Source organism: Lygodium microphyllum, chromosome 6, assembly GCF_053477565.2.
Source record: "Lygodium microphyllum isolate KBCC chromosome 6, Lygodium_microphyllum_v1.1.10, whole genome shotgun sequence".
In the NCBI taxonomy this organism is placed as follows: Eukaryota; Viridiplantae; Streptophyta; class Polypodiopsida; order Schizaeales; family Lygodiaceae; genus Lygodium; species Lygodium microphyllum.
In genome coordinates, this window is record NC_141140.1 from 55,427,121 (window position 1) to 55,715,478 (window position 288,358).

A 288,358-nucleotide genomic window follows, 5' to 3' on the forward strand; every position below is an offset into this window, starting at 1 on the left:
ACCTCAGTTGGTTAGTGACTGTGCCGGTTTTGATACTCAGATTTCCAGAAGAAGGGGATGGAGTTCGGATGATTGCCTTACAGGACCGCAGATTAATTGGCCAGTAATTCCAGGGGAATGGACAGCTTCAAGTCAAGCTTATCAAAACTATGTTCATTTTGCCCAACAATATTCACAGTCTGCAGATCCCTCAGTGAGATTAACTGCTCACTTTGCTTGGTACCTGGCGTATATGCATAGGCACTCTCATACTGATTCAAAGCCTATCCCAAAGTTGTGCATGAATGTCAATGTTAGCATTGATTCCCAACAGCTGGAGATACTGTATTTTCATGCCCTCTGTTTGCCTAGCAGATACTTGGTCCTATTGGAAAGGATGTGTTGTCTCCAATTTTTCCAAAATCCTCCTAAAAACTTTGTAGATGAATCCTTATCTATGGATCGATTCAGACAACATCAATCTTTTAAGAGGGATCATCTTCATTGATACCTTTCCAATGTATGGTGCAAGCTTTTTAATGCCAAACTCTTCTTTTTGAAGAAGTCATTCAGATGGTTGTGTATTAGTGTGTTTGTGTTGTGAGTTTATGTATGTCAAACGAACGTGGTGGTTTCCTATTGGATTTTGTGTACGAGCTATGTTTTGGAGATTTGTAGAGATGGGTTCGTGGTTGGAGAGTTGAAGCAGATGAAGATGAAGAAGAAGAAGCAAACTCTTATATCCTTTACAAATTTGTGGTGATTTTTAGTTTGATAAGAGGTGTTAATGTATAAAGAGTTTTCCTTTCTTTGTATTTTTATATCAGAAACAGGTTATAAGTTGGGGTCGTGGTGGATGGATTCTTTGTAAGAAGCTATTGAAGATCAACGTGAAGCTTTGAAATGAACTTGTATTCCCTTTTTCCTGGGTCGCGAGGACGCTTCCTTCTTAAGTGTGGGGATATGTTGAGTGTTGAAATGACTTGTTTTTTGGCTGATTTTTGTTGTTTTTGAGAGCTGAATGGTTGATTTTATGGGATGATTGATTTATTTAGGAAGTGGTTTGAGAGTGTTTTGGATGATATTGATTGTGTTTTGGAAGTTCATGATGTTTGTTGGTGGTTTTGTGATGTTCTGATAGGTTCTGTATACCTTCTGTTTTGTTCTGTTTTGGTCTGTTTTGTTCTGATTGTCTTCTGTAAGGAGGGATGGAGTATTGATTGATGAAGAATGAGATATTGTGAAAGCTTAGTGAATGGTTTGTGAGAGTTTTGAATGGTTTGAGAGCGAGTTATGTGGTTTTGATAACCTTCTGTAACCTTCTGTAGGTCTTCTGTAGAGCTTCTGCTTCTGTTCTGTTACTGTTCTGTTTCTGTTCTGTTCTGTACTGTAACTGTTCTGGTACTGTTCTGTAGACTGTTCTGTAAGTGTTCTGTGGAATGTATGTGTGATTTTGGGAAAGTTTTCTAGCCTTGGAAAGAGGTGAATACAAGTGCAAAAGAGCTGAAAGAAGTGGAAGAAGTAGCTGTTGAAGACTTAAGAGAAGATTAGAGTGAAGTGACAGTAGTGAGCTGTGAAGAGACACTGTAGTGGCTCTGGTGACCTTTCATATCAGACATACCTCTTGGGAGGGGTATCCACGACCTAAGAGTGATTATTGAGAGTAATTTTTGAGAGATTGTAGTGAGGATATGATGTATTATTGATGGAGTGTGTGTGAGAGAGTCAGAGATAGCCAATTCTATTGAAACAGAGTGATTGTATATGAGAGATTGAGAGAGAAGACTATGAAGATATTGAAGATGAATACTATGTGATGTATTTCCATTCAAAGATGGTGTATTTCTTTGCTTTCTTTGTTCTATTGATGGATTTTGTGAAGATGTTGAAGAATATGGTTGATTCTATTAAAAACCGTGGGAGATTTACATGATGCTGCATGAAGATTTGTTGTGCCTGGTGTTCTTTTCTTCATTGTGATCATATGAAACATGATAAACAAGCTTGTTGATGCTACAAGATAGATTTTCTTGCAAGAGAATTCCCTTTTCCTTGGTGTTCCTCTCGGGGCTCCATGAGTGCTCGCCAAGAATCAGGTCTTTCATACGAAGACAAAACACATTGAGGTGAGGTATCACTTCATTTGTGAGGTCATTGAGAAGAAGTCTATTGACCTTATCAAGATCTCAATTGACCAGAATCTTGTAGACTTACTCACGAAAAGCCTCTCTATAGAGCCCTTTTCCTTCCTTAGGAGGTTGATAGGGGTTGGATGAGATGGCATATTTCCTTGTCTTGTTGTATCTATGTATATGTTGTACTGTCTTTAAAAAATCTAATGTATTCAATCGAAACTTATATTCCTAGTTGGAATACAATAGTTAATTGTGTTTTTCATGTAATGCATAAATAGTGAATTTTTTAATGCATTCAATCGAAATTTATATTCTTGGTTCGAATAGTATAGTGAGATGTGTTTTGCATCTACTACTCAGTCAATACATATTTCATACAAAAAAGTACTGACTTCATTTTGATTGAATTTGTAACTTTGTGGTATGCATAAAATATCCTTATTATAATGTTGATGAACATATGTATTCTCTTCATAGCTTGAAAGCATGTGTTTTTTGTTCTTATACAAGTATGGACACATTAATTTTCTTAAATATCATGATTCATTTCCTTTCTTGATTCTGTATGTACATGTAGGGTACACATATTCTTTACCGAGTCATACACTTTTTGGTATCATATAAGATTGTTTTTCATAAGAATGTTACTTGTTACATTGTAGGATCATTTACATGATACAAAATATTATTACATTACTTTCTTGAGTGCTTGTTGCTTTGATCTTGCTAAGAACGGCATTCATATGTATATATGTATGTGTATGGGTGGGTCACTAATATACAAGTTTCAAGAATGTTTGTTTAGATGTTATTGAAATTGTACTATTGTTCTTGCATTGACTAGTTTCTCTAAATGTCATTATGTGAACACAAGATTCTATAAAATATAACACCCTTGCAAGTAATAAAACTCGAGTTTTTTAAATAATTATGAGGCCATTGCTAGTCTTAGCTATTATTTTCATGTGTGTGTGTCATGGGTAAATCTAAAAAAGGTCTTTCCTATTTTTATATTGGTCTACTAAAGTCTAGATTTATATAATGGGCATAGCATTAATATTTTTTAGACTACTTTACTTCCTCGATTCTTTGAGGAGGGGCCCTAGAGCCAATGGATTGTGAGCCTTAAAAACACTATATGCTATTAATAAACTCTACACATGCACACACACATGCACACACACACACACACAAAATACACACTACACCCATATACACACCGTTCACATGCACTCTAGTTCTTTAGTCACATAATGTTAGATATGATCAATGCCCCACCCTTATTAGGTGCTACCAATGATCCATGGTGCTCAAAGTTGTAAGGCCCCCATTATGAGGAGAAGCCAAATGTGAGCCCGAACTTTGGTTGAGTCTTGACTTGTATATCAGATGAGGTCTATGTGACCGGATGGCAAAAAGGTGACCGTTGTGGGTCTAATCTTTGGGTTAGATGGAGTGGTTAAGCTGGTAGTCCGACCCGATGGTAAAGGGAATATTCCCTGGAATATTCGCTGGCCAACTAGTGGAGGCTTATATGGTAGGTCGGTCAGGCCAACCTCACGGCCTTAGCAGGCTATAAAAGCTAAACCCCTTCACAGCCCATCGATCACTTATCTTTCACCTAGTTAGAGTTGTTGTTCTAGCTAGCCTTAAGCTCTTCACCTATCTTCTGTCTAGATCGCCATCTAAGCTTCACACACTGGAAGCGCACGGGTGGACAGAGCCATCTTTGTATCAGTTGTTTGGAGTTAAAGAATTTACTGATTCTCCTCTTATCTGTTGTATACTCTCTATCTCTTTCTCAGATTCTGTTCGTTGCGCCGTGTAATATTTTACATGGTATCAGAGCCCAGGGGGCTCTAGAGATCGAAGAGTGTGCAAGAGGCAAAGGCTTCAACAGCAAAGAGAAACTATGTTGACTTCCGGAAGTGGTTCTAGCGCATCAGGAAGCAGGGCAAGAGGTGGTGGTGTTGTATCGGCTATTCAAACACTGAGGATTCATCCACCAACCTTCAGCGAAGGCAAGTTAGATGGTACAAACTACACCTTGTGAAAGTTCAAAATTACAACTATCCTTGATTCTTATGAGCTTCTGGAGACTGTGCTGGGGGCTGATGTAGAACCACAGCCTACCCCCGACCCATCAAATCCTAGTGTGATGATTCCTCCGAATGCAGATCTTCTACGAGCTTGGAAACGAAGGAATGCAGATGCATTGTGTGCCTTAGTTACAAGCTATTCTAACAGTGTTCTGACTTTGATTCAGCATACAACCAAAGCGTCAGAGGCTTGGAATGTACTAAGAAGTCAGTATGAAACACGAAACCAAACAAGGATTCAAAACTTGGAGAATCAACTAGCAGCGGAGAAGTTTGCTGAAGGAGAGATGGTTGAAGCATTCATCACTCGGATTAAGAATCTGCGCGATCAAATGGCTAGCGCTGGGATACAAAAGACTAGCGAAGAGCTAGCTCGGAGATGTCTTCGGATTTGTCCACAAAAGTTTGATGGACTAGTAACTGCCCTTAATACTCAGGTGAGACCTCAAGCTTTGACTTTTGAGGAGTTTTGTGCATTATTAATGGAGGAGGAGTTGAGGCTGAAAGCCTGAGAAGGAAGCAACAATGGAGATACTGCATTCTCTACCAATGCAAAAGGCAAAGGTGGTTCCTCCACCAAAAATGATGGTGACAAAAAGAAGAAGGGCGGAAAGAAGAAGTTTCAAGGAGAGTGCTTCTACTGCAAGAAGAAAGAACATGCAATTGCAGATTGTCGTGTCAAGAAGGCAGATGAAAAGAATGGCACCCTTAAAAGTAAAGGGAAAGAGATAGCCAATACAGCTGAAGCAGAACTGGAATTATTCATGGCGACCATTGAGGAAGTGTGCTCCTTGACGCAAGAAGAATCTACCAATGACTCATGGGTGTTGGATAGTGGGGCCTCCCGTCACATGACCAACAAGAAAGGTCTATACAGTTCTATGCAGCCTCTACAAGAATCCATCACTGTGATGGTTGGAAATGATGCTAAATGCCCTGCTGTGGGCACATGTACTATTTCTTTTGTTGCTGCAAATGGTGAAGTCAAAAAGCTTTCAAATGTGTTGTATGTTCCCGAAATCAGGAGAAATCTCTTATCAGTTACTGCCATAACTGATCTTGGTCATGAAGTGAGGTTTAAGAAGACATGTGCAAAAATCCTTGATAGTGCTGGCACAATTGTTGGCAAAGGAGAAAGAAGGAACAACCTATATGAGCTAAGTGCTCTTACAGCCACCGCTGGAGTGGGCACAAGTAAGCTTTGGCATGAAAGGTTTGGACACATCAAATTTGCAGTGTTGAAGGAGATGCAAAAGTAAGGTATGGTTGCTCACCTGCCCACAATAACTGAATTGAAGGAACCATGTGAAGCTTGTATGATGGGCAAGCAACAGAGAAAGGCATTTCCACAAGAAAGCAAGAATAGAGCAGAGGCTCCTCTAGAGTTGGTGCATGCTGACTTGTGTGGTAAGATGCCTACACAGGCCTTGGGGGGATCTTCTTATTTTATGTTGATTGTCGACGACTACAGTAGGAAGATGTGGGTGTACTTCCTTCGTGATAAGGCTCAAGCTTTTGGTAAGTTTAAAGAATGGCTAAAACTTGTTGAGAATGAAACAGAGAAAAGTGTGAAGAAATTTAGAACAGATAGTGGTGGTGAGTTCAACTCAAAGGAGTTTGAAGGCTTTTGCAAGAGCAAAGGGATCAAGAGTCAATTGACGACGCCTCACACACCTTAGCAGAACGGTGTTGTGGAACGCAGGAATCGTACCATTGTGAAGATGGCAAGATGTATGCTAAAGGGCAAGGGATTACCTAACCATTTTTGGGCTGAAGCTATTAATACTGCAGTCTACATTCTAAATCGGAGCTACACAAAGGCTCTCAAGGGAAAAACACCTCATGAGGCTTACACTGGTAAGAAACCATCTGTCTCACATTTCAGAATTTTTGAATGTGAATGTTACGCTCATGTTCCAGATGAGAAGAGAAACAAGTTAACACCAAAAAGTAGAAAATGTATCTTCTTGGGTTATAGTGATGAGCAGAAGGCTTACAAATTATATGACCAAGAGGCAAAGAAGATCATCGCGAGCCATGATGTGGTGTTCAAGGAGGAGCCGCATACAGTGGAGGAGGAGAAGGCAAGTTCTTCCGCTTTATCATCAAGTGAAGAAGTAGTTCACTATGAACCTGTCCCAAGAGCTATCCCTATCCTTGAGGAGGAGGAAGCATCATCTTCAGATGCTGAGGAAAAAGTTCACCAACCTGACATCACCCCACCGAAAAAGCCATTGCCGCGCTGGGTGCAGCAACTCTATGACCACAATAATCCTATGCCTATATTTGTTGAGGAGAAGGCAGACGGCGGACCAAGGAGGTCTCAGAGAATAGAGGAGCAAAGGAGGGCTTCTGCTCACATAGTCAATATGGCCTTGATGGTTGAGATTATGAGAGAAGTAAAGGAGCCAACTGACTTAGAAGAAGCACTTTTACAGATCCATTATGGAAGGTTGCTATGCAGGCGGAGTATGACAACATAATGAAGAATGACACTTGGGAGCTAGTGGATCGACCCAGCAAAGCGGAAGGTTATTGGCACCAAGTGGATCTGGAAGGTAAAGTACAAGGCTGATGGTACCTTAGAAAAGTACAAAGCTAAACTGGTTGCCCAAGGATTTTCACAAGTTGAAGGGTTTGATTTTCAAGAGTCATTTGCCCCAACTGCCAGAATGACCACTATTCGCACGGTACTTGCAGTGGTTGCCCACAAGCAATGGCCAGTGTACCAAATGGATGTTAAGTCAGCGTTCTTAAATGGTGACCTCAAGGAGGAGGTGTACATGGCTCAGCCACTAGGGTTTGAGGCCCCCCATTCTGAGAACAAAGTATGTAAGCTGAAGAAGGCATTATATGGGCTGAAACAAGCCCCTAGAGCATGGTACCAACGGATAGATAAGTTCTTTTTAAACCTAAACTTCAAAAGATGTGCCTCAGATGCTAACTTGTATGTTTACAAGGATGGTAAAAAGTCTGTAGTGATTGTCCTATATGTGGACGACCTTCTTATTACAAGTGACTATGAAGATATGATAAACCAAACTCGAAAGGCTTTGAGTTCTGAGTTTGAAATGACAGACTTGGGCTTCTTGCACTATTGTTTGGGGATTGAAGTCTGGCAAGAGCCAGGAAAGATCTTCATCTCTCAGAAGAAGTATGCATGGGAGATCTTGAAGGCATTTGGCATGACCAAGTGCAAGGAGATAGCTACACCTATGGAGGTGAATGCAAAGTTATCTGTCGAGGATACATCAACACTAGCAGACATTGGGAGATATAGGAGGTTCTGATCTACTTGTGTAACACCAGACCAAATATCAGTTTTGCTGTTGGTGTTTTGAGCAGGTTCTCAAACAAACCTCATGAGAGTCATTGGAAGGCTGGGATGCGGGTGCTCACATACTTGAAGAAAACTCTTGACTATGGTATCACATACAGCTTTGAAACTTCTCTTATGGGGAATTGTGACTCAGATTGGGCAAGAGACAGTGATTCTAGGAAGTCGGTTTCTGGTTATTGTTTCTCTTTGGGTTCAGGAATTTTCTCTTAGATTAGTAAGAAGCAGCCAACAGTGGCATTGTCTTCTATCGAAGCAGAGTACAAGGCAGCTTGTTTTGCTGCATGTGAAGCAGTATGGTTGAGAAGGATTCTATGGCATATGGGAGTGCAGGATGAAGAACCAACTGTGCTAAGATGTGACAATCACAGTTGCATCGCCATTGCCAAAAATCCAGTGTTTCATGCACGCACCAAACATATAGAGATCCAGTATCACTATGTGCATGATTTGATGGAGGATGGGATAGTGGAACTGGTCTACTGTCCAACAGAGGAGAATGGAGCAGATATCTTCACCAAAGCACTTACGAAGGATCTACTTCAAGTTCATCTTCAGAGACTCGGCATTGGGCCGAGGAGATAGTTCACCTATGGGTGGACATTGAGGGGGGGTGTTAGATATGATCAATGCCCCACCCTCATTAGGTGCTACCAATGATCCATGGTGCTCAAAGTTGTAAGGCCCCCATTATGAGGAGAAGCCAAATGTGAGCCCGGACATTGGTTGAGTCCTGACTTGTATATCAGATGAGCTCTATGTGACCGGATGGCAAAAAGGTGACCGTTGTGGGTCTAATCTTTGGGTTAGACGGAGTGGTTAAGCTAGTAGCAACTCGAGGTGCATTGCATCGAGTTGCGGGGTAAGGGATGGCTGGGGGGTCCCAGGGGGGCCGCTGGCTCCCCTGGTGGGGGTCCGGGGGCAGTGCCCCCGGCCCGATGGTAAAGGAAATATTCCCTAGAATATTCCATGGCCGACTAGTGGAGGCTTATATGGTAGATCGGTCAGGCCAACCTCACGGCCTTTGCGGGCTATAAAAGCTAAACCCCTTCACAGCCATCGATCACTCATCTTTCACCCAGTCAGAGTTGTTGTTCCAACTAGCCTTAAGCTCTTCACCTATCTTCTGTCTAGATCGCCATCTAAGCTTCACACACTGGAAGCGCACGGGTGGACAGGGCCATCTTTGTATCAGTTGTTTGGAGTTAAAGAATTTACTGATTCTCCTCTTATCTGTTGTATACTCTCTATCTCTTTCTCAGATTTTGTTCGCTGCGCCGTGTAATATTTTACACATAATTAGTCTAGTGCACACACCCACTCCCACTCTCTCCACTCCACATTTTATTTTAGACTACTCTAATAGATCACCTCACTTGGAAAAGAGAAGGAGGTGAAAATAAAGAAAATGAGAAAATGTGTGTTAATGTAGAGTGTGCCAATGCATTTTGAGAGTCTAGTAGAGCAAGCCCACCCCTATCATCTAAGAGAGCAAACCTTCACTTTAACAAGTCTAGGTAGCAAAATAAACAAAGTCACTATGGACTTCTATTAATCCACCATAGAAGGGAGCATTGGTCCTTACAAGTTTTGGCAGTTAGTCAGGGACTTATAGAGACAACACAAGGACAGAGACCATGTTAAAGTACCTATCGCTAGAGAAGCCATGGGGAGACTCCAAAGCACTAGTGTTGTGATCAAGTCTTGGCCATTTAGATAGTGACAACATGGCAAGACATACCTAGCATTGTATTTAATGGTGGATGACCTTGCCTAGGCATAATTCGTGAGACAAATGAGGCATTAGAATTAGGATAAGCTTTGCAAGGGCAAGTTGGGAGGAGTGGTGAAGAAGACCGTGTGTAGAAGTAGGTCAACAGAGGAAAATAAGAAAGGGGGACCCACTACAAGATACAGGCCTTATATCGACGTTCAAAGCAATGAAAATGTTCATAAAGAAATTTGCCCACATTGTCCCAAAAAATGTCATTATTGGCGATGCCATAGAATAGTCGATATTAGTATCATTATTAGCGTCACTATTTGCGTCGGTATTAGCGACGCGTGCGGTAAATTTTCGACACTAATAGCGACGGTAATAGAAAAATAAAATTTTATGGTATGTGCTTTATTTGGGCCATACAAAATAGTTTCAGTAATGTGTACAATGCTCGTGTAAATAAAGGCAAAGTATACTTGAATTATAACACTGATACATGAAATAAATACATGATCGCATAATGAAAGCGACCGGTACAATCGTGGCAAGATACTACTACTACATAGAAAATGTCTACACAGATCATGTGACCAAAAAAGAAGAGTATGTGAGGTCCAGGGATCCAAGGGCGAGCTATAGATCCTCGCCATCCTAAATCTCGTCCTGCCGCCGCAAAGGTGCATCGAACGGGACTCTACAAAAAAAGAAACAACTACACATCAGTCCACCATACAATCATGCATTCTAATTAAACTTAGTAACTACGGACAAGAAAGATGAGTGACTTATAGGGCCACTGTGTCCATACAATCGGTTGATCAATGCAGTGAGACCATGCCTCTCTGTATATCGAGTCTCTACGTCGGTGGGATCGCGGTTTGTAATGGAGTGCTGCAAAGAAAACAAAATACAACTGTTAGAAACACGATTGTCAATACAAAGGATTTTTCAAATAAATAAGCAAGCAGAACAAAAAAAAAACTTACAAAGTCCTCCAGATATGTCCAATGGCCGCCACTCCCAAGATGATAGACCACTTTAGCCTCCGGTCGTGCCCTCACTGCCTCACGCTATTGTCTCCAATGTCCTGGAGAATCTATAGCCTCCTTCTTGAGTCGGCGCTAGTCGTCCGCATCTAGCCACTCAGGCTTTGAATCCCCACTCTTGAGTGCCTTGCGTGAGTCCGATCATCTCTGTGACATTTTTGCATGCATGCACTCCATCATCCAGCCCATGGAAAACCTATCTGCTACGGCTAGTACCAAAAACTCTTCATGCAAGGATGCTACTATGTAGTCCTTGCTTCCCTCTGGTATATTCTTCTAATGATCTAATACATTGTGCCGAAATACTTATTGGCATCCCCTCATCATTCATGATGATGGTTCTTGTCCTATCATCTACAAGGTAAGCATACCCCTGTGGGGTATGCCTAAGATGTGTCCTCTCCCACCTGCGACCATGCTCCTAGGCATATCCAGGAGACCTCTGTACATTTGGTGTACCTATGGGGGTAGTATCTCTCGGATTAGTATCCGAAGGGGTGCCACCAGCGGACGGTTAAGCAAAAACTGGAGTGACTGGAGTAGACATCCCCGCAGGTGTGAAAAATCCTACGTGTGACGCAACTCCAACAAAACGAAGAGACGGAGACACTACGTCGGTATCTCCACAACAACCACCTGAGCCACGCTCTCTCAAACCGAGACGAGAGCGAGGAGTAACACTTGTATCCCGAGCCGAGTGCGGGCTCACTACATCCAGATCTCCACAGCATCCCCCTGAACCACTCCCTCTGTCTGGTCCAAGTTTGGAGAGTCAACCTCGTCTGCTGGAAACTGAAGCATTAGAGCACACCGAAGTAGATCTAATAGAACGGCGTGATGGTATCCGAGAAAGCTCCTGGTCTGCCATATCTCTGAATCTTGCTATCTAATCTGGAGACATACACTTGAAGATCTCGCGCTTCCTCCCGATCTTTCCTAGCTTGCTGGTACCTAGCGAGTCACGTCTCCATAGAGACATGGTGCAACATACAAAAGCAATTCACTTTCTCCTCCATTGCAACATCCATTCTTTTTTCTACCCCATTTTCAACCACCACATCTTCGGTCAGTCTATCATCGTCCTTTAGCGACCATAGCATATTGTTGTCTGAATCCATCATTGGTAGCCATTATGAAATATGCAGTAACGCCTCAGATACCAACCAACCTTGAACCATGCTACCTTCTAGTCGAGCTCATTGTCGCACAAAGCCTTTCATGATTTTCATGAAGCGCTCCAAGAAGAACATCCATCGCGTATGGACAGGTCCAGCAATCTCCACTTCATCTACGAGATGCACAAGAAGGTGGATTTGTATCGTGAGCATGCTGGTAGGCATGTATTTCTCAAAGAGACAGACCATCTCCACTGCTCCCCGCTTTGTAGATTCAATAGGGGACGTCTTAATCTCCTTATGTGAGATCCATTGCACTAAAGTTGACAACCTGTAAATCACCCCGTGTATTTCTAGAGTAAGGCATCTTGCGATCGCGATCGGTAGTACAAACTGCCACAAACAAGGAAGCATTATGAACAACGACTATACTCCAAATAGCAAAATACGCAGGCCACTTACAATCCATTCGTAGTATAAACCTGACATATCTTATGTCAATCATGGGATTTTAGCCCTGATAATTGGTCGTCTTTAGAAAAGGTGGACCTAAGAGAACGCATCATACCTGTTGAAGCGCGGATAGACTTGACTATTTGCTTCACAATGCGCTCTTTTTTAGTGGACAAAACCCAAGGAGCACGAGGTAGCTGCAAGTGACCATCAGCACACTCGACTGCGGCCAAAGCGCCTCCATCTTGCCTACCTCCTTCAAATCCATTCATGCCCCTATAGTGTCTCTCTTTCCTGTGATGTGGTCCCATAGTAAGCTGTCCACGTTTTTGAACATATGCATGGGATCCAACAAAGTGGTTGATCTGTAAGTGGGTCCAATACGAAAACTCGTAAAAAACTGAGAACCGTCGCATTCCGTTTGGATGTACCTCCGTTTGGACCATTTTCAGCTCGTACTAGCTTTGGGCATTCATACGTGCTGGAGGTCATCCAAGAAAACCTTCCCTGAGTTCATGACCCTCTGGCAAGAATGCAGTGTGTCCTTGATATACCATCTTCTTCATGGTTCATGACCTTCGGGAGTCCAACTGTGGCCCACACAATGGACATGCATGATAATCTGGGGTAACCAGACCTGTCCCAACATCTCTATCCAATGAATACAAACTTGAACGAGCTATGATAGATATTACCAATGAGAACGGAAGCCTACTTACCTGAGCACTCTCCGAATCCTGGAAAGTCATGCATGGTCCACATGAGAATGGCTCGAATATTGGCGGACCGTCGACCATCGCGCTTGCTCATATCTTGCACGATGACCCTCTCCTCCCACAAAATCTTAAGCTCATCGACTAATGGACGAAGATACACGTCCATATTTTTGACTTCGTAGCAGCTGGGAACGAGCAAGCTAAGGATGAGATGTCCTTTTTTCGTAGAAAGCCATGGAGGGATATTGTAGTTGATAAGGACTATAGGCTACACATTGTAAGAAGTTGAGCGTAGGTTGAATGGGTTCACGCTATCCATAGAGCAACACTGAGCCAGCAAGATTGAGCCGAAGATTCCTTGGCTCTCGGGCAAAGCCTAGGAAGGTAAAGTCAATGTGGCTCCATGCATGTGAATTTGCTAATATTCATTGAACTCCATCTGTGGACCTATTCTGCACATGCCATGTTGTCAAGATCGCCATGCCGGACGTACGAAACATGTGGTTTATGCAGAGGATAAGCGAAAAGTGTCTAAGAACTTTTTGAGCGATGGTTTGCCCCTTGCAAGTCTTGTCGATACTTGTGAGCACCACTCTTTGGACATGTCTCCATAGTCTCGTATTCTCCTCGAAACAATATGCAATAGTTGATACATGCATGGATGCTGTTGTAGTCTATGCCAAGCTTTCGTAAAACATGTCGCGCATCATCACGAGACTCAGGCATGGTATTTGCAAGTAGTAATATATGATACTTTAATAACCTTTTAAAAAAATCATAAAACACCTTGAAAAAGCACAAATGTTTTTTATGATAGTGCCGAAAACAAATCAACAAAGCGTATGTATAAGGTACCTGAACTCGGTCACACTCGCATCACTCCACTCATATTTTGCTTACACACTTAGGAGTGCAAGCAATGTCTTCAGGCGAGATACTCGACACCCATCATATAATGGTATGAATGCTTCCTCTCTAAGTGGATCAGAAGTCTCGACATCCATGGGCATCAATGCATCAATCATTGCCTCTATCTCAGGTTGCAAGATTGTAGGTAAGTCTCGAAGGCTGCCTATGTCCTCTGGTATTAATGGTATAGATTGGATAGTACCTTCCAAGTGGTGGATTGGCTCAGGCACTCCATCCATCACATACCCACGAACTCTTCTAACTGGTCGCAAAGGGTGCACTCCTCCTTGGGACGAGATGTCATCTCCCTAGATGGAAAATTTGCCAGCCACACCCAACGTTTTTATATATGGTATTCAATTGGCTTGCGAATACAATGTATAATTGATATACACTTTTCTTACCGTTTGCTCAAAATCTGAGATCACTTGATCAATGATCTCAGGTTGAAACTTGTCGAAGCGTCGTACATGTTCTATAGACAATTGACGTTTCATCTAATTGCTAGCTTATATTGAGAGCAAGAACGTGGGACACACTGATTAAGATACGTCTCGCGATCTTGAACATCATAATCTTTATCGTTTTCCATTTGGTGTATGTTACGATAAACAATTTGTTCTTGTTATCATTCTTTTTTTCTCTTAAATTGTTTGAGAATGGATTTTTTCTCTTGTAACTCAACAAAATTAACGTATGTAAAGTCTCCACCCACTCACGAATTAACATATGTCAGAGTGTTTTCAGTCTCGTGGTATTGTACTAGACCTCACCACCGTCATCACCACCACCACTACGACTACTACTACTACAAACAAGAAAAGAAGATGTTAAAGAACAAGATCTTACCCTCTCTTTGTTTTTTATCCATTCATTCTCTTCTCTCCTTCCATCTCTCTCTCTTTTTCTCTTTCTTTATTATGTTGTATGTTTATTCCCTCTCTCACGTTCCTTCTTTTTCTTTGTATTTCTCTCCCTCTCTCATTTCCTTTAACAAAACATCTCTCTCTCTACTACCAATTTTCTTTAACAAAATATATATATCTCTCTCTATGCTACTACCACTACCACTACAATAAACAAGAAAAGAATAAAAGAAAAGAAAATAAAAGAAAAAAAAAAACAACAACAACCACTACTACTACAACAAACAAGAAAAGAAGAAAAAACTACCACTACTACTACTACTGCAACAACAACAACAAACAAGAAAAGAAGAAAAAACTACTACTACTACTGCAACAATAGCAACAACAAACAAGAAAACTAAACAACAATAAACAAGAAAATGAAAAAAAAACTACTACAATAACAACAAACAAAAAAACTACTACTACTACTACAACCACGACTACGACTACCACAACAACAAACCACTCTACCACTACCATTACCACTATAATAAACAAGAAAAGAAGAAAAAATAACAACAACTACTACTGCTACTATAAATAAGAAAATAAGAAAAAAAAAAACAACAACAAACAAGAAAACTAAACAACAATTTTTTTTAAAAAGGAAAAAACTACTACTACTACAACAACAATAAACAAGAATACTACTACTACTACTACTACTACTACTATGATTACCACAACAACAACAAACAAGAAAATAAGAAATTAAACAACAACAACTACTACTATCACTACCACTACCACTATTACTACTACTACGACTACCACAAGAACAACAAACAAGAAAATAAGAAATTAAACAACTACCACTACCACTACCACTACCACTACCACTACCACTACCACTACCACTACTACTACTAGGACTACCACAATAACAACAAACAAGAAAAAAAGAAAAGAATAAATAAAACAACAACAACAATAACAACAACCTCTCCCTCCCCCTCTCTCTCTCTCTCTCTCTCTCTCCCTCCCTCCCTCTCCCTCTCTTTCCCTATTATGTTTAATGTTTTCTCCCTCTCCCTCTCTCTCGTCTCTTCTTTCCTTTTCTCTCTTCCTCTCCCTCTTTCATTTCCTCTCTTTCTCTCTCAATACACATGATTTTTAACAAAAACAAGCAAAAGAAAAGGAGAAAAAATAAAAACAAAGCAAGAGGGAACAATGCACTCACCGCAAAGGCTCGAGGATGGATTCGGCAGCTTCTCTGCACGACAGCGGGTCCTCTTTGCCCTCCGTACACTTCCTCCTCTTCTTCAAAACGGCGACAGTGGCGGTGAGAAGCTTTCCTTCTCCCTCTTTCTCTCTTTCTCTCCCTCTTCCTCTCAAATGCAAGATGGAGTTCGCTTTCCCTTTCGCTCTCTCTTTTGTTCGTTCACGCAAAATGATGTGCTTGGGTTTCGGCCCGGGTTTTTTCATCTGAGTACCATCACTATTTGCGATGCAAATAGTGACACCGTTAATTTGCGTCGGAAACCATTGCCGCTTATGCACATGTATCCTTGTAATGACCTTTGGGGAGTGTTCACACATGGTGAGATGCAGCCCCACATCTCCTCCAAGCTCTCTTCATGCACATGTGAAAGTGAATGTAGACTCATAACTTTAAAACAAGCAGTAGAGGGTTGAGACCTTATCCCTCTTTATTGGCAGTTATGCGTATTGTAGAACATGAAATGGATGCACCTCTATTAGTGCATCACTGCTTAAATATTTTTCAATGATTTTTTCATTCAATCTATGGGGCTCCTCTTATACCACATATGATTGTTCTATTGTATATATTCATGTCCTCTCATACCACCCTATGAGCCACATACAAAGACTAAAAATGGTGCACACAATAGAAATTTGGAGTGATGCCCCTGTTTGAATCCTACCTCTACATTTGGAGTCAATGAAGATAACAATGACAAAGAAGGAGCTTTAGGGAAATTTTGAGCTTGATAGTAGACGATAATTTTTCTAATCCTATTGTGAAAGTGTTCATAGTATCCAATAAGAAAAAAGTGAGTTCACATTTTGATTAACCTTTGCTATGCAAAGAGACTAGATTTTGTCTATCCATACTAACAATACAACAAGCATAAACTTGGATAGCATCATAGATGAGTCACCCTTAACAACTACATCTACCTCTTGGTTGTCATTTGTGGGATGCTCCACATTATCCACTATGGAGGGGGCAAGCATACTAATATCCTCATCTCCTCATCGAAAGGTTGCCTTTGAATGAATCTCTACTTATTGTAGTGATGAATGCCTCCACTATTATGCAAGTTTATGAATTACATTCTCAATATGATGGAGACATTGTCTTTAAGTTGCATGCATCCCTAGAGGGCAAGCCACTGTCAGGGATGAAGCAAAGACATGATGGTCATGTTTGGGTGGAGTACAAAACCTACAACAAATATAATTTTAAAGGCCTAGTTTGATGTGGCTCTTGTGTAAGACATGTTGTGATTTGGAATGCTTGTACTATGGACACGCCAAGTGATACAATGACACAATGGAAGGGGAAGTTAAGGCAAGTGCCCTCTGTGAACATTTTGAGGCAAGCTAACAGAACTTATAATCCGAGAACAACCAACACTCTCACTGGAGGCATTCCTAAGAGGCTAATGTCGATGTGAAAGAGTGATGATTCATCAAACACTAGCAAAGTGTCAATCCATGTGTTGGGCAATGTTGTAGGGCATAGAAAAGTGATGCATAGCCTTTGTTCTCACAATTCATCAAACACTAGTAAATTTTCAATCCATGTGTTGGGGGGTGTTGCATGACAAAGCAAAGTGATGGGCTGAGGTGGAAGAGTTAAGATCATGAATATACCATGCTTCAAGGATTGAGGAGAATATAAGGATAGGGAGAGTTGACAAATGTTTTGGTTTTGTCCCTCAAGTGTGGTTCACTCAACTAGGATTGCTCAGAAGATTCAGAGCTCTTTTGTGGAGCACCACTATTAGTATGGAAGGTAACCAAGGAGACATGTTTAATTGTAGAGGAGACATCTAAATTGGTTTCCTTAGGATTTATTTTGGAGGGAATGGAGTACAAGGTACTAAATGTGCAAATGACTCTTAGTAATGTGTACCCAATGAGTGGAGAAGACACTCATATTGTTAGGTAGAGAGAGAAATTAAGCAAGATAAATAATGAGCACATTGACCATGCTTGTCTATTGCAGGGAAAAGTTGTCTATGAGACTGTATTCATCCTCGATGAGTCCCATATATTTTGGGTTTCAATAGTGGAATCAAAGAAGACACAGATTGCCTTTATTGTGAACCTATGTGAGTTTCCAAGGTTCTCATATGTGGATTTTTCTCTACGAGAATTAAAAAAGGAGTCCATGTGCCTTGTGGTCATCTATATTTTGTGTTCATTAAGGTTCTTGGATTGGAATCCTTCATTCATAAATTTATGCATTAAGAAACTTTGACAAAGTTGGAGATCACCCACGCACTAGTGGGGCATCATAATGCTCCTTCAGTGGGTAGTGTTTAGGCAATGGTTTATATTTGAAAGTGAAACTTGGATTTTGCGGCAATCATGTGATGTATTTCACATTTTGGTCTAGTTGTGTTTGTTAATGGATTTTGAGGGGAAAGCATACATTGTACTTTTGTGTGTCCTCCTATTTTTGACCTAAACATGTATTGGTTATTATTGGCTAACATGTTTGGTTTTGTAAGGTAAAGGATGCATTCCTCTTAATGAAAGTACATAGAAGAGTAAATCTGCTATTGGCATATACAAAAGAGTAAACGTGCTATTCTAAAAAAAGCATAGTGTAAAAATAATCAATTCATATGCATGATCAATCCATTTATGCCTAGTTTCTTATGTTACATGCTCTAGGTTTGCTCAATTTATAGTAATCCTCTCTTAACCTAGGTTCATTACCTTCTTTGACAATATCCTTTTATATATTGCATGATCTTTTGATTAATATTTTAGATGATCCATTACCTCTTGATGATAACCCTAGTGATCTTAATGAATTGCCATAGCTTTTGGATAATACTTTTGTAGATGTTAGGTTGAATGGTTCACTTAATGCTCTGATAGATGGAATCATATGAGATGATGTTGTCAAATATATATGAGAGGTATGTGAGTGACAAGGGTCCCTTTTCAACGTCTCAATAATGTAATTGCTTGATGGTTTGTCTTATGCTTTCAGTCTCATTTTCTTTAAATGACTTCCTTTAGTAGATCAAGAATGTTGTTTATCGCACTACTATTTATTAAAAGTATAGCACATTTTATATGTACTTTTGTTTCAAATATAAGAAAAAAATCACAAAATTTTAAACTTCTAAATGAGTAAATTGTCTAAATAATTATCTTAAAGCATGACATAAAATTTATTGCAACAAATTGCAATAAAATGAGAGACACATGATTTCATTTCACAACATGGTTGCTTTGAAGAAGCATACTACCCAAAGGATATACAGGTTGCATTCATTTGTGAAGACTACATCTTCTTTGGCATCATTTGCGATGTGGTAGCCATGCCTTGCACTCGTTTAGCAAACTTCATTGAAATAGTCAACTTCTTTAACTCCAATTCCACTATCTCCTTATGTTGATAGCCTTGAGCATCCATTAGGGAATCATGCCACTCCTTCTTAGAAGTTTTTGTGAGCTTCATGGCATTGGTCAAGTCCTTAGTTTCCTAATTCAAGCCCACATCATATTCATGGATGCATGCCCAAGCCTTTCTCTCATGTGAGCTTCCTTGTGTCTTCTAAAAGCCATGAGTTACTTCAAATGACTCCTCGAGTTTTTGATTAATGGGTTGAGCTAGTGGATCTTGTAGGAAGTCCTACATTGAAAAAAGTTCCTCAATGAAGTTTATATGCAACAAATAAAAAGAAAAGAAGTTTAGATTTTTTGTGGCTCGTGTACCATAGCGGCTATTGGGTTAATGATCTTATCTTGGCCAAAAAAATCCTCTATAAGGTCATAAATGTCACTATTAAAGTTATTGTGGCTAAAATTATCCTCTTTAGTTCTTTCCTCTATAGTCATCGTCTAGTAGCTATCCTTTCAAGAGGGAATGGTGCATTCCCAATCTGTAATCTTCGTAGCATAATGACATATGTTTAAACTTTTTGTACAGCTACTTCCAATAAACTCTAAGACCACTTTCAACACACAATGTAACAATATCAACCCATTACTCCTCCATTGTCTTTATCTTTTGGGACAAAACTATTGGATATGCATTTTTCATCATAATGTTTTTTGCAATGCAACAATGTGATTGTGCTGCATAGGTCTCAATGGAAGCACTTGGCACAACAACCTTCTTTCCTTGATTCTTTACACGACTCTTATTATCCTTGCCAGCTTTCTTGAGTGTCCTATGACCACGATCTCTTGCAAGCGCTGTTGATGGAGTTTGGGCATCTCCCTCCCCACCTTTAGAAGAGAGGGAAGATTGACATGGAGTTGGTTCATTAGATGGGGCTGTTTGTGATTAAGTTCGAGATGCAAAGCCATTTACTTCTAATGGAGACACCAATATGGAAATAATTGATGGTGGAGTTTGTGAAGTGTTGATGCTTTCATCTTATCCTAGAAAACATGATCTCATTAAACTAATAAGCTAGGGGGAGACCCATCAATGGGTTGAGAACATCGCATCTAGCTATCAAAGACAACCTCATCCTCTTGAGAGTCAATGTTCAAATCCACCTCATTGCTAGGAGCAAGTGTGATAGGTGGTTTGATAGTAGTATTGATCCTAAAAGGAAGTAGACTAGACAATGCAAAGGGAAATCCGATACTCAATATAATTGGTGATTTTGTCACTTTTCTTATGTATGAGGTCTCAAATCAATATCAAAACCTCATGGTATGAGCATGATGAAACTTACAACACGCAATATCAATTTTATTAATGGCAATGCTAAGATGATGCATAGTGAATCCAATCATGATGAATGCATGTAGACAATCAACAATACTCCTTGCCATTCCACGTTATGTTTGAGCTCAAGAGATGAAAACAAAGCAAAACACATTGCAATTCAAGAGATGGAAGGGTCAGCAATTGTTCGATCCCTATCAATCTCACAACCATGTTGCTATAATTGCAATCTTCCTCGCAATAAAAGACAACATAGATGATAAATTGCATGTTCATAATTTGCATTTTAAGGCTCACAATCCCTTGGTTGTAGGGCCCCTCCTCAAAGAATCGAGGAAGTAAATTAGTATTTAAAAAAATTATTACAATGCCCATGGTATACATTCAAGCTTTAATAGACCAATATAATAACACCAAATACCTTTTTTAGATTCAACCATAATACACACACATGAAAAGAATAGTTAAGATCAATAGTGGCCTCGTAATTTTTATAAAACCTCGAGTTTTACTATTTACAAGGGTGTCACATTTTATTGAATCTTGTGATCACATAATAATGTTTAAAGAAACCGATCAATGCAAGAACAATAGTACAATTTCAATAACATCACAAAAATGAACATGCTTAAAACATGTGTATTGGAGATCCATACACATATGTAGATACATATAAATGTCCTTCTTATGAAGATCAACGAAGCAAGCACTTGAAAAAGTAACGTGAGAATATTTTGTATCATGTAAATGGTCCTATGATGTAACAAATAACATTCATCTAGAAAACAATCCAATACAATACCAAAAAGTATGTGACTAGGTAAAGTATATGTTGTACCTTACAAAACTACAGATACATAAAGAATCAAGAAAGAAAACACAACCATGATAATTTTAAGAAATTTAATATGTTTATAATCATGTAAGAACAGAAACCACATGTTTGTCCATGTGTATGCGTATCAACATTATAATAAAGATTTTTTATGTAAAACATAAAGTTATAAACTCAATTGAAATGAAGTTTGTAGTTACTTGCATGAAGTATGTCTCGATTGAGTGGTAGATGAAAAGCACATCTCATTGTACCATTTGAACCAAAAATATATATCTAAGGTGAATGGATTAAAAGTTTTGATGTTTGAGTAGTAAATGGTAAACACATTTGAATGTACCACTTAAACTAGGAATATAAATTTCAATTGAATATATTAATCTTTTTGTTGTTTAAGTAGTACACTAAACTAATTGTACCATTCAAACCATGAATATAATTTTCAGTTGGATGCATTAATCTTTTTGATATGCAACCATGGGAGAAAGGTGGCCATGTACAGGATCTCAAGAGATGATTTAGATGGCACAATGAATCCTTGTAGCCAGTGAATGAAAAACAAACATCAATTTTAAATATGTACATTTAAGTGAATGAGAGGCACATGGCAAGATTGTAGGAGGACACTTCAGCGGAGATATGATAGCCAGTAAGGTGCTACAATCCCAACCGTGGTGGCCTCGCGACCCCGTGGGGGACCTTACCCCAAAGAGCCTAGAGCCTCTTTGGGTCTTTGGTATGAATATGCGATCATGAGCCGCCTGCATGTCCTCCAAGGAACTTGGAAAAGAGTAGACTGCGGCCATGGCGTCTGCTCATCACAACAATGTCTTCGTGTATGGCACCCTCCTTGCCGATGAAGTCTTGTCCGCCCTTCTTCATCGGGTGCCGTCTTCCACACCAGCTTGTCTGCCAGGCTTGTAAGTCTCCCTCTTCTTGCACATGCGATATGTATACGAGCGAGAGAGAGAGAGAGAGAGAGAGGGAGAGAGAGATCTTTTCGATTGGTTCCGCATACAGACCTAAGCCGTGCACGGATGATGGACCTGACCATGCATGTTCAGGAGCTGTTTTAGCTGTTCTTTCAAATATGATCCAATATGATGCTTCCTCATAGTAGTCATCATATCTGGTGCTATCACAATGGATTCTCTATGGCCAGACCTCAATTGCTGTAAATCCATCTTTCTTTGTGTGCTTGTACAAGCCTATTGCCAGACGCAAGGATCCTGCAGCGGCCATTGTTTTGACCAATGCCCCGCTTCTACGTAAAATTCGCGCCCCTATATAATACTTATGCTTTTGTCTGTCGTGCCGTTTGCCTCCTCCTAAATTCCTCTCAAGACTTAAAGTGCTCACAAGGAGTAGTTAGTCACACACACTTTTCGTGTTTCCACACCAAATGTGTGTTTACATTCATACATCCATACTAGATCCATTACTGAATGAGTAAAACTAGTGGCCATACAATGGTGTCATGGCGCTTGGTTAACTATACATGAGATATTTGTTCTGCTTCATGCCTAAAAAGTTGCGTACTTCCTTGCCACTCATAGATGGAGGCAATTGTCATCTTGCACATGTTAAGGCTTCTTTCTCATTTGGTTTATGAAGCTATGATCTAGAGGTGTCATGTTGCACTTGTTAAGGCTTCTTTCTCATTTGGTTTATGAAGCTATAATCTAGAAGGGACACATTCAACAAGTGAGGATTCTTTTTGTTCATGATCTCGAGCCGCACAAATGTGGTGACACTTCGGTATTTTTGTCTAAACTGTTAGAATTTGCCACTGCATGAAGTTGCATTGTCCATCTCTAGTGCTTCTTACATCTTCTTTTCATCGGCATGTAGATCATCATATTAGTTGAGAGCATTTAAGTCCAGTTTTCACGCTACATTAGTAGTTGTTATCACCTTTTTTGTAATGCAATCTCCAAGAAACATCTCTAATCCAAGAAGTACAGAGAAATCTTGGTGTATATACCTGAATGCAAGAAAGAAGTGGGGTTCAAGAAGACATGATCATGTGCACTCGATCCTTGAAAAATAGTTATCGTGAAATAAACTATTTAAAGTAGATCCTTGTGCTATTGCTGTCCATACTCTATTTCACTTTGTCCATACTCTATTTCACTTTCATCCTTCATCCTTTAGCTCTCAACCTTCAGCCTTTGCTGTCCACACACCAAAGTAGCTGTATTTTCCTCTGTTTGCAACTGGTTTACTTTATTTCTAGCAAGCTCATTGGCTTCTCACCCTGATGGTGATGATGATAATAATGCCTTCTTTTTCTCTACTAGTAATAGTGGTAGTATTGCTGGTAGGTAGTAGCTTGGAGGAGGTAAAACAGAGAGAAGACTAGAAAAAGAGGGAAAAATAGGAAGAAGAGAGAGAAGGTAAAGGAAGCCATGAAAGCTATGCAGGAAGGTTGAAAGATATAAGAGACTTTGATTATTACTGAATGGTGAAAAAAAAACAAGCCTTTTTCCATCTTTTATACCATGATAGTGTAACAGGTATTTTCACATATTTTTTCCGAAATAATAATGTCTTATCACTTCTTTAACTTCTTTACAATCCATCTCCACCCAAAGATTTTTGCTATCCAAACCAAAGAAGGGACTTATTACAAGTGGATCCAAACAATGAACTTGAGAGAGTTCTATTGAATAAAAAAAGAATATATTACATATGATCTAGTTATGGTAACAGACCTAAAATTTGGGAAAGTCTATTGAGTGCGGCTGCTTGGTTTGCTATGACTCCTTTGAGTAGTAGATGGTGTGGTAGTGTTGTTGTAGTGGTAGCGTCTAGTGAGCTAGTAGCTAAAAAAATCTATTAGAGCTCATTGGTGCATTTGCTCTGTCTCTATCTTTATCCTACTCCTCAAAAGCTTCTCTTTGTATATTCAAAGCCCAATAAGAATAGTTCTAAGCATCTTTGATCCTCATATTTCATCACCTTGTGGAGAAGGCCCAAACCCTTCCATGGCCCTGTGAAGAAATGCTCTAAACGCAAAAACACAAAACCGATTGTATGATAAAGCATTGATTGATAAACACAAAACACATTCAGGATAACTCAGAGACGATAAACACAATGAATAATAAAGCGAATGAATAATAAATATAGAGTGCTCATGTAGCAAACACACCATGTAGTGAATATTAAACCTCGAACTCTCGTATCTTTGGGATCGAGGCAGAGAGGTTATGAGCTATAGAGTGTATCGTACTCCGAACGAATCTTGAATCGCAGTAAAGGGAGCCTTTGTGTGTCGAATACTAGCAAACATAGCCAAGCAAGGTTAAATTAGATGCAGATGACAATGCAAGAGAGAGAGACTGAAAATGTAGGTACCTGAGGAGATAAATTGGGTGACAGCTATTAGGTGCAAATGCATCTTGTGGAGGAGAGAGAAGATCAGGGCAATAGTCCTAGACTGCTGGTGACAGCTTTAGATGTCGACGCTAGCATCAAACACAAAACTCAAACAGTAGACGACAACTGCAGATATAAAAATGAGATTAAGGGAAAGTGGTGGGCTGTTTGCGTATTTATAGAAAGTTTGGGGTACCCGAATTAGGGTTTTGCATGTGGGACATAGTAACTCTCTAGGATTGCGTTTCTTTTTAAAATAAGAAGTTTTCTTCGTTAATTAAGTGTGTTTTGGAGTTGTCTAAGTGAGGCTAATGCATTTTTAGCTCAACACCCTCTCTTAGGTCCAAAATTCAGCCATGAGAAAGAAGCCCTTTAGATTTTTCTATTATCCCAAGGCGTCCCACCTAGCTAGGGCATTGGGCAAGGGTGCATGCCAGCTGCCTAGTGACCTACCAAGACTACAAAGGCGATGGTTATCTTACCAAGGGAGCCCAAGTGATCACCCTAGAGAGGCTAGGGTATCAAACCAGTACGTGTCGGTTGCCCAAGGTGCCTACCATGCCCTGCAAAACGGATTGAATCAACAATGGACTTTGTGCTTAGAAAAAAAATAATTTCTTTTTTGAGAACCTTTGGTATAATTTGTTCAAGAGATTTAGCATTAAGGGATGATTTGAAATTAGTGTTTATCCCATTGAGTCACTGTGTCTCGAAGTACGGGAAAAGAAGAATGGATAGTCCAACTACCTTCATTAAATAAACAAAATAAGTCCACAGAGTATTGGGGTAAGTGACTAGGGATACCTAAGTGTGTGTTTGTATGCCAATTATATGGAGAATATGTGGAGAGAAAGGTAAGATGGGTAAGCAAGCAAGACAAGCAAAGGCAGCATGCAAGCATATGGAAAAATTGCCTTTGGAGAGTGCCATGTGCAATGCCATGAGTATGGTGGATCTGGAGTTGACCACTCCAAGGGTGACTGAAAAGGGATAAATGCGCACAGATGCATGTTTACGTGTACAGAATGTTGATGCATAGGGTAATGCAAAGGATGATGCAAGTATTCATACTCATGCAGAATGTGATGCAACGATGCCATTTGGATAGTGTCCTTGCAGGGGCACTATTTACTTGCCCAAGTGCTCTTTTACAATCATGTCATCCTGACAGTGTGGATAAAGTTACAAATGTCCATAATATACAATACATAATAAATAAATGTCTGAAAGTTAAAAAGTGTAAACATCATCACAAGCACTATTAAGAGGAGAAAACCACCCCCTCTCAAATTGGAAGGAGAAGTAGGAGGGAAGCACCCTCTCCTTGTCAATTTGAAGAAGTAGAGGAGGGTACTCAAGCCAATATGTAGTGGAAGATATTGTAGAACCAGCTTGTTGATTGTCTTGGTCAAAATATCTGTAAAGTTGTCACTGGATGACACAAACTCTAGGTGAATGGTGCCTAGCTAAATCTGCTTTATGGTGAGGTGGTAATGAACCGCCACATGCCGTGTCCGAGGGGTGATGATAAGATTGCTTGCAAGGGCAATGACACTGTGGTTATTGCAGTAGTAGACAACGGTAGGCGACTTGCAAGAAAATTGTAGTGTGGCCAGTAAGTTTCTCAAATAGATGGTCTCCATAGTACCATTGAAGAGAGCTCGATACATAGAAACATGAAACGGGGAACGGGAACGGGGAACGGGGACGGGGATGGGGACGGGAACGCCAAACCTAGGGAACGGGGACGTGGGAACGGGAACGGCATTTAAAAAATCAAAATTCATGAAAAAAAATTAATATTTCACTCATAATCCATGTGGACTCTAGAGTGTTAAAACTTAAAACCAAGGTATATAATCCACAAGGACAAATTATTTTAAGTTTTAACTTTAAGATATCATGCATTATTCTAAAACTACTCATTAGAAATTGAATTGCAACTTACAAGGCTCAAGAGGTAAGCTATTCAATTATAAATAATAAAATCCATAATACATATGCCAAAAATCATAAATGATAAAACAATGAACAATGAACTAAACTTAAAAGTCTAAGCTAAAAGAACATGCCTATGGCACCATTGCCAAAAAACTTAAAAGATTACAAATATGAAATTAAAGTTTAATCTTTGAAAGAACATGCTCATTATCCCAAAAAAGACTACAAATATAAAGTCTAATCTCTAGACTGAAGCAAAATGCGGCATGCCAAAATATCCCAAAGGGCAACTGCAAGACTCAAGTACAAATATAATATCGGCATGGCACAATTGTCAACAACCCAAGTGTCACAGTGTCATCAATGATCATAATATCATATATAATGTAAATGTGTTATGTATCATGAGACTCGTGATAAGTAAGCTAAATCAAAGATCATGATCATGATCCCTGAGGCTGCTCTAGCCACTCCTGAAGTGCCAGCCTCATCATCATGTGTACCATGAATTGCTGCATCTCCCTTAACATCAGCATGTGTCTCCTCTTCTTGCTGCATCTCCCACTCTGTGAATGGATCAGGCGTTGTTGTTATACTGTTACATAACATCCTCAAATTAGCACTAACGAATACTAGATCGTTTGCCCTCTCCACACCAAGACGGTTCCTCTTCTTTGAAGCAATGTGAGCGTAGGTACTCCACAATTGCTCCAAACAAGAGGAGCTAACTGACTGACTCAAAATACGGATGGCTAGTTGCTACAACTCAGGACCATCCGAACCATAGTCCTCCCACCACAAAGCTGCCCCAATCTTATAGCGATCCTCCTGTGCATCCCCACAACCAAAAGAACCCTGAAAGGTCCTATAACATGAAAGCTGATCTCTGATCTTTCGTCTAGTGCCATGATTAGGCACTAGACGAGACAATATAAGTCTTCATGCATCCATAACCTCACTGTTATTCTCCTGACCCTTGCCTTGGAACTCAGGATCCACAACAAATGCAACTGCATGCATGGGTGAGCTATAGGAGTTACACCTCGTCACAAGTAAATGGTGTATTTCCTCATACGCCTCATCATTTGGTGCAGGAGTTGGGTGAGCTATAGGAGTTCCACCTCGTCACAACTAAATGGTGTATTTTCTCATACGCCTCATCATTTGGTGCTAACTCCTGCAACTTTTCATTCAGCCTATCCATAGCCTCATATACCTTGCCAATGCAAGGTTGCATAGCATCCATAACCCTCAATAAATGTACAATGGGTGATACCATAGCATCTATCCGCTTTACATCATCCCAAAAAGTGGAGTTATTTGCTTTCTCTAAGCATAAGATACTTGTAGGAGTATCTGCCAATGTTGATGAGGTAAACTCATCACTAAGAAATAACTGCCTCAAGGCACCACTGCATTCTTTTAACTTGCCTAGCATCAAGAAGTTAAAGGCAAATGTGGTATCAGAGTATTTTAAAAGTGTCTTCTTCGACCGCAAAGAGAAGTGATGGTGAAGAAACTGGTGATTCAAAACAAAGCTAACCATTTGAGCTCCTTGCTCTATGACAGGTGCAATCCATGACAGGTTACCAATATCCTTTAGTAGGTTGTTCAAGCAATGAGCCATACAAGATAAAACTGTGATATGCGGATAATATCCGTGAATAATAGCACCTGCTGCCCTATTTGTAGGCTCTCCATCTGCAACAAATCCCATGGGCCAATAAGCTCAACACCTGTAACCCACTGTGCTGCAAGTACATCTGCTGACTTTCCTGTCCCCGATGCATCATGTGAAGATATAAAATACATTTCCCCACGAGAATAAGCAACCATATCATGAATGGATCGCTTGCGTGTATCACTTCAACCATCAACAATCAAGGAAACTCCATTTTTAGTCCACATGCTCTTTCTAGTCACTGCTGCTTGCTCAACAAGCCGCTTTAACTTGTCGAGCAAAGTGGTGCGTAAGGTCTCTGATGATGGAGGTACATACGAAGGGCCATACTCACCAATCTTCTTGCACATCAATTTAAAATACTCTGACCTGGCTGCATGAAATTGAATGTGGTCATGATAAAAAAAGTGTGCCACTGATGTATCCACCTCTTCCTTCTTCTTGGGATCCCAACTAGCATCAAGTGTGCTTTGTCTACGTGCAACATGTGGCGTTGTTGATGCCATGGCCGATGCAATGCCTACAGTAGGTGTGGAGGTAGCACTTCTTGATACTGACCCTGCTCTAGATACATCTGATGGGAATGGTGTCACAAAAGTTGTAGGGTCAACTGCAACACGTCGTGGTCTAGATGCAAGATAAGCTTGTTGACCTGCTACACGGTCACGAAGCTCCCTTTGCTTCTCCAAGGTCACATTTGGACAAAACTGCACCTCTGAATTTGGCTCATGTAGGAGATGAGCTCGGACCTGATTATGCATAAATATTAAAATGGAACAAGTGGCAATTGGTAGTCCATATTCTAATATTTAAGTAACTTTGAAAAATTAAAATCAATAAAAATTTGAAATACAAATGCTCGGCTCAATGGATTACCTTGTTTGCTCCACTAGTTCGCTTGTATGGGCAAAGCTTGCAAGTCCATGGTCGAGATCCTCCACCACTCAAAGGGCGGTCAGCATTTACTTCTTCCCATCATGACCAATCATCAGACCTTCTTCCTCGACCACTAACCCGACGAGCGGGGCAGGAAGATGAAACCATTTATGATTTAAGGCTGAAAATTGAAGGTCTTAGGTTCAAGAGTCGAGAGAAGGAAAAATTGAAGGCTGAAAATTGATTATTGAAGGCTCGAGAGAAGGGAGAAGGCTCAAGAGTCAAGACTCACTCAAGAGTCGAGAGAGAAGGGAAAGGGAGAGAAGGGAGGAGAAGAAGAAGGTTCATGGAAGAAGGAAGAAGAGAAGGGAGAAGTGAAGAGAAGGTAGAAGGAAGAAGAGAAAGAAGAAGAAGGAAGAGAAGGAAGAGGTTGGAGGTGGGAGGAGAAAGAAGAGAAAGAAGAAGAAGGAAGAGAGGGAAGAGAAGAAAGAAGAAGAAGGACGAGAAAGAAGATGGCTGGGCCTTGGGGCCTGGGGGCAGGATGCAGGCGGGAGCAGGATGTAGGCGGGAGCAGGAAGGAGGCCAGGACTGGGTGCAAGCAGAAGCAGGCGGGAGCAGGACGCAGGAGAACTGGGCGCAGGCGGAAACAGAATGCGGGCGGCCGGTCGTAGGTAATTTTTGCCACGTGGCGTTCCTTGTCCCGTTTCAGACAGGGAATGCAGTAGGGAATGCGTTCCCTGCTGCGCTCCCTGTCTGAAACGGAACAGGGAACGTTCCATCATTTGGAAACGCGGTCCGCGACGGATACATGCCGGGGACGGCAATTCCACGTGCCCGGGGGCCGTTCCGGCCATTTCCTGTCACTATGGCCCGATACTTTGCCTTAGCTATGGAAGCTGCCACCATCTTTTACTTATGGCTAGCCCAAGAAATGGGTGCGATACCTAAGGTGTAGAGGTAGCCTCTATGGGAACGCCGGGTGTCAGGATCGCCTGTCCACCAGTTAGAATTAGTATACCCTTGTAAACATAAGCCATCACCATAAGTTAGTCCATAATTATAGGTACACCTTAAATATCTTAATATACGAAGACAAGCAATCCAATGAGACATTCTAGGTGTACTAAAATATTGACTAAGCAAACTAACTGAGAGTGCAAGATTTGATCAACCATAGTAATTTCCCTGCAATAGAACGATAGGTATGAGCATCAAAAGATTGACCCAAGGTATCCTTGTGCAGATGGACAGTGGGATCTAGAGGTGTGGCCGTTGGCCGTGTTTGATCACTGTAATACTGGTCCACCAGTTGTAGGGCGTACTGCTGTGACAGAAAGATACTTCCCTTGGATCTAACAATCTTCATCCCCAAGAAATAAGACAATAGACCTAAGTTGGTCATCTCAAAAGTAGAGCAAAGTTGCGTCTTAATTGTTGCGAGAGTCGCAGAAGTTGAGCCAATGAGTAATATATCATCAACATATAGCAAGATATGGCTGACCCCCATGCTAGTGGTGTGCACATATAGATTTGGATCATAGGGGGTAGAATGGTAGCCATGAGTCTGTAAGAACTTGTTCATCTTGTGGTATCAAGACCTTGGTGCTTGCTTCAGCCCATAAAGAGCTTTTCGCAAGTGGAATATCTTGTCAATTTGGATAGCGGAAGAAAAGCCAGGAGGCTGCTCCACATAGACTTCTTCCTCCAAATAACCATTGAGAAAGGCACATTTGATGCCTATTTGATAGATTGGCCAATTGTGGTGAGTAGAGAGCAAAATCAACAGATGAAATAATGTCAACTGAGCAGTAGATGCGAAGGTTTCCTCATAGTCAATGCCATGCTTTTGCTTGAAACCTTGCACTACAAGACAAGCCTTTTATTTCTCTAAAGTATCATGAGCCTTTAGCTTGGTTCTAAAAATCCACTTTGTTTTGATGACCGGCTTGTGGACGAGAACGATCCACCAATGTCCACATTAAATGTCACTTTAATGTCACATTCAATATTTGTGACCTTAATGTCACATTAAATATCACTTTAATGTTACATTAATGTCACACTCCCTTGGACCCTCTATGGCATGAGGCCACAAAAAAGGAACCGGATAGTATTGATCGCAATGGGACTTGGTTAAGGGGAGCCTAGTACTAAAAAGAGTCCAAGAATAGTAGGACTCACCAAGGTTTGACGGCTGGCAATTGGATCACGATGGTCTGGCCAGCAATATACTAGGCAAGGTTGGGAGGTGAAAGGAATCACTCGTGCTCACTCATTCTGACTGTTTCTTCTGGCTTCATAGTCTTCTTCTTTTGAGTCATCGGACATTTCATTCTGACTGTTTCTTCTGGCTTCATAGTCTTCTTCTTCTAAGTCATCGGACATTGGTATCAGAGCTGACAGGTTTAGTCGTGTGGATTTGTGGAGTCCTTCAACGAAAAGGCAGTCGACGGGTTTCAGTCATTTTGCTATTCATTTTAATCGACGGGTCAGTTGACGGATTTTCAGTCGTTCTGCTATCCATTCCAGTCGACGGGTTTTGTCTCGTCAACCCGTTAAGGACCCGTGAAGCTGCTGATTAAAAACGCTTGGTGACACGTCACGTAAAACTTGACGTGACGATTATCTACGAAATTTTATGGCGGGGAAGCTACCTTTTACACGGAATGCCGTAGGTTGGATCATGCGCCGCCGAATCTTGGTCCACACCCGTCCGTGAACGCACCAACGGATCACACATTCTTTTCTCTTTTCGCAGGCTGAAGCTGAAGCTATTTTTTGATGTGTGTCTGATCAGTCAACTGCGCGTTTGGAATTTTTCCTATCAGCCTCGACTGCACTTGCATCAGAAGTACAAGCTCAGCAGAGAGCAAGTTCAGGAAAGGGGCATTGATGGCCTGCGTGATTATTAAAGAAGGGGGCTGAATACTAGTCATTTCTACAAAGAAGCTCCATTTCTTGCGTGACCGACTTTGTTCGGGCGATAAAATTTATTCCTTACTCTTCGGGTTTATTTACAAACCAGCAACAACTGCGTGCCATTAAAATCAGGGAAGTACTTTACTTTGTATGCAAATTTCTTATCTTTGCTTTCCAATTCTAGTGTATTAATGGCAGAAAAAGGGAAAGAGAGAGTAATGGAAGGTTCTAGTTCTGGGGACCACCCTATGGTAGATCCCCATGAACCAGAAATGCAAGAAGAACAGTGGGAAGAATTTTTTGCTACACGAGAGCAATTTGATGATCTTACTGCTCGTGTGCAAGCTCAGGGGGTTCAAATGGAATTTTTAACCCAAACACTCACTAAAATAAAATCTCAATTAACTTTATATTTAGAAAGAGATAAAAATAAGATAGAAATCTCGGATGTCCCATCTTCGTCGAAAGATTTAGATGTGACTATGCGAGATCCTAAGGAACCCCACCATAAATTGAGGGATAATCCAGTTCTAAAGGATATGAAACCCCCTCACTAGTCTCACTGATACGGAGCCCAAGTCCAAGGAATTGGAAACCTCAAAATTTGTGGGCAAATTGAAAAGGAAAATGCCATTCTTTAAGGGTAAAAAACAACCTTTTGAAAAGAAACCATATGTGATGCCAAAGTCCTGATGACTTTGATAAGGCCAAAAAAGAAAAGTTGTGTTTCAATTGCCTATCCCCTAACCATGCTGCTTGGAATTGCCCTCAAAAGAAAAAGGGGGAAGACAAAGGAAAGGATAAGGACAAGGGCAAGGGAAAAGAAAAACAAATCCATGTAGTGCAGACCTTAGAATTAAAGGGGCATGAAAAGTACAAATCTTTAGAGGTCTTGCACATGGATGTACAACATAAGTGTTGCATGTCAACTTCTATGTGGCAGTCTACCTTTGGGCCACATGATTTACTTAGAGTACATGGATTGATAGCTGGAAAGAGGGTTAGAGTCATGATTGATGACTCTGCAATACATAATTTTATAAATTATGCACTTGTCAAAAAATTGAAACTTCCCCAACAAAAGAGTGGGCATCAATATGTTGTTTGTATGATGCAAGGCCAAGACAATAAAATATGGGATACAATGGTATCCAATTTGGAAATTGAGATTCAAGGATATAAAGATAAACTTGATTTCCAAATTATGAACATGGAAAGAGCTGATATTGCTCTAGGGAGGGAGTGGCTATGGGGATTGGAACCATCCTTAAAACGTAGTTATCACCATAATACACTGGAATTTGAAAGGGATGGTAAGACTTTTGTCATTCAAGGTGAACATGAAGTATCTGATAATCCTTTGCTGTGTTCTACTGAAGTTCAGAAGCTGATAAAGAAGGAAGTTTGTGAGGTATATATGTTATGGTCTCTTCCTATACAGAACACTTTTACTTTCTGTAATATAAAGCAACAATTTTCTTATGTTTGTGAGTTGAATGTTAATAATGAATTAAGTAGTTTGTTAGATGATTTTAAAGATGTGTTTCCTTCTGATTTACCAAGTGGCCTTCCACCAGATAGGGTTGATATAAATCACCCAATTGACATAAATAGGGATACACACCCTATTTCTAAACCACCGTATAGGTTAAGTGAAACACAACATCAAGAAGTTGAAAGACAAATTAAGGATTACCTTGATAAAGGGTTTATACAACCCAGTAATTCACCTTGGGCTTCACCAATTTTATTGATAAAGAAAAAAGATGGTTCTATGCGACTTTGTGTTGACTATAGAGCACTTAATAAAATAACGGTGAAGAATAAATTTCCTATGCCCAGAATGGAAGATCTTTTTGATCAATTGCAAGGGGCAAAATTCTTCACAAAAATAGATTTAAGATCAGGTTATCACCAAGTAAGAATTAAGGCACAAGATGTTCCCAAGACAGCATTTCGTACTAGATACACGCATTATGATTTTTTGGTGATGCCTTTTGGCCTCACTAATGCACCAGCTACCTTTATGAAGCTGATGAATAGTGTTTTATGGCCCTATCTAGGACATTTTGTAGTAGTCTTGTTGGATGATATCTTGATCTTTAGTAAATCAAAAGAAGAACATTTGGAACACTTACAATTAGTATTCCAACTGTTAAGAACACATTCCCTTTATGCGAAGAAAACTAAATGTGAATTCTTTGCACAAGAGGTCAAATATCTTGGACATATAATCTCGAAAGAGGGAATCAACATGGATCCAGAAAAAGTAAGGGCAATTATTGAATGGCCACCTCCAAGGAACCTGGAAGAGCTGGAGATCTTCCTAGGTTTATTTGGATTTTATCGTAGATTCATTCGAGATTATGCCAAAATAGCTGTTCCAATGACTGACCAACTTAAAGGGAAAGGAAAAAGTTTTAATTGGGGAATATACCAAAATGAAAGTTTTCAAAAACTTAAGGTAGCTATTGCTATAGCTCCAGTACTATTAATAGTGGATCCCAATAAACCATTTGTGGTTGAAGCTGATGCCAGTGATAAGGCGATAGGCGCGGTCTTATTACAAGAAGGTCGACTGGTTGCTTTTGAAAGCAAGAAATTAGATCCTGCAAAACAGAATTATTCTGTTTATGAGAGGGAGCTGTATGCAATAGTACATGCAATGAAGAAATGGAGGCACTATCTGTACGGTGCCAAACTTTTGATTTTATCGGATCATGAAAGCATTAAGTGGCTTAGTGATCAACCGGATTTACACGGGCGTCAAGCCAGATGGGCCGAACTCCTTCAAGAGTTCGACTATGAGATAAGATATAGAAAAGGAAAGTATAATATAGTAGCTGATGCACTCAGCAGAATGCCTATCATTAATGAATTGAGTTTTACTCAGTTCACTTCCAACTTGCTTGAATCTTTAAAAGGAAAATGCCAGGTTGATCCGGCATATTCCAACATATGGAAAGCAATAAAAAATGGGGATCCAACTGAAAGTGCTTCTACTGAGGAAGGAATATCTGAGGATATTCAACAAGGAAATGGAGCATCAGGGGTTGCTCAAACTGGATTCAAGTGGAAGAATTTTACCATTGATAATGGTTATTTACTCTACAAGGGTAGGGTATGTGTCCCGAAAGATATAGAAATAAGGCGCCAGATACTCTTTGAGTGTCATGATACCCCTAGCACGGGACATCCAGGAGTTAATAAGACTTATAGTCTTATTAAAAGGCAGTTCTATTGGCCTGGAATGAATAAGGACGTCCTTGACTATGTGGTCAAATGTAATAAATGCCAGGTTAATAAAGCTGAAAGATTGAAAATGGGGGGACTTCTCCATCCACTAGAGATTCCTTCGGGAAAATGGAAGAGTATCTCCATGGACTTTATTGTTGCTTTACCCAGAACACAAAGGGGGCACGACTCTGTGTGGGTGATTGTGGATAGGTTAACCAAAATGGCTAGGTTCATTCCAACTTCAACTGATGTTAAAACACCAGAATTGGCTAGATTGTTCGTAGAGAACATATACCGATTGTATGGCCTTCCGGCAAATATAGTTTCTGATTGGGACAGAAAATTTGATAGCCAATTTTGGCGTGCGGTATTTAGGAAATTGGATACTAAACTTAGCATGAGTACGGCGGATCATCCGCTAACAGATGGGCAAACTGAAAGGGTTAACCAAATCCTTGAAGATACGCTTAGGGCATATGTAAGTAAAAGGCAAACTAATTGGGAAGAGTATTTACCGATAGCAGAGTTTGCATATAACAGTGCCAAGCACTCTTCCACTGGATATAGTCCATTTATGTTAATGTATGGGTTTCAGCCCAAAGCTCCTTTTGCAGTAGGGCTGCATAAGGAAAAGGTTCAGGCAGCTAAAGACTTTTTGGAGGATATGAATAGTATGTTAAAATTTGCTCAAGAAAATATTAAAAAGGCTCAAAATCGAGCTAGAGCATATGCAGATCCTCACCGAAGAGACATCTCCTTTGAAGAAGGAGAATTGGTCTATCTTAAGGTGCCTGAACAAACTAAAACTATGAAAAAGGGACAATGTCCAAAGCTTTCACCAAGGTATTGTGGTCCTTTCATAATACTTAAAAAGGTGGGAGAATTGGCTTACAAGCTCCAACTACCTGCTGGTAGTAAAATACATCCAGTTTTTCATGTAAGTAAATTAAGGAAGAAGCTGGGTGATTTGGATAATCTAATCTTAAATGATGCCATTGAGGAGCTATTCAATGACCAATCTAATCCACATGAACCAGAAAGAATATTAAATGTTCGTAATAGACGAACGAGGAATACTATTTATCAAGAATGTTTGGTTAAGTGGAAAGATTGTTCAGAAGAAAGCTCAACATGGGAGCGAGTAAATACTTTAAAGAAAAGGTTTCCCGATTTACAGTTAGACCTTCCAAATATCGTTTTCGAGGACGAAACCAATTCTTAAGGGGAAGGAAATGTGACATTAATGTAACATTAAAGTGATATTCAATGTGACATTAAGGTCGCAAATATTGAATGTGACATTAAAGTGACATTGAATGTGACATTAAGGTAAATCATGGGGAACACGCGTGAGGATGACCGTTCGGGCTCTTAGGCGCCCGAACGGGGTTAAGGGGAGCCTAGTACTAAAAAGAGTCCAAGAATAGTAGGACTCACCAAGGTTTGACGGCTGGCAATTGGATCACGATGGTCTGGCCAGCAATATACTAGGCAATGTTGGGAGGTGAAAGGAATCACTCGTGCTCACTCATGCTGACTGTTTCTTCTGGCTTCATAGTCTTCTTCTTCTGAGTCATCGGACATTTCATTCTGACTGTTTCTTCTGGCTTCATAGTCTTCTTCTTTTGATCATCGGACAGAGAGCCTCCTGCCAACTATCCGATTCAGAATGTGCAATGTAATCAGCTTTAAACAATGATACATATGAAGCTTGAGGGGCAAGCCGAGTAGACATTCTAGGGCTCTTAGGAGTGAAATCTAGTGGAAGGATCCCCAAATCCCGCATAGTTTGTTGGTACTAGCGAGGTAACGGGTATCATAGAGGAGATGTGAGAGCTGAAGTATTTGTAGGAAGGTCAAGGGCACATAGTAGACCCGGCTCAATAGGCACGATCGCAAATGATGCGAGTGAAGGTGAGGACGAAGTGTCCATTGCAGAGGACTGCACTATGTCCCTCTCATCAAAGATGACATCCCTTCTAACAATCACCTTGTTCGTTGAGGGTTGAACAAACGATATGCTTTCGCTTCGAAAGAATAGCCCACAAAGATCAAGGGATCTGCTTGAGGGGTGAGCTTTCCGATCTTGTCATTAGGAGTGTGCGTATAAGCACGACTACTGAAAACTTTGAAGTAAGAAATAATAGAGCAAAGCCAAAAAATGCCTCGTACAGAGTCTTTTTAGGGACCTCCATAGTCGGACAACAACTGAGGATGTTTAGTGACATGCTAACAACCTCAATCCAAATGCGCTCAGGGAACTCTGCTGCAAATAGCATAGAGCATGCCATATTTAGGACTGTTTGGTTCCTACACTCTACGACTCCATTTTGTGTAAGGGAGTTAGTAGAGGTGAGTTGGTGTGCAATGCCCTGCTCTACTCAGAAAACTCGTGGGAGGTAAACTTGCCACCAGGATCACTCCTTATAGTACCCACACTACAACCAGTCTGGTTGTGAACTAGCAACATCCAAGCACTAAAATAAGTGAAGCATCGGACTTGTGCTTGAGGAAGTACACCCACATGTATCTAGTGAAATCATCCACTATCAAAAAGAAATCAGTGCGCTGTTCAAGGCAGCAGTGGATGCGGGACTACAAAGATCGACATGAATGAACCTAAGGGGTTCCGCAGCATGAGTGATAGATTGTTGACAAAAGGGTATATGATGTTGCTTACCTAGTTGATATGCTTTACAAACCTCTTGAGAAGTTTTAGGCTTGGATGGCCCTCAACCATCCCTTGAAAATGTAGCCAAGATGGCCTAAGTGAAAATGCCAAAGGCGCTTAGAGTTTGTGGGCTCTTGTGTGGTAGCTAAAGCATGGAAGCGATGGAGCTCCGAATCATTGGCACTCAGCTTGGTAAGAAAGTGTATCATGTGGTGAAGGCCATTAGGCTGTGTCTTACTGCGAGCAATTACTAAACTAGATTGAGAGTCTAGGACCTTGACTGTGTTTGCAGTGAAGAAAACTGCTCGCTCCAACTGGCAAAGCTGTTGAATGGGCAACAAGTTCACTCCAAGCTGGGGGACATTATAGACATCATCTATAGTGAAGCGAGATTTGGACCCAGGTCAATGGGAAAAATGACACGATCCTAGGCTTGAATCTTGACTTCCGAGAAGTTGTTTCTTGCACAAACACTCTAGGTTGTAGGAGCTCAAGAAATGAAAATGTTTGCTCTAGGAGTCATGTGATAGGTAGCTCCACTATCCACAAGCCAAATAGGTGTTGAAGTGCTTGGCTGTGACGATTGGGCCTCTGCAGGCATCTCATCAAGAGTTAATTGCAGATGTGAACAAGACTCGCATCCGATGTTTGTAAGGAGACGATGTGGGCCTTTGCAGAACAATTAGATAAACCCTCTGGAGTTTAGTTCATTGGCTGTGATGACTGACCGGTGGCAATATGGGTTTGGCCTTGCCACTACCTCTGTTGAGGGTTGCCACCACCTTGCTTTCCTTGTTGGGGGTTACCCAATTGGGGTGCGAGGGTCTGATTATTGGATTTTGGTTGTGTGCCTCTTGCCTTAGATTGGCACTCGTCGTCATAATGGCCAGCCTTTTGACAATGTTGATAATACCTATTCTTCTTAGGTACATTCTACCATCTAGGTTTGAGAGAAGATTGAGTGGTTCCTTGGGATTCACTAGTCTAGTTTTGATTGTGATTTTGATTTGAGTTTTGTTTGCCCTTAGCGTATGGCCCCCTCTGAGAAGATGCAACTAGAGCCCTCTCTATCGAGAACGTGTTATGAAATTGATCGAATTATCATGCGTAACTCAACAGCTGACACTCAAACTCATAAAATGTGGGCATCTGAGGTTGTAAAATCACCTGTTGCACAAAATGGAAATATTTTCTTGGCAACTTTTTAAGGAATAGGGTATAACTTGATTGTCAAAGAACTTAGGAGCCCCCATGGTTGAGAACTCGGCGAGGAGACACCGATACTTAGCCAACTTGACTTTCAAGTCATCCTTGTTTGTTATTTTGAAGTTTTGGAGCTCATGATCCAAATTGATGCGAAGGGTCCTATCTTGATTCACATAGCGGTCAGTCAAGTGTGCCCAACGCTTAGATGCTAAGTCGAAATGCTGAAGTTGAGAGTGAAACTCAGGCAATAAGTCCTGTATAAGCTCGACAATAGCTAAGGCGATACGAGCCTTCCATGAGTGGACGACCTTGTTTGGAACAAGAGCGAGATCAGGTTGGGGTTTCAACCCATGCACTAAATCCCATAGGTTCTGAGAGTCTTAAGACATGCCTCATCAACTTTGACCAAGTTGTGTAGTTTGACCCGTTGAAAGGAGTTTTGTCATTAAAAGTAACCATGAGGTGTCTATGAAGATGTATAGATGGGATAAGATGGAGGATATGATGGTGGTGGTGGTGGATAAGGAGGAGGGGGTAAAGATGGATAGGTAGAAATAGGTTGTTGATATCTAGTGAGTGTTGATTGTTGCAGAGGTATTGAAATGGACATAGGTCTGTATGATACCGTAGGTGTAGGTGGAGACACTAGGACAAGATAGCCTTGTCTAAATGTCGACTGAGGCACAACATAATGATCAGATGGTCCACTAGGTAATGCCATAGAGGCAAACTACGATACCAAGCGATTCACACTCGAGTATGTTTGGGATGCACTCCTAGAGGGATAACTCGAAAGTGTGTGTGTGGGAGGTCAAGCCTTTGTCATAGAGACACCACTTGAAAGCGGATATGTAGAGGTCCTAAAGGGTGTGCCTAAATGTGCAGAACCCCTTGGTGTGGTGTGTGGTAGATAATGTGGTGCACTTAATGGAAGGGGAAGGGAAGGTGCAACGGAAGATGAGGGAGGGATGGGTGGGAGCCCAAATGGATTTGTGATGGATGTTGTTGTGGGAAATATGGTTGGTTCCTTTTATCCATTGAATGCATTAGATGAAGATGCACCTCCTCCATATTGACCATGAGAATAAAATCATTTGAAGGGAAAGGAAGGGACGGAATACTTACAAGTTCTTCTTTTAGCTTCTTACCTAGTTTTGAATTCATAAAGAAGTACTTGTCTTCCTTATTACTCACAAACCAAAGTTTGTTTTGAGGAGTCCCTTCTTGATGAGCATCTCTCGATCCAACAAAAAATGTAGAATTAGTTGGCATAGGATCTGAAATAATAAGGTTTGTACTTGGCATTGGAGAAAAGAAGTATTGTGGAAGTGATGTGTAATTTGAGCCAGGTTTCACTTGCTGATGGCCAATTCGTAGCGGAGATTTTGAAGGTCCTGCAAGATCATTAGTTCTATGCACCAAATCTAAAGGAGAAAACTTAGGCTTTTCTTCAACCTCTTGTTGAGCCCTATGCATAAGGATGAGATCATACTTAGCGGCAGAAATTTGATATGGTTTGTGGACTCCATGGTAGTCCGATGGTTCTCTGCCCATGTTAGATTGGGCAATAGCAAGTTGAGAGGTCCACTCTTGATTGTCTTTGTCCATGTTCGGCTGTGGAGATTGGAGAGGTGTTGTGAATGTGTTTGAAGTCATCAGCTTCTTTAGTTGTTCTTGCTTTTGTGAATGAGCTTTCCAATCAAAGGTCAAGGTTTCTCAGAGAGTACTTAGCTCTGAAACCATGTGAAGAAATGCTCTAAACACAAAAACTCAACACATATTGTATGACATAGCATAGACTAATAAACACAAAACATAGTTAGGGTTAGGGTTAGGATGACTAAGAGATAGTAAACACCATGAATAATAAAGTGAATGAATAATAAATATATAGTGCTCATGCAACAAACAAACTATGCAGTGAATATTGAACCTCCAACTCTTGTATCTCTTGAATCAAGGTAGAGGTTATGAGTTGTAGAGAGTGTCGTATTCCAAATAGATCCTGAATCATAGCAAAGGCAACCTTTGTGTGCGGAACACCAGTAAACCCAGCCAAGGAAGGCTGGATTTAATGCAGACGGCAGTGCAGGAGAGAGAAAGACTAAAAACGTAGGTACCTGAGGAGAGAGAAAAATTGGGTGAAAACAGTTGTTAGGTGAAAACGCAGCTTGTGGAGGAGAGAAGATTAGGCATTAGCTCGAGATTGGTGGTGACAACACTAGATGTTAATGTCAGCATCAAATGCAATACTCAGACAGTAGGCGATAGCTCCAGGGTACTAGGTGACATTGTAGACAAGTGGCGAAGGCTGGAATCAGGTGCTAGATGGTAGCAGATGGCTAGGGGAAGCTCTGACTACAATGTCCTTTTCAAACGGGGTATGGGCAGCAAAGATATGGCTCTTGAAGCCTACAAAAACGAGATTAAGGGAGAGTGGTGGGCTGCATGCCCATTTATGGAAAGTTTGGGGCACCCAAATTAGGGTTTTGCATGTGGAACAAAGTAACTCTCTAGAATTGTGTTTCTTTTTAAAATAAGTAGTTTTGTTCATTAGTTAAGCATGTTTTAGGTTGTTTAAGTTAGGCTAATGCATTTTTAGCTTAACAAACCCCTCTTTGTTTGCATTGGTGACTCATCCAATGCTCTCTCTATTGGATAAGCTAGTGATTGATGAAAATATTGGCTTACAAAAGATTCATTTATATTTCTCACGGTTGGTAAGTCTAGAGATTCTTTGGTCTTGTCTTGAGCTTCAACATCAATGCATTGTGTTCTTATCAATATATTCTCATCAGTGGGTTGGTAGGATGGGATTGTTTCTCAAAGAAAAATCACTAGACACTTGAGTTATTCCATCCGAGTGGATGTGGCCAGTTGAGCATTGCTAGATTGGATGTGGTCATGCATTCATGACTAGTTTATGTATTGGAAATCTCAAGGTTGGTCTCTATAGGTATGATTGAAAGTTGCACCAATAGTGATGATAAGTATGATCTCCTAGTTCTTGCCTTTACTTTCTTGGACAAAGAAGTCATTGCAAGAATTGGTGCATACAATTTGTTTTATACCATGGAAAAAGGAGGAAAATTGTTTGGGTTAGATATGGGTCTCTTGGCAATATGTTAACCATGCTGAATTGTTTGGGCAGTATTGCCTTGGTGGATGTTAAGATTCATATGATAGCTTTGCAGATGGTCCCATTACAGTCCTTATGTGAGCAACATCATCCTTAGATAGACATTGGTACGGTGTTTCTTGAGGAATTGACATCTCACATGGTCGCACTAGAATCCATGCCTCTTGGTGGCATGTTGTGAATTCAACTCAAATAGCCAAGATGCTACAGTCTCTTCTTGCACACTAGATTGCCTCTTGGTAGTGTCAGAGTGAAGCAATGCGGAAGCGAATGACCAAGACAGAGTGAACAGAGAGAGAAGAGAGAGAGAGAAAGAGACAGTGAAACACAGAAAATCTGTAGTGAAGAATGCTGTATAAGGATGCAGAATTATACACGGGTGCAGAGAGAATATCTGCGTATGTCTCCACCTTGAAGATCTTGGTCTCCGTCAGCCCGGAGAGCGATCTCTGCAATCTGCAGCCTGAAATCTATGAGAGACAACTGACTGAGGCTGCTGAATACAAAGTCTATTTATAGGCTGAAAATAATGGCAGAAAATAATCAGGTTGACTGCAATTAATGCAGTCGTCTACTGCTGCAGTCCAACTGCTGCCACACGGCAGCTGGCCGACTGCCTGCCATGTGGCGCCTGCTTGCGTGGCCCTGCCACACAGTCTCACATGTGGTAGAAGACACGGCCGGATACTTTGCCTCAGCTGAAGATAGGGCTACGGTGGGCTGCTTCTTGCTACTCCAAGAGATAGCAGATAGCACCAGTACCCAAGGTAAAACAATAACCTATAGTAGATTGCCTTTGGTCCATATCGCCAGCCCAATTTGAATTCCAACCTGCAAGAACAAGATTGGAAGCACCTGTACCTGCTGGATAGGAAATCCCTAGGTCGGAAGTCCCCCTCAGAAACTGTAATATCCTCTGAGTAGCCTGCTAATGCAACTGCTTAGGTGCACTCATGAACCCAGCCAAGAGACCTACAACAAAACATAGATCAACCCATGGGTTGAGGAGTCAAATCAACGATCCAAGGAGCTGGCGGAAGTAGGTCGCATCTGCCAAAGGAGAATCTGAGTTTGAAGTGGCCTTCTAGTTTGGATCCATAAGAGTAGAAATGGTCCGACAATCCTCCATCTCAAAAGTCACCAAGAGCTCTTATATATATCTCTGTTGAGAGATGAAAATCCCCCTCTGAGTTTGATAAATCTTGATGTAAAGCTGCCTTCGTGTCTTCGACCTTTTGGGCATGGTCACCTGTAACAATCAAGTCATTAACATACAAAACAAACAATACACGACCATCCTCGGAAGTGTGCACATAAAGCTGCAGATCAGCCCTAGAGCACCGGTATCCCAACTTTGCTTGGAGAAACGAATCAATCTTCTCGTTCCAAGCACGCAGAACCTGCTTCAAGCCATACAAGGCCTTCTTCAACTTGTAAACCTACCCATCTGAGGAACCAAAGCCAGGAGGTTGCTCTACATAGATCTCCTCCTTCAAATCATCGTTCAAGAAGGTCGGCGGCCGACTTCACATCCAACTGAAAGACGGGCTATCTCCTATGACCAGCTAAGGCAAGAACAACACAGATAGCTGCCATACGAGCAGTAGGGGCAAAAGTATCATGGAAATCAACACTTGGGAGCTGAGCAAAACCTTTAGCAACAAGGCGAGCCTTGTGCTTGTCCAAAGAGTCATCACTATGGTACTTGGTCTTGAAGACCCATTTGACACCAATCACTTGCTTATGAGAGGGACGAGGCACAAGGAACCAAGTGCCATTCCACTCAATAGCCTCGAACTTGGTTTCCATCGCTTTCCGCCAATGATCAGATTGTAAAGCCTCCTTCACTGAGGTAGGCTCTCTATCCTGTATAACACTGGACATCAAACAATAGTTAGAGCAAACAAGCTCCATAGTATGTGCCTGTGCCTTCGTGACCTCTGCGGTCCATTGCAACTCCTTAGGAACCCCCTCGATCCCTGAATCTCGTAGCGTGTCATGGGCCCAACGAGGAGGAGGCCGGATCTCGCCTCGGCGTTCTCCATCTACTCAAGTTTCAGGAAGGTTCACTGATAACGGAGGACCAATCGGTGAATCTGGTGGCTGGGAACCAGGCTCCTTATCTGAAGAAGAGTCCTCAAGAGACAGGGGCTCAAGAGGGATCTCCAAGTACAGGGTGGTCCTCACCCCCCTTCGGGGCTGGAAGTTCCATGAACCGAATGTCAGGGCTCGTGTAGACTTCTCGCTTTACAGGGTCATATAGTCGGTAGCCTTGAAATTACGAGCTATAGCCCACAAACACCTGTCTTTTGGAAGTCACTTCAAATTTGTCACGTTGTGTCTTTGAGATATGAACATAAGCATCACACCCAAAAAGCCTAAAATAAGAAACATTTGGCTTTGACCCAAAGTACGCCTCATAAGGAGTTATACCAACAATAGCGGAAGTAGGGAAACGATTAAGGATGTGAACCGCAGTAGCCACAGCCTCAGCCCATAGACATTGAGATGTTTGGCGATGCTCCGGGCCATCTCGACACACTACAATTCTTCCGCTCCAAGATGCTATTCTCTTGAGGGGTGTTTGTATTGGCAAACTCCTGGTGAATACAACGACATGCACAAAACTGAGCAAACTCATTAGAAACAAATTCTTCACCCTTATCCGATCGTAAGGTCTTTAGCTTCCGCCCCGATTGATTCTCCTCAAAGAGCAATTGATCTTTAAAGTTGGAGAAAGCCGCCGACTTCAACTTCAAGAAATAGGCCCATGTCATATTGTTGTAATCATCTACAATGAGCATGAAATACAAGCTCCCTCGAAGGGATTCCGTCCTCGTCGGTCCACAAAGATTGGTAGAAACAAGCTCCAAGGGTGCTGAAGACTGCCTCGAAGCCTTGTTGGGAACAACATCACAAGTTTGCTTTTCCACGAATATAGGATACACAAGGCTGCTGACTCACCACAATATTGGGCAAATCTCAAACAAACTGGTCCTTAGACGCCTTCCGAAGATAATCATAATTGAGGTGGCCAAACCGAGCATGCCAAAGCTTGGACAGGGTTTGAGAGGTAAGAAGAAGAGAAGTCAAGGCAGAAGAAGATCGCAACTTGTAGACTCCATTCTCCTCATAACCTGAAGAAAGAACTTGTCTTGATCCTCGATTAAGAATCGGAAAAGAATCCACATCAAATTCGACCAAAAGGCTGAGAGAAGATGATATCCCAAAGCCGACACATAAAGTACCTTGGATGCATGGCCACCACCACGCCCATCTGGAATAAGATGCATGTTGCCCTGTCCTTGAATAGGAACATACGAACTATCTCCAATGAGAATCTAACCATGAGAAGGTCGCAAATGAGTAACACTTGTGGAAGGAGTCATTTGCCAAGAGACACCATTGTCAATAATCCACTCTCGAGTGCATGGGGCCATCGATACAGCATCAGAAGCCATCAGGGTCGAATCCTCAGCCACCTCAAAATGGAGGAAAGCAGTTGATGAGGGAGTAGCCACCGCTTCGGAATCCTTTGAAGATTTCTCCTTCTTCTCCTTCTCCTTCTTCTTCTTGTTGGGGCAATCCTTCTTCCAATGATCTGTTTTGCTACAAATGTGACAAGTAGACCCTTTTGTCTTTGTCCTCCTTCTTTTGGTCCTTCCCCTTCTTCTGAGAGGATTGACCAACCAAAGCCTTAGATTTCGAAGCATTGGTTCCTTTCAATTGCCCCTCTTGGTCCAAGACCTTCCCACCGAAGAGTCTCAGACTGCCCTGAAGCAATCAAGGCGGAATAAAAACCACTGAAGCGTGGCGGTAACTGTGAAAGGAGAGTTATCGCCATGTCTTTAGAAGTGACCACCTTCACCCTGTGTTTTGAACCTGCATCTGAAGTTGCCTTAGCTTGTTGATATGCTCCCCCGCATGGATGATGACTTATTGACGCTAATGGTCCACATTTGCACTTCCAAAGAGAGTCGCTTCTTAACGGTCATCCGATTATACATCTGATCCAACTCTAGCTATATCTCCCTAGCCACCGTCAAATGCTCTATATGAGAGATAACAACTGTAGTACATGAGAGAAATAAAAGCGAGCGAATTTAAGCATTGAGTTTATCCCAATGTGCTTGAGCCTTTGCCAACTTCACCTTCTCATTGGAAGAGAGGCGGGAATCGTCACGCGAAGGATGATCGATAGCCTCCGTAACAAGCTCCACCAAATCATAGGACTCCAATATGGCAAGCATCATAACCCGCTAGATGCGGTAGTTCTCACCATCGAGCTTTTGATTCGAAGGAAGAGCCGGCAAGATGGGCACCTTCCAGTCCATGATTGCTTGAAACTCTGTCTCGACCTCAAAAGACATCTTCACCTACAATGCTTGCACAAAACACAAAGAGCAGCTCCCTCCGATTGTGAAAATACAGCCTGCTAAGGCTATGCTTCGCTCGTCCCGCTCCTTCTTCACCCACCAGAGGCGGTGAAAAGGTAAAATCTGCACACGAAGGCCCAAAACGCAGCCTTCTTCCTTCTCTAACAGCAAAAAAAACAGCAGCAACTTCAGCAAATCTTCTCTTTTCTCGCACACCCACGCCCACTCTCGCCTCAGCCTTGTTTTGATGTGCAGCCCACCTGCTTGCACTTGAACGCTGAAAACTCAGCCTTGTGTTGTGCTGAAATCCCCTCTTCAGATCGGTCCACCCTAGGTCAGTCCTTCAATGCTCTAATACCATGTCAAAGTGAAGCAATGCGGAAGCGAATGACCAAGACAAAGAGTGAACAGAGAGAGAAGAGAGAGAGAAAGAGATAGTGAAACACAGAAAATCTGCAGTGAAGAATGCTGTATAAGGATGCAGAATTATACACGGGTGCAAAGAAAATATATGTATATGTCTCCACCTCGAAGATCTTGGTCTCCGTCAGCCCTGAGAGCAATCTCTGCAATCTGCAGCTTGAAATTTGTGAGAGACAATTGACTGAGGCTGCTGAATATGAAGCCTATTTATGGGCTGAAAATAATGGCAGAAAATAATCAGGTCGGCTGCAATTAATGCAGCCGACTGCTGCCACATGGTAGCTGGCGGACTGCCTGCCACATGGCGCCTACTTGCGTGGCCTGCTTGCCTGTCCAGGTGATGACTCTAACAGGTAGGAGATCCTTTACTTCACTACTTCGAGTCCCCTTAGCTCTAGAAAGAAGGCCAACACATTGTAAGTTGAGGTCTTGGCTACATCCAGGTTGCTTGATTGGCATGATAAGCACATGGAATGTGATAAGCTGAATAGGATGGCATGAGTGGGTTTGAATACTGTACAAGAAGTTGTCATTCTTGGTCAATTTGAGGTTTATTTTTTCCGTCGTATTCATCAAGACTTTTAGGATCGTTGGAGTCTACTTGTTGACTTAGACCACAACTTGGAGGAATAGCTTTGGCGGCATTTCCCTTTGCTCACATTTTATCCTTCATCCCCATGGTTCGATTGGGCTTTTGTGTGCCCAGATGATATTCTTAAATGATGAGCCAATCAAATTTACCATAGGATGGTTGAGGATAAGAGATGGGTGATTGAGAAAGAAATTAAAGTTTGGTTTGCTAGGAATAGTAAAGCTAAGTGGTGTGAAGGTTGCTTCAATTGTGGAGGTCTAAGCTTCCTTACTAGGGGAAGCTTTACATATGGAAGCTTCTTATTAGGGGTCCCCGATAGGGGATATGCTACACGGTCACAAGATCTCTAGTGGTAGATATGTCTTCTATATCACAATGCTGAGACTCATATTTATCTTTTTATTTCTTATGGAATTGCTAGACATGTTTGGGTTTCATTTCCCAAGAACGGCCTCATGCTCCTTGCTAACTCAAGTATTTGTATGCTTCTCAATATTTGGATTCTTGTGTGAATAACAATTCTAGAGTAGCAAGTATATACATCCAGTCTTGCTCTCGTCTTAGGGGGATGGAATGTAGTGTTAGCCTACCTGCTTTAGTCATGTTAGTCTGCCATCTCTTGGTTGTGAGCTCCTGTTAGAGTCTGACAGAGACATGGGAGCTCTAATAGTTTAGCGTGCATTTCTCCCATTTTAGGCACATTTCTTGTGCATTTCCCTAGTCTGTTAGGAAGTTTCCACCTCTGGTGAGTGTGAGATTGCTCGATAATTGCTTGTTATTTTTGTCGTTATTTTTCCCATTTTTTAATGCAGTCATTTTTTGGGCATTTATTGCAGTCGGCCAGATTTAGGACCTCTTGCAGCAGTCGGCCAGATTGTTGGCTATTTATAGCCGCCTCATTGATCACTCTCTCACTTCTTTTACATGTTATCTTCAGCACACTCCTCTCTGACACTCTTCGTCATTGGTGTTGCCCTCATCATCTCAGCCTGATTGGGTGCCTCACTGACGCTCCAGGCTGCGTGCAGGGACTGATCAGTCCTCATCATTGTATTCAGCATTCCTCTTTAGTCAGTGCAATATTTCTTCCTTCATTTCTGTTTCCTTCTCTCTCTCTCTCTCTCTGTGCTCGTGTTCTTCCGTCATGCATTCACATGGTATCAGAGCCTAACCAAGAGCACAGAGGTGAGATCCTTTGCAAGAGGACCCCAAACCATCAAACACAGTTTTTAACCCTTATGTTTGCTGCAATCGCAGCATTCAATGGAGAAGGCATCAGCTTTTTGGTACCAAAATTTGCGTTTTGCTGCAAACGCAGCTGTATAGGAGGCGGCGGCAGCCCTACAAGAGGAGGCAGCATCATTTAGGAGGTGGCGACATCATTTGGTGAGGTGGCGGCAGCTTTTCCTCTCTCTTCCTCAGGCGACATTCTTTGTGTTACAGCTTTCAGGGTGATTGCAGATTTGGAAGATGTCTTATCAATTTCAAGGCTTTGATGACTCAGATGAGGAGCTTATCTCACATCACTCGTCAGAGCAGAGATGTGATTATTGGGAGTTTCGTGATTATCGATGACAGGAGAAGTCTCCTCGAACCCATCCTTCTTCTGCTCATCTATCACAATAGGCCTTATTTGAAGTGAAGGCCCCATCTGAAGTAAAGATGCTTTCCTTGATACCCTCTATTTAGGTGTCTGTTTTCCCTTTTATACCCAAAGAAGACAAATTGGATGGTTCCAACTATTCCTTGTGGTCCTGCAAAGTGGGGTGTATACTCAACACCTTTGATCTTTGGGAGCTTGTTTCTTCATCTATTCCCCATCCCTAGGAGGATCCAGTTGATGGGCTTTCTATGGACCATGCTATCTTATGGGATCAACTCAATTCTTGAGTTAGATCTTTTCTCTTTATGAGTCTGCATGAATTTGTTCTTGTGCTTGCATGTTCGCAGGTCAAAAATTGTGGCAGAAGTGCGGAGCAAGCTTGCGTCTTTGTATTAGCACAAGACATTGACCCACAAGATCTCCCTTGAGGAGGAGCCGCAGATGCTCAATCTTGATGACTCTTCTTCTATAAAGAAGCACATCACGGAAATGGAGGATATGAGAGGGGAGCTTGCCTCTCTTGGACGAAAGATTTCTTTTGAGGATATGGCTATGATTCTTTTGACTCAGTTGTCCTCTCTCCGATTTGATGTTTTCTACACAAGCCTTATCACCTCAAGGACCTATAAGAAACTTTTATGGGAGGAGCTTTCATCACTTATCTTGGAGCATGACGAGTGACTCAGAGAGGTGGCATCCAGTGGTTTTGGCTCCACCAAGGCATTTACAACAGGTACATGAGGAGGGAAGAAGCAGCAACAAAAGGAGAAGACCAAGGAGAAGAAGGAAGAGGACAAGAAGGATTCGAAGGAGAAGAAGCCCAAGTGTCCACACTGTGGGAAGGGCACTTATCTCGAGGAGAAGTGTTGGTAGAAGTACCCCCATTTGAAGTCAAAGGAGAAGGATTTGAAGGTGACCCTTGCTATGACAGAGTTTGTCTTTGTGCACATATTTGCCGAGGGGGATACGGCTCTTACTTCTTCTTCCCAAGAGAAGCCTTGGCTTGTGGATAGTGGTGCTTCTACTCATATGATCTATCAATAGGATTGGCTTCGGGATTTGCGATCCAGAGGGGGCATTGTCACCATTGGTGACAACTCTACAGTTCTAGCTCATGGAGTGGGGACCATTCCTTTATTACCAGACAAACAGTCTTCTTCCACCAGGGTTCTTTATGTTTCGGAGCAGGGCTTCAACCTCTTATCTATTTATGGTCTTATCTAGCTAGGTACCCACGTGGTCTTCACTAGAGATGCAATGATTGTGGAGGATGAGTCTACGGGAGTAGCTCTTTGGATCAGTACACAAGAAGATGGGCTTTATATGCTCACACCCTTAGCCGCGAGGTCGTCCCCTGAGCTTGGGCTGCTTTGGCATGCTTGTTACGGTCATTTGAATATGGATGCGATACGACAGGCTTCTAGGAGGAAGATGGTGGAGGGCCTTCATGATTTCTCTCCTATTCACACCCTTTGTCCTAGCTACTTGAGAGGCAAGCAACATCGGCAACCACATCCCCAAGTTGCCACATGGCGGGCTTGTTCTCTGCTTGACTTGGTTCATATTGACCTTTGCGGCCCTATGGGCATGGCCTCCCTTGGGAAGGCCAAGTATTTGATGCTGATTGTTGATGACTTCAGTCCTTATGTGTGGCCTTATTTTTTGGAGTACAAGAGCGATGCATACTCCTGCTTTTGCGAGTTGAAGGTGTTTGTGGAGACACAAACTACTTCCAAGGTTCAAGGCGTATGAACAGATCACGACGGTGAGTTTACTTCTAACCTCTTTTTTGAGTTTTGCAGGGATCACGAGATCTGTGTGGAGTACTCCTGTCTGAACACACCATCTAAGAATGGTATGGTAGAGCGGGCGAATTGGACCACGTTGGAGATGGCTTGATCCATGTTGGAGCATAGGGGGTCTTCCTCTCTCAACTATAGTTGCACTAGTACCATGTACAAAAGGTTTCATACTATACCAATACTTTAGGTGTCGTACCTTATGTATTAGTACCATAAGGTACCAACTTAATTGATACATCTTTTCCCATTCAAACTGCACTTTGGGATGAGCTAAATGCTCCTTATATTAATATGATTCTCCCATGAGATTAGGTTATTTAAAATTCAAACACTCTCTCTCAACCTTCTCTCTCTCTCTCAAGCTTCTCTTATTTGTATGATTATTCATGTATGATGTATCCACTCCCATCTATATAGTTGTAAGTTGTAGGTAGGAGTAGTGCATGTTGCGTATGCAACATTAGGTTTTGGCATGTTACCCTCAAGTATTCATCTTATGTACTCTAATAGCATTGCTATTTAGACTTGAAATATCTATTCTATTATCTTTAGTCCAAAATAATCAAGTTTTTTTTTTTCATACTAATATCGTATTGTACCTTATAAAATCTTAAGGTACCATTTAGTACTGTATTTTATCGTATTGTACCGTACTGTACCTTTCGTACTTGACAACTATGGTCTTTAGACACTACCAGGATTTGAGAGGGGGTGTTAGCCTGCTTGCTTTAGTCATGTCAGTCTGTGATTTCTTGGTTGTGAACTCTTGTCAGAGTCTGATGGAGACATAGGAGCTTTGACAGTTTAGTGTGCATTTCTCCCATTTAGACACATTTCTTGTGCATTTTCCTAGTCTGTTAAGAGGTTTCCACCTCTGGTTAGTGTTAGACTGCTCCATGACTGCTGGTTATTTTTGTCATTATTTTCCCCATTTTTACAGCAGTCAGACTGCGTTAAACGCAGTCATTTTTTGGGCATTTATTGCAGTTGGCCAGATTTATGGCCTCCTATAGCAGTCGGCCAGATTTGGAGGGTGTTGGCTATTTATAGCCACCTCATTGATCACTCTCTTACTTCTTTGCAGGTTATCTTCAGCACATTCCTCTCTGACACTCTCCGTCACTGGTGTTGCCCTCATCATCAGAGCCTGATTTGGTGCCTTATTGATGCTTCGGGTTGTGTGCCGGGACTGATCAGTCCTCATCATTGTGTTCAGCATTCCTCTTTAGTGTAGTATTTCTTCCTTCTATTTCCTTCTGTCTCTCTTTGTGCTCGTGTTTCTTCTTTCGTCATGCACTCACATGTAGTTCATGAGAGGGGGTTGGAAAAGAGGGCAGCTGGCATCTCCTCGCAACATGCTGGAAATTGCATTTAGGTCAACTAGAGAAGTTTTCCAACACTCCATTTCTATTCATACCATGTTCTTTGTATTCTAGCTTTGTATCCTCACTTGCGGGCCCCTGTCAAGATATGTGATGGTCAAGAGAGACAACAAGGTTCATAGGGAGAAACACAAAGTGCGTATGGCAAACACCGAGAGAGAAGGGAAATGTAGAAAACATAGAAGAATATGATGATGATGCATTGAATCATGCTATGAGAAGAAAAGTTGATATAGTAGAGCCAAAGCTCAAAAGATGATTGCACTGTCTTGTTTGAATCAGGCGGTAGCACCTGTGGGGAATTTCCATAGTGAAGGGAGCGAATCACAATCCTCTGGGCAGTGGGCTATCGAACCACTGGAAGGTGAAGGATAGCTATAAAGGGAGCGAAACTGTAGTCCTTAGATGCTGTCAAAGATGAGGAAGATGATCACTAGCTATTGAGGGAGTGAAGCATAGTCCTCAGATGCCAAAAGATGACTTGGGTTGCAAACACTCTTATGAGGACATGTATTTTTGAAACCTCACTTAACATGTGGATTAACTTTTAATCACATGATTAAGTAAATGTTGCACATGTGAGGTGCAACTGGGGTTAGAGTAAATTTACGAGCTTGGGATCAGAGGAAATCACGGAATGTCAAAGGCAAAAGTTGCTATAAGTTATGCCACACAGGTACTTGGTGGTATCTGGTGCCAATTGTTGGCCTAGGTCATTCATTTGGCCATAAATATTAGTTGGTGACATTAGAGAAGTGGCGTTTAATGGTACCTAACGCCAATCTGATGGTCAAAGATGATGTAGAGATACTCCGGAATGGAAGTTGCCTAGCCAATTTAATTATTGGCCAGTCAGATCATTTTTCAGGACACCGAAATAATTATTAGATTAATTTTCAGTATTTAAAGACTGAAAATTAATATTTAATTATGGCTAATGTTGGAAAAACCATTTGGGAAGGCTGTTACTTGTCAAAAATGCCTATGCAAGACTGAAAAACGTCTTTAGAGGTTGGAGAGAAACACTTTTAGTGTATTCAGCCTGCAAGAGAGAGGGAGGAGATGTTGCTGGTCTGATTTGCAGCCATTGGAGGACCTTCTGTTGCAGTCAGGGGCAGGAGAAGACCAATCAACAGCAAGTGACATGTTTACAAGCTGTTGAGATAGGGTAGCAATAGTAAATGACTGATTTTCTTCAGTTCTTTGCATTTACAAGCTGTTGTGGCAGGACAACAGCTGCATTTGACTGATTTTCAGTCATTCTTCGTGACAAAACTCTGAATTTTCTCTCTCTACAGCTTTCTCTCTCATCTCCTAACCATTTCATAGCCTTGCTTTGAAGATCTCAGCATTTGGACCCTTGGAGACTGAGAAATTGCAAATTTCTCTGCTGTAAACCCTAATTTACAGCAAAAATTAGGGTTTAGCAACTTTGGGAAGCGTGTCAAAAATTGGAAGCTCCAAGACTTGGATTCAAAAGGACTAAAGGTGAATTTCAACTAAATTGAAGTGGAGGACTAGCCAACCATTGAATTTGGGGCATTTCCATCGTTTATGAAGTGGGTGAAGGCCAATTAAGTGCCCGAGTCAATGGGCAAAATAGATTGAAGACTTGCTGGTCACTTTGGACAGCAAGGGAGTTTGGATTGCGAAGGGGATCAGGAGAATCCCATTGTAAATTAGCTTCTTCTTCAATAAAGATAAAGAAATACCGAAAGGGGCACCAATTTTGGGGCCAATCGGGTGTGCATTGTCCAAGATCGGTAGGTAAATATGTATTTTCAGATTTTCATTAATTGTTTTCTGCTATAATTAAGTTGTAATCAGGGATTTACCACCCATCCACGGAAGGAAGGTTGGTTACAAACACAGATCCTTGAAGCTTGTTTGAGCTTATGCCTGATGTGGGAGATGTCGGCAGGTGAAGGGGCAGCCACCAGGAGGGTAAACGCAGCCTGTGAAAGCTTGTCAACCCAAAAACGCAGGTACATGGGTCTGCAAAAACTGACACGAGATGTGGGGTGATGCCAGGCAGGAAGATGCTGACTCCTAGCTGGGGAAGGTGATGCCAGATGTGGAGGAGGTCTCCAGGTAGCCAAATGCAAATCTAGTGAAGCCTAAAGGGAGATTACAGCATTGAGATCACCAGAGGTTGAGAAATTTCAGATTTCTTTGCTATAAACCTTAATTTGCAAAAGAAATTAGGGTTTAGCAGCAACCTTGGTAAGCGCGCAAGAAATTGGAAGCTCCAAGACTTGGATTCAACATGGCTGAAGTTGTTTTTAGCCTATTCAAGTGGAGGGACCAGCAAATCATTGAATTTGGAGCATTTTCCATCTCTATCAAAGTGGGTGAAGGCCATTTGATTGCTCGAATCAAGGGGCAAATCAAATTGAAGACTTGCTGGTCATTTTGGACAGCAAAGGGAGTTGGAATACTGAAAGGGATTGGGAGAATCCCATTGTACATCAACTTCTTATTCAATTAAGTTAAATAGATACTGAAAGGGGTGTCAGTTTTGGGGATTATATAGTAAAGTGTGCATTTCAATTTTGTGAATTTGTTAATTGTTGTAAAGAGTGCTTAATCAGGTTATTTACCACCCTATCCAAGGAGGAAGGCTGGTCACATACGTCCTATTTATAGGCATAAGTTGTGTAGTGTGGTGCACCAATGAGTGGGCGCCCACTGATGAAATGACCAAAATGAGGACACTAGACCTTTTTGGGGCTGTCAGTGCGAAACCCTAACTAAAGTGGGGAAATTGAGGAAGTGGTTTTTCAATAGCCCCTACAGTGCTCGCCTACTTTTTGCGTATTTTGAAATGCCTGTTGCACCACGCAGCCGCTGAAGAAGCGAGAGAGAGGCAGAGAAAAACGAATCCTGCTCGTTCATTGGTCTATACAATACTTCCCTGTCCCCGTGTGAACAGCCTTCACATTGTGAGTTAGGTACAGACTTGCAGGTATAGAATTTGTTGTGTGAACAACCCACACTTTAGTGCAGACCCTGTGCACCCTTCTACAGGCAGTCAGGTGCTCGTTTTGTCTAATGTGCAGGTCTTGCTTGACTGCTTCAGTTCAACACACAACTGTGCAAGTTCCTAGGGGGTATAGACACAGACAATTACTGGCTGTGAGACCAGACAAACCTCTCACAGTCAGCAGAGAGTTAGGTCAACAGTTGCTCAGCACAGATTGGTATTACACATTCAACACAGGGAAAAGGACTTCTGTCCATATTTGCGGCCCAGACAGGAGCGAATTGTCACAGACTCAACATCTCTAAGCTCAATATGGCATTTATAGACCAGGTAATTGATGCTTTGGGGCCCGATTCAAAGGGTGAGATGGTACCATGCATGGAGGAGATGGCTGAGGAAGTGCCTCCAAGCTTTGATGCACAACATGGAGTGAAACAGAGCAAGCATAATGAGGATGCTCCTATGATGATGGCGGTTGATAGCTCGGCAGCTACTGCATTTGTATGTGCAGGCGGCCAATGCTTTCGATGATTCCTTTGAATTGGATTGGGAACATCCTCTAGAGTTTGCTAACTCTTTGCTCGGAGAGTATGCTCAACACAATCACAATAATCTTTCAAATTGTGATGAGGGGGACCCAGGATCCCGGTGATCCCTTGGATCCCACAGTGGTTGGTTTCCATTCTCAGATGTGATTGTGTTGACAAGGTTTTTGTGGGCCCCCAGGGTTTCTACGAGGTCATGCTCATATCAACCACAAACAGAGATGATCTTCTAGGCAGCCTGCCCATAGACAATTAGCGCATGTGGTACCATGGAGATCGATGGCGGATTTTCAAAATCTCCTCACATAGGAATGTCAAGTGTGGGTTGAAACAGAAAGTTGTCCTATGGTTTATCGCGCCTCCAACCCCCTTTCCCCCTAAATTGCATTGACATGCATCCACTATGGGTTAATCTTAACTAGGGGACCTTTTCAGGTCATTGTTTCACTTGTGGCAAGCTTGGTCATTTCATGGTTGAGTGTCTAGACAAAAAGGATGCTATTGTTTCCCATTGTGGGGGATACTTAAATGATAATCGAGGCATGGCTCACTGGGGAACGGCCTCCGCAAAAGGATGTGGTCCAGCCAAAGCAACTTGTGCTTTTCTCAGACATGCATGATTTGAGATGGGTTGATGTCCAGTGTGTAGAAAGGGTAAGAAGGTTGAAATTCAGCAGTTGAGGGGTTCAATGTCAAGCACTTAAGATGCTCTTCGTACATATGTGCGTAGAAAGGATAAAATTTCTGAGTTGTTGCCTTCAATTGCCATGGACCCCTCCAGTTCAAAGCAGGCCATGCAATAGAGGCTGTAGGTTGAGCGCCCTTGAGAGCACCCCAGGTATCCTCCGGCACACCTTGGTTTTGATCGTAGAGGTAAGGTGATTACCTCATGGGATTGTCAATATCCTCATTTGCTTGTAACAAATGGAACCAATCCTTCCCCTGCGAAACCTTCTCGCATGGGATAGAACGCCTTTGCAGTTTTGGTAGATTTTTTGGATGAAGGAATTTTGGAGACTTTAGTTGAGAAGGTGCAAGCGAGGCGTGAGCAACCTTGCCCATGAATTCCTTGATTTAACAAATGCTGATTGCCACTTGGATGTCTATGGGATTTGTTCCCGTAGTTACTAGTAAACAACATGACATGTGGCGTATTTTTCATGAGCATCGCCGAGATGCTTTGTGTGTTGTTGAGCACAAAAGCCATGTTGATGTTGCTCTGTTGTCATGGATTCTGTCTTTTTAATGTTGGTTGCAAGGCTAAACACAATGCTCATTAAGAATAACGTTCATAGATGCTTCTTGGTGATTGAGATTTTGTTTGAAGGGCAAGTCTTATGGCTGGTTGGCCTTTATGGGCCTAATGACTCATTGCATCGTCAAGCCTTGTGGAGCCGTCTTCAAGATTCTCTAAGCTTGGGAAAATTGGGTTTGCTTACGGGCGATTTTAATAGGAGTGTTGACTCGTCTTAGTCCACATTGTCTAGCTTTGTGGAGTCATCTTCAAGATGCTTAGAGCCTAGGAAAACTGGGTTTGCTCGGAGGTGATTTTAACAGGAGTGTTGACTTGTCCCAGTCCACTTCGAAACATACTAATGGATAACCTAGAGAGTAGGGCACAACAAGCCTTTGCCATGGATGTCCAAACAGGATCTTTGGTCTTGGCTTTCTCCATCAGTTTGAGGATTTACCTTTCGCTCACCTCAATAAATGGCCACGTGGTCTTGATTAGATCACATTTATGCCATGCATGAAGACTTCTTTTTACCAAAAATTTTGGAGATGCGTGTCTTGTAGCACTATGTATTATTTGACCATTTTCCTTTGTAGCTTGACAATATTAGGCAGTTGGTGGACTGCCCCCCAGAGATTCAATTCTTCCTTTTTAAGCCATGTAGTTTTCAAGGGGCTACATGACCCAGCTGCTCAAAAGGTTTTCATGTGATTTTCCTCTATAAGGATTGGACTCCTTCAATGGACTGATTTTAAATGTCCAAAAGGTGACAAGACAATATGGCATCTACCATGCTTCGCTTAATAGGTAGCATGTGTATGCTGCGGGAGACGTGTTGGCCTTGGTTCGTTTGCTATTGCTTGACCTACTGCATGATGATTTTCTAATCTCATAAGCAGCTCGATTGGGTGAACTTATTCAAGGTTTTCATCTGTGGTCTTACCAATAAGCTAAGCTAAGGAATCAGAGTGACGGTCTTCAAGATAGTTCTTGCCAGTCCAAATTCTTTCGGGCCTTACATGCATCCCCAATGAAAGAAAATGTGGTGAGATTGCAAGATGCAGAGGGTTAAATGGCCACAGATCCTAGATCAATTGTAAGTATGTGTAGGGAATACTTCGCAAACCTTTTGCTTTGGTGAGAAATGAGGTTCCCCATGACGTGCAAGATTTTCTAGAAGCTGATATCCATGAGGGTGAAGTTATGGATGCTTGATTGCCTTTTTCAAATTTTAAGAGCCGTGGTTGGGATGGCATCACCAATGAATTCTTTGGCAAAACCTTTGGCTGCCATGTGCCAACAAATTTGGGCATCGGGCAACATGTCTTTATTGTGGAAAGAAGGGCTGCTCAACTTGATTTGTAGAGTCCCCTCCCCATCCAAACATACCCAGTGGAGACTCATTTCATTGATGGACTCTATGTATAAGATTTTCGCGAAGGTGTCGGCAAACCGTCTCCATAAACACTTGCCTGATCTTGTTCATCCTCATAAATTTGGGTTTATTAAGGGAAGAAATATTCTTCATAATATTCTCAATGCACAAATGGCCATAGACTATGCACGGCACACGTAGCAGGAGGTTGTTCTAGTGCAACTAGACTTCGAAAAGGCCTTTGACTTCTTGGAATAGTCTTTTGTTGTAGATCTCATGGAAGTTGTGGGTTTTGGGCCTTGCATGTCAAGGTTGATCTACACCATAAGTATGGGTGCCACCTCCTGTGGCATCCTAAATGGTGGAGTTGTCGAGTCTTTTTCCCTTATGTGATTGATCTGACAGGGCTGTCCTCTCAGTCCACACTTCTTTGCACTCGCTACTCACCCTATTCTTTCCATGCTATCACATCTTGTAGATATAGTGCAATTAGTTGGTCTTTCTCTACCTTTGTAGCAATAGTTTGTTGGTCAGACACGGGTTTATGATACTTTCATGATTCTGAAAGCTGATGCTTCTCATCTTTGGTGAGCCTTGGATGCACGGGAGTTGTTTGGGCATGTGTTGGGCCTGCGAATCAACACTATCAAATCTTCCCTTATTGATTCAGTGACCTCCAATCTACCAAATTTAGGATGGTAGGGTAAGTTTGTACAGCATGGTGACATTGTAAGGCACCTTGGTTACCCCTTGGGGATTGATGTGTAGCCAAAAGTTTTGTTGAAATGGATATCGCAGAAATTGGAAGCTAAGTTGGTCTATTGGAGATCTCAAGCTTGGCCATTCCATGTGTGTCTTAAAGTAGTCTAGACCATTATGCTTCCTATGCTCACCTACTTCTTGCCATTGTTGCTATGGAACTATGCTGCCTTGAAGGATCTCACCTGCCACTTTTGTTTCGTGCTCTGGAAGAAGGATTTTGTGTAAGTAAGTATATCTTGGGTATCATGGAGTCATGTTTGCACCCTGAAATCCATGGGAGGTGGGGCTGTTTTGGATGCGGAACCCGTATGACAGCCCTCCGTTGGTCATTGTTTCAGGCTTTGTGTATTGGTCAACAACCGTGGCTCTTATTGCTCATGCTTTTATTGAAGAACAGGGCCTTTGGCATGGCAATACAAGGATTTAGGGTTCCTAGTGGCACATGCTTAATGCTAAGGCTCACTTTTCCATGTCTGCCCTGGGTTTTCTTAATCATTTGGTGTCTTCATGGATAATCACCCTTTCCAAGGCCCATTGGCATTTGGCAAAGGACAAATAGGCTGTTAATTCATTCCCAATGGAAATTCTAGCGGTCTTTCTGATTCTTTTGTGGGAAGGCAAATTAGAGGAGAGACCTAAATGTAATTGCATGGCACGCCTTGGATTGATCTCGGTGGTCGATGCCACTCTATTGCTTCGAGGCACCCCGATGTCCTTTTGCACCATCAAAAGAGTCTTTTGAGTACCGCATGGCTCCAATGATCTCTGGGATAGAGCCACTAATCTCTTGTAGAACCGATAGCCCTGTCTTGTTTTGGATTTTGGTTGCCCTTGGCAGGATTGGGATCTTGCAGGGCATTGAACTCTTCAGTCCTCTTCAGTTAATTAGATGTATCATCTCATGATCAGAGATTGCGCATGGATCATTGCCAAAGCCAATTCTCTTTGGGGATTGCACAAATCTAAAGCTTGGTGGAAATTGACAATAATGGAGGGACGGATCAATAAGACGCCTTTGAAATGCAAGGTATTCATTTGGAGAATGTTGGTGGGGGGGCCTCTGTCTTGCATTGGCCCTTCACCATAGAGGTATATCTAATAGGAATTATTTCTTTTGCGCCACTACAGTGGAGCCTTCCCATCATAGATTCATTTCTTGACCTTTTGCTTAGAAGATTTTGGCCCTTCTCTTGGACATTTGGCTTGCAGTGGTGAGCACAAGGATGCGTCCGCTTGATTGGGCTTTTGGAAGAGCTAAATACAATGGTTTGCCTTAGCCTCACTTGAAGATTTTGTTTCACTTTTTTAGATTTTGGGGTTGCTAGCAGATTTGGGTCACTTGCAATGTGTTCATTTTTGAGGCCACCTTAGGGGTCTTCTTCATTCGCAACTTGACCTTCTACAACATGTTGATATCTTGGTCAGAGATGATATAGTACCTTGGCATACGGCGATCTCCGCTATTTCTTTGCTGTGACTTTGTAACTTTTATGCATGATGGACTAGGGCCATCATGCATCTTGTAATCTTGCAATCTTGTGCTTGTATTTTTTTGTAATTAATACAATTACCTATTATGAAGAGAGAGAGAAAGAGAGAGAAAGAAAGAAAAGAAAGAAAATTACGAAAAAAAGAAAAGAAAAGAAAGAAAGATATATTAACATCTACATAAGGCCAATGTGGCCTATGAGACAAAATCCAGAGTATATCCATCTCTAATGTCATCTCATTAGTAAGGTAAAGATAACATTACAAATAAGTGGGTGGCCTATGAAACAATACTGAAAATAACTATACGATGGGACTATACTAGGGTTGAACCATGTGTAGTGTTGTTCTATTGATAGAAAAGAAAAGGAGAACTAGATCTGATAGAACCATGCACAAAAGTGTGGTGGAGACTATGGGTTGTAGCTGATCTCAAGATCTGCACATGATCTCGGCTATGATGCGGTCCCTAGCTGCTTCACTGATATGCCTGGTGGTGAGTCTTCAGTGTCTCGTGATAGTGTCGAGAGAGAGAGAGAGAGAGAGAGAGAGAGAGAGAGAGAGAGAGATGTGAATTTTGATAGGCAGAAACTGTTGCAATTGCTGGACAGCTTATTCCAGTTGCATTAAGCTCCCAGTGTTTTTAAGCTTCTGGTCATGGCCATGGTTCTTGATGAGGCCAGACAGTCATAGGTGCTGCCAGTCTGGCCACAATCTCATCAAGAGCACACGGGGGAGTGAACCAGCTAGCGGGTGCAGTACAAACAGGAGGCAAGTGCAGGAGGATAATTGACTCTGGGTGTAGATCAGGTGGCAGGTGCTATTCAGGTGACGACCTGCAGATGGATTGAAAGTCAGACCTGTGCAGCCTTAAACAGTCGGCTGCTTAGGTGAATGAAGGATCTTCAGATCAGTGGCACTTTTGTGTGCACAGACAGACATGCCTGTAATCAGACCTGCATGATGTCCTGTTGACAGGTGCTGATCATTTGCAGACAGTAAGGAACATGAACAGACTGTGCACTTTACTGCAGACAGGCACAGGATAAATACAACCAGATTAATGCATGATTAGGCAGCATTCAAGGTAGGTGTGCAGCGGCAGAGTGGGAACCTGCAGGCAATGGTGATCTGCAAATAGGACTGGCCTGTGGGTGTGCAGGCAGGGCAGGTTGTGACAGGCAGAGGTGCAGTCTAGGGGTGCAGTTCAAGGCTTGTGGGACTGGCTACTCCCTGTTCTGCACAGGTTGCTGCCTTTGCAGAGATAGGAGAGGTTCAATGACGGACAGCTGCTGAATACCTGGGCATTGCGCTTGAAACGAGCCTTCCTTCCGTGGATGAGTGGTAAATCCCTGATTACAACTTAATTACAGCAGCAAACAATTAATGCAAATCTGAAAATACATAATTACCTACTGATTTTGGACAATGCACACCCGATTGGCCCCAAAATTGGCGCTCCTTTCGGTATTTCTTTAGCTTTATTGAAGAAAAAGTTGATTTACAATGGGATTCTCCCGATTCCCTTCACAATCCAAACTCCTCTTGCTGTCCAAAGTGATCAACAAGTCTTCAATCTATTTTGCCCCTTGATTTGGGCATTGAATTGGCTTTCACCCACTTCATAGACGATGGAAATGCCCCAAATTCAATGGTTGGCTAGTCCTCCATCTAAATTTAGCTGAAATTCACCTTTAGCCCTGAAAAATCCAAGTCTTGAAGCTTCCAATTTTTGGCATGCTTCGTGAGGTTGCTGTTAAACCCTAATTTCTGCTGTAAATTAGGGTTTACAGCAGAGAAATTTGCAATTTCTTAGCCTCCAAGGGTCCAAATGCTGAGATTTTCATAGCAAGGCTGTGAAATGGCTAGGAGATGAGAGAGAAAGCTGTAGAGAGAAAATTCAGAGTTTTGTCGCGAAGAATGATTGAAAATCAGTCAAATGCAGTTGCTGCCTTGCCACAACAGCTTGTAGATGAAAGAACTGAAGAAAATCAGTCATTTACTATTGCTGCCCTGTTTTCAACAGCTTGTAGATGCTGTCACTTGTTGTTGATTGGTCTTCTTCTGCCCCTGGCTGCTTTAGAAGGTCCTCCAATGGCTGCAAATCAGACTAGCAGTATCTTCTTCCTATCAATGCATGTTGATATTTGATTTTGTTGCATGTCTTGCAAAGTTCAATACTATCTTAATTAGGCTAATCTGCCACTACATCGTGCACTAAACCAGTGGTGGTTTTGCCTTTATTTCCCAAGTGTCTTTGCGTCATCTTTGACCATTAGATTGGCATTAGGTATCATTAAACGCCACTTCTCTAGTGTCACCAACTGATACTTATAGCCAAATGAATGGCCTAGGCCAACAACTGGCACTAGATACCACCAAGTACGTATGTGGCATAACTTATAGCAACTTTTGCCTTCGACATTCCGTGATTTTCTCGGGTCCTGGGCTCATATGTTTTACTCTAACCCCGGTTACACCTCACATGTGTAACATTTACTTAACTATGTGATTAAAAATTAATCCACATGTTAAGTGAGGTTTCAAAAATACATATTCTCATGACAGTGCCATGCCAAAGCTGAACATAGCCTTCATAGACCAGGTGGTGAATGCCTTGGGGCCTTGTTCGGATGATGGAGTGGGAAGAAATGGTTCCTTGTATGGAGATAGTTGTCCCTTGTTCCGAGGTTCACTTGGTTCTGATGTGCAACCCCCCTTAAACCATGTCTTTGACGCAATGATGAAATGCATTGAGCACACCCCTGATGATGTAATGGCAGATTCTCAATCCCTTCCACAAGCTGAGCATTGTGCTCACTCTTTATGTGTAGGTTACCTCAGCTATTGAGGAGTCCTAGGGGACATGGAATATCTCTTGGAATTTGCCAATACATTGTTGGGTGAATATGTTCAACACAATTGGGAATCCTTTCCAGACCAAGACAAAGAGGATGTTCTCGATGCTATTGAGGATATCAAGACTCTACTGTGTTCTTTTTCAGCCTTCTATGAAAGAGGGGTCATCCCTAGTTTCACCAATAGGATTCGGCTGCTCTCTAGGATCCATCAATGGTTATACTTTCTTTTGGAGGGGGATTGTGTAGACAAAATCTTTGTTGGCCCATGAGGCTTCTATGAGATACTGCTCAAATCGACAAGCGCTTAGGATGTTCTTTTGGCTAGAGTTTCACTATTCTTTGATAGATGCCCAGTTCATATAATGGCTTGGAGACCTTTGACAAAATTTCAACGGTTGCTCTAGTAGAAATGCTCGGTATGGGTTGAAGTTGAATACTATCTTGCAGTCTATTGGCCTTTCCTTAAAGATGCTATGGGAGAGGTTGACACAGTTTTGGTTACCCCTAGCTTACGGGCTACCAAGTCCAACCACATGTGCATGATATGGGATACCTCGCACAAAAGGTCCAATTGGCTGCGCTTAAAAGTGTTGTGGAATGCCTTCATTGTATTGTTGTTTGAAGTGGGGTACTTTTGCAGGGCATTGTTTTTCTTGTGGACGATTGTGGCATTTCATGGTTGAATGTTCGGAGGAGACTGCAGCTGTGGATGGGGGTTTGGCTCCACTTGTCAATGATACTCCTATGGATTATGGTCCTCAAGCATGCGAGTCCCTTGTGCAGACTATTGTGGATAAAGGGAAACAACCTATGTAGCCTTTGGATTCTCTTGACTAGGATTGGGTTGATGTTTGTGCGAGAAGAGGTAAAAAGGTCTGATGTGATCTCGGCAGCATCTATGCCTAGCACTTCACAAGATCCCTTGTGCACTTATGTGCGTTGCAAAGATAAGGCGTGATCTATATCCATTGCCAATGTCGCGGTTCAGATGGGCCCTCGAAAATCTTTTGCTTTGAAGGTCTTTGTTGACCATTCATGGGACCCTCCTATGTGGCTTACTTTTGATCCTTGTGGTAAAGTGATCACCCCTTGGTATGGTTGATATCAAAGGGTTGCTCCAAAGCAAGGAAACGATCCCTCCACTTCGGAAGGGCTAGGGACTTAAAACTCATTTGTAGTATTGGCTGATTTTCTTGACAAGGGTACTCTTGATATTTTAGTATCAAAAATGTAGTTGAGACAAAATCAGCCTTGACATTGAACCCTTTTGTCATGACATATGAGGCTTGCCACTTGGAGTGTGTGTGGCATTTGTTCATGCAGCAAGTAGCATGATATGTGGCACATTTTGCATGATAATCAATGAATGGGATGTGCTATGAGCTCATGAGCATGAAAGCCACGGTGAAGTTGGCAAAATTGTGGATTGCCATGGGTTTCGTTTGTTTTATGTAGGGGGCTCAGCACGGCACTATTTAGGTGTACTTATGGTTGTGCATGACAAGTTTCAGTCGGTTCTTGTTAAGAATGATGTCCATGGTTGCTTTTTCGTTATTGAAAATTTGTTTGAAGGTGAGGTACTATCGCTGATAGGCCTCTATGCACTGAATGATTCTTCATCTAGACAGGATTTGTGGGACTATCTAGAAGCTTGCTTGTTTCTTGGTAGAACAGGAGTGTTGATGGGAGATTTTAGTATGTGTGTATTCACAACCTACCTTTGAGCACTTGGTGATGGATGCACTTGAGAGCTGTGTGTGGCATAATCTTGAAATGGTTGTTTGAAGTGGGACATTTGGTCATGGCTTTGCCCATCAAATTTAGGTTTTACTTTTAAATCGGCACAGTGTTTTGCCACACAGTCTCACTTGGACGGCATATATATTAAGCACAATGATGCTTTTCCACCAGAGATTTTGGATATCTAGGTGTTGCAACAATATGCTTTGTTGGATTGTTTTCCTCTGCAGTTTGACATGCTTGTCCACCTTGTTTCCCCTTTTGTGCAATTTTTGGGACGGCTTCCATTGTGTTTTATTTCATCTTATCTGAAGCACCCAGTCTTTAATAGTTATATGGACAGTTGGTTGACAGATTTTTACTTGATTTCCCGTTTAGCGGCAATGACTCTTTTGAGCAATTGCTCCATAATGTGTAGAGGGTTGCTAGGCATTATGGTATCCGTCATGCTTCTCTTTGTAGAAAGTGTCGACAAGTTGCTAAAGCAATGCTGGCCTTGGTTTGCTCCTTGCTAATTGATTCTTTGGATGATCCATTTTTACTACTATTAGCTACAAGGTTGACAAATCTCATTCAACAATTCCAGTTGAGATTGTACCAGCAAGTCAAGTTGCAAAGCTTGATTGAGAATTTACAAGATGCTTCATATAACTTGCATAAATTTTTCAAGGCTTGCCTTGCTCGAGAGAATATGGTTCGTCTCCAGCATGCATATGGCCTGATGGTTATAGATTAGCAATTATTGTGCATGTGTACTGAGAATTTACAAGATGCTTCATATAACTAGCGTAAATTTTTCAAGTCTTGCCTTGCTCGAGAGAATATGGTTCGTCTCTAGCATGCATACGGCTCGATTGTTATAGATCCACACTCCATTGTTGAAACTATTGTCGCCCTCAATGCTGAAACATTGGTGATCCATTTCTTTGATGGGATCTGTATATACAAATTTCTTTAAAGTCATGGCTAATTGCCTCTACAAGCACCTCCTTGGCCTTGTGCATCCTAGTCAATATGGATTTATCAAGGGCAAAAATATCTTGCACAATGTATTGAATGTTCAGCTGGCCATTAACTACGCAAAGTACTCTAAGCAGGAAATCAAGTTGGTTCAATTGGATCTTGAAAAGGCTTTCAATTACTTGGATTGGTCTTTTGTGGCAGAGCTCATACATGTTATGGGTTTTGGTTTGTGCATGTCGTGTTTGATACACATAGTTAGCATGGATGTCTCTTTGTGGATTATGTTGAGTGGTGGAGCCATTGAGCTGTTCACTTTTGCGTGCACGGTCAGCCAGGGTTGCCTTTTGAGCCCCTTGTTCTTTGCCCTAACAACCCATCCGGTCCTCTCTATACTCCTCATTTGATGGATATGGGACAGTTGGCTAGTGTCTCTCTTCCCTTTGGCAAACATTTTGAGGGCCAACCATTAGCAGATGACACTTTTATGATTCTCAAAGTGGAATGAAAGAACCTCCACAAGGCATTGGAGGTATGGAAGCTTTTTGGACAGGCCTCTGGTCTTCATATCAATGCAGCCAAATCCTCCCTCATTAGCTGTATTGAATTGAATTTGCAGTCTTTACAATGGCAAGGTATGGTGATTCCTTGTGGGAATGTTATGTGGCATTTGGGCTACCCCTTGGGTGTTGATGTTCAGCCCAAGCAATTGTTGCAATTGATTTCCCAGAAATTGGAGGCGAAGTTTGTTTATTGGAAATCACAATCCTAGCCTTTCCATGTTTGTATATCACCTTATAATTAAGGATTACCATTGGTTGGTTGCTAAGGCCAATATTGTTTGGGGATTGCATAAATCTCGGGATTGGTGGAAAATGACTGCCATGGAGGGTTGGTTCAATAAGACTTTGTACAAATATAAAGTCTTCCTTTGGCATGTCATGGTTGGTGGGCTACCTCTTGCCATAACACTTGCAAAATATTGCATTTTCAATGGCAACAGTTTTTCTGTCTCACTAGTGCAGAATCTTCTCGACACTATTTTCTTTCATGCTCTTTGGTGCGGAAAATGTGGACCTTGTTTTCTGATATTTGAAGGGTTGTGGTTGGCATATCACTACATCCCTTTGATTGCATCTTTGCTTGGCCCAAATACCCTACTTTGGCACCACCACATATAAAGATCTTGTTTCCTTTTCTCCATTTTTGGGGCTGCTGGGATAATTTGACAACTTGGAATGCTTTTGTTTTTGATCTTGCATTTGATGTGCAGAGACACCTTGCTAAGTTTAAAGGTCTCCTACATTGACAGCTGGACCTTATTCAATGTACTGATCTCCTTTCTAGGGAGGACTTAGTCCCTTGGCATGTGTGTTAGGTATGAAGCTCACTTGTGTGGCTAGTAGGCTGAGGGTGAAGCTCCATGATGAGAGAGAGAGAGAGAGAGAGAGAGAGAGAGAGAGAGAGAGAGAGAGAGAGAGAGAGAGAGAGAGAGAGAGAGAGAGAGAGATCAACTCGTCCTACTTGAAGCATGCAATTTTTCAGGGCTATATGCAGCAATTGCTTGATAGATTCTTCTTGGACTTTTCCTCTCAGGGCACTGCATCATTTGAAAGATTGCTCTCTAATGTGCAGCGGGTTGCTCGGCAGTATGGGATCTATCATGCCTCTCTTTGTCGGCGCCGTCGACAGGCAGCGGAGGACCTGCTGGTTTTGGTTCGCTCCCTGCTGGTGGACACTCCGGATGATGCATTTCTGCTTGCACTGGCTATGCGGGTGGCCGATCTTATTAAAGAATTCTAGTTAAGATCGTATCAGCAGGCCAAATTGCAACATCTGACAGAGACTTTGCAAGATAGTGCATGTCAGACCCATAAGTTCTTTCGAGCTCTTCATGCCTCTCCTGCTCGAGAGAATATGACCAGACTCGAGGATGCAGAAGGCCACCTTATCCTGGATCCACAGACTATTGTGCATATGTGCAGGAATTATTTCCGTGACCTTCTCGGTTCCGCTTCTCCACCTTCAGCCCAAATTACTCAAGCCCGTTCGGTTTTTTATGACCTGGTCCGCAATCAGCTTCCGCAGGACATGCAAGCTACTATGGAGTCAGATATTGGTGAGGCAGAGGTTATGGACGTCTTGTTACACTTGCCCAAAGATAAAAGTCCGGGTTGGGATGGTCTCACCAATGAGTTCTTTGAAGCTTTCGCTACCCAACTAGCGAAACCATTGCAGGCTTTGTTTCAGCAGGTGTGGGAAACGGGGATCATGCCTCCCTCATGGAAACGGACTTATTAAACTGCTTCCAAAAGTTCCTTCGCTATCTAAGTTGACACAGTGGTGCCCAATTTCTTTGATGGGTTCAATGTACAAAATCTTTTCCAAAGTAATGGCGAATCGGCTCCATAAGCATCTTCCTGCCCTTGTGCACCCTCTCTAGTATGGTTTCATTAAGGGCCACAATATTCTACACAATGTTTTGAATGCCCAATTGGCCATTGATTATGCCAAGCATTCTAATCAGGAGGTAGTACTGATTCAACTGGACCTGGAAAAGGCTTTTGACTATCTGGACTGGTCTTTCGTTGTTGAACTTATGTCTGCTATGGGCTTTGGTGCTCGGATGTCTTGTCTAATCTACACCATTAGTGCTGCGGCGTCTTCGCGAGTCATGCTGAACGGAGGTGTTACTGAGCCATTTGTCCTTGCCCGTTCTGTCAGACAGGGGTGCCCTTTGAGCCCTTCATTCTTTGCCCTTGCGACACATCCAGTTCTTTCCATGTTATCACATATGGCCGCCTCTTCTCAGTTGGCCGGACTGTCGCTTCCTACAGGACAGCACTTCATTAGCCAATCCCTGGCGGATGATACCTTTATGATTTTGCGTGCGGACAAGGATAACCTTCGAAAAGCATTGGATGTTTGGGGTCTCTTTGGTCAGGCGTCAGGCCTTCGTATCAATGCGCTCAAATCAGCCATTCTAAGCTGCACGGAGTCGGATTTGCAGTCCTTGGACTGGTAGGGTTTGGTTGTTCCTCATGGCTCCATTGTCCGGCATCTTGGATACCCTTTGGGTGTTGATGTTCCCCCAAAGCAGCTTCTGCAGTGGATTTCTCAGAAAATGGTGGCTAAGTTTATGTATTGGAAGTCTCAGGCTTGGCCCTTCCATGTTCGCCTTAAAGTAGCCCAGATAATTATGTTGCCAATGCTCACATATTTCTTGCCATTGTTGCCTTGGACTACTACGACTTTGAATGCTCTTACTCAGTCTATTCGCTTCATGCTATGGAAGAAGGACTCATTGCATGCAGGTATTTCCTGGATCTCGTGGTCGCATGCGTGCACCCCCAAACGCATGGGTAGCGGAGCTATTTTAGATGCCCGAACTCACACGCAGGCACTTCGTTGGTCTCTTTTCCGCGCCATGTGCTCGGATCATCACCCGTGGGTCGCTATAGCCCGTTATTTCCTTGAGGGCCATGGGCTTCTGCATGGCAATACCCAAATCCAGAGTTCTTGGTGGCATGTTCTTAATGCTGATTCGCGGTTCTCCAGTTCATCTTCATCGCTGCTTACTCATTTGGTATGTTCCTGGAAACACGTCCTTCAAAAGGCTCAGTGGCATTCAACGGAGGATCGCTTCCCTACTAACTCTTTTCAAATGGAATTACTGGCAGTCTCGCGTTTACTTTCGTGGGAAGGTAAACATGAGCTTAGACCACAATTCAACCGGATGGCACGTTTGGGCTTGTCTTCGGTTGCGGATGCCACCCTTGCCAGTCGCAATGTGCTTATATCGTTTCGTACAGCTAGGAGGCTTTTCAGGATCCCTCGTGGATATAGGCCTTTATGGGAACAGCTTTTGACGGTGCTCCAGAGCAGACAACCCTTTCCTGCTCTTGCTTCGGATCATCCCTGGCAGGATTGGGACCTACAAGGCCGGCTGACGTTGAGCAAAGCTTCTGCTAACCAAGTGTATCATCTTCTGATTAAAGATCATCAATGGCTAGTTACTAAAGCGAATGCTTTATGGGGATTGCGTAAATCCTGGTCATGGTGGAGGGCAACTGTGATGGAGGGCTGGTTGAACAAGACACCCTTTAAATATAAAGTCTTTCTTTGGAGAGTGATGATTGGGGGTCTTCCGCTTGCTTCGGCTCTTTCCAAGCGACGAATCTCCAATGGCACCTGTTTCTTTTGCACCACTACTATGGAATCCGCCCGCCACCGATTTATTTCTTGCCCCGTCGCTTAGAAAGTCTGGTTATTTTTGTCGGCTGTTTGGCGAGGGGTAGTTGGTATAACCCTGCGCCCCTTTGATTGGGTTTTTGGCCAGCCCAAATACCCTACTCCCGCACAGCCACATATGAAGCTCATGTATTACTTTCTTCGATACTAGGGCTGTTGGCATAACTGGACCATTCGGAATGCTTTTCTGTTTGACTCCGCCTATAATGTTCAGCGGCATATTGTGAGGCTTAAGGGCCTCTTGTATTGGCAGTTAGCTCTTCTCCATCATTCTGATTTGCTCTCTATGGAGGACTTCCGTCCCTGGTATATGGCAATTTCCTCCGCACCCTTGCCATGACATTGTAACTTGTAGTACTTAGAACCTCTTCACATGATGGCTTGGATTGTCGTCATGTATCTTGTAATCAAGTAATCTTGTATTTTTTTCGTAATTAATACAATTACCTTTTACGAAAGAGAGAGAGAGAGAGAGAACTCTTACAAGTACACAATAAGGCTGATGGTCTGATGTAAATATTGCTACTTAATTCAATTATCTTCACAAAGAGAGAGAGAGAGAGAGAGAGAGAGAGAGAGAGAGAACTCTTACAAGTATACAACAAGGCTGAATAGATTGATGTGATAGATGTTGATGAAAGTATAAGTGATAGGGCCTGAATATGTACTTTTGAGCTATCCATCTATAGCTTTGATCCTTTTTTAATGCTAAGATGGAAAAGGAACAGGGAAGGTCATACCTCTAAGAGGTAGTGTCTAATCTTGTACAATGATTCTAGAAAGGAGATACGTAAGTGAGAGAGGTGCACCGTGAGGAAGATCATGATATGGTCTATCGAAAAGCTCAGGGACTTGAAGTAGGGTATAGCTTTCTAGATCAACTCAGGTATCATGTGGTAAGTGATTACAGTTCCCCCTAAAATATATCTCCTAATAGAATCATAAAAGAAAAGTACAAATATTTTTTGATAAAAATCCAAGTAGAGTATCCCACATGGATATGTTTGTAAAGGTCTTAGTGTGAAGAAATGCTCTAAAGCAAAAAGCATAAAACCAATCGTACGACAAAGCACAGACTAATAAACTTAGAATACAATTAGGGTTAGGGTTAGGATAATTGAGAGACAGTGAACACATTTTATAATAAAGTGAACGAATAATGAATTTACAGTGCTCATGCAGAAAACACACTATGCAGTGAATATTGGAGCTCGAGCTCTTGTATCTCTGGGATCAAGCCAGAGGTTATGAGTTGTAGAGTGTCGTACTCTGAATGGATCCCGAATCATAGCAAAGGTAGCCTCCTTGTGTTGAACACCAGCAAACATAGCCAAGGAAGGCTGAATCTGATGCAGACAATAGTGCAGGAGAGAGAAAGACTAAAAACGTAGATACTAGAGGAGAGAGAAAATTTGAATGATAGTTGCCAGGTGCAAAAGTAGCAGACAAAGGTGAGAGAATATCAAGGTGGTTGCTAGAAATTGAAAATGCAGCATATAAAGGAGAGAGAAGATTAGGGTGATAGTTCCACATTGATGGTGATAACACCAGAGCACCAGATGATGACGTTAGTATCAAATGCAATAACAAATTGTAGGTGACGGCTCTAGGGTACTAGGCGACAGTTGCAAGGCTGGAATTAGGCACCAGATGGTGGCAAATGGTTGGGGAAAGCTCTGATTGCGATGTCGTCCGCGAACGAGGTATGGGCACCAAAAATACAGAAATCTGTAAAAACAAGATTAAGGAAGAGTGGTGGGTTGCATGTCTATTTATAAAAAGTTTGGGACACCCAAATGAGGATTTTGCATGTGGGGCTCAGTAACTCTCTAGGATCGTGTTTCTTTTTAAAATAAGAGGTTTTCTTCATTAATTAAGCGTGTTTTGGGTCTACTTAAGTTAGGCTAATGTATTTTAGCTCAACACTTAACACATGCATTGGCACAGTCAATGTCAATTCCAGAACACTTTATTTATTTATTTATGATCCAATTCAAAATGCGTATTGATAGGGTTCAGCATTACCAAGGGACAACGATTGAACAGATGCATTAAGGGCTGTGTCAGAATTGGTAGGTGGCTCATTGCGGTCACTATTTGATAAGATATTAGTGTCAGAGTGCAGCGGTGCGGAAGCGTAGGACTGAGAGAGAGAGAACGCAGAGAGAAAAGGGAGAGAAAGAGACAGTGTACAATGAAGATCTGCTGTATAAAGAATGCTGAATACAAAGATATACATGGGCGCAGTGCGCTGGACTGCGTGTCTCCACCTCGACGATGCGACCTGCTGTCCACCTCGAAGTCTGCTGCAGTCTGCACTGTCTGCTGTCTGAAATCTGTGAACAGAGACAGAAATCTGCACGGCACCGGTCTGTAATCTGCGACAGAGAAGAATGGGTAGACTGCTGAAGTCGTCGACAATAAATAGGCGAAAAACCACCTAGAACGGGGCGCCAGAAATAGGGCGCAGCCTGGTAAAAACGGCTGCAGGCAGTCGGACTGCCACGTGGCAGTCCGACTGCAGCTGCTGGTCCAACTGCTGCTGCTGACTGTGCAGCTGCCTAAACAGGCTATGATCTCTAACACCCCCTCTCAGAGCCTGGACAGGGCAGAAGCCTGAGGGATCGGGAATGTTGCCAAAGTAGAGCCTGAGGAAGCGCCTTCGTAAACAAATCCGCAAGATTATCCTCCGTCTTGCAATACTCCACAGTGATGGTCTCATCCAGAAGCTTTTCTCGGATGAAGTGGTACTGGATCTCAATGTGCTTCGTCCGGGCATGAAAAACAGGATTCCTTGCCAAGGCAATGCAACTCTCATTGTCACATCGCAGCAATGTAGGACGAGTCTGGGGGAACCCAAGCTCCTCCAACAATCTCCGAAGCCACACAACCTCGCATGTGGTGGAAGATGCGGCCCGATACTCCGCCTCAATAGACGAAAGGGCTACCGTGGGCTGCTTCTTGCTACTCCATGAAATAACACCTGCACCCAAAGTAAAGCAGTAACCTGTTGTAGACCGTCTGTGGTCCACGTCACCAGCCCAATCCGAGTCGCTCCAACCTGCAAGTACAAGATCTGACCCATCTGTCCCTGCGGGGTAATGAATCCCCAAATCAGACGTCCCCCTTAGATACCGAAGTATCCTCTGAGCAGCCTGCCAATGCACCGTCTGAGGTTCACTCATGAACCCTGCCAAGAGCCCAACAGCAAAACATAGATCAACCCTCGTGTTGAGAAGCCAAAGCAAAGACCCTATCAATTGTCGATAGCGGGAAGCATCCGCCAAAGGAGAAGCTGAATGGGAAGTGGCCTTCCAGTTCGGATCCATAGGAGTAGAGAGGGCCCGACAATCTTCCATCTCAAAAGTCACCAAGAGCTCCTGTACATATCTCTGTTGGGAGAGAAAGATCCCCCTCTGAGACTGATAAATCTCATGGCCTAAAAAGAAATGGAGTAGCCCCAAATCCGTCATCTCGAACGTCCGATGTAAAGCTGACTTTGTCTCCTTGACCTGCTGTGCATCATCACCTGTGACAATCAAATCATCAACATATAATACAAACAGCACACAACCATCCTCGGAAGTGTGAACATACAGCTGCGGATCGGCCTTGGACCACCGATATCCCAACTGAGTCTGGAGGAACGAATCAATCTTCTCGTTCCAAGCTCGCGGGGCCTGCTTGAGACCATACAGGGCCTTCTTCAACCTGTAGACTTTCCCATCTGAAGAACCAAAGCCAGGAGGCTGCTCAACGTAGATCTCCTCCTTCAAATCACCATTCAGGAAGGCCGACTTCACATCCAGCTGATAAACAGGCCATCTCCTATGGCCAGCCAAAGCAAGAACAGCTCTAATGGTTGCCATACGAGCTGTAGGGGCGAAGGTGTCATGACAGTCAATCCCTGGGCGTTGGGCAAAACCCTTAGCAACAAGGCGAGCCTTGTGCTTATCCAAAGTACCATCATTGAGATATTTGGTCTTGAAGACCCACTTGACTCCAATCACCTTCTTCTTCAAGGGGCGTGGCATAAGTGACCAAGTGCCATTCCTCTCAATAGCCTCCAACTCAGCTTCCATAGCTTTCTTCCATGGGGCGGACTGTAAAGCCTCCTTTACGGAGGTGGGCTCTCGATCCTGCATAACTCGGGACATCAAACAATAATTGGAGCAAACAAGCTCCGAAGAAAGCGCCTGGTGCCTCCGTGACCGCCGCGGACCAACCTGCGGTCCCCACTCCTCAGGAACCCCCTTGATCCCTGAATCACGGAGTGTGTCACGGGCCCAGCGAGGAGGCCGAACCTCCCCTCGTCGTTCTCCATCAGTAGAAGACTCTGGAATGTCCACCGGTGGTAACTCCTCAGAAGGATCCGGTGGAACAGTAGACTCTGTGTCAGAAACAGAATCATAATAAAACGGCACAGGCTCCAGTGGAACTGTAGAAGGAGCCAAACTCTCCCCTGGATCTCCAAGAACGGGATGCTCCTCACCCGTTGAAGAAGCTGGAACCTCCACAAACCGCACATCACGGCTAGTATATACATCCCGCTTGACGGGATCATACAGTCGGTAACCTTGGGACTGAGAGCTATAGCCAACAAATACTTGTTTTCGGGAAGCCGCTTCAAATTTGTCACGGTGAGCCTTGGGAATGTGAACATAGGCATCACACCCAAAGACCCGAAAGTAAGAAACATCTGGCTTCGTCCCAAAATAAGCCTCAAATGGAGTCATCCCTTCCACGGCCGAAGTAGGGGATCGATTAAGGATGTGGACTGCAGTAGCCACAGCCTCGGCCCACAGAACCTGAGGGGTCTGTCGGTGCTCCATCATGGTGCGCGCCATCTCGATCACACTGCGGTTCTTCCGTTCTAGAATACCATTTTCTTGAGGAGTATTGGTATTGGCAAACTCTTGGTGAATTCCTCTATCTGCACAAAACCGAGCAAATTCATTAGACACAAATTCACCTCCCTTGTCGGATCGCAAGGTCTTCAACTTCCGGCCTGATCGGTTCTCCTCAAAGAGAAGCCAATCCTTGAAGTGCGAGAAAGCTTTTGATTTTAGTGTCAAAAAATAGGCCCATGTCATCCTGCTATAGTCATCCACGATCAGCATGAAGTACGAGCTCCCACGCAGGGACTCATTCCTCATAGGGCCATATAGATCCGTAGATACTAGCTCCATCGGTGAAGTAGACCGCCGCGAAGCTGTGTGGGGAATGGCATCCCGATGCTGCTTCCCCCGTATGCAGGAGACACATGGATGCTGGCTCACCACTATATCCGGCAACCCTCGAACAAGCTATCCACGTGACGCCTTCCGAAGATAGTCATAGTTCAGGTGATCAAACCGAGCATGCCATAATTCAGACTGTGACTGTGAGGTAAGAAGAAGAGAAGAGAGGGCAGTGGAAGACTTCGTTTATAAATGCCGTTCTCCTCATATCCAGATGATAGAACCTTCCTCGATTCACGATCAAGGACTCGCACAGTAGAACTGTCAAATTCCACCAAAAGACCAAGGGAGCAAATCTTATGAACTGAAAGGAGATGGTACCCTAATCCTGGTACATGCAAAACCTCTGAGGTATGGGTGCCACCTCGTCCATCCGGAATAAGCTGCATCTTACCCCGACCTGCAATAGAAACTGAAGAGCTGTCTCCAATGAGAACCTGCCCACGCGAAGGTCGCAGCTGGGCAACACCATCTGAGGAAGGAGTCATGTGCCGTGAGGCACCACTATCAATAATCCACTCTCGAGATTGGGGAGCCGCCATCGCAGCATCAGAAGCATTCGGTGAAGCGTCCTCAATGACAACTAAATGTAGAAATGCAGCTGATGAGGGTGCAGCCACCACTCCAGAATCCTTGGTTTCCTTCTTCTTGGTGTCCTTCGAGTCTTTGTCAGGGCAATCCTTCTTCCAATGGCCAGTCTTTCCACAAATATGGCATGTGGAGTCTTTGTCCTTGTCCTTGTCCTTGTCCTTCTTGGACTTGTTATCCCCCTTCTTCTTCTTTTGGTCCTTCCCCTTCTTCTGAGAGGCTTGACCTGTCAACGCCTCCGTCTTGGAAGCATTTTGTCCCTTTAACTGTTCCTCTTGGTCCAAGACCATAGGAACCAACTCTTCCCACCGAAGAGTAGACTCTCGCCCCGAAGCAATAAGGGCAGAGTAAAATGTACCGAATCGTGGCGGCAACTGGGACAAGAGTGTGATCGCCATGTCTTCGGAGGAAATTGGCTTCCCCGCATTCTGAACTTGCATCTGTAGCTGCCTTAGCTTGTTAATGTGTTCCCTTAGCGAAGAAGACTTATTGACGGACAAGGTCCGCATCTGTACCTCCAAAGAAACCCTCTTCATCAGGGTCATCTGATTGTACATTTGATCAAGCTCCAGCCATATCTCACGAGCCACCGTCAAGTGCTCGATGTGAGCGATCACGGCTGTAGTGCATGATAGAAAGAGAAAGGATCGAATCCTGGCATTCAGTTTGTCCCAATGAGATTGGGCCCTGGCCAACTCCGCACGAGCATCGGAAGAGAGTTTGGACTCATCTCTTACCGAAGGCCGGTCAATATCTTCTTGTACCAACTCCGCCAAATCATAGGACTCAAGAATGGCCAACATCATAACGCGCCAAATGCGGTAGTTGTCGCCGTCGAGCTTCTGATCTGTAGGAAGAGCCGGTAAGACAGGCACCTTCCGGTCCATAATCACCTGGAACTCCAAGTCCATCTCTGTAGACATCTTCACCTGCAATGCCTTCTCAAACGCAAAAGCAGCCCCCTCTGACTGGGTAAACTCAGCCTGCTAAGGCTCTTCCGCGTCCCGAAGCTTCTTCACCCGCCGGAGGCGATGAAAAAGCAAAACCTGCACTTTTAGGTTGAAAACTCAAACTTCCTCCGCGTCAAACAGCAGTAAACAGCAGAAAATCCACCACCTGTACTCCTTTCCTGTGCGCCCACACTCGTTTCAGCCTTGTTCCAAGGCGCAGCCCTCCTGTCTGCCCTTAAACGCAAAAAACGCAAATTTGTGTCGCGATGGAAACTCCTTTTCAGGTTGATTCTGCGCTCAGTCAGCCCTCAAACACTGCTTTGATACCATGTCAGAGTGCAGCGGTGCGGAAGCGTAGGACTGAGAGAGAGAGAACGCAGAGAGAAAAGGGAGAGAAAGAGACAGTGTACAATGAAGATCTGCTGTATAAAGAATGTTGAATACAAAGATATACACGGGCGCAGTGCGCTGGACTGCGTGTCTCCACCTCGACGATGCGACCTGCTGTCCACCTCGAAGTCTGCTGCAGTCTGCACTGTCTGCTGTCTGAAATCTGTGAACAGAGACAGAAATCTGCACGGCACCGGTCTGTAATCTGCGACAGAGAAGAATGGGTAGACTGCTGAAGTCGTCGACAATAAATAGGCGAAAAACCACCTAGAACGGGGCACCAGAAATAGGGCGCAGCCTGGTAAAAACAGCTGCAGGCAGTCGGACTGCCACGTGGCAGTCCGACTGCACAGTCCGACTGCAGCTGCTGGTCCGACTGCTGCTGCTGACTGTGCAGCTGCCTAAACAGGCTATGATCTCTAACAATTAGCAGTGACATATTGGGTGTGTTGCTTCTCTTGTTGCTTGTCTTTCTTCTCATAGCATTAGTCAATAGTATGGCCAATACGCTTGCAGTATCGACACTTAGGCAGTTGTTTCTTGGTGTAGAAGGTTGCCAGTGCTATATCAGCATCTTTGTTACACCTTTCGTTCTTAAAAAATATGGTGATCATTTCTTCAGATTTCATCTCTCAAGCCACCTTGAGAATTGTCATGGTTTCAACACGTGAGAATCTCTCAATTGTGATGCTATATCTTGACATTCCGATGGTAGATGCCATGGAGAGAGCTCAAATTGAAAAATGACAATTTTGATGAAGAAATTCGAAGAAAGCAGGCTCAGATTTGAGAAGCCCCAAATTTTATCAAGGAAGATTTGAGTATTTTGGATCACAGTTGCAAAACCCCCAAATTGTTGGAAATTTGGGTTCCAATTGGAAAAGCCCCAATCTGCATATGAACAGCCCTTAAGAATCCAATGTTTAAAGTTTAATTAGAGGTTTAGTTTTGGGCTTATTTGGTACAAATTGATGGGCTAGTGACAATCGAGATGTGGTAGATCGATGTGATGTAGCATTCAATAGATGATGGGCTAGAGTTGATAAGATGAGATGTGGCATGGTGATTATCCTGGATGGAGCAGGTCGATCGATTGCACGGGTCATGTTCATTTGACTAGGGTGTAGGGACAGGGTTGTCGAGCACGTCTGACATGGTGCAGGGTGCAGGATGCAGGAAACGTGCAGATTGATAGGGGGACTTGATCCCCAAGACAGCGCCTCCTATCCTTCTTCTTCTTCTTCTTCTGTTGTTGCAGCAACAGTCGTGGGCTGCAGACCTTTGTTGGACAAATAAGACCTACTATGATACCACTGTTAGGTATGGAGCTCACTTGTGGGGCCAGCAGGCTATGTATATATGTATGTATGTATGTATAAAGAGAAAGAGCTCTTGCAAGTACACAACAACGTTGAATAGATTGCTATGATAGATGTTGATGAAAGTACAAGTGATAGGGCATGAGTATATAGGCTAAGGTATCCACTTACACCTTTGACCCTTATTTAATGCTAAGTGGTGTAAAAGGTGTTCACACCTAAACATGCACTTTTACACACAATAATGTGCGTTCCCACACGGGGATAAATAAATCTAACACTATGGCAATTTTTGCTACTTCTTTGATGTGACTTTTGTACTCTTTTAATAATTTGACTTTTTTGTACTCTTGTAATCATTTAATATAATATAAATTACTCGTTTAAAAAAAAAAGAGAGACTATTGAAAAAAATGGCCATATTTGACCCGTCAATGGACACTTTTGACATGCTTGATGGTTTGACAAGGATGCCACTCGGATGCCTTTGAATGTGGATGGGCTGGATCAAATGAGTTGTGTCTGTCGGACGTGGACAACCCTTGTTAGGAGGTAGCTAACATAAGCTCATTGTATAGCCAATCAATGAAAAGATAAAGGGATAATTTTGATTTTCCATGCAGACAGGCTCATCTCATACGACACAATAAAGCTTATGCATTGAATACTTTTGAGCTCCCAATCACACTTCTGTGATGTGCAAAGATATGCTAGGGTTTGCTCTAAGAAAACACTAAATGTACTGACAACTAAAACACAATAGTCAGATGAAAAGGCAAGGCCCAAAATGGGGAAGAATGAATATCAAGTTGAATGAATGATGCTGATGAGAATGAGTGAACGTACACAATGCTTAAAGATAGAGCAGTCCAACAGGTGATGACTTTTGTGGGAGCAGGCTGAGGGAGTGTGTCGGAAGGTATCATCCACGGGAAGAAAAGGTTGATGAAAGAAGGTGCAGAAAACTCTAAATGCAGCAGCTGGTAGCATGGACGATGATGTGGCAGCTACGGCAACCTGATTTGCAGTCTGCAGGAATAGTTCAGCAGCTAGTGATGATAAGGAGGGGCTGGAAACAGTAAACATAGTCTGCTATGGAGCCTGCTATGGTGATGGCAACAGGTAGCAGCATTGACCGGCAGGCAGGGTGGCACCAGAATGATGCAGATGCTGAGTAGATGTCCTCCACAAGCTGAGTGACAGCAGGTTGTCCTGCTCGGACAGCAAACACAGCAGTCAGCCAGTGGTGGATGATGATGGCAGCAGCTGGAGAGTGTCGGCAGGCAGGTGCTGAAGCAGTTGTGGAGACTGAAAGTGACAAGGGGCTTAGCACACACACTATTTATAGAGCCACCACCAAAGTTTATGGGTTTGCTTATAGGATAGTTGAAGCACTCCTGTGCATTTGAGTTTTGGGGCTGTTTAATGAGCTTTATGAATGGTTTAATATTAATACGCTTTCTTTAGTTTAACATATTGTGCTATAGTTTCAAACTCTTACGAGGCAATGATGGGTCCCATGCTGTGACACAAACAAAGTGCCCTAATAGTACCAAAATTGAAGGTGATGGAGTTGGGAGAAGTATATGCCAGTTCTAATTGGCAAGTGGCTAAATGTGGAAGCTGCATGACAGCTTGTAATGACAATGGGATAGCTGTCATGGAAGTCAAGAAGGGCTATATGTCTATCCATATAAAATTGTGTGTGGTGGTATAAGAAGGGCTATATGTCTATCCATATAAAATTGTGTGTGGTGGTATGATCAACACGTTTCTTAAGTTTCACTATGTTACATACAGTTTGAGAAGTCATGTGAAGTGTGGCATACATCAGGTGCAGGCTTAGGTGTGTTGAGCTAAAACACGCTTTTCAGCTGATTAGCATTCTTAAACAGCCCCACAACACACTTAATTGATGAAAAACCCTAAAAAGGGGAGCGGTCAGAGAGGGTTTCAGTGGTCCCCCAAAAACCCTATTTTTTGGGGCACCTTCAACATCTATAAATAGATAGGCTGCCCCCATTCATCCTATCTCATTTTTGCAGATTACAGCCATCAGCACACACATACGTGGCGGTCCACCAGCCCCTCGACTGTTGCCTCTCTCTCTCCATCAGCCCTTGCAATGCCTTGGCGCCTTCCTCTAGGCTATTGCCCGCTGTCTGGCGCCCTCCTACCTATTGTGTTTGGCCCTGTTCCTCATCGCTAGCACCTCCACCTTCATCTGCACCTTGCATTTGCAGCTTCTGGCTGTAGACGACAGTTGGCAGCCCCTCTCCTCCATCAGGCGACCTTTTGCTACTGTGTTTGGAGCTCTCCATCACCTCGCGGTAGTTGTCGACCATCTTCCTCCACTTGGTAGTTGCGTTTACAGCCTTCTGCTGGCGTTTTCATCATTAGGCATCATCCTCTTCAGTCACCTACACTCTGGTGATCAGCATTTGGTGTTCCTCTCTCTTCACAGTTTTGACTGGTGGTCACAGACTCGGGATCCGTCTCCGGTGGACGTCACTCTTCAACACACTGCTTTGCGCTTGAGTATTTGTACACTCTTACATTCATTTGTAGTATTCATTCACTTCAGAGTTGTGTTCTTCTTTCCCTTCTTCTGTTTGTGTTTGAGTTTCTGTGTTTGAGTTTTGAGTTTTGCGTTTAGGGTTTGAGTTTTGCTTTCTGTGTCTATGTCTGTCTCTTTGTGTTTCTGTCGTGGTCGTTTGCTCTGTGTTTCCTTAATGCAAACCCTAGCAGTTTTCTTCACAAGGTGTAGATTCTAAACTAGGGATCCTTGGAGTGGATCCCTCTATTCATCTTGGGTGATTGGTGTTGGCTTGCTCCCATGCTGAAGAGTTGCTGACAAATGGAAAAGCTATATATGAATGCTAGAGATGCTTTGAAGCAGTGCAGCTTGCATTCACGTGTAGTTGGTCGGATTGCTGTGATCCTTATGGGTTCTTTAAACATGAGAGCTTCTGTAAAGCCCTATTTAAGTCTACATAGATAGCTTGTATGAGAGGTGTGGGTGGGTTCTGTGGGTTGGTTGTTTTCACAACCCTAGCAGTTTTCTTCACAAGGTGTAGATTCTAAACTAGGGATCCTTGGAGTGGATCCCTCTATTCATCTTGGGTGATTGGTGTTGGCTTGCTCCCATGCTGAAGAGTTGCTGACATATGGAAAGCCTATATATAAATGCTAGAGGTGCTTTGAAGCAGTGTAGCTTGCATTCACTTGTAGTTGGTTGCGGATTACTGTGATCCTTATGGGTTCTTTAAACATGAGAGCTTCGGTAAAGCCCTATTTAAGTCTACATAGATAGCTTGTATGAGAGGTGTGGGTGGTTCTGTTGGTTGGTTGTTTTCAGTCCCCCATTGCAATCACATGTGAGTTGTACATACTCTACTGAGGTGTGTAGTTTCAGTTGTAAACTTTGACACTTTGGAAGGTCAAATGCTGGTGTTTGAGACTAATGAATCACCACAATCCATGTGTATTGCAGCCATCGATACAGCATAAAAGGCCGAATTTACCCAGCAATTCTTCCTCAACAAGGGAGTCAAGTATATGGAAAGGTAGTTCATGAGCCATGTTCTTTTTGAATTGCGGATCATTTTGCGGCCTGCCTTATACTGACCTTTTTCATAAGCTTGACCACTTAAGACATATGTGGCTTTCTTGGATAATACTTTCTGTTTTTTGAAATAGCTTAAGAAAAGTTGCATCTAGGCTTTAATACACAGCTTGAATGTTATGTCTTACATTAATCACAATCCTTTTGAAGGTTCATTTTGTGAAACATCCACTTCTAGAATTTCCGTGCACATTTTGTTTCTGGTAGAAACCACTGTTGTATTGTTTTCCATGGCCTTTAATGCAAGGGATCTTTTGATTCTGCAACAAAAACAATAGAAAGGCAAATCCATCTGATCATTCTGGGTATATTTTATTCTAGCTTCAACTGGGACTTTGTATGGACATTAGTGAGTCAATTGTTCTTCATCCCTTTTAGCTTTAGAAGTCATTCTCATGATATCTCTGTGGCATATCCGATCTAAGGCCTAAGCTAGGATGTCCGGCCCTAGGCTAGGATGTCCATGGTTCCCAAACATCTTAGAATACCCTATCTACAATTAATTTCTCACAACTTGAGGATTGAACCAGCAGAGCTGAAATAATAATCAAGGTCTGGTAGAGATGGAGACAGCTTAGGAGTATGTTGACTGTGGTCTTGACCCCACAGGCTGAGTTCAGCAGATATAATAATCAAAGTCTGGCAGAGATGGAGACAGCTTAGGAGTATGTTGACTGTGGTCTTGACCCCACAGGCTGAGTTCAGCAGATATAATAATCAAAGTCTGGCAGAGATGGAGACAGCTTAGGAGTATGTTGACTGTGGTCTTGACCCCACAGGCTGAGTTCAGCAGCTCGGTTCAAGTATCCAGCTGACATGCATTATTGTTGTTTCATTGCCATCCCGATGCACATCAATATGACCTTTTGACATTTGTAGACATTAGTACACGTCAGTTCTTTTCTTCACAGTAATTATCTCCCTTATATTTCTATTGATCTCTGTCTTTCTTCTTTGAGTTACAGAGTCTTCCTCCCACGCACCCATTCTACTTCTCATATTGAACAAAGTGCGATGCTGTGAAACAAAACTGCAGCCGTCCAATTGTCCCATTCTATTTGATCTGATTATAATTGGAATCAGACAGTATGGTTGGCTGGATCAGATGTCTGAAATTGGTGATTTCAGACCACATGGAAAAGGGAAAACATACTTGAGCTTTTATGGATTTAAAAAACACACATCCCAAACAAGATAAACAGCACGATTTTGCAAAAGTGAGGCTGTTTTTCTGATTTCCCTGTCTGTTGCAGTCTCCTGTTCTGACACCAGGAAACATTGGATGTGCATAATTTATTCGTCTTCATAACATTGGGTTCCTGTATAGTTCAGCTCCCCAGGCTGAGTTGTTTTCCATTCATAATTCTGCACTCATCAGCATTTGCTGTATGGAAGCTACAAGCTGAATCACCAGGGATGAGTTAAATGGTGGATCTTCAAGGCCATTTTCATTTTGCTCAAATTGCTGTGAATAAGGTAGCAACAAGAGGAAGAAAATGCATATGTAATATGTCACACTGTGTCATGTGTTAGCATAGGGTTTGATTAGTATTGCAACATATGGAGGTTCATGTTTGGCTTTGATATCAACTTTTGTCTTAGTAACAGTCAAGACCTTAAAAGTTTGACATTTCTAATGTGAAAAATGTTACATCATCTCTTTCGGCAAGAAGGCAAAAAGAAAATGTGTTTTCCCAGTCACCTTCTTTCTGAAAATTTACTACTAGGCCTCTCATATAGGGGCCAAACCTTGATAAATCTATACTTATTGCTATTTTTTGTAAGTAGATTTGCCAAACCTAAGCCATAATGTGAATCAAAGGTATTCATACTCTGTGATAATGAAGCTGCGTCAGTTTTCTTTACCAGGTTCTCTTTGGTATAACAGAGCAAGAATTGGAATTGTTGGATGATTTTGAAGATGTTGAGTACACACGACAAATTGTTGAACCGCAAGTCTTGGTAATATGTAACTCCACTAATTTGTCTGATTGATGTCTTCATTATCTATAAGCTAATTAGTCATCATAGTTTTGACCTATGTTACACTTTGTCAGATGGGAGAGGATCGAGGTGCAGCTGAAGTGCAGAAGACAGTGTGAGAGTGAGAGACAGAGTTGAGCACGACACCCAATGCAATAGTACTGAATAGAGTGTAAGCTGAAAGTACAAATGATAACCCTTATACCTTAGAGTTATAAGGGGCTGTTCACACCCGAACACAGTAAGTGCCCGTAAGTGTGCACCACAAGCACATACAAAATAGTACACATAATCTGGGGGAAAAAACCTCTCCTACCGAGAGTAAAAAGTGCCCCAGTGTCCTAGTGATCACCCGCACACTCCCATATGAGCGTAGGCGTAAGTAAGGCGTGTGAGATACCCAACAAACCCCCCTGGAGTGAAGAGTGATCAAGTGTACAAGGATCATCCGCCACCAAAGGGCGTCAAATTCAAAGCATCGCGAAATGTTTCAAATTTGTCTCGTGGAAGAGCTTTGGTGAAGATGTCTGCCACATTGCTGGTGGTAGGACAGTAGACAAGGCTGATATCACCTGCATGTAGCCTCTCTCTGACAAAGTGGTAGTGAATCTCTATGTGTTTCGTGCGAGCATGAAACACAGGGTTCCGTGCCACTGCAATGGCACTCTGACTGTCAGTATATAAAGGAGTAGGCTCCGTAACAGATACATCCAAATCAGCAAGTAAGCGTCTAAGCCATACGCACTCAACTGCAGTAGTGAAGGCTGCCTTGTACTCAGCTTCACATGACGACGTGGCAACAGTGGATTGTTTCTTGCTAAGCCAAGAAATGCATGACGAGCCAAGAAAGAAACAATTGCCACTAGTGGAGTGACGAGTATCAAAATCACCAGCCCAATCAGAGTCACTGTAAGCATGTAACTGCAGTGGCCCCCCCTTGGCATAAAGCAATCCAAGAGCTCTAGTACCCTGCAAGTAACGAAACACACGCTTCACAGCTTGCCAATGCGACATACGAGGCTGATGCATGTACCTGCTCAAAACTGAAACGGCAAACTGTATGTCTGGCCGAGTGTGGCATAGATAGATGAGACATCCCACTGCTGGAGCATAAGTATGGATATCAAACAAATCACTGTCATCATGTAATGACAGTTTGAGCCCAGGTTCCATGGGTGTACAAACTGGCTTGCAATCCTGTAAGCCAAACTTCTCAAGAAGTTGCCCAATGTACCTTGACTGACATAATCCAATGCCTCTAGCATCATGTACAAACTGGATGCCCAAGTAATAGTGCAAAATACCCAAGTCAGACATGTCAAAAGTTTGCTGTAAATTATTTTTGAATGCTGAAATCTGATCAGCATGTGTTCCAGTGAGCAAAAGGTCATCTACATATAGACACAAAATCAGCATGGATCCCCCCTCTTTATGTACATAAAGGGTAGACTCAGATGGGCTGTTTACAAACCCCTGACTAAGCAAGAAAGCATCTATCTTTGCGTACCAAGCTCGTGGAGCTTGTTTCAAACCATATAGAGCTTTTTTCAGCTTGCATACTAAATTTTCTGAGCCTTCAACTGCAAAACCAATGGGCTGCTGTACATACACTTCTTCCTGAAGTTCCCCATGTAAGAATGCAGTCTTTATATCCAGTTGATGCACTTTCCAACCAAAATGTGCAGCCAAGGCAATCATAGACCGAATGGTCGTCATACGGGAGGTAGGAGCAAAGGTCTCCTCATAGTCAATGCCCTTTTTCTGTGCGTAGCCTTTAGCTACCAGCCGTGCCTTGTACTTATCTATGGATCCATCTGCATTCCTTTTCAATTTGTAGACCCATTTCGTACCAATGGCACGCTTGCCAACTGGCAAAGACACCAAATCCCAAGTATGATTTTTATGAATAGAATCCAATTCAGCTTGCATGGCTGCCATCCAATGCACACTATGTCGTGCATCCTCAAAACATTCAGGCTCCTCATTATCATGAGTACATGCTGCCATAACAAACTCCATGGAATGTGCTGAATCATGCAGTCGAGTTTGCCTTCGAGTACGACCAGCCAAGGGTGTTTCCAAATGACTATCTCTCATAGTCTGCGTGTACCATCTAGGCACCTGTCTTGCTTCCTGACTGTGTACAAGTTCCTGCTGAATTTCAGTTTCAGCAATGTGCTGATTTACTGCATGTTCCATAGGAGCAGCTGGCTGAACATTAGGTTCATTTGCTGAAGTACCAGCTGAATCACCAAATGTGATGGGCAGCAGCCCTTCAAAGACATCACGGGCAGCCTGATATGTATCAAAACCAGCCAAGGATAATTCTGATTTTTCATCAAATACAACATCCCTGCTGACAAAAACCTTCTTGGTCACGGGATCATAGAGTCTGTAGCCTTTGCTTTCGCTGCTATATCCCATAAAGATGCATTTTACAGCCTTGTTGTCCAACTTCTTTCGAAGTACCTGTGGAATATGGGCATATGCAAGACACCCAAAAGTACGGAAGTGGCCAACAGAAGGTTTGCGGCTGTGCCAAGCCTCAAAAGGTGTGACGGTTTTCAAGGCCTTGGTAGGGCATCTGTTCAAAATGTGGCAAGCGCACATGACGGCTTCCATCCAAAAACTATGAGGCAAACTCTTTGCCTTCAGCATACATCTGGCCATCTCCATGAGTGACCGATTTTTCCTCTCTGCTACCCCATTCTGCTGTGGAGTATATGCAGTAGTGTATTGATGGATAATGCCCTTCTGCTGCAAATAAGAATTCAGCATAGAGGACATGTATTCCCCCCCTCGGTCCGAACGGAGAGTCTTAATCTTGCAACCAGACTGAGTTTCCACAAGTGCACTGAAAGCCAAAAATGCATCATACACTTCTGACTTCTTTTTCAAGCAGTAGACCCAGCACAAACGTGTAAAGTCATCAATAAATGTTACAAAATAGTAACAACCACCCAATGACTGTGTCTGCATGGGCCCACAAACATCCGAATGCACAAGCTGCAATCTGGCTGTTGCTCTAAAAGCAACATCACGGGGAAAAGAGAAACGATGCATTTTCCCCAAAATGCAACCCTCGCATAAATGCTCAGGAGGTCTCTCCAAGAGAGGTAATCCATCCAACATCTGAGTACGCTGTAATAGCATCAAGCTGCCATAGTTTACATGCCCCAAACGAGCATGCCATAACTCTGCCTCTAACATAGCAGGAGTAAGAGTGGATGTCAAATATGCAGACTGATCTACCGAAAGAGCATCCAATTCATATAACCCATGACACAGAGAACCTGTCAAGACCAATGTCATGTGTTCCTTGTCACGGACCATGCAACGGTCATCATCAAAGGTGACCTGCAAACCACAACGTGCCATAGAAGAAATGGAAAGCAGATTCTTCTTAATGCCAGGCACATACAAAGCATCCTGTAGGCGGAGAATAGAGCCATCAATGGCTGTAAGCTGAATCTCCCCAATACCACGAACAGGGTATGATGCATTATTAGCACACTGAACAGACTTCCCAACGGGAGGTGCACCAAGAGAAGCAAACAAATCTCTACGAGATGTGATATGCCGTGAAGCACCACTGTCAAAGAACCAAGTGTCAGCATCTTCTGTAGAGCTAAATGCTCTATCAGCCCAAGAGACATCATAACTGCAAGTGTAAAAACAATAGTCCCTGTCTGCAACAAAGGACGCGGACTCACTAGCAGTGGAAGGAGCTGCAGAAACAGACATCCCTGACTCCTTCTTCTTCTCTTTGGCGATGCGCTTCCTGCACTCAGTGATGTAGTGGCCAGGCTTCTTGCAGTAATGGCATTTTCCTTTCTTGGCTTGCGTGCCCCCCTGTTTCTGACTTGTCTGTGAAGTGTTACTACTACCAGAACTCTGCGAAGCATTTTTCCCTTGGCTGTTTTTACCCTTCTGCCTTGACATAAAAGCCTGCTCAGAGGCTATACCATCCACACCACTGTTCCGTCTAGTTTGCTCTTCCTCTAGAAGCAAACTGACAAGCTGAATGAAAGTGATGGGCTCTTTCGAAATCCTCATAGTGAGGTTCAAGGCAGTATGAAAAGCCAAGTAAGAGGGAGCCAGTGAATTCAATGTCGTAGAAATCAGCTGCGCATCTGAGTAGTACTCATCCACATTCATGAGTTGCTCCCGCAAGTCCTGAATTTTGTTGAGATGATCTTGCATAGAATCACCCTCATTCATCTTTAGAGTCTCTAGCTCTTTCTTCAAGAAAGAGATGCGAGTCTCATTCTTTCCTGCAAACATCTGCTCCAATATCAACCAAGCTTCTTGTGAAGAAGCTGCTGAACGAATATGAGGAATGATAGAACGCTGAACTGCCAATGCAATCAGCGACATAGCCTGTGCATCCCGTGTATCCCAAGTTTTCTGAGCTGCAGTTCTTGGGGGAAGTGGCTAAGTGGGGTGAGGTGGAGGGGGCTGAGGTTGCCCTCTTGCACGTCCTCCTGGAGGAGGAGTAGCGGGAGCCACAACTCCCGGTCGTGCTTCCTCTCCACTGACATAATCCCACAAATTTTTTGCCACTAATACATTCTTCATCATGAAAGACCAAAGGGAATAATTGTTCCCATCCAATCGGTCTTCCTTGGACACATAGGTGAATACATCTCCTCCCTGATTTGCCATTATTTCCCAAAAGGCAATAGAGCAATGTCAATGCAGTACGGGCTGGAAATCTGCAAATTTCTAGAAATTGCAGCAAACACAAGTCTGCAATTAATGTGCAAAGGGTACTCTGTCACAAAAACTGTCACTGATGCACGCTTCCCAAGGTGCAATTAGTGCTCAGCAGCACTAAAACATCAAAAGCCCCAAAATTTTCTGCCTAAAATTTCTGTCACAAATGTCTGTTACAAAAGCCCCAAAATGTGCATTCAATGTGTCACAGACAGACACAGCACGTTTCCCAATGTGCAAACAGTGCAATGCAACACTGTTATGATTAAATCCCCAAAATTTTGCCAAAATCTCTGTCAAAAACAGTCGGTCTGTGACTGTATCAGCAGTTTAAATGCATCTGTCCTCCAAATACACAAAAGCCCCAAAATTTTCTGACCATTCAGTCAGAAATTTGCATGAAATTTACTTTTCCAGTAAATCTGTGCCAACTGCGTGTGAACCGCCGCTTCCAGAATTTTATTCTGGGCTGGAATGACAATAATTTTGAAAATTTTACCTGGGCGTGCAGAGTAGACTGGCGTGTGGTCAAAACGGTGGTCTGGCGGGCGTCGTTTGACGAAGTGGGCAGGATGTTGACTGGCGGGCCAACGTAGAAGGCAGCGACGTGGACAGGGCAGGCGTCGGGCTGCTGACGTGGAGTTTAAAAACGGCGACAGGCGGGCTGTTGTCAGACTTGCGGGCTGCACGTGACGTTGACGGGCGGGCGCAGGTCAGTCGCGTGTGACGGGTGGACTGACGGTGGTCTGACGGACAAGCTGGGCAGGTGGCGCTGGGGGCGTCTGCAACCAGCGCGCTGGGCAGAGAAGGCTGCGCCTGGACTGAAGACGTCTGCAGATTTGGACGACTGTTGACGGGCAGGACTGAGCTGCAAGTGACGTGGCTGCTGACGAAGGTACAGGCTGCACGTGCTGTACCAGACAGGTACTGACGAGCTGTCAGTGCTGACGCAAGTCCTCGGGAACCGAACAGAGCTGCTGACCAGCTCTGATACCAAATGTCAGATGGGAGAGGATCGAGGTGCAGCTGAAGTGCAGAAGACAGTGTGAGAGTGAGAGACAGAGTTGAGCACGACACCCAATGCAATAGTACTGAATAGAGTGTAAGCTGAAAGTACAAATGATAACCCTTATACCTTAGAGTTATAAGGGGCTGTTCACACCCGAACACAGTAAGTGCCCGTAAGTGTGCACCACAAGCACATACAAAATAGTACACATAATCTGGGGGAAAAAACCTCTCCTACCGAGAGTAAAAAGTGCCCCAGTGTCCTAGTGATCACCCGCACACTCCCATATGAGCGTAGGCGTAAGTAAGGCGTGTGAGATACCCAACACACTTTTAGTTCCACTAGGTGTATGCCACATACTGCTTAATGTATCTTCCATGTATTTCAACAAGTTCATTAACATTTGTAAAATATTAACTTTTCTAAAAGAAAAACACATTTTCCCAAACACTATGGTTATTTGCACTGTTCAAAATGGATGCATGGCTTGGTTTCCTTCTAATAGTTTATTCGCATTGTTTTAGGGTGGTGCATGAAGCTTTGGGGTTGGTTGTTGGCTGCCTGTATTGGACATTCATTGGCTTGTGAAAGACTTTGTGATTCACTTGGGATCCCTCATTATTGTTTATTTGGTACCTCTTTTACCATGCCAATTGCAAGGAAACTACTATACAACCCCTCAAGGGCTAGCCTTGGCCTGTAGGACATTCCTGATGGCGGCACACACTTAGTCTCAGCATATAACATCCCACACAGATCCTTGGCTTGAGTTTCAGCACATCTGCTTTTCTTCATGTGGGAAATTATTGATGCTTTTCAAGGCTATCACGTGAGACTTGCTCCTGTCATCAAGTCATTTATGGCCAATATTCATTGCATCACGTGCTTCTGCACAGAGTTTATTCATATTTAGCAAGGATACAGGGAGCATATTCAAGTGACATCATATTGCATGAGAGAGTGTAAATTGGTGTTTTTATCTCTGTGGAGTTTGGGACATTTCCTCTAGAAGAGGCATGGTAACAGTGCATGGCACTGCACGCCACCATGATCCCTTATCTCAGCTCATATCCTCTATTCAGACCACCTTGTTTTGTGAAGGTGGTGGTGAGCTGTTGCCTACGTTCACTGGGTTAACCTCCTACCACCACCAGGATTAAAACACAATAAGGCAAGGATTTGTGGAAGAAACCATATGTATAACTGATCTTCCCTCCAATACTCTGTGAAGGTCTTGTTTCATGAGGTTCTGACCTTGGTGAAATGACTGCCTGCCAAAAGGCTTGCACATTCCATGAGAGGATCCTTAGGGGGAGTGTTCAAGTCTTTTGGACTGGTGTGACTTCTCAGCCCATGTATGTCTCTGGAGTCTGCTGTCTCGTGGTGTAAATCCCCTATGTTTGGCTGTTTGGATAATAGTTCTTGGATTGTGGAAGCTATAGGGATCTAGGTAGGAGTTCATATTTTTACAGGAGAGTAGTTCACACAGGCTGTGTAGGATTAGGGCACCCTAGTCCCAGGAAAGGCCATTTGGGTCTTGGTGAGAGTGGATGATGCACTTGTTGGACTGCTAGCCACCTGTGCCCCTAATGGTTAGCAAGATAGGAGAATTTTGGACTACCCTCAGCTAGTGTTTACCTTTCTCAGGATAAACATTCCAATGGTATTGCTTAATCCTACGGTCAAGCATCAATTGTGGTTCTAGTGCAATGTCATGAATTTTTAGGTACATCTACCTTGCTGTCTAGAACTAATAAGGATTATAATGATGGCCAGCAATTGTTAAGATTTCTTGCATGTTGTGCAGAAATTTGACTATAGATTGCATTTTCCTCCTTTTAATCCCATGGTAATTGGTGGTCTTGGCTCATGACTGTATAACATCAGTAAGAATGGGCTGTATCTAGTAGCCAATAGCTGAGTATTGTTATTCTCCAAGGTTTGATTATTTCCTTTTGTTTCTAGACTTGAAAAGAAAATTCTATGAAAAACATCCTGGAGGAAATCTCCCCCGCGGTAAAATACAAAGTACAAAGAACCCTGTAGAGAGCAACTAAGCACAGCATAAATATAATGGTTTTGTGAACAACCAATCTGCTGGGCTACAATGCTAGACCATCTGAGCGGCTAGTGAAAAGGATGTGCCAGAATCCCAGGCCTCAAGAAGGCCTCTTTTGCCCCTCATCCTCTTAGAACCACCCTGCAGTCTCTCCTGACTGCAGAGTGTGTAGATGATCTTTGTTCAAATCCTCAAGAGAGTCTTGAGGCAGCCACTTCTTTTTAATCAGCTACTCAAGACAGAGAGAGGCCACACCAATGGAGAGAGAACCCTCCTATCTTGGGGGAGGTTCTCTGCATAGGTACTACAGTGGGGGAGTAGTTTGCTTTTCTGGAGCTGTCAGCCCATATACAGAGACAAAGACTTCAAGGTATTAGGGGGGCCAGAGTCATAATGGAGAGCATTAGGGAGGTGGTACCCCTTGAATGGAGGAATGACACAGTGACAAATCAGACATGGATAGGGCTCTTTACTGAAGGAGACACCCTTCTTGCAGTGGTAGCCACCAATGGAGAGTGTGTGTTTACTTTTTCAGTAGAGACGGATGTCAAACTAGGTGAGAGGATTTGGATCAATTAGAGTTCACAGGATGCTCTCATATAAGGATTAGAGTTGTGGCTTATTGTGATAGGACTTGGCATGAGACATTCGAGCAGAGTTTGCAGCACCACCTATGATGATGGATGCCCTTTTTTGGACCATCAACTTTTTAAACACAATACAAGATATGCATCCAGATTCCAAAAAATTTGTCTAAGAGAGCTTTCAAGGCTTCTAGGCAGCTAGCACAAGTAGGATATGTGAGCTCATGGTATGCACAGGTACAGTAGTGGCTCATGCAATATGGATTTGACATGGACCCCCTCCCTCCCAATATGGTCCTAACTCCCCCTCCATACACTTTTTTCACACTAAGGGGGAACCTAGTCATGAGACAAGATCTCTATCAACTACACATACATCATATGTGGATTTTACCCCAACAAGCCCTCCCCCTAAAGATGTGATACTATAGGGACCACCTTCCAAGGACCACAATAGATGGTTTCATTAAGAGACCTAGGTACCTAGACATATACATGACACATGAGATGCAAGTAGCCATCGGCCAGCTCAGGATCTCTTCTTACCAGCTGTTGGAGATCAAGAGAGGGAGAGCAACCTGCATCCCTAGAGCCAAGAGGATTTGTAGAGTGTGCCAATAGGAGGTGGAGAGTGAGGAGCACTGCATATGCAAATGCAAAGCCTAAAGCACAATCCAGTCAAGATGTACTACACTACACAAAGGGGACACGTCCTGTAGACTAGTCATGGAATTCCCAGATGAGTAATACCTGGGTCAATTCCTCCTTGAAATTCAGAGACAGCACACATCTTTACACTAGCCAAGCACTATATGAGGGGGGCATGGGGTGTACAGACATAGCTCACTGACTTTCTCAAGACAATGACCACAAACACTCCCCACACAAGGGGTTGACATTCCAAAGTGCTAAGGTGATCAGAGCTACACATTGACCAAGGGTGCAAGGATATCAGAAACATAGATTACACGAAAGAGAGATGATGGAGATTCACCAACCACACGAACAGCACTTGATAGCACTGAAAGACTGCTGAAGATGCTATCAGTACACCATCTCATCAGGGATCTATGATATGTTATACCCACCAATCCTAACTAGATGGAGTTAGACAAGATTGCCCCACATAATTGTATCCTTCACACATATAATAGCCCATCATTCAATCAAACAGCTAGTCAATTAGTGCCCCATCCACCCACACATTTTCTCTCTACATTGACATTGTATTGTACATCATTTTGCACAGTACACCTTGATATCTGGTGTGTTAGACACCTTAGCATACACATGGGACTTGGCCTTCAACAACCAGTACTTCACTTTTCACACATAATATCTTTTCTATGTGCTTGAGTGCCCATAGTTCAATTTAACAAAGCCAAACAGCACAACACAATCATCTCTTACATCCTTTACGAATTCCAATGGACTTGTATACCCATGAGTCTTAGTGGGACTGTCTCGTGCTAGTGATTGCCATGATGTGATCCAAGTTCTAATGGACTGGTCACTGAAGATGACCTATTTTATTCTTGCAAAGACAAACTGTGCAAAGCCACAAATTGGATTATCTATTTGTCAAGCACTTCATATTATTATGAGATTTGGATGGTGAAATAGATAGTGACTATGAATCTAAGGCTACCATGACATTAGGCTAATGGTCTTCCCGAAGGTGAAGACTTGCTTACACCTGAGGTTTTCTTTGTAAAATATTCAAGACTGTCATCCTCAGCTCACTAGCCAATTTCTGGCAGATGGACTTTCCATCATTGATGTCCCCCATATCTATGGCATCCTAGGAGTATCTAGAACTGAATAGATAAACTAAGAGAAATAATCAAAATCCACAGAGACCATGGTAGTAACTTGGGGATACGTAGCCTAAGTCACACAAATAGAGGTCCAACATGTGGATATGAGGATTTTCAAGGGAGCCGCTCCTTTCTCATCATTGGCCAGCATCAAAGCAAGATCCCAACTCCATATTATTCTTAAGCAGAGTGGACCCAGGACATAGATGGGAGATGATTGCTAGCATTATTGCCTAGTAAATTTGGACTAAGCAATGTAGCCATCTTATAGACCTCCAGGATATCTCTTTTCTTCAACACTTGTTGGGTCAATTTGACGAAGTCTTGTAGATATTGATCTCCATGTCCATATAATAGATGCAGCAAATCTGACCTCAAAACTGTTCCCAAGCCCTTTAGCTTGGATATGCTGAAATAGAGAGTGTGCTCTAGGCTAACACGGCCCTCCATGAGCAGGAGCAATGGTCTCTAATCTCCATAATAGTAGCTTCTTCCATGGGTCCTCGCCGAGAAGACAACCCTCACAATGAGCTTTACCATTAGTGCTCTACTCTGACTATCTGGGTCAATAACCCCCAAACCACCCCTTGATCTAGGTTGGATGATAACATCCCAAGCTATGTTAGCCCTTGTAGGACTGCCATCTCCATTTGACCAAATGAAATTCCTAGTTACTTCACTTGGCCAATGCATGACTTAGAGAAGGCCCAAGAAGAAGTTATGTATCACATGGTGGCTAACAAAAATCAGCACCTTGCCTGCTAGTGATAGTCTTTGTGTGCTCCAATAAAGTAGCTTTTGTATTATGCTAAGTAATAAGGGTGCCAATTTCTGCTCTAAAGAAATATCAATGCCTACATGGCAGCCTAGGTATCTCACAGAAGTGCCATAGGGGACCCAAGTGAAATTCTCATGTGGTTTCTATTCTATTCATCAAGTATTGCAAACCCAAAATCCATAGGATTTGTGCCAGTTAATAAGAGCTCCTAAAGCTCTGTAGAAGACCCCCATTGCAGCTACAAAGGTCCTAAAATTCTCCTCATCCCCATCTAGGTAAACAGATGTGTCATCTGTGAACTCTACATCCAACAACTCCTTAAACTTTGGGATGGGAAGTTTGATGCCTTGATTACCTATCTCATTGGTAATATAGATGTTTGCATGGACGAAGGAGGTAATGCAAATGCCTATCTCATTAGTATCAAAGATCATCTTCGAGAGTAGTTATTGAGAATTGATGTAGTTCCAGATAATCACCTTGTTTCTATTACATTAATGGTCTACCGGAATCTTATCAAGGCTTTGCAACTACTTTGCAGTTGATAATTATGGGAAGCCAAGTTACCTATTCTTTGGACAAGCTTGTGTCTCTTTTGTTGTAGGAAGAACAAAACCATTTCAACCACAATGCTACTTTGGCGATAGAACATGCCTTTTCCACCAAGTGGAAAGGGTAAACATCAAGCCCAAAACAAGCATGCTGGTAAAAAACTAGCAAACGCTCGTGGTGGTCATACTTCTATTTCCACACATTCTACCTTAAAGACTTCCTACCATGCTGGTCCATCCTCTTCCAACTGTCCTCCGATGCTGGTCTGTCGTCTTCCAACCTTTCAAAGGTATTTCTTCTAAACCTAAGAGGTGTGATTATTGCTGAAAACCGGGGCACAACATCATTGAATGTTGTAAGTACATTGCATAAGAAAAGGGGAAGGAGTCGAGTCTTACTGTCACCAATGAGACCGTCAACCTTGCCAAGCACAATGAATATACTTTCTTCATCCAATGTCAATATAATCCTTCTCTTCGTGATGCTACCTATGGTTGATGTGGCTTTTACTTGGTATTGTGGTGCATCTAAACATATCACTTCTTGTTTAGCATTATTTTCATTCATTTCTCATGCACCTTGGGGGGTACCATTATATGTGCCAACAATCCCTCATGTAGTTGATGGCATTGGTAATGTGGAGGTTACTACTATTTTTGGGACTTATATGACATTGCAAGATGTCCCAAACCATTAAGAACTTACTTTCCATCTCAATCATTTCCACTAGCGGCCATCAAATTGTCTTTGATGGCCCTTGGTGTGTGGTCTATGGTGATTGCGTAGCTTCTTCAATCATATTGACCAGCACTCTCGTGCCAGGACTTTATTGTCTTGATTCTTATGATCAGCAACATGCTAAAATTTCTGTTGATCATGCTTCTTTAGCTAGCGATCCTTTTATGGCACATGCTCCTTCAGTGCCACATATTTCAGATTTGCAGATGTATATTTGATATTTTGATGATATACTTATTGTTGGAATCAATAATGTCCAAATTGCAGCATTATAACATCATTTATAGTAGCCACCTGCTATCATTACTGTTGGCGTGCTTTGTCCACCTTTAGCTCCCCAATTTGTCACTATTGAGGGGGGACTCTTACATCACCGGTAGAGTAATCAACTAGCTAATCAAGCTTGATTATTTACAATGTTTATAGCCCTTTTGGAAATGGTGGAGAGTGTCTTCATATACCTCAAGGACACCAAGGATTTAAGCCTTTTCTTCAAAGTTGTTTCTTCACTTATGCATGGATTTATTGATTGTGATTGGGCTGGTTACTTAGAAGTCATTTTGTCAAATCTTTTTATGAAGGCCATTCCTGTATCAAAATTTTGAGCTATTTGGCTATGGCTACATGTGATACCTTTTAAAATCATCAGGATGAACATGTGCAATTGTGACCTCATACCGCATTAGTATTTTCCAAGATTAGATCATCCGCCCATTCCATGGAGAAACTTGTAGGACATCTCATGGGCTTTGCATTGATACCCTTTCATCCATGTTGTGGGATTTCTAGATATTTATCAATCATTAGAATTGTTGTTACCCCTAGTGCTCTAGGATCCTAGTGACACTAGGGTTAGGGTTTCTTATGATGGGTAAGCCATCTTAGAGTTAGGTTTTTCTATAAAAGCACACTTTGTGCAACCCTAGCACATAATGTGTGGCATTATCATTGTGGTCTCTTTGAGCATTGTACTCTCATTTATTCATTAGTACATTGGCTTCTGTTTTGTGACTGAGTATCATTGTGCATTGATTAACTCTCTCATTATCTTTCGTGCTCCATGAGTTAATGATTCATTAGTACATTTGCTTCTATTTTGTGATTATCATTGTGCATCAATTAATTCTCTCATTATCTTTCATTCTCTATCAATTAATTGTATGATACTTCACACTTGAGCCAACACAAGTGACGTGGCTGAGCACACCATCTATTTATATATGAGGAACCAACCGCATGGTGGGAGCTTGCTTATGGGACACAAAAACTCTTTTAGAATTAAAGTTCAAGTTTTGGGGCTGTTCAAATAAGCTAATTAAGCTTTAATGTGAAATGCACCATTTTTAGCTTAACACTAGACAGCAGCTATAGGCTGCAAACACAGCTGTATGTTGATGTGGCAGGTGGCTGTTAGCTCTACATAGGCTGGGTGGCAGCTGCACAATTAAGGAATAGATGTCGATGATGATCAACAGCTTTGATATACAACTAGGATGCTGGGCGACAGCTACAAACAGGGTGCCTAGCTAGAGATGGCTGGACAACACTCCACTAATTGAGATATCTGCCAAGAGGGTGTGGACAGCAGTGGAATGTAGTTACCAGCTGATGGATGAAGGTAAGACTAATGAGGGATGCAAGTGAGTATGCAGCCTATCTGTTTATAGATAAGGATCTAACCAAAGTTTGTGGATTTGCTCATGGGACATAGGAACTGTGTAGCATTTTATGTTTTGGGGCTGTTTAAAATGAGGTAATGAAGGTATCCACATTAATGCAATTTTTAGCTTGATGTAGGGGGTGTTAATGTACAAAGGGAGTGCCCGGGGGAGGGGGTGGTGATTAGAGTGTGTGAGACTTTTAGAAATTGGCTGTGGATTTTTAAAGCAGTTGGATTCATGTGAACCGAGATTCTCTTGTGCAAGGGAGGGTGTCTCTACCATTGGACTTCTATAGGTGGGTCATGGTGGGGCTAATGTTACACATCCACGGGATCTGTCTGAAGTTCTGCCCTCTCCCTTCAATCCGTTGTTAGAACAGTAGGGATGCTGCATCAGAATTTTGTACCAATAATGAAATCAGCTTCTTGCATTAATAACAGGGATACTGCATTTTGCATCTTACATTAACAGCAGGGATGCGACATGGTTAGGCTCTATTATCCTCAATGTCAATCTCCTCATTTGTCATGCTTCTTGCTATCTAGAGCATAACTCCTACCATGGACAATGGGGTAAACTCATCTCAACTTCTATAGGTCTTTGTTGCTTGCAACAATTGTCACATCGTGTGTTTTGATGTGCAATAACAACGTTGCTACCCCATGGTCTGCTGTCTACGGCCATCCTTATCACCCTTTTAAAGAATCTTTATCAGTTGCCTTACAGTTAAGATAGACATGCCATTTTTGCCACCTATCGTACTTTTCATGTCATGGATGAAAAATTTGGTTGAGGTTTGGTAGGCTATGTTGCCAATAACATGAGCAGTATAATGATGAATGATTATTTCTTGGCAATGCAAGAACCTTCCTCATTTAGCTCAATAACTATGCTTTGTTTTAAATGTCATTACTCTTGTCTATAGTGCTTGAACATTTTGAAGTGATTAAGTTAGAGAACTCCAAACACATGCTTATGGTTGATGATTAAATGCAAAGCAATGGGTTGATAACAACTCTTGGGAGGAAACAACAGTGTGCTGATATTGCATATGGTTCTTTGTGTTATTGGATAGGATGCAAATGTAAAGTCAGGAGACAATACCGAGAGCTCTAAGCTGCAGTCATATGCTTACATTTGGGCTGATTTTGAAGATGAGAAACTTTATGGAGACTGGAACTATGAGGTAAGAAATGTGTCGATTAATCAGCAGTGACAGGCTTATGTAAGCAATACCCAGTTTCAAGCTCCCCAAATTTACGATTTATGTATATTCACATGTACAAGAAGCGCATTTATACATGCATGCTTATGCCTATGTGGACACTTACCTGTTAGGAGGCATTGTGTGTTTGAGAATGTTTCTCTAGCATTGATCTGCTAAGTAGACTTTTAGGGTGGGTGGAGCGATGTGGCAATTGGTTGTGTGTTTATTCTACACAGCGTGTTTGTGACATCTTGTTTATTTGCAAGGAAAGGATTCTACTTATCAGGCTAGAATGAAATATAGAGCTGTTCCCAACAGGGGGAAGAGTTTCAAAAAAAAAAAAAACAAGAGTAGATGCTTACTTGCTGACCACAGGTACAAAAGTGCCTACACTGGATGAGTGGAAAAGGCCACAATGAAACAAAAGCTTTCAAGGTTGTGCATGTACTCAGAGCCTAAACCCTCTTGTTTAGGCTTGCATGATGAGTTGCAGTGGAAAAACCTTGTATGATGTGGAAAATAGGTGGATGGGGTTGTGAAGGAGAGGAAGCTTGTGTGTCAAAAATATTGGATATTTTGAGCGATCGAGGCCCCTTTTTGGAGGTCTCCCATGACCTTGATGTGACTGATGCTGACTATTGCCATGTACTCTTTGCCTGGAAATTGAAGCTCAAACTAATGAAGAATTCAAACACACTCAAATTCATGAATCCATGAATGCTAATCCTCCATAATCCTCGATAATGTCTTTGATCTGTGTAAATTTTGACATGGTTACAGGCATCAGCTTCACCATGTGGTGAAGACCCTAGACCTGCATGCTCAGAGAACTTTCTTCTGAAAGGCAGACATCTAGCTTGAAGTGCAGCCCACTCTTAGCTAGCTGGTGTGTTGGGTGGGGGGCACAAATACAATAGCATTCTTAATGCTGCTATTTGAGAATACTCCCCGAAATGTCTTTCCAAAAGTCACAAGCATTGAGACAGGTAAATGGACTCCAAAGGAAGGTTTTTCCAAGGCAGGCCCAGAGGTCTTTGTCACTAGACTTAAGTCTGAGGGGATTTAGTCCAGGTACACTTGCTGCACAGCTGCTTCTAATATGCATTGGAGATTCTTGTGAGCTCTTGCTGCACTTGGATGAAGCAGTGATTAAGCTCATGGAGGGCATTGGCCATGTCTTGCTTGGCCTTTAAGATGGCTAGATGGAATTTCTGTTAGCAAATATGTCAGTTCATGGTTGAGTCTGTGCATGTGATTTAGTGGGCTAGGGCACCAGCATATTTCCTAGACTATTTAGGCATTTTATGATGTCTATTTTGGGCATTTTATTCTTGCTTACCAGCATTGAATGTTGGCCGACCTGCTGCGATTTATGGAATTATTTTTGCCTATTTATTCCAGGCACTCCTCCTCCACAGATATATTCATCATCTAACAGATTTTGGTAGAGAGAGGGAGATAGTGTTAGTGCCTTCATAGCCGGTGACTCACATTAGCATATATGAAAATGAGGTGAATGAATAGTAGAATTTACATGTTGCCATAATTAGCATCATTAATGTAAGTGCAGTGTTCTTTTCTTTTGCAGTGTTTCTCTTTCCTTTGTCTCTTGTGTTCAGCAGTATATTACAGCAGTTTTCCATGCTTCCATCACTACGTCCACTTCTGACATGGTATCAGAGCGCAGGATCTTTGTTCCTGCTGCTGTTTCACTGTTTCAGGTCTGAGTTTTGAGGTTTCCTTTGCTGTTTGGACCTGTTCATGCTGCTGCGACTGATTTACAGCCTGGGTGGTCTTCCTCTGCTAATTTTTGACCTGTTTTTCTGCTCTTTTCTTGGCATTTTGCAGTCTACAATCTGCGTTTACTGTTTTCTGGGGCTGTTTCAGGGCTGGGGGACTGTTATTGGCCCTTCCAAATCTTCTTTTTGGGGACAGCAGGCTGAGGCAACTTGTTTTTCAGCAGTTTGCCTGCATTTACTGCAGTTTCTGATTGCATTTTGTTATTAGCCTATTTGCTTTTGTGCAAGGCTGGGTGACAGGTTTTAGGCTATTTTTTGGTTGTGTTTGGTTTGTCTTTTCCCTTTTGTGATACATTGCTTGGCTTTAGAGAGGGTTCATGTGCATCTGATTGTCGTATTTTTGGCATCCTTTTCTTTGTGAAGATCCCTTGTCATTCTTCATCTTCTTTGTATTTCCCTCCTCGTGGCTTCTCCGGCATCTCCTCCTAATGGTCAGCGTGCAAACATTAGTTACTCATCTACCAGCGTTATGTTGGAGACTTGTTGTTTTTAGCTTCAGGTTTTGTGAGAATGCTATCTCTTGGTGCTTCAAATGTTCTAGTTTCAAAGAGGGGTGCCATACGACGGAGGAAGAAGAAGTCTTAGTGCTATTATTGTAGCAAGAAGGGACACCTCTGAAAGGACAACACATTAGCAGCTTTATGGCAAGAGTAGGAGTGGACGGTGACGACTCTCTCGACAAGTCTTCCTCATCTCCAGGTCTAGGTTTAGGCTCTAGCTATGTGGCCTTGGTAATGGCTACAGGGGCCTCCCTTCCAGGTTGCTAGTATAGATGATGCGACCATCCTTTACACCTCTCCAGTGGCAGAGGAGTGAGAGGGTGGTGAGATGGGGTCGAAGAGCTCATCTATACAAGTATAAAGGTGCATAAATTCTCGAGAGGGGTTCTCTTGACGCATTGACCAAAGTAAGGCATGTTCAAATCTTGAAGCTAGAATTGACGTCCAAGTTCATAATGAGTGGTTCTTTGACAGAGAGCGGGGTTGGTTTCTAGTCTGAGCTCACATGAGGGGACACTTTGGTTGTCTAGGTAGGGAATCTATGATCACGTATGTTAAGAGGCATTCTTGACAGGATGGTCTTGTATGCTACTGCGAGACATTCTTGATAGATATTGAGAGTTGCTATGATTCTTCTTTATTTTCAGGAGAGTTGATACAATCAACATCAACTTTAGATTCTCTTCAAGGCACTGTGGTGATGGTGGCTTGCACACCCACTACTTGGGTATCCCTGGCTCTACTTTGGTGGTCCTTGTTGTACGTACTTTGATGGGACCTTATCATTGTGTATTGTACTGTATTAGATCACTAAACAAAACTAGCCAATGCGTTTGCTCGTCTCTTTTTTCTTTTGGAGATGGAATTTCATTTTGGCATGGTATGAACAACGACAAGGCCAAAGGTTGGAGACTAGTTTTATATTAGCTTACAAAAAGATTTAAGTTCAAAGAAGGAATATTAAAAGTGAAATGTAATCTAAAAATAAGAAGCTAATGAAACTTTGGATAAATACAAGGCTCCCCTTGTTGTGCAAGTTTTTCGACAAAAACGTGGCATTGATTATGAGGAGACATTTGCACATTGCATGCGGTTGACGTCCTTCTGTCTGTTGATTACACTAGCTGCTCATCACGGTGGCCGCTCTATTAGATGGATGTCAAAAGGGCCTTCTTGAACGATTACTTGGATATGAAGTCTATGTGGAGCAAACTCCTAGATTTCCTTTTGTGGACCACAAAAAAATAGTCTTTTATTTGTAGAAAGCTTTTTATGGATTGAAGCAAGCACTACACTCCTGATTCCATAGGGTGGATGAGTTCCTAAGAGCTCATGGATGTCATTCAAGTCATCTATATATCGGATCTTCTTCAAAGGGGGTTAGCCACATTCTTTTATATGTTGATGATCGATCTATTTATCACAAACTCAAATTTTGCTACCATTGTGGATATAAAGGCCCAACGGTCCACATTTGAGATGATTGACATTGGTCGATTGCCCTAGTTCTTGAGGATGGAGGTAGTTCAATTTGGGATAGTTTTTTTTTGTCTCACAGCAACAGTATGCCCTTTAGTTAGTTGAGCAGTATTGGACCCGTTAGACATGGCTTGTGGCCACGCCTTTTGATCCCATTGCTAAGCTTTCTAAGGATTCCCTAGGTCAGCCCTTTGATGAGCATCCTTACAGGTTAGTTGTGGGAAAATTACTCTGGTTGATTTATATGGGTTTGACCTTGCACACTTTGTTTCTTTACTCAATCGGTATTTCAAGGCACCTAAGATGTCACATTTGATTGCTTGTATGTGTGTATTGAGATATGTTCGGTGTACTTATTCTTATGGATTAACTTATGGTCTCGATTTGCTCTTGCAAGGATACACTAATTCAGACTGGGCTCAAGATTCGGACCTCTGACATGCACAAGGTGGCTATATCTTTTCTTTGGGCATGACTTCTATTTCTTGGTCAAGCTATAAGCAAGAGATGCGGGTTGCGTATGCAACGGAAGAGAAACACGAACACGGAGAGAAAAGAAGAAGAGAAAAGACAGCAAGAAGAGAAAATAAATTGTAGTAGATCTGAAATGAATGCTGAATACAATGGCGGACTGATTAGTTCCTACATGCAGCCCAAAGTGTCAGTGAGGGCATTGGATTAGGCTGGAAAATGATGACAACATTGGAGATGGTGATCTAGACGGTGACAGTGATGGAGATGGAGTACGCAACTAGCAGTCCTCGTAATCGATGGAGAAGAATGGCCAAGTTAGAGTGTGTACATGCAAGAGGAAGAAGAGAATGATCTACCCCAAAGTGGCCATTGGGTATATATAGCCAAAAAGGGCCAAAATTGGTTGATAGCAGCTTGGGTCCTCAAGAATGGAGTTGGCCAGTTAAAAACTCATTGAGAAGCCTCAAATAATGCACAAAATATTGCCGCCCATTGCAAAATAAAATGCCTGGCTTTGAACGACACAAACTTGTTGTTGGCCGTTGTGAAGGCTGAGACCTGCCCATTGATTCAACTCATGCTGTGTGGCTAACCAAGATAGTTTGATGGTATGTAAGGTAGAATCCCTTGATTGGAGAATAGGCACAATAGTATTAGTTCTCCAACTATTTGGAAAGCTTAGGCACATGGCTTTATTAAATGTGTGTAAGGAGTTTTGCCACCATATCTCTAGCATGTATCAAGTGCTCAACTACAAAGCCATCATAATCTTGTGCCTTGCTTGTGAAGCATGTGAATAGCCTTCCAAACCATTTGTTTTTTGTACTCAAAAAGTAGTTCCCGGAGTATGACATTTTTGGCAGGGAAGGGCTATGGGGGTGTAATCCAGGTGCGCTATATGTGTAGTTGGTAGATATCCTATCGCATTACTAGGTTCCTCTTATTGTGTGAGAGGTTTTATGGAGGGGGTGTTTGAATCATACTTGAAGGGAGGGAGGTGGTACATGTCAATCCCAAATCTTGTGTGCCATTACTCTACTTGTGCATGCCATGAGCTCCTATGTCTTGCCTATGCTAGTATCTAGAAGCCTAAAAAAATCTTCTATTCAATCTATTTGGATGCATACCTCATACTCTGTGTATGAAGCTAATGGCTTGAAAAAGGGCCTCCATCATAATAGAGAGTGTTGCAAACTTCACTCTGATAATCTCATGTGGTACTAATAGTTTGTTGCAAATCATCCATGAGAGCATGATAATTTGTAGTCTCTCTATCTGCATACACAAGGATTTATCTAAACCAAGGGTCTAAATAGGTGCTTCATACATAATGGTTGGTGTAACCACCTTTGTTTGTGGGGCGGCCCATGGATGTGTTCCTGATGATACAGTCTCTTCAACATCGCTAAGGCTATATATCCTCCTGTGAGTCAATCCTTGGACATGGTGAATTTTCCATTGGGTGCGGTAAACATAACCCTTGAATAGACATATAAATCCAGCACCTCCACCTATTTTGCTCCTTGCGTGACAATGGACCTCCTTCGCACAAGAGCTTATGTGTAAAAGATCAGGAACTTGGTTTTCCCAATATTCACAATTAGTCGCCTCTTGTGTGCAGAAATCACATAGAGCATGGAGATACCGTTGTAGTCCCTCTTACAACTAAAAGAGTAATATGCTATCATCGACGTAAAGCAAAATGTAGACCAATATACTTGCTATGTCCACCCCTTCACCACCAACTCATGCGATGTGGTCCTCTGTTGTGGATCTAGAGTCCAAATAGTGTAGGGGAGAGAGGGCAGCTTGCTTCATGCAATGGTACTAGAGATCACTTCTCACTATCCTCCTGGACATTTGACTCAATCTAACACCCTCCTGTATAGTGCATAGATGCCCCGAATCATGGTTTGCTAGAATCCCAAGTGTCGAAAGCATCTAAAGTGATCTATCTCGTGGGCTTGTATCAAATGCCTTATAGAAGTCCACAAAGTAATAGTAGAGCCTTATCTTCTTAGTTTTCACTTGTTTGATTATACCTTGCAAGATGAAGATGTGTTCTAGTGTAGGCAACCCCTCGTTTGGATCGAGCTTGTTTTGCAACTCTCAATCAGGCTCTTTGCGCAAGCGCTCAACTCATCCTCCATCACTACTCCATAGATCTTGGTTGTGTATGCATTGTGGCCCACCATAATGATTCTATAGTTCGCTAGATCTTGAGAGTCTCAAGATTCGTGGACATGTACAGTGGTATTCATGGTTCACTCATTTGGAAAGCCCTCCACTAACACCTTGTTGAACATAAATGTGAGGAGGGGGGCTAGAATATCTAGCACAAAAAGAGTTGGAATGCTTCGGTTGCTGTTGCCGCCATCGCGCCCCCACGCTCCCCCCCATGCTCCCCCCTGTTTCTCCCGCCTTGCCTCCCATTGTGCGCTGCGTCTCCCCCTCCCACTAGGCAAGGCCCCTCCTCTTCCGTCGGGCCCCCGTGCTGCCCCCGCCTTGCTTCCATCTCTTCCGCCTGCCCTCTTGTGGCGTGCTGTGCCCCCCTCCCCACTAGAAAACTGCACGTTTGCCCCTCCTTGCCACTGGCCCCCCTACCACACAACCTCTCCTCATCTCCAAGCTGCCCCTTCCCCTCCCCCCGCCCCCCCCCCCCCCCCCCCCCCCCCCCAAAAAAAAAGTTGCTTCCTCCGTCTGTAGCAACATCCTCCCCCCTCGGTAGCACAAGAGCTTGATCGATAGGTCCTCAGCAGGGAAACTCTTAGCTCTCCATGCCACAAAGTTGGAACCGAAAGAAATAGTAATCTTTGGTCAGGTTGTAGGACACTCCCTATCCAAGGCCCAGCTTCGGGATTGGCTTCACTCCACGCTACGCATTGGCACAGTGCAAATCGTGGAGGTAGTCCTCATGGGTCAAGGGATCTTCATGGTTTGACTCACCTCCACGGATGTAGCCTGTGAGCTAGTGGATAGCTCACCTTATGCCTCCTCGAAGGGGGTCATCTATACTGTTCCTTGGTATAGTGGCTTCACAGTGGAGGAATTCGCGCTTCACAACATGTTTCTTAGACACCTGGTGACCCTACTATTCCTTGGACTGGTAGTAGAGTATCGTCAGTTAGTGGAGGACTTTGGACAACTCATCAGCACAGTTCTTCCAGCCTCCTTCGCGGATGCAACGATAACCGCAGGAGTCTCGAATATACGGGTGATTGTGAAAGATACAAAGAACATATCTAAGTTTCTCGAGATTGAGGCATACAGACATTTCTTTAAGTAGCAGGTTATTGTGACTAGGCAGCCTGGGCAGTGCTTGCGATGCCATGACTTCGGGCATCATGCATCAAATTTTGCACGCGCTTCGGAGCCAAGGCGGCTTCGCCGATAGGCCCATAGGTGGATGCTGACGATTTTACACGGGTCTAGTGACAACAGAGAGGGAGACGGCAGGGGGGGCCTCATCAGCCCTTCAGACACAGCCATGGCAGCAGAGAGTAGGAGGGTGAGTGATGGACCCTTGGTAGAGCACCTGTCAACACCCCCCAGCTCGTCCCATCCAAGAGGATCGCAAACCTCCACCTCCACCACCCATGGAGGCGTCAGAGGCTACCCCACCTGAGATCCCATAGCCCCCACACCCACCCTCTCCTCATGGATCCTCCCCCGACCCTATCCCATAGCCTCCCCCCTTCCAAGGCCACCCACCCCTCCCCACACCCGTCTCATACCTCCGATCACCTCACCATCTCTCGATCTTCCTCCTCCCTACCATCTCCCCCATCGATCAATCCCCTTGATTGACAGATGACTCTGAAGAAGACCATAAAAGCCAGAGAAAGCAGTCGGGATGAATGAGCACGAGTGATTCCTTCACCTCCCAGCCTTGCCTAGTATATTGCTGGCCAAACAATCGTGATCCGATTGCCAGCCGTCAAATCTTGTTGAGTCCTACTATTCCTGGACTCTCTTTGGTTCTAGGCTCCCCTAAACCCCGTTCGGGTGCCCAAGAGCCCGGACGGTCATCCTTGTGCATGTTCCCCTTGATTTACCTTAATGTCACATTAAATGTCACATTCAATGTTTGTGACCTTAATGTCACATTAAATATCACTTTAATGTCACATTTCCTTCCCCTTAAGAATCGATTTCGTCCTCGAAAACGATACTTGGAAGGTCTAACTGTAAATTGGAAAACCTTTTCTTTAAAGTACTTACTCGCTCCCATGTTGAGCTTTCTTCTGAATAATCTTTCCACTTAACCAAACATTCTTGATAAATAGTATTCCTTGTTCGTCTATTACGAATATTTAATATTCTTTCTGGTTCATGTGGATTAGATTGGTCATTTAATAGCTCCTCAATATCATCATTCAAGATTAGATTATCCAAATCATCCAGCTTCTTCCTTAATTTACTTACATGAAAAACTAGATGTATTTTACTACCAGCAGGTAGTTGGAGCTTGTAAGCCAATTCTCCCACCTTTTTAAGTATTATGAAAGGACCACAATACCTTGGTGAAAGCTTTGGACATTGTTCCTTTTTCATAGTTTTAGTTTGTTTAGGCACCTTAAGATAGACCAATTCTTCTTCTTCAAAGGAGATGTCTCTTCGGTGAGGATTTGCATATGCTCTAGCTCGATTTTGAGCCTTTTTAATATTTTCTTGAGCAAATATTAACATACTATTCATATCCTCCAAAAAGTCTTTAGCTGCCTGAACCTTTTCCTTATGCAGTCCTACTGCAAAAGGAGCTCTGGGCTGAAACCCATACATGAACATAAATGGACTATATCCAGTGGAAGAGTGCTTGGCACTGTTATATGCAAACTCTGCTATCGGTAAATACTCTTCCCAATTATTTTGCCTTTTACTTACATATGCCCTAAGCATATCTTCAAGGATTTGGTTAACCCTTTCAATTTGCCCATCTGTTAGCGGATGATCCGTCGTACTCATGCTAAGTTTAGTATCCAATTTCCTAAATACCGCATGCCAAAATTGGCTATCAAATTTTCTATCCCGATCAGAAACTATATTTGCCGGAAGGCCATACAATCGGTATATGTTCTCTACGAACAATCTAGCCAATTCTGGTGTTTTAACATCAGTTGAAGTTGGAATGAACCTAGCCATTTTGGTTAACCTATCCACAATCACCCACACAAAGTCGTGCCCCCTTTGTGTTCTGGGTAAAGCAACAATAAAGTCCATGGAGATACTCTTCCATTTTCCCGAAGGAATCTCTAGTGGATGGAGAAGTCCCCCCATTTTCAATCTTTCAGCTTTATTAACCTGGCATTTATTACATTTGACCACATAGTCAAGGACGTCCTTATTCATTCCAGGCCAATAGAACTGCCTTTTAATAAGACTATAAGTCTTATCAACTCCTGGATGTCCCGTGCTAGGGGTATCATGATACTCAAAGAGTATCTGGCGCCTTATTTGTATATCTTTCGGGACACATACCCTACCCTTGTAGAGTAAATAACCATTATCAATGGTAAAATTCTTCCACTTGAATCCAGTTTGAGCAACCCCTGATGCTCCATTTCCTTGTTGAATATCCTCAGATATTCCTTCCTCAGTAGAAGCACTTTCAGTTGGATCCCCATTTTTTATTGCTTTCCATATGTTGGAATATGCCGGATCAACCTGGCATTTTCCTTTTAAAGATTCAAGCAAGTTGGAAGTGAACTGAGTAAAACTCAATTCATTAATGATGGGCATTCTGCTGAGTGAATCAGCTACTATATTATACTTTCCTTTTCTATATCTTATCTCATAGTCGAACTCTTGAAGGAGTTCGGCCCATTTGGCTTTACGCCCGTGTAAATCCGGTTGATCATTAAGCCACTTAATGCTTTCATGATCCGATAAAATCAAAAGTTTGGCACCGTACAGATAGTGCCTCCATTTCTTCATTGCATGTACTATTGCATACAGCTCCCTCTCATAAACAGAATAATTCTGTTTTGCAGGATCTAATTTCTTGCTTTCAAAAGCAACCAGTCGACCTTCTTGTAATAAGACCGCGCCTATCGCCTTATCACTGGCATCAGCTTCAACCACAAATGGTTTATTGGGATCCACTATTAATAGTACTGGAGCTATAGCAATAGCTACCTTAAGTTTTTGAAAACTTTCATTTTGGTCTGTTCCCCAATTAAAACTTTTTCCTTTCCCTTTAAGTTGGTCAGTCATTGGAACAGCTATTTTGGCATAATCTCGAATGAATCTACGATAAAATCCAAATAAACCTAGGAAGATCTCCAGCTCTTCCAGGTTCCTTGGAGGTGGCCATTCAATAATTGCCCTTACTTTTTCTGGATCCATATTGATTTCCTCTTTCGAGATTATATGCCCCAGATATTTGACCTCTTGTGCAAAGAATTCACATTTAGTTTTCTTCGCATAAAGGGAATGTGTTCTTAACAGTTGGAATACTAATTGTAAGTATTCCAAATGTTCTTCTTTTGATTTACTAAAGATCAAGATATCATCCAACAAGACTACTACAAAATGTCCTAGATAGGGCCATAAAACACTATTCATCAGCTTCATAAAGGTAGCTGGTGCATTAGTGAGGCCAAAAGGCATCACCAAAAAATCATAATGCGTGTATCTAGTACGAAATGTTGTCTTTGGAACATCTTGTTCCTTAATTCTTACTTGGTGATAACCTGATCTTAAATCTATTTTTGTGAAGAATTTTGCCCCTTGCAATTGATCAAAAAGATCTTCCATTCTGGGCATAGGAAATTTATTCTTCACCGTTATTTTATTAAGTGCTCTATAGTCAACACAAAGTCGCATAGAACCATCTTTTTTCTTTACGAATAAAATTGGTGAAGCCCAAGGTGAATTACTGGGTTGTATAAACCCTTTATCAAGGTAATCCTTAATTTGTCTTTCAACTTCTTGATGTTGTGTTTCACTTAACCTATACGGTGGTTTAGAAATAGAGTGTGTATCCTTATTTGTGTCAATTGGATGATTTATATCACCCCGATCTGGTGGAAGGCCACTTGGTAAATCAGAAGGAAACACATCTTTAAAATCATCTAACAAACTACTTAATTCATTATTTATATTCAACTCACAAACATAAGAAAATTGTTGCTTTATATTACAGAAAGTGAAAGTGTTCTGTACAGGAAGAGACCATAACATATACACCTCACAAACTTTCTTCTTTATCAGCTTCTGAACTTCAGTAGAACACAGCAAAGGATTATCAGATACTTCATGTTCACCTTGAATGACAAAAGTCTTACCATCCCTTTCAAATTCCAGTGCATTATGATGGTTACTACGTTTTAAGGATGGTTCCAATCCCCATAGCCACTCCCTCCCTAGAGCAATATCAGCTCTTTCCATGTTCATAATTTGGAAATCAAGTTTATCTTTATATCCTTGTATCTCAATTTCCAAATTGGATACCATTGTATCCCATATTTTATTGTCTTGAGCTTGCATCATACGAACAACATATTGATGCCCACTCTTTTGTTGGGGAAGTTTCAACTTTTTGACAAGTGCATAATTTATAAAATTATGTGTAGCAGAGTCATCAATCATGACTCTAACTCTCTTTCCAGCTATCAATCCATGTACTCTAAGTAAATCATGTGGCCCAAAAGTAGGCTGCCACATAGAAGTTGACATCCAACACTTGTGTTGTACATCCATGTGCAAGACCTCTAAAGATTTGTACTTTTCATGCCCCTTTAATTCTAAGATCTGCACTACATGGATTTGTTTTTCTTTTCCCTTGCCCTCGCCCTTATCCTTTACTTTGTCTTCCTCCTTTTTCTTTTGAGGGCAATTCCAAGCAGCATGGTTAGGCGATAGGCAATTGAAACACAACTTTTCTTTTTTGGCCTTATCAAAGTCATCAGGACTTAACTTTGGCCTCACATATGGTTTCTTTTCAAAAGGTTGTTTTTTACCCTTTAAAAATGGCATTTGCCTTTTAAATTTGCCCACAAATTTTGAGGTTTCCAATTCCTTAGACTTGGGCTCCGTTTCAGTGAGACTAGTGAATATACCTGGACGTACACTATCTTTATTGATTAATGCAAATTTAATTGCCTCTTCTAGCGTCTTAGGTGAACTCCTTTTTACTTCCTTTTTACAGGCTTTATCTAGTCCCCTAATGAATCCTCTTGTCTTTTGAAATTCATCTATTCCTTCCAATTTGAGGATTATCTCACGATATTCCTCCAAATATGTTAGCAGGGGTCTTCCCTTTTGTCTGACATAATCCCAATCTTCCCAATTTCTTTCCATTTCATTTTCAGGAAGGAATTCTTTTAAAAAGACGGATTCAAATTGAGCCCAAGTTTCAGGTATTTTATTTGCCTCCTGTAAAGTTCGCCACCACTTATATGCTTGGGCCCCAAAGTTAAACTAGCCTCCAGTGCTTGGAGATGTGGTGGGGTATTTTTAAGTTTATGTAAATCTTCCCATTTTTGGAGGAAATTAAAGATTGTATCTTTATTTCTATCTTTTTGCTCCCCATGAAACTGAGGGGGTTTCATATCCTTTAAAACTGGATTATCCCTCAACTTATGGTGGGGTTCCTTAGGATCTCGCATAGTCACATCTAAATCTTTCGATGAAGATGGGACATCCGAGGTTTCTATCTTATTTTTATCTCTTTCTAATAATAAAGTTAATTGAGATTTTATTTCAGTGAGTGTTTGGGTTGAAAATTCCATTTGAACCCCCTGAGCTTGTACACGAGCAGTAAGATCATCAAATTGTTCTCGTGTAGCAAAAAATTCTTCCCACTATTCTTCTTGCATCTCTGGTTCATGGGGATCTACCATAGGGTGGTTCCCAGAACTAGAACCTTCCATTACTCTCTCTTTCCCTTTTTCTGCCATTAATACACTGGAATTGGAAAGCAAAGATAAGAAATTTGCATACAAAGTAAAGTACTTCCCCGATTTTAATGGCAGGCAGCTGTTGCTGGTTTATAAATAAACCCGAAGAGTAAGAAACAGATTTTATCTTCTGAACAAAGTCGGTCACGCAGGAAATGGAGCTTCTTTGTAGAAACGACTAGTATTCAGCCCCCTTCTTAATGATCACGCAGGCCATCAATGCACCTTTCTTGAACTTGTTCTTTGCTCAGCTGGGAGAATACCGGACAGATAAAGATGGTGTGCTGTCGGCTGGTCACAAAAGGACCAGAAAAATAACTTCAGTTTCACGTAATTGAAGGGCCAGCCTGCGGAAAGGAGAATAAGGCGTGTGGTCCATTGATGCGTTTAAATACGGGCTCCAGCCAGAATTCGGCGCGCAATCCAGCATACAACGTTCGATGTAAAAGATAGCTCCCCCGCCATAAAATACGTGACGTGGCGAAGATAAACCTTACGTCAAATTAGTATGACATGTTACCAAGGCGCCTTAGACAAACGGCTTCACGGGTCAGTCAACGAGGCGAGATGCGTCGACTTGTTACCAGGGCGCCGAAAACAAATGACTTCATGGGTCAACTGAGCAAAACCCGTCCGCTCCGTCTTCTCTTCGGACAGCTTCACGGATCCACAAAACGAGATCCGTCAGCTCTGATACCAATGACAGATGACTCTGAAGAAGACCATAAAAGCTAGAGAAAGCAGTCGGGATGAATGAGCACGAGTGATTCCTTCACCTCCTAGCCTTGCCTAGTATATTGCTGGCCAGACCATCGTGATCCGATTGCCAGCCGTCAAACCTTGGTGAGTCCTACTATTCCTGGACTCTCTTTGGTTCTAGGCTCCCCTAAACCCCGTTCGGGCGCCCAAGAGCCCGGATGGTCATCCTCGTGCATGTTCCCCTTGATTTACCTTAATGTCACATTAAATGTCACTTTAATGTCACATTAAATATCACTTTAATGTCACATTGATCCTTACCCAGTACATGTGACACCACCACCCCACCACCCCCCTTCTCATAGGGGGTGATGAGCCTCACACGTCTACATTTTCTCCTCACCAACAGCCTAGCCCCTCTCCCCTCCCCACATAGCCACTAGCTCATCTGACCTAGCCACTGGTCACACTTTCCCTATACAAGCACAGGTGCTCCCACGGGAGTTTTTAACTTTTTACGTAGTGATCCATGGTCCTACTCGAGAGTTGCGGAGTGCGGAGAGTTTCCGCTACCTTTGGAGGTGGGGATCTTCGTGGTCCACAAGTCAAGGAGCGGCAAGTTCCATTTACTAGCACCACCGGATGGACCAAACTATACTGTCTTTTTTCAGACCTCTCATTCAAGAGACTAGACGATGATAGAGATTGAGGAGGTGAAGGGCTAGGTTGTAGACCGCATCTCCCAGGGGATGGAAGGAGGACTAGGACACTTTTCCTAGCAGTGGCCAAGGTGCATGATGGACATTAATTGGTGGTGGGCTGGATCCGAGGTTTCACATCTGAGCATTATTTTTGGAGTCCCTCCATAGTAGAGAGCACCGATGGATGTGATCGAGTGGCCCCTCACACAGGCTGCTCACTTCTACCAGTGTACAGTCGTGCCTCTCAGCCTGGCTGATAGATGCCTTGGTGGTACCACCTGGAGCATCTATTACCCCCATGGTCCACCCGACAGCCACCATGGGGGAATGGAGTTCACCTTCTAGATTTGTGGCAAAGTGCATTTGTATGTCCCATAGCTCTTCTTCTTTATCAATAGCTTCCATACCGAACAGATGCTTGTTCGGCGAGTCACAAGCTTCCCTATGAGTTTACACCTAGCATCTTGGAATGTGAATAGCCTCCACTACAGTGGGGTACGTGGTTCTAGAAAGTTGATTGTTCGGCAGGAGTTGCAGCTTGCTCTTGTCGGATGGATCAACATCTTACACTTGCAGGAGCACAAGCTCATCCTCTCCCAGGCCCAACGGGTAGGGAAGGTACTTCCAAGCAGCTCACACACCTACTGGGAGTACTCCATCGGTGCCCACGGCAGGAGTGGAGGCTTATGCACCTCTATTGGCCCGAGGCTTACCACCTGTGTGCGTGACCACAGGATGATTGTGGAAGGGAGGGTCCTATGGATCAAACTGGACATCGGGGACTCATGCCTTGGAGTCCTCAATGTCTATGCTCCTACGGAGGTTAGGGCATGTAGTAGGTTTTGGATGGAGATTGCAGCAGGACTTTCAAAGGTGGACTCTTAGATTGTTGGAGGAGACTTCAACAACCTGGAAGCCTTAGAGGATCAGCAGGGCAGAGGCAGAGACTACCAGGGTATGGCAGGGGAGGAGTAGGAGGCATGGGAAGTCTTCCTCCTCGCGATAGGAGCACGTGGTGCTTGGCGGGCCCCAGCTTTTCACAGGAGGGAGAGGTCGTTGGACTTCTCTTGGGGATATAGGCGGTTGGGCGGAGCTCTCCCAGAACGGCTAGACCAGTTTTATGTGGGAGAGTGGGGGTGCTCTTGAGGAGGCCAGGTAGGGTAGTTGGCTGGCCCCACTTTGTCTGATCATTGCTTGATTCTCCTCACACTTGATGCTCCAACTTCAGCCCTTGACACGCAATCCTGTTGGATCCTTGACTCGATTTACAGAAGGGAGGAGGTGAGGAGGCAGATTGAGCAGCTCTGGACTAGGGAGTGGGATAGGAGGGACCGGATTGCAGAGGAAATTGTAGAGGTCTTAGCTGAGTCGAGTAGGATCTACCAGGAGGCTGCTGCCCTACAGGCCAGGCAGCAGAGCTGGGAGGAGAAGAGAGCACTCCGACGAAACCTACCTGCCACACAGAGACTACTCCAGGAGGCACCAAGGGATCCCACTCTCCACACGTAGGAGGTGCGCGTACAGGCAGCCCTCGCCGGTCTCTAGGATAGGTGCTTGGAGTTTTCCTTCCGTACCTCAGCAACCTTTTGGGCGCGGAAGGGGGACAAGATGTGCAAGGAGTTTTTTTAGGTGCATCAGCCCCGCACCTCAAAAGATCAGATTCGCAGCATTCGTGATCAGTATGGGAGGATTCGCTCTAGTCCAGATGCTCTTGGAGTTTTCCTTCCGTACCTCATCAACCTTTTGGGCGCGGTGCATCAGACCCGAACCTCCAAAGATCAGATTCACAGCCTTCGTGATCAGTATGGGAGGATTCGCTCTAGCCCAGATGAGGTGATGAAGATTGCCACTAACTACTATAGACACCTTTTTCAGCAAGTGGCAATCTCAGCCATAGGACAATGTTGTAGACAGCAAGTCTGGGACTGCATTCCGTCCCTCGTCACAGAGGAGATGGGACGCTCCCTCCTAGACCCCTTCATAGAGAAGGAATTAGCGGAGGCTTTCCATGCATAGGATGGGCAAAAATGCCCAGCTTAGGACAGATGAGAGGGAATCTATTGGTAGGTCTTGTCAGTCCCTTTTCCAAAGGGGGAGACTGGTTGGAGCTATCCCAATGGAGACCGGATCACCTTGTTGTCAGTGGCCTATAAGGCACTGGCCAAGATGATTGGTAGTCGACTCCACCCCGTGCTTCCAGACATCATTCATGACACACAGACAGGTTTTGTCCAGAATAGGAGCATCCCAGACAATGTTTTCACCTTCTTCGAGGCGATCGAGTGGGCTCAGGATAGTGGCTAGGGATTGGTTGTACTCCTCTTGGACTTTGAGAAGGCCTATGATAGGGTTGATTGGGACTTCTTAGAGGTCACCATGGTGATGTTGGGCTTCCCCCAGGCATGGATTTGCGAGGTTTCTGCACTTTATAGATCGGCCACTAGCAGGGTTCTTATAGGTGGCAGAAGGGGGGAGGAGTTTCGGCTAGAGAGATCTGTCCGGCAGGGCTGTCCTCTTGCTGTGTATCTGTTTTTACTCTTTGCAGAGGTGATGTCCTACTTCCTTCGATCATGTGTGAGTGGGCTACCTGGCCTTCGACCTCCGGTGAGGGAGGAGACGGAGCTGTTAGATTCAGAGTATGCAAATGATACCACCCTTTATATAGAGGATGATGAGGTGATGTTGAAGAGAGAGAGAGACTAGCTCTGGAGGTGTTTTGCACTGCAGCTGGAGCAAAAATCAATTGGCGAAAGTTGGTTAGTTTTCTTACAGACCCGGAGTGTAGCACGAAGTGGGCCGTCCACTTGGGGTTTAGATGGGTGTGCAGTGGACAAACTGTCTGATACCTAGGGTTCTAGGTGGGGCTCGACATCACTCCTGCCCAACAGTTTCTTCTAGTTCTCGACTCTATCAAGCAGAAGCTGACCTACTAGAGTATTGTCCGCCTTTCCTTAGCAGGCCGAGCCCTGGTGGTCAACCAGGTTCTCCTAGTGACGGCTTGGTACATAGCCTCGTGTTGGTGCTTCTCCTCGTCTTGTGTGGTTCAGATTTGCTGCCTAATGCAGAATTTTCTTTGGGCCGCCTCAACGGTTCCAAGGATTCTCAGGCCAAGGTGGTGTGGGCGACCATTATCCGGCATCAGTATGAGGGAGGGCTTGGGATCATAGACTCAAAGTTCTAGAACCTGGCCCTATTGGGCAAGCTAGTAGTCCGTGGGCTCACACCAGGAGAGCAGACCTGGAAGGTCCTTTTGCAGGAGGGTCTCCAGGAGTGGAGACCGAGGCGGGGTGGTGGTTGGAGGCCATCCTTGAGATGGATCTTCACAACTGCCTAGATCACGCCACCCAGATCTTCCTCCGCAGCCTACTTCGTGTGTGGCAGGGCCTCCTCGAGGCTCTAATTCAGAGGTCCCCAAGATGCCAGGAGGAGATAGACTGCCAGCTGGTGGTCTGGAACCCCCAGGTCAGAGATCGGGATATGATACATATTGGCGAGCCCCCCCCACATCCAGTGGGATGGATGGGAAGCTGGCCCTACTCGTACTATCAGGATGTGGTGGGAGGTGTACAGGATGGTGGATCAGGAGGTGTTGCAGCGGGCATTAGGTTGTCAACGAGGAGCTGAGGTGAGGAGAAGGGAGATTGACTCAACGATCCCTTAGGAGTGGCTTTATCCCTCGATCTGAGAGCCGGTAGAGCCTGGTGAGGTGTGGGTCGCTAGATTCTCACCGGCAGGTATCCCCCTACAGGTGACAGGTAGAGTGGGTGGCACCCCCTATGGGATTTTCTTCACGTACAGGATGGGGGGTGTTTTGTCCTTGACAGAGGATAGGAGGATGAGGAGATTGTTGTCCTTCCTTGGCACAATAGTGGTCCTTATGAGTTACCCCATTTGCCCCTTTGAGAGATGCCCAACCATCAAATTGAACCTATCTTAACACTTAGAGTTACCTCGTAGTTGCTTGTAGCCTTGGAAGAAGTCAAGGGACCCATTGTGCCTATGGAAGGCCAAATCTCTCAAAACACATATGGCCTCAACTACAAAAAGGAAGGCCTCTTGCTCTCTATTCGCAATACCTTGGAAGTATGTGCCTTTGACGTGTCCTCTAAGATCTCTAGATTGTTGAAGTCTTCTCTTCCAACTCAAGAGTCGAACTTGAGCAAGCTTCTCACCCCCTCAAACCAAAAAGTAGCCTATGCTTTGAGACCTTTGTCGGTGCACAAATGTTTCCCCAAGATTCTGTTGGGAGTACATTCCCCACTCTGTTTGCCTGAGAGGAGAGTTAATGCTCTTGAAGCAGCAAAATGGGTCCAACTAGGGTGCCGAGAAATGGTAGGGTTTGTAGGGAGGAAGAGAGTGTGTATGACTAGCATTGTGACAAACAACATAGAAACACATAAGAAGAATGAAGTCATTACTAATTAATCCTGAACACTGAATCATATTGAATGAATTATGTTGATACAATGCATTCGGGGCATATGTAATAAATCCTAATGATGGAGCATCCTCTCCTCCTAGCACTATTACTCTACTTGGAGAGCCATGTCTCAATAGATCATATTCAACTCTCCCAAGGCCTGCACCACCTCCTATGCAATCTCTACCTCTAGCACCCAATCTTTAGGCCAAAGCTGTCAAATCTGTCTATGCACTTGTTGATGCTCATAGGTCGAATCCAAAGTCTAGCATGAACAAGTGTAAATGGTTACATCTAGAGAGAAGAATTGTGGTGTGATTCAACATTGTTCCTTGCCTTTATCACACACATGGGACCTATCTTAATGCTTCAAGAAGCTTTCTCCCATTTGGATGTAGCCTTAGGACAAATCAAGCAACTTGTTGTGCCTATAGAAGGCCAAACCTCTCAAAACATATATGGTCCCAACTACGAGGAGACAGCCTCATAGGCCTCATGCTCTCTATTTGCAATACCTTGGATGTGTGTACCTTTGTCGTGCTAATCCTCTAAGGTCTCTAAATTGTTGAAGTCTCCTGTACCAATTCAAAAGAGTCAACCTTGAGCAAACTTGTCATCACCACAAACCAAAAAGTAGCTTGTGCTTTGACCTTTGTCAATGTATAGATGTTTAGAATTCGCCGATGGGCATCAACAAGTATCCCCAATAGTTGAATGGTCCTCTTAGGAGTAGCTTTCTAACTCTGTTGGCTTGAAAGGAGAGCTTATGCTCAAGTAGTAGCAAAATGTCAATGTGTCCAACAAGGTGTCAAGAAACGGTAGGGTTTGCAAGGAGGAGCACAATGTGTATAGCAAACATGGTGACAGAGAACTCAAAAACAAAAAAGAAAAATGGCGTAATGAGTTATGAATATTGAATCATGTTGATACGATACAATTGGGGCATGTGCAATGATGGTCAAGGCCTCTCCTAGCATTATTGCTCCGCTCAGAGAGCCTCATCTTGATAAATTCAACTCAACTCTCCTTGGGCCCAAACCACCTCCTTTGCAATCTTTGCCTCTAGCACCTAGTCCCTAGCCCAAAGCTATCTGATCTATCTATGCACCTCTTGATGCTCATAGGTTGAATCTGAGATCTAACATGAACAGGTGTCCATAGTTACACTAGTACTACATACATAAGGGTTCATACTATGCTGTAGTAGGTGTCTACAGCCAGGATGCTAAGGTCTCTAGATTGTTGGAGTCTCCTCTACCAGTTCAAGAATCAACCTTGAGCAAGCTTGTCACCACCTCAAACTAAAAAGTAGCATGTGCTTTGACCTTTGCCAGTGCACAGATATTTGTAACTCCGCCCATGGGCATCAATCAAGTATCCCCAATAGGTGAATGGTCCTCTTGGGAGTACCTTCTTGACTTAGTTGGCTTGAGAGGAGAGCTTACTGGCCTAAAGTAGCAAAAATGTCAATTTTTCCAGCAAGGATATTGAGAAATGGTAGGGTTTGCAGGAACACAGTGCGTACGGCAAACATTTTGACAAAGAAATTCAGAAACACAAGAGAAGAATAAAGTGATGGCTGCATTGTCCTGGCTGATCAAATGACAGCACTTCTGAAGGAATGCACTGTGGAGGGACCGAAATGCAGTCCTCCAGGCAGGGGGGGATGTGGGGGAAGACATCAAGTCTGAAGGAGATGACCTGAATGAAGAAGCCTGCTGCAGGGGGTCTAGGAGCTGCAGAACTCAAGGAGTGTTGATGGCAAAGGACTCCGAAAAGGAACAGCTGCTGTGTAGCCAGTTTGTGACCAAACGGAGCCTATTGGATGATGTCAGCTGCCACTGCTCCTTCCTATCCAGAAAAATGCAGGGTTTCTATACAGCACAATGAAGATGGGATGCTGGCCAACTGTTTCAGACAGCAAATGCATGGCAGCACCTGTAGACAGCAAATGCAGGGCTGTATGTGCAAGAGACACATCGCCATGATCAAGAAAATGTCATTGATGATGGTCACAAGCTGGGCAGCACATGAGGAGCCTCCACGAACTAAGATGTCCTCCATATTGGGGTATGAACAGCATCGTAGAATGCTGATCTGATGAAGGATGAATAGGAAAATGAGTAGTGACAGTGACCAATCCTATTTATAGGGAAGAATTGGGAATTTATCCTACCATGCAAAATAAATGCCAAATAATACAATAAAGCCTTTTTGAGGCAGTAAATGGAGACCAAAATCAGACAACACTGAATGACTTTGGTTGCTCAAGTTCCCCTCTCAAGCCCAAAAAGGTGCCCTAAGAGGAGTGAGAGACACATCTCCACCCATATATGTCTATTAAACGTACTGCTAGTAAAGGCACAGTAGGGTTTCCAAAATGAGGGAGAGGTAGTTGATGATGAAGGAAACACTTGAAACCAAGAAAAGGAGGAACTCCAGTTGAGAGGAAAGCTGTAAGGAAAAACAGTAGACAAGGTGATAGCTGATGGTGCCCTAAACTCAACCTCGGAGGAGAAGCAACTAGCTCCAAGTCTCCATGTGGTAAGAACATGAAGGCTTGCATAATCTTAGGCCTCAAAAGAGAGGACACCATCCCTATCTCAATGTTGGACAAGATGCGAAGTTGTAGCTACCAAGTTATGGCTGAAACATCCAAGGTTGTGGTCTATGTAGGACCTTTAGATCTTGGGTAATTAATAGGTGAGAGGGAAGCTCAAGGCCAACCACTCCATTCAAAAGGCTTTTCACTAAGGTGGGCGAAGAACTGTATAATGAGTTGTGACCCTCTTTGAAACTAGAGGAAGATTTGCCACAAGGATGTGAAATTTCAATACTTCGCTTAGCATCTGATTAAGTGTTAATCAAATGTGCAAATGTGAGATGCACATGTGATATAGAAGTTAGTTATTTCACAATGATGTGCCAAGGACCTTGAGAAGTTAGTGGTGTTGAGAAACACTTCACCCTTCACTTGCAATTTGCGTTTTTGCATTTTTGCGTTTTGCGTTTAGGGTTTGCAGCCCCAAAAAGGGGCGCCATCCTAGACTAACTGTACCTATTTATAGGCCACTCTCTCATTCATTCCTCATGGCTTATTCATTCAGTCCGTTACCTCTTCTCTCCAGCCTCTCCACTACCCTCACACCCCTTTAGGACATTGCGGTTCGTGGTTTGTGGTTGTCTTCATTGTTAGATATGATCAATGCCCCACCCTCATTAGGTGCTACCAATGATCCATGGCGCTCAAAGTTGTAAGGCCCCCATTATGAGAAGAAGCCAAATGTGAGTCCGGACATTGGTTGAGTCCTGACTTTGTATATCAGATGAGGTCTATGTGACCGGATGGCAAAAAGGTGACCATTGTGGGTCTAATCTTTGGGTTAGATGGAGTGGTTAAGCTGGTAGCAACTTGAGGTGCATTGCATTGAGTTGTGGGGTAAGGGATTTAAAAGGGGCCCCTATTTTGGGGTCCGGGGGCCGCGGAAGCGGCCCCTGGCAAGGGGGTCCCAGGGGGGCCAACAGCCCCCCTGGCGGGGGTCCGGGGGTAGCGCCTCTGGCCCGATGATAAAGGGAATATTCCCTAGCCGACTAGTGAAGGCTCATATGGTAGGTCAGTCAGGCCGACCTAACAGCCTTTGCAGGCTATAAAAGCTAAACCCCTTCACAGTCATCGATCACTCATCTTTCACCCAGTCAGAGTTGTTCGAGCTAGCCTTAAGCTCTTCACCTATCTTCTGTCTAGATCGCCATCTAAGCTTCACACAGTGGAAGCGCACGGGTAGACAGAGCCATCTTTGTATCAGTTGTTTGGAGCTAAAGAATTTACTGATTCTCCTCTTATCTATTGTGTACTCTCTATCTCTTTCTCAGATTTTGTTCGCTGCGCCGTGTAATATTTTACATTCATCATCTTCCTTGTGCTACGGCACCCTTGTTCCTTTGTATCACATTCACTCCATGATTCAGAACTTCATAATTCCATTCATCAAAGTTTCTTCTCTCTTCTCTTCTCTTCTCCATGTTTGCCGAGTTCACTCCTTGTTTCTCCCCGCAAACCCTATTGTCTCGCTGGTACGTCATTTTTTGGCATGGTATTAGAGCCGGATTTGCTCAAACAACGGCAAAGATCCTCCACTCTAGTGAAGGCAAAGACCAGTGGCGGGTTCGGCATCCACTTCTCTTCTTTTTCTACTGTGTTTTACTACCACATTTTACTGCTGCGTTCTATTGCGGCGTTCTACTGCAGCATTCTATTGCGACGTTCTACTGCTGTGTTTTACTGCGGCGTTCTACTGCTGCGTTTTATTGCGGCGTTCTACTGCAACATTCTACTGTTGCGTTTTATTGCAATGTTTTACTATTGTACATTGGGAGATATCCTTTTTCTCCCTCCCACCCTCCCTTATCCAGTTTACCATACCGGTACCAGGGCATTTGCTGCGACAGATTACCCTTCTACTGGGTGCTCCTATTGCAGCACAAACGGTCATCTCACCGAAGATTGTCGACATCGACCTTTGCTCCCCACCCCTCCGGAGTATATGCGTCTTCCACCAGGCACTCCTTGTGCCACCTCTCCTTTCTAGGCCACAGAGATCATTCTACATCGGCTATCAGAGTATTATGCTCAAGGCAATAAGCCGCACCCGATGCGCACTAAGTCCTTTCAAGCATACGGAGGTTCTAGGACCTTACGAGGCGATAAGCTCTCTTGGAGACCACCCCACAGCGTGAAGGTTTCCCCCACTCACTTCCAGGTACAGTGGCTTCCATAGCCCACATCTCCTCCACAGTCCACTCTCTTGAGAGCCCGCGATTGTTCCCCACCCTTGGCTCATCCTGAGCCTCCTTCCCCACCCTCTTCCACTCAGGTTCGAGAGGCCACTTCTGGGTGCTTGTCGGCTGCTTCTTATGAGCCCTAGATACCTTCTTCGGCACAACCGGCGGCACTTCCTTCGTCAGGTGGTATTCTCAAATGACAGGGTGGATCTTCTTCGTCCTTTGGTTAGCATGGAGCCACCTCCTGAGATCAAGTACGGTCATATTCTTATGGTTCTCGGCACCACACAAAGTCCGACATTACTCCTATGCATGGCATGTTTTCATCATCTTTGTACTAGGGCGCTTGGGCAAGTGAATAATTTTTCCACGAGGGACACTGTCCAAGTGGCACCTGCTACATGAGCATTCTTCCGCATGTAGCATTGCATCTCCACCTCACTCTTCTCTTGTTCCCCTTTTTGGACCTGAGAGGGGGTGTTGAGAAACACTTCACCCTTCACCTGTAATTTGCGTCTTGTGTTTAGGGTTTGCAGCCCCAAAAAGGGACGCCATCCTAGATTGGCAATGCCTATTTATAGGCCACTCTCATTCATTCCTTACGGCTGATTCATTCAGTCCGTCACCTCTTCTCTCCAGTCTCTCCACTACCCTCACACCCCTTCAGGAGGACATTGCGGTTCGTGGTGTTGAGAAACCCTTCACCCGCAGTTTGCGTTTTTGCATTTTTGCGTTTTGTGTTTAGGGTTTGCAGTCCCAAAAAGAGGCGCCATCCTAGACTAACTATACCTATTTATAGGCCACTCTCTCATTCACTCTTGACGGCTGATTCATTCAGTTCATCACCTCTTCTCTCCAACCTTTCCACTACCCTCACACCCCTTCAGGAGGACATTGCGGTTCGTGGTTCGTGGTTGTCATCATCATCTTCCTTGTGCTACGACACCCTTGTTTCCTTGTATCACATTCACTCCATGATTCAGGTCTTCATCATTCCATTCATAAGAGTTTCTTCTCTCTTCTCTTTTCTTCTCCATGTTTACCGAGTTCACTTCGTGTTCCTCCCCGCAAACCCTACTATCTTGTTGGTACGTCATCTTTTGACATGGTATCAGAGTTGGATCTACTCAAACTAGCAACGAAGATCCTCCACTCTAGTGAAGGCAAAGACTGATGGCGGGTTTAGCATCCCCTTCTCTTCTTCTTCTGTTGCATCAATATCTCGTTTTTAAAGGTTTCAGGTGTTTTTAGCTTACTGCCCACACCGCTTTCGCGGAGAACATCGCAGTCTCAGCTGTCCCTTGCTGTCATCTACAGTCTGACACTTGTTTCAAGCCTTCTATCCACAATTTGCAGCTGTTTACAGCAAAGTAGTTGTTGCTGATCACTCTCCATTTAGAAAACAATCTCGTTTTTGCAGATTTCAAATATTTCAGCTTGTTGCCCACACCCCGGACTCGGAGGACATTGCGGTCCAAGTTGGCCATTGCTGTCTACAACAATGTGGCCCCTATTTCCAGCCTACCACACACTGTTTGGAGCTAATTTCAGCATGCTGAATTCTGCTACTGGTTTTTCCAGCGTTTTCAGTCTCTCTCTCTCTTGTAGGCTGTCTTGCCTACTTTTTAGTCTCTCTCTCCTGCAAACTGTCCTGCCTACGTTTTTAGTCTTTCTCTTTCCTCACCTGCGTTTTTAGTCTTTCTCTCTCCTCACTTGCGTTTTTCAACTAGTTGCAACCTCTTATTGTTGGTCGCATCCTCCTCCCACTGGCAGCTTACATCCAGCCCTTCCACTACCCTTCCACCCCTTGAGGTGGACATTACGGTTCGTGCTTCACACTACCCTCACACCCCTTGAGGTGGACATTGCTTTTGGTGATTCATGGTGGCAGACCTCTTCCTTCTTCAGCAAGGCACATTGGTATCCATGGCCACTCCTTCGAGAGACAGTGGATGCTCGACTTTTTCCTCTTCTTCGGCTACCCAATCCGCTCCATTGAGCGACAATGACTGTTGCCTACCTCTTGCTTATTTTGAGCCCCACACTTCCCCACCCTCGACTACTCAAGTTCGAGAGGCTACGTCTAGGAACTCTTCGACACCCCAGATACCTTCTTCGGCACGATGGCAGCACTTCCTTCGTCATCAAACATTTTGGAGTCGGTGATCCATGAGTTTTTGGATTCCCTATCTACTGTAGAGAGGGATGTTATTTCTTTGCCCTCAGAGGGGGCATCTACTTTTTCTTCGACTTCAGTGGGGGCCCCTCCACCTCCCACCTCAGAGGGGAAACCTACTCCACATGAAGTTCTTCACCCATCCTCTACTTTCTTAGGGTGGCTGTCTTCGACCAACCATCTCTTCTATTGATACCCAGGATCTTCAGGTACCACCTAGATCGGGACCTTAGAGGTTCAACCGTGACTTGGTGATGAGGCCTTCGTATTCCTTCCAGCATGGATGTACGGAGCGAGTGGCTTCTCTCCCGAGGTTGAGTTTTGGGTTCTCCAGTTCACTCTGTCTACGGTTCTTTACTGCAGGTTATCTTTCAGGTGGAAATCTTGGATCTTCAAGATCCCTTACATCTTTTTCCTCATCTTCTCTTCTTGCCTTGGTCACTTGGTCAACATGAAGCCACCTCCCAAGATCGAGTACGGGCGTATCCTTGTGGTTCTTGACACCACACAAAGTTCGATATTCCTCCTATGCATTGCATGTTTTCATCATTTTTATTCTAGGGCGCTTGGGCAAGTGAACCATTTTCCCACGAGGGACACTGTCCAAGTGGCACCTACTGCATGAGCATTCTTCAGCATGTAGCATTGCATCTCTACCTCACTCTTCTCTTGTTCCCCTTTTTGGGCCTGAGAGGGGGTGTTGAGAAACCCTTCACTCGCAGTTTGCGTTTTGCGTTTAGGGTTTGCAGCCCCAAAAAGGGGCGCCATCCTAGACTGACTGTGCCTATTTATAGGCCACTCTCTCATTCACTCCTGACGGTTGATACATTCAGTCCATCACCTCTTCTCTCCAGCCTCTCCACTACCCTTACACCCCCTCAGGAGGACATTGCGGTTCATGGTTTGTGGCTGTCATCATCATCTTCCTTGTGCTACGGCACCCTTGTTCCCTTGTATCACATTCACTCCGTGATTCAGGTCTTCATCATTCCATTCGTCAGAGTTTCTTCTCTCTTCTCTTCTCTTCTTCATATTTGCTGAGTTCACTCCGTGTTCCTCCCCGCAAACCCTATTGTCTCGTTGGTACATCATCTTTTGACTGTTCATGGTTGTCTTCATCATCTTCCTTGTGCTACGACACCCTTGTTCTCTTGTATCATATTCACTCCATGATTCAGAACTTCATCATTCCATTCATCAGAGTTTCTTCTCTCTTCTCTTCTCTTCTCCATGTTTGCCGAGTTCACTCCGTGTTCCTTCCCGCAAATCCTACTCTCGCTGGTACGTCATCTTTTGACAAGTGGGTGTCAAAGGCAAAAGTTGTAATAAGTTATACTTGACAGATACTAGGTGGTACGGGGTGACAAGTTTTTGTCAAGAAGATTTTATTAGCCATTAATATTATTGTTAACATTAGGGACCAGGCATCAATTAATTAATTAATTAATGCTAGTTCAAGGGCTAATAAATACCCAAGAATACTTGGGTGATAAATTGGCCTAGGCAATTTAATTGTTAGTTGGTATGATTGTTTTTTTTAGGAAGAATTCATAATTAAATTAATTTTCATGATGAATATTCTGAAAATTCATTTAATTAGGCTGAAAATTGCTGAAAAATGCATTTGAAAGGTTGCCACTTGGCAAAACTTGCCCATGTGAGTGAGGGAAAGGCTATTAGAGTCTGTGGGAGTCTCTTCCAACATGGTGGAGGTTGAGAGAGGAAGAGAGAGAGTTGTTACTTGTTGATGTGATCTTTCATGAAAGAGAGTCATCAACACTAAGCATCTTCTCAAGAGAGATCGTTTGGGCAAACGTCTTTTGATGGTATAGAGACACAAGTTTCTTCCACACTTTTGCGGCTATCTTTAACCTATGAACATACACTAGGATAGAATCCTATAAGCTCATGAAAGGAAATGATCTAGCTAGAGAGTCAAGCCAATTCCATAGGGTTGCACGATTCATTGATGAGCCCTCTTAGGGACGAGGGTTTCAAGCCCGAAAACATTGGTGCTGAGAATTGGGCTGAATTAGATGAGCTATGTAGGTCTATAATCATTTTATCACTCTCTAAGCAGGTTCACCACAATGTTGGACAATCAAATTGCATATCAACTTTGGACACAAATTAAGAATCTTTATGACAAGTAGAGTCCTCCATCTCAAATGTATTGGCTAAAATAATTGATGGACCTTTGCATGAAAGAAAGGACCTCTATGTCTATATATTTGAATGAGTTTCACTCCATCATCAGCCATCTAGGTTCGCAAGAAATTGAGTTCAAGAATACTTTACATCCTTTATTTCTACTTGTTACAGTACTCGAGTCATGGGATACTTTTCGTATGGCTCATCTAGCCGGTCCTCCTGGGTAAAGAAGGGAGAACAAACACTTGTATGGGAGGTGCCATATTAGGCATTTTAAAGCCAGTAGAGCCGGCTTTGTGTGAAACATGGGGAGAGAGGGGAGAAGAAGGTTGCTCCAAACGATGAGGTCATACAAAAGGGCTTAGTGACCTCCATTCTTTGTGAGTGATTGGAAAGCTCCTTGTCCGAGTCATAAAGCCTTGAAATTGGTGGTAAGACATCTTCTTACAACCTGCAAACACAAAAGCTGCTGCATTTTGCTGTACAGAAGCAAACAGTAGGTTGAAGTTTGAGTTTCAGCAATAGTGTGGTCTTCTCTTTGGTTGGAAACTCCATGTTCTTATGTAGGTGATGATGCCATGTGAGAGTGCGCAATAGAAGGGAATCAAGAACGTGGGGAGAAAAGGAGAGGAGAAGAGAAAGTAGGAAGAGGAGAAATCTGCGCTGAACAATGAAGGAAACTTGAATACAATGAGGATTGATCGGTCCTTGCACACAGCCCAAGGGTCAGTGAGGGCACTGGAACAGGCTGAATAACGATGACAGCAATTGTGACGGTGGAGATAGAATGTATGCAGCCTGCAGTCCATGACGGAGATGGAGAAGACTATAGCCAACTATTCAAGCACCTACAAGATGTTGGAGTGCGCGGGTAGCGGAAGCGTGAAGATTTGCAGCAGAGGAAGTGAGCAGATGAGTGAGAGTGAGAGTCAGAGAGAGTACGAGCTGATTTGGGTGTACCAACAATGTGTTGGTACACAAAGAATAAAATGTATTTATACTTGGGGCCCGTAAGGGTGCATTCACATGTACAACATAACAATACACGTGTAAAATACACGGAGGTGAATAAAGGACCTTTACATCCCAACAACCTCCCACTTAAAGGTCCGGAGTAACCAACTCCCACTAGTCGTATGCAATGCTCATGCTGAGCCTTGCCTAGACTTTTAGCGAGAACATCTGCAGGGTTGTCCTGTGTTTTGATCTTGGTCAATGTGATTAGACCATCCTCCAGAATGTGTCTGATAAAGTGATATCGCACATCAATATGTTTTGTGCGTGAATGATACATGGCATTTTTAGCCAGATACACAGCACTCTGGCTATCACATCCCAACACTGGAGTACTCATAGACATGCCGAGATCCTCTGCGAGTGTGCTCAACCATATAGCTTCCTTAGAAGCTTCAGTAGCTGATATGTATTCAGCTTCAGTAGTACTCAGTGCTACGATGTTGTGCAACTTGGAGCACCAAGAGACGGCCCCTCCAGCAACTGTAAAGACATATCCGCTAGTGGACCTGCGAGTGCCTAAGTCACCTGCCATGTCTGCATCACAATAACCGTGCAGATTAAGTGCACCCTGCCCATAGCAAATACACTTTCTTTGTGTACCCTTTAGATATCTAAGAATACTCTTGATAGCCTCCCAATGTGGTTTGCCAGGATTTGACATAAACCTCCTGACAACTCCCATTGCATGAGCAATGTCTGGACGAGTAGCCACCATAGCATACATAAGAGAGCCACAAGCTGATGCATAAGGGACTCCCTTCATAGCATTGGCTTCCGTGTCATCTTTTGGGCTGTTGGCTTTACTAAGCTTAAGGTATGGAGGTAAGGGTACTCCGAGAGGTTTAGCTTCAGCCATGTTAAATCTGTCCAGTACCTTTTCAATATACTTTTCTTGAGATAAGAACAGCAATTTTTGCGTTCTATCCCTACGAATCCTCATGTCCAATATATGCTCTGCATTCCCCAAATCTTTCATGGAAAAAGCTGATTTCAGCTGATCTTTGAGGGCATCCAAGCTAGTCTTTCTTTTCCCAGCTAGCAACATATCATCCACATATAAAACAAGTATGATAGGGCTGCCATCTGTATCCTTTTTCATATACAAACAATGATTTGCATGGCTGCGTGTAAACCCATGAGAGAGCATAAAAGTGTCAAACTTTTTGTACCACTGCCGTGGTGCTTGTTTCAGCTCATATAAGTTGCGTTTTAGTTTACACACCAACTGCTCTTTTCCAGGAACTACAAAACCCTCGGGCTGTTTCATGTAGATCTCTTCATCAATGTCACCATGCAGAAAAGCTGTTTTCACATCCATTTGGTACAGCTCTAAATCCAATACAGCAGTGAGAGCAAAAAGCACACGTAGTGTGGTCATCTTCACGACAGGTGAGAAGACCTCCTGGAAGTCAATCCCTTCCTTCTGTCATACCCTTTGGCAACCAATCTTGCCTTGTACTTGGGTTTTCCATCAACTATCTTTACTTTGTAAACCCATTTGTTTGGAAGAGGCTTTCTTCCTTTGGGCAACGACACAAGATCCCAAGTATCATTAGTATACAGAGATTTAATCATAGTAAGCATCACATAATGCAAAGAGGGGTCATACCTATGTGGCTGCCTTCTTAGGCGTGTAGACCTGCGTACCCAATGATCTACATTCTCAGGAATCGGATCTACATCTGGAGACATGTTATTTTCAGCATTTATTGGCTGCTATAAGCCATTTTCAGCATGCTGTTCATGTTGTACAACACCTTCATTTTCATTTCCAGCACCTGCATTTTCATAATCAGCAAGTCTATCTTGCTGTCCATGACCTCCCTGTGCTTCTATTTGCTGTCCATCATCATCTGGCTCAAAGATAACCGGCTGATCATCAGTTTCAGCCTGTGGTAGAGCACCATGAGGCTCATCATTTGAAGTAATAGGTGGCTGCGAATTCTGAAATTTGACCTTTTTCATGTCTTTATCAGAGGCTAAAGTACTTTTTAGCAACTTTGCCTCATTAAACACAACATTACGGCTGCGAACAATTTTCTTGGACTGAGGTAGCCACACTCTATAGCCAAATTCACCCTCATCACCATAGCCCATGAAAATGCCTTTGGTGGATTTCGGGTCAAGTTTATTCCTCAGCTCATCTCTAACATGCACAAAAGCATCACAGCCAAATATTCGTAAATGGTCATATGAGGCTGGTTTGCTAGACCAAACCTCCTCAGGAATTCCATTATTTAAGGACCTGTTTGGAGAGCGGTTGCAAATGTGGACTGCGGTTTTAAGTGCCTCTCCCCAAAATTCATGAGGGAGATTAGCAGTGGACAGCATGCACCGCACTCTCTCACATAGAGTCCTATTGTATCTTCCAGCCACACCATTTGAAGAAGGGCTGTAAGGGGCTGTTAGCTCCCTCTTGATCCCATGCAAGTCACAAAAGAACTTAAATTCATTAGATGTGAACTCCCCCCATTATCAGTTCTCAAGCATTTCAACTTTCTACCTGTCTAAGTGGTCATGAATGCATGAAAAGTTTTAAAAACAGCAAACACTTCACTTTTCTTTTTCAACAAATAAACCCAAATCTTCTTGGAACAATCATCAATAAAAGAGGCAAAGTATGCAGCACCACCCAACGATTTCAAAGGCATGCTACATACATCAGAATGCACTAAGTCCAAGACATTTGACTTACGGGAGACACCAGAGTAAAAGGAAATTTTCATTTGCTTTCCAAACTGACAGTCATTACAAAAATCAAGTTTAGAGCCTTTTCCATCAACCCTCTTCAAAGAGGTAAGAACATCAAGTCCTTTCTGGCTCATATGGCCTAATCTCTTATGCCATAACTCCAAATGACAGCCAATTTTAGCAACTGCAAGAAACTTGCCATTCAAAGCTTTACAGTGCTGACAATACAAAGTGCCCTTCTTGGTTCCTTTAGCAATCAGCATGGAACCCCTTTTTAATTTTCACAAACCACCACCAAATAGTGTGGTGTAACCATGCAAGTCAAGTTGTCCAATAGATAGTAAACTCTTCTTGATGCCAAGCACATATCTGACATCTTTCAACACAAGTTCTTGCCCATTATCCAAAGACAAGTGTATGGTGCCAATCCCATCAATGCTGCAAGCATGGAGTCACATGGAAAGAGGCACCGGAGTCTACAATCCAAGTCTGAGTGACACCATCATCAACTGACAAAAGTGCATCAATCACATCAGCCTTGGTGATTTGCATATCCTGCATGTGACATACAAGGGCATCATAATCCACTGCACATAATACATCAGCCTCTGCATCTGAGAGCTCCTCTACGACAACACTGGAGGCCACATTGGGCTTTTCCTTGCCTTTACCTGCCTCAGATGCATCTGTCTTTTCCTCTTTCTTCTTTTTGTCTCCTGCATTCTTCTTTCTCTCTTGTTCCTTCTTGTAATACCTGCAATCAGGTTTCTTGTGGCCCTTCCGACCACACTGATAGCATGTAACATCACTCTTTTCTTTTCCTTTGCTCTTGCTCCTGCTTCTCTGTCCAGCATTTGCATTTTTCTTTTCAGCCCTGCCTCTAACATTATAAGCTGAGTTGCTGCCTTCTCCACTAGACTTACGTCTAATTTTTTCATTCAAGATCGAACCCCTCACACCATCATATGTGAGATTGGGGTTATTGCTGAGAGAAACAACCAAAGTTTCCCAAGAGTTAGGCAATGTCATGATAAAAAAGATCGCCCTCAACTTATCATCAAAATCCAAACTTGCATCCTTGAGCTGATTTAAAATGCCAATAAATGCACTCTAGTGCTCAGCTGCAGGCTTGGACTCATCCAACGGCATTTTCACCAACTTGCGCATTAAATGCACTTGATTAACAGGTGTGGTGATCTCATAGGTAGTTTTCAACTTCTCCCATATTGCATGACTAGTGTCTAAACCCTTAATGTCTGTCAAAATGTCATGAGTAACACCCATCTTTATATAAGCCACAGCCCTTTTATTGACTTTGGCCCAATCCGCCTCAGACATTTGTGCGGGTTTATCCATTTGCAAAGCATCCTCACAATCCTTTAAGAACAGTATGCCCTGCATACGATCTTTCCAAAGATCAAAGCCCTGACCATCAAATCGCTTGATTTCCATCAAACTTTTAATGTCAGAACTGGAAGAAGTTGCAGCCATTTTTATCACAAGTATAAGTGTAAATGCACTGAACTGCAAGAGCACAAGCTAAATCAGCAAATACACTGCTGTTCTTGCATAACCAGCAATAATCCTCTGCTGTTTTTACATAAACCAGCCACTGCACAGACAAATAATGCAGAAATTTATCAAATTCTGCACAAAATCTCAAATTTCCAGGTCCAAATGTGCGCAAATGTCAGCCAAACTGACTCAGCTGAGCAAAATTAAATCAATACATGAAAAGCCCCAATTTTTCTTGGTCCAATGCCAAGAAATTTTACTCGGATGAGCAAAATTTCAACAAATTTTGAAAAATCCCCAAATTAATTGAGGTCAAGGCGCACAATGTTTGCAATTTCTGACAAAGATGTCACTGTCAAGCATAAACAGCATCAAATCTGGGAAAAGCCCCAAATTTCCAGGTTCAAATTTGCCCAAATCTGAGAACTGTGCTTGCGCGCGCGAACTCCGGTTAGTGGCAAAGGAGTTGCTTGCAGTAAACCTTAGAAAAATTTTAAAATTTCTGGAAGAAAAAATGTGTCGAATCTGCAGCCGTTGACCTTGCGCCTGCCCGTCAGTCCGTCGCTTGATGCCACGCAGCCTGTCGCTGTCGCCTGATGCCATGCAGCCTATCGCTGGCTGTCGCCTGGTCAGCGTGAGCTGTCGCCTGACGGTTTTGACCTGCCACCTGGTGCCACGCAGCTTGTCGTTGTTGCCTGAAGCCACACAGCCTGTCGCTTCAGTTTCGTGACCTGCCGCCTGAAAGGAACTGTCGCCTGCATTCCTGTGAGCTGTCGCCTGCAGTCGCCTGGTCAGGCACGACCTGTGTGAGCCCGCTGGTCAGAACACAACCACTCTTGTAAGCTGCCAGGTCAAAAACGACCTGTATATCTCGCTCGAGCAAACATTGAAGATGTCTCGCACGGACTCCGAGGAGCGCGAGCACCTTAACCTCAGCTCTAATACTAGTTGTTGGAGTGCGCGGGTAGCGGAAGCATGAAGATTTGCAGTAGAGGAAGTGAGCAGGTGAGAGTCAGAGAGAGTACGAGCTGATTTGGGTGTACCAACAATGTGTTGGTACACAAAGAATAAAATGTATCTATACTTAGGGCCCGTAAGGGTGCATTCACATGTACAACATAACAATACACGTGTAAAATACACGGAGGTGAATAAAGGACCTTTACATCCCAACACAAGAGAGAGAAAATAATCTGCCCAGCCTGCAAACTTGCTATAAATAGCATAAAGCAACCAAAACTGGCCAACTATTGATCTGGCTGACTACATTCAATGCAGAGCGACTGCAATAAATGCAGTGAAATGATGGACATGGCAGGCCAAGAAAAACACACCAGTCTGGGGAGTGGACAGCAGCTAACAAGACAACACAAACACTGGAAATGCACACTAAACGGAGGAGAAAACATAGTCAAAGCTCCAAATGTCCTTGTGAGACTCCTATTTACCTTCGTTCTATAACAATCTAACCCTTGCTCAATTTGTAGCTTCCCTGCTGAGCTCATCGCCTACCATGCTTTGTGATGCTTACCAGCATCCAATGCAAGTCTCTAGCTTGGAAATAATCCTTACCATCATCGTGCTCATGTTTTACTCTAGCATTTATGTAGTTGTTCAAATATACATTGTTATATATGCTTTAGGAAAACTCAAAACACATTACTCTTTGATACCTATGGTGCTTACTTGCCTTTGAAGTTACAAAGCCAAAAATTTGGCAGTATACAAATTGCAAATGCAGGTTTGATGATCTTCTTCAAGTCACATTGGCAGCCAATCTCAGTCGAGGTATTTTACATATCAGCTTTAACATGAGCCCATTGTTGTATTCCCATTCACAAATACAAATTGTGAACCTATAGATGGTCACACCTCTCAAAGTCAATAGAAATTGGCCTCGAGATCTTGATAGTCTTCTTCTCAAACATAGACTATGCAAGAGGAGATGATTCTCCCATGCACATATCTGTATAAGCAAACAATGCAAATCTTGGTTTTACTTGGCTTAGGAACATGTGCACATTTTGATAGAAAATAACTTGATCTCACAGAGCACCATGCTTTCATACCATGCCAAGAAATAGGTAAGCAATCAAATATAATCATTAATTGACAAGATAAACCAATGACTCAATTACAAGAGGAAAATAGGGCATGTCTTGTACAAGTGCAAGAATTTTGTCATACTGATCGTTGGCCTTGATTGTGGACTCAACAACCAGCCAATGGTTTTGTTTTGGGCATCAAGGTTTAAGGTCATAATTAGATCTAGAGATGAGGTGACTAGCAACGATTCAAAGGGATCATGGATACTACTAGGAAAGAGAACATATAGGTGCATTGTTTGAACTTGGTGGCTATTTGATAAATAGTTTGTTGTTGGACTATGTTTTTAGAAAGAATGTGACTTGCCTAATCACCAATCGATTTAGGGTAACAATAGATACATGCAATCCATGAACGAGTGCGAAAGCAAGGAATTGGTTAAAATTCTTGTTGTGTTGATTATGATCGGGAGTGAAGCCATAAGGTTATGGCATAACCATTTAAAGAGTATGAGATGTCTAATGGGATCAAGGAGGTTGTGTTGCTAGCAAAGTGATTGCCCTTCCTAATGTCTTTAGCATTTTACCCAACTTCCCCAAGGACAATGCATTGTCACCTTGCTATTTAAGGGGGATTTGAATTACTTCTCTTGCCCCTACTAGCCTCACAAAGGGGCAACAAGGTAGTGTGGTTATCTTCCTCCTTTTGTTCCCTCAATTCCTCCACCATAAGATGGAGCTTGTGTTTCAGTTCTCAAGCCACTAATCCGTTAACGCCTTGTTCCCATTGACTCCTTTGTCTCGTGTTAACCCTTGAATAGCCTCCATATCCTTTAAGGATGAGGTGACCCATGCTTATCCTAGTAACTAGTTTTCCTTTGATGAGGATGAAAGAGGGATCTCTAGGTACTTATGGTGTGTTTTTTGGGCGAGTTTGTCTATCCATATCTAAGCTTAGTTGATGTCCTAGTAGAATTTGTAACCTTTGAGGAAGCGAGACTTTTTTTATTTACTAAGGACTTGTTCCCAATGTTCTCTAGATGCAAGCCAAAGTAGGAACCAAGTTTTAAGTTTGAAATGAAAAATAAAGTGGGCCTTAACAAAGCATAAGATCTAGCATGGTTGTCGAGCAATTTTAATTTTGACAAACATGACTTTTAATCTATTCTCATGTCAAGAATTAAATGATGTTTTTGAAACTTGCACTTCAACTGGTTTGAAACCACCAAAGGAGGCGAGAAGAGGTTCTAATAGCGAGGATCCTACATACAACCTTTCTTTTCAAGGTTTGTGATTGTTTCCACCATGATGTGTCCATCTCATGGTCACAAGTAACTTAGAACTCTTGGGTTTTTCACCATCTCATTCTTCCTGTATCGTTAATGTCAACATTCTTGCACTGATTCTTTGGTATCTCAACGTAAATAGAAATTTCTAGAGTTTCGGACTATCACATTTGGCTCTCCTTTATATTTCCACTTTTCACTAAGTTTTTTTTTGTTTTTTTGGGTTCTTGCAACATGTCATTTCAATGTAACTCATTATTAGTTTTCCATTCAATTTGATTTTTGTAGCTCATATTTGTTGGGCAAGATTGACTTGTTCTTTAAATAAGGGGCTAAAATTGCAATGTGGTTTGTTCTCTATGACAGAATTGGAGAAGTGTTCACTTGGATGAATACACCCAAATGTGCTCTAATTATGAATTTGAAAGACTTGGTTGAGTATATGTTGATAGGATCCATTGGTCTGTCCAAATTCACATCACAATTAATTGTGATTGTCACAAACATTTTTAAACTTATATGCCTTCTTTTCTATGCAATTAGCTTTATTTCATATTCCATAAACTAAAGAGTGAAAAGGCACCAACAACAAGAAGGCAAAGGCAATATTTTCTAAGCATTTATGTTACATTGTAATGACTTTTCTTAGACAAGTCTATTGGTAATCGTAAATGTTGTGCATGATGTCATTTTTTACATTTATTTTTTCCCCAAGAAAAAACAAGAAAACTACTAATAAAATACTCTGAGCTTCATGTCTAGATCAATGCAAAGTAGTGATAGCAACCAACCCAACCCAAACCTTGTCCCATCCCCCAACAACACACAAAGTCTCTTATGTCCATGTCCCAATTTGACCTCAAATGGAAGATGTGCTTGTAGAATCTCTTTTAAAATTAGCAAAGTATAAGAAAGTAAAATCATAAGAATTGGTAAATCATAAGTAACTTGCAAATGAACTAGTAAAACAATGAACAATTCAACTTTTTTTTAATAGAAAGATTTTAAAATACAAAAATTAAATAGGTTACAAATTGAGTGATTTTAAAATGTAATTTTGAGGATTTATTCTTTAAATAGACTTATTTAGGATGTGACTAGCTTTAGCATCTCTACTCCATGTGATTTAGAGAGAGAAAATTGTATTATGATAACATTAGTTTGTTTAAAGACTTACTTAAGATGGGATTAACTTCAATATTCCTACTTTATGAATTTATCATAATAGATGTGCAAGCTTACCAAACATATGATGAAAATGTAAGCTAGGATGTATAAGTAAACTAGGATTGTTGGAAAAATAGGTAGTATTAATCAAAGAAAGAAAATTTGCTCCAATCATAAATAATTAAGGCTTTCATAGGAAACCAAACCTAAAAGAGCATTGGGCTAAAGTATATATGACTTGGTTTGGCGTAGGAATCTAAAACTTCAAAAGTTATCACAATTTGATGAGTCTTTATGTACCCTTTGGCTCATTCTTGGTACCTAGTTTCCACAACCATTCCACACTACTCATCTCTGTTAAGATATGAAGGTAATCCTATTGATCGGTTAATTGTTGTTGTGTATACTATTTTCCTAATGTCCATAGTTGTAGGTTTGAAGTTAGCAAATCTAAGAGAGAGAAAGAGAGTATAGAGTTGGCATTGAAAAGCAACTAAAGCTCCAAAAGTCTAGGTACTTTATGATATATTCTTTCTTTATATCAAGTTGGAATTGATGCTTCTTTGAGATATCCAAAGAGATTGGGTGTATCTTTAAATAACTAGGAATTTCATACAAAAATGTATTTAGGTGGTTACCATATACTCCTCTTTGATGTCAAGTTTGAACTAAGGCTTCTCACAAATGTCAAAAGAGGTTGAACACGTCCCTAGATAAGTAGGGCTTTCATAGGGAAATACATTTCAAAGCTTTATAAGATGCTCCCTTTAATGTTAATTTGGAACCATTTCTCCTCTAAGATGTCAAACGAGATTGGTTCCATCCTTAGATTTTTAGGATATTGAAAAACAAATAAAACTCCAAGTGCATGTGGTTTAATAGATGCTCCTCTTTGATGTCAAGTATGGTCTTGATTCTCGTTTGAGATGTCAAAAGTGATTCCAACCCATCCCTAAATAACTAAGATATTGAAAAGCAAATAAAGCTTCAAATTCTATGTGGTTTATCATATACTTTGCTTTGATGTCAACTTGGAATTGAGACTCCTTTAAGATTCCAAAAGAGATTGGGTCTATCTCTAGATAACAAGGGCATTGAAAAGCATGTAAAGCACTAAGGTGTATGTGTATGTGAATTGTTAGATACCTATCTCTAATGGAGCCCTAATGTCAAATTGGACCCAATGCTCCTTTGATTGCATCAAGATAATCACTATCATGGTTAAAATCATCACCAAATCAAATGATATTTGAATCCATGTCTCTTAAGCCACAAGGATCAAGAGAGTAGAATTGAATCAATTAGTGCTCATTCTAAACATGTATCTTCTTCTTTTCTTTAAACTAGTAGGAATGTGGATATCACCTCAAGGTAGTTGGCTAGTAGTTTCTCCTTCAAATGTCTCTTTTGCGTGTGGAAGAGGCATTTCCCTTGGAGTTGTATTTTATAGCTACTAGTCATTTCTTGTTTATACTTCTTATTGATGATGTTGAAACCAAATGCGTAATAAGAGGTGATGAAAAGTTAAAAGAAAAATGCTAATAGATGTAGAAGCTAACCTTGTTAATAGTACTAAACATAAAAGATAGTGAAAACATGTCGAAAAGCTATTGGCTATCAGTTTCATAAAGAGGGTTTTTTTAATGAGTATCTTAATTGCTTATGAATGACTCACTCAAAGTAGGGGCTTTGTTGCTTTTTTTTTTTTCTTGGGCTTGGTTGTTGCCATGTGTGCTTAGGGGCTTTTTTGCATTTCTTTTTTCTTGGGCTTGGTTGCTAGGTGTGTTGTCTAAGAAGGCCAATAAAAGAGACTTATAATAAAGCCCTTGCTTTGAGAGAGTAGCTTAGAGCAACAACCAGAGTGTAGAGCTTGGAAGACCATCTCCATCATTGTAGAGGGGGCTCATGCTCAACCGCCAAGACCTACGGACCGCCTATTGTCTCAAGTGTTTCAAGCGAGCACAAATGGCTCTCTCTCACTTGGCCAACGCATCTTCGATCCTATTGGGGTGTAATGAGCTTAAGCTTCCACCTCCAAGCTCCATTCTCAATAGCCGTGCGCGAGATAAGAGAAGAGAATAGAAGAAGAAGAAGAGAGGAGATTGTGAAGAGCTTCCTCTCCAAGATCCCTCACCCTCACACTCTCACACTCCCTCTCTCAAGCATACACAAGCAAGAAGGAGAGAATAAGAGAAAAATAAGAGTCCACTTTAGCCACACATCCAAGAATGAGCTTATCATTCACTTTTTGAGTTTATATACAAAGCCCTTATCCCTTTGGACACCCATTCTCTTTTTTACATAATTGGCCATTGTGACAAAGTCTTCTTTTTCCATTCCCTTTTAGTTGCCCTTTCTCTTTACTTATGTCCTTCTATCTTTTACAATTTGCACCAAATGGAGCTTGATACTCTTTTACAAGAGTTTTAGAGGTACCCTGTGTTTTGTCTTTAACTTAGATTTTGAGGCTACCCTTGCGCTTTTGGTCATTTCCTTTCCTGCTTCTTCCGTTGTGCTTGCATTTGGAGTTTTCTTGGACTTATTTTTCTCTATCTTGAACTAGGGTTAACATTATCCCCCTCCTAGAGGAGAGCTAGTCCCATGGCACTTGCAAGTTTGTGTTAATGATTGTTCGATGATTTGAAGGGTGGTAGGAGCGGAGCGTAAATGATGATGGGGTCTCTTCGGGATTGGTTGTTGAAGAGAAGCTGATCAAAATGTTGAGGTGGTGGAGGCCGAGAATCGTTGGAGTAGATGATAGGGCCTCTGAAGTGAGTGATTTACAGCCCTCATATGTACCTGAAAAGAAAAGAAGTGCGCTACCTAGGGGGAGTGTCTACCTTACTGTGTGGTGTATTGTGCTCATGCTAATGGGACTTGGAGGAGCTGGGTATGACAGGCAAGCTTGTGTATTGTCCCACACTTGAGGACCCAATTCGTGCATAAGGGAGTTGTGATGGGTGCGGCTTAGAGAGGAGGCACGTCTAACCATAGGCGAGTGTGACCTCCCTAGGTATGTCATGCCCTTGATGTGCCCTAAGTATGATGTGGGGAATCAAAATGGGCTAGGGGGTTAGGGATGGAGCCAGCCAACCAAAGCCATCGAACACACCTACCTTGAGGATCCCTAGGTGTAGTGACTATGACCTACATGTAGTGAGGTGATTTGATTGCTTTTCTAGTGATTTCCTTCTCTTTTCCTCTTATTCTTGTATTTCTTTTCTTTTTTCTTTGCTTTTTTTTCTTCTTTTTTGAATTACATAACGATGACGAGAAGGTAGTCTTCGTTATCATAGTCATGAGAGAGTGAAGTTGGGGGACTTAAGGGATTTTTTAAGGAATTTTCAGCTTTGTATGTACCCCTTGAGGTTCATGCGCACCTGGAGAGTGGTGGCGGAAAGAAATGGATGATTCTAATGCGTGTGAAGTGGTTATCATTCATGTATTTTAGGAGGGCTAAACAAAAAGAGGAAAGTAGAGTAACTCGTATCATTAATCTAACCATAGCGCGATTGTCTATGCCATCAGGATCAAAGAAGAGAGTTGGGAGGCAGTGCTTTTGTGGTGTTGAATCCTACCTTAGTAGTATCCTAAGCAATCTAAGATAGTTACACATGATGATGAAGACAAGATCAAGGCACGAAGAGAACTCATTAATGAAGTGGGATATAGAATCGTATAGGTCCTGTAGCATAAAGACGAGGGCTTCTTTGGGTTTAGTAGCATTTGCATTGTAGATCCATGGAAAGTCATATTTGTCGTGGATGCTCGGATTAAAATCCACTCCTACCCTTCTCGGATATGGCATGAAAGTCACGTTATTCTTGTCGAAAGGTACAGTGTTGCAAAATGCCATCCGACTATCCATGTTTACCTCACAAATATGTCCTCTCCACTTTGGTTGGCATTCATAGCCCTTCATTGACCTGGGCACTTCGAAAACTTTGTTCTGCCAATAATCTGCATCCTCTGTCACCCATAGGGTAGGGTTCTGTGCTCTCTCGAATGTCCATCTATCTCTTAGCCTTCTTCCAACGTTAATTACCTCTTCCACTACCTTGACTGACAATATTGTTCAAATTGGCGAGGAATTGGAAATGAAACTCCTTTTCGGCTTCTAACTCAGCTATCTACTGCCAACTTCTTATCCTCCTTTGCTTTCTCTAACTATAAAAGAAGCTCATTGACGTACTCATCATAGGTTGCAAGTGGCGTCATCGTTGTGGGAATGGAGGTCGTGGAGATTTTCACCCTCTGCCTCTAAGGGTCGTGTCTCGACTCGTCGATGTCCACTATTGCGTCGGTCGCTTGGTTTTTGCTATAGGGATACCTTCACCTGTCCCTTGGACCATTTCTTTATTAACCAAGAATTGCACTTAGGCCAACATATTGCTAGCATCAACTTTAGGCGTGGAGCCTTGGGTGGTTGTGATTGTTGGGATAGTGGGAACTAGGAGAGTAGGGATGGGTTCAATTAGGCCCTTACCCTTGCCTTCTTTCACCTGAGGGGGTGTGATCTCTAGAACTTGGACACTAGAGCCTGGGCCTTCATCTCAGGGTGGGCTCATAACACCCAGTTCGTCTTGTTTGCACTACTTTTCTATTAACATGCGCATTGCTAGCGCAATGTCCCCTTCTTCCTTCCTCTTCAATTCTTCCTCTTTTTCAGCTGCTTTCCTCCTCCTCTCCTCTTTTGCTCTTCTTGATTCTTCATTTAATCTCTCAGAATCTTCTTTTTCTTTTTTCTTCCTTTATTCATCTTCTTTTTTAGACTCTCTTTGAGTCTTTTGCATATCTGCTTTCTCCCTTTTTCTCATTTCTTCTTCTTGCTTCTCCTATATAGTCTTTTTCTTTGCTTTCTTAGCCCCTCCACGGCTAGATTGTGTTTTCTTTTCCTTCTCTTCCTCACTTACTGTTGTCTCACTGGATTATTCTCGTTCCTAGTAGGGAGGCAACTTGCCATGTGTTTCATCAACTCTTTCTCATTCTCCCAAGGTCTCCCTGATGATAACAATTAAGACCTCACCTGTTGAGAGTGAAAAAAGACTGAATTTTAGACTGATTTTTATTGTTTTTGAGGTTTGAATGATTGATTTTTGATGGATTTAGAGTGATGTATGGTTGTTAATGGAAGTGTTTGAGAGTGTTTTGGATTATATTGATTATGCTTTGGAAGCTCATGATGATTTTTAGTGGAGATATAAAGCTCTGTGATGTTCTAATAGGTTCTATTGAGGTTCTGATTGGTTCTGTATACGTTTTATATAGCTTCTGTTTTATTCTAATTTTCTTCTGTATGAAGCATGAATTGATAATTAATGAAGATTGAAATCTTTTGAAAGCTTATTGAATAGTTTTTTATAATTTGAAATGGTTTTAGTATGAGTTATGAGGATTTGATGTTTTTTTATGACCTTATGTAACCCTCTGTAAACCTTCTGTAGAGCCTCTGTCTTTGCTCTCTCTGCTATGTTCATGTTTTGTACTGTTTTGTAAATCTTCTGTAAGTGTTCTATAGAATATATGTGACTTTGGAAAAGTTTTCTAACTTTTAGAAAGGATGAGTCTAAGTTCAAAAGAGCTAAAACAAATGGAAGAAGCAGCTGCTGAAGATTGAAGAGAATATTGGAGTGACAGTGACAGTAGTGAGCTATGAAGAGACACTATAGTGACTCTGGTGCCTCTTTACATCAGACATACCTCTTGAGAGGTGCATCCACGATCTAAGAAGGATTATTAAGAGTCATTATTAGAGTATTGTAGTGAGGAAAGATGATGTACTATTGAGAGAGAAAGAGAGAGAGAGAGCCAGAGAGTCAATTCTATCAAAACAATGTAATTTTATATGAGAGATCAAGAGAGAAAACTATGAAGACATTGAATATGAATACTATGTGATTGATTTCCATTCAAAAATTGTGTATTCTTTTATGTCCCTTGTTCTATTGATGGATTCTATAAAGATGTTGAAGATTATGATTTGTTCTATCAAATCCGTGGGAGATATTTACTATGATGTTACGTGAAGATTTGTTGTTTTCTTTGTTTTAGTCATCAAAAGAATGAAATAAAAGCTTGTTGATGTTATAAGATAGATTTTCTTGCAATAGAATCTCCTTTTCCTTTGTCTTCCTTTTGGGGCTCCATGTTTTTTGTGCACAGTTGGAGAAGCTTGCCATCAATAAGCATTAGAAGAGATTGAAAATGAAGGAAATGGCATTGCCAAGAAGAGGAGAATTCAATGGAAGTTTGCAAAGTTCTTTCTTCCACTGAAGAGTTAAAGATTCTCATTATCAAAGCCACTTTCCACAAGAAGGTCATTCCACAATAGGGAAAACATATTACTATCATGATACATGCTCTATGTGGTGGACTGTTTCCTCTTCCTATTGAAGCAGCATAAACTTGTATCTTGGTGAAAATTTATTTGGAAACAAAATGAAGAGCAGAAACAAAGAGAATGATCATCCATAGAAGATTTGGTATTCATTGAGAAGTTTCCAGACATCATTAAGTGGGAGATTGTAAAGAAAGCTTCAGGAGTCGTGGTTTGTGGAGGTTCACGAAAACAAGAAGGAAAAGAGTTGAAATTTGTTCGTGGATACTCAACAGCAAGATACATGGGATGCTTGGTGCACTGACAATCTCATGTTTGTCCAATTAGCAACCCACTGAAAGTTGGTAGATAGAGTGTTTTTCACAACATATACTGTTGAAACCATCAGAAGATGGCATAATTATAATGATACAACAACAATCCTAAGAAGAATAAGTTTTGATACTTTCAGAATGGAATATCTCCCTCTCTGTACTGGTTTAAAAGCCGAATTCAGAGATGTTGAAAAGAAGGAAGTAGAAGAGATGTTGGCCAAAGAATCCCTCAGAGACTGAAGCCCCTCTCTGATTCTATTCTGTTGAGTATTAAACAACTGGTTGGAGCCAACCCCCTGATGAATGATGCAATTAAGAGACAAGCGTTAGAACAAGTCCACAGGTACGTGAGAAGAGAGAATGAAAAAATCAAAGCTAAGAACGAGCTCGCAGTAGAAGCTTCCTTTGATGCCCCAAAAGCACTCTTTATAGAAGTCCCCATGGCGACTCAAGATCCCCTTCCTAGTCAGATTCGTCTTGGAAATGTTGATAACATGCCAGCAAATGTAGTCCCATTGTTAGTTTTTAAGGGAGAGTACAATGAAGACCCTGATCTTTATGTAGCAGAATTCATGGTAGCATGTGTGGCTAACAATGCCAAAACCCTTGAGCATTGGTTAGTAATATTCCCCGCTACTTTAAAGGGCGCGGCGTTTCAGTGGTATGAGAGATAAGTAGCATGAACTTTTGGCACATAAGAGCATTCCTCACTAAATTCAGACGTGAAGGTTTTGAAGAGCGAATGCGAGAGGAGTTCATAAACCTAAGTCAGTCCTCTGGAGAAAGAGTAGAAGCTTATGTCTCATGAATGGAATCCATCCTGAAGAGATGGACTAATCATCATTTGGATGAAGGAATCCAAAAAGGAGTGTTTCTCAGGGGCCTACAACCAGAAGTTCGCAAGTTCGTTGAATTGAGAAGACCAGTCAATCTGCAAGCTACAGTGGAAGGTGCAAGATTGTATGACGAAGTTGAAGCAAGGCTGTCAATGACTCCAGGAAGAGGAGCCTTACCTCCTCCTATACATGGAATGGTATACCCACCAAATGCAGTCCCAAGGACAGTTCCCTACCCCTATCCCCAAATGTAAACAGTGCCACAGTATAATGCACCTAATCTAGTGTAGTCCTCGCAGACGACAGTGTCTCAGATGATGGTTCAACCACAACAATAGTGGCCTCAAACAATTCCTCCAATGGCGAATCAACAACAGTGGAATCCTACTAACTGGAATCAACAACCCCAAGTCTCAACAAGAGCTCTAAATCAGAACCAAAACAGAGGATCTTCTGGATTGACCCAACCAGTGTATGTAGTAATTACACAAGCTTCCCAAAACCCTACTACAAGCACTTCAGGAGGTGAAAATATGAAGGACTACTTATCCAACTCTGTTGCAATTATCAAGAAATAGCTTATGGATGTGATTACAGAGCAGCTACAAACGCTGAAGGTGAATACCGCCAATATATCCACCCCTACGGGAGCTGGAAGAGATGTGATGCGCTCTAATACATGGTGTGAAAAGTGTCATCAAGCGGGACATTTAACCACTGAATGTATCCGAAAACCAACCATTCTTGGAGCCTTCTATTCCTGCTATTTGCGAAAGAACTATACAGATGATATTTGCTCTCTGAAAGAGATGCACGAACAAGGACAGAATGATGCAAATGCATGATTCAACTTGCTAGAGTCTAAAATGACAACACAAGATATTGGACCAAAGCCTAGGGAATTTGGTCCTAACTTTGATCCAAGGAGATTTCCCTCTCAAAGTTACAAAGGACGGCAGTCTGGCAGTGGTCAGAGATCAGAGGTGGAATGTTATAGGTGTGGAGAAAAGGGCCATATCTCCCCGAATTATTCAAACACTAGATGATCTGTGGATTATAAGCCCTTATGCAGCCGATGCAAAGGTGAAGGTCACACTGCAAAGGACTGTCCAAGTCCAGCCCCTGTAAAGGCCAATGGCACTGATAGCCAATAGAAGGTACAAGAGCATGCCTCCAATTTGGTGGAGTTGGAAGTTGCCGCTGTCACATGTACCAAGAAGAAGGGACCAGTTGTGCAAGAAGAGAACAACTCTCCTGCCAAGACTGTGAAGTTCAACCTACCAACAGAGGGACAGAGCAGTATAGGATAGAAGAGTGCAGTACAGAGCACTGCAGTGCCACAGAGAGTTACAGAGACAATCCCAGAAACAAGACTAGAGGTCCAGGAGATAGATGAGACAGAAGCACTTCCAAAAATAGAAGAAGTGTCGATGTTGCCATTGTTAGAAGAAAAAGGAAAGATGAAAATGGGTGCCCCATTCCCTAGCAGGCTGGAGAAGCCTATGGATCCTATAAAAGATTATGACTTGGTTAAAGACCTAGACACCTTTAAACCAAACCTAACATTCCGATTGTTTTTACTGATGATATCTCCCAGTTGCCGAAAGAATTCAAAAGCATCTTGACAAGAAGACATGGACTAAGGATTGTTCCTTCAATAGTGACCAAGATCAATAAGGCCCCGGAGTCTATAAAGGAAGTAGATATGGCTAACGTCTTCCTAGATCCTAGAACCCCTGAGATTAGTGTATGGATAGAAGGATGTTTTATTTCAAATGCATTGATTGATGGAGACTCATCAATAAACATAATGACGGATGTGACAATGAAGGACTTAGGGTTGCAAGAAATTCAACCTACACAGTGGCTTATCAGATTGGCAGACCAAAGCAGAATTAAACCATTGGGCATCCTCCCATACGTAAAAACAACCCTTGCAAGAAGAGACTATTGGCTGACATATTTGGTGGTCAAACCAAATTCTTATGGGACCTCATACCCTCTGTTGTTGGGAAGACCTTGGCTTTTTGAAGCGAGAGCTAGGACAGACTAGTTTAAAGGAACCCTGACCCTAAGCAGAGGACCCAAGAAAATGGTGTTGAAGTTGTATGGATCACAAAAAGGCAATGGATCCATATTCATTGAAGTCATAACTGACTCCTTCAACTAGATAACAGATCGTTCCCAAGAAAATAGAGACACGGTCCCTAACAGTGGGTACTGTAAGCCACCTACCAAGGGAAGCAAAGTCCTTGTCCATGGGAGAATACCTCCTACCTCAACTAGAATTAACCTCTGAAATCATCTCTGACAATGAAATAGAAGCATGGATATATTTTTCTCCCTGTTACATGGCAGTTGCAGAAATAGTAACAGAGACATAACAGAGACAGGAGCAGATATAGAGCAGAGACAGAACCAGAGACAGTCATAGAGCCAGAATCAGAAGCAGAGCCAGAGACAGAGGTAGAAGCAGAGTGAGACGCAATGACTGTAACAGAAGCAGAACCAAATGAAGAGCAAAAGATATGTTCTTCTCCTACAGAGCCTCTACAGAAGCAAAGACAGAGCCTCCAGAGGAAGAGGATGAAAATGAAGAGGAAGAAAATGAAGCAGGATATGGAAGTACAGATGAAGAATTTTCCCTGATAGCGGATCATCTTGTTGATGTCCCTTCAGAGACCTCAGAGGCCGAAGATCTCAGAGTGTTGGATGGAATGACCATGATTCCATTTGGTTTGACCAATGGACCACAAAGTATGCAAAATCTGTATAAGCAATGGATTAAAGGCATAAAAATTAAGTTCACCAGTGGCTTCTATCGCCCTAACCGTTCAATCCAAAGAAAAGACGATGATGATGTCCCTTGCCAACAGAAGCCAGAGCTATCAAAGCCTCGGCTTCTAGAAGGTCCGTGCTATGTGACATTCCTAGACGCATCCTCTGAAGATGAATACCTAAGTCTCGAAGAAATTACCACTCACACAGAAGTAAACATAGCTCTGATACCCTTCGAGCAACCTCAATAGATGAATGAGTCATTTGTTTAGGAGGACACTTGTTATAATGGAACATCAGACAAGGACACTACTCTCTTGAGAGAGTCAGCCATCCGTGGGACATTTATTCGTGAAGTGGAAGGTGAAAGACAAGTGGCATTCTTGGATACTAACGGTACTGAACGTCGCCTGAAAGTGGGTCTCAATCTTCCAGAAGAAGAACTAGTGGTTTTGCAAGACTTATTAAAGAAGAACTTAGATGTATTTGCTTGGTCATATAAAGATCTAAAGGAGATTGATCCCACAATATGCCAACATCACATTGACCTAGAGCCTGATGCCAAACCTATAAGGCAAAGACAAAGGCGTATGAATCCTAATTATTATGCTCTGGTGAAGGCTGAATTATTGAAGCTTCTTGAAGCCAAGTTCATTTATCCCATGGCTAACAGTGAATGGGTTTCGCCCATTGTGGTAGTACCTAAGAAAAACAGGAAACTTCGAATATGTGTGGACTTTCGAAAGCTCAATTTGAAGATGAAGAAGGATCATTTTCCTATCCCTTTTATCGACCAACTGTTGGACACAGTGGCAGTCCATGAGTTGTATTCCCTCTCTTAGATGGGTTCAGCGGATATAACCAAGTTCAAATCGCAGAAGAGCACCAATCAAAACAACCTTCACTACAGAATGGGGGACCTATGCCTATAGAGTGATGTCATTTGGGCTCTGTAATGCTCCTGCCACCTTCCAGAAAGTAATGATGGCTGCCTTCTAGAATCATTTGCATGATTTCATTGAGGTGTATCTTGATGACTTTTGTGTCTATAGTTTGATCCCCGAGTATTAGGGACATCTAGAGCAATGTTTTGACAGATGCCAAGAGTATGGGATTTCTCTCAACCCCGACAAATGTGTCTTTGGCGCCTCATTGGGAGTTCTTTTGGGCCATATTGTCTCGGCACAAGGGATTGCAACAGACCCGGTGAAGATTGAAAAGATTACCGCCTTAACAGTATCAACAAACCTCAAGCAATTGAGAGGATTTCTTGGCCATGTGGACTACTACAAAAGATTTATTGCACATTTTGCAACCAAGGCAATCCCTCTACACAAGATCCTAAGGAAAGATGCGGATTTTCTTTGGACTGATGAGATTGTGAAGAAGCCTTTAATACCCTAAAATAGTGCCTTATCTAAGCACCTATCTTACAGCCTCCTGACTGGACGAAGGAGTTCCATGTGCACACAGATAGGCTAAGTACTGTCCTATGTCAAAAGAGCCCCTCTAAATTAGATCAACCGATATATTATGAAAGCCGAAAGATCACTGATAGGGAATGGAACTATTTAGTGCAGAGCTTGAGTGCTTGGTAATGGTGTTTGCGCTAGAGAAGTTTCGACACTATCTATTGTCGATGCATTTTAAGTTCTACGTGGATCATGAAGCCCTGTCCTTTCTGATGAACAAAGTAGATGTTAAGGGATGGATAATGAGATGGTTTCTCCTATTCCAAGAGTTTGATTTTGAAGTGGTCACTAAGCCTGGCCATTCCCATGTCCTAGCCGATCATCTATCACGGATCTCTCAAATAGAAGAAGAGGAACAGGATGATCTTGATATTCTTGATGCTTCCTTGTTTCTAGTTGAAATAGTTACTCCCTGGTATGCAGACATAGCCAACCTCCTAGCAACTCAACAGTATCCTCCTGGCATCTCAAACCATAAGAAGAAGAATCTTCTATTAGAATCAGTCCCCTACACCTTGCTAGGTGGTGCATGTACAAGAGAGGCAAGGATGAAGTGTTGCGAAGATGTGTTGCAGGGGATGAAATCGGCACAGTATTGAAAGCATGCCATGACGAACCATGTGGTGGGCACTTCGCAAGAGAAGCGACAGCCAGGAAGGCTCTGTTAGCAGGATACTAGTGGCCGAACCTCCACAAGGATGCATATGACTACTACAAGAGATGTGATGCGTGTCAGCAAATGGAAAAACCCACCAAAACAAGTGCCATGCCACTGCAACCCATTCTTCCCCTAAAGCCGTTCGAGAAGTGGAGGATTGATTTTGTGGGTCCCATTCATCCACCCAATAGATGGAAAGAGAAGAGATACATCTTAGTATGTATAGATTATGTCACAAAGTGGTGTGAAGCTAAAGCTCTGAAGTGGGATGATGGTAACAGCATAGCCCTGTTCATGTATGAGAATATTATCACCCGTTTTGGCAGTCCCCTCAAGCTGGTAAGTGACAGAGGTACTCATTTCCTTAACAAAATCATGGAGGAGCTGACGGAACTGTATAAGATTTGCCATTGCAAGTCCACTCCTTATTACCCCAAAGCCAATGGCCAAATTGAAGTCACCAATCGTATCCTTTGCTCGATTCTGACAAGAACAATTGCCGCACATCATCACGACTGGGACGATCAACTTACAAAGGCCCTCTAGGCATATAGAACCTCCCATAAGGTAGCTACAGGACACACCTCTTTCCAGCTAGTATATGGTACAGAAGCCATCTTCCCTATTGAGCTAGAATTGCCCTCTTTGCGAGTGGCAATTAAAGAACACTTGGGAGATGATGAGTCACTGCAATGCCGCCTCTTGCACTTTGAATACTTGGATGAGATACGGCGGATGGCCCTACAGTGTATGGAAACCACTCAAGTGCGATGCAAGGCCTATCATGAGAGTTTCATCAAGCACAAGGAGTTCAACGAAGGTGATCTTGTCTTAGTCTATGATTCGAGATTTGGCAAGTTTCTTGGCAAGCTTCAACAACGGTGAATGGGCCTATACAAGGTACTTGCTATCAATCCTAATGGCTCTGTTCAGGTGCATACCGTTGATATCTCTGATGATCCCTTCCTAATCAATGGCTATCTTCTGAAGAAGTACTTCTCTCCCTAGGGATCTTGACAATCACAGTCGACCTACCTTCTCCCTTTTGGGCATCGCACTATCCTTCTCGTCGTGCTTCTGATAGCCCTTATGATCTTCCTCATGAGGCGGTCTCGTTCTGATAGCCCCTCACAGATACATCTTAACCCGACCTTGTTCTCTTCTCGTCTGATCCAACAATGGTGGTGAGGTTGGTCCTGACACGTGGTACTTCTACCATTCTCTTTCTTCACAAGAAAAAAAAAACAAACAGAAGAAAAAGAAAAAAAAAACAAATAAACAAAACTTTTATGGAAGAAAAGGAAGAAATTCCCTGTCATAACAGGCCTCGTTCCAAGAAAAGGTGGAAACACCCTTGGGCAAGAAGCTAACTGTGGAAAAGGTGATAACACCTTGCAGTTCAGGATAGCTGACTCATCAACAGTACCTTTCCAGTAAGTAATTTGAAGCCATCTCCCTTGGTGCGCTATCTTTGCAATATCAGTCCGTCTGCCCTTCTTAACAGATAACCTTTCTTAGTATGAGACTTATCGGCTGCCTCCCTAGGTACGCCTCGTCTTCAATATCTTGATGACAACAACAGCCGATATGATCGTCATCATCAACCTCTTGTAATGTGAGCTTTCATCCTAACAGGATGGAAACGTGAGTAAACAAAGCAGACAAAAAAATAAAGACGAGGAAGCAAAGCAGCAACAGACGCGTTAACTTTTTAAGTCTTGGGTCAGTACACACGTCCCTCTCTCTCTCTCTCTCTCTCTCTCTCTCTCTCTCTCTCTCTCTCTCTCTCTCTCTCTCTCTCTCTCTCTCTCTCTCTCTCTCTCAGGTACTCGCCAGAGTCTCTCTCCTCTCTCTCTCTTTGCTTGGGCCTTCCTTCCTATGTTTAATGAGGTTCTTATAGCTGGGGAATTTGCTTGCAAGTTTGATGATTCCTAGTAGGGGGCTACCTTTATTAGCTATCCCCCCCTCTCAATAGTAGGGTAATGGGGCAATATTCCCATAAAAAAATTTATTGATTATCAAGGACCATTGAATCTCTCAAACCCTTCAATTGATAAGTATGGGCTGCCCTCTGTATCTATCAGAGAGTGAGACAGAGGGTGGGTTGAGTGACTAGTTTTTTCCTTCAAATCAAATGAGAGGTGAGATGTGTGAACGGAGTGTTGCACACACGGGATGGGCCTCTCAATGCACAATACACGATTTGTTCATGTGCATTGCACCATAAGGCTCCCTGGCCTTCCTTCTTGCACTATATGCCGGCACAGGGTAGGATGCACAGTTGCACCATAAAAAACGCACAAGGCATACAACCTCTGCATAAGTGACAGTAAGGATTACATCAATGGGTTTCAAGAATGGGTTGTCCTATGTATCTTTCAATAGAGCGTGAGACAGAGGGTGGACTAAGTGTGACTAGTGTTTTTTCAATCAATTCTCGAGAGGTGAGGATTGAGGGATGTTACGACCATTGGCGTCAAGTACGTTTATGTTTCCCTATGCACCCACGGGATGGGTCTCTGCCATCAACACAGGACACGTCACTCTGTTTTGAATACTGTACTGCAAGGCTCCCTGGCCTTCCTGCTTGCACCTATGCTAGACGAGGTTGGACGCACCAATGCACTATTAATTGTACACCTTGGCATACTCCCTCTACACCATCCCCTTGTTGATTCTTTAACCAAGTGTGAGATCTGGGTTTTCATCATTATTCACTGGAGTGATGTTAATAATGGGACAAGTGACTGCTCTTTCATTCCATTTGAGTGATCGTGAGTTGAGTGCAATATCCCTCGTCATCGACGAATTTCTTATGATTCTTTCAACCAACTACCTCCCTGGGTGCTACTACATAGTCCCTGCCATGAAGGTTGTGAGCTGTGAAGACACCTTGGTACCTTCTACAGCCGACAACACAATACAAGATGCATCCTCAATAGTCGACATTACTCCTCAGCAATATGGGCCAAGTTTTTCTAACCCTACATCTTATGTTTTTCAGTGACGGTCATGTCTTAAGTGTGTGGGGACGTTCATAGTTAGTATGATGTGTGGTACTAGGTCCTTGTTCGGTTTACTCTTCCTATTAAGGTTTTAAGTGTGGAGACGCATCCCTGTGCATCTATATTGCATACCCCCATGCATATACCCTGTTATGATCACGTATCTATGCCATGACTTCATTTTACCCTGAGAGGGTCCCTTCCCTACTCCTCCTTTCTATTTCACCCTGTCCTCGAGGCTGTTCCTTGACCGTTTGCCTTTATCCTTTGTTTTGTAATTTTTCCATGTGAACGCAACCTACGTTCACTAAGACTCACATCCAACCTTACAGCCCTATTTGTTCCTTTGAACTGCCCATTTTTCCTTTTAATAGCAACTCCTATTCGGACAGACGGTTCTACAGTTATTAATTTTTGAAGCAATTCTCGTAAATTGGACGGTTTTCCATGTGAACATGTGTTTTTTGCTTCGGAACACTACTTGATGTGTCAGCCTTGTCCTACCCATTCCCCCTGATTTTTTTATTTTTACTCTATGTCATTTCGATTCATGGTTTATCTGTTATTAATTTTTGCGGGTTTTCGAGCCCTTTTTGTGCCTATTTTTCACATTTTTCATGTGAACATGCCCTATTTTCACCGGAATTCCAGTTTAATTTTACAAATGTGTCCCGCTATCCTTTCCTCCACTTTTTTCTTTTTCCTCCCTCCTCTTCCGACTGTCGGATTTTTAGTTATTTTTGGGTTTTTTTTGTGTTTTTTCCATATGAACCCCTCCCAATTCCCCCCAAATTAAGTTTTGATGCGCCATCCCTGTAAATCCCTTTCCCCCAAATATTTTTCTTGTTTATCACACTTCGTTCTGGCAATTGTTTCTTCTCATATTAATTTTCGAGACCATTTTCGGGTCCCTTTTTGGGGTTTTTTCCATGTGAATGCATCCTATCTCGACCAGAACCGTGTTTTGCCATACTAGGGTGGTTGGACAAGTTCTTCTGTACATTTTTTCTTCTTTCTGTACTTCATTCCGACGTGCGAATTTTTTGATATTAACACACGTATATGTTTTCGGGTCTGTTTCTTGCATTTTTTCCATGTGAACACACTAATTTTGCCCCAGAACCAGTGTCGCCTTTTTCTATCATTTTTCTCTCGTTCCTCGGCACATTTTTCCTTTTTACGGTTTTTCGATCCAACGTACGGTTTGAGTTTTAATAAATTTTCTTCCTTTTTACCATGTAACCGTGTTTCTCATGTCGCGTATGAACACGCCTGTTTTTGGTTTTACGTGCCTTGGGATGCCCCCGTGGCCTCTATGACTCGCGTGTCACCGTCCCCGCCCCATCTAATCCCGCCAATGCAAATTTATTTTACTCACGCCCCGCGCATGCACGTGGGACAGGGGTGCGTTCATTTTTTTAACACCCATACCAAATTTTATTATTATTATTTAACAAAAAACAAATAAACGAATAAAAAAACCAACATAACCAAAAACAAAACAAAACAAAACCGACATTCCAAATCCAAAACCCCCCCCCCCCCCCCCCCCCCCAACACATTGAAAAACATAACCTCAAATCCCCCACCTTACAACACATTTTTTTTTAAAACCCCAAATAAACCCATTAAAATAAACACCGCAAATAAAATTTTTTTTTTTTAAACTTACCCCTTACCTTACATGTTCATGCCTTGCCCCGTCGTTGCTGCCTTCGTCTTCTCGCCCCCTCGTCGTCGTCTTCTCTCCTCCTCGCCCATCCTCCACAGCGCCCCCCCCCGTCGTCGTTTTCTCTCCTCACCAGTCCTCCACAGTGCCCCCCCCCCGCCGTCGTCTTCTCTCCTCCACGCCCGTCCTCCACAGAGCCGCTCGTCCTCATCTTCCTCCTCCTCCCCCTGCGCGACGCCACCGCCGCCACCCTCCTCCTCCTTCTTCTCTACCTACCTCGCCTCCTCCTCTCCTCCCATTCCACCACCACCACGCCATTTGTCACTCCCCTCCTCCTCCTGGTGAGTTTGTCCACCCCCTTCTTTAACTTCCTTAATTAACTAACTTCCTTAATTACCTGACTTAATCAACTTCACTCTATTTAATTAACTTAACTAACTTACTCTACTTACCCTAACTTACTCTCCTTACTCTACTTAATTCACTTAAGTAACTTAATCTACTTACCCTAACTTACTCACCTTACTTACCTTAACCTACCTTCATTAACTTACTCACCTTAATTCACTTAATTACCTAAGTCACCTACCCTAGCTTAGATCACTTCCTTCCTTCACCTCTACTAACCACAGTTTTCCCCCATATTAGTCCCCCGTTCCTGCCCATTTTTCCCTCTTCCTCCCTTGTTCACACATCGCGCGTGCACATGTTCGTACGCTGCTAGCAGGCGTTCACGCGTGAGGATGCGCCTCCGACTTGTCCGTGCTGTGGTGTGTTGCAGTCAATCATTCACACGCAGTCATCCTCCGTTCTTCACACACAGCTCGAGTACCAAGTTTTAATTTCAAAACCTAAAAAACACATTAAAAACACATAAAAATAAACATAAAACACCAAAAATTTTCAAAAATTCATTTAAATCCAAATAAAGTGCTTAAAAAATCCTAAAAATTTTCCAACATTGTTGAAATCATTTACAATATTTTCTAAAGTGAGAATTCAAGAAAATAAGTTGCAAAAATTTTAAAATTCTTTCAAAAATACATGCAAAATTAGCAAAATTTATTAAAAATTAGTAAAAAATAAAAAATATTTCCAAAAAAATTTACAAATTTTCTTATCTCTTTTGCCAATAATTTCTCAATTAAAACTGCTTTCTTAACTAGCTAAAGTATTATTTGAAGCCAAAACCCTAAATTTAATACTTTATCTCATGAAAATTCATTTTAAATTTCAAAAATCAATTGAAAAAATCATGGATAAATTCAAACACATTGTTGACACTTGTTGGATTACTGCAATTCCACCATTATACTTCACAACATATGCATGTATCATATATCTTGTTTTAATCATTTTTTTAAATAAGAGAAAAAAATAATTTAAAAAATAAAAAATAAATAAAATAATGTACACAATACAAACAAACTTAAAATATAATTTTTTTTAAAAACAATAATAATAAGTAATAAAAATAAAAATAAAAAACAAAAACATTAAGGTGCTTTATTTTTTTCAATCAGTGGTTTTTGCTTTTTTGATTGAATTCCTTGCATCTGGGACTACTGAGTGCGCCTTTAGTCTTTTGCATCCACACCCCTACCATGTATTTATTTTTTTGAGCTTTATTTATTTTGATCATCCATTAACTACGGTTAATTGTTAAAATAAACTTTATTCACCCACATTTTCACGTGCGCTCGTGCTAAACATAGTTTTCTAATAATTTAAAATCAACCCACCGTTCACTTTGCACGTGTTATGGACATTTCAGAGGCACTTTAATTTTTAGTAAAAACGAACTAGCTGTCACAAAAATACACGAGCTGAAAAAGAAGAGCGCTTTAGACACATTAAATTTTTAATTAATGAATTTACATTTAGAGACCCAAGTCTGAGTATCGCAGTTTGGGTTTTGTTAAAGTACCGTTTCACCCTAATAAATTGTAATTAAAATTTTAAGAAAGAACCGTCGTTTTCTTATTAAGATTTATAACCTAACAAAATTTTACCCATTGTTAATAATTTCTTAAAATTAACCCTTCATTAAAATCATTCCCCTCACTGTACTTTTTTTCCTTTTTAATAAACACGCTTCGTGGGATGGGTATATATAGTTCTTTAAGTTGACATTGTTGGTCAAAGTTATGATTAGATCCTGATTATGTTTTTAAGGTATTATGGTTTGCTTGTGTGATACGATTACGGGTGCGGTTTATAGTTTTTTTTTCTTTTTGTCTGATATGGGGTCTTGGGTGCCTGTTTGTTGTATCGCATGAAGTTTTTGGTCGTATATATGTAGAGGTCATGCCGAATTTTTTTCAAGATGTGGGTTGTTTGGGGTGGTCAATTGGTTAGATACGTTGGTGTGTGTACTTATTTTAATCGATTTTTTTTTATCGCTATTTGGTTATTTTACAAGCATTCTCTGTGATTGTCTGTGTTTGTGGTATATGTGTGTTTTTCATTTGAATGGCGCCTCACACTCCTCCTCATATCCAGTATATCACGTTGATCAGTAGGACGTATTTTTTCCTACCGACTTTTGAGCCTATAGCGAAAGCAGGACTTGCAACTTTCATGGCTGCTTCACTCCCATTGATTCCAGATGATCCCTCCCTATGTGATGAGTTTCTTGCATCATACAGTAAGAAATCGAGCTTGGTTCGTGGTGCTTCCATGGTATTGACACCCCGAGAGTTAGGGAGGGCTTTGTCTCTTCCCTACAAAGGAGAACCCTTTGTTACAGCCAGACAATTATTCTCCAATGATGAGATTTTCAAGCTGTTACAGAAGCAGACCAAAGAGGTCCTGGATGTCAAGAAGATAATTAACACTTCAGGAGTGTCTTTTTCCAGAATCAATGATTCTCTTTGGAAGCTAGTCTGCCAATTCCTCCAAGATAGGTTTATGCCTACCGAAACACCATCTCATTATTTATCCAAGGAACTCTTTACAGCTTCCAAGATGGTGTTAAAAGGGGTTGCCATTGATTGGAGTACTTATCTGCTTACGAAGATGGACTAACATTTTGTCAAAGTAACCAAAGGGAATGTCACAAATGTCACTTATGGTTCCTATTTATATGCTTTCTTGACATACTCAGGCCTTAAGAAGGATGTGATATCACCTCCTCCATCTAATCCAGTTCCTCCCCCTCCACCTTCAGAGGAGTCAGAACCTATTGACATAGAGGATCTTGATTCCCCTCCTCCATTGGTCATTCAGCGGAAGCGCTTGAAGCGTGTGGCAGATAAAACTCCCCCAGTCATTCCTTCAGTAATAGTTTCTGCTACATCTGACAGTGACCTCTCTATCTACCTCACATGTAAAATGTATTCAGGGCACATAGAGAGGGTTCTTTGAAAATATCAATTCCTTCACTAAACAGTTTAATGTCAGGAGATACCATTCCATTCCTTTGTAATGACATCCAAAGTTTGATTGAACTTTCAGTGACAGCTTGTGTTCAACAGTTATATGCTTCTTTCTATGAAGAATTGATGCAATCCAAAGAACAGTTGCATAAGGCAACCTCAAAGTTAACCTCTGCTAAAGGCACTCTTGCTGATCTGTTTAAGTAGATGGAGCAACAGACACAAATGATTGAGATCCAGAGAGAAGAAATATCTTCTTTGAAGATTCAGTTAGCAGAAGCTCAGTCAGAGATCACTAGAGTTTCGGAAGAGAAAGAGAAAATGTCCAAAGAAGCTCAAGAGTTTCAGACTCTTTTACATGCAAAAGTGTCAACTTTGCAGACTGCTCATAATACCTTGGAATCACAAGCTTCCTAAATTAAGCAGTTGCAGGACTAACTGGCACAGTCATGGTCCATTCCTCCAAGCCCCAATGTTCCTATGATTTTTTCTATATCTCAGCAAGACTTTGCAGTTCTCTAGAGACAAGTCACATTATGTCCGTTGTTTCAAGATAAAGTGGAAAGATTGCAATCCAGGTGGATTTGTTATGGTCTACATTTGAGCACTTTCAGGAGTATGTTCCTCCGGACCATTCCTTCTTTGTCCACTATCAGTTGCAAAAGTTGGCCTTCTATATGAAGCTTTCAACGATAGATCTTCCTCTTCTAAAGGATGGTTGGAGTGGAGCTTGGTCTTTTGATTTGCTGACAAAAGTTGTCCGTATGGTCTTTGAAGATTCTGTAACGACGAATACCATGTTGCTGTCTTACATATATCTACGAGGTGATCTGTTGATTTCAGATGATGTAGATCTGGCTTGGTATGTGGGGAATGTGGTTTTGCAAGCTGTCTTATATGTCAACTATTTGGAGTTGAGGATAGATGACATGTTCCAGTGTTATTATTCTAAAGTGACTACTTGCTTTGACACTTCATGGCATTCAATGATTGATTCTATGGTCCTGAACCAACGTTAGAATGTAGATTCTACTTATGTACTGAGCACTAACCAACTGAGGGTGGATCTCCTAGCTTATCTTTCCAAGAACCATCCATTTGATTCATCCTTCTTTGATGCCTACCAGAGACGATCTGTTTTAGGTCCCTCTATTTCTAGCCTATTGTACTATCAACAAATGGCTCATCGCTATGATACTTATCTTTTCCTTTATCAATCCAATTCAGCAGCTATCTTACCTCTCCTTTTCCAACCTCAGGGTTTTCCTCAAATTCCCATATTTACCTATTGTTCTTTCATCGAAGATCGAGTTTTTTTCCCTTCTCCATCTATTCATATACCTTCTACTTTTTTTGCTTATCAATTAATACATTTCCTACCTAATTCACTTAAATTTTCAGCTACTCCTTTAGCTTATTCCTCATTTTATGATTTTGTCTATCCATCTCTTCATCCTCTTTTACTTATTCCACTTCCATCTCCTGCCACTTCTATTTCTCAACCCCCTCGGTTGGTTAGTAGGTACGAAGGATTTGATTAGCAGATTTCGAGAAGAAGATGATGGAGCTCAACTGATTCTTTCATAGAACCACAGATTAAGTGGCTATTAATTCTAGGGGACTAGACCACTACTAGTCAAGCATACCAAAATTACCTCCATTTTGCTCATAAATATTCACAATCTCTAGATCCGTCAGTGAAATTGACAACTCATTTTGCTTGGTATCTAGCTTATATACATAGGCATTCCCATAACGATTAAAAGGCCATTCCAAAACTTTGTGTAAATATCAATGTAAACATTGATTTCCAACAATTGGATGTCCTATATTTTCATGCCCTATGTCTACCTAGCAGATACCTTGTTTTGCTAGAAAGGATGTGCTATCTTTTGTTCTTTCAAAATCCTCCAAAGACATTTGTGGATGAGTCATTTTTCATGAATCGTTTTTTAAATCACCAAGCCTTCAAAAGGGATCACCTTCATTGATACCTTTGCAATGTGTTTTGGATGATTTTTAATGATATATATATCTTTTTAGAGGTGTCATTCAGATGGTTGTGTTTGTGTGCGTGTTGTAATAATTTGTATGTCATGAGTTCGTGCTGGTTGAATAATTTGTTCAAGAGCTCTTTTCAACTATTGATGGTGGATGGCAAGCCTATGATGGAAAATTGAAGAACCTATTATATCCTTTACAAATTTGTTATGACTTTTTATTGATTATTAGATATCTTAATGAATAACGAAGTTTTCCTTTAGAAGTATTCTTTTCTAGAGATACAGGTAATAAGTTGGGGTCGTGATTTGGCGAGATTATTGAAGTTACTACAGAAGATAAAATTGAGCTCTTTAGTAAACTTATATTCTTCTTTTTCTTAGGTCGCAAGGCCGCTTCCTTTCTAAGTGTGGGGATATGTTGAGAGTGAAAAAAGACTGGATTTTAAACTAATTTTTGTTGTTTTTGAGGTCTGAATGATTGATTTTTTATAGATTTACAGTGATATATGGTTGTTAATGGAAGTGTTTGAGAGTGTTTTGGATTATATTGATCATGTTTTGGAAGCTCATTATGATTTTTAGTGGAGATATGAAGCTTTGTGATGTTCTGATAGGTTTTGTTGAGGTTCTGATTGGTTCTGTATAGCTTCTGTTTTGTTTTGATTTTCTTCTGTATGAAGCATGGATTGATGATTGATGAAGATTAAAATCTTTTGAAAGCTTATTGAATAGTTTTTTATAGTTTGGAATGGTTTTAGTATGAGTTATGAGGATTTGATGTTTTTTAATGACCTTCTGTAACCCTCTGTAAACCTTCTGTAGAGCCTCTGTCTCTGCTATGTTCATGTTCTGTATTGTTCTATAGATCTTCTGTAAGTGTTCTATAGAATATATATGTGACTTTGAAAAAAATTTCTAACTTTTAGAAAGGATGAGTCTAAGTTCAAAAGAGCTAAAACAAATGGAAGAAGTAGCTGCTAAAGACTGAAGAGAAGACTGGAGTGACAATGACAGTAGTGAGCTATGAAGAGACACTGTAGTGGCTCTGGTGCCTCTTCACATCAGACATACCTCTTGAGAGGTGCATCCACAACCTAAGAAGGATTATTGAGATTCATTATTAGAGTATTGTAGTGAGGAGATGATGTACTATTGAGAGAGAAAGAGAGAGAGAGCCAGAGATAGTCAATTCTATCAAAACAATATAACTGTATATAAGAGATCAAGAGAGTAAACTATGAAGACATTGAAGATGAATACTATGTGATTGATTTCCATTCAAAAATAGTGTATTCTTTTATGTTCCTTGTTCTATTAATGGATTCTATAAAGATGTTGAAGATTATGATTGGTTCTATCAAATCCGTGGGAGATATATACTATGATACTGCATGAAGATTTGTTGTTTTCTTTGCTTTGGTCATCAAAAGAATGAAGTAAAAGCTTGTTGATGTTACAAGATAGATTTTCTTGCAGTAGAATCCCCTTTTCCTTGGTGTTCCTCTTGGGGCTCCACCACCAAACCTGATGGTCAAGGCCTTTGACGATGATGCCTTTCTTGTTGCCTTAGAACCAAGAAACTCTCCTCCTATGGGCTTCCTCCTGTTGCCAATGCCTTTGTTAAAAACTTAATGGTCTTCCACACGAAACCGTTTAGATTTACTTCACCTTGAGATTTGGCGACCATGCTCTCTAGCATAGGCATATTGATCTGGCTCATTATCAAGTTGTACCTTTGGCTAGATAGCAATGCATGCACCATTTTGGCCTACAACTGGATTTCTGGATCAAGAATATCAGCCAAGCCGATACCATCATTAGTATAAACTATCACTTTGTCCATTCTTAGCATGGCATACACGTGTCTCTTTGGTCATCTTTCCTCACCAACTCGGGTATCAACTCAATCTGTACTTGGTGGATTTCCTCTCCTTTTCGCACGGTCACACTACCGCGGTTCATGTTGAAGGTCTGAAGAAACTCTGTGCACTAGTTATAGTCCACCATTTGGCCAAGTGCCTCCACGTACTTTTGCAAATTGCATTGCTCCACAATATTTTTTATGGCTTACTCATCCATGGCTATATCGTCCAAGTTCAAGACATGCCTAAACTTGAACTAGTTAAAGGCCCTCATTTCAACTAAGAGGCCGTACTTTGCTTGCTCTTCCTCCAAGAATGACAATTTGCTAGTATTTTCTTGTCTTGCCATAGTGGGTGCCTGTCATTAAGCCATGCTCACAATTAGTTATCTTAAAACAATTTCTTGCAAAAAGAAAAAGATTATGTGCTTATGGACGATTGAAATGCTCAAGTATAGAAAGAGACTTTTCCTTCAAGCAATTCTATCGATTTCCAAAATTTTATGGCACTTTTCCTCAATCACAAGTTGATTTTTAATCATTCTTTTCTTTTGGACATTGATTGAGGCGTTGTTTTTTCCTTACATATTTCATTCACCTTACATGTTTGATTCATCTTACCTCCTCTTCCTTGGAATTGAGAAGAATCCTTCCTAGGATTAAGAGTTGAGAGATCAAGGGCATTCAACTCGTGCTCGTGGTGCTTTACTTTCACATGGGCCAAGCATAGAAGTTCGGATTGTACTCCAAATTAGCATAGTGGTCCATGTCCAAAGGGCAGATGCCTACTTGAGTGATCTAGGTGAGAACATAAATTTTATCAAGTGTCCAAAAGACCTAGTTGCTAAAGGCTTGTCCAAAATACCTGGTCTAATCGATCATAACTTTTAGCAAGTGTGGTAAATGTGGTGTCCAACCGTCGAAGGCAGGCAACCGAGTCATTCCCCATACTCTCCGCTAAATTTGTGGCCAAAGTGAGAATTAATCTTCGCTCGTAAGAGAATCTAAAGCCTACAGATGGTTGGGGTTTGACTGAACTAGATAATTTGGCAGCAAATGATTGTTGTGGATTTAGTTGCTCTTGAGAGTGTGGTTGGGTCTCTTGTGCGATGAGCATGGTTGGAGTTGTGGGTGTCACACTACTAGATGCTTGTGAGGTCTTAGGGACACTAGTATGACTAGGTTGAGGTAGTTTGTTAGTAGCAAGCTATGGTTTCGGTCAACAAATCTATTTAGGCTTTATTGGCCTATGCGTTTGAGGCTCTATGGGTTTTGCAGCATGAGTCATTTGTGGCATTGGTGCTTTTTTTATCCCTTCCTTGGTGTGGTCAAGTTTAAGAGCGGTGTTTGAGTAGTTCCCTTGACCATCTTGGCTTTAGGTACCCAAATCCAAGTATTACCCTCGTAGTAGTCTTGCGCTTGCAATAAGGTCTTGGGGACCCATTGCGGCTTAACTATTTGTCAATACCTATAGGTTCTTCTATGCCTCCTAAATTTCGAATACGAGTTTCTAGCCTTGTAAGATCATGATTGTGCTCTTCTAAGTGGAAGCCCTTAATGTTTAGGCATCCATTTGAGATGTGATTCATGGGCCTTAGCTTTGATTTCTCCAGTTTGCTGGCATTGAGGTTTGATGGGTTGTGACAAGTCACAATCCCTGTCATTAGTCTTTATGGTGGGTTTCTCTACCAATGACTTGGTGGACTTTGATGGAGTCACGTAGCCCTTGCTGAAATCCGTGACTATACGTACGTTGCTGATGGCTAGATGAATGAGCTATGATTGATATGATTGGTAGTCGACATTACACAATGACTGCTTCTTAAATGTACATCCTAACAATGATTCCATACCCGCATCCTTCATATTTAGCAATACATAAAAGATCACCGGAAGGCTTTCAGACTCAATAATGATAGCAACCTTGCACTTTTCCAAAAGTGCATATGATCGGCCCCCATATAGGCTGAGTTTGGTATTAGTGGGCTAGAACTGTGATTTGCCAATTTGAAACCAATGATCATGAGTCAAGATATTAAAATCAATGCCCTCATTGATCAAAGTATCAAATGTATGTATTTGCTTAGCAGTGACTCATGCACAGGTAAGCTAGAGCTATGGCTTCCTCATCTTCATCTTCAATTTCTGTGATAATGGCCACTCGTACCTTAACAGGGGATTCTAGCAATGGAGGATCGTATAGTGGGTGTGTGGGAGGATAGTGCTTCTTTATGTGGCTGTTGTTGAAGAAGCCTATGCCCTCACCCTCTAGGGTTTTGAGTTCTACATTACCAATTTGGTTGATGGTGCGAATTCTAAAAGATCCTAGCCCCTGAAACTTCATTTTTTCTAATGGCCTTTGACATTGTACAATAGTACTAAGTCGTCCTATTCAAAATCTCATTGCTTGACGTGCTTGTCAAACCAACTCTTCCGTCGTGCATTCTCGCATATCAGGCATAGCCAAAAGATAATGCCAAAATTTCTTTACAACAAACACAATGGTTAAACCCTCTCTCTTTGTTGTTGAGTAGTTCATTTTCATATCCGTGAGTTGTCTGCTAGCAAAGCTCATTGGATAGTCAAAATTGCGTTCACTAGGCTGACACAGCATAGCTCCCATGACAAACTTCGAGGCATCAATGTGAACGTGGAAGATTATGGTCCAATTAGGGGCTCTTAGAATCGGTGTGGTGGTTAGAGCCTTTTTCAACTCTTCATATGTGCGTTGGCATTCCTTGGTCCATTCGAATATGATCAACAATTTGTATAGGGATCTAGCTATTAATGCATAGTTCAACACAAATCGTCAATAGTACCCCGTATGTCCTAGGAAGCACTGAACTCCCCTATAATCAGCTGGTGATGGTAGATCGACAATGACCCTGACTTTCAAGAATTCTGTAGTAGTGACATTCTTTGATACCACGTGCCCTAAGATACATCCATGGTACTTCAAGGGGTTCAATGAGAGACGATATAATTTGTGTCATCCAAAGACTACGCGGAGCTTATTTAGGTGTTCCTTCCAGCTCGAATGGACACATAGGTTGTCAAAAAATACTTCTAGCTCTTGCCTAAGAATGTCCTTGAAGATGGCACATATGAGCCTCTAGAATGCGGTGCGTTTGTCAAGCTGAAGGGCATGACTATGTAGGCAAAGACATCCCACTTGATAGTGAATGTGATCTTGTGTCTATCATCAAGACGCACTTGCACCTGATTGTATCATGATAAGCCTTCCAAAAAACTGTAGGCCTCTTTACCAACAACTTGAGTATGTGCTCCGTGTACTACAATGGGTATTTGACTCTCTTGGTAGCAGAGTTAATCTTCTTATAGTTGATGCACACTCTAATTTTTCCATTTTGCTTCAGTACGATGACTATGGACAGGACCCAGCTTGTGTGGTCAATCTTGTAGATGAATCCTACTCTCAGTAGTTTATCAATTTTCTCTTTGATAGCATGAGCGTGCCTAGGATTCATAGGATATGGTTGCTACTTTGACCAACATCGCCTCAGGTATCATGGGGATATTATGAGTCACTACACTCGAATCTACCCCTTTTAGCTCATCAAGGGACCAAGCAAAGACGTTTATATACTCCCGTAAGAGAGCAATGAGACTTGCTTCCTCTTCCTTGGTCAAGTCGTCGGCTATAAAGACAGGTTGAGATGTCTCCCCTTCCTTAGCTAAATTAACCTCCTTGACTTTGGCTAGTCCTTCTATTGGTTCACTCGCTTGCCCTTGTCGTTTGGCTCCTAGCAAGATCACTACCTTATCGCCTTTCTTAAACTTTGTGAATCGTTTCGATAGGTCTTGCAGTTTCCTTTGCTCCTCAACTTGTGGTTCCTTGGGTTGTTTCCTTCCTTCCTCCTTCAACCTTTGACGCCTTAGGTGGATTGGTAGGTCTCCCGTGGTACATCTGGTCTTAGGCGGTTAAGGTATCTCAAGATCACTGTCGACTTGGAATCGAACTCTCCATCTTCGCTAAAAGAGGGAGTCTCTCATGGTGGTCGTAGCTCAGATAGTGACTCTGTCCTGAATAATGAGACGGCACTTGGTTGGGCTAGGCTTACTTGCTCATAGTCAATTACATCTATGTACTCCAACCATGTGCAATCGCAATCCATACATATGACTCCTCTCTTTATTATGAAGATGTTATTCTTCTGCAGATTGGAGTCTGGCCTTATCTGTTCAATTACATGTCATTCCATGTCGTATTCTATCGTATCATATGTCCTTCACTCTCGTCATTGAAGGAAAGCAATCTTTGTACTCGTCATCAGAATCTTCCTCATTTGACTACTCAGCATCAGCTAGGTCTTGACGTTGCATTTCCTTTTCATCAGTGTGACTAAGGCCCAATTGTACATCAAGTTCAGGTTGTGAACCTTGGTCCACCACCACTTGGGTTCATCAAAGATATCCTTGAGCAGTTTGAGATTAGCAGCTGGGTTGCTAGCTAGCTTGTCTGTCAGGTGCTCTAAGATCTCGTGGAGCTCTCATTTATTGCTTGGGATATGGAATGTAACAGGGATGGGTCATCTTTATGAGCTTCTAGCCATCATGTAAATTGGCATTGAGGGTGTGTCTCTGGGCTTACCAACTACCTTAGCATCTTGTTCGTACTCCTCGTTATCTGAGAATGGTAGATTGATTGTGGCTAGCACATGCATCCAATCTCGCTCATCCTCAAGAAAATGGACATATTTTGTCAATGGCCCGTAAGATGTTCTAACTTGCACATCTCCCATCAGTATGACTGAGATGGCATCCAGGTCGATTGGTGTCATCTTCCAAGTATCCATCTCCACTCTCACTGCTTCCGTATGATTGCCTAGGAAGATTAAACCGTTGCCCCAGTCCTCTATGACCTATGCATTGCGCATCTAGGGTTAGCCAATGTGACATTGAACCTAGCACTCTCAACAAGTGGGTTACCCCAAGCTTGGAGTACTACATGGCTCAGTACACTAACTCCTATCTCTGTGTCTACAATCTCCTTTCTCATGGCATCACTTAGAACTAGGACTAGTAAGACTGCATGCATCTCTATGCCTTCCTAGAAAGCGTTAACATGCAAGGACTTCGGCACTGAGTGTAGCGTCAGACTTGGTATTTGTGTTGCTATGTCACACTCATGTAAGTCAGTTGCTGCAACCTGCTCTATCGATCCTTCTACCCACTGCTTTAGTTCTTGCCATAGCATTGGATGTTGCTTAAGTAGATCTCCTAAGCTTAGAGTCATTGGGGTGGTCACCAGCATCGTAAGAAGATTGCTAGCTACTTGCCTTTCTCCTAGTCTTGTACTCCTTGGCCAATGGCCTTGACTGGTTTGCTGGCCCATAGCGTTTAAGTTATGTCTCGCTGGTACTACTTCAGGTGCAGATATGTCTCTCGACTTTGGTTGTGGAGGCAAAATTGGTGTGCTTACGCTTGAGAGATCATTGATCTCATCCTCCAAGATGGGCTCAGCATCCTTAGGGTGCTCTTGGGCTTCCTCCACCCATTCATTGACTTTTTCTATGGAATTGGTACTTTGGGTTAGGGTACTCCCCTACCTCAGTACTCCCTTTCTCAGCAATATTTGGAGCAGATGTCTGTACCTCTATGTCTGTGACCTTCTTTCCAGTAGGCAATCTTCTAATACTCTCGGTTTTGAGCGTGACCTTTGCGTTGGTTTTCTTTTTCCTTTGCCTATGACTTCTCTTTCCGATTGAGGTTGCATCTAGTTGCTAGGCCCTAGCAGCAATATGTCGGCTTGCTTCATTTGTGCTTGGGTTGTCATGACATTTAATGGGATGAGTTTTGCCTCCCCATCGAGTGTCTTGACACCGAACAGTCCCAATGGTACTAATGGCACAATTTCCAAACTAGAGGATGGTTTTCATCTAGGGAAATCAGTAAAGAGATGAGTGATTTCACACTTAGCACATCTGAGATCAACCTTATCTCTATTTGCTTGCTCCCTCTAAGGGCAGCATGAAGAGATGTGTCCTGGATGACCACAAGTCCAACAAGAGATCAGCTCTTGGGTCTACCTCCCTAAGTCTCTACCTCTCCCTCTTCCTAAAGCCATCACTGGTACTGGTTGATAATCCATGAGGATTGGATTGCCCTATTCATTGTACGAGACGTAAGGGTTCACATAAGGCTCGTCTTCATTCGGCTTCTCGATGTAGTGGACTCGAGTATCGCTCGGTGGATGGGTGACGCAAGGTCCATGTGGCCTGGGTATACCTATGGGATTTATCTCCATCCTAAGAATGGCTTTTTTAGATCATTAGGTGCCGAGAGAGTCAATGGGCTCCCCTTTCGAAAAAAATTGGTGGCCTATTCCCTAGGTAAGGCTGGTTGTAGGGTTATGAGTATGGGATTCATCTCGGTAGTCTGCAATGCATGGCATTGTGACCGAACCTACCGCAATTGGTACAAGGTCGGGACCTAGGGTCCTTACACTCAGTTGGTAAGTGGTTTTTGCTACAATACACATATTGGATGTGTGGGCGTGTGGGTCTCCTCATCATCTCTTGTACTCTTGTTAGCTCCATCTTCATCTCCGCTAGCTCCTAATTCTGGTTAGTACTGTTTCCCTTATCCTAGCTACTCAGGACCAATCATTCATTGGATGCGGTTGCCCTTTCCAAGGTTCTAGAGCTAGTCTCGTCGCAACTTGAGCTCCTAGATCTCCTCTCCTTGAGCTGGTCATCCACTCTTCTAACCTCTTCAAATATCCTAGTTAGTGCATCTCGCTACAAGCTTGAGTTGCCTGCCAAGGCCTTGTAGAGTTCCTCACTTCGTATTCCGTTGATAAAGACCGTGGATATCACTCTTTCCGTGGGTTGTTCTTCTGTCGAGATTCTCTTAAAGAGACTCCTCACATGGGTCACATAATCCCTGATATCTTCATTATCTCTCTGCTTCACATTCATGAGCCGTACGATCAGATTGTTTGAATATCCAACCTCTAAGAATCTTTAAATGAAGATGTTCTTGAGATGGTTGAAATTCTTACATTCTCTACATTATCTAAACTGGTTTACCAAGTCCTTCCCTTATCGCCTAAGCATAGGCTGAAGCTGGGTGAGATCGGTGAGGCCAACGCAGACCTACTTGAACTACTCTACGAAGCTGTAGGGATCAATTGATTGGTTGGTACTTGTCTAACTGCTTAACAACAACATGGATTTTTGACTAGCTCTTAGAGCCTGATTGACTCCTAATCCTATGAGCAATGAGTTTGCCAATGCTGCTGCGCTCTGCTCTACTGACGTGTTATCTAATAATCGCTTCATGAGAAGCTCACTCGGCATAAGGTCTCCTTCAAGCGTTGTCTCTCTCTTTACGTCAGGTCCTATTCGATTTCTATTTGCTAAGGCGGATCTCCGGCATTTTTACGTTCTCTCACAAGCTTCTAGCTTATTATTCCTAATTGTATGCCACTATGCCTTGCAAAGCTTTTCACGCTAATTTCCTCTCCTCTTCGAGATCCACTATGATGTCCTCGAATGGCCTATCGTAATGGTCCATCCAAGTTTGCAAGTTATATTTACTCACCATCTATTGGATTTCATTCGAGAAAACCCCCAAATCAAGCTCCTCATTGCATCTACGGTTCGTGCTGATCGTTGCCATGTTTGCAATCTCTTGCTCCACTAGGGTGTTGACAAGGTTGATCAAGTTGGGTAGATTCATGTCCCTAATGATGTCGGTCCTCGATGCATCTGACTCCTATGTTGTGTCTTTTTGCTTTGTCTTGCCCTTGGGATTCTTGATCGCCCGACTAAGTTTAAGGGTGTTCTCCTACGGGTAGGTTCGTTTGAATTGTTAAGTCTGAGTGTGTTCCTTGTTATTTACAAACAATCCTCAATTGACATTCACTCAGTGTGTGTGCGTTCTCTTTTCCGTACACAATGTAAAATTAGGCTTTCAGTTTAAGTGCACTTCAGGTGTCAAAAACAATGAGTGCAAACACAAGGTGGTAGGTACAACTCTCGCACTCTCGTTTACGTACTCGACCTAATAGGGCTTTAAGCTCAGTTCCTAGCTGCTCTCACTGGTCTCTAGGGTCTACACTATGTCTTTCCACTTGTTCAAGGTTAAATCAAGGTGTGTTGGTCAGTTTAAATCTCTAACAGGGGTTAAAGGGCTGACGAGATTGTCAGTGATGTGTCTAGCCATCCGGCTGCGATTTCTAAGGTCAAAAACGCCTGTAAGACTTTCGATAGATTTCCGTGTTGCGGGCAGTGCTCTGAGACTTCATCCGCAATGCGCTAAATTTGTCAGCTTTTGCTTGTTAGGATCTAGTCCAATTCTTGGAATCGGACATCCGATTTTGATAGGTGTCTGATTTTTGTGATCTGATTCTTGTGCATCTGATTATGGTGTGTCCGATTTAGTCAAGTCCGATTTTCAAAATCGGACTAGTGTATCCAATCATCGAAATCGAACAGGGTATGTCAAATTAAACAAGATGGTTAAGTCCGATGTCTAATTCTCAAAATCAGATAGGGTAGAGTGGTTCAAGCATCGACTGTCCTATCTGAGTGTCTAATTTGTCCGATTAGACGTCCCATGGTCCCGGATCAAATTGGCAAGGTTGTCCAAGTGTCGCCTGTCTGATTTTTGAAATCGGACAAGGAAGTGGATCCGAGTGTCCGATTCACCAAAATCGGACATCTTTCTGATTTTGGAAATTGGACACTGTGAGCTCTGTCCGATTCCGACAGTCGAAGCAACAGAATCGAAAAAAATCCCCAAAACAAGACGATTTTAAGCATGTGATACTTCAAGCACCTCAAGATCACTACTATGGACAATACTCAAGATTTGTGTATACCTGGTATGGTCGGAAAACGTCTATATGCACCAATCAATTCATCCAAAGGGCTAGGTATTTCCAAGCTCTCTCTCTCTCTCTCTCAATGCTGTGGTCACAAATGAGCTTGCTCCTTGCCCTTTTGGGTTTTAAACCCTTGCTACACTCAACCTTGACCTCTCCGATCACTCCCCTTATGACATTAACACATTTGAGCACTCTTTTTTTTCATTTTTTCCTTGTTTGTGCCTTGTTTGGGCTTGTTTCACAACAACCCCCCTAAATAATCTCACATCAATCTTTCGATCATATCCTACTCTAAATGCAACAAAAATCAAAACCCAAATACTCAATTGATTCCTCCTACTTGCCTAACCATTAAAAAACCAAAATACTTACTTGTTGCAAAGATTAAAACCCCAAAATCTCCTACCTATCTCAAGCTCTAGTTCAAGGATGCAACCCTTATTTCATCGCTCGATTTGAGGCACGCTAGGGCTCAAGCTTGAATCTGTTGTCTCAACAATGGAACCAAAATGTAGCGGGGGCTCACGCTCAACCGCCAAGACCCATGGACCGCTTATTGTTTCAAGCATTTCAAGCGAGCACAAATGGCTATCTCTCACCTAGCCAACGAGCCTTTGATCCTACTAGGGTGTAGTGAGCTTACCTTGATGCCCGAATGAGTAACCTCCTCCCTCAAGCAAGCCGATAGCTCCACGATTCATGATGCAAGCTCAAGCATCCTCAAGCCTCCACCTTTCAAGCTCCATTCTCCATATCCACACGCAAGACAAGAGAATAGAAGAGAAGAGAAGAAGAAGAGAGGAGATGATGGAGAGCTTCCTCTACAAGATCCCTCACCCTCACACTCACTCTGTCACACTCCCTCTCTCAAGCACACACAACAAGCAAGAATGAGAGAAGAAGAGAAGAAGAAGAGTCCACTTTAGCCACACACCCAATAATGAGCTTCTCATTCACTTTTTGAGTTTATATACAAAGCCCTTATCCCTTTGGGCACCCATCCTCTTTTTTACGTGACTGGCCATTGTGGCAAGGTCGTCTTTTCCCATTCCCTTCTAGTTGCCCTTTCTCTTTACCTATGCCCTTCTACTTTTACAATTTGCACCGAAGGGAGCCTGGCACTCTTTTACAAGAGTTTTAGGGACGCCTTGCATTTAAAAAATGTGCATTTGCCTTTGACTTAGCTTTTGAGGCTGCCCTTGCGCTTTTGGCCATTTCCCTTCCTGCTTCTTCCGCTATGTCCGCATTTGGAGTTTTCTTGGACTTCTTTTTTGCCATCTCGAATTGAGGTTAACAATCATGGAGCATAGCACCACCAACTTTTGGATAGTTTTTCGCTTTCTTTTATGTTTAATAGTATTTAGTGTTGAGTTTTCATATCCTTTAACATCCTTTCTTTTCAACTTCATGAAAGTGTTAAAAAATGGTTTTTTCTTTTGTACAATTATTATTTGAGGTCTTAAAACTTTGATTTATATAGGGGATCATATTCATCATACAAAATAATTGTTTCATGTATGACAGATATTATTCTAGAAATGGTGTGGATATGGCTTACATGGCCATACACATGAGCAAAACACTTCATATAAGCATCTCAACACTTGTGATTATTGGTGGAGGACATTGATATGCAGGGAGTGAGAGAAAGAGAGAGCCTCCTATTGCAAGGAAGAATGAGCTCACTTTTTGAGAGTTTCTTTTATTTCAAACTCAAATTTGTTTCTCTTTATAAATGCTCTATAGGGAAAAAATTGGCTCACTATCATGTGATGTACCTCCAAAACGTTTTCTTAATTTGTAGAGATATGAGTACTTTTATAGTAATAATATTTATAAATGACATTGTATGTTTTAAATAAAACTCTTTGTCTTATAAACGCTAATTGAAAAATTGGTTTAGAACAATGATATAGATAGATATAGTATATAACTCAAAAATTATTTACTTAACATGATAAAGTAAATAATCATTATATAAAAGAGTGTTTAAAAGCATCTCAACAACTCCATGAACACTAATATTTAGACTCAATAGTACTAGACCCCAAGGGCTTCCTAGACTAACACCCTCCAAAGTAGCTGTCTTCACTATAGTGTTTACTTTCACTAGGAACATTGATGAAAGAAATTACTCAATATATGGACCTAAATGTGTGTGTTATTAATGCATTGTGCATATAAGTGTCACAATCGGTTGTTATATAATTCCTTCTATAAAATTTAAATCATCTAAATGATGAGTATATTTTATGTAGAAGCCATAGGAGCAAGACAAATGATATAAAACCTTTTACAGAAAAACAACGTGAGTGAGACAATCCATTCATGGGATAGGTTTTAATTTCTTTTTCTAAGCATTTATATTCATTAACATTACAACTTTTTCAACAAAGAGTAATGTATCAAAATAGTTAAGCATGTGTCTCAATTTCTTATTGAAATTCAATGTACTCTAGATATGTACTCCAAATAGAAGAAAACAATAAAATGACACTAAGTATGGGCAATCCACTACAACATCATTGCATGGCATTGTTGGTAGACAAGGTACTGGTGTACATCTCTTGGAAGGCTGCACCTCTCCATTGGTTCCTAGTTTCTTGTTTCTTATATGTCATAGTTCACTCAAACTCCTATGCAGAGGTTGGTAAAGTTCGCAACTTGCCTCATAGAAACAATAATGACCATAAGACAAAATATTGTTCCGGTTGGATTCTCTCCACCTAGAGAAGGAACTTGTAAGTGGTAGTCTAATATTTGTTCATATCTATTGCTCTAAGAGAGCCTTGGGAGATCATCTAACATGACTAAACAATTCGATTGAAGAGAAAATTACAGAGGAAAACTTTGAATAGAGGATTCTTCCTATGAAAATAACATGATACCAATGTGGAGGTTTTAGGTATTGATTTTAATATTTTTACAACTTCTATTTATTTAAGAAACTAACCCTTTGAAGAAGAACTGCAAACTATGGAGAAGTTAGAGTTTTGGAATATGTTAACCAAAGACTTAACTATGGAGGACATAGCATATGAAAGAATGCCAAATCCTAGAATTGTTTAACAAACAAACCCTTGAATTGGAAAAAAAATTGGCTTATTGATTTCTTGCTAAAAAATTTGAGAGAAGTCGAGATTCATGCAATTGGTTGTTGTGTCACTGATTGTACTCCATCCACAAAATCCACATGGTGTTCTACCATAGTCACATGTCTTATATGAACTTCTATTAAAATATGGCTCAACAATATCTACCAATGGCGTGACAATAGAGCATGCATTATATCAAAGAATGCTTGCCAAATCCTAGAATTGTGTATTATAAACCCTTCAAGTCGAAAAACAAGACTTACATTATCAATTTATTGCTTTAAACATTGAGAGAAGTTCATATTCATGCAATAGGGTGTTGTATAATTGATTGTGCTCCATCCAAAAAATCCACATGTTCTTCCACCATAATTACATGTCTTAAATGAACTTTTGTTAAAATATAGCTCAACAATATCCAAAATAGCTTGTATACTAATTACTATCTTGAACTAGCTTATAATAGTGATTCCCTTAGCCTCTACCATCATACAAATACCCCTTTCGCAAACACATTGTGGAGAAATGTCCACTTACAAACCATAAGGTCATTAATAACATTAATCAAACAAGAAAATTCCAAAAGCATGATCAAATTCTAACTCAAAATCACAAGGTGGGACTAGAGGGTTAGGAGGGGTGGTAGTTCTATACAAGGAGAAGCTACAACACATTGTGCAGGTCATGAGGAGAAATGAGGAGATTCACTTCATGTGGATTCAAATAGCCCATCTTACATATAAGTTGTAGTATGCTACTTTGCCCTAGCAAACTCTATATATGCTACCAAGGGGGAAGAGTCACCAAGCTATCATTGCATGAGAATATTATGCATTACTCTAGCATAGGGGATGTTCTACTAGGTAGGGATTTTAGTGCATGCATGTCACAAAGATTGATAGTATTTTTTGAGAGTGAGGATTCTATGTATGTATAGACAACTAGCATTGGAGGAGATGGGACTCAATAGGACATCATAGGGCACTATAAAGTACATAGACTACGGAGACCATCTCTAAGCTTTAGGAGGTACTCACTCATGGACTAGCTATTCTTCGTGGTCTGTCTAGATAGCCAAGATCGGATGTTCTGACATGCTTTGCATATAAGCATGCATCTAGATAACCAAGAGAAGGCCCCTCTATCAGACCCACATAGAGGTTTAGAGTAAGCATAGTGGATTACCTGTTAGAACCCTTACCTTTCATCCTAGATATACAGCCTTTTACCATCTCTCCATGTCCTATTGCACTAGCTACAAATTATGCCTACCTTCATTTTAGAATCACCCTATTGATATGATTTGATCCCATCATGGAGATGTTCTTAGTAATTCTCTAGATATTTTTTTACCAATCTCACTTTCATTGGGTCTTGCAAAACATGGTTCCATACACACCGTTGGGGGAGTTCACGACACAACTTGCTTTCACACCCCCTACCTTGGCTACACTATATAGATGATACTATGCTTATCTCAAACATCCTAGAGGGGGTTGCAACACCACCTAGATGAACTACATGCCTTTTTCTAGGAGAGAGCCTCATAGTGAACCTTGGGGAGATCAAGGGTATGGTGTATAACCCGGTTTCCCAATGGATTAGATGATCAGTACCTCAATTTACATATGGTTGGGAGACAGGGGAACATGTCAAGAGACATGTCAATTTGGGGATTACTTTGCAAGACCAAGTTTGATGATGAGAAGAGCAGCTAAGTATAGACTGACTCGAGGCTATGCAACATTAGGCCATGGAGAACCAATGTGCACATCTATAACTCTAAGAACCTTGGACAAGCTTTGGCTATTCAATACATTGTTACACTAGCACTCTTATATGGAATTGGTGTTTGGGGATCAAACCTCTACCATATGAGGAGAGCCAAAGCAAAGTAGTCACTACCAAATGATGAAAGGAAGGTTTACCATGAATAGGAATAGATGGAGAGGCCCCTAATGATGATGTTCTCTTGGATGATCAATAGGAAGCTCTCAATGCACATGAGATAGCCAAAGCAAATATGAGAGCACCACCTACTGTGGTTGAGGCCCTTTTCCAAATAGTGATTTTTATACACATGCTTTGGAGACTCTGAAGACAAGGTTACTCTAGACTTGCACTAGAGTCATCTAGACAACTAGTACTATAAGGTGACATTGAGTGCCAGTGTGCTTAGATAGACACATGCTTGCAACTACATGGGCTACATATGGATCACCTCCCATATCTACAATATAGCTTGGACTCCCCTTTCTTAAAGGTCAGCCCAAGAGGAGCTCAACAAAATCATCAAGGTGGACATTTTCAAGCTACATAGATCTAGGACTTGGTTGATGCCTACCCAAGATCAAGGGACAAAGATGGCTTTTTATAGAAAGCATATTCTACATGTATCCCCTCTCAACAATAGAAGCTCTATAGAAAATCCATGCATATGGTCTCCACCTCTACTACATCGATAACATAGTGGAGTTGAAGGTGCAATTTAGCTTGGCCAATACAGCATTGAGTAATTTGGATTTCACTTAAGTTCTTAATATTTCAACCTCAACCTCAACTAGAGAAGCACTTAGACACCATTTAAAGGCCATTGGGTACAAAGAGTAGGAGCTAGAGGCTATGGGGCTAGGAGAATCGAAGCTTTTTGAGTTAGAGTAGTTATATCCTATAGACCCACCAAAATTTATGTCTTCCTCAAATAGACTTTGTGGAGCCCCATAGAGCTAGGGGAGAGTGTAGGTGACGCACCTCAAGGATCACAGCATTGGGGGAGTTGGCACTAGAAGTATAGGAGCACTGCTTGAGATTGTTGAGTATACTAAACGCTCATACTTAGAAGGTGACTGGCCGTCCTCTCAACTATAGATTATGTGAAGATCAACAAGAAGATCTAAGTGAACTAGTGAAGGAGTACTAGGCGCCCAAGGGAGAACATGCCATAGTATTTGACCTCAAAGTTTCAAATAAAAGAAAGATTTCGAAGACTGTACCCCCAAGAATTGTATAAACATTAATTCGAGCAAATAAGAGCATTGCTAAGAAATGGAAGGAGCAGCAGAATGAAAATACCCTTTGGGAAGTTTGTAGCTTCCCAAAGAAGCTTCAAAAAGGCAAGGCCCAAGGTGAGCATTTGCAATTACAACTGAGAAAAGTCTAGAAGCTTTAGCAAAAATGACAATATGTTGTCTGAGATATTGATGACATCACAAGGTCAACATTCTACTACATTGAATGAGTAGATGTATTTCATTGCCGTACCCTAAGTGCCATACACAATGTAATTATCATCTATAAAGCAACTTTCCAATGATCCCCAATGTCAATATCCCAAAACATGAAAATCCAATGTCAATATACAACTTTCCAATGATCCCCAATGTCAATATCCCAAAACGTGAAAAGTTCTACTTGTTCTAACCTTGAGACCTTCAATCATCTTTCTAGAAATTCCTCAAAAACTTTATCAAGTGCCTAGACCTTGCCTTCATCAGCATCTATAATTATCTTCACCTTTTGGTCAAGCTACTAGAATAAGCCCCAACCCCCTATGAAGATTGGACAACCCCCACTTTTCTTTGACATCAATGCAAGCATAGATAGAGTAGCCATGATTCTCCTATACCTATGCATCGCACTCTTTCCATTCTACTGCATTGCACTACTAGAAAATAAGATGGATAGCCAGTTTCTTGTTTGCACCCACCCAATTTACCTAGAGCCCTCCGTTGAGCTATTGGATGTTGTAAAAGAGCACATGCTTAGTAAGAAATATCCCAACCATACCTTGCAACTCCTCTAAAAGACATGAAATCAAAAAAAGAAAAGAGAGAGACACAAAGACATAGAGAGAGAGAGAGAGAGCAAAGCTCCAAATTAGATAAGCACTACACAATCACTGCACCTAGGGGTCCTCGAGCTAGGTGCATGAAGTGGCCTTGGTTAGCTCTACTTCTAACTCCCTAGCCCTTTCCCCACAAAACCTCAAGGAATATGAAGAGAAAGACACCCCGAGTTCACTTGAACAACCTATCTTCCTAAGCCTTGTACTGCACAATAAAACCATGCATTAACTGAGTGCTCAAGTGTGGGACAACACCCCCCAAATAGCTTGAATCTCAATCCATCTCCTAATTACACTTGCACGAGTACTAATATTGCATAGTAGGGTAGGCACAACCCCAAGAATATCACTTTAAACATAGGTTACTAAAGATCAATTGAAAATCCAATGATATTGGTGGCCAATCATCATCTACAATAAATCTACATCCATGGACCCTTATTCTACATCCTTGATTACCATGACCAAATTTGCGACAACAATCTGAACACCCCTCAAGGAAAACTACTACCAATTCCCATAAAAACTGCCTCAAATGATTGTCCCTCAACATGATGCTCCACACTAATATCTGCCGTGCGATTGGTACACCTTTAGGAGGGGGTTAATGTTAACCCTCGCAATAAGGCAAGCATAAGAAGGAAATTTGATGACCATAAAACATTTCTAACATATTGTAATATTTTTTCAACAATTTTTATCAATGTACAATCGAGGGTTGGGCTCACTCCCATGCAAGTTGTAACTATTTCTTATTAAAGTCAAGTGAGTCAACTTTAAATTCTAAAGTGTATGCAATGGAAGGCTAGTTAAGAGACCAATACTATGGGATGGTGCCCAAAAAGGGTAGAAACCCTAGTCCCATTGAATAAAAATGATGAGAGATAATGAAAAGAGCTATTTATATGTGTGAGATTGTGGTCTTCTTACCTTTGCTCATCTTTTCATGCAATTGAGAGTGTGAAGCTAAGGGAGAGAGTGAGTGTAAGAGTGAGGAACATAGTGTCAGAAGCTCTTACAACCTTCTCTTCTCCTCATCCTATCCCCTTGGTGAGTTGCAAGTGAAGCGTGTGAAGTTGAGAAAGTGAGGGAGCGAGAGACATGGCGTGTGAAATTTTCTCTACTTCTCATCATATCCTCAAGCTATCCTAGGTGATTCCTCTCAACTATGGCAACAATGGAAGTAAGGAGATAAGCAAGCAAGTGTATGTGTGGATCATGGTCCAAGGCTTGCTAGGCAAGCCATGATGACATGGTAGATATTGGTAAGTCCATTCGCTCCATTTGGGTGTGTGTGAGTAGGCTAGGTGAGAGATAATTGTGTACTTCGTGCATTGAGCCCCTTGAATTAATAAGAGTGTCCATGGTCCCAAGGTTGGGCTTGTGAGTGAAACAATGGAGGCAAGGACAATTATGATGATGTGTGTGTGTCAAGGCAGCTAGGTGTGAGATAGAGTCAAAGTTAGATAAGGTAAGGTTTGATGGAGTTGAAGAAGCAAGACCAGGTGTTAGAACATGAGTATAGATTGATGCAAGATAGGATGGCAACTTGTGTAGATTCTGTAGTGGATGGATGTGCTCTCTCTTATGGATTATCCAATTGAGGGTTTGTTCCTAAATTAGCATGCATGTCTAGCTTTCACTCTGTACATTTGCTTTTGAGATGGCCATGCTTATAATGGTGTTGTTAGCTTTTTCGTGCATGTTTTTTGTGTGCTTCATGATCATTGGGCTAGTGCAGATCATGTTCATGATGATGTTGAAGTGATGAGTTGCAATTGTAGCTTGCTAGTGCAAATACAATTGTGGAGTGAAGGGAGTCATGGCTCATAGAGAGAGGGAGCTAGGGGTGGAGTGCATAATCATGTGCTCGGTAGAATGGTGTGATCCATCCTATGCTTGGTGGTAGTGTGGAGGCTTGTGACAGTTCCCAATATGGGACAATAGATGGTGCTCATGGGGCTAGTGTGGTCATGGCTCACAAGATGGCACTTCTTGTGTGCAAGTAGTGGTGATGGTCATGTGATTAGTGCATATTCTCATGAGGTGTGCAATGATGATAGGTATGTCCATGGACATTAGAAGGATAATCATGGGCTAGGAAGGTGGTGTGTACTATCATGTGCTAGAGTGCTTGTGCTCTCAAGGTTACAATCATGACAAGCCATGAATTTATGTGCAATAGTATGGGGGTGAATGCAATTAGGAGGTGGTAATCACATGTGCAATAGTGCTAGGCTAGCACTCGTGGCTCATGTGGGTTATGAGGTGATGATGGTCATGAGCAAAGTTATGTGCTATCTTGGTTAACTCCCACTCTTATATTGCACTCATATCAACTATACAACCCCCCTCCCAACACTCATAGGTGCACCTGGCAACTCTATGGTAGTGGTAGACTAATCCTACCAATCATTGAGCTTGATGGTCCTGTTGTGGTGGCTACCTTAATGGGTAGGTTAAGCCTTATAGGGTGGGCTAGACTTACATATCCTATGATCAAAGGGTTATTCAAGTATGATTAGTCAACTAAACTAGTCTTAGTCAATCTAATTGTAGGTAAGCTAGTTTGGGTGTATGGGTGCTCTCTGCCTATCAATAATATGTTGACAAGTGCAATTATGTGCTATCCAAGTGGAAGAAGGCAAGCACATTTCTCTTATCCCACAATCCAACTACCTTATCTGTCTCTCAAAGACACTTAGACTCTTCAAATTGATGGGGTTTAAAAAAATTGTGCTTTTTTTAAAGTTATTTTCTTTCCTGATATTCATAACCTACTCTAATATATCATATTCCACTTTCAACCCCTAAGCCTATTCGTCACCAATTTACTCTCTTAACTTGATGTACATGTTATGGAAAAAGCAAGCACACAAGGGGGAGATTAATTCCTTATTATTCCAATCCCATTAAGTATACAAATCTCCTATTCTGCCACATGGTAAGAATATGAGCACCTTGGGGAAGCGCAAGAAGTGAGCTTTTTGAGTGATCTTTTCTGGGAAACCTCCATTTCTTATTCCACATAGTCCACTTATTCCACCCCTAGATTTTTTTGACCTCCACCACCACCATGGCTTCCACCATCAACACCACCACTGCCGCTGCCACTACTGCCACCACCACAGCTACTACCCTACCCCTACCCCTACCCCTACCCCTACCCCTACCCCTACCCCTACCCCTACCCCTACCCCTACCCCTACCCCTACCCCTACCCCTACCCCTACCCCTACCCCTACCCCTACCCCTACCCCTACCCCTACCCCTACCCCTACCCCTACCCCTACCCCTACCCCTACCCCTACCCCTACCACTACCACTACCACTACCACTACCACTACCACTACCACTACCACTACCACTACCACTACCACTACCACTACCACTACCACTACCACTACCACCATCTCTGCTGCCACCACAGTTGCCATCTCCACCACCACTACCATTACCCTCACCACCTCCATGATTGCCACCACTACCTTCAGTCTATGTACCTCTCTTTCTCTCTCTCTCTCATCTCTCATTCTCAGTTTCTCTCTCTACATGTATATTCTATTTTTCTCTTTCTAGCACACTCAATCAAATAGCACTCCATCTTGTATAAATCACTTCTCTCTCTCTAGCACATAACGTGGATTTATTCATGTGATCACCCCTGAACGGAACACCACAGCCCACACCTCTCTCTCTCTCTCTCTCTCTCTCTCTCTCTCTCTCTCTCTCTCTCTCTCTCTCTCTCTCTCTCTCTCTCTCTCTCTCTCTCTCTCTCTCTCTCTCTCTCTCCCCCCCTATATATATATGTATATATCCTTTTCCCTGCAGCCTGTGAAATACCTCTTCAATATCTACACGAGTCCTTATTAGCATCTACCTCTTGTGCTGCCTTTTGCAAAACAAACCCACCACTCTCCAACATGTGGATTTCCTCTGCGGTCAAATTTGTGCCTCGTGCCATTGGCCATACTTGTGGAACCTTGGATGGTGCATGATGAATGGAAGAACAAATTTTCCATGTATGGCTCGCACTATCATTACATAACCACATGAATTGTCACCACATTCCATGTTGATTGCTAGCTTCTCCTCTTAAGCTAGACCATTCCATGATGCCCCAAAAACAAAGGTGCAGGCACCCCATGTGTCGTATTTTTTATCAGTTTTTGGCATTTTCCCTCTTTAGCTCCCAACCATCCTTGATACTGTACACAACTACGAGGTGGAATCCTTCTTATAGCCCAAACGGTGTCATGAAGAAATGTCTCCACTACCATTTCCTCCGAATAATTTGGTAATACTTCCCTTGATTGGTCAGAAGGAAAGGGTCCTCAAAGTTTAGTTTTCTTGTACCCTTTCTTTTAGGTATATTTTTTGTCACATACTCAAGCCTGTGAGAAGCGTTGGCTTCCTTGGACCCCACTTTCCCATCAACCTTGCGTTTTCTTGCTACAGTCACATTGTCCCCTCAAAAATCAAGATATTGATGCAATTCAATTCCTCCTGCCACCTCCTCAGCCATCCTTGCCATTGCTAGAGGTTGGGGATAATTCCTTATAGTCGACTCAAAAGCTTTCCCATCAACCTTGCGTTTTCCTGCTACAGTCACATTGTCCCCTCAAAAATCAAGATATTGATGCAATTCAATTCCTCCTGCCACCTCCTCAACCATCCTTGCCATTGCTCGAGGTTTGGGGCTAATTCCTTATAGTCGACTCAAAAGCTTCTCTGCACTAGGTCATGCACCAGCATTGGCCAAATCACTGACACGTACATCCTATAGGTTTGGGGCTAATTCCTTATAGTTGACTCAAAAGCTTCTCTGCACTAGGTCGTGTACCAGCATTGGCCAAATCACTAACACATACATCATACAAGTTGATAGATCCCTTGAATCCCTCCCCTACCAACCACCTTACATGCATTGGCTCTGCTAGGTTCATGGTTAGCATATAAGCAATGTCGTCCACCACCTAGATAAAAAGATAGCACGAGAAGGTATGGAGCATGAGAAAACGAATGCACCACACATCACATCCTACTATTACGAACTAGTCTTACCCCGACAAAGTGTCACCTCTAACATGGATATCTGATATGCTACCAACTAAGCCAACAATCCATTGCTCGTATATTGCAATCTGTAACTTTTCTCGAATGAATCGATATTGCATTATTGCGTCATCTTCCATGGCTGCACACCTCCACATGCGGCACAAGTGCTTATGCTCATCTTGGAAACTCTTGTGTACATACTATGACGTGTGTATTTGGAGTCTTTGTTCCCAATGAAATAAGCAAGATCTCTCCCTTCCTTGCACTATGTTGTCCGGACCACCATTGAACACTGTGAAGATGACCCTCTAGTTGGCAGCTGCCTCATCTACCATGAATCCTCGAAAATCAGCACTGGTTACCATGGAAAAATCTGTATGCACAATGTTGCTTTACCTTTAGAAGACGAGATTCCCTTCTGTGATCACTCTCAGAACATGTTTCATGTACCATGTGTTTGAACCTGCATGCAAAGAATATTGATCTTTATATGCATGGATTTTTTATGATATTTTGGAATGTATTGTGAATGGAATAATATGTTACATGTTCCTCTAAATGAGTTATTGGAGTTCCTCGAGTATCTTTGAGAGTTCAATGTCAAACATGGGGACACCTTGCTCACAAACCAAGGCACTCATCACTAGCCTTCTAGCCATAGCCATTTGTAGGTGTCGAGGTCCAGATGCACTAAAGTCTCTTACCATTTCCACTACAGTCTTGCACACCTCTTTGACATTAGCTCTACGCGTGCCTCTTTGCCCCTCATGGTTATGTGTGCTTTGATGGATGAACAATCTTGACATTGGCATCGCTGACATCACACAATACACTATACACTCACACTTAGAGAGTAGGATGGGGGGGTTCTTACAATAGAAGCATCCAAGTCTTTCGAGACTATTAGCTGGCATTCTGATAGTTGATATGCTGGTATTGAGTTTACCGGCATATATTGGGACTTGATTAGTATGATTTACTTGCAATAGGGTACTAGAACCATGTCATGGGACTCTACAACAAATCATTTTAATGATAGTGGAGCGAACAAAGAATCTTGTACCTATCCATGCCACTTGTTTGGGGAGCCAAAAATCAACCTACCAACATAATTTCTATTGGGACACTCTAGTTCCTCTACACATTTTATTTGGCAAGAATAGTACTAAGGAATGCCATCGATGTTGATGTAGGCTTTGTCCAACATTGGCCATGGTACTTTTACTCCATACCCTCCATTGGATGCATATTATCTACTACTAGTAGAAGCTCGTATGCCACATTGCCATCATACAAAACTAGGATCTCCTCCACTCTCTCTATAGCACTCGTATTCTAAAACAAATGACGTAACACTTGGTGTTGGCCCCCCGAAGACATTATGTACTCAACCACACTTATAACATAAGAGGATTGATGCATCCCCTCATCTTCCACATCAAGCGTGATAGGAATGGTTTTGTAATTCTCAATGTCCAAGGGGATGGTGAGTCTTCCACAATGATTGTTTTTTTCTCAAGGTTGGAAGGGCTCTGGGTGAGGTCTATAGTGGGGGAAGGCTGTAATGTAGGCCCATTTCCTTGTTCAATAAGGTAGTCTTGCAAGACCGAGGTATCTAGAACATATGCCTCACTAGCCTCATGATCATTGGTACAATGGATCGGCGTGCTTTGTATTCGGCCATTTGCATGGGTGATAGCAAGAACACGGTGGCCATTGCCATTGCAAATGTCTTCCTTCTTCAACATCAGGAACCGACTACTTGTGTAGTGCATAATAGGTTTGGCAGAGAGGGAGGATACATATATGCAGACCGCAGTGTTTGGTGTAGCACTTGATGTTGGATCCATTTCCAAAGCTATCTACACATGTCAGATATGTGTGTCATTGAAAGACTTAGTATGGGGATGTATGTCATATATAAGAGAGGAAGATAGAGAGAGGAGGATATACAAAGTGTGTGCATGAGAGAGAGAGAGAGAGAGTATGTGTCTGTGTCTATGTCTGTGTCTGTCTATGTCTATCTATGTCTGTCTGTGTTTGTGTCTATGTCTGTGTCTGTGTCTGTGTCTATGTCTGTGTGTGTGTCTGTGTCTGTGTCTGTGCCTATGCCTGTGCATGTGCCTGTGCCTGTGTCTGTGTCTGTGTCTATGTATGTGTCTGTGTATGGATGCAAGTGCCAGATATGAGAGAGAGAGAGAGAGAGGATATATAGATTTGTGTGGGAGAGAGAAAAATAGGAAGAGAGAGAGAGAGAGAGAGAGAGAGAGAGAGAGAGTGTGTGTGTGTGTGTGTGTGTGTGTGTGTGTGTGTGGATGTGGGTACCAGAGAGAGAGGGGGGTTGGAGAGCAGCAAGAGGGAGCCAAGAAGAGAGACCGAGGGGTTGATGGATAGAGTGAGGGAGAGGAGGGGAGACGCAAAGAGAGAGAGAGAGAGAGAGAGAGAGAGAGAGAGAGAGAGAGAGAGAGAGAGAGAGAGAGAGAGAGAGAGAGTGTGTGTGTGTGTGTGTGTGTGTGTGTGTGTGTGTGTGTGTGTGTGTGTGTGTGTGTAGGGGTACCAGAGAGAGAGGGGGGAGTTGGAGAGCAGCAAGAGGGAGCCAAGAAGAGAGACCGGGGGGCTGATTGATAGAGTGAGGGAGAGGAGGGGAGACGCATAGAGAGAGAAAGAGAGAGGTGTGCATACCTACAAGATTAAGAAAATATTCCACAACTTGAGGGAGGGGGAGGCATTGTGTCATAGGGGGTGTATGGCCTTATATAACCACTTTGAGATAGTGGGGCGTTAAATGCATGTCACAAAGAGAGAGAGAGAGAGAGAGAGAGAGAGAGAGAGAGATGGAGAGAGGGAGACTGGGAGACATGTGTCATACAAAGAGAGAGATACAAGAGGGGGGGAGGGGTGCTTGTCATATTTTTCCACGCCAAATATTGGGGTGCCAGTGACCCCTTCTTTGGCGATAGAATGATCCCAATCCACATGCTCTTTCTCTCTTCAACCATCTTGGCCCACATGCACTCTTTGTCACATAAGGACCCTAAACCCAAATAACTAACATAAATGCAGACACCGGTGACCCCTTTCTTGGTGGGCAGAACGAAGGTAATCCACATGCACTTGCACTCTCTCTTCATTCCCTCCAAAGAAAATCTCATACAACTAACATATTAATGTATTATCATATTAATTGATTAATTAGTATTACTACACTAACACATTGATTTATATGAAATGATTAATACTAACATATAAATTAATAGATAAGTTAAGTAATATTAATATATCCATGGTTCACTTCATACTAATTCATCACTATAATAACTAATTAATTGATAAACTAATTCATATGTATCCAACTGATAAACAACCTAATTAACATCAATCTAATTAATATAATTTGATCAATACACTAATTAACTAATCAATAAATTAATTGATACCATCTTAGTAAATATTAATTTGTTTATATGGCTATTAATTAATTTTTATAATAATAAAAGAAAACATTGATAACTTAATTAATAATTTAATATTTATCGATTGAGTAATAAATAGTACTAATTACTAAATAACTATGTGATAAAATTACTTAATAATAATTTAATAAAATCAATATATAAATTAAAATTAATAATTATTATTTAAATTAAATATTAGTATTATTTATTAATAGTTATTTTAATTGATTTTTAATTTAGTTAATTTATAAATAATAAATAATTAATTGATTATTGGTTATTAGTTATTAATTATAACTCGTTTGTTATTAATTTCAAGTAACTAGTTATTGGTTATTAGTTATTTTTTATTAATTTTAAGTAATTAATTATTAATTTTAACTAATCGACTAATATATAATTTTGTTAGCTAATTAATTAACTTAATAATTATCTAACTAATTAATTATTAATTTTAACTAATTAATTATTAATTTTAACTAATTAATTATTAATTTTAACTAATAATTAATTTTATTATTTAATTAATTGATTGATTGATTACTTAATTAGTTACTTGATTTTTACTTATTTTATTAATTATTAATTAGCTATTAATTTATTAGTTACTTAATTAATTAATTGGTTAATAATTTAATTCATTATTTAAAAATTATTTATTAATTAGTAAATTATTTACTTAATTAGTTATTAAATAATTATTTTTTAAAAGTTATTAATTAGCTAGTTATTTTAAATAAATTATTACTTGATTTTTATTAGTTAATTAGTTATTAGGATGATTTATAAGTTAATTAATGAATTAATTTAGAAAAAGAAAAAGTGTTTTTTTCTTTGTGTGTGTGTGGAGAGAGAGAGAGACACACACACAAGGAAGCGAGGTGAACGAGCACAGGTGGGAAGACAGTAGCGAACGCAAAGGGTAATGCAGAGGAGTGCAAGCAAGCGGGCGGTGCTGGACAACGCAGGTGTGAGAATCAAGTGCAGTCGTGTCGCCCCAACAAGGGGCCACCAGTGTTCCCTTCCAGGGGGGGCCAAGACAGTTGCCTCCCCCAATGCCCCACTTTTTGCACACTCTCCCTCCCCTCTCTGTTATGGACCTTCACGGAACTTCAAGTAAAAACCTATCATGAGACACAAAAAGGAATAGCAGAATGGCACACAATATCAATAAGGAATCTTTGTATTCATTATATCGAAAGATACAACATTGAGGCACATCTCAGGACTACACCCTCATGACATCGAACATGTTAGGGTTCACCATTGAGTATACGAAATCACATGTAGAGTGGAAACCAAGCAGAGCTCAGAGTCACTACTACTCCATATATAGGTGTTTTTGGCTCCAACGCCATGGTATAGCTACAAACCCCATGCCCTTACACTCACCCTCGGTTAATGAATTGTTTTCCTCAGCAATCTAAGGGTGGTTTCTTGACTCATTTTCCGGCGTCTTAACACAGCTTATGCTATCAAGCTAGTCAGTGTCTACTGGTCTAGGACTTGACTCATTAGCAGGGTCTTAACACAGCCTTTTCTATCAAGCTGGCCAGTCTCTGCAGCACTATGACTTGGGGGTCTTAACGTAGTTTATTCTATCAAGCTAGCCAATGTCCTATCTAGACTTAGTTCTTTTATTCTTTTGCATTCCAATCCACCCTCGACTCAATTACATTTGAGGAGTGGAGGCTTCATAGTCCTAACTTGATGTGGCTTGGCACTTATGGCTTTGCATGCCAAGCTTTGTAGGCACGATCCCAAGTTGTTGCGCTATTGGGGGCAAGGTGTGGTGGTCCGGTTGTAGCCATGTTGTGCCACGCCTTAAGGGAGGTAGTCCATTGAGTTGCTCCTTGCGTCGGTCCTCCCTTGCTTTGTGACGTCACCTTGGGCCTTGGGGACTTGGGTCTCTTGGTTCGTTTGCCAAGATGCTTTGCCCTCATCGCCAAGTTAAGAACTTGGGATGTTTTCCTTGGCCTCCTTGCCAAGTCTTTTTTGCTTTGCTTTGAACTTAGACAACCGGTTGGTTCAGCTTGCCTTCTTGCACAGAAGGTGCAGTCTTGGTGCATGGCACCTCTTAGGCTCTTCTTAGCTTCATTTGGAGTTGAAGTTCTTGGAGGGGAATGGACTAAGTCGTCACACTTAGACTAGATTTTGGTTTGCGGAAGTAGAGGTATCCTTGAAGTTCTTAGGGTGATGCCCATTTGTGTGGTGCTTGGTGTGTCACATATCCATAGGTTTGGGATGACAACTCCTTGCACTACTTGGGGCCTGAACGCCAAGATCTCAATCTTTACCAACATTGAGTATGGTCCCAACAAGCTTCATAGTCCAAAGGCATTCACCTTAAGAGTGAGTTGGAGAGTTCTCCACGGCTCAACTAGCAAGGTTCCCTTCTATAGCACTAAGTTACCTTGATTGGACCATAATGCAAGCACTCCCTCATGCTCTCCCTTCTTTGAGGCTTTGTCCTCTAACTCAATCTGCCCAAGCTTATAAGGGTTTGCCTCTTTGGGCTCAAAGGCGCAACCAATGACTCCATTGCGGAAGTGCACTTGGTTCCTACTTTGATCCAAGTTGACTAGGATGGGATGTGGTCTTGGATCAAATGCTTGGTTTGCTTCGTCCTCAGCCATGAGTTGAGTTTGGGGGGTTTTGGAGGCATCTTCATTCTCATCTCTCATCTTGGCTCTAGCGACTTGCCTCCGTTTCTTGGCGTTTGGTTTCGCCTTCTTCTTCGTCTCATTATCATTCTCCTCATTCTCTATCTTTCCTTCATCTTTTCAGTCTACTTCACCTAGGTCTATCTTTTCTTGCTCTCCTTGTTCTAGCCTATCTTCTTCCTTTGGCTTTCTAGCTCTCCATACTTGTTCTTCCAACTTGGTTCCTCCACCTCTCTCTACTTGCTCAATCTTTTTCCTAACTTTCTTCTTTTTATTTTCTTCTGCTTGAGTCCTCGTATCTTGTTCTACCTTTTCTTTCTCTTTTAGCTTCTTCCTAGCTAACTCTACTTGCTCTTCTATCTCTTTTCTTCTACTTTCTTATCTCATCTTTTCCTTTATCTTCTCTATGGCTCCATCTAATAACTCTATTTCTTCTTCTTTCCTATCATCTTCTTCTATCTCATCCCATATTTGCATGATTCTCTCCTTCAACTCTTTTCCTAAACTATCATCATTGAACTCTCAGGGTTTGATTGGTTTTTGGGGTTGGGGTTGTCGGGGTCGAGATGTTCCAAGATCTAGCGTGAGCTCCTCCTTGCCCTTCGCTTCTTCTTTGGGTTGTTGGGGTAGAGATGTTCCAAGATTTGGGTTGAGCTTATCCTCCCCCTTTTCTTCTTTCTTCTCTTCTTTCTTTTCCTTCACACATATTATTATCTAAAGTAGAAGTGTTGGTTCCATGTAGCGGATACCTTGCCCCAAGTGCTTTCACCCTTCCATTCTCATCTTCTAACTCTATCTCTTTGTCTACTTCTTCACCTTCTTCTTCACCAAAGGCATCCCATGCCTCACAAGAGGGTGCCAACCTAGCCTCACCCTCAATCTCAATTGTGGGTGGAGGTGTTCCAAGATCAGGATCAAGCTCATCCTCCCCCTTCTCTGCTTCTAACACTGGTTCTTCTTTCAACTGGGCCACAACTTGTGGGTGCTTTGGTTCATCCTTCTGATATGTCCACCTTGCTTCATCTTCTTTTCTGTATCCTAACTATTTTCTACCTTTGAAGACACATCTATTTTCCATCCTTCTCCCTTCACATAATATTCCATCATTTCTTCTTCTCCTTGAACTCCTATGGGTTGGCATTCTTCACAATAGGGGTAGTTGATGTAGAGGTATTCTCCTTCTAGGCGGTAGAGTCGATGGGAACATCTTTAGGATAGTAGTATCCATCTCCTTCAGGAGGGAATTTGTTGTAGAGGTATTGATCTTCAGGGTAGCCTTCTTGATAGTAGTCTTTCGAGTAGTAGTCGAGGTAGTAACCATCAACTTCTTGTTGTTGGAGATGAGGCGTTCCAAGATCTGGGTTGAGCTCATCCTCTCCCTTTTCTTCATCTTCTTTCACAAATTTCTCCTTTTCTTGGCTCCTTGGTCCTTCTTTGGTTGGATTCACTCTATTCTTTAGCTCTTGGACTCTTTCGGCTCACATTTGCTTCAAGTATAGTTCGGCCCTCTTTTTGGCTTCTTCAGCTCTAGAGGCAATCTCCCGATCCCACCTTAGCATGATTTTCTCTTGTAATTTTGTGTTGAGGTCTCGAGCCATCTTCACTTGCCACAGCCTAGCTCTCTCTCATACCATGATCAACTAGTAGTCCACCTCCTCCAGGTCTTCATCTAGCTCTTTAGCCTTCTCTTCGAGATTGCACAGCACATATGTTCCTTGTTGGGTCTTCCTTAGCACTTTGATGGTCTTCCTTAGCACATATGTTCCTTGTTGTGCAACATATTATGGTAGGATCTCCTCTATGTCCGTGAGCCTGCTCCCCTCTCTTGAGCTAGTATGCTCCGCGCTAGAGTTGCTTTGATACCAAGTGTTATGGACCTTCACGGAACTTCAAGTCATAACATGTGATGAGACACAAAAAGGCACAACAGAATGGCATACAATATCCATAAGGAATCTTTGTATTCATGATATCAAAAGATATAACATTTAGACACATCTCAAGACTATACCCTTGTGACGCCATACATGTGAGGGTTCACCATTGAGTATAGGGAATCACACGTAGAGTGGAAACCAAGTAGAGTTCAAAGTCACTACTACTCCCTATATAGGTGTTTATGGTTCCAACGCCATGGTATAGCTACAAAGCCCATACCCTTACATCCCCCTCCCCCAAAAACTTCTTGTCCCCCCCCCCCCCTCCCCCCTAAAACCCACTTTTTGCCTCCAACACCACCCCCACTTTTTGCATACTCCCCCACCCCCTCCCCCCAAATACTTTTTGCCCCCCCAACACATACCCAAACAAACATTTTGGCCCCCAGCTCTCTTCCCCCCCCCCCCCCCTTCCACCCCCAAAGAGAAAAACAAAACTTTTTACATCCCAAAAAAAAAAAAACAACCAACACACCTTTTGGCCCCTATCCCCCAATGTCCAGAAAAAGATTTGGGCCCCTCCCCCCCCCCCTAAATAGGAAATTTCTTATTAGCTAGTTAATTTTTGTTAGTTAATTAATTTTATTTATGAGTTTATCATTAGAGAGCTAATTATTTTTTTAACAATTTAATTAGTCTAAACCATACTACTAACTAATAATTTGTTGGTTAATTAATTTAATTAGATAATTAATGTTGTTAATTATTAATATTTTTATGAGTTGAGTAAATTCAATTAGCTAGTTAATTAATTTAATTAGTCAATTAATAGTTAGTTATCATTTTTGTTAATAATTCTAAAAAAATATACTTATTTTATAAATAATTAATAATAAGTACCTATTAATTACTTTATTAATTCATAGTTAGTTAAAAAGTAGTTAATAATAAATAGTGACTAGTACTTAGTTCATAATTAAAATTAGTAATCGATAATTAGTAATTAGTAATTAAAGTGTAACTAGTAACTAATAATCGATAGCTAATAATTAATAACTAATAACTACTAATTATTAATTAAAATTTAATTAGTAATTAATATCTATTTAATTAGTTAATTATTTGATTACTTAATTAGTTTATTATTGAAAATTCTCTCTCTCTCTCTCTCTCTCTCTCTCTCTCTCTCTCTCTCTCTCTCTCTCTCTCTCTCTCTCTCTCTCTCTCTCTCTCTCTCTCTCTCTCTCTCTCTCTCTCTCGTAAAGTTAATTAAGTAATTATTAGTTACAGCCCCTTATTGAACAAAAAAAATTATGGCGACCCATTTCTAGCGAGAGTAAATTTTCGCCCAACTAGATTTATGGGTTTTTTTTCCACCCAATAAGGGGTTGCCGCAGTGACCCCTTTTCGACGAAAAAACAAACCACAATTCCGAGAATAGACAACATGGAAAGAAGAGAGAGCAAAAGAGTATGGTTTTTTTTTCACCGAAGAAGGGGCTACCGGTGACTCCTTCTCGGTAAAAAAATAAACCATAGTTCTGAGAATAGACAGCATGGGAAGAAGAGAGAGTAACAGAGTGTGGGTTTTTTTTTGCCCAAGAAGGAGCTGCCGCCACCGACCCCTTCTTGACCAAAAAAAACCCACATGTTCAAGAATACATGGGGGGAAGAGAGAGTAACAAAGTGATAGGACAGGGACGAGAGAGAGAGAGAGAGAGAGAGAGAGAGAGGGAGAAAGAGAGAGCATGCAATCTATAGTATTTTTCATCGTCGTCGAGAAGGCATTGCCGGCAGTCCTTTCCTAGATGAAAAAATATTACATGCTCTCCCTCTCTCATCACTATGTTACTCTCTTTTTTCCCTATGCTCTCTATTCTTAGACCTGTGGATTTTTTTTTTCGATGAGAAGGGATCGCCAACAGCCTATTCTTGGGCAAAAAAAAAACCCACACTCTATTGCTCTCTGTTCTCTCCATGTTATCTATTCTCGAAAGAACTATGGTTTGTTTTTCGCCGAGAAGGGGTCGTCAACCACCCCTTATTGGGCGAAAAAAAAGGCCAAAAATCTAGTTGGAAAAAAATTTACTCTCGCCAAGAATGGGTTGTCGAAAAAAAATTATCTGATAAGGGGCTGCCAGTGACCTCTTTTTGGTGAGAAAAATTACACATATCGCATGCTCTCTCTCTCTTTGCTCCCTCTCATCACTCTTTCTCTCTCTCCCCCCATTTCTCTCTCCGTCACCTAAAAGGACCCAACCCCCCCTTTTCACATTGCGAATTGTTCCCACGACTCTCGGTATGTGACTCCCTCTCTCTATTCCTTCCTCGCTCTCTCTCCTTTGTCTTTAAAATGACCCCCCTCCCCTTGCAATTCAAGTTTGTATTTTTTATCCCCTGTCCTTGGCATGGTTCTCTCTCTTTCCCTCCCTCTCTCCCTCTCTCTCTCTCCACGTGTCTTTCTCTCACGGTCATACATACTCTATCTCACATTTCTATCCCAGGCTTTTTCTCTCTCTCTCTCCACGTCACACACACACACACACACATATCTCTCTCTCTCTCTCTCTCTCTCTCTCTCTCTCTCTCTCTCTCTCTCTCTCTCTCTCTCTCTCTCTCTCTCTCTCTCTCTCTCTCTCTCTCTCTCTCTCTCTCTCTCTCTCTCTCGTATTTGATGGCAGGAAATCGAGGAAGCAATATATCTACAAGAAGTAACCCTAAGCCCCTCTATCATGGCCAGATCTGATTTCAAAAGACAAGATTATGTCACCCTTTTTTATGGCAATGAAAGGATTGTAAAAGGTTTAATCCGACAAACATTCCACTCACTGAGCTTGCTCCCTGGACGAGTGAAAGTTCTTGTCACCATCGTGTATTCGAGAGGTATGAAGGCCTATGGCAAAGGCATCTTCCCCTCTTACCCTATTTCGAATCATTGTTTCCAAGAAAAAGAGCGACGATCAAATGAGTCTCTCAAGGACTCTAGCTTGCCTCCATGACCTAGAGCAGGACAGGCTATTATCACCAAGAACATGCAATCACAAGGGGGGGAGTCACCCTCCAAGAGTGAGAGGGAGAGTAACACAAACACGATCATTGACTTTCGCCAAGCTACATGCAACTGCTGCAATTGCATAAGGGGAAGGAATGACATCAAGAGAAGGTGGGTATGCTTCGATGATGCACATAAGAAAGGGCAAGAGAAAGCTTGTACTATCAGAGAAAGATACTAGCAAGGAAAACGATGACCATCAAAGCGTCGAGTCCTTTAGAGAACAGCAAGGGCATGGCCACATGCAAAAGCAAGAAGAAGCGAATACAAAGAACTGAAAAGAAGTGCATGATAGAGGCTAGTGAAATGATTGGTGAGACCACTCTCATAGTCACTTGCGATAAACATATTATGTAAGCATGCATAGAAGACCAGTTGGAAATGTTGACGGTGAGTGCTCATAAGAGATGGTAGCATGATTTAGATTATAGTTTTTATTTCTTTACGTTGATGTGGACATTAATTACTTCATGGTCTCATTTAGATGTGGACATCCACCCCTTTGCCACCCATCCCATTGTGTTGTTTGGTTTCCATGCCTACGATTAGACAAGTCACATTGAGGTACAAGCAACTCTTAGAGACCTTTTTCATTAATGGGTACATTAGAGAGATGGGTATATTCAACGTGTCATTAGAGACTCCAATGCACTAGTGCAAGGAGGTTGATGATATGATTAGAAATGAGTGGGACTCCCATTGGCTAAAGAAGCATGAGGACTTTGAGGTAAAAATTAGTTTGACATGCATGTTTTATATTTGGGATGGTAACCATCTACTCACAGCATGGATGAATGAGATATGCACATGTGAGTGGCCCTAAACTGTAGGACCTTAACATTCTGCAATGTGTTTGTTGCTTATGTCATTGTTAAAATAATTTATTGTTTACAACATCCTTTCCAAATAATGCGAGGGAACATATGTGCATTGATTGTTGCCTTGTAAAAGTGACAAGTGTGGCAAAAAGGGAGATTTTATTAGCTATTTCTCATACAAACAGGTATGCAATGGACAATAAGTTGGCACAAAAGGGGGTTGTTCATACCTCGTATCCAGATCTTGTTTGTAAAGCAAGGATGATAGGGTAGATTGACCACACAACTATTTTTGACAAGTTAACTGATGAAGCAAAGGCATGGGTGCAAGTGCATAGAAAGCCGACGCCCATTCCCGCATGGTACAAGGCACCGTTGATTGCACTTGCCCACGTTATGGGAAGGTAGGTAGTTTTTCAAGCTAACTTAACAATGTTTTTCCTGATTCGTTTTTTCCTAATTCAATGATGTTGTCCTTAATTACCAAGTGCAGGATGAGTATGATATGGCAGTGCGACCAATCAAACAAAAATGGACACAGCCTTCGACTCTGAGTTTAGAACCAAGTGGGGCAAGACATACTATAGTGTTACTGAAAGCTTGTCAAGAAAACTCGACGTTTGCTAAGAGTTGCAAACCCCAGCCTCGGAGAAAATTCGTATCAGTAAGTTGCTACCTCTTTGTACCTGCCATTTATATATACTCAAACTACATTGGTCTAGATTAATAATGTTTTTGTCAATGTAGAATTATCTCATGCTTGGATTGGGGCTCCAAGATGAAGAATGTATTGAATGAGGAGAGAATATACACATTGGCATCCTCAAAGCTAAATGAGGTAGATCGCATAAGGATATTGAAGGCCATGGAGGGCTCTAACATGAAAATTCTAATGCTGATGGGCATGCCTGAAAGTAGGTTATTGTTGTTTATCTAAATCATGTGCATCATAAGTTTGATGAATTGGTATTAAATTATATAACTTTGATTCGAGCAGATGAAAATGCAGCATTTCGAAGTTGGGTAATACAAGAGACCTTTTGGGCCATATTGCAAGATGGCGGAAAGAGATTGCTTTTGAGTTGGGACGACTACTATAACATTTAAGTGGTACATGATTTGTTCTTTCTATACACCCAAGAGATAAAGAGAAAACATAGAGAGTAAATGTTTCGCACTGTCTTCCATGATTTCAAGCCAAATGAAGATATAGAGTCACAGAAGTCAATGAAGTTGGCAGCATGGAGGATTCTGTACAAGTAGTTCATAATATCCTTCTTTAGTAGCATGTCTACGGCGCTATCTTGCCAATTCGTGTATGGGCAAGTGGAGAGGGGGGCTATACAATCTCTTTCAGGAGAGTGTGAGGACTCGGCAAACCTGCAGGAGGATCAATGCATGTATGAGGATTACCAAATAGAGCAAGAGTGGGATGAGGAGGTATATTGAAGATGCCCTATTTTGCTTGACTATCCAGAAGGTGAATATCCCTCCAATGAGAAGGGTTTGTACCAAAAATAATCAAGGAAAAAACAAACACAAGAGACACAAGGATCCAAAGGCATGGTAAGTAAAATGAGTTGCATTCTGAGGAGTATATTGCACTTTGTTGTCTCCTAATAAAAAGACTATGATGGGTTCATAGGAAACTAATACTAGTAGTGTGGTTACTGAAAAAAGAAAACAAAAGAGTAAGTGCACATCTAATATCATTGAAGAGAGGCCAAGCAAAGATCAGTCCTCATCACCAATTAATTTGGTTTCTCCACACCCAAAAGGTTTGATGTTTTGAAGTACTATAGCCAAGACATTTCTTGTGTCCCTGTAGTGAAAATATTTCCTTGAATATGAATCATAACCACCAAACCATGTAGGCCCCTTTACTGATACCACTAAAGAGAAAATTGCAATGGAAGCACCACCGAGGAGGTCCGTGTCATTGGCATGGATAGAAGGATACAACAAGTTCTTCCAAATCTTGCGATGGAGAGTGTTACCTTACACACCACTATAGAGAGATGTATGACAACAACGAGAAGAAGTAAGGCACCACATTGAATTGACACACATATTATAGAGCACCAAGATGGTAAGCTTGCTTTTGCACAAAACTCATGATGTGAAGGCATGTAATTCTTATTCATCACCAAAGTAACAACAAGAATATTTTTTACCATGCAGAGGGTGGAAGAACTGAGTATCTTGGATTTGAGGTCACATCGGACATGGCTCATGCACAGAGAGGTAAAGAAATGATGGTCATGAATTCCATACATGCCACGATTGGATGATGTGAGAGCTTTAAAACATTCTATCAGTATATGATGTTAATAATTATGTATGTCCCTGTGTAGGGAAGGAAAAAATGCATGAACACAGACTAGCCGTGCCAAGGGATATGGTAGGTACTGGTAAGCAAATGTGACTCATGGTTTTTTTTTTCCCACAATACAATGCCAATAAGAATGGTATGTATTTTTGCAAAGAGAGATACAATTTTTTATTATCAACCTATAATGCTGGAGGATGTGCTAGCCATAGACACTGGTGAACTAATATGGCTCAAGAATATTATCTATAATAACATTTTGAAAGAATAATATGTTGCTAATTGTGAATTCATCATGCATAGGGCCATACTGAAAGTCATGTGGAAGTCCCCTTACAAGACATCCTCTCCCATGAAGCCACAATTGTTGAGATATCGAGCTCCACTCGTGATATGCCAGGGTGACCATTGTGCATTTATGTCACCGACTTGTCAGTTGGCAAATGCGGTTGGTACACTGCCCATGAATAATAGCTAGATGACAGCTATCCTTATCTACTCTAGTTCATGGCTCAATTAGTATGCCACCTTAGTTAGTTGAGTTTGGTTTGAGACCCATATATAGGGTTCTTCTATTTCTATGTAAGTGAGTTCTTTTGGCTTACACAACTAAGAAGAGGAAAACTGTTTTCAGCCTCCACCTTTGTGTGTATTCCCCCATTGTGCAAGCAAGAAAGCTATAAGTGAGACTCCTTCCTTCTCTCCCACAATCTTGACATGGTATCAGAGCCTTGTTTGTGGTAAGGAGCTCAAGAAAGCAAGCCAAGATCGCGGTGTTCTGGTAAGAGGAGCAGTGTTGCTTTCATTTTTTCTGTTTTGGGAGCAGATCTCTGCAGGTAGCACAGCCAGAAATTGCAAGAGTGCATTGTCTCAAGTTGAGACGCCCTTCGCGATGAAGCAAGAGGGCAGTATATGCTGCGGGAGAGGCCTTTAGCCCTTGGCGACCCTATTTTTTTTATTTGAGGCCATTTCGGGGCCTGTTTTGGAGGTGGAAGTTTTCTACACGCACTCAGGAAAAGGCCTAGTTTTATACTGTGCAACCACTGTTCTACAGGTTGGTGAAAAGTTACTATAGAAATTGCATCGTATGCCTGTGCGCACAGACATTGGGAGTTACAGAATCATCCTTGTTGCCTGTTGATGCAAAATCGTCACTAGGAAGTGACTGTGTGGTCAAATACCACTTTCGTCAATTTTGTAGATTTGCCCTTGTGAGGCTGAAGCTGTGTTCTTTACAGTGACAGAATTCTTTGCAGTATTCTGTAATGGCGTCTGATTCTCTCTCACAGATTGTCACTGAAAAGCTTGACAAGAACAACTTCCAAGCATGGAAGTTTAGAATGACGAATTTCCTTATGGGAAAAGGATATTGGGAATTTATTGTAGGAAATGAAAAAGAACCAGTTCTTCCTGATGTTCCCAATCAACAACAAATGCAGGCATTTAAAGCATAGCATGAGAGAGCCAAGAAAGTTATATATTGGCTGTCTATCAGCATTTCACACTCTATGATTGTGCATATTCAGGATGCAAGTACGCCAAAGGAGGCATGGGATACTTTGTCAAAAATGTATAGCACAAATACGCAAGCCAGGAAAGAGTTGGGTATTCCTTCTATTGTTACACCTGGAGTAAGGAAGACCAGGGATGTTTTGAGAGCATCTGGAGGTGAGCCTACTTTGTGTAGGTCTATCAGAGCTAGGTATCCTGTGGATAGGCTGAAATATGATGGATTTATAGCCATTTACTATGCATATATAGTCAAAGTGATACAGGAACTAGAACCCACTTCTTTTGAGCAAGCCATGGGAAAAGAAAAATGGGAGAAAGCTATGGATGAAGAAATGGATGCCTTGGAAGCAAATGCTACATGGGAGTTGGTACCTTTGCCTAAAGATAAGAATGCAATTGACTGTAAGTGGATTTATAAGGTGAAGGACAATGCAGATGGTTCTGTGAATAGATACAAGGCAAGATTAGTAGTCAAGGGGTATGCACAAACATATGGCATTGACTATGAACGTAAGAGCAGTCATTGCTATGGCTGCATCAAAGGAATTGTCTTTACATTAGATTGATGTAAAGAATGCCTTCTTGCATGGTGATTTGCAAGAAGAGGTCTATATGGAGCAGTCACCAGGTTATGTGCATGCTGTTCATCCTGAGTTTGTTTGCAAGTTGAAGAAAGCATTGTATGGCTTGAAGCAAGCACCTAGAGCATGGTCTGACAAGATAGGACAATATCTTGTCACTATTGGCTTTCAGATTTCCAAGGCAGATTTCTCACTTTATGTGAGAAAAATAGAGAAAGGTATTATGCTACTTGTCATTTATGTTGATGATTTGATTATGACAGGTGACATTGATGAAGATATCCTTCATGTGAAAATGCTATTGAAGCAGAAGTTTGAGATGAAGGATTTGGGAGAGCTGCGTTATTTCTTGGGCATTGAGGTGATTAGATCACCAAGTGGGATACAGCTCTTGCAGAGGCAGTATGGATTGGACATGTTGTCCAAATATGGGATGACAGGCTGTAAGCCTATTTCAGTTCCTTTGGAGCAAAATGTGAAGCTGAGTGCAGATGCAGGTGAGCTTCTGGAAGACCCTACTATGTACAGACGCATAGTAGGAAGTTTGATTTATATGACTATTACCAGGCCAGATTTGAGCTATGATGTTGGATTGGTAAGTCAGTTTATGCAGGCTCCAAGGAAACCACATTTGGATGCGACTAGACGCATACTCAGGTATGTGAAGTCCACATTGCAGTATGGACTACTTTATGAGACTAGGGTTCAGATACAGTTGCATGGATACACTGATGCTGATTGGGCTAGAAGTATTTCTGATAGACGATCTACCAATGGATATGTGTTCTCTTTTGGGAGTGCTGCAGGCACTTGGAGCAGCAAGAAACAGCCTACAGTTGCCTTGTCGAGCACAGAGGCTGAGTACAGGGGCGCAGCAATGGCTGCATGTGAGGTAGCTTGGTTGCATAAGCTACTTTATGATATGCATCAGCCTACAGATGGGCCAGTTGTCATTTATTGTGACAACATGAGTAGTATACACTTGGCAAATAACCCAGTCTATCATGCTAGAACAAAGCACATTGAGGTGCATTATCACTATGTGCGGGAGAGAGTTTTACTAGGTCTTATTGATCTAGTTTATGTCAGCACAGAGGATCAGGTAGCTGACATATTCACGAAGGCATTGGGCACAGAGAAGCTGCGCAAGTTCAGAGACCTGCTTGGTGTGCAGGAATTGGGATTGAGCTCGAGGGGGAGTGTTGAGATATCGAGCTCCACTCGTGATATGCCAGGGTGACCGTTGTGCATTTATGTCACCGACTTGTCAATTGGCAGATGCGGTTGGTACATCGCCCATGAATAATAGCTAGATGACAGCTATCCTTATCTACTCTAGTTCGTGGCTTAGTTAGTATGCCACCTTAGCTAGTTGAGTTTGGTTTGAGACCCATATATAGGGTTCTTCTATTTCTATGTAAGTGAGTTCTTTTGGCTTACACAACTAAGAAGAGGAAAACTGTTTTCAGCCTCCACCTTTGTGTGTATTCCCCCATTGTGCAAGCAAGAAAGCTACAAGTGAGGCTCCTCCCTTCTCTCCCACAATCTTGACAACAATGGTGCAAGATGTGCCAACCACACACACAAGTAAACAAACATGTATCAAGAATATTATTTATATTAACATTCAATAAGAAGAATATGTTACTAATCGAGGAGTCAATGTGTAGAGGTAAAGAAATGATGGTCATGAATTCCATACATGCCACGATTGGATGATGTGAGAGCTTTAAAACATTCTATCAATATATGATGTTAATAATTATGTATGTCCCTGTGTAGGGAAGGAAAAAATGCATGAACACAGACTAGCCGTGCCAAGGGATATGGTAGGTACTAGTAAGCAAATGTGACTCATGGTTTTTTTTTTCCCACAATACAATGCCAATAAGAATGGTATGTATTTTTGCAAAGAGAGATACAATTTTTTATTATCAACCTATAATGTTGGAGGATGTGCTAGCCATAGACACTGGTGAACTAATGTGGCTCAAGAATATTATCTATAATAGCATTTTGAAAGAATAATATGTTGCTAATTGTGAATTCATCATGCATAGGGCCATACTGAAAGTCATGTGGAAGTCCCCTTACAAGACATCCTCTCCCATGAAGCCACAATGGTGCAAGATGTGCCAACCACACACACAAGTAAACAAACATGTATCAAGAATATTATTTATAATAACATTCAATAAGAAGAATATGTTACTAATCGAGGAGTCAATGTGTAGAGGTCCACACTAAAAGCCCCATGGAAGACCCCTTGCAAGTCGCTATCTCCCATGCCGCTATGATGGCGAAGGTGGAGTGGCATATTGTTCTATGCGACCCATTCGAGATAGGAAATGCATTGCAAAATGATCATCCAAGTGAGTCATTCTCTTGATTGGTAGAGGCATTGGAGGAGGTCAACCAACACAATATGGTAGACAAAGAAACCACAAACACAACATGCGATATCATGGTGGTTAGTCTCCCTAAAGACAGTGTCGTGCATGGATTGGGGGATGGAACTCCCATATTGAGGCAGAGTCAATTGATGCCATGTATTTGGTTGATCGTGTTCTCAAGGACATAGGGATATTGCTTTTCCTTGCCACAACACACTCCATGGTAGAGCTTGTCGAGCAGGTTTTGGAGGATGGACATCAACTCGTGGAGTTAGGAAAGAAGTATTGGGCATTACGCATGGCACAGGTTGTTCATTGCGAGACACCATTCTGTGTCATTGGAGATAGAGAGGTGAGAGTTTTAAAGTCGTATTGGGCATTACGCATGGCACAAGTTGTTCATTGCGAGACACCATTCTGTGTCTTTGGAGATAGAGAGGTGAGAGTTTTAAAGTTGTGATATGGTCATGTTGGATATTGTTTATGTATCACAATTGTTGGCTCCATTTAGTGAGTGCAATTACTAAAATTAATATTTCAAGCTTTAATGCACGTACATGTGATATATATCCTAGTGTACATGAATTCAGATATAGCTTACAATGGAATCATCCCTCGGGAGTTCACAAAATATGACATTACTACGATTGAGTGGGTGTGAGATACATCAGGATCCCCATTAAGAGGTGAGTATGAGATCTAATGTTGTTAAACTACCACTTAGACGTTTTGTAGACATTTAATAGATTCCTAATCCGCTATATGAATACCACATATTGTAGGTGGCATGCAACATGGTAGGGCTTTTTGGAGCTCATTCTTACAAATGTACACAAAATAAGGAAACACCATTTTAGATTGCAATGTGAAATGTGGTGACTTTGCATCAGTAGTGGTAAATCCTAATAAACAAATTACATGTCTGTATCACTTTGCTAAAGATGGAAGATATATAAGAGAAAAGGTAACATGTTTATATAAACTTGTACAATATTTGACTGTAGTGTAGTGTTCTTTTTCATCATACCAATACATGGGTATTCACCCTTCCACGTGCGCATGTATAGCTACCTCCCACAACCCGAAAATTAATTGTGTTCAATATGAATGGGGTGCTTCTACATAGGTAGCCAAAGCAGAAAGGATCATTATCGATGAAGCCCTTGGAAGTGGGCAAGTATTGGGTGATTTTGCAGTCAGGGTAGCTCGCAACATTTTTGAAGGAATTATCTATATTGTCTGACATTGCCATTTAGAGCTCCATGAAGGAAGACAACTTAAGTGAGCTACTCCAATTGGTTAGAAGTGAATATTTGAAGTCATCAAAGTAAGCACCAACCTTTGTATTTCAATATGGACAAGGCAAGTGTAGAGCAATTCCCACAACAACTTCTGCTAGAAGGATTTAACACAAATCCCCTTTTCATGAAATGTTTTGATGACATTGGCCACACTTTAGCCTAACAATGACACTATTTGTGGATGATAGCATGGAGAAGATGAAAATGAACCCACCCAATGTCTTTATATATCCACCCCCATTTGAGGGAAACCCCATGAATATTGTCCTTCTGGAGTACATGCTTCCCTACTTGACTGAGCTAGCATGCTTCCATGGTTCAGTCTTAGACTTTATTAGGGGTCACCAATTCCACCCCCCAGTAATGGAACTCGATTGATATTGGATGTGCATGATGAATATGTGTTTTTTCAAAAGTATTAGATTGTGTTTATTTACAAGCGCAATGAAATGAGGATGAGAGGGAAGAGGAGAAAGAGAGAGGAATGTGCAAGTGAAGGAAATTGTGTATAGGCATTCGCTCAATTGTAATACTACAAGATATGTAAATAAAGCATGTGCAAAATATCTAAGGAAGGGTAGAGTGTAGAAACATGCACACATGTGAATGTATATGTGCATAGTGGATTGAGTGATAATGAGGTAATATTGTTATCCCAATATTAACTATTCAAACAAAGTAAAAAACAATAGATATCCCACATTATTGTAGTGTGTGTAACAGACTCTTTGATACCCTATCCTCTTGTAGTAAGTCCACATAATAATATTCAATTGAAAGTATAAAAATATATGCGATGTAGTTTCACTTATATATGCTTAATGGAAGTGATATATTAGGATATAATATCAAATTATACACATAAAAGTGAGAGATACATGAATGCATATATGTATGGGGAAGTAACAATGCGATATTCTTTTCGTCCTGATATTAACAACTAAAAGTGTCTAAGACAATGGACCTCATGCAAACTCTTGACCCTTGCAAAAATAAGAGGGTTGTGTAAAACAAATGGATGACCCTTGCAAAATTAAGATAGGGGAAGAGAGAGAGAGAGAGAGAGAGAGAGAGAGAGAGAGTGTGTGTGTGTGTGTGTGTGTGTGTGTGTGTGTGTTTGTGTGTGCGGGGGGAGAAAGAGAGGAGATGCTATTTGACAAAGAGAGGGAGAGAGAAAGGGAGGGAGGGAAAGAGAGGGGGTGAGAGACTCTATGTGTGTGTGTGTGTGTGTGCGTGTGCGTGTGCGTGTGCGTGTGCGTGTGCGTGTGTGAGCACACAAGAAGAGAGAGAGAGAGAGAGAGAGAGAGAGAGAGAGAGAGAGAGAATGAGAGAGTGGGTGAATGTAGGAGAGGGAGAAAGTGAAAAGTTGCTAATTGAGAGAGAGAGAGAGAGAGAGAGAGTGTGTGTGTGTGTGTGTGTGTGTGTGTGTGTGTAAGAGGGGAAGAAAGAGAGGAGTTGCTATTTAAGAGTGGGGGGGAAGGAGAGAGGGGGAGAGGGAAAGAGAGAGAGAGGAGGAAATGAGAGAGAAAGAGAGAGTGAGTGAGTGAGTGAGTGAGTGAGTGAGTGAGTGAGTGAGTGAGTGAGAGAGTGTGTGTGTGTGTGTGTGTGTGTGTGTTTGTGAGCGACGCAAGGAGAGAGAGAGAGAGAGATCAAGTGAGAGAAAAGGTGAGTGTACGAGAGGGAGAAAGTGAGAAGTTGCTAATAGCAAGAGAGAGAGAGAGATTGCTACATGGGACTAGGAGAGATAGAGAGAGAGAAGACATGGGGAGGAGAGAAAATAGAGAGAGAATAATTGGTGGAATATGGGGGATAGAGAGAGAGAGAGACTTGTACTTGAGGTAATTAACATGAGGGGAGAAATATAAGAGGGGACGATGGTGGTGGAAGCAATGGGGGTGGTAGTGACAGCGGTGGTGGAGGTGGCAATAGAGGTGGTGGTGGTGGTGGTGGTGTAGAGAGCAATAGTAGTGGTGCTTGATATGTGCATAAGAGAAGAGGAGGAATAAGTGGACCATGTGGAACAAGAAATGGAGGTTTCCCAGAAAAGCTCGCTTCTCACATGCACTCGAGCACCTTAGACACATTGATTTCATCCTTGTCCAAACAATGGAACCAAAATGCTAGACTTCAAAATTGACTCAACAATGGGACCAGATGAAGACTCTTATTTCTTTAAGAGCTTTATATACTAATAGCTCAACTATCTCTCATCTACTTGGCATGTATCTAGCTCTAAGCCATCTAAGATTCTTCTCACACTCTTCATGCAAGCAAGCAACAGAGGTTCAAGGGTGTAGTAGACTCACCTATCTTCATCACATTCTAATAAGATGATAGATAACTCACACTCTCTCCCTCGCCTTAACTCTCAAACAATGGTGTAATAAGATGATAGATAAATATGTAGAAGAGTACAAACTAAAAATTTGCACACACAAGAATGATTTCTCTATTTGCTTTACACACTACATGCACTAGGATTAGGGTTTGCACTTTTTAGTTAGATTCCCTCCCTTTTACCATTGGGCTTATGATAGGTCCTCCTATTCTTTTATGCACACACAAGAATGATTTCTCTATTCACTTTATACACTACATGCACTAGGGTTAGGGTTTGTACTTTTTAGTTAGACCCCCTCCCCTTTTACCATTAGGCTTACGATAGGTCTTTCTATTCTTTTATGCATACACTAGCTTCTTGTGAACATGGTAAATGTAGAAGTAAATACATACTCTCCTAGAGTAAACTCAACATTGCTATTCAAGATCCTCTCTTCCAACATGTTTTAAACATCTATCGCAAACTCAATATCTAAAGCAAGCTTGTAGTCTAACATTCTTCTTCTCTTGTACATCTTTACTTTGATCAACAGGCCCTAATTTAGAAGGTGGCACTACAAGCTCATCCCCTTAAATCAACTCAGAAGTACTATAAACACCATTGTCTCTCTTCCATTTTTCCTCAACAATCACCTATGTGCCCTAGTGTTTGCTAAACTAGAACAAATTGAATACAAGTCAACTGGAGAGTCCAACCTAATCTTTGATCTAATGCTCTTCCCTCCACTAGATAAATCTGAAAGGTGAGAAGGATCGAAGCTTGCACGAGAGAGCTATGGCAAGAGAGCAAGAGCAAGAGAGAGGGAGAGAGACTCACAAAGTGGGAACTCCAATAGTCACAATGTGTGACTGGCCTTTCCTTTATTCATCTGTCACTAAAAGAATAAAGAATAAAGTGACGGTGACAGGCGCCTGCCGCCTACAATGTGCAGGCACGAGTACTGTCAATGTGGTAATACACGGGCGGCTAGGCGGAGACGCCTTTACCCCCAATAACCTCCCACTTAAAGGTGAATATGTCCTAGTGAGAAGTGAAAAAGAAAAAGAAAAGACAGTACAACATGTACACATGTACAATAGGATGAGGAAAGATGTCATCTCATCCCACGCCCATTAATCTCCTAAGGAAGGCAAAGCGCTCCGTAGAGAGGCTTTTGGTGAGTAGATCTGCAAGATTTGGGTCAATTGAGATCTTGACAAGGTCAACAGACTTGTCCTCAATGACCCCACGTATGAAGTGATACCTCACCTCAATATGTTTCATCTTCACATGGAAGATTAGATTCTCAGCTAACTGAATAGCACTCATAGAATTCGAGTACACTGTAGGGATAGCATCAATACCAAGGTCAAACGGCCTAACCATATGGCCTCCTTGCAAGTCTCAGTAGCTGCAACATAGTTGGCCCTAGTGGTGGAAAGAGCCATACACTTCTACACCTTGGACATCCAAGAGACAACACCTCCAACATAGGTGAACACATAGCTAGAAGTGGACTTCCTACTATATGCATGTCCTGTATAATCAAAGTCAGTGTACCACACGACTCATGTATCTTGGTTGCCATAGCATATGCACATATCTGCAGTGCCCTTCATATATATCATGATACCCTTTACGGCATCCCAATGCTTCTTGCCAAGTGTAGCCATATAGCGTGCCACAACACCAACTGCAAAGGCAATGTCTGGACGAGTGGTTATCATGGCATACATAAGACTACCCACTGCGGATGCATAGGGAATCTTGGCCATCTCAGCCCTCTAGTCATCTGACTGTGGACAATCGGCTTGTGATACCTTCACCTACAAAGGCAATGGACAGCCAATAAGCTTCACATCATGCATGCGGAAGCACTCAAGGACTTTATGAATGTACTCCATTTGTGATAAGTAGAGGAGTCCCTGATGCCTGACGCATCTAATGAGCATACCAAATATGTGAGAGGCCTGTCCCAGATCCTTTATGTCAAAGCTCTTCTTGAGCTGAGCCTTAAGAGCGTCTAGCTCATCATGAGCTTTCCCTACTAATAGCATGCCATCCACATAGAGTACCAAAATAAGCAAAGATCCATCACGGGCTTTCTTTGTGTACAAGCACGAATCCATAGCACTGCAGCTATAGCCCTATGACTACATAAAAGCATCAAACTTATGGTACCATTCCCTAGGTGCCTGCTTCAAGCCATAAAGACTTTTCTTCAACCTACATACTAGGTGCTCCATGCCAGGCTCTATAAATCCCTTATGCTACTCCATGTAAATCTCATCATGCAAATCCCCATGTAAAAATGTCATCTTGACATCCATCTGATACAAGTCCAAGTCAAGCTACACGAGTAAGGCCAAAACCAAGCGGAGGGTGGTCATCTTAACCACATGAGAAAAAGCTTCAAAAAATTCAACTCTATGCTCCTGTTTAAAATCCTTAATTAGCAACAAGTATTGCCTTATAAGCCGGCTTGGGATGTCTAGGGGTACTCTTCAACTTGTACACCCATTTGCATGGCAGAGCCTTCTTGCCACTAGGCAAGGAAACCAAATCCCAAGTCTCATTCTTATGCGAGGATTCTATCTCAAACTGCATAGCCCTCTCCCAAAAGTGACTATCACCCCTATGCATAGCCTCATCATAAGTGAAAGGCTCTCTTACATTTTTAACCACAAGTCATAATGCATTGAGGGTTGAAATCTATCAGGGGATGTCTATCTCTAGTAGAATGCCGCACTGTAGGCTCTACTACTTGCTAAACATTCTATCCAACACCCTGGCCATGAGTACATGTTGCTGTTGTTGGCTGTCCAGCTAGCTGTACGGGAGCTCGTGGCTCCTCCTGAAATATAACCCTGTGTATCTCCACTATCTTCTCAGGCTACCTATGCATCTTGTCTTCATAGAAGACTACATCATCGCTACAGATGACTTTCCATGCCTGTGAATCCCATAAACGGTAACCCATCTCTCCTACATCTCTATAGCCAAGGAATATGCATTTAACACTCTTAGGATCCAACTTGCTACGCTTGTCCTTGGGCACATGGCAAAATGTCTCACATTCAAAAACACGTAAATCCACATAAGAGGAAGGCTTTCATGTCCATACCTCCTCTGCAACCTAGAAATCAATGGCACTACAGGGCGATCTATTAATGATATACACGGCAATTGTAACTACCTCAGCCCAAAAGTGCTAGGGTAGGCTTGTATGGCTAAGCATACTACGAACCCTCTCCTAGATGGTCCTACTCATCTGCTCAGCCCTACCATTCTAGGGAGGGATGGAGTGGTCAACTGACACTTAATACCCCTCTCATCACATAAATGCTCAAAAGCATGTGAGATATACTCACCCCCATTATCTGTCCTTAGGCATTTGAGCTTATGCCCAAATTGGTTTTCTGCCAAAGTAAGTCATCTCTAAAAAACTACCAATACATTGGACTTCTAATTTATGGGATAAGCCCATACTTTACGTGAAAAATTATCTATGAAAGTAACAAAATACTTCGCACCACCCGTAGACTGATAGGGCATGGGCCCATAGACATCAGAATGAACCAAAGCCAAGGGCTCACTCATGTGTGACATGCCATACTTCTTATGCGTAGACCTAGTCTGCCTACCATAAAGACAATGATCACAAGAATCAAAATGAGATTAGTCAAGGGGCAGTAAGTATTACAAACCAAAAAGCATTTTCATTCCCTTAACAGACATGTGCCCCAAATGGGCATGTCAAAGAGAGATATGAGGTAAAGACCCCACAAACAAAGCATGATCAACTGTAGATCCAGAAACAACTAAGGGGTAGAGGCTACTAGCCTTGGCACCTCTCGCAAGCACAAGCCTACCACTAGTAATCTTCCATGTAGAGTCTCCAAAAGATACATGATATCTTGCATCATCAAGCTGTCCAGCGGGCATAAGACTACGTGTTAATGCCGATATATGATGTACATTGTGCATAACAAAATTGTTGTCTAAAGGAAACTGTAGTCTAACATCACCAATGCCGACAATCTCAAGAGACCTGTCATCGCCCAAGCGCACAGAACCCAAAACAAAACGGTATGAATGGAACCACTCTCAGCAAGGTGTCACATGAAAGGATGCATCTGAGTCCAAGAGCCAACATTGTGCATACATAGAGTGTATCTATGTCATCTGTAAAGCACTAGATGAATCTACTGCAAGGATATAATCCCCATCGCTATCCTTGGGCTGCATGACATTGATCTCTTCAGTTTTAACACTTGACTTAGCAGGTACTATACTGCGATCAAGAGACTTTTCGTGCACTTTCTCTTTCCCCTTGTCTTTATGCCTTTCATTGCGCAATTCATGACACTGTGGCCTTTATTCCCACAATTATGACAAGTTAGATTGGCATTTCTTCCACAAGATTTATTGTGCGGCTTGCCATGTGACTTTGACTGAAATTTCTTCAAATCCCGTCCACGGCCATTACCACAGTCATTCTTTGCATTTCCATCATGTCAGCCTCTAACTATCAAAGCATGAGACACATGAGAGGCATCCAAATTCTTATGGCTTACCTCTTCCTGCAAAAGAGAGCTCTCAACATCAAATAGCTTCAAAGTGGTGGCAAAAGCACATAAGATAGTGGGGAACACATCCGAAGACTCATTAAGAATTCCAAGCAAGAACAACAGAGTGGCATCCTCTTTGAAATCAATGCCCTGTGAAACTAAGTTCTTAAGAATAGCATGAAATTGGCTCAAATGTGCTGACATGGTCACATTCTCTTTCATGCAGAGATCTATAACCTATTTCAGCCAATACATTTGACTTGCAGGACTTTGCTTATCATAGAGGTTCTTGATCTTTTCCCAAAACTGCCAAGCACTCTATGCTTCCTCAACCACATTGTAATGCACTTGTTCAGTGAGAGACAAGATGAGGATGGACTTGCATAACTCATCAAGCTCCATCCATTCGTCACATTAGTCATAGTTTCAGGTTGCTCTCCACTCAACCTTAGTGGCTTTATCTGCGATTTCTGCACCAATACCTGCCAAACTCGGCTCTTCCAATAGGCATAATTTGTACCATCAAGCTTAATGATGTTGAAGATAGCACTAACAATGGAAGAAGATGCCATACTACAAGCCAAAACAGTGTAGACAGTTCAAAACTGCTTGTTGTAAACTATAGAAAATGACCAAAAAACCACCAAAACCAAGGCAAAATGGCGAGAAATGAGTATTTAATTATGCTTCCCACCAAGTACCATAAAAAGTACATCAAGCCAAGAAGATTCAGCATGAAAAGTACATGACAGCCCGAAGATATATGTTTGTTGTAATTTATGACAACAGTGTATAATGAGAGCTAATAGTAGGCAATACTGAATATTCGAAGTCAATCACTGATTGTCAATGCAACACCAGCATCAAGCAGGCATAAACAAGCATGTAATAGTTAAACTGACATGAGCCAACACCCAAGCATGTCAGACAAAGTCTGTCAGTAAAGTCAGTACACTCCCCAATCAACAGGGCAAAATGTATATCCCATTGCCAAGACCTGATACAAGTCGGTGTCTACTTAGTGAATACAAAGCCAAATCAGCCCAAGTACATCTACACGGACCAAGGCATATCAACCATACATCATCCACAAGGAGATTCCAATCTCAGTATCCAAAAGCTCAATATGCATATCCGGCACTGCTCAATGTCTGATAAGCATACAAAGACACTCCCATAGGCACAAAAGCCGTAAGTGTCAAGCAAATAAGCTCAAACAAAGCATGTAAGAGCACCAGTGATGACGGAGTATCCAAGATCATACATCAGTAAGACATCCAAAGCATATGAGCGGTTAAGTATCCAATGTCATGAAGACAATCCCAATCGATCTCTAACGAGCCAAAGCAAGACCAAAATAAGCTCCAGAATATCCAAAGTCAAGCCCAAATGAAGCTCTAATAGCATTCAAGTCCAAACAATGTAACTAGCATGTGTAGGTAACATAAGCATCAAGCATGTACCAACAGATCATACATAGACCATAGGTATAACACCTATCAAAGCATGCCATTGTAGACCAATGTTAGGTAAATGCCAACCAATACGGAGCTCAAACAAGGCTCAAAATACATTTTGGAACCATCCAAAGCATTTGCCAACCTTCATTTGCATCCCAATAGTCATATGAAACACTCGAGAAGCACCCGTGTAACCAATATACAAAGCATAAAGTGACTTAATAAAATTCAGCCCTAGAGTGAACAGCAATGATTTACTGTGAAAAACTGAGTATTTCAAGCACTAAATCAGCTCCAAATGATGGTCAGTCAATAGGCATACATTCCCCTAACATTCGAGGACCATTCGGAACCAACCAAGCATCAAATGTCAATGCTATCCAAGCATAAACATAAAGTGATGATGTAACACTATTTGTGGCTGCCTATGGATTATGGAAAATAGTCCTGGACTGAGGTAAATCAATCCACAAATCAATGCCAATGATAAACCACCAATGCCGAGCATCAAGGGGGTGTTTTCAAGTGCCAAATGAAGTGTTTTCAAGGTGCCAATGAGTGCCAAGGGAGGGCTGAAGTAAAAAATGAATTTTTGCAGGTCTTCAAGTTAGCCTAAACAGGGCTAGGGCTGATGTTGTTGGGTATATTGCTAGTCCACATGGCATTAATGGGGTGGAAGGGGGGCTCAAGCAGGGCCTAAAGAAGGCCTACAAAGGCTTGTCAAGCTTAATCAGGTAGGAACCAAGATATGAAATGGGGGAGCTCCAATGGTTGAAGCTATGGCTACCCCTTCCTGTTGTACTCTGTAAACTGAAATAAATACTCAAAAGAATGCTTCAATACCTCTAAAGGAATGCCCTTAGGGTGCCCAAATGGGCTAGATAGGTGCTCAAGAAGCCAGGGAGTGATCGGAGCTCGAAGGAGTCAGATGTGACTGCCAAGAGTGAGAACCAATGGTGTAGGGATTCGAATGAATGCTAAAGGAGTCACAGACCAAGCTCAAATGCTCAAGCAACCATGCTCTAATACCAATTGAAAGGTGAGAAGGATTGAAGCTTGCACGAGAGAGCTATGGTGAGAGAGCAAGAGCAAGAGAGAGAGAGAGAGAGAGAGAGACTCACAATGTGGAAACTCCAACAGTCACAATGTGTGACCAGCCTTCCCTTTATTCATCTGTCACTAAAAGAATAAAGAATAAAGTGACAGTGACATGTGTCTGCCGCCTAAAATGTGCAAACACGGGTACTGTCAGTGTAGTAATACACGAGCAGCTAGGTGGAGACGCCTTTACCCCCAACAAAATCAACTTGTTGCACTTTGCTCTTATTTGCAGTATGTGAAGCAAAACTCTATAACTTTGACTTACATTTTGATTTCTTCTTAATCTAAATGCCATAAGCTGAAGCATCACTTGAGGCTACATAAGATATCCACATATACATGTCCTCAAAAAGCTTTTTCATATATCCTTTACCAAAGTTTAGTGCTAAGATCACCCTATCTCTGAAGAGAAAATATTTCCATATTTACAAAATACCAAATTCTATCTATGAACCTCTTTGAAGGCTTTACAGTCCCTACACTCATGGTCAATGCCATCGCACCACATCCACCTGCATAGATAGTCTCTCCTAGCCTATGCTTGAGAAGGAGTAGTTTATCCACGATCATCTTTCAAAGACACCTTAATCTTCAAATCTCCCATATCTTTTACAAGCTCATCAATAATATCATCCTTACTCGATGCACGAGTAGGTATGGAAGGCTGAGGTCTAGGTGGAGGTATAGGTCACAAAGGTTGCAAAGCCATCAGCTCGTCATGTCTTCATTACCTCTTTACCAGCTTTGACACTATTTCTTATCATCATCCCAATCTGCTTTTAGCCCATTTTCTATGGAATTAACTTCTAAAAGCTTCTTTAGCTTTGATTTGTGGATTTGTAGCCTATAAGAAAAGCAAAACATTTTTGAAAAGTAAAAGTGGCACTAAGCTTGTCATATCTTTATTCGAAATCTCACTCTACAACTAAAAGTCATTTGTATGCTTCATGACCAATTCGAATAATGATCATTTTGTTATACAATCTACACTTTCTAAGAAAATTTCATCTTTTAAAGCCTTTTTGAAGCGAATCCATGTCAAACCATGATTGCATGAGCACTCCTATCTATAAGAATATCATCAATATAAGTACCAAAATAATAACGCTACCATCATGGGCCTTCTTTGTGTATAAAATTTGATCTATATCACTACATGAATACCCCTGTGATTGCATAAAAGCATCAAACTTATGGTATCACTTTCTAGGTGTCTACTTAAGCCCATCTGAGATCATTGTTCAGGAAATTACAAATTTTCAGCAAATGGTAAGAAAAGTTAATATCAATCATGCATTGTACTCACAATTTAATTGAATACCATATACAAGAAGATTGGGTGTGGCTGGCAAATTTTCTATCCAGTGAGGTGATGTCTTGTCCCAAGGAACCACACTTGCAAACTCAAGCTTCTCTTGATAAACCTGCAAAAACTTAGAGATGTTCCTACCATCAAATCACTCTGTCTTTATAATAATAGCATATAAAGCCTTAAACATGGCTTCCTTATGTTTTATGTGTTCACAAGTCTGCATAAAGTTGCAAATCTCATTAGTCATATGAATATCTACAACATCAAAGTTCGTATCAAAGATGTTTCCTCTATCATCCCCCCTGTTCACAATAGGTTCTGCTTCATGATCATTGTCTCTCATCTCATTGACCAATGACATGGGTTTCACATCAGGTTCACCAAATGTCAAGGGGGGTTTGTGTTAAGCCACAAGCCACAAGGGTTCAAAAGAATAGATAAAATCGAAGAAAGAATTAAGATAATATTTTAAAACTTCTATATATTGCTCTACAAAAGACTTTGTACATTGTAGACCCCCTCTTGAATTACAAATACTCATTTGATAGAAGCCAAAAACTTGTATCAAAGCCGCAAGGAGTATAGTCCTATCCTAAATTCATACGAACCCAAAATATAGACATTCGGGTACCCAAATCGACTAGAACAAACTTGCTTTACAAGCTAACATGGGCAAATTTGCGAAAATTATCTCAAAATAGTCCAAAAAATCATTTTTTATAAAATGCATTACTCTTTTTGTATTTTTGGATCTAGATCCCCTATAGCACTTAGGATAACTCCTTGCATGTGTTTTTATCTGCCCAAAATTATTATTATTCCAACCATTTTAAAAACTAGTTCTAGACCTTAAAAGTCTATCAAAATCATAAGGATCCCATAGGCACATATCTTGAATATATGTATATGGATGTCCTTATCTTGTTTTTTCTTCCTTGAACCTATAACCACACAACAACTTCATCCAAATCAAACTACTCATAGTAGTGGTATGCAAGGAAACAGTGATTTTACCATAGTTAAGGATGAAGTTACATTGCCACAATGATCTTAAAACCACCCTAAATCTAGGGCATCCCCACCATCTTGGCTAGCATCATAAATGGATGGTAGTCATCAAAGTTGTAGATGTTCTTTATAAAAGCATATAATCTCTTGGTGATGATGTTATCCTAAACAACGATGTCGTGCTGCTACGTAGACACGGTGTGAAAAACTCTGGAGTGCATCATCATCCGACTTTCTTATTAATGTAGAGAGTCAATGTGATCTGAGTCATTATTGCTAGTTCCCGTGGCATGGATTATCCAAAAATACTAGATTTTTGGATAATTTTAGCCTATTTTTGATATTATTTATTGTAAAAATCTGAAAAAAGTGAGAAAAGCTTCTAGATTAGGATGGCATGCAAAAAGCATGTTGCTTTTTCAACTAGTTATGAGATTTTTCATAAAAAAGACAGATTGGCAAAATCACGCGCGTCGCGATCACTGTTGACAGGTTGAAAACTGCACTTTGAACTGGAAGAAGAAGAAGGAGAGATCTGGGAGATCCCTGAACAGGTGTCCTGAGGTTTTACCCCCCTTCCGAAGCCAACAGAGCCATCAGATTTGGGTTTCGAGCAGTAGAGAAGGAGCTATTATTTTTTATCCACATTTTTTGTCTATGAATGAGCTCCAAGAGATCTAATGCCTGGAGATTGTTTCTGAGTAGTGCCAGACAAAGAATTTTAGGTTCTGTCAAGTACATATTGATTCAATCCATTGTGCTTTGTCTTTGTTGTGTTTACCTCTTATCTATTCTTTCTCTTCTCTTCCATCTCCTATCTCTACGTCCTTCTACCTCTGATCCCCAGTGGATTCAACCTTTCGACAAAAACCCCTCCGACAACGAGATACTACATTCAAGGAACGGCCCATCTCCATCAAACCCCAATAAAAGTGGCCTTCTAGTCAAGACAGATGCCAATCATTGACAAACTGATTCCAATGAGCATCTCACAATCTTCACTAGCATCTCTACCTCGCTATCTACCCAAGCAACGTCTTGACAAGCTAGTTACCTTTTGATGTGATGGGCCCCCTCTATTCAAATCATGTTTTCTTCTTAAATTAAAAAATTCTTATAAAATCCCAATTTTAAACCTATTAATGTTTTCCCAAGCTCACATGCCCTTCACTCCAAACTATGCTGAGGGTTGATGTAATCTTTTGTGGGTTTGATAGTCATTAGCACCCCTACTTCCAAAAAAATTGGCTACTTTCAAATTTAAAAATTATTACCCTCTTCTTAAGACTTATAGAAAGTTTTTGGTGTGACTAGTTTTCCTTTTAAGGCTTGTTTTTGTGTGGATCTTGATATTGAAACATAAGGGACTCAAACAACCTACTATGGGCATAATTTTCAGACATATAAGAAAAGTAAGACTAATAGAGAAGAATGTGTTATGGCTTCGACAAGGCACATTAGTCAATCAAGGCCATCATCTATTATACGCAAGGTTTCGCTTGACCTAGCTAATACGGATTCTAGGCTTTTGTTTTAAAAAAGATTGTTGATACTTAAGGTTTAATATGCACATATTATTTTGATTATATGTTTCACTATTTAGCTTAGATAATGATTTTTTTGTAGATGCTATACATAGCCACATTTTGTATTAATATAGCTTACTCTAATTGTTAAATTATTTTCACTAAGATGATATTTAATACCAAGATATGATTGTAAGAGATATAGAAAAGTCATCATTTGAAGGGAAAAAAAAGAACCAAGATCTTTGCCTAAATCAAGGCTTTCTTTATTGAAGCATTAACGGGTACATTTTAGAAGTAAGATAAGATTTGATGCATCTAAACAGATACTATGCATCATACTTATAAACTTTCTTCTTATTATACCTTAGTCCCAATAGAAATTAGTCTTACTACAAAATTGATAAGTATAACTTCAAAAAAACAATTTGAATCTAAGTGAAAGAGCACATTCAACTTGATTAGGTTTTCTTTACCCAAGTAAGACATCCCTTAATATATCGTGTAAAGGTCTACCTATTGATATGATAGTGCAAATATTGATATCTCAAACCTTAGGATTCTCACTAGTTGCTTCATGTATACCTTGAAAATCATCCTACCAATACCTCGAATACTAGACTAATACATTCATTACAAAATCCTTAAAATATTTCTAATATGTTGTTTTCACTTGACTTGGGAATACTTCGACTACTCTGTGCTTTTTATTTTATTTTTAAAGTTTATGCTTAGATTTACCATAACTATTAATATTCTAATATAATTTATGTTTAGTACAAAGATCATATTAGAAGAGGTATCACATTGACTGATCTATCATTCAACTGAGTTCACAAGGATTGCTAGAAAAACGCATTATCATTAAGCTTGAATGCATATGGTAAATTATTGTTTTCTCTCTTTGATAACATTTGCAAGTAGAAATGCGTAGGTGGTTGTGTTTTAGTATTTTCTAGTAAATTGTTCTTATAGCCTTCACTAGTAGAGTATACAAATTGTCCTCATTTGAGGGATTGAGTCTTTGTATAGCATTTAAGAGGATAGTCCTTAACATAGTCTAGGAAGTTTAGATGTGTGTTTACATGTCTAAGTATCAAGTTTTCATGCTTTGTTAAATGTAAATTATGCAACCTACATATATTTATTGAACTATACTTATATAGTTTTTCTTTTTCAAAATTATTACTATTAATATTGTAATTCCCAAGATTGAGAAAATGAATCTGCCTTGCCTCATACCTTCTTATAAGTTATATTACAACTAGTTGGTTACATAAGGTAGGCTTACATAGATGACCATGGGCCTTAGTCCATACCCTTACACCTATATTTTAAACATATTCATAGCACATATTTATGTAATCTCTTTAGCTTTTATCTATATAGTCATTATTTCTTCAAAATCCTTGGATTTTATTTTAGCACCATTATGTAGTGCTAGTTCCCCTAAATATACTTTATATCATGCCATTTATGATTCTACATCTTTATAATCCATTAAGCTTATGTTATTAGATGACTTAGTGAGCAAGCTTGCCTACCAATTCTAGCTCAAGTTTAGGACATCATTATTAAAGATTGATTGTCTTGCATAATTATTTTATATTAGATGATTTAGTAAGCAAGCTTACTTACCAACCCTAGCTCAAGTTTAGGACATAATTATTAAAGATCGATTGTCTTACATAGTTCTTTTGATGATTTAGTAGATCTTTAAATTTAAAAGAGAAGGTTAAAATCCATTGAAGTGCATCCAAAAATTAAATTAACATCAAGGTATTATGGCCTATTTTTTATTGTTCACAAGATTAATGAAAATGAATTTAGATTGGGTATTCATCTCGCTGGTAAATTCATAAATTTTTCACATTAGTTTGTTGATGGTCTACCTTTGTTAGAAAAAGATATAGAATTTTTAAATCATGAAGTACTCCTTGACCATGACTAGACCACAACTAGAGCCAAAAATCAATAGTATAGGTATCTCGTCAAGTATATAAATCATAATGTGAAAGAAACTCAATGGATATAAGAAGCAGTACTAACTCTGACCTATGACAATCTAATAAATACCTACCACTCATAGTCATATGAAATATTCCATAAACACAAATTAACCGCATGAGGCAGTGTTTTGTGTAAAATCCATGTTACCTTATTCCATAGGAAGGTGCAAATTCATTACATGAGGAAGCACTAGCATGTCATTAGCCACCCTTGCAATTTTCTTTGTTTTATCAACAAGGAACAACTACCTTTTAACCCCCAAGAAATGTTATGGAATTATAATAATCATCTATTTTATTAGAAATCATTATAAAATAAGTTGATTTTATTTATTGTGGAATTTGTTTATTTGCCACATGATTTGTGACTTATTGCACAAGGCACACGTGTGATATGGATAACATTATGTCTAATAGATAGATGGAAGGATACTAATGTGTTTTGTGTTATGATGAATAGATCATTAGATGGAGTTACACGGAATTATTACTTTGGGATGCATATTTTAATGCATGAAAATTATACACTTCATACCGTGGAAATATTATTGAAAATTGTACGCTACACAACATGAAAATATTATATTTTGTAAGCGCTCATAAGCGAAAGGACTTTGCATGCATACATATGCAATAAATTCACTTTGGATGTATTTATTAGAAGGGTTTGAAATTTATTTTGGATGTAAATCAATTTAGAATAGGGTGTGCTAGATTTATTTGCCCAAAAGCAAGTTGTACAATAAACTCATGCATGGGAGGGAGATTGCATCCAATTTTTTGTCATGTGTGCTTTCTATATTTCTCTTCTTTTGTCTTTGTTTTCTTTCTTGTGCGAAAGGAGACAAATGGTGCGCAAATCGGATGATGTACGCTCGTGTAGTGAATGCTGAAAGGTCCCCAAGAACAAAAGAACTCTACTTTTTACACAAAACTCAAGGTAAAAAGCATGCACGACATGAACCAGAGACCAATTGGGTGCAATCTCCCCCCATGCCTTGTGTGAGCGCTCCACAAAGCATGTATTTTATGTATTAATCATCTTCAAGCTCAAATAATAGCCCAAATTACAAAATAGCAAGCTTTTAGCTTTTGAGTTTGCTTTAGCACAAAATAGAAATAAAGCCAATGGGCAGTGCCCAAAGAGTCAGGCGTACCCAATACAATGTCCAAGTACAAATAACATAATCGTGTGCCCATGCACATACAAAATAATAAACAAATATCCAACGCCTCAATAAATAGGCGCGACAAAATATAGGTGCCATGCCTAAGGTATGCGCCCATCAAAATATAAATGATAACTCGAATACTCGTTATCCTTCAATGCTTTCCTCCGCCACTGCTGCTATCTCTACAAATCAACTGAAGCATTCACAATCGTTAGTAAAATAATACAATTAAACTGACAAAAGTGAATACCTAGTAGTCTTCAACTAGATAAATAAATCAACTGGTTAGAAATCAATCCTAACCTTAATTTATTACGAGTGCGCACTCTAAACTCATAAATGTTTATTAATTTAATATGCATTTTGCGGAATCACCCGCTATGGAATCACCCATGTACACACTAAATTAATGAAACGCCCGAAAAGGATAGGCGTCCCCATCAACTTCTCGCACAAAGAATCCACTTTGTGTATGAGCCCCGGTCATCAAAGTTTACGGAATCCACCGTAAAACCTCACGGAATCCACCGTGGCACGGAATCCACCATAAAATATGCCTCCTGGCATCATACCCCCGGGGTGGGATAGTAATTGACCTCAATTGCTATTAGCTCAATGTGGAGCTAGCAGAGTGGGGAAAGCATTTAAGTCTCTAGCGTGCATCCATTGGGCTTCTTCTACAGGATGGTTCTTAAATTTGACAAGATATCTAGAATATCTTCGGCCAATTCTAGTGGTCATAAAGTCAGTATCTATGATAGCTTCAGGTTCAAGTATTTCAGTCTCTTCCTCTAACAAAGATGGGTTTTCATAAACTGGGTGTACAAGTAATTGGCCTCTAAAGGGTCGTAATAAACTAATGTGAAATGTGTTGTGTATTTTCCAATGAGGTGGTAATTCTAACTTGAATGCATTGTCATTAACTTTGTGAATGATCTTAAATGGTCCATAGAATCTAGGTGCTAATTTGACAACTCGGTGTCTATCTACACTTTGTAATCTACGTTTTTCTATTCTCAACCAAACATAGTCATCAACTTTGAAATTCATTGCTTGTCTTTTCTTATTGGCTTGTTTGGTATATGATTGCTGGGCTTTGGCAATCACGTCTTTAACCTCATCAAAAATAGTAGCGTGAATAGTAGCAATATCATCAGCACTCTGAATTCTATTTGATAAAGATGCAACAGGTGTAGACAATCTATAACCATAAATCACTTCAAACGGTGCTTTCTTTGTAGATGTGTGTGGTGTATTGTTATATGCAAATTGTAATAAATTCAAATGTGTGTCCCATGTCAGTGGTTTAGAAATAGTGTAAGCACGTAAAATACCTAAAATAGTATTGTTAGTGGCTTCTGTTTGTCCATTAGTTTCAGGATGAAATGCAGATGAGAAATCAATTTTTGTGCCTAGGTTAGCAAACAAAGTAATCCAAAATTTGTTACAAAATCTAGAATCACGATCAGAAATAATAACTTTTGGTAATCCATGGTTAGTGAAAACAGTTTTCATAAACAATTGTGGTACCTGTGATGCTGTTAAAGTTTTCTTACATGGAATGAAATATGCTTGTTTACTAAACCTGTCTACTACAGTCCAAATCATGTTATGGTTAGCTTTAGTATTAGGTAAACCAGTAATAAAATCCATAGAAATTTGTTCCCATGGTCTTGATGGGATAGATAAAGGCATAAGTAATCCATACTGTTTACCATGATGTCTCTTAACTCTTTGACAAATCAAACATTCAGAAACAAAGTTAGATACATCAATGTCCATATATGGCCAATAAAAATCTTCAGTTAATATACGTAAAGTAGATATGATACCTCTATGACCTTGGTATGGAGGACAATGAATCTCATTCAAAACAAAAGATCTGAATAGAACTGTAACACATAATCTCTTTTCATAAAACATGAATCCATCATTATAAGACAGTGAATCAATAGGAATCCAGTTATTTCCAACTAATTTATTCCAATCAGCATGAAAAGTAATGTCCTGATGATAAGTATCTTTCATAGGAGTTAAAGAATCAAATGATATAATAAAAATATTATGAATGGCAGGTCTTCTACTTAATGCATCGGCCACTACATTTTTTTTATCGGGTTGATATTGGATAATCGGATGAAAACTCTGAATAAAGGCTGCCCATTTGATATGTCGGTCAGATATTTGAGGTTGGCTAAGTAAATGTCTAATACTTTGTTGATCGGTCTTAATCATAAATTCAGAACCCATTAAGTAGTGTTTCCATTGTCTTAAAGCTTGTACTACAACTAATAATTCTTTATCATATGTGGAATATTTAAGTTCGGAGGGTTTTAGTTTACAACTAGAATAGGCTATAGGATGATTATCTTGCATAAGTACGGCTCCTATTCGAGATCCGCTAGCATCAGTCACTACTAAAAAGAATGGTCTATTAAAATCAGGTGGTTGTAATACATGAGCATGGGTTAATGCATGTTTCAATAAGTCAAAGGATTTCTGTTGATTATCGGACCAATGATAAACAATACCTTTCTTTAAAAGTTTAGTCAATGGCAAAGCAAGTAATGAAAAATTACGCACAAACTTCCTGTAAAAACTAGCAAGACCTAGGAAAGATCGTAACTCATGTACATTTTTAGGTATAGGCCAGCTCAATATTGCTTCTATTTTCTTAGGGTCAACCTTAATACCATCTGATGATACAATATGACCTAAATATTCAATTTCTGTTTTAAAGAACTCACTCTTTTCTGGATTAGCATACAGTTGATTATCTTTTAATAACTTGAAAACCAAGGACAAATGTTCATAATGTTCTTTGTCATTTTGACTAAACACCAAAATATCATCAAAGAAGACAATAACACAATGCTGATATTTCAAAAATATACGGTTCATCATTCTACTAAATGTAACAGGTGCATTAGTCAATCCGAAAGGCATCACTAAAAATTCATAATGACCAAATTGTGTCCTAAATGCAGTCTTGAATATGTCAGACTTACCTAATCTCACCTGATGATAACCAAATTTAAGTTTTATTTTACTAAATATGGCAGAACCGTGCAGTTTATCCATAAGGTCATCGACTCTAGGAATTGGATATCTATTCTTTACTGTGATCTTATTTAAAGTACGATAGTCAATGCACATACGATAAGTATTATTATTCTTCTTTACTAACAAAATAGGTGCACCAAATGGAGAACTACTAGGTCTAATCAATCCTCTATTTAGTAATTCCTCAACTTGATTTTGAATTTCTTTTTGCTCTATTTGGTTATGCCTATATGGTGCTTTACAAGGTGGTTGTGTACAAGGAATCAAATCTATTTTGTGGTCTTCTGGACGTGAAGGAGGTAAGCCAGGTGGTAGATCTTCTGCAAAACATTCTTTAAAGTGTGCAAGAAATTCTTTATGCCTAAGGTGCATATGATTTTCTTTAACTTGCAGTTCATTCACCCAAATGAGCTAAGATTTACTACTTTTGCGTAATGCACGTTTAGCTTGAGTATGCGAAAGCAGTGGAAAAGCATTAGATGCATGCATACCATACAATGTAATTTGTTTTCCTTGAAATTGAATATTAATTGAATGTGTGGAATAATCTATATCAGGGTTATACTGATGACGCCAAGGCATACCTAAAATAATATCACTGGACTATAATGGTACAACTAGAAAATTCCTTCTTTTAGTGTATTGACCAATTTGAATTTCTAAATCATGCACTTCTTGTGTTCCATTATACCTAATGCCTAAGAATGCTGCTTTAATGCGATAATGCGTAGGTACAGTTTGTAATTTCAATTCTTTCACTAGCTTTGCAGAAATAAAATCATGAGTACTACCATCATCATGCAAAATAATCTTTTCTTTTCCATGCACTAAACATTTCATTGTCAATAAAGAATGTGGAGTTGGCATACCTGGTAAAGTATCTGAAGGAGTAGTAATGTCGTCTTCATCTTCCGTGAAATTAGGCATTTCTTCATGTTCTTCATCTTCCATTGCTCCAAGGTAGTTGATATGGACAGGTGGCTTCTTCGATTGGCAATTAGCTGCTAGATGTCCAGGTTGGTGGCATTTGTAACACACTATATGTTTGGCTTTAGATGCATTATTTGCAATGGCAAGAAGTCTAGGAATATTAGGATTTGGCTGTGGAATGGGCTTGGGGTTTTGGTTGGTATTGGATGGTAAAGCAGGTGGTTTTGCCCAAGTTTTACGGAAAGATGATGAAGGAAAACGATCTTGATTAAATCTTCTAAATTTTGAGTTGAATTGCTTAGATCCATAGTTACCATTGGCTTGAAATTGCTGTGGACGCCTGTCTCTTCCTCGAAGCTTGTCTTCAGTGTCATGAGCTAATGAAATTGCGTCTTCAAGAGTTGCAGGCTTGAACATATTGACTTCAGCGTAGTAATGCCTAAGTAATCCAGACATATACTTGCGCTTGTGAGTCGCATTAGGTACGTCTTCAAGCATGTGTAACTGGAGTAATGCATTCCAAAAGCATTCGGTGTACTGAGGAATAGGCTCACGATCTCGTTGCTGAAGAAGGTCCCATTGCTTTATGGCTTTTCCATGAAATTGTGGAGGAAGGAAATTCTACATAAACTTCTTCTTGAAATTCTCCCAGGTAGTGGGACAATCTATACTCTTACGAACCACGGTCCACCAAAGACATGCTCTATCCACTAAATGATTAGTGACACACTTGATTTTATCTTTTTCTGCATATGTTTCCTCATGAAAGTAATCATCAAACTGACTGATGAATGCAAGAACAGTTTTTCCATCTCGAGTGCCATTGAAAGTATAGAATTTGAAATTTCTTTTACTTATCTTTGTTTCCTTGCGGATGGATTGAGCTTCAAGAGTCGCGTCGATGGTACGTCAAATAAGATCTTCAGATTGTGGTTCTTCTTTGTCCGTAGTTGATCTTTGTAAATTAGCCAATTGAACTTGTAATGCTTACCGAGATCGTCGTTCTTCATCCAATTACATCATAATTAAATCCGGTTTTTGCTCCATTGTAGGTTCAAGAAGATCGCCTTCAGCCATTAAATAATCCATATGTGGTTCCGTCATCCTGCAAAACTTCAAAAAACCTCACACTCTCAAAATCAAATTAGTGAGATGAGCGTAGCTCAAGATCGGGTGTACAAGGCTTATATATTTTTGTATGTGGCTTTCACAATCTTCGTCTTTGATTATTGCGGGATTTGTAATCTTTGAAAAATCTGTGTTTTAATCTTTTACGCGTGCTGAAACGGGTTCAGCAAACTTGCGTGTGCGAACAGTACCTTCCAATGAACAACTTTGCAATTCGGAGTTTCTGCGCAGGAACAGCCCTTCTATGAGTTTTGAACAGAAGTCAGTTTTGACTTCAAGTGACTTGTCTGACTTGCAGAGTTGCAGACTTATGTGACTTGCAGAGTACCAGAACTTGCAGAACTTGAGTGATTTAGCAGACTTGCAGAATTTTAAACTTTGTAGACTTGCAGAACTTATGAGGCTTGTGCGATTGAAAGCTTGGGTGATTTAACTTGTAGCTTATCTGGATTAAAACGGCAAATTTTAGGGGGGAGGGGGGGCGTTTTTTTCAGCCACCGAAAATCTTGCGAACATCCTTTGAGGCGCCGATTTGAAATTTGTGAAGCTTTAAAGCTTCTTTAAGCTTTATAAGCTTTGTATTACGCTTTGAAGATTATGAAATTTTGAAGACTTATCTCTGTAACTCCACGACTTGTATGAGAGGACGTAGGAGTGGTCCTCTGTCGTTGCAGGCCGGTCCTTCACGATCTGAGGATGGAAACAGAGGTTCTTGACCACCAGGAATCCACCCGTATCGACCGTTCGCGATGAGATTGACTGTAGAGCTCAATCGTTTTAGGAGCTCCGCCTTCGCACAAGATGGGTAGCGATTGGAAGCTCTCGATCTCAGCTTCGCTCTAATACCACTGGTGCATAGATCGGATGTTGTATGCTCGCGTAGTGAATGCCGAAAGGTCCCCAAGAACAAAAGAACTCTACTTTTTGCACAAAACTCAAGGTAAAAAGCATGCACGACATGAACAAGAGACCAATTGGGTGCAATCTCTCCCCATGCCTTGTGTGAGCGCTCCACAAAGCATGCATTTTATGTATTAATCATCTTCAAGCTCACATAATAGCCCAAATTACAAAATAGCAAGCTTTTAGCTTTTGAGTTTGCTTTAGCACAAAATAGAAATAAAGCCAATGGGAGGTGCCCAAAGAGTCAGGCGTACCCAATACAATGTCCAAGTACAAATAACATAATCGTGCGCCCATGCGCATACAAAATAATAAACAAATATCCAACACCTCAATAAATAGGCACGACAAAATATAGGTGCCATGCCTAAGGTATGCGCCCATCAAAATATAAATGATAACTCGAATACTCGCTATCCTTCAATGCTTTCCTCCGCCACTACTGCTATCTCTACACATCAACTGAAGCATTCACAATCGTTAGTAAAATAACACAATTAAACTGACAAAAGTGAATACCTAGCAGCCTTCAGCTAGATAAATAAATCAATTGGTTAAAAATCAATCCTAACCTTAATTTATTACGAGTGCACACTCTAAACTCATAAACGTTTATTAATTTAATATGCATTTTGCGGAATCACCCGCTATGGAATCACCCATGTACACACTAAATTAATGAAATGCCCGAAAAGGATAGGAGTCCCCATCAACTTCTCACACAAAGAATCCACTTTGTGTATGAGCCCTGGTCATCAAAGTTTACAGAATCCACTGTAAAACCTCACGGAATCCATCATGGCATGGAATCCACCGTAAAATATGCCTCCTGGCATCAACAAAGGCCCACATGAGCAATTGACCAGAATAGCAAGATTGCCCACATGATGGACCAACCATTGCACATGTCAAAGCACCTTTCGATACCCAAAAGGAGAGAAGCATCTAGCTTGTAACAAATAACTTGAAGGTTGGGGCCAAACCAAGAAAGGCCTAATTGCTAATTAATGTATCATATAAAGAAAGTTAATTTGGAGTTATAATTATCTCGCTCTTCCTTGAGTATTTTAGAGCTGTGTGTGTGGTGGAGACACAGGATTGCGTCAATCTCTAATTGATACATCTCTCTCTCTCTCTCTCTCTCTCTCTCTCTCTCTCTCTCTCTCTCTCTCTCTCTCTCTCTCTCTCTCTCTCTCTCTCTCTCTCTACACACACACACACACACACACACACACACAGAGCAAGTTCATGTTGTCGAAGACTCATTGCTGAGAATCTATGTTTGTAAACGCAACATCCCATCCCCAAACAAAAACAATGTTATTTGCCTCTTGGCTCCACCCTTCACCAGGCCATTGCCACCCTTGCCTTGCACTGCCATCTTTTTATTCTCCCTCCCTTGTCTCCGAGGCTTAATGTAAGGCCTATGTGAAGAGGACAATCCCTAAAAGAAAGGCTTGCAATTGAGGAGCCTCACAACAATAGCCCACTACTCAACCATAAATTGTAGCAATTAAGGAGCCTATGTAGAAATAGGCTAAGCCCATTGAGACCGCTGCATAACTATAAGCTCCATGTAACAAATCTGCTATAGTAATTAAGGAGCTTGTGTAAAAATAGACTAAGCTTGTTGAGGCCACTGCATAACTATAAGCTCCACCTAACAAATATAGATAGTTATAAGCTCCACCTAACGAATTTGTTGCAACATGGACAAATCCCCTCAACTCAAACACATAGAGGCATGATGAACTGTAGAGAAAATCCACTCATGGACAATCATTTTCAAAAACATGGTTGGCAAGCTTCTCCAAATTGACATGACATCATCTTCACTTAATAGAATGCAAGATAATCTAGTCTAGTAGAGATTAAGTTATTTTAATAAGAAAATCAATAAATATACAATTTCTTTTCTACACAAACTGATTAACAAACATTTATTGTTCTAAAAATGGAAGGCTTTAATGAGAGAATGCCAAATGAAAATAACTTAACTCTTTAAGAACAAATCATGGAATCTTTAAATACATTGATGATACATATTCATAATATTAATCAAGTCTTGATATCATTGTTAGCTAATTAGCAAACTCAAGGTTCTATAAAGGCCATTCCACCTCTTGATCATTGAGTTTGTCCAAAGCCATTATTGGGCCTCCCAACTGAAGTTCTACGAATATGGATTAACCACTTTCAAAATGTAGCAGCATACCATGGGTGGCAAGTTGATCGAAAGTCATATGAGATATGAACTATACCTGAGGAGATTGCTGCAACATGGTTTACACAACAATCATAGTCAATTAAAATAAATTAGGCAAGTATTAAAGAGCAATTAATTAAAGGATTTGCACAACACAATGTGATAGAAATTGCACTCCAACAATGAAATAGTTGCAAACAATTAGAACATGAAGTTGTAGCACAATTTGTGATAAAATATAACCAACTTCTATTAAGAATAGACCCAACTATGTTAGAAGCAAAAAATTTACATTTTCTTTTGGCCTCACCTAAGGCATGATATCACACGTAGAGCTCAAGACCAAGGTCCAAAAACTATATATGATGCAATACAAATTGCGTAAAGGATAGAAAATAATATATTAAATGAAAATTTGGTTGATTTTCAAACAACACATAGACAAAATTATAAGCCTACACCAATGGATATTGATATTCAAAATTCACAATCTTCAGGGAAGTTACCTCAAAGGGATACTTAAGGTCATCCTAGATGTTATAACTATAACAGGTTTGGCCATGTAGCAAAATATTGTAGGAAATCAAAGAGATTGAGAATAAACAGACACCAAAATTTACAAATTAGATTTAAGACATCTACAAACCTTGGAGCCATACATGAAAACAACTGAGTGGATAATGGAGGTGTCCAATTTGCATATTCAAGCTTCCTTGACATCGAATAAATGACTTATTTGCACAATAAAATTAGAAGTTAAGGGGAATAAATTGACACTTGGAGTGCTTTCTCGTCTATGAGTAAAAAATAGGTGCAAAAATTAAATTTACATACTAATAAGGCACCAAAAATCTCAATATTATTTGGATACAAATGACACATTTATACATCCAAAGAAGTGGCAATAATAGACTTTGATGTCTAAGGAACAACTTATTCTTATGAATGTTATGTATTATCTCAACAATTTTTTTCTTTGACAATAGGATGTGATTCTCTTGATGAGGTTGGAGGCAATATCGATTTCAAGAACAAAGGACTTATACTTTCAAGAGGCAAATGGATGGATAATGAAAATCCAACAAATATTCCAAAAGCTTATTGCTCCCAAATTGTCCCTTCCATAACAAGGATAAAAGAAATAATTGCCACACCTTAAAAATACCCCAAAGTAACTCTCTCAACCTCACCTTCTCCTACTGCTTCTCCTATTGAACATAATATTAAAACATTAGAACACCCTCCAATCAAAACAACACAATGTTGACATTCACCAAAGGAAAATGAAATAATTAAAAATGCTGTTAAAGAGATGTTAGAACATGGGGTAATTCAACCGTCAAAAATCTCTTGGGCAATTGAACCTCACTTGGTAAAAAAAGATAATGGGGAATATCAATTCTATGTTGATTATTGACCATTAAATAAAGTAACACGGCACAATGTTTATCCAATGCTATAGATAAATGCTCCAATATACGAACTTGGACAATCAAAATACTTTACATCATTAGATTTAGCATTTGGTTATTTGCAAAATACCAATAAGTAAACATGATTTTAAAAAAAAGGCCATTCATACAACAAAAGGATTATATGAAGTTAAGGTAATGGCTTTCGGTCTTTCGGATACTCCAAGTTTATTTGAACGACTACTTGATAAATTGTTTGCTCATCTTATAGATGAGAAAGTGCTTATTATTTACTTGGATGATATTCTAAATACACATAAAAACTTGGGAGGAACACTTTAAAATAATAGATAAAGTGCTATCAATATTGGACAAATACAACCTAGAACTACAATTTAAAAAATGTAAAAGGGGATAAACTTAAGTAAAATTTTTGGGATTCATAACCTCAAATGAAGGAATCAAAATTGACCCAAAAAATATAGCCATAATAAAATCATATACAAAACCTAAAAATATAAAACAATTACAATAGTTTTTAGGGATGATGAAATTTTCAAATCGATTCCTACTTAAATTAGCAAAAATGGCATACCTACTATGTAAATTCTTAAAAAAGAAACAAAAATTTGTATGGTTTGCATGCGAAAATGCCTTTGAACAACTACATGACTTAATTTTGATCGCAATAGTCTTGAATTATCCTAATTTTCAAAAACCATTTGTGTTAAAAATAGATACTTCCAATGTTGGCATAAGAGCAGTATTATTACAATAAGATAATTATAATAAATGGAGATTGATTTGACTTGTGAGTCATTTTAACAAAAATAAAAATAAATTATTCAAAAAAGAAAAAGAACTATTAGCTATCGTGTAATCACTATAGAAATTACACCCATATATATGTCCATGGATCAAAGCTAAATGTAGAGATAGATTATCAACCATTAATAGCACTAATTAAAAAATCACACCCCCTAGGATGCTTAACTATGTTGGATCCTTGCTATTCAATAATATAATTTTGATATTAAATATTGTAAAGGATCGAAAAATAATGTGGCAAATGCACTATCGACTAAAATAACACGTCTTCATAACACTTCTATTGAGGATCTCATAATTAACACTCAACTAACAGCATGACAACAAGACCCTACTATTATAAGAAAATTATGTTTGATATAAGAAATACCAAAAGTACAAAAAGTTATTATATAAAAAATAAAATATTATGCTACATTGATTATCTAAAAGAACCAATTTTTTCCTCCCCAAATCTTGATAAAATCAATATATTAATTACTTTCATGCACATCCTCTGTTTGGACACTTGGGATTGCGTAGAATTCATAAGGAAATTTTTCTATTGGTGGCCAATCTACATCAAGTTATCTCAAAACTTGTGAAAAATGTCAAACATTTAAATCCCCAATTAGTTGGATCACTACAACCTACACAATACACGACCATATGAACTAGTAGCATGGGATATCATAGGTCCTCTCCTTGAAACATATAAAGGTAATAAATATATTATAGTACTTACAGAATACCTCAAATGTTGGTGTGAGGTTAAAGCATTACTAGATGCAACATCTAATTTAATAGTAAAATTTCTGCTAGAGGATGTAATAATTAGAAACTCATATCCCACAACAATATTATTAGTAGAAAAGGGACAAAATTTTAAGTCAAAAGTTAGCCAAAAGCCCATATAAGGGACTGCCAACCAATAATAAGACTACCCACATGATGGACCAACCATTAGACAAGTGACAGTTTAGTGTGCATTTGCTCTAGAGTCCCACATCTAAATGCTGCCACATCAACATTTCATAATTTTTTGATGCAACAGACTAAATTAAATGCAGCTAGACTGTGCAAATGGCCATCCTTTGGTAGTAGTCGACCAGTTTTGCTGCATTTCAACTATATATACCTGTCTTGGGGGTTGGGCAGATCATTCATTCTTTTGCCTTACAAGTGCTTTGTCAACTTCGTGTTGTCTTCACCTTTGGGAACCCAAAAGGAGAGAAGTGCCTAGCTTGTAACAACCAACTTAAATGTTGGGTCCAAACCAAGAAAGGTCCAATGGTTGATTAATGTATTATATAAATAAAGCTAATAGAGAAAGAAGGTAGATTTGGAGTTGCAATTCTCCCACTCTTCCTTGAGAATTTCACACTTGTTCAATTTGTGTTTCTTTCAAATTTGGTTAATAAATGGTTGTTCTATAGCAAAGGTCCTCAACAGAAGCTATGACTAAATTGGAAATAGAAAGTGAGGCATCTCACCATGAAGATGGTTAATGAAATAGTTTGAGGAATAATCTAGTAGAGGAGGTTACTACAATGAGCTGAGTTGATGAAGCTTATGGTAAGATGCAACCAAGTTGGTGGAGTTGCCCCTCGTCAATGTTGGTCAAACTATGTACCAAGAGCAAGAGAATGCAAACATGACAATTATATTTGTAATAGATGATGATGTTGAATAAGAAATTGGTAGCAAAAACAATGTTGATTAGGCTTTATTGCAGGTGGAAAGGTGAAAGAAGGGGTGGTACATTTATAATTTTCCATCTTGGCCCTTCTTATAAAGAGCTCGATAGATCCATGCTTTAGTGTGGGGAAGGGATTAAACTCCCCTTCTCTCTGTTTTGCTTTAGCTATGGTATGTTAGTTGTTTAACTAATATTTGGATTGCTATTGGTATTTAAGTTTGTTAATCAATGTTTTAGTTATTGAAGGTATTTTAGTTTCTATCAATATTTCAATTGCTAAATTGATATTTGAATGCTCAAGTTGATCTTGATTTGGTGTGCCAGGTGGACACAACTTTGGCAGTGTGTAAACAATGGTAGATGAACACTGGGTTTAGTGAAGATGTGTGTGTCACCTAGTGTGTAAAAGGAGGGCGGTGGACGGCCCAACATTGAAATTTGTGTATCTGCAAATTGGGTCTTGCTTAGTCAGGTAGTGTCATATATGTAACTAGCCATAGTGTGGTACTTCAAAAAAGCACTTACTTGCACTTTATACCTACCAATGAGCTAATGCAAGTATCAACGAAAGTTTAGAAATCCATTCATACCTTTCTCAATGACATGCTAAAGAAGGTGAAATCATTATAGCATTTTAGTTCATTAATACAAGTATTTTTAGCACAATCTAAGTTCATAAATTGCAGGATTACTCATGTTTTAAAGCTTTCCCATTATTTCAACCCTGTCTTTTGCCATGTTTGAAAGCTTTCCCATTATTGTCACCATTACCCAATGCTAATAAAGAGGGGTTTGAAATTTTCCAAAGGTTTCCTAGTACCATTACCCGATGCTAATAAAGAGGGGTTTGAAATCTTCCAAAGGTTTCCTAGTAGCATGATAAAAGATCATAAAAGGCAGGGGCATATTCACACTTTTAATTAAGAGTTTCTATATTCTTTTTCCCTCACCTTGTAAGGGTTGAAGGAAAGGTAAGAGGAGAAGAGAACAGTCAGTGGTATAGAGAGAGACCACCCCTACCGCTGATACATCTGTAAGAAAGCAGTTGTTGCCGTGCATGTTGTTGCGTTTTGCAGAAAAGCTTTGTCGCTCACGGAACGAGTTTTGAAGCTGTATGGCCTCGTCTTTCTAAATTTTGTGAACGTTACATTTCTCAGGACTCCTTATGGCTCGGGATAGCTGCCTCACAAGAGTTGTTGCTGGAGTCGCTATGGGAGGTGCGGTCGGTGGTGCCATTGGTGAGCATTCATTCTCTTTTCTCTTCTTAAGAAAACTGCCATGGGAAGGAAGGCCTTTATGGTGTCCCGAGACTGTGATTTCACCTGTACATTCGTTATGTGCTGTGATTAGGTCTGAACCAGGTTCTGTGGAGGGGAAACAAAGCAAACCCCACATGTGCTTACTTACGTAGTTGCATACACGCATGGTTTTTCGGGGAGTAACGGAACACACACACACACACAAAGAGGGTATCTGCTGCTATACATTGTCAAGGGTGTAAACACACTTCCCGGATACGGAAACAATACAAGCGCTGCTCGAATATTGAAAAATGAATAATATCACAACTAAAAAGCTTATGCTGCAGGAGTCCTAGCGTAATCAGATAACTTCATGGTCCTAGCGCGCATCCAATGCAAAATCCAGCAAGTCGTGCCTCGCTTGTTGAATATGTATGAAATCTTGTCAAGACTAGAAATCTGCCTCAATGCCACATCATCTTTACTCTCAATCTTGACCCACACTGTAGTACTCTAAATAACACACTGCAGACTGTAATACTGCGAGAATGATGGCTGACTAACTGGTCCCAACTGAGAGCTGAGGTGCTGTTTATTGCTATGCTGGTCACACCTTTCATTTCCAGCCTGATGATCATGTAAGACCATCCAGCTCCTACTTTTCGTTATGAAGCAACTGATGATGCAGAACTAGTCAGCACGGCTGACAAGATGTGGTCAATTTGTGATTGCAAGAGGCTGCCAATATTCAGAATTAATGCTGCCTTACCAAGAATCAAGCTACCCCTTCCAATCGCATGAGTTTGACTATTAACGATGGAATGTAAAACAAATTAGTAGACTTGCACTTTTTAGTGCAATAATGCCTTTTATTGCTTCAGCTGTGTATGCAGTAGCAACTTTGCGGGTATGCTTATTCTAGAAGATATGTCAGCTCATGTGTGAGTCTGTGCATGCTAGATTGGGCTGGGCACATGTCAAATATATTGGGCATTTTTATTGTGGGAAGACCTCGCACCCTGAGGAAAAGTGCTGGAGGAAATACCCTCACCTTTGTCCGGGAGCGAAGGGTCTACATCGGAACCTTCATCTACCTCTACTTTGTCACCCGCCATTACCATTGAGTACGTGTTTCTACACATTTATTTGGTGGAGGAGCCTTCTATGATTGTCTCGTCTTCTAAGTAGCCTTGACTCATTGATATTGGTGCATCGAGTCATATAACTCCCTTGAGGTGATTTGTTGCAGGATCTTTGTTCAGTCTCAGAGCGTATTGTCATTGCTGGTGACAATTCTTTGGTGCCTACTATTAGTGGTGCTGACACCTTGCCCCTGTTGTTTAACTGTCCATTGAGTTCTATTTTTGAGGCCCTACATGTTTTGGGGTTGGCCTTCTCTATACTCTCAGCTCAGCTAGCCACTTTACAGCAGCCAAATGTTGGTTTAAATGGACAGGGAAACAGTTTTCAGGCTTTACCACAGGTTTTCCCACCAACCTCTGTACATCCTGGGTACTTTGGAGATGGATCTGTATTTCAGAGTATGGCTGGTTATGCGCCTGGAAACTAGATCTATGTACCAGGAACAGTGTTTGGGGGTACACATGGTTTTATGCCAAACCCCATGTATGGCAATATAGGCATGCAGCTTGGATTTCAGAGTGTTCAGGGCAGTTTTGGCATGCCACAGGGCACTTTTGGTATGGCTGGGTACAAAATCAGCAAGCAAGTATTGTGTCTACAAGCCCTGTAGTCAGTAGTCCGGCAACTCCTATGCCACCTGTTAGTGTTCCTATGTTACATGCATATCCTACGGACCCTTTGATGGATCATGAGAAGCCAAAGCCATACAAGGAAGGTGGTGCAGCCGTACAGTTTGACATCTTTCGAGGATTTGAAGATAGGACTAAGGCTCTCTCTTTCTTACATCTGTTTGATGCCGCATTTGCAGGAGGGAACTTTACAGAGCCTTCTAAGGTTCGGAAAGCTACCACTTTTCTTAAGGACAATGCTAGTCAGTGGTGGAATACACTGTTGATGTAAGGACAGGCTTTTGCCACTTGGACTTACTTTAAGCAAGTATTTGCTTCTGCTTGGTTGACCAATGAATTTGAGATTGATGTTATGTCAGCTTGGCACAATTTGGATGTATCTAAATGCAAGGATCTGGAAGACTATAACAAGAAGTTTTGGGAGGTTTTACTTCCAGTCACTTCTTGTAGGGTTGTGCCATTGACCGAGCAGATAGAGAAATATTGCTGCAGGCTGCCCAAGGAACTTCGGAATTATTGTACAAAGACAAAGGTCACCACTTTGACTCAGTTAATTGAGAATGCTACTACAGGAAATGCATTATTGTTGGGTCAGTTGAGTGGATTTGGGGGCAGCATTAAACAGGACAAATCTGAAAAATTTTCAGCAAAGAAGCCATTTGGTAAACAGGTTTCTTAGATTTCTCAAAGCACAGGTAAATCTTGGCAGTTCAAGAAGAAGCCAGCCAAGTTCTTTGGACAGCAGTCAAAGGACCAGAAGAAACCTTTTGTGCACAAGTCTCTTGAAGAGAGAAAGGCTTTAATGGCTGAGAGAAAGTGCTTTATCTGTGAGCAGACTGGTCATATTGTGTCTAACTGTCCGGACAAGAATAAGAGATTGGCTGATGATGATAAAGAGGACAAGAAAGGAAAGAAGCCCAAACCTTTAGTAGGTTTAGTGCCACATATGCTGGAAGACAAGCCACACTCGGATGCTAATGAGCTTTGCAGAGCTTGGGGTAAAGTTAGGGATCAACATGTACTCATTTTGTTTGATCCTGGAGCTAAGGCAAACTTTATCTCACCAGAGTTGGCTTCTACTTTGGGCATCAGAGCAGATGAGATGGGCTATACAGCAGAGGCAGGGTTGGCGTGTCCTGGCCACTTGGAGTCTGTGACACCCATTCTTGGAAAGCTACGTCTTCATATACAGTCTTATGTTGATGGAGAAGAATTTTATATCATGCCACTTGAAGGCTGTGATGTCTTGTTGGAAATGCCATGGATGTTCAGAAAGTATGGTGTGATGGATGCCTTAACCAAGACACTGACTTTGGAACATACGGGAAAGACTCTGTAATGTGTCCACTAGTATCATCCAGGACATGTCTTAGCAGTCTATCGGAAAGGATGTCTAGAAAGCTCCGCCCGGCACTTCCATGGAATGTTACGGGGTTTGCGATCTAGGGCTTTCCGCGTCTGCCACGTAGCGGAAGTATTCCAGCCGTCCCTATTTAGGATCGACCTGAATTAGGGTTTTCCTGATTGGTCATTTCCTAACAGCAACTAGCGTTGGACCCAAGCAAACTACTTTACGCAGAAACGCTAGGTCCGAAGCGGATTCACGCTGCACTTGGTTCAAGGAGAATGGAAAACGAGAGGGATGCAAAGCTCAACCTCTCTGTCATAAGGCATAGTTCCATTCCGTTTCCCTAAAACAGCGTAAATCGGGTCCACTCTTAACTCTAGGTCAACGCTTTAGTTGTTTGTGTTCATTGACGATCTTCTTGCTGTCCATTGTGAATTTGAGAAAAGTTCTCAGCCAACCGGGACCACCCATCCGTAGGACGGACCGATGGCCTATCCTTCGCATTTTTCTCGGGTTGTTTTAGTTATTTAATTACCTAACACATTAGTTGGACATGTAACAACCAGCTTTTTTAATTAACCCGTTAGGCACTGGTTCCTTCACGTAATCTTATCACTTGACATAGAAAAACAATATCAGACAAGTTTCTTATTAACAGGTTATGATATTTATCTTTGAAATACAAAGAGTCCAGCCTGTAGGCTTATCCACAATCCGCCCGAAGGCTATCCAGCAATCCACAGGGATCACTAATCCAAGTTCCGCCCGTGGACTAGTATGCGGACCTCGAGATCCAATCTTGAGTCACGTTAGTCTCTTGTGCAGGACCCGAAAGGTGAGGGATTTACGGCCAGAGCCCCCCCTGGCGCCCAAGCGTCCTCCTGTCCAAGTAGCTCTCAACGGAGAGATCTCTTGTGGCGGGTTCGGTCCACTTTTTTGGCGCGGTCAACAACCCCCTTGGTTAGGGTCAGGCAGGCAGTTGGGGGTAACTGAAGCTGTCTCTCCCTTTAGGCCTTCAACCTGAAGTATAGATATCCATTTATCTTTTAATTCATTGATCAAACAAAGCCAAACAGTGCTCTAAAATCTGTAGCAAGCACAAACATTTTCATTGATCGTTTTTTTGTTGGCAAACTGCTAAGGAATGAATCCTTCCTTTCGAATGCATCCAGCACTCGATCCGGGATGACTTGCAACTTGGCAAGATCCCCTATACTTTGGGTTAGGGCGTACCCTATTAACCCAACTTGGTCAAACCTTTAGTTCATTGGGTACTTCAATTTATCGGCTAGTCTTTAGTTTCCAATTAATCTTCCTCACTCAAAAAGGATACTAAAGTGTTCATCCTCTTGCAAGATAACTTGCGTAAGGATCCGCCATTCTCGTTGCGGGAATTTGGCCTTTTTCTTGTGATCCAATCACAAGACCATATGACTCCTCACTTGTTGCGTAAGTGTCGCATCGAACTATGAGACTATGGAGTCACGAAACAATCTGTTTCAGGTTCTTTAAGCTGACGTCGTTAGACATAGGGTTTCCAAGCTTCATCTTTGTAATATTCTTAGGGACAAACCCTAGTTCCTTTTACGATTACAATTCACTGTCCCTACATTCAGTGAATATGGGCAAGTATTTAAGGTATAGGTGTTTCTTGGAATTTAACTCATTCCCAACGAGTATTTCGCAGCTTAGGTGTTTTAAGTTTATGTCAATTTGGTTAACTCTAGAAGATAATTTTGAGATTACTTCCACATGATTCGTTGTCTATGCGTAAATTGATTTTTCAATCCTAAACTTTATCGATTTGAGGCTAGGTTATTCCAAATAATCTTCCTACACTTTGCGAACAAAATTCATGCTAAACAAGCAACCTTTTACTTGATAATTTATGCTGTTGACAAGCGATATTTTCCTAGAGTTTATGCATCGTAAGAATCATTTCATGCTTGCACTTTCCATGATGATTCATTGCAAAGAGGATATGGATTAATAGTACGAGATGCAGTTTATACTTCTAGGCTTAATCAAAGTATACTATTTCAATGGATGATAATCTAGCTTATAATTCATTTCAATGCATAAAGCTATTTGCTGGAAATGCGTTTAAGCTTTCTTTATTTTGCATGTTCCATTTAATGTATTAATGACTAAGTTCCTTCGTCGTGAGCATTTAGGACAAAAATATATCCTATTTCTAACAATTAACCTTGCAAGATTGAATTATAAGAATATCAAATAATAATTAGGAAGGAAAACCTGGGCTTGAGGCGAGATATCCACATGGATGCCCGGAGATAACCCTCCCGCAGCTACGCCTTGGACTTTCTTAGGAGGCATCGCAATTGTAGTTTTTCGGACGTGGAAGCAGCTTTACAACTCCTCCTTGGAATTTCACCGTCGCTCCCTTGCACCGCCCGTCGAAAGTAGTTTTTGGAAGGCTCCCTCTTTGAAGTCGGGGATTCGAAAGGGTGTTTCAAAGTCTTTTACGACTAAGCCCCATTGAAGTCATGGGGAAGGCTTAATGGCCTTTTAATGACTCGTTCAAACGAGGAATGAAAAGGGATGGAAAAGACACAAGGTGCGGGAGAGAACTCCAAGGGAATATAGTAACCGTAAAGGTTATAAGTAAGGTCGAAGAACCCTTAGGTCAAACTTGGAGAAAAAGGGGCTTATGGGGGTTTACACATGGGGGGGGGGTGAAAGGTTTTGAAGCCAAGGAAAAGGCTTAAGGGGTAATCACGGGAGAAGTGGTTTTAAGAGGCCATGGGAAGGGGTGATTCCAAAGCCAAGGGGAAGGCCTAAAGGAATTTAAATACACGGGGGGAAAAAGAGGGTTTCAAAGCCCATAAGAAAGGGCTTAAAGGTTTATAAAACACGGACATGGGGGGGAGAATGATTCCGAAGCCAAAAGTAAGGGCTAAATGAAAATTAAAAAACACTAGGGGGGGTTTCCAAAATGCCATGGAAAAGGGGCTTAAGATTTTAAGCACGGGGGGTGGGGGGGTGAGGGTTTTTAAATCCAGGGAAAAGGGTTTTAGCACGGGGGGTGAAAGGGGGCTTAAGGGATTTTAAACCCGGGGGAGGGGGGGGGGGGGGAATTGGTGAGGCATAAGAAGGGGGGTGAAGGGGGGCTTATTATGCCCTTTGGAAGCTTCCTCCCTAGGAAGCTTCTAAAGCTTCCCCACGTGGGGGGAAAAGCTTAACGGCGATTGGCGGCGTGATGGACAGGCGGCGAGGCCTGCGACTGCAGGTGGCGGTGCTGGGAGGACAGGTAGGCGGATGGCAGAATCAGGCGGCAGCGGCGGAGTGCTCCCACACGTCTTCTCTCTCCCGTCGATTGCATCAGCGTAGGGGAAGCAGTCCCTTCATCTTCAGTCCCTCCTCCTCCTCCTTTTTCCGGCAGCAACCCCCCTTCTGGTTAAATAGGGGGGGGAGGGGAGATGATTCCTCCCCTTCGTGTCAGCGCGCATGGTTGTGTCCCTCTGCGAGCTCCACCGAGGAGCTTCTGCGACCTTACTATTCCTCCCCCTCCAGCACGACTGTCGGCTGGGGGGGGAATAAGGAAAAAAATTTGCATTATCGTCAAGAAATTAATAAAATTGCCTGATCATTATCCCCCTTTCCTATAAGGGGTAGTTCACGCGAGGAAAGAGATTTAGAACTTTACAGACTCATGTGCTTGATGTGAAGCTTAAAGGAGAGTCTGTACCTGTTGTATCGGCTTCTGCCATTACATCTGTAATAAAGAATCATCTTTCTGCGTACTTGATTTTTGCATGTGATGTCAAGGATAATGATGAGTCAAATTTCTCTATGTTAAATAGAGACAGGTCTGCTTTCTTGTCTCAGTTCAGTGATTGTTTTTCTGACTCATTACCATCACAATTGCCACCAGAGAGGTTTGAGGATCATGCGATAGATTTGGTGCCAGGCAATAGCCCACCAAATAGACCTCCGTGTAGGGTTAGTGCAGCCCAACAGAAAGAGATATTGAGCCAGGTGAATGAGCTGTTAGAAAAAGGGCTGATTCAGCCAAGTTCATCTCCCTTTTGCTCACCAGTGCTCCTAGTGCAGAAGAAGGATGGCTCTTGGCGTATGTGCATAGATTATCGAGCGTTGAACAAGAGTACCATCAAGAACAGGTTCCCCATTCCAAGAATTGACGACATCCTTGACCGTTTGGAAGGAGCATCAATTTTCAGCAAGATAGATTTGAAGAGTGGATACCATCAGATTAGGATTAAGCGAGAGGATGTGCATAAGACTGCATTTAGGACCACGTTTGGTCTCTATGAGTTCGTGGTAATGCCATTTGGACTTACTAATGCTCCTGCTACGTTTAATCGAATAATGGACAGGATTTTTCATCCATACAGGCAGTTTGTTGGTACATTCTTTGATGACATGATTGTCTTTTCAAAGAATGAACAGGAGCATAGAGAACACTTGAAAGCAGTCTTTGATGAGCTTTGGAGTAATAGGTTGCTTATCAATGGTAAGAAGAGTGAGTTCTTCTTGGAAGAAATCTAGTTCCTGGGGCACATAGTGTCAAAGGATGGTGTCTGAATGGATCCTGCTAAGGTTGAAGCAATTAGAACATGGCCAGATTTGAAGACTGTCCATGATGTGAGAAGCTTCTTGGGTTTGTGTTCTTACTACAGGAGGTTCATTTGCAATTTTGCAAAGATTGCTTCACCTTTATATGCTTTACAGAAGAAAGGAATCTCTTTCCAGTGGACACAGAAAGAGATTTCAGCTTTTAATCTTCTTAAAGAAAAGATGACTTCTAGTCTAGTGATCATTTTACCAGATCTTAGGAAGTCATTTGTTGTCCAGTGTGATGCCTGTGGCAATAGCATTGGTGCAGTGTTAATGCAAGATGGCCGGGTAGTGGCTTATGAAAGCAGAATCTTGCGAAGGCCAGAGAAGACTATGCAGGTCTATGAGAAAGAATCGTTGGCTGTGATTCATGCGCTTTCTTGTTGGAAACACTACCTACTTGGGGCAGATTTTGTTGTCCAGACAAATCATCAGACATTGCGTTATTTCTTAACTCAGACTAAGCTGTTAGAAAAGCATATGCGTTGGGCAAACTTTTTGTCAATGTTCCATTTTCAGATTGTGCATGTGGAAGGCAAAAAGAATTTTGTGGCTGATGCTTTGTCAAGGAAGCCACAAATTTCAGCTGTGTCAATTCCTTATCATCATGAGCTTGATGATATGAAGGAACAATATGCTGATGACGAAGATTTTGCAAGGATCTTTGATCAGCTTGTTAATGGACAACATCATGAGCATTATCTTCTCAATGATAATTTCATGTTGATGCATGGTAGACTATGTGTGACTATGCCATTGAGACGGAAAGTTATGATAGAGAGTCATTCTCCACCGTATGCAGGGCATCGTGGTATTGATGCAACGGTCAAAGTAGTAGAGACATTCTTTTATTGGCCTACTTTGAGAAGAGATGTAGATGCTTTTGTGCGGCAGTGTTTGATTTGCCGGAAGGTCAAGTTTGACAGGCAAAAAGCACCAGGGCTTTTACAGCCATTGCCTATTCCAGATAAACCATGGGAAAGCATAGCTATGGATTTTATCTTTGATCTTCCAAGGACATAGACAGGAAATGATGAGATATGGACAATTATTTGCAGGTTTAGCAAACAGGCTCATCTCATTTCTGTCAGGAAGAAGATAAAACCAGATTAGATGGCATGTTTGTTTATGTGCAATCTTCAAGTATGATGGTATGCCACAGTCTATTGTTAGTGACCGTGATCCATGGATGACAAGTCTATTCTGGAGAGGCATACTTGAGAACATGGGCACAACGCTTAAGTTCTCATCGTCATTTCATCCACAGATTGATAGACAGTCAGAAGAGGCAAATTCTACTATCTTGGATCTGCTTAAGTGCCATGTGTCAGAACACAAGTCAAAGTGGGAGCAGTATTTGCATTTGGTCGAGTATGCATACAATAATACTGTGCATTCGTCAACAAGCAAAGCCCCTTTTGAAATTGTTGAAGGTGGTAAAAAGGTTCCTCCCATTTTGCATACAAAGGATAAGATCTTTCAGGCAGATCAGTATGTGTAGAATATGGGTGAAACGTATCAGAAAGTTAAGCATGCCCTTGAAAGGACTCAGGCAAAGCAAAAGAAAGTTGTTGATCATGGAACTGGCCTGTTCACTGGGAAGGGCAGTAGTGTACAACCAAAATATATAAATGCTTTCACCCAATTCACAGTCGCCCACTTTACCTGAACTTAAAGACACAGAATCAAGAAGAAAAACAGGAAGCTAGAATGCTCCTGTTGCCACACAGACACCCTGTTGGCCCCTAAGTTAGGCGTCCCTTGCGGTATTTCTTTATTTTTAAAAAGGAGAAAGTACAATGGGCTGTCTTTCACCTATTCTGGGTGAAATTTGACAGCATAACAGTACAATGACTGACCCAAAACAAGCAGACCAGGAGGGGAAACTCTGCCCAAGTCTGAAGCTTTTGGTTGGAGTGCTGAATTGACCATTTCAGCCTGCTGTAATTACTGGTTCAGACCTGTTCTGAAACCTGTTTTCAGTTCATATGTTCCCTGCACTATTAAGCCCATTGTAATTACTGGTTCAGACTTGTTCTGAAACCTGTTTTCAGTTCATACTGCTCCCAGCACTGTTCTGCATCATCTGTGCCAAGTGCCCCTTGATTCTGACATCAATTGGGCTCTGAAATACCCTCTGAACAGTCCAGAATCAGTTTTGGTTTAGTGTTGTTTCAGGCACTTGCTTGGTGAGGTAACCACCCTCACGTGTCCTTGCTGGGACAGCATACAACTACTCCTGTTCCTGGAGAAAGGAGGCTCTTGCCTCATGCAAAAACAGTATAACCATACTGTCAGGGAGAGAAAGAGAGAGAGTAGGAAGCAAGCTCAAGCCTCTGTGCATCATAGAGAAGGTAGACCAGCTCTCAAGAGCTCTCCATCTGCAGCAATCCATCTCCCTTTCACCAAAATGAGCCCCCCATGCATTGAAACTCGTTTTTGTGCTGCCCTCTCTCTCTCTTTTGGGAATTTATGCCCAAATTGTGACACATGGCATACATGTAACAATTTTCCTATTTAAACCTTTCGGTCTAAAATTCTCCATCCTCGGTTCAAAATTTGACCTCGACACAGACCAGAGGATTAATCCTCGTACAAAAACGAAGATAATAATGCGAATAGATTCTGGGGTCCAAAAATAGTAACTCCCTAAATTTTAGGAGTTGCTTCCATTGCATCCCCACTAGTCTTCTGACCATCTTTGCAGACTATGGCTACATCCAAATCTGTAATGTAGCTAAACTGAAAGTGAATTTCCACTGATGACTCCACATGGACTAATCTCTTGAAGATTTGTCCATCTTCACTTTGAACTAGTCTCTTCCAGGCTAGTTCTTCAACACACTTGTCCATATACACTTTCACAAGTCTCTTCCAGGCTTGTCAATCTACAGTGCCATTAGTCTCTTCCAGACTTGTAATGGACCTTAACTGTCTAGTCTTGACTCACTAGACATTCGTGTCTGTTACACATACTGGCCATGCAACTCAGGCATTTAGATTTCAAGAGGGATCCTTCCAAAAAGAAAAACCAAATAAAATATATAATAAAGAAATCAACAAAAAGGTAATAGTTGTCACAGTCTTGTGACAGATCATCACCGTCGTGAATTGTTATTTTCACTTGGTGATTGGGTACTGTTGCGGTTTGAAAAGGCACGTTAAAGAAGCGGAAAGGCAAGGAAAGTCTTTTCACTAAACTTAGTATGCGATACTATGGCCTTTTCAAGTAACAGAGAACATTAGTAATGTCAGCTATAGGCTGAAATTGCCTGACAATTGGAAGATTCATAATGCTTTCCATGTAAGTCTTCTTAGACCCTATGTGGGTGATGTGCCAGAAGATATGCCAGCTGAGGAAGAGCTCGAAGTTGAGGAACTTGATGAAATTCTTGTTGCAGAACAGGTACTAGCACACAAGGAAAGGAAAGTGAAAGCCAAGGTTGCTAGAAGGTATTTGGTTAAGTTCAAGAACTATCAAGCTATAGATGCTATGTGGATGGACGAAGGTGAACTTGCAGAGTCACCTAATGTGTTGGAACATTACCTTGAAGCATTTCGCTTGTAACCTACCTTGACCCCTTGTATCTCTAAGCTGAAATAGATTGTCAAAGTGGCAATTTCTTAAGAAAGAAATTATGTACAGAAACAGATTTTGTACAGGTTAACACTTATTGGTCCATATAGTTTTCTCAGTGCTAAAGAAGTAAGTATTGCTTGCAAGAATACAATTTTTACTTTTATTGAATTGAATATATGTTGTAACAATGGTTACTCGATGTATCTTGTGAATTGGCTCAGTGGGGATATCATTTTGATGTACCGGCCATTAGATCTCTAGTCAGGGTGATGTGGAGTCATCAAATGAGAATTTGCCACTATGGGGATATCATTGTGGGGTACTGGCCACTATATCTGGAAACAGTGATGTGGAGTCACGTGATGATAGTCTGCCATGTTTCACAGTTAGAACATACATGTGTTAACAGTGTGTTCAGTTCACAATGTTGACTGATAGCATGTATGTGTTGTACATGTGCTGCCAAGTGTAAGTTCATTGGGTTAGCTGGAAGCATGTATGACATTCATGCAAACAAGGACGTTTGCGATTTCGAGAGGGAGGTATGTCACAAGACTGTGACAACTATTACCTTTTTGCTGATTTCTTTATTACTACTTTATTTGGTTTTTCTTTTTGGAAGGATCCCTCTTGAAATCTAAACGCTTCAGTTGCATGGCCAGTATGTGAAACGGACAGGAATGTCTAGTGAGTCAAGACTGGACAGTTAAGGTCCAGTACAAGTTTGGAAGAGACTGATGGCACTGTAGATTGACAAGCTTGGAAGAGACTTGTGAAAGTGTATATGGACAAGTGTGTTGAAGAACTAGCCTGGAAGAGACTAGTTCAAAGTGAAGATGGACAAATCTCCAAGAGATTAGTCCATGTGGGGTCATTAGTGGAAATGCACTTTCAGTTGAGCTACATTACAAATTTGGATATAGCCATAGTCTGCAAAGATGGTCAGAAGACTAGTGGGGATGCAATGGAAGCAACTCCTAAAATTTAGGGAGTTACTATTTTTGGACCTCAGAATCTGTTTGCGTCATTATCTTTGTTTTTGCACGAGGATTAATCCTCTGGTTTGTGCCGAGGTCAAATTTTGAACAGAGGATGGAGAATTTTAGAACGGAAGGCTAGAACGGGAAACACCTTCCAATGCTGCCATTTGGCACAAATTTGTGCATTTACCTCTTTAAAGAGGGTTGGGGTGCAGTTTTTTGATGATTGGGGGCTCATTTGTGAAAGGAAAAGATGGATAGCTGTAGATGGAGAGCTATTGAGAGCTGGCCTACCTTGTCTATGATGCACAGAGGGTTGAGCTTGCTCCCTACTTTCTCTTTCTCTCTCCCTGACAGTTATGGATATGCCTTAGTTGAGGGCTTTTCTGCTGATTCATGTACAGTTGTGTGGGAATATGCTGTTTTTGCATGAGGCAAGAGCCTCCTTTCTCGAGGAACAGGAGCAGTTGTTTGCTGCCCACAAGCAGGAACAGGTGAGGGTGGTAACCTCACCAAGTAAGTGTCTGAAACAGCACTAAATCAGTACTGATTTTGGACTGTTTAGAGGTTATTTTAGAGCCCAATTGATGTCAGAATCAAAGGGCACTTGGCATAGATGATGCAGAACAGTGCAGGGAACAATATGAGCTGAAAACCGGTGTCAAAACAGGTTTGAACCAGTAATTACAGCAGGCTGAAATGGTCAATTCTGCACTCCAACCAAAAGCTTCAGACTTGGGAAGAGTTTCCCCTCCTGGTCAGCTTGTTTTGGGTTAGTAATTGTATTGTTATGCTGCCAAATTTCACCCAGAATATGTGAAAGACAGCCCATTGTACTTTCTCTCTTTTTAAAAATAAAGAAACGACTTAGGGGCGAACAGGGTGTCTATGTCACAACAGGAGCATTCTAGCTTCTTGTATGTCTTCTTGATTCTGTGTCTTTAAGTTCAGGTAAAGTGGGCGACTGTGAATTGGGTGAAAGCATTTATATATTTTGGTTGTACACTACCACCCTTTCCAGTGAACATGCCGGTTACAGCGGCTCCTCCCAAGGGGCATTTTGGAACGTTTTCCGCTTCTAAGCTTCGGTAGGAGGAGGAGGGACAGCAATAGCAGTAGCAACAACTTGTCCTTCAACATTATGTTGAGGTGTTTGAGGTGCAAGACGTCCTAGTCTTTGCAAATCAATAGTGACATAGTTGCACAAATCCTTCGCCACAAGAAGGTTGTGCACCATGAAACTCCACAATGGGTAGTTGGTGCTATTAAGCTTGTCCTTTTGAGTGAGGACACCAAGGATGTTACTCTGATCATTATTCCCCTAACGTGCCGTGCTGCCAATGATGTACAAAGATCAATAGCCAAACATGTCAATGTTGAAGTATAAAATGTACTCTGCTGAGTACCAAAAATTCCCACACAGGATTAGAATGCAAGTATCAAATTGTCACAAATTTTACCTAATGGGCACAATGTTGCACAAATTAGCACTCAGCTTGTAGAGTACAACAATGTACAAATGTACGACGCTTGCCCCGAAATGCATGCCCAAAAGAAAACCATTTACAATAATTTAATGTGGTGCGGAGTCTCATAATTATTTTTTAAAAGTTTTCTAAATTTGCTGCCAAATTTGATTGTCACAATAAATTAATGCTGTTGTACCACTTGTTATCTCCCTTGAAATGCATATTGGGTAGAAGCTTCGAATTTCTTTGCAAAATTTCAAAGAAATTGAAGAAATTTATACCTTATAGCTTGAAGCTTTGTAGAAATGTCACCTTGGGATGCATGCCAATAGTAACCAGCAATTGGAATTTATACCTTATAGCTTGAAGCTAGAGATGAAAAATTGAAACAACCCCAAATTTCTCATATCAATGTCGAAGAAATTGTGCAATCTTGGCAATCTTGGTGGTGATTCATACACAAGAACTCAAGTTGGGCAAAAGCCTCAAATTTCCTTGAAGAAATTTCAAGATATTCTAGAAATTGGGAAAGCAATAAAAAATCCCCAAATTTCTTGGTAGGAAGTGTGAGAAAATGAAAATTTCTTTGAAATTGGGTATGAGACAAGTAAGATGGATGAGAAATTGCCACAAATTTTCAAAAGCCCTCTAATTCAAAAATTAGGGGTTTTGCGTTTTTTCTTAGAATTGCAGAAAATGACACATAGGGTTGAGAAAATGGTGAGCAAGGCTGAGAAAATGGTGGGTAGGGCTAAGCATATCACGAGTAGGGCTAAGAGAGGCCAAGTGTGCAGGATTGCATGCAAGCCTACATATGGGACTGGGTGCAGGCTGAAATCAGGAGCAACCCCTCCTCCAAAACAACTTCTCTTTCAAAACATTAGTTTCTCCCTCCAAAACAACAGCTCCTCTTTCTTTGTTGGTTGAGTGAACTTCGCATGGGTGGCATTGACTGAGCGTTGGAGAGAGAGAATCTTTTTGTTTAGCTCTGATACCAAATGTTGGAAAGAGAGAGAGAGAGAGATTTTTCGTAATTAATACAATTATCTTTTACGAGAGAGAGAGAGAGAGAGAGAGAGAGAGAGAGAGAGAGAGAGAGAGAGAGAGAAGACAATGAGCTAGAGTTAGCAGCAATTCCACACTCAAAAGATACAAGTGCTTGAATGATAGAATGAAAGCACAACAGGTCTTAATTAAGTTAGACCTATCCCTAACTCAACTAGAGTTAATTTAACTCTAGAATAACTTTAGAACTAGTGACACAACTTCTTTATGTAGTTGCGTTTACACTACAAACCAACTAACTAAAATGTTGGGCATTGCCCATAGAATTGCCCAATAGGTAGGTAGGTGTAGTCCAAATTCCTATGAGTAGGTAACCAACTAGCTTCATGGTTGTATAGAATGATCTACATATTAGATGTGGAAGATCTTGATGGTCAAGTCGTACGTTTTATCTTTTTATTTCTCTAAAAGTTAATAGTTGGATTGAGAGAGATCAACACTATAAAACTACTTACAACAAAGGTGGTAACCAAAAATTTGCTTGTTGATTGAAAAAGACTTTTTCGCCACTCAAACTCATGTGTTGTGTACTATCAAAAGTGCACTCATAGGTCAAATATATGACCTTGGGCACATATTCCACACCATATTACCATTGCTACTTTATCCTTAACCTTTGCTAAACCAAAAGTATGTAGGCCATCTCATGTGCTATGCGTTGATGTCCTTCGATCCATGATTCGGGCTCCCTAGGCATTTAAATTGTGATTAAATGCCGTTGTTTGCCCCTAGTGTACTAGCACTAAGTGACACTAGTGTCCTAGCACTAAGTGACACTAGGGTTAGGGTTTATTTTAGGGTTTCCTATGATGGTTAAGCCATTATAGTTTCATATTTTATCATTTAAAGACACTTTATGCCTCATTTTGCACAAGTGTGATATTATTCAATGTGATCGCCTAGAGTGTTGTACTCTCTCTCTCATATTAATTCATTACTTCTCAATCGTGATCGAGTATTGTTGTGCATTGATTATATTTTTCATTCTCATTCATTTTCCATTAAATTAATTGCACAAATACTTCACGTCTGGGCCATTAGTGGTATCAAAGTAAAGTTTCTTCATTGCTCTCACCATCGCTCACGATCATTTTGTGACCAGCCATTGCCGATTGCACTCTCTATTACCTTCTTCTTTGTCCATCTGTGTCCATCATTGTTTGAGCCTTTGGCTTGGAGCCAGCATTGCCCAAATTCTGCTAGGTCCCTTTGCATCCCACAGCGAACATGCAACCTGTTAGACTAGTCATCACACTGCCCTGCTGCGACCTCCCTACGCTGGTCGCCAGCTTGTTGCCTCGTGCCCGAAGTGCCGCAGCTCCTTGTCATGCCGAATTTGGGGCTTTTCTGATAATTTGGGGAAAAAGCCCAATTTCATCCCAATTGCTTTGGAAAATTTGAGGCTTTTCTATAATTCATCAATATTGAGGCCCAATTCACCTTGAGGCACTGCATTCAACATAATTGGGCAAAAAATTTTACCCAAATTCTTCAATTTCTTGTCATTTTTCGGGTAAGATTTGGGGCTTTTGCCTCAATTCATTTTCTTGGCCCTCAAGATGCTCCAAAATTATATTATTTGGCTGCTGGCCCTGTTCTTTCCCAACATTGAAGACAAATTTTATTATTAGGGTGTATTACTGGGCAGATTTTCAGTATATTCAGCTGCTGTCCACATTATTGGAGCATTTCTAGCCATTAATATTTGATTTCAGCATATTGCTGATCACCGCTTTGATTGGGTAATATTTATTTCTGAAAATAATTATTTTTGGCATATTTTTCTCTCTCCTCAGCAGAAAAACAGCAAGAGAAATTATTATTCTCCGTATTATTCGACTTCATTGAGGTAGACAACAATTCTTCTATCAGTGACTTATTATTAATCGGGCATTTGTTTTCTCTTTGCTCACTTAGAAAATATTATTTTATTGCTGATCATCACTCATGGCAAGCAATAATAATGATTTGTTGGGCATGCTTGTTGGCGATGACAAGCTCGACGGCACCAAATACCCAATGTGGGCTTACACGATGCAACATGTTTTTGTCGCAAAGAAATTTATGGCATATAGCCAATGGCACTGAGCAAAGGCTGGCTTCTCCAACATGGGCACCACCTCCTGCTTCCACATCGTGAGGTGGCTCTCATGATACTGGATCATCTTCTTCTTGGACAACACCTCCCACTCAAGAGTAGATTCCATGGGATGCTCGTGATGCCCAAGCGCTTGCCCTAATCACTTTATCCATGAAGAGAGCCATTATTCCACACATCTGATCATGCTAGACATCCAAGGAAGCATAGACGTGTGCATTGCTTACTTGCGTAAGCAACTAGAAGATGTTCGCATGGAAGGAGGAGGCAATATGGATGTCTATCTCTCTGGCATCAAAGATCTTATCGAGCAATTATTAAATATAGATGAAGAAGTTCTTGATAACTAGCTTGTTTGCATTACTCTTAATGGTCTACCGGAGTCATATCAAGGTTTTGCTACCACCTTGCGGTTGGCAACTATGGGTAGCTAAGTTACCTATGGCATCGACCAACTTGTGTCTCTTTTGGTACAGGAGGAGCAAAGCCGTCTCAACCGCAATGCTACCATGGCAACTGGACAGGCTTTTCCACCCATCATCATGGAAAAACCAAACCCAAGCTAAAAACAAGGTTGCTGGTCCAAAAACAACGAAATTTTATGCTAGTCATTCTTCTTCCCCCACTCCTACATCAAAGACACCTTTCCATGCAGGTCCATCCTCTTCCAATCCTTTCAAGGTTCCATTCATGATGCTTGTTTTTCTATTATTGATATGGCTTCTACTTGTTATTTCAATAGTGGTGTATCTAGGCACATTACCTCTTGTCGAACATTATTTTCATCTCTCTTTGATGTACCTAAGGGGGGTATAGTTATGTGCGCTAACAATGTCTCTTATGCAGTTAAAGGCATTGGATATGTGCAAGTTGTCTCCGTCTTGGACACTCGTTATCATTTTTGATGGCCGTCAATGTGCGGCATTATGCATATGATGATGAGATTTCTTCTTCCATTGTCTTGATAGGCACCCTCACTAAAGGTCTCTATCGTCTTGATACTTATGATCAACAACTTGTTGAAAATCCTATTGATAGTGCCTTATTAACAAAGGAATCTTTTCATGATACACATTTATGGCATCAAAGACTCGGTCACATAAACTATCAAGCATTGATGAAGCTCCAATCAAAGGATATGGTCAAAGATCTTTCAAAAATTCACTTGCTATCAAATCACATTTGTAAAGGTTGTTTACTTGGTAAGATGCATGGATTCTCCCTTTCTAAGGATCTCATATTCATTCGCCATCTATTTTGCATCTCCTTTACAATGATATTTGTCACAGGGACGTGAAATTTTGAGATGCTTTAATCTTTCTAGTAACATTTGATTAAGTTAGTAATCAAATGTGCAAGGTTGTTTAGCACATGTGATGCACATGGCAAATGTGCAAGGTTGTTTAGCACATGGCAGTTATTTCATGGGAACGGGCCAAGGACCCCGAGGATGTAGTGGGTGTTAAAGGCAAAAGTTGTGTTAAGTTATGCCAACTAGGTTTTGGTGGTCAGTTGGTGCCAGGTTGGGCCCTAGGACAATTGTTTGGCCATTAAGTGTCCGTGGTGACACTAGGGACTAGCATTAATTAATTAATTAATGCTGGTCCAAGGGTCAACAGAGGTTGGGAACCACTCCAAGTTGCAAATGGCCTAGCCAATTTCATTACAGATGGGCATGTTTCATTTTGGGCAGAGTCAAAAGGGCTGAAATTAATTTTCAGAATTAATTAATTCTAAAAAATTAATTTAATGGCTGAAAATGCATTAGGAAGGCTGCCATTGGGCAAAATTTTCCCATGCAACTAGGGAGAAGGCTGTTGGAGGGTGGTGGAAGTGGAATTGCAGCCACTGGAGCTTGGTAGAGAGAGAGGAGGTGATCAGATTTGACTCTGGGAGGCGATGAGAATGATCGCGCGTCGCGACAGGATAGGGGGCAGTAGGATTTCTCTTCCGCCTCAAGAGAGGCGGCGGTAGGAGAGGAGGGCTCACCAGCTGAGCTAGCTGAGCTGGTGTTTTACCCCCTTTTGAAGCTGTTGCTGCCATCAGATTTGTCATCAGAGCTATGAATCAAAAGATACATTTCAGCTCATTTTCTCTCTCTCTACAGCATTCTCTCATCTCCTCCAGTCTATGCCCAAGCATTCTCAGCAATTCTCAGTCATTGGTAGTAGAGTACAGCCAAATTTGGTGGACAGTAGAGAGTTTACTGCTGTAAACCCTAAATTACAGCAGCAATTAGGGTTTAGCAGCCACCTTGGGACCCGTGCCATTAGTCAAAGGCATTGTACACTGAAATCAGCACCGGAAATTCGTGGAATTGTGAGGATTTCAGATGCCAGCCCATCTATTGTGAATTTGGGGCAGCATTTGACCAGTTGGGGTTCCATCAGAGCAAGTCTTGGGTGAAAATCAAGGGGCAATTTGCCCGAATGCTTTGCTGACTATTGGGACAGCAAGGGGCTTTTGAATCAGCCAAGGAGATCGTGAAATCTCAGCTTGTAATTTATCCATCAACAATTGAAATTAAAGAAATACCGAAAGGGGTGCTAGTTTTGGGGCCAACAGGGTGTCCATTGTCCAAGTTTATGAAAGCAAGTGAGCATTTCAGTTTATGTTCATTTGCTTATTGCTGTAATTAAGTGCTTAATTAGGTTAAACCACCCTATCCGAGAAGGAAGGCTGGTTTCAATATTTGTGGTTCTATGTGGACCAAATCCATTGGTGGATTTTTACATTTTGTCACATTCACAGATGACAAATCTTGTTCTACTTGGGTATATGGGCTGAAATCGAAGTTTGAAGGCTTCTCTTGCTTCAAGTCTTTATTGCTATGGTGGAATAACAAAGTAGCTTTCACATTCGGACCCTTCGCACGGACATATTTTTCCCAACTCGACTATTATTTGGGTATCCAATTTGCCACCATTGAGAGGGGAATTATTAAGTATATTGGACAGCTTCTTCAACATTTTCAGTTTGAGGATTGTAAGCCTGTGTCTACTCCCTTGGAGCTCAGCTTTAGATTCACTTCCGATGATTGTAGTGGATCCTTTGATACTACTTTATATTAGTAGGTTGTTGTATGTTTGATTTATCTATGCCACACGAGGCCCAATCGTCAGTTTGCTATGTCTCAATTGAGTAAATATATGCCCAACCCTTTAGTCTTTCATTAGTAGGCAGCGAAGCATATCTTTCAATATCTTATATGCACCCACAAGGTTGATTCTTCACTCTCTTTGCATAGATATTCTGATAGTGATTGGGTTGGATGTTCAGATTCTCGTCTCTCTCATTGTGGCAATTGCTTCTTCTTAGGGGCATCTCTTGTTTCTTGGTTTAGCAAGAAACAAACTACGGTTGCTACTTCCAGTTGTAAAACTGAGTACAGACTAGCGTTCATAGCCATGATTGAGTGTGTTTGGCTCTGTAGGTTAGTTGTAGATATTCATGTGCACAAGACGGCTCCGACACTAATCTACATTGACAACGAGAGTGCTTTGGCCATTGTGCGCAACCCAATGTACCATGCCCGCACAAAGCATATAGAAATTCATTATCATTATGTTCGTGAGTGGATGCTAGTTGGAGAAATAGAGTTAGTCTTATGTATCCATTGAAGACAACTTGGCATATCTTTTCACGAAGGCTCTTCCGCGACCAAAGTTCCAAGCTTTTCGACAAGCCTTGAACTTGATTCCATTTGTTCCATGATCTGTCATACTTTGTATTGTCATAGCTTGCTATATCCACTTGGATGAACTTGTGCAACCATGACCTTATATTTTCTTTCATTTTCTAGGATTTTGCTTTTTTTCCTAAATCAGTCCGCCCATTTCATGGAGGGGGGTTTATAGGCCATCTCGTGGGTTGCGTGTTGATGCCCTTTGATCCATGATTTGGACTCCCTAGGCATTTAAAATTGTCGTTAAATGTAGTTGTTGCCCCTAGTGGCCTAGCACTAAGTGACATTAGGGTTAGGGTTTATGTTAGGGTTTCCTACGAGGGTTAAGCTGTTATAGTTTCATATTTTATTATTTAAAGACACTTTGTGCCTCATTTTGGACAGTGGTATTATTCAGCATGATTGCCTATGGCGTTGTACTCTCTCTCTCTCTCTCTCTCTCTCTCTCTCCGTAATTCATTACTTCTCATTCGTGATTGAGTATTGTTGTGCATCAATTAATTCTTTTATTCTCATTCATTTTCCATTAAATTAATCACAGAATTACTCCATGCCTGGGCCAACAAAGTATTGTTCACACTTTAGTGAAGAGATGGTGTGAGCTTGCACACTTTAACACATTGCATTTGATTGCTTCTTATCTCCATTTCTATGGGGTTTAGGAGGCGAAAATCTCTTCCCTTTCCCTTTTGATTGAGCTTTTGCTTTCTCTCTGATGTATGATTTTTTTCAATTCAAAATTTTGGAGTTGTTTTCATTGATGGTTAACTTTGTGATTTGCTTTCGTAAAAATATTTGTGTATATTTGCATGTTATCATCTTCTTGGCCAATCTTGTTTCATTGTACATGTCTTTCTTCTGCAATCTCTTAAAAAGTTCTTGAATCAAGCGCAAGTCTTTGGTTGTGTAACTTTTGTTAAAAGACTTCCATACCTATTTGTAGCCACTTCTAATAGATCACCGGTAGCCTTATGTACAATTGATTCTTTAGTAAAGCGTCTCTAGTTAAAGCAAGATGAGATGATTGCAATGATGCAAGCGTTTATGAAATATCACCACCCTTTCCATCATAGTTAGACAACTCAATATCCTTATCATCATATTTGAAAACTTCAAGTTTTGGAGCAGCCATACTACCTTCTCCAAAGCCTGTGGAACAATAAACTACACCTGATCTCTCACTAGAGCTTCCTTTTGCCAACTCATAAGGGTTAAGATTGGTTATTTCAAGTGCCCTTTGAGGAAGTTGGTCAGCAACAAGGTATTTCACAATTGAAGGAAAGTGAGATTGTGTCAAAATCTCAGTATGCTTTATTTTCGAAAAATTTCTAAAGTAGAATTGTATATGCAGAAGTAGTAATGCCTATCATAATCAAACAAGTCCAATTGTTATGTTAGACAAGTGAATAAGTTGTGGTGGGTTTCACAGTGTATTCCTTTCACTAGATTGTGTGAAAATATGTAGTTTGGTTGCTTTGCTTTAATATGTGCATTGTTACTTACAATATTGATCCCGTTATAAGCTTTACTTGGAACTTGAAATTTCACTTTCTACATGATTTTATCTTGCAGGTGCGGTGTATGGGACATATGAAGCATTCAGATATAAGGTATACATGTTGCAAATTCTCAAGTTTGGATTACAAAATTTTATGGAGACATTTATCTTTTCAAATCAAATCTTCATAGCAAGGACTATCAAACCTTGTAATCCATAAGCATTGGAGTTATCATGGATATGTGTGGTTATAAAAGTAGTTTCTAAAAAACAAATACCTACTTTAGAACTACTTCTCACTCAACAGTAGAAGTGCTTAAGGAGCTCTTGAAGTAGTTTGAGTGATTGTCCATCCTTTTTGAGTATTGTCTATAAGTGATGTGACAAATTGGGAAAGGAAGAACCAAAAACTTTGCCAATTGGATCATTGGATTATTCTTAGCCTCACCATTCTATTTCCATCTCTAAATTGACAATTAGAGCTCTCAAACTATTAGCATCCTTCTCACATCATCATCCATTATGGGGCCCTAGGGTTTGTCCTTGAAACAAATATGGAATATGCTTATGAAACAAGGGCTTATACTTTAATGTTTCAAAGGAAGGGTGAATCAACTTTGTGCTCTATGGAACAAGGGTAGGAACATGAAGACATTGGCCTTTGGACATTCCCAAGCTTGAACATGTTAGAATTTGCCAATTCTAGGCAGTGCCCAATGTAATTCGTATGGTGTCGACACTTATTAAAGTATCAATGTAGGATGTGCACACCTAGTGTCTTAGGACATTAAAGTAGTGACACTAGGCTCTAGAGTAAATAAACCTAACTCTAGTTAGTTGGTGGAAGGTTGGTGAGGTCAAGCCTTGACCAAAACATTAGTTGTATTTTCGCTCTTATCTTTTCAATTTAGCAAGTACACTCCACTATTTTACTTCAGTTCACACACTATCATTGTCTCTCATTCCTCTCTCCATAGCTGGTGCCATTTCTCGCATTTGGTATGAGAGCTATCTGTGCGTGGATCCCGAATATCCATCGTTAGCTGGTGGCACTCTACCCGAGGTCTTGAAGCTCGTCAGCCTGAGAGAGGAGGAGGAGGAGGAGGAGCAATTGAGTTTGTAGCTTAGTTGCGTTGCTACAACTACTTGTTGCTGCCCACGCTAGCAACTGTGCTATCCTTGTTAGTTGCTATGTCACGTGTAGCATCTTTGTCTCAACCTACTCCTGCAACGCCAGTGGGGCTCAACAGTGCCACTGCCCTGTTCGCCATCCAGAAGCATCGTTGCCTTCAGGAGCCTCTGATAGATTGTCGCTGCCTAGCATGCCTTTTGTGCTATGTAGTGTCACCACCCCTTGCATTTTGTACTGCGCGCCAATATGCCTTTGTGCCACCTCAGCTCTGCCTTGCTACTCTTGCTCTGCCCAATCAGCCGCCTTGCTTAGTTCCTGTGCCACCTTGCTCAGCTTCTATGCTGCCCTACTCAGCTTCTATGCATGAAAAAATGCTTTAAACGTAAAAATCATGAAACCAATCATACAACCAAGCACAAGTTGATAAACTCATTATGAGCTGTAGAGATGTCATACTCCAAATGGACCTCGAATCGCAGCAAAGGCAACCTCGGAGTGTCGAACACCAGTAAACACAGCCAAGGGATGCTGGATTTGATGTTGATGGTAGTGTTGGAGAGAGAAAGACTAAAAACGCAAGTACTTGAGGAGAGAGAAATCCTGACCAACAACAAGTGCAACAGACAGTGGTGAGAGAATGTCAAGGCAAGAGCCAATAAACCAAAATGCAACATTCAAAGGAGAGAGAAGATAATGGTGACAGTTGCCAGTTAATGGCGACAGCTGCTAACTCTAGGCGATAACACCTAATTGTAGGTGACAGCTCTTGGAACGTGGTGATAGTTACATACATGCGAGGAAGGCTGGAATTAGGCACCGGATGGTAGCAGGTGTTTGGTGGAAGCTCTAACCACGATATTCTCTGTGAAGAGATGTGGGCAACAGAGATACATCTCCTGAAACTTGCAGAAACGAGACTAAGGGAGAGTTTTTCTTTATTAATTAAGCATGTTTTGGAGCTGTTTAAGTTAGACTAATGCATTTTTAACTCAACATCTCCTCTCAAGCCCAAACTGAGCCATGAGAAATAAGCCTTTGATATATATATATATTCTTTTATCCCAAGGCGTCCCACCCCAAAGTAGTGAGGGCATTGGGCAAAGGATGCACATCGACTGCCCAGTGAGCTACCAAGACTATTGAGGCCTTGGTTATCTTACCAAGGGAGTCCAAGTGATCACCCCAGAGAGGCTAGGACTTCGGACCAAGGGTGCTCGTCGGTTGCCTAAGGGCCTACTAAGTCTTGCAAAGACAGATGGAATCAGTAATGCACTTTTTAATTTTTGTTGTTGTTTTAAAAAATTAATAAATAAGGGCTTTTGGTGTGACTTGTTCAAAAGATTTAGCATTAAGTGAAGGTTTCAAATCAGTGTTCGTTTTACGAGTCACTGTGCCCCGAAGTATGAGAATATAAGGATGTGTTGCTCCATGACCTTCATACAATAAGCAAAACAATCCTACACACTACTATGATAAGTGTCGAGGGATGTCTAAGCATGTGCGTGTGTGTGCCAATCATATGGAGAGTATGTGGAGAGAAAGGCAAGATGGGAAAGTAAGCACGACGAGCAAAGCTAGCATGATAAGCTTATGGAGAGTATGATAAGTGCCAAGGGATTTCTAACTGTGTGTGCCAATCATATGGAGAGTATGTGGAGAGAAAGGCAAGATGGGAAAACAAGCACGACAAGCAAAACTAGCATGTAAGCATAAGAAAAGAGTGCCTTCGGAGATTTCCATGTGCAATGCCACAATTGTGGTGGATCTAGAGTCGACCACTCCAAGGGTGACCAAAAAGGGATAAATGCACACAGATGCATGTTTACATGAAGAGAATGTTGATGTATGGGTAAATGCAAAGGGGATGCAAATATTCATGCTCATGTAGAATGCGATGCAATGGTGCCACTTGGACAGTGCCCTTGCAAGGCTATTGTTCACTTGCCCAAGTGCCCTTTTACAATCATGTCATCTTGATAGTGTAGATGAAGTTACAAACGTCCATAATACATAATACATAAGAAATAAATGTTTGAAAGTAAAAAGCGGTAAACATCAACATTATCAATGTCACTATCAAGAGAAGAAAATTGCCCCCTCTCAAATTGGAAGGAGAAGTAAGAGGGAAGCACTCTCTCCTTGTCAATCTAAAGAAGTAGAGGAGGGTGTATCCAAGCTGATCCGCACTAGAAGATATTGTAGAACTAACCGGTTGATCTCCTTGGTCCAAATATTTGCAAAATTGTCGCTTGATGGCACAAACTCCTTGCTTGCACACTGTTCCAAATCTGCATGGAGTGTTGCATGAAGCCTATGCGCGCATCCCACGGGTCCAAAATTTTGGGGCTTTTGTCCAAACAAAGTTATTCGCATGTTTCATTGCTCAAAGGAGCCAACATTGTGCAATTTCTTTGAGAGTTTTTTTTGGATTTGGCATGCATCATGAGACATATTATAGCTGCTGTTTATTGTTGGCATGCATCCTGAGGTACCATTTCGGCAACATTTCAGATTGTAAGCTATAAAATTTTTCGATTTCTTAAAAATTTTGAGAAGAAATTTGGGGCTTTTGCTTGGCATGCATTTCAAGACAGGGAACATGTATTATATGAGCATTATCTTGCTGGGTATGTCAGATTTGGTAGTGAATTTTGGAGACTCAGTAAAAATTGGGAAGTTTCAACATTAAATTGTTGTAAATTGTCTTTTTGGGACGCATCTTGAGGCGAGTGCAATACAACATTGTATTGCTGCAAATTGCAGGCTAAGTGCTGATTTGTGCAATTTTGGGCACATTTGTCAAGAATTGTGATAGTTTGACAGTCCGATACTTGCATTCCAATCCCGTGTGGCGATTTTTGGTACTTAGTTGAGTATATTTTATACTTCAGCGGGAAGTATTTGGCTGTTGATTTTTGTGCATCACAAATAGCATGGCACTTCAAGGGCATAATGACAAGAGTAACATCTCAAGTGTTGTCACTCTGGAGGACAAGCTAGATTGCACCAACAATCCTCTGTGGAGCCTTATGGTGTGTAATATTCTTGTGGTGAAGGATTTATGGGACTATATCATTGGTAATCTATATTGACCAAGAGATCGTGCACCTTAAACACCTCAGCGTAATGCTAGAGGACAAGTTATTAGTAATGTTGTTGTTGCATTCCCTCCTCCCACAAATGATCAGTGGAGATGGGACTCAAAGGATGTACAAGCCCTATCTTTGGTTGCCTTGTCAGTAAAGAGAGCTATTATTCCGCATATTTGGTCTTGTAAGACCTCAAAAGCAGCTTGGGGTGTGCTAGATGGTATGTTTGCAGCACGTAATGAAGCTAGGATGTATTATCTATGTAGAGAGTTGGCTAATACAAATATGGATGAGGGTGACAATATGATTGATCACCTCACACATGTACAAGATTTTTGATCACCTCACACACGTACAAGATTTGCGCGAACAGTTGTTGAATGCTGATGAGGTCATTTGGGATGTAGAAATGTTGAATATTACACTGAACTCACTTCTTGAGTTGTGTCTTGGATTCCACACCTCGTTGATGTTGTCTTTTTGGGGGGGGGTGGGGGGGTGGGGGGAAGCAACAATCCCTTACATTTGTGGAATTGGAAGGTCTCTTGCTATAAGAGGATCAAACTCGGAAGAATGTTGCAATGCGTTCATGTGATGTAGCCATGCTCTCGAAAGGAGGATTATATATTTCTAACATGCAGTTTTGATTCTTTGATGGCTGATTCAGCATTTAATGCTATTGAAATGTAGCATATGTGGTATTTTGATAGTAGGGTGTCTAGACATATAACTTCTAGGAAGTCTCTCTTTACATTTTTGCATTCAATCTGTATAGGGAAGCGTGTTATGTGTGCGAACAACAACAATTATGATGTATGCTGCATTGGTTTAGTCTTGATTATTGTTACAGATGGTTTAGATTTCATACTTTTCAATGTCTTATTTGTGCATGGAATCGCAAAGAATTTTTTATCTATATCTACTTTCAATAAGCATGGCTTTCAGGTCATCTTTGAAGAAAACAAATGCATTGTTAGAGACAAAGATGGATTATGCCCTCAGGTTATTTGGCAACCTATATAAGGTTCTCTTTTTGTTGGATACATATGGCAGACGGTCTCATGGTGCTTTGGTAGTTAGTACGCCTTCGCTTGCAATGCAAAATGTAGAGCTTTGGCATGCTCGCTATGGACACATGAGTTTTGGCAGTCTGATGACCCTTTTGTGGTGGTAGACATTGCCTCATGTGGAGATCTCACCTCCCCATGTGTGTGAAGGATGCATTTTTTGCAAAACACACAAGTTTGCTTTCAAGAAGTATGTTGTTTAGAAAATGCAGCTAATATACTCTGATGTTGTGGATTCATGAGGAACATGCACTTGGGTATCATCTTTATTTTGTTACTCTTATTGATGACTACTTGAGGTATACATGAGTGTATGGGTTGCTTGGTGCATGGGTCATACATGCGATAGCCTTTGTTTTCGAATTGTAGCCAATGAAAATGCATTTTATAACCTAATTATCAAGCTTTCCACGAAGCTCTTTTGGAACATGCGTATAGGCTATGGGATCTATTTCAGCCTCAAGCTTTGCCACAAGGTATTTGAAATGCATGGATACATTAGATTTAGCCTTTAGCCTATATATCCATGTCTACCGAGAGTAGTCATCGATAAATGTAATAAAATAAAGGTGATCCCCAAGTGCACGTGTCCTCATGGGACCGCAAACATCGGAGTGAATAAGTTACATTTTTTGGACATCACATACTACACCATTCTTTTTGAAGACAAACTTGTGTATCTTGCCCAAAATACATCCCTCACATGCACGAGGAGGTGGAGTCTCCACTGGAGGCAATGCATTTACCATGTGACACCTTTGAAGGGTCATCAAACTCCCAAAGCTTATATGTCCATAGGGTACATACCATAGCTCTGCATTTTGCATAGCAGGTGTAAGACTAGTCATTGCTAGAGCATCATGAGATTGCCATTTATAACAAGAATACACAATTGTATAGGGTGCCAGATAGCCTTAGTCCATAGTCCATCTCTCTATCTTCGACAATACACTTGTCCTCCTCAAAGATGACTCGAAAGCCATACTTATTAAATATAGAAATAGACAATAAGTTCTTTGTAATGCGAGGCACAAACAATACATCTAGAAGCAAGAAGTTTGAACCATCTGCAACAGTAGTAGTGACTATCCCAATTCCACAAACATCATAACTACTATTGTTCGCACATGTAATATGCTTTCCAGCAAGGGTTGAAGGCAAAGGGATAAACAAACTCTTCTGGAAGTGATATGCTTTGATGTCCCACTGTCAAAATACCATGCTTGCTATGTTTCAGTAGGATTAAATGTTGAATCAACCATATAACTGTATGTGAGAAATGTATAATCCTTCTCTGCAAAGTTGGTTGAAGCATCACCATCAATAGATTTGTTGGTTGATTTTTGCTGGAGAGCCAAATTGGAGTTTTTCTTCTCTTTAGCCAATCTTTTTTTGCATTCATTAATATAACGATTAGGCTTCTTGTAATAATGACATTTCCCCTTCTTTTAAGACTTTTCTGTGTCTTGGATAGCGTTGTTTGATGGCTGTCTAATACCACCCTTTTGCTAAATCTTTTTTCTTTGCCTTTGAACTTGGAAAGTATAGCCACATCACCCGAATGTGATGCGACATTCTTGCGAGTTTGTTCCCTTGTGATCCTAGTCTCATTGTGGACAGCAAACCTATGCTCAAGTATATCCCATGCTGATTTTGAGGACTTGCATGAACGGATGTGTGGAATGATAGTCCTTTTGATTGACAATGCTATCAAAGAAGTGCATGAACATCCTTCGAATCCCATTTCCTTTGATCCTTTGTAGGAGGGGAAAGAGGAGGTGGTGCAGCATCAACAACCTATCCTTGCATATGACGATGAGGTGTTCGAGGTGTGAGACCTCTTGGTCATTGCAAGTCACCTATAACACAGACCCACAAATCCTTTGCAACGAGAAGGTTGCGGACCATAAAACTCCACAATGGATGGTTGGAGCCATCAAGCTTGTCCTCTTGAGTGAGGACACCAGGGATGTTGCTTTGATCATTGTTCCCTTGATATGTTGTGTTGTCAGAAATGAGCAAAAATTTACAGCCAAATACTGTAAAGTTGAAGTATGGTGTGTGTACTCCTTATAGAGTATTAGAAATCCCTCGAGATTATCAAACAAGTGTCAAACTATCACACAAATGCATACCCTAAATAGCTGTTAGCCACAAGAATAACAACAATGCACTGCTGTATACTGTTGTAATCGTTTGCTTCATAATGTGTGCCCAAAAAAGTACAAATTCCAGCAATTTAATGTTGATTCTCACCAAATTTGATTCAAAATCCCCAAATTTTACTGCTAAATTTGACTGTCACAACAAATTAATGTTGTTGTACCATTGATGTCCTTGGAGTGCATGTAGGGCAAAAGCCCCAAATATCTTCATAAAAATTCAAAGAAATCAAAGAAATTTATACCTTACAATTTGAATTTCTGCAAAAATGTCACCTTGGGACGCGCACCAACGGTAACCAGCAATTGGAATCTGCCTCATGATGCGTGTGGGAGCCGGAAAAGTAAAAAGCCCCAAATTTCTTGCACCAATATTGAAATTGCACAATGTTAACAATTTCGTTGGAGATTCACACACGGGAACTCAAATCAAGCAAAAGCCCCAACTTTCCTTGAAGAAATTTCGAGAAAATTTTAGAAATTGGAAAAATAAAAAAATTTCCTAAATTTTTTGGCATGGAGTGTGTGAAATTGAAAATGTCTTCAAAACTAGGTATGAGATGAGCAAGACGGTTGAGAAAATTGCAGAAATTATGCAAGACTGCGTATAGGATTGCATGTTAGGTTGAAAACAACAGCAACACCTCTTCTGAAACAACTTCTTTTCCTCGAGCTGAACGTTGGCTATCTGCAGCCAACGTCCAGCTCGGGGTTGAAAACAACAGCAGCACCTCTTTTGAAACAGCAACTTCTCCTCCTTGAGTTGAATGTTGGCTGGCTGCAGCAAGACCTTAGCAGAGCGGCACCGGTTGATGGTGGCTGTTCGGGATCTGCATGTAGAGGTTGCTTTGATACCAAATGTTGGAAATGGAGGAAGAGAGAGACACTGTGAGCACAAGACAATGAGCAAGAGCAGGCAGTAGTTCCACTCTCCAAACATGCAAGTGCTAGAATGAAAGTACAACAGGTCTTAAGTAAGTTAGACTTATCCCTAACTCAACTAGAGTTAATTTAACTCTAGAACTTACTCTAGAAGTGGTGACACAACTTATTAATGTAGTTGTGTTCATACTACAAACCAACTAACTAAAACATTGGGCATTGCACATAGAATTGGCAAACTCTAACAAAACACTGTTCAAAGAATGAAACATTTCTATTCTTGATGTTTTGGAAACCATTTTGCTTTGGAACCAAAATGTTACGTGTGCGTTTAACTAGAAATTATTTTCAAAAAATGCAGTTGTAGAAACTGTGATAAGATGATCATTGCAGGTGTATGTTGATGATTTGTGTCTGCTCAATCCAGGAAGGTTGAATTTGTCTTAATGAATTTGGCTTGGTTTAGGATTACAGAAAATGTTCATGTCCTATGCAGGTTCCAGGTGTTATGAAGTTGAGATATGTTGGGCAAACGACTCTTGGGAGTGCTGCGATATTTGGACTTTTTCTAGGAGCTGGAAGTCTTATACGTTGTGGCAAAAGCTACTGAACAGTTTTGGTTGAACAGAATGCCTTCATTTTAGGGGATTTTGTTGACCTTTCTCATCAGTTTGGGAATCTAGTTTTGTCCACTGAGACACTCTGCAGGCTCTTTGTGGAAAAGATCAAAAGCTCCTTAGGCTCAAGTAAAGTCATCTGAGTTCTTTTCGCCCTCCTAGTTTGGGGTATGAGTGCTCATCTATTTTTCTCCTTTTGGCTTCAGATTCCTTCATAAAACTCCTCAATATAGCTACGAACATGAGTAGCTGTCAAATTAACATGATTTGGTTGACAGATTCTGTGTATCATCCTCTGGTGTACAGTCAGTAAGAAAATTTAATTTAGTTTGAGAGTATTTGCAATGCTTCAATCATGGGTGTTTTGCCCTTTGTTGGTGCATGTTGAATCAATGTACAATGAGCTTTGGACCCCAAGCGGTGGAATGCATGGCCCAAATCTGAGTTTTATATGCACATCATAGATTTGTACCTGAGAGTTTTTAATGCATGTCATAGGTTTGTATCTGAAGAATTGACAATGTGTATGAGGTTAGAAATAAAACAATGCATGAATATGTACATACCAAGAGCTGACCATGTACTAATGTGTGACTTGATCTTCACAGTTTTCTCTGGTTCTCTGGTTAGATTAGGTTTGAATATGTAAAGATTGACAATGTGTGCACACACTTGACTGGATTCTTCAACTTTCTGGCTTTTGGCTTTGAACATGTGTATGCTTTGCCCTGGGCCATGCGCAGTGGACGGTTTTTGTCTTCCACACTCTATGAAAGGGGTCTCAACAACAAACTCAATGTTAATTATGGTGTTTGGTGAATTAAGTTGAGTGAAAGAGGCTGGGAAGTGTGAACTGTAGAGGTCTTGCTTATCATGTTCCTTTGTAGCGATAGTTGTTCTTGCCCTCCGAGCAGTTGTGGGTGTGTCTTCCCAGATCTCTTTTTTAGCTCAATGACAATCTTAGTGGCTTATTTTTGCTTATGAAAACGTGAAAGCTCTGCATCGGTTGATGACAAAGTTATTTCCTTCATTCCTTTTGCATCATGATAGTAGATTTTCATACTAATTGTTGAAAATGTACTTGGAAGAGTACGTGTTCCACAAGGCTTGTTTTAAGTCTTTTGAGTGTACAAAGTAGGAAAATGCATTTTGTCTGCATTTCCATTCAGAACTTCATAAAGTTCACTCACAATGACCAGCTTCAACAATGTTAAATCATTATACTATTTAACGTATTTATTGCAAATAAATATAGAGGATTACCCTGATTGCCAATATGGTGCATTTTGTACATGCATGTTGCAGTTTAGTTATTGCCAACAAATATAGGAGATTTCCCAGATTGCGAGTGGTGTATTTTGTATATGCATGCTGCCTGTTATTAGGAGGGCTAATTACAATGGGATGAGTTTATTTAGTGGCCACTGCGTGGAAAAAAGTTGGAAGCATGAAGTTTATAAAAAATCACAGTGATATGTGATATGGTGTGATTTGGTACTGCTGTAATTTGGAGGTTTCTTTGTGCATTCTAATAGCCTTGTTTGCACAATTCACTAACCTCTTGCCTTGCATAACATTGGTAGAATTCACATGTTGAAGGGGAACATGCTTATGATTTTGGTGAAAGTAGTGAGAAGTTTGTGAACCAAGGTGTCCTTTTGCCTACACATGAACATTTCTAGACCCCTCCAAGTGTAGTAGAAACAGTAACATTAATATCTTGGTATGCTTTTAAAGGTAGTATGGGATAGTGTGCAATGGCAAGTTGCTGATTACAATCCAATTTAAGTATGTTTGATGGCACAAACTACTAACGAAAAACACCAAGGAAAATGCTCATAGGGCTAGAGTATGTGTAATATCACAAGTAATAACAAAAGAACATCAAGAAAAATGCTCATACCTAGTCCTAGAAGCACAAACAATCAATCGAGTAGAATGAGGCTTAGAAAAATTGTAGATGCTTAGTACAAAACATTAGTACTTCTCACAATATATAATGATACTAAGTGAACAAGTAAAACTAGCCTAGGAAGCATAAGCAATCTAGTAAAACTAGTCTTAGAGATTGTTGGCACTTACTACATGATAGAATGAAAAAAGAAGAGCAATGATAGAGAAAGTTGTAGAGCAAAGGACACCAACCTTCTATATGTGTTTGTGTTTCTCATTAGAGCAAGAGCTACATCAAGCTACTCTTGAACACTTGCACAATATTGTTGATTCCTCTCATAGCATGATCACTAGTGTCTATAACAACCCTTTGATTAGATAGAAGATGCCTATTGTTGTTTGATGGGCACAACAATAGGCATGAAAGAATATGGATTGTTGTTTCAACATTCTTGTGTCAATGTGGAAGTTCCAATTCCAAGATACATAGGATATGCAATTTTATATATGCCAATGGTTTAAATTGGTGCGCAATTGAGCGTTGGAAGTAACATTTCTTGTTCTAAACCAATAATCTAAACAACATTAGAAACCTTGCCCTAGCAACTTGATGAACCCACAAATCCAATTGGTGTTCATGCAAATATTTATTTGAGCATAGATATGAAAACCTTGACTTTGAAATAATCAACAGTTTTCCTAAGCCTTCTGAAGGCCTCCAACAATGATGATACAATGAAAATAGACTCATATGCTGGACTAAGTTTCTATCATCCACATGAATCACGTATGCTCTTAGAGCTTATGTAGGGTGTGTGCTTGCTTGGCACTCTTAAACTTCTCAACTATCACTTTGACATGAATGGTGTAGTACTAAGTGTTGTTTTGGTGAGCTTTGGACTTGTCTTTGAGTTGTGTCATTGGGATGGGTTGGAGCATATTTGTAGGTTACAACTATGGAGGGTAATGTGGAAGAACTTGGGCCATTTTAGAAACGAGATATCATCAAGAGACATATCCATCCTATGTCTTTTGAGTTCATCACATAAGATTTCTAATGTCAAGGCAGGAGTTGCACCCTGTGAATTGGAAAATTCTATGGGGAGAATGTCCAATGTTGCTTGGGTAAAGGCACATATGCCTAGCCACTTATGTATTAGTTACACAGATAATACTACATGCATACTTGCAAACCTATACACAATAGGTGGCAGGTGCCAATCAATATCACTTCATTCTTTATTCTTTCAGTGATATTTGAATAAAAAGAAAGGTTGGTCACACATTGTGACTGTTGGAGTTCCCACATATTGTGTGTGTGTCTCTCTCTTTGGCTCTTGCTCCTTCCACTACCATAGCTCTTGCTTCCACTCCATGCTTCCACTTTAGGGCTCACTCCCTTCAATTGGTATCAAAGCCATCTTTGCATGAGCTTGAGCTTGGTCTTGCTTTAGCATTCATTCGAGTTACCTATAGCAGTTCATAGGCACTTGGTAGCCGTGGCTTCAACTTGATGCGTTTACAAGAACCTACTTGGATCGAATGCTCCTGGATATATGGTACTTGGATTGGATGTATGGATGCCTTCCGCATGATGTTTTGAGCTTTGTTTGCTCATTTGGCCTTCGACTTTTGTTTTAATGGGAGCCACTTCTTGACATTTGGATATTACATTAGCTGAGATTGGAGCTTTGAATCTTGACTTTGATTGTCTTTCATTGTTATGTATAGTTATTTGATGCTCCACTAAGAGCTTTACAAGCTACTTGAATCGAATGCTCCTGGATATATGCTACTTGGATCTTGGATGTATGGATGCCTTCTGCATGATGTTTTGAGCTTTGTTTGCTCATTTAGCCTTCGACTTTTGTTCCAGTGGGAGTCACTTCTTGACATTTGGATATTGCATTGAGCATTTGGTTACATAGTTGAGCTTGAGGGTCTTACAATGAAATTGTGGGACTTGGTGACATGTACATGTTCTTGTCATGTTTTATATATGCAATTGATGCTTAGTGGGTTGATTTGATATTACTTTTGGGCTGGCACCTATCTCTATCACAATGTTGTCAATGATGTATGCATCTTACTTGGTTATGTATTGAGCTTCCATTACATTGCTTAGTTCGTTGTACCTTTAGTTGTTTTTTTTGTTGTAAGACCTACTTCATGTATGATTGTTATGCCTATGGGATGTATCTCAGTCTAACACATTGATCCTTTGACAATTCTTGGTGCTAGTCGCATCTTCATTCACTGCTAGTTAAAGCTATTCCTTGGTAGATGTAGTTTGTCTTATATCAGTGATTGCCCTTCTTTGGAAATGATTTCTTACTAATGTACTTCATTTTAAGCATGTTTCAATTGTAGTTTATTGCATTTTTTATTCTAGCATTCACCTTCATGTGATAGTTCTCTACATTGAGTTTGCGGATAGTTCATCACTTGGTCAGTATCCCTTGTTTTTAGCTTGATTTGGTAGTGATTTTAGGGTTGTTTGCAGTAATTACAATAGTTTGCTTTGACAATTTGTGCACTTGTTTGCCTTCATCATGGTTGGTGGCCGGAGTGTTAGTGCTGTTTTTAATATTGACAAGTTGGATGGCACCAACTATAGCTCCTAGACGACCCAAATTTGGCAATTTGTCATGCATAAAATATAGGTTTGGCCTTTGAAACATAAGGGCGTCAAGCCCAAACTTATTGATGTAGAGGATTGGGTTGAATTAGATGAGCTATGTAAGTACACCATCATATTATCCCTCTCTAAGCAGGTGTTTTATAATGTTGTCTTTGATGGGCAATCCGCATGGGAATTATGGGAAAGAATCGCAATGTCTATGACAAACAGAGCCTTGCTTCTTAGATGTATTGGCTAAAGCAACTCATGGACCTTCGCATGACGGAGGGTACTTCTATGTTAGCTTACATGAGTTTCATTCCATTACCAGTCATTCATCTTCGCAGGGGGATTAAATTCAAGGGTACTCTTCTTCCCTTGTTCCTCTTAGTTACACAGTCTAAATCATGAGGTATCTTTCGTATTGCTATGTGTGCCAACATACCTATACGGATGGGTTACAATGGCAAGATGATATAGAGAGTGCACTCTTGAATTGGAGAGGTTAAAAAAAAGAATGTCAATGCTTCCCACACCTCTCATGCTTTGACAGCTAGAGACAATAATGGTAGGGGCATTAATGACCATCTTGGGAGAGACTCTCAATAATCTTGCTTTCAGTCACATATACTGATATGTAGAGGGTGCACTCTTGATTGAAGAGGTTAACAAAAAGAATGTCGATGCTTCCCGCACCTCTCTCATGCTTTGATAGCTAGAGGCAATAATGGTAGGGGCAGTGGTGACCAACGTGGGAGAGACTCTCAACAATCTCGCAAGGGATTGAATTCAAGGGCACTCTTCTTCCCTTGTTCCTCTTAGTTACACTGCCTGAATCATGGGATACCTTTCGTATTGCTATGTGTGCCTATATACCTATACTAATGGGTTACAATGGTAAGATTTAGAGGGTGTACTCTTTGAATGAAGAGGTTAACAAAAAGAATATCGATGCTTCTCGCACCTCTCATGCTTTGAAAACTACAGTCAATAATGGTAGGGATAATAATGACCATTATGGGAGAGACTCTCAACAATCTCACTCTCAATCACCTAGTCTTGTGGCCGTAAGTCCTCATTGACTTGTCATTACTATGGGAAAGTAGGGCATATTCAACCATAGTGCCATAAGATGCGCGAGGACAAGTGAAAAGAAAAGGTCAAGGGTAAAGTACATGACAAAAATGATGATCATAACATTGTCCGTAGCAAGTCCAATGTTAAGATTGAAGAGGTTAATGTTGTGTAGACTAATTCTGATAATGATTTCATACTTGCAGCTTCTCTTGATACTTCATAGTTAACAGATGCTTTGTCAGGGTATACTCATCAGTGTTGGTGGCTGATAGATTCATGGGCTTCCTTTCAAGTGATCCTTCATAGAGAGTGGTTTCACTCCTATTGCACTTTGATGATTGGATCTATCAGTTTGGGTGACCTAGCACTTGAGATCATTGGTATTGATGATGTTCATCTTGAGTTTGGTTTAGGTTACATGCTTACGCTTCATGATGTATGTCATGTATCAACTCTCATGAAGAGCCTTATCTCTACTGGCACTTTGGATGATGCAGGTTATGTAGTTTCTTTTGGTGATTCCTCATGGAAGATTACCCGTGGGCATCTTGTTATGGCACACGGTTTAAGTCCAATACTCTCTACCCCTTGCTTGCATCTGGGTTAGTTGACCATATTTTGGCAATGGATGTAGTTCCACATGTAGGCCAATGGCATCGTTGCCTGGGTATATGCCCTTGAAAGAAATAAAAATGCTTACTTGCTTGTAGTATCTTCCCTTGATTATAAATGCTTTGAGTCTTGTGATCATTGTTTATATGGCAGGTAGATATATAATACACATAAAAATTTTGGTATGACATGCATGGGCGAGCCATTGGCTCTTATTCATTCAAATCTATGTGGTTCCATACCCTACAAGTCATTAGGTGGCACAAAGTATTTCGTTACTGTCATTGGTGACTATACACATGAGGTCTTGGCATATCCTATTAAGCACGGAAGTCTTGGCTACATTTCAGTATTGGCTTGCTTTAGTTGAGAACCAGTTTGGGTATATGCTGAAATGCCTAAGGTCAGATAATGGGGGTAAGTAGGTCTCTAAAGCCTTTGGATAGTTTTCTGATGAGAGAGGTATTAAGCGTCAATTGACTGTCATGTACATCCCACCCGAGAATGGTATGGTTGAGCGCATGAATAGGACAATTCATGAGCGAGTTTGCACTATGCTTAGCTAGGTAGGCTCAACATAGTATTTTTGGTATGAGGCACTTACTACTGCCATACACTTGATAAATAGGTCCCCATGTATTGCTCGTGGCTCTCAAGTTACAGAGGAGGCATGGTCTGGAAAACCTCCCTCTTTGGTCGTGAGGCTTTCTACCATGTACCCAAGGATAAGTGTAATAAGCTAGATCCTAAGTCTAGGAAATTCATCTTTCTTGGTTATGGGGATGTAGGTGAGATGGGCTATCGCCTATGGAATCTGTATGCTCAAAAGGTTATCTGAAGCCATGATGTTGTTTTCCATGAGGAGAAAATGCATAAGCATCATGAGCATGTTATTGAGGTACATAGGGTGGTATTTTAGGAGGAACCTCCTACTATTGTACAACTAGCTAGACAACCTACAACAGTAGCAGTGCTTAATGCACTAATGGCCAGGTCCTTGATTCTCCATAGGATATATAGGTCCCATAGCCAGTTGTGAGGCAATCTACTAGAGATAGATGACAACCTACGTAGTTTGAGCCCTCTATGGATTATGTTATGATAATAGATGTTGGTGAGCCTCTTACTTATGATGAAGCCATGTGTAGAGGTGATAGTCACTCTTAGGAGAAGGCCATGCAGTTAGAGTATGGCTCACTGCAAAAAAACCATACGTGGGATTTGGTTCCTTTGCCTAGTGGCAAGAGTGCTTTGCCATGCAAGTGGGTGTACAAGTTGAAAAGTATCCTTGGATGTCCCAAGTTGGGATACAAGGCCAGATTAGTTGCTAAGGGCTTCAAGCAAGAACATGGTATGGACTTTGATGAAGTCTTTTCTCCTATTGTGACGATGACTACCTTACACTTGGTACTAACTTTGGTTGCTCAGCTTGACTTGGACCTTTATCAGATGGATGCCAAGACATATTTTCTTCATAGGGACTTGTGTGATGAAATTTACATGGAGTAGCCTAAGGACTTTGCAGAACATGGCAAGGAACACCTAATGTGTAGATTGTGAAAGAGTATATATGACCTTGAGCAAGCACTTAGGGAATGGTACCATAAGTTTAATGCTTTTATACATTCACAGGGATATTCTCATAGTTATATGGATCTGTGTTTATACATGAAGAAGGTTTGTGATGGTAGCCTTATGATTTTGATCCTATATGTGGATAATATGTTGATTGGTGGGAGGGCTCATGATGGGTTGAATGCTTTGAAAGGTTAGCACAAAAAAAGATTTGAGATGAAGGATATGGGACATGCCACCTCACACATTCTTGGGATGCATATTATGCGGGGCGATCACTCTAAGGGGCTCCTCTACTTGTCACAATAGGAGTGCATTTAGAAGGTCCTTGAGCGATTTCATATGCAGGATGTTAAGCCTATTAGTTGTCCTTTATCTTCTCATGTGAAGGTTAGTCAACCCGATTGTCCATAGTTTGATGAGTAGAAGGCCGATATGGCCAAGATTCCTTATGCATTTGCAATGGGCAGTTCGATGTATGTCATGATAGCCACTTGTCCTGATATAGAATTTGCAGTGGGAGTTATGGCATGCTATATGGCTACACCTAGCAGACGACATTGAGATTCCATCAAGGGTATCATGAGGTACTTGAAGGGTACAATAGCTATGCGTATCTATTATGGTGGCCAGGATATAGGAGTTGTGGGATATATTGATTTGCTTATGTAGGATATGCAAACAATAGGAGGTCCACCTCTTGCTATGTCTTCACCTTTGTTAGAGGTGTTGTTTTTCTAGATGTCTAGGGTGCAAAAATGCACACCCCTACCTATAGAGACAGAGTATGTTGTAGCCATTGAGGCTTGTAAGGAGACTCTTTGGTTAGGCTATTCGGTGTGGCAGACCTTGGTATTATTGATGTGGTCCTTACACTGCATTCAGACTCTATGAGTGCTATTTAATTGGCCAAGAATTCGATCTTTCATGCAAAGACAAACCACATTAAAGTGTGTTACCACTTTATTCGAGACATCACTGAGGAAAGTCCATTGAGCTTGTCAAGGTCTCATTAGACCCAAATCTTGCATATTTGCTCACTAAAAGTCTCTCAACGTAGCATTTTGCCTTCCTTAGGAAGTTGGTGGGTGTTAGATGAGATGACATCTTTTCTCATCCTGTTGTACTTATGTACTTATGTACATTTGTACTTTGTCACTTTTTGCTTATTCTCTCCTCATTAGGGACACATTTGCCTTTACGTAGGAGGTTGTTGGAGTTAAAGGTGCGTGTGCCTATAACTGCATGTGTATTAGTTACACTGATAGTGCTACCTACATACTTGCACACCTATAGTATCCGCATACCCACACAGCTGTACATTGTAGGTGGCCATGCAACCATCATTTTCACTTCATTCTTTATTCTTTTAGTGATATTTGAATAAAGGGAAGGCTAGTTACACATTGTGACTATTGAACTTCCCACATCTTCTCTCTCTCTCTCTCTCTCTCTCTCTCTCTCTCTCTCTCTCTCTCTCTCTCTCTCTCTCTCTCTCTCTCTCTCTCTCTCTCTCTCTCGCTCTTGCTACTTTCACCATAGCTCTTGCTTCTGCTACGCGCTTCCACTTCAAGGCTCACTCCCCTTCAAGGTTATCGATCATATAATTCACAATTAAGCATAGTTGGTCAATCATGATGTTGTCATTATGGAAGATGCTATGTGGCCTTCACGTTTTTCATGCATAAAAAAGGAGAGAAATGTATGCTCACATGACATGCATGACACTTTATTACCTCTTTTTAGTGGTGGGTAGTCAAATGTATCACAATATGAGGCAATTTTTGACCCTATGTAGTTTTATGATTAATGAATCCATAGATCAACCTATCTTTGATGCATATGGACAATACACTATGAGAGAGTAGAGATTAAGAACTCTATGACTATGCCAAGATGGTTGGTGCAAACGTTATGTGGCAAAAAATTGGGTGTCTAGTCATCCTTGTTTTGGCTCCAATAGTGTTCTTGTGCATAATATTGTTATGCACTCTATTCTCAATATGTGTGATGCAGATAGGATAGTTTCATTTGAAGAGGTATGCAATTCAATAAAGTGGATGGCATTTTAACGTAACCTTAGTATAATGCTATTATCAAGAGTGACACTTGGTTCTTGTGTGACTTGCCTCCTCTTAAAAATGCCACTACTATTAAGGTGATTTACAAGTTGAAACATAAGCTATAAGCAATTTGTGTTGATTGGTGTAAGGCTAGACTTGTGACAAAGGGTTAAGCCTAGTAGAAAGGCATTGAATTTGATGATACCATTGCTTAGACTTATTGTATGATGACAATTCATAGCATTTGTGCATCAACAACTCACAATAGTTGAAATACACATCGATTGGACATCAAAATAATATTTTTGAATAGTTCTTTGCATGTGGGAGTGTGTCTAATTTAGTCTTGTGTTTGGAGGAAAATAGACCATGCAAATTGAAGAAGGGATTTTATGGAATCATGCAAGCACAAGGGTAGAAGAATACATGTATACTTGATTAAAATTGGCATCCATAAAAGTCCAACGTAGAGCACCTTGTATGTTACACATGAGAACTTGGGCCATTTTAGATCTGGGATATCATCAAGAGGCATATCCATCTAGTGTCTTTTGAGTTGATCACATGAGATTTTTGATGGCAAGGGAGTAGTTGCACACTGTGAATTGGAGCATTCTATGGGGAGAATGTCCAATGTTGCTTTAGCATAGATGGAGTCTAAGGGCTACCTCCCAGTTCCCCATCCCTCTATAGTCTCTCAAATAAACCATTAGGTTCACCATTCCTCTATCCCTAATGTAATCCTCTCAAATAAAACATCCAATTTCATGGTGGTAAAGCTAACATTTGTGCCTTTTGGCAAATGTGGCCGTTCCACTTCACTAGATGGCACATGTTTCTGAATTACGATTTTAGGTAACTGGAGTGTTGTACCTTATGCCATGCTTTAATGTATTTAGGTTTCAAGGTTGATGCAATTGCAAAGATAAGAGGGTTGTGATTGTTTTCATAAAATTTTGTTTTTGCATTCATCCAAAGTGTGATCAATGACAATATTTTCAACTAAACTTTGATTATAAGTGTGCTTTTGAAAGTGCAAGAGTGATGCCTTCTTGTGCAAGGGCAATTGTGATTCTCACGAGTGAGAATAAACCTTAACTTACAATTATGAGATCACACTCGTGATTGCAATTTTATAGGCTAGCTACCAATATTGACACTTACTATTAATTGGGAAGCCCATACCTAGTCACAACCTTGCATCCATAATCAAGTGCTTTCACTTTGATGAGACCTTTGCTTAAACTTACCGTATGATGACAATTCATAGCATTTGTGCATCAATAACTCACAATAGTTAAAATGCACATCAATTGGACATTAGAATAACATTTTTGAATAGTGCTTTGCATGTGGGAGTGTGTCTAATTAAGCCTTGTGTTTGGAGGTAAATAGGACATGGAAATTGAAGAAGGGATTTTATGGACTCATGCAAGCACAAGGATAGAAGAATACATGTGTACTTGATTACAATTGGTACCTTGTATGTTACAGTGTTGAGCACCTTGTATGCTACACTATTGAGTGCTAAAATGATTGTATTTTTAGCTATTTTTTGTTGATTTTTGGATGGTTTTTGGTTGATATGAGGATGTGTTGATTGAATTTGGATGTCTTTAAAAGTTTTTTGGGATAATTTGAGTATGTTTGGGAGAGTCATGATGGTTTTTGGATGAGATATGATGTTTTGACATATTTTATGATGAGTTTGTTTGGTTCTGTTATGGTTTGTTTTGCCTATGTTTTGATATGTTTTCTTTCTATTTTGGTGAGGTTGAGATGGTGAATAAGTCTTTTGAGGATTGATTGAGAGTGTATTGAATGGTTTTAAGTGGTTTTGGTTGAAGCTGTATGGTTTTGATGCCTAGTGCCCTTTCTATTAGTTCGGGGGTCAGTTCGACCTACACTTGTCTGGTGGCTTCCCTGTCCCGCACCGTGACGGTGCCCCTGTTTCTGTTGAAGGTGCGCAAGAACTTGGCGCACAGGGTGTAGTTTATCCTCTAGCCCACTGCGTCCAGGTACCTTTGTAAGTGGCATTGCTCTATAATTCGTCGTACCGCTGGTTCTTTTTGTTGACCCTCTGTTGTTGAGCTTCTTGTAGAGCCTCTATCTTTGTTTTGTTTGCTCTGTGTATGTTCTGTGGGATGGATGTTTAGCTTGTGAAATTTTTTAATCTTGGAAAAGGAATAATGAAAGCTCAAAATAGCTTGAAGGAAGCAAAAAAGGTAGTTGAAGAAGTCTTGAAGTGAAGACTGCAATGACAATGACAGTAATGAGCTCTCAAGGGACAATGTAGTGGCTTTGGTGACTCTTCATATGAGACATACCTCTTGGGAGGGGTATCCTTGAGAAAGAGAGGATTATTGATTGTAATTCCATTGTACTATTTAGTGAGGGTACGTGTGAGAGAGATCAAGTATGAGAGATAGTCATTTCTATGCTTCAAAACATTATATCTACATGAGAGATTGAGAGAGACTATGAAGAAGATGAATACTATGTGATGAAATTTCATTCAAAGTGGAGTATTATTTTGTGTTTTTATGGTTATTTGATGGATTCTGAGAAGAATATGAAGAATGTGATCATTTTTGTTGAAGATAAAGATGTGGGAGATTCTCATTACGATGCAGTGTGAAAAATTATTATGCTTGATGTTCTTTTTCCTGTTGTGGTTACATAAAGGATAAAGACAAGATTGTTGATGAATATAAGATAGACTTTATTACAATAAGATCCCTATTTCCTTGGTGTTACCTTGAGAGCTCCATGTTTTTGGTGCGCAGCTAGGGAAAACTAGCATTAAGAAGCACCAATAGGGGTTGAAAATGAAAGAACTGGCACTATTAAAGAGGAAGAAAAGCAATGGAAGATGGGAGAATCCCTGCTACTATTGAAGAAATGAAAATATTCATTGCTAAAGCCACTTTCTACAAGAAGTGAATCCCTCAATGGTGGAAGCATACCACTATCTTGATGCGGGCTCTATGTGATAGACTGATTCAATTGTATTTTGAAGCTATAGAAAGTTGTATCACAATAGCCAATTGTTTCCCGCAAAACTAAAAAGAGAAGCATGAATAGAGAGAATAACCATCCAAGGGAGATTTTTCATTCATTGAAGAATTTCTAAACATCATCAACAAGTGGGAGATTGTGAAGAAGCTTTAGGAGTCGTGGTTAGTTAAAGCTCACAAGAACAAGAAGGAAAAGAGTTGGAATTTGTTCATGGATGCTCAATAGCAAGATATGTGGGATTCTTAGTGCACTGACAACCTTATGTTTGTCCGATTGGAAACTCATTGGAAGTAGTAGATAGAATGGTCTTCACAACCTATGCTATTGAAACCCTCAGAAGTTGGTATTATCAAGACAATGGCACCATGGAGATCCTTAGAAGAATGAGTTTCGATGCCTTCTTCATAAGTGAATATCTTTCATTCTGTGGTGGGATGAAAGCTAAATTTAGAGACGTTGAGAATAATAAAGTAGAAGAAATGTTGGCAAGAGAGTCTTCTAGACATTGAAGCCCTTCTGAATCTGTTCTGTTGAGCACATAAAAATTGGATAGAGCTAACTCCCTAATGAATGACGTGATCAAGCGGCAAGCACTAGAACGAGTAGAGAAAGAAAAAATCAAAGCCAAGAACAAGCTATTAGAGCACAAGCCTCCTTTGATGCCTTGTGGCACTCTTTACGAAAGTTCCCATGGTGAGTCAAGGTCCCCTTCGTAGTCAAATCCATCTTGGAAATATTGATGGGACAGGCTAGCGAATATAGTCCCATTGCCCATCTTTAGGGGAGAGTACAATGAAGACCCTAATCTTCATGTAGCTGAGTTCATGGTAGCGTGTGTAGTCCCAACAATGCGAGAACCCTTGAGCATTGGTTGGCGATATTCCTTGCTACTTTCAAAGGTGTAGCATTTTAATGGCATGAGAGATAAGCAACATGAAATTTTGGCACATGGGACAACTTGAAGTTGGCCTTCCTCACTAAATTCAAGCATGAAGTTTTTTTTAAAAGAGCAGATGTGAGAGGAGTTCATGAACTTAAGTTTACTATCCTTTGATAAACGGGTTGCAACCGTATGTCTCTAGAATGGAATCCATACTGAATAGATGGATCAACCATTATTTGGATGAAGGCATCTAAAAGGGAGTTTTTCTTAGAGACCCATAACTAGAAGTTTGTGAGTTTGTGGAATTGAGAAGACAAGTCAACTTGCAAGCTATAATGGAAGGTGCTAAGCTATATGATGAAGTTGAAGCAAGGCTGTCAATGACCTTAGGAAGAGGAATCTTATCTCCTCCCATGCCATGAATGGTATACCACCAAATGTAGTCTTAGGGACTATTTCCTATCCCTATCTCAAATGTAAATAGTGTCGCAGTACAATGCACTGAATCCATAGTGGCCTCATGTAGATACTAGTACCTTAAAATGATGTTTCAACCACAACATTGGTGGCCTCAAATAGTTCCCCCAATGGCAACTCAACAACAACAGTGGAACCAATTGGAACCAACAACCACCAGTCTCATAACATGAGCTCTGAATCAGAATCAAAATAGAGGACTCTCTGGGGACCAACCCAACCAATTTATGTAGTGATTACCAGAGACCTCACAAAACACTATTGTAAGTACTCCAAGAGGAGAACATTTAAAGGACTATCTGTCCAATTCAGTCACCAGCATCAAGAAAGAGCTGATGGATGTGATTACAGAACATTTGCAGATACTAAAGTTTAATACTGCCAATATATCCAATCTTGCAAGAGAGGTGGAAGAGATGTGATGTGCTCTAGTATCTTGTATGGAAAGTGCCATTAGGCAAGACATTTAGCCACTGAATGTACCCGAAAACCAATTATTACTGGGGCCTTCTATTCATACTAGGTTAGGAAGAACCATGTAGAGGATATCTGCTCTCTAATGAAGGAGATGCATGAAAGAAGGAAGAAAGACGAGGAAGCAAGATTCAAATTGTTGGAATCAAAGATGACAACCAGGATATTGGACTAAAGCCTAGAGAGTTCAGCCCTAATTTTGGCCCAAGGAGGTTTCCCTCTCAAAGTTATAGTAGATGACAGTCTGGTGGTGGCCAAACATTAGAAGTTGAGTGTTACAGATGTGGAGAAAAGAGACATATCTCACCAAATTTTCCAAACCCCAAAAAGTTCATGGACTACAAACCCTTATGCACGATGCAAAAAAAGAGAAGAGCACACTACAAAAGAGTCCTAGTCTAGCTCCTATGAAAGCTACTATAATTGATAATAATCAATAAAAGACCAAATAACTTGCCTCCAACTTGGTGGAATTGAGAGTTTCTACAATAACGCGTTCCAAGAAAAGAGAACCCACAATTCCAAAAGAGAACATACCCTCTGCCAAAATGGTGAAGTTTAATTTTCCAAAAGAGAAATAAAACAATACAGGACATAGATTGGTATAGTACAAGGCAACCGAGTACACAAAAGGATATAGAGACAGTTACAGAGATAGGACCAGAGGTCCAAGAGATAGAGGATGTAGAAGTATCCCTAGCAATAGAAGGAGTGCAAATGTTGCTACTTCTAGATGAAAAATGAAAGATAAAAGTGGGTATTACCCCATTCCCTATCCAATTGGAGAAGCCCGTGGATCCTATCAAAGAGTATGACTTGGTCAAAGAATTAAACACCTTCAAACCAAACTTAACATTCTGAGAGTTACTAATGCTATCTCCAAGTTGTCGAAAGAAATTTAAAAGCAAATTGACAAGAAGATGAGACCTAAGGATTACTCTTATAGCTACCCCCAAGTCCAATAAAGCCCTAGAGCCTGTAAAAGAAGTGGATGTGACTAATGTGCCTTCTTGGAACCTTATACCCCAGAGATTGGTGTTTGGATTGAAGGATGTTTTATAGTGGATGCATTGATTGATGGAGGCTCATCAGTGAACATAATGATGGATGTGACAATGAATGATCTAGGCTTGTAAGATACACATCATAAATAATGGCTTATTTGACTCACAGACCAAAGCAAAACTAAGCCTTTGGGCATTCTCCCATATGTGAAGACAACTCCCGTAGGATGAGACTATTGTCTAACCTATCTAGTGGTAAAACCAAATTTCCACAAGACCTCATACCCTCTGCTTCTAGGAAGACTATGGATTTTTGATGCAAGAGTGTGAACAGATTGGTTCAAGGGAACCCTACCCTAGGTGGAGGATGGTAGTCAAGTTATATGGTTTGCAAAAAAGTAATGGATCCACCTCTATTGAAGTCTTAACGAATGCTTCCAACAAAGTAACAGATGGCACATCAATAGTAGATGAAGAAGCTATCAAATATATCTTTTCCAAGAAAATAGAGGTACAGTCGATAGTGAGCACTGTAAGTTAACTTCCAAAAGAAGAAAAGTCATTGTTGATGAGTGAATACCTGTGCTTGAACCAAGAATGACTTTTGAGATAACCTTTGACAATGAGATAGAGTCACGGATGTACTGTTCTCCCTGTAACATGGCCATAGCAGAGAGCTAGAGGCAGACCTAGATGATATAACAGAGAGTATATTTTTCTTGTGTAGAGCCCCTACAATTCCGAGATAGAGTCTATCAAAGATAAGGATGAAAGTCAAGAGAAAGACAACGAAAGTGACATGGAAGATGCTATACAACCAAAGGGAATAATAATGAGGATGAAGTTCTAGAAGCAATTGAAGCTGAATGGATTAAGTAGAATAAGCCTTCCTTCAACAGTGGCTCTTATCACCCTAATTTACCCTTCTCAAGAAAGGATCTTGATGATACACCTTGCCAACAAACATCAATCCTATAGCCTAAGTAGAACTTAGGTGGTTCAAGTTATGTGACACTCCTAGAGGCACCCTTAGAAAATGAGTCCCTGAGTCAAGAGATAAGTAACTCTCCCATAAAATCTGAAGCAACCATCATAGCATTTCAGTATCCCAACAAGTCAACCAAGTCCCCATGTAAAGAAGAAGTCGCTTCTAGTGGAGCATTAGAAGAGGAGACTACTTCCTTAAAGGAATTGGATCTATACCAAGAAGCAGTCCATGGGACCTTCATCCGTGAAGTGGAAGGTGAAAAGCAATTAACTTTTGTGGACAAAGATGGTACTAAATGTCACTTGAAGGTGGGAATCAGTCTTCTAGAAGAGTAGCTATCGGTCCTGCATGACCTATTGAAGGAGAACTTGGATGTGTTTGCATGGTTGTATAAATATCTAAAGGGGATTGATCCCATGGTGTGTCAACATCACATCGACCTCGAGCGTGATGCCGAACCTATGAGGCAAAGACGTAGATGTATGAATCCAACTTACTGCGCCCTAGTGAAAGCCGAGTTGTTGAAGCTCCTCAAATCTGAATTTATTTGTCCACAGTGGCCAATAGTGAATGGGTTTTCATGGTGGTACCCAAGGAGAATGGAAAGCTGTGAATATGTGTGGACTTTTGAAAGTTGAACTCCAAGACTAAGAAGGATCACTTTCCTATTTCTTTCATAAACCAAGTCTTGGACACAGTGGCTGGACATGAGCACTATTCCCTCTTGGATGGATTTAGTGGATACAACCAAGTCTATATAGCAGAAAAAGATCAATCCAAAACAACCTTCACAATAGAATGGGTAACAAATGCTTATAGAGTGATGGCATTTGGGATTTGTAATGCTTCTGCTACCTTTCAAAGAGTGATGATGGTAGGATTCCAAAATCACATGTATGATTTCATTGAGGTATACCTGGATAAATTTTGTGTTTATAGTCTAATCCATGAGCGTTGGGGACACCTGGAGCAGTGCTTTGACATATGTTGAGAGTATGGGATCTCTCTCAGCCTCGACAAATGCATCTTTAGAGTCTCTTTAGGAGTTCTACTAGGCTACATTATCTCTGCACAAGGGATAATAATAGATCTTGCCACGATTGAGAAGATTGCAACTCTAACATCACCAACTAACCTCAAACAGTTAACGGGATTCCTCAGCCATGTAGGCTATTACAGACATTTTATTGCACATTTTGTAACAAAGTTGCCCCCCTTGGATAAGTTTCTAAGAATAGATGTAGAGTTTACGCGGATTGCTGATTGAGAAAAGATGTAGAGTTTACGTCTATTTAAAGTATCCATCCTACAACCTTCTGATTGGATGAAGGAATTCCATATGTACACTGATGCATCTGTCAAAGGGTTCGGTGCAATATTATGTCAAAAAGGCTCCTCAAAGTTAGACCAACCTATCTACTATGCAAGCCAAAAAGTAACTAATTGAGAAAGAAACTACACAGTGACGGAGTTAAAGTGCCTCACTATGGTGTTTGCCTTAGAGAAATTCTGACACTATCTACTATTGATGTACTTCAAGCTTTATGTGGATCATGAGACATCGTCCTTCCTAATGAATAAGGAAAATGTGAAAGGCCAAATGATGAGGTGGCTTCTTCTGTTCTAGGAGTTTGACTTTGAAGTGGTGACCAAACGTGGTCGCTCCCATGTCTTGGCTCATCATATGTCATCGCCAATCCCTTAGAGTGAGGAAGAGGAGCACAATGACCTAGACCTCCCTAATGCTTTCTTATTTTTGGTTGAAACTATAATCCCATGGTACGTAGACATAGCCAACCTCTTGGAAACTCAATAGTATCCTCCTAACATTTCTAGCCATGAGAGGAAGAGGCTTATTAGAATAAACCACCTATACTATGTTAGGTGGCGCTCTGTACAAGAGAGGCAAAGATGAAGTGTTGCGAAGATGTGTTGCAAGAGACGAAGTTGGGATAGTTCTAAAAGCATGCCATGACAAGTTGTGTGGAGGGTACTTTGCAGGAGAAGTGATAGACATTAGAAAGGCTTTGCTTGTAAGATACTGGTGGCCTACTTTACACAAAAGATGCATATGACTATTACAAATGCTATGATGCTTGTCAGTGGGATGGGAAAACCTACCAAAACTAGTGCTATGCCCCTAGAACCCATTCTTTTCCTAAAGATGTTTTAGAAGTGGGTTATTGACTTCATTGGCCCCATCGATCCACTAACCAGAAGAAAGCAGAACATATTTATTTTGGTATGTACAAACTATATCACGAAGTGCTGTGAAGCCAAAGCTCTAAGGCGAGATGACGATAACAACATGGTGCTGTTTATATATGAGAATATCATCACTCGCTTTGGGAGTTCTTTAGAGCTAGTAAGTGATAGAGGTACTCACTTTTGCAACAAGATTATGGAAGAACTAAAGAGCTCTATAAGATACACCATCATAAGTCTACACCCTACTATCCCAGAGTCAACAACCATGTCAAAGCTACCAATCGCATCCTCTGTTCAATCTTGATAAGAACGATTGCTGCACATCATTGTGATTAGGACGATTGACTTATAAAGACTCTCTAGGTATCTAGAATCTCTTATAAGACTGCTATAGGACAGACACCTTTCTAGTTGGTGTATGGCACAAAAGCAGTCTTCCCTGTTGAGTTAGAGTTACCCTCTTTGCACATGGCCATCATCGAACACTTTGGAGATGTTGACTCACTACATTGTCTTCTTTTACACTTGGAATGTTTGGATGAAATATGCCGAATGGTCTTACAATGTATGGAAGACACATAGACTCGATGGAAGGCTTACCATAGCAGCTTCATCAACAAGTGTAAGGAATTTAAAGAATGCGACCTAGTTCTCACTTATGATTTGAGATTTGGCAAGTTCCCAAGAAAGCTCCAACAATATTGGATGCACCCCTACAAGGTACTTGTTGTCAACCCTAATGGCTCTATCCAGATACAGGTCGTGCATGCCTTTGAAGATCCCTTCCTAATCAATGGCTATCAACTGAAGAAGTATTATCCTCTGCGGGGATCCCGACAATCACCGCTAATAGCCACTGCATCCCTTATGTGTCAATTGGTAATGATTTGCATAATATTTCCGTGATAGTAGCCGTCATTTTTCTTTTGACATGGTGGTTGATACCTTCTGCCTCCTCAGTTCCACCTCTTGTCCCTACTCTGCTACCTTGTTGTTTAATCCCGTACAATAGTAGCGTGGATGGTTTTGATAAGTAATGTTCTAGCCCTGTAACCAAAAAGAAAGAAAGAAAAGAAACAAAAGAAGAGAAAAAAAACAAATAAAAATTGGTTATGGGAGAAAATGACTTTGGTCCTTGCCATGCTGACCTACTCTTCGGGAAAAGGTGGAAACACCCTCGGGCGTAGGCAAAAATAAAAAAAAGAGAAGAAAATAAAAACAAACTATTATGGGATAAAAGAAAGAAATTCCGTGTCATAACAAGCCTTGCTTTGAGAATTTTGTGTCATAACAGGCCTTGATTCGAGAAAAGGTTGCAAACACCCTTGGGTGGGAAGCTAACTGTGGAAAATGTGGTAACACCTTGCAGTCTAGATCAACTGATTCTTAGTTGATCTTCCAGGATCCAGCTTCAAAGCTACCTCCCTTGGTGCATTGTGCCCTATAACTTTTTATAGAGCATCTATCTCCTTCAGCATAAGATGTGTTCCTATATTCCAATGTAAGTTTTTGATCTATCGACTATCTCCATGGGTACGCCTCTTCATCAATCAACACAAGTTGATGTTATTAACAAGCCAATGCTAATCTTCCTTGACAACCCCTTGAGTGATGTGAGCTTTCATTTGAATAGGATGGGGATGTGTATATGGGGGATGCCCTCTGTACTTATTGAAAGGTGAGAAGGATCTAAGCTTGCACGTGAGCTATGGCGGGAGAGCAAGAGCAAGAAAGAGAGAGACAAGAAATGGGAATTCCAACAGTCACAATGTGTGACCGGGCCTTCCTTTATTTACTAGTCACTAAAATGAATGTAAAGAATAAAGTGACGTGAGGGGCGCCGCCACCTGCAGTGTGCAGTGGCGGGTACTATTAGTGTAGTAATACACGGGGCGGCACGACGGAGGCGCCTTTACCCCCAACAACCTCCCACTTAAAGGCGAGTCTGCCCCAGTGAGAGAGAAAAGAAAAGAAAAAGATAGTACAACTGTACATAGGTACAAGGGATGAGGAAAGGCAACATCTCATCTAATGCCCATCAATCTCCTGAGGAAGGCAAAGCGCTTAGTAGTGAGGTTTTTCGTGAGCAGATCTGCAATATTCTTGTCAGTGGAGATCTTGACAAGGTCAACAAACTTGTCCTCCACGACACCACGTATGAAGTGATACCTCACCTCAATGTGTTTCGTCTTTGCATGGAAGATCGGATTCTTAGCCAACTGAATGGCACTCATAGAATCCGAATGCAGTGTAAGTATAGCATCAATCCCAAGGTCATCAACTAGACGGCCTAGCCATATGGCCTCCTTGCAAGCCTTAGTGGTTGCAACATACTCGGCGTCAGTGGTAGACAAAGCCGTACACTTCTGAACCCTGGACATCCAAGAGACAGCACCTCCAACATAGGTGAATACATAGCCAGAAGTGGACTTCCTACTATCTGCATGTCCTGCATAATCGGAGTTAGTGTACCCCATGACCCTTGTATCTTGGCTGCCATAGCAAATACACATATCTGTTGTGCCCTTCAGGTACCTCATGATACCCTTTACAGCATCCCAATGTTTCCTGCCAGGTATAGCCATATAGCGTGCCACAACACCAATTGCAAAGGCAATATCTGGATGAGTGGCTATCATGGCATACATCAAACTACCCACGGTTGAAGCATAAGGGATCTGGGCCATCTCGGCCCTCTGCTCATCTGTCTGCGGACAATCGGCCTGTGATACCTTCACATAAGAAGGCAATGGACAGCCAATAAGCTTTACGTCCTGCATGCGGAAGTGCTCAAGGACTTTATGAATATACTCCCTCTGTGACAACTAGAGGAGTCCTTGATGCTTGTCGCGTCTAATGCGCATACCAAGTATGTGAGAGGCCTGTCCCAAATCCTTCATCTCAAAGCTCTTCTTTAGCTGAGATTTAAGAACATCTAGCTCATCATGAGCTTTCCTTGCTATTAGCATATCATCCACATAGAGTACCAAAATAAGCAATGAACCATCACGGGCTTTCTTCGTGTAAAGACACGGATCCATAGCACTCCTGCTGTAGCCCTGTGACTGCATAAAGGCATCAAACTTATGATACCATTCCCTAGGTGCCTGCTTCAAGCCATAAAGACTTTTCTTCAACTTGCACACTAGGTGCTCCCTGCCAGGTTCTGCAAAGCCCTCAGGCTGCTCCATATAGATCTCATCATGCAAGTCCCCGTGTAAGAAAGCCGCCTTGACATCCATTTGATATAGATCTAAGTCAAGCTGAGCAACCAAAGCCAAGACCAAGCGCAGGGTGGTCATCTTAACCGTAGGAGAAAAGACCTCATCAAAGTCTACACCATGCTCCTGCTTAAAACCCTTTGCTACCAATCTAGCCTTGTATGCCAGCTTGGGGTGTCCAGGGGTACTTTTTAGCTTGTACACCCACTTGCATGGCAAAGCCTTCTTGCCCTTAGGCAAGGCAACCAAATCCCAAGTCTCATTTTTATGCAAGGAGTCAATCTCAGACTGCATAGCCCTCTCCCAGGAGTGACTGTCACCCCTATGCATAGCCTCATCATAAGTGAAAGGCTCTCTTGCATCTGTAACCAAAACATAATGCATAGAGGGCTGAAATCTATCAGGTGGACATCTGTTTCTAGCAGACCCTCTCAGTGCAGGCTCTGCTGCCTGCCCAGCTGCCTATTCAACACCCTGACCATGAGCATCTGCTGCAGCTTTAGGCTGTCCAACTGGCTGTGCAGGAGCTCTAGGCTCCTCCTGAAAGATCACTCTGCGGATCTCAACCACCTTCTCAGGTTGCCTGTACATCTTGTCTTCATGGAAGACTACATCATGGCTGCGTTCTATTTTCCGTGCCTGCGGATCCCATAGGCAATAGCCCATCTCTCCTGAATCACCATAACCAAGAAAGATGCGTTTAATGCTCTTTGGATCCAACTTACTCCTCTTGTCCTTGGGCACATGGCAGAATGCCTCACATCCAAAGACATGGAGATGCGCATAAGAGGGTGGCTTACCAGCCCAAACTTCCTCTGCAACCTGGAAATCCAATCCACTAGAAGGCGATCGGTTTATGACATGCACTGCCGTACTAACTGCCTCAGCCCAAAAGCTCAGTGGTAGGCCTACATGGCTAAGCATAGAGCGGACATGCTCCTGAATAGTCCTGTTCATGTGCTCAGCCAAACCATTTTGGGCGGGGGTGTAAGGGGCGGTCAACTGACGCTTAATGCCCCTGTCATCACAAAATTGCTCAAAAGCACGTGAGACATATTCTCCCCCATTGTTATTCCTAAGGCATTTCAGCCTATACCCAGTCTGGTTCTCAACAAGAGCAAGCCAACACTGAAAGACTACCAAGACATCGGACTTTTGCTTTATGGGATAAGCCCACACTTTCCTAGAAAAATCATCAATGAAGGTAACAAAGTACTTTGCGCCGCCCATAGACATACACGGCATGGGCCCACAAACATCTCAATGCACCAAAGCCAAGGGCTCACTCATGCATGGCCTACCCGATTTCTTATGAGTAGACCTATTCTGCTTACCATAAAGACAATGATCACACGAGTCAAAACGTGCATAGTCCAAAGGCAGAAGATACTGCAAATCAGATAACATTTTCATTCCCTTCAAAGACATATGCCCCAAATGGGCATGCCAAAGTGATACATGTGGGATAGAGCCCATTGCCAAAACATGGTCTACAGAAGACCCAGATACAACAAGAGGATAGAGGCTACCAGCCTTGGCACCTCTAGCAAGCACAAGTCTGCCTTTGGTAATCTTCTAGGCAGAATCCCCAAAACAGACATGAAACCCTGCATCATCCAACTATCCTACAGACATAAGACTGCGCGTAAGCACAGGTACATGACGTATATCCCTGAGCAAAAAGGAATTGCTAGTGGAAAACTGCAACTGAATATCTCCACAGCCCACAATATCAAGAGACCTGTCATCTCCAAGTCTGACTGATCCAGATATAGTACGGTAAGAGTGAAGCCACTCACGGTAAGGCGTCACATGGAAGGATGCACCTGAATCCAATAACCAGCACTGTGCATACATACTAGGTTCTTGATGCTGGACTTCACAGGTACTATGCTACGATCAGAGGACTTCTCCTGCACTTCTCTTTCCCCTTATCCTTGCGCTTCTCATTGCGCAACTCATGACACTGTGGTCTGATATGGCCCTTTTTTCCACAATGATGACAAGTGACATTAGCGTTGCACCCACATGACTTACTATGCGACTTTCCAGGAGATTTAGATCGACCCTTCTGCGAGGCACAGCCACGGCCATGACCACGATCATTCCTGTCATTCCTACCTCTAGCTGTCAAAGCATGTGAAACACGAGAGGCATCCAAGCTTTTGCGATTAACCTCTTCCTGTGCAGAAGAGCACTCTCAACATTATTCAGTTTCAGAGTAGCACTAGAGGCACAGAGGGCAGTGCGGAATACATCCCATGACTCATTCAGAGTCCCAAGCAAGAAAAGAGGAGTTATAAGGTGATATCTTGCGAAGTCTGGTTCTTCAGTATAGCATGGAACTGGCTCAAGTGAGCAGACATAGTCACATTATTCTTCATGCACAGATCCATAAGTTGCTTTAACCAGTACATCTGACTCGTCGGACTTTTCTTATCATAAAGATTCTTGATCTTATTCCATAGATCCCATGCACTCTGTGCTTCCTCAAATACATTATAATGTACCTGTTCAGTGAGAGACAATACAATCGTGGACTTGCATAGCTCATCAAGTTCAAGCCAGTCGTCATTGTCCATAGTTTCAGGCTCCTCCC

General features: G+C 41.4%; 2 protein-coding genes and 1 pseudogene across 4 annotated transcripts; 2 read left to right on the forward strand and 1 right to left on the reverse strand.

Annotated features, from left to right (window-relative positions):
• Nucleotides 1-21,605: 21,605 nt before the first annotated feature.
• Nucleotides 21,606-143,472, forward strand: LOC148034585 (AIG2-like (avirulence induced gene) family protein). 3 transcript variants are annotated; one of them, XM_087679534.1, is made up of 5 exons: nucleotides 21,606-22,068; nucleotides 82,557-82,629; nucleotides 84,558-84,650; nucleotides 99,661-99,771; nucleotides 136,373-136,450. In XM_087679534.1, exons 1-5 carry the CDS (start codon nucleotides 21,953-21,955, stop codon nucleotides 136,433-136,435), a joined length of 456 nt encoding a protein of 151 aa, XP_087535660.1. In that variant the 5' UTR covers nucleotides 21,606-21,952; the 3' UTR covers nucleotides 136,436-136,450. The 3 variants fall into 3 exon arrangements, with proteins under 3 accessions (XP_087535660.1, XP_087535661.1, XP_087535659.1); XM_087679535.1 differs by lacking the exon at nucleotides 136,373-136,450 and adding an exon at nucleotides 143,150-143,472 and having other exon boundaries at nucleotides 21,608-22,068; XM_087679533.1 differs by lacking the exon at nucleotides 136,373-136,450 and adding an exon at nucleotides 136,794-137,121 and having other exon boundaries at nucleotides 21,611-22,068.
• LOC148034586 (uncharacterized) lies at nucleotides 27,552-29,195 on the reverse strand (annotated as a pseudogene).
• An 88,774-nt stretch (nucleotides 143,473-232,246) lies between the features above and the next one.
• Nucleotides 232,247-263,999, forward strand: LOC148034587 (reactive oxygen species modulator-like protein). Its single transcript, XM_087679536.1, has 4 exons — nucleotides 232,247-232,395; nucleotides 232,520-232,600; nucleotides 254,772-254,809; nucleotides 263,526-263,999. The coding sequence occupies exons 2-4, from the start codon at nucleotides 232,528-232,530 to the stop codon at nucleotides 263,637-263,639; spliced, it is 225 nt and encodes a 74-aa protein (XP_087535662.1). The 5' UTR covers nucleotides 232,247-232,395; nucleotides 232,520-232,527; the 3' UTR covers nucleotides 263,640-263,999.
• The last annotated feature ends 24,359 nt before the right edge of the window (nucleotides 264,000-288,358 follow it).

Excerpts from the sequence above, each read along its gene's own strand:
- LOC148034585 (XM_087679533.1), top strand. The coding sequence starts at position 21,953 with ATGGCGTCTGCTCATCACAACAATGTCTTCGTGTATGGCACCCTCCTT. Across the intron at positions 22,069-82,556 it reads CCAGCTTGTCTGCCAGGCTT|CCATCGATACAGCATAAAAG; the intron begins GTAAGTCTCCCT and ends TGTGTATTGCAG. Across the intron at positions 82,630-84,557 it reads GGAGTCAAGTATATGGAAAG|GTTCTCTTTGGTATAACAGA; the intron begins GTAGTTCATGAG and ends TTTCTTTACCAG.
- LOC148034587 (XM_087679536.1), top strand. The coding sequence starts at position 232,528 with ATGGCTCGGGATAGCTGCCTCACAAGAGTTGTTGCTGGAGTCGCTATG. Across the intron at positions 232,601-254,771 it reads TGCGGTCGGTGGTGCCATTG|GTGCGGTGTATGGGACATAT; the intron begins GTGAGCATTCAT and ends TTTATCTTGCAG. Across the intron at positions 254,810-263,525 it reads ATGAAGCATTCAGATATAAG|GTTCCAGGTGTTATGAAGTT; the intron begins GTATACATGTTG and ends TGTCCTATGCAG.